Source organism: Trachemys scripta, chromosome 2, assembly GCF_013100865.1.
Source record: "Trachemys scripta elegans isolate TJP31775 chromosome 2, CAS_Tse_1.0, whole genome shotgun sequence".
Lineage (NCBI taxonomy): Eukaryota > Metazoa > Chordata > Testudines > Emydidae > Trachemys > Trachemys scripta.
This window is the reverse complement of record NC_048299.1, coordinates 83,663,458-83,951,815: the sequence shown is the minus strand read 5'-3', so window position 1 is coordinate 83,951,815 and position 288,358 is coordinate 83,663,458. Positions and strand designations below refer to the sequence as shown.

At 41.9% G+C, this 288,358-nt stretch overlaps 3 protein-coding genes across 36 annotated transcripts in view; 1 reads left to right on the top strand and 2 right to left on the bottom strand.

The window, feature by feature from the left end:
• Positions 1 to 64,055, bottom strand: part of GOLGA4 (golgin A4) — a 116,669-nt gene extending 52,614 nt beyond the window's left edge. For 2 of the 3 annotated variants that reach the window (XM_034761124.1, XM_034761125.1), the window contains exons 1-13: positions 63,457 to 64,055; positions 54,066 to 54,164; positions 38,606 to 38,701; positions 30,736 to 30,801; positions 29,138 to 29,452; positions 26,744 to 26,791; positions 25,208 to 25,264; positions 20,178 to 20,276; positions 12,900 to 13,032; positions 10,856 to 11,043; positions 9,631 to 9,714; positions 8,688 to 8,835; positions 1,157 to 1,335 (exon numbers count right to left, since the gene is read on the bottom strand). In XM_034761124.1, coding sequence (XP_034617015.1) covers positions 1,157 to 1,335; positions 8,688 to 8,835; positions 9,631 to 9,714; positions 10,856 to 11,043; positions 12,900 to 13,032; positions 20,178 to 20,276; positions 25,208 to 25,264; positions 26,744 to 26,791; positions 29,138 to 29,452; positions 30,736 to 30,801; positions 38,606 to 38,701; positions 54,066 to 54,164; positions 63,457 to 63,540 — 1,596 coding nt within the window. In that variant the 5' untranslated portion in view covers positions 63,541 to 64,055. The remainder of the gene's footprint in view (positions 1 to 1,156; positions 1,336 to 8,687; positions 8,836 to 9,630; positions 9,715 to 10,855; positions 11,044 to 12,899; positions 13,033 to 20,177; positions 20,277 to 25,207; positions 25,265 to 26,743; positions 26,792 to 29,137; positions 29,453 to 30,735; positions 30,802 to 38,605; positions 38,702 to 54,065; positions 54,165 to 63,456) is intronic. The other variant, XM_034761126.1, reaches the window with a different exon arrangement.
• Positions 64,056 to 105,485: 41,430 nt separating this feature from the next.
• LRRFIP2 (LRR binding FLII interacting protein 2) lies at positions 105,486 to 232,041 on the top strand. Of its 26 annotated transcripts, none has more exons than XM_034761097.1 (29): positions 105,487 to 105,943; positions 116,296 to 116,449; positions 133,177 to 133,263; positions 135,807 to 135,857; positions 139,611 to 139,664; positions 139,760 to 139,804; positions 145,844 to 145,912; positions 149,543 to 149,584; positions 151,347 to 151,409; positions 153,295 to 153,369; positions 159,895 to 159,942; positions 160,031 to 160,042; positions 163,981 to 164,028; positions 164,128 to 164,181; positions 173,978 to 174,046; positions 180,167 to 180,280; positions 182,668 to 182,712; positions 183,560 to 183,673; positions 184,177 to 184,248; positions 199,463 to 199,633; positions 200,224 to 200,316; positions 208,712 to 208,804; positions 212,941 to 213,042; positions 213,353 to 213,485; positions 215,131 to 215,180; positions 216,794 to 216,914; positions 219,786 to 219,865; positions 221,004 to 221,108; positions 231,096 to 232,041. In XM_034761097.1, the coding sequence occupies exons 2-29, from the start codon at positions 116,360 to 116,362 to the stop codon at positions 231,207 to 231,209; spliced, it is 2,214 nt and encodes a 737-aa protein (XP_034616988.1). In that variant the 5' UTR covers positions 105,487 to 105,943; positions 116,296 to 116,359; the 3' UTR covers positions 231,210 to 232,041. The 26 variants fall into 26 exon arrangements, with proteins under 26 accessions (XP_034616995.1, XP_034617003.1, XP_034616988.1 ...); XM_034761095.1 differs by having other exon boundaries at positions 160,031 to 160,075; XM_034761096.1 differs by lacking the exon at positions 105,487 to 105,943 and adding an exon at positions 115,730 to 115,747 and having other exon boundaries at positions 160,031 to 160,075.
• A 426-nt stretch (positions 232,042 to 232,467) lies between these two features.
• Positions 232,468 to 271,326, bottom strand: MLH1 (mutL homolog 1). Of its 7 annotated transcripts, none has more exons than XM_034761088.1 (19): positions 270,971 to 271,319; positions 269,400 to 269,490; positions 269,154 to 269,252; positions 267,114 to 267,187; positions 263,373 to 263,445; positions 261,805 to 261,896; positions 260,981 to 261,023; positions 258,434 to 258,522; positions 253,777 to 253,889; positions 252,011 to 252,104; positions 250,431 to 250,584; positions 248,891 to 249,252; positions 246,758 to 246,906; positions 240,753 to 240,861; positions 237,473 to 237,536; positions 236,023 to 236,187; positions 235,686 to 235,778; positions 234,885 to 234,998; positions 232,468 to 232,763 (listed from the first exon to the last, which is right to left on the bottom strand). In XM_034761088.1, exons 1-19 carry the CDS (start codon positions 271,084 to 271,086, stop codon positions 232,596 to 232,598), a joined length of 2,262 nt encoding a protein of 753 aa, XP_034616979.1. In that variant the 5' UTR covers positions 271,087 to 271,319; the 3' UTR covers positions 232,468 to 232,595. The 7 variants fall into 7 exon arrangements, with proteins under 7 accessions (XP_034616979.1, XP_034616980.1, XP_034616982.1 ...); XM_034761090.1 differs by lacking the exon at positions 232,468 to 232,763 and adding an exon at positions 234,252 to 234,386 and having other exon boundaries at positions 270,971 to 271,326; XM_034761089.1 differs by lacking the exon at positions 235,686 to 235,778 and having other exon boundaries at positions 270,971 to 271,324.
• Positions 271,327 to 288,358: the final 17,032 nt, after the last annotated feature.

Here is a 288,358-nt window from a genome sequence, read left to right as displayed (position 1 = left end):
AACAGTGCTCCCAAATCCATTTACGGCTTTAATTTTGTTTTAAATTGGAGAAAATTTTCTCACAGCTTTACGATATAAGCTACTGTTTGTAGCTCCCTTTCTATACTCAGTAAGTCAGTTTCATGAGCCAACATATAGGTCAAAGCTCAACTGGTGAAATCATCGTAAGAGATACTGTTTAGTCAAATTTGAAGGCCTACACAGGTAGGTAAATTATTTATGTAAACAAGTTTATAAATCCTCCCCCAGCGACAAACCCCATTCACCTAAAACACTATATTAGAACTATAGTGTGGCAATCTATTACCACAGCAAAGTTAATAACGTAACAAATAAACACAAGAAATTGTTGTTCAAATTGAAAATTATTAGAAGAATAAGATGGAGGAACACAGATTCATATCCGAATACAGTGGATGGAATGAGAGCACATTCTACAAAAGCACACACTGTGGCAGACTTTTAAAATCTTCAGACTTGTTAAGACTAAAAATGCTAAATAAAAAGTACTTATTTAAAAATCATAACCATAATAGAGACAAGTAGAACTGATATGTTAATCATACTTAGTTTTCCTTTGTCACAAATAGCACTGGAATATTTTAAGAAGCCAGTAGAAAAGAGGTGTCTATTGTGACTATTTCAGGTGCACGGCCAGAGACACTGATTAAACTGATCAGAGGGGTAGCTGTATTTGTTGCTTTTTTACAGATCCAGACTAAGAGTCTCGTGGCACCTTACAGACTAACACATGTATTGGAGCACAAGCTTTCGTGGGTGAATACCCACTTTGTCAGACGCATGCTTATGCTCCAATACATCTGTTAGTCTATAAGGTGCCACGGGACTCTTCGTTGCTGATTAAACAGTGTGCAACCATGAGGTCAGTTCTGAGCAGTTTGTGTGCATTTCCTTTAACATACTATTTTAAGCTTCCACAGGCTGCCAGAGAAAAGGACAGATGAATATTGAAAGTTTTAAACTACTGCAATACTTTATTACTGAAAACATTTTTCCTTACATTTATTTTTTTCTATTAAATAGTGAGGAGTTTGAAAACAAGCCCGGATATGTTAACACATTTTACAGCCAAACCTTTGTTAAATTAAAGCGTTAATTTAAAAACAAATGAGACATACTTGGCCTTAACTTTTACCTTCATAATCTCAACCACCTCCTGCTTCACCCTGGTTAACTCTTGTTGAAGAATTACACGTTCTTCCTCACTTGTTTTTTCTATTGCTTTGATTTTTTCATCCATCTCTGCTTGCAGCTTTTTCCGTGCTTCCTCTACCTTTTGGGCTGTACTCAGAGCCTTCTCAAGCTCTTCAAATGCTGCAAGAAAGAAAACAAAGATATCTGATATTCCAGAAATAATTATTTTCCTTGACATGTATACAGGGCTCCCACTAACTACAAGTTACACACCAGACAGAAGAATCTGGCCCTAACAATCCACCGTATGCTCACATGGGCTCATTAATCGGGAAGGGGAAGAGAATAGAACAGTAGTTGCTACTTCCTAGACCAGTATTGCATTTAGGTTACTATATATTTTGCTCACCCAGAATCAGAATGAAGTGCACTAACTATAAACATATAAAACCACAACTCTTCCTCTAGCTTCATATCCTGACTAACTGAAGCTGAAAGAGACTGAAGAATGCTCCATGAAGAAAAGGTAACTTATCACCAGTTTATTTTAAAGAAATCTTCCACTAAAATTATTGGTAGAATAAGTAGAAAGCCAGGAATGACTGGAATGTATATCCACTTTTATTTAACCATAGAAAGAGTTCTGTCCTATTAGAATAAGGAAGAACAATTCTGGTACATTTCATTTATCACAGAGTTTTTGTCAGTTTATCCACAGATATCTGTGGTAAAATTGATGTATTTTTAAACTTTTCAAATTAAATATTAGAGTAAAACATTACTTTTAACTGACATTTTACCTCCAAAAAACTCAGATTATACTAAAAATATGCCCACAATGGACATCCAGCACAGAATATTGAAATACAATAGTTATTTAAATTTGTACATGCTAATTGATTCTCAGGAACAAATTCTGAATCTGTTATATAGTCCAAATACAGAGAGTGGTCACGATTTAAAAAATAAACATTTGCCAACTGTTAAGGCACAGAAGTATCAGAGATGTCACCGTTATTTCCTTCATACATAATAATTTAAACATACCAAGAAGTCATATTTTTGTGTTAAAATGCTACAATAGTACTGAATAATCACAACCGGTTATGCCGAGGATTCCTTTAAAATCAAGTAAATTAAACCAACTCACTGGGATTAGGATTTGGCCTTTACTGGGGGATCCCTGTTTCTGACTGTGGTAATGAGTATGGGGTTCTCTCTGCTGCAAAGGCAAATAAAAAGGAAAACCCATTTTAAAAATGGGTTCGTATATAGCTAATTGTTGGTACAGATTAGTAGAACCTTCTTTTCAGCACTTTTGTAAAACTCAACTCCAAGGTAAAAATCTCAGAAATTTCTAATCCAAAATACCTAAAAAAAAAAAAAAAAAGCCTATAGCTCAACTACAAGCGTGACTAAGTACTTGGATACCGTTTTTGAAACAAAGAGATAATGATTTTCAAAAAATTCAGAGTTCTAGCTTCTCTTCCTCTTAATAGTAATTTCCTTTCAACAGGGCCGGAGCTCTCCAGGTTTCTTCAGTTCACCCTTAATCTACTCTGGTTCAGACTGATCATTACAATGCCTCTTATTCTGCGACAATACAAACGATTACATATTGTTAAGTAGTTACAATTCTTATGCACTTATGGTTACATATTTTTATTATGTATTAAAAACCCTCCAGGTGTTTTACTTGCCCATGAGTTAGAAAGGTGAAAGACACTTTGCACTTATGGTGTTTGAATTACATTTAAAAATAAAGCTTTTAACTATAATCTGAGCCTACTCCTGCATTTTCAGGAGACTTATTTTCTTAAAATAATTATGTTCACCCAAATTATGACTTTTTGGAGTTAATTTCTCGAGGAAGCTTTCTCGTGGGTCCTCACAGTAGCAAAACACTGACGCAGATTTTTTTTTTTTTAAAACCTCCCTCCTGCTTTAATGATCAAAAGAACTGAAGTGTTTAAATACATTATAAACGTTAAAAACACTGGAGATGTTTTTTGTGCATTTTTTATATTTAGTAAACCAATATAAACCAGAGTGGAAACGTACACTCTGCTCAGTCAGCGCTGCTAAAAAAAGGTACGCAGTGCTCTACGACAAACAGCTCTGCTAGTGCACAACCCCGCAGCCCACCCAGGCAAGCACCTTCTGGGTTCAGCAGTAATCCATATCCCCTATTCCACATTTGCCAGTGCCTATAAATCATGGATTAGGGTTGCGACCTTTCTAGCTGCTGGTAAATGGAACCCCCAAGGCCCTTTCCCCTACCCTGTCTCTTCCCCTAAAGCCCTTCCCCAGCTCCACCTCTTCCCTTGAGGCCATGGCCCCTTCTTTGCCTCTTCCCCCAAGACCCCACCCCACCTTGCTCCACTGCGTGCTCCTTCCCCCCCTTCCCTCGCTTCCTGGATCATCTCTGCCTCCCGTCTCACCCCCCACCCCACGCGCTGGGCTCCCTCTGCTCCAGGGCTCGGACAGGAGCTGCTGCAGCCTGATAAGGAGCCTGCCTGCAGGTAGGAGGCGGCCTGGCTGAGCAGGGGCTGGTGCAGGCTAATGACCCAGTGCTTCCCCCTGCCCCACGGTAAACCTACTTTTGGTATCCGATCAGTACATCTGACCCAGACACTGCCAGGTCCCCTTTTCAACTGGACTTTCTGGTTAAAAAAACTGGGCACCTGGCGAACCCTAGTATGGATACAGGCTTCACTTGTGCACTTGCAGGGGCTAGAGTGATCTCCCTCACTTTCTCCTGCAAACCTATGTATAGCCGGCTATAGTTTGTCCGTAAGTACTTTACACAGAGTATCCACACTGCCAGTGTCGCAAATTACTTTTTTAAAAACATAACAGCTTTTACCAGAAGTAGATTCAGAAATAAAAACTACTGTTAAAAATTTCAAATTTATTTAACTCTTTATTCATAGGAGCGTCTCACACTTTCAACGCTTGGGCTGAGTAATATATGCTGCAATTTCATATAAGCAATTTGTTAATTAATGGGGGGAAAAGTGCATTTGCCATAGCCTGCAAATCCATCAAATAAAAGGTTTCAAGTTCACACTAGGACTGACTACTAAAATGTAGCAGTTTAGCAACATGCAGTGGGCCAGCTCCATCACCGTAAGCACAAGCACAATGCTGAGGGGAAAGTTAGATAAGCTGGTGGATAAAAGGTCAAGAGTACATGATAGCACAAAGAAGCAACACTTCACAGGAAGACATTCTGTTCTCTAAAAGTGAAATTATATGCATCTCAGGCACTTTTGGTATTTAAGCAAGAACCTAATATTTTTGTTCAAGGTAGTTAATTCTAGTGTAATATGACACTCAAGTGATAATTTCAAACCAGCAGGAGGTTAAACTAGCATGCTTCCAGTTAAACAAAACTGACTAATTTTGCATCTATCAGGACTTTAGGAGGCTATAAAACTGTAATAATAAGCCTTGTTTGTTCATTAAAACATCTCTAGGCTGAACCTAGAAACTAGGTTATCTTTGTCCTTCTCTCCACTAGCAAAGTGACTGCTAAAACAGACATGTTAAAATACAAACATTTGGAATAATGTTCAAGTTAATCTTCTCTAACGTATCTTGGCAAAACAAAAATCCAAGGAATATAGCAAACAATACTATAATCTAGCCTTGCAAAATCCAATTCATCTGCTCACCCTGGTCAAATAGGAATCTTTTCTGTCCAGTATGACTAAAGCCATCAATGCTGCCATCAAATGTTAGAGGAAAAGTAGGGTACTTTTATTATTTTTACCACCACCACGCCTTGCACTGGCAAGTTCTTGACAATTTTTTAAACACTGCTCTACAACAGTTAGTACACCTGGTAAAAATATCTAATTTTTTAAAATTTCATTTAATGTCAGTCTGTACTGTGAAGAGTTCCTGATAACCAATATCTCAAGAGTACTGACGGGGTAATCGTCAACTAGAATACCACCAAGTGGTGAAAACAAGGGAATACAGCACTGAGCATGGATATGAAACAAACTGGGGAAATATAAATTTCATCTGTTTCAACCAACTCACAAAATGCAACTGTAGAGAAGAGGCAACTCAAATAAGCAATATGACAGTTAAGCTCGATATACTTATAGTGGTTGTTTTGTGCATTTAACCTAATATTAAGAAATGCATATACTAGAATTCTTATTAAGCATGCTCTTGCTCTCTGTAAACCATGAAGGATAAATTAAAGGAGAATTATTTAAGTTGTCAAAATGAATACCAGTATGGCCTACAAAGAGATGGCAAAATAAAACACAATATAATTTGCCTAATAAAGGCAGAAATAATTGCATTATTCTACTTGGTACTAAAATAGATTACCATCTTTAACATTAAATGAATATCTACAGTGTTCAAAATGTTGAATAGTGAGGATTTATGCCAAGTATTTAATAATATGTAAGAGCCTGAGGTTTTCAAGTGCAAGTTTACAAACATCCTGGCTACTTTTGATAAACTGTAACTTGATAGTCAAATATTGCAAGGATTTAGAAAGTTAGTTACAATTCATTTAGGTAAAAGGACTGAAGTTAGACATTGCCTGAGAAGCACAGAATTTACTTTGTAGAGCCTGGTTCAAGCACCCATTGTGTGATGTAAGAAAGAGAGAGCCCTTACCCCAGTCCTGTTCATACAAGGCTTGGGAAAGGCACCATGATTCACTTATTGGCATGTGTGGATGCACAAAAATAAGATGCTTTGTGAGATTTCAATATAATGCACCCTGACTACAAAAAGTTGAACTGTAATTATCAAATAGGGAGATTTACATACTTGTGATTTTATGTAATATTTATTTACAAAATAAGCTTATATATCATGTTGCTACATAACCATACATAATAGTGAATATTCATCAGTTTAAGTTATTTATATCAAATGAAATAATGGCCCATTTCATCAAGCTCACCTAATTAAAATGATGGTTTAAGTATAAAGGAAAAGCTACAAAGGAAAGAAAGTGAACAGATTTATGATTCCAGGTAAGTTAAAAATACAGCCTGACATATTATAACATGCTGTATTTAAACAGATAAAATGTCACTATGAATGATACAGTATCTATACAAGTGTAATGAAAGTAAGCTTGCACATATCTTAGCCATAACTTACTTAACATAAAACAAATTTTCTTTCCATAAATATTCACTTTCACGTTCCCTTTTGATAAAGTAACAATACTTTGTGAAGATAAGCAAGTCTAGGAATACGGACATTCACCAAAATTGGTGACATGGTGAAAAGAGTAAGATATGGGTTTAGTGTACTAAACAAAATGTAGAGGCCTGTGATAAATGCATGTAACAGTAATATTACAGTCATTACAGCAGAGGGCTGTGGCCTAAAAGCCATGTCAATTGCTCTATTACAATTAGTAATAAAGCAGTTTTACAACTGACAATTACAGTAATTTAATGCTGCTGAATCAAACTATATTTTAAATAGTGTGTGACACTTTCATCTTAAACTGAAGCTATATCTCGACATGACTGATTTTAGTCTTCATTCTGAATGATTTTCTAGAATGCACAAAGCCAGGCAGTAGTAAGGAAAACTGAATAAAGGGGAAAAGCACAGAAACACCTCTCAGAGCTACTAACAGAAATTTTCTGTACTCTAATTTGATTACTAACTTTCTATCACTGAAAACTAGGATCCAATATGACCCAGCAAATGGTCCAGAAGCCAAAACCATTCTTATTTTAATAGCATGTTCAACACTGTAGAACACTGTGCCCTCAAACCCATAGAAAGGTCACTATAATGGGTGCATATACTGTACTTAGATGCTGACAGGACTGATACATCAAAGTGGTTTGTGGGTGTGGTTTTTTTGGTTGTTGTTTTGATTAAAAAGAGATTTGGGGTGGAAATCTCGACGTCCCAAAACGTGATGGTCAGCATCACACACCCCGTAAGTCAAATCGCGTGTATAACCACAACAGTTAATTTTGCAAAGTACAAAGGGAATCATCTCTATTCTGTTTTGAAGCGCTAAGTAAGCCAAAAGAAGACGTTATTTATGGACTATTCTCCATGCTACAAGACATGCAACTCGTTTCGATTGCTTCAATGTTCTATTTCAGATAGCTAAGGTAAAATACTTCACACCTACAGGTGTACTAATTAAAGCACATTTTTCCTGCTAAGAGAAGTTAAAATTCTAACAACTAACCTGTATGCACTTATTTTTAAAGAAACATTATTGAAAGCAAATACTACAAATTAAACATTACAGTCTCTGCATTACCAGAGGCTAATTTTATAAAAAACCCTGAAGCTAATATTTGCTTAGTTTTGAAATCTGTTTTTTATAAAGCTAAAAATAAAAAAAAACCTAACAACTGGAAAACTGGATTTTCTAAGCCAGATGTTTGGTGTTTTCACAAGTTTTCCAAAGGTTTGCTAATAGACCATCTATGGAATTATATTTCTTTTCTGTTTACCTTTTCTGGCTTTAGATGCTCAGTCAGTTCCTTTGCATCATTCAGAACGTACATAATTTACTCATGTTGTAAATCCATCTTTATAGTGTAAAGTTCTGTTTTAATTTTACCTAAATATAAAGTGAACTGCAATAAAATTTCTGAATCTGAACTTCTCATTAGATCTTAGCAACAGAATACATTTGTAATGTGCATTTTATGCAAATTAAACTATTCATTTTTTATTAGCTGCATTAAATGCAACTTTCAGGTGAGGTTTCTCAAAATGATTATGAAAGCAAATTGAATGCAAATAAAACTAAACCTTCTATAAGCTATGCTGTACAAGGTCGCATTTTGTTTTCCAAGGAATATAGTTTGGCCTGTTAAATTAGTACTACATTCGCACACACATTTAGTAGGTTACCCATTTTCTTGTAAAGAAAACTGATATGTGTATTTATATAACAAAACAGTTTAAAGCCTGGAACAAATAAATTATGCTTTGTGTTTATGTTCAGCTAGAAATAAATTAGTGGATGTTTCTGATACTAATACTTTGAGGCACAGTCATAGGTTTTCCCCTAAAAATGTAAAAGCCTAACTTGTTTCATCCTCTTCCCCACTCCACTCCCATATGTACATTCTCTCCTATGGTTGAGGTTACAGAAAATATGAACTACACTTCTGACAAAAATGCACTAATATTTTTCCCCTCCAATTTTCTCTGCTGAAAACTATACAAACCCACCAAATCACAGCAATCTTTCCTCGTGCAGAAAGGGATAGGTATGGTTGTCGTTCAGCAACATTTCATCACTGGATTAGTGAATTTGGATATTAAAGAAAACAATATAAAATGTTCTCAATCTCTAGTTATCTGGGGAGGCAGAGACCAAATTGAACTTTCTTCCCCTACATAGCAGTGATGTTAGTAGGAAGCGGTAGAGGAACACTGGCAGGACAGGGAATTGTTTTAATACCAAGATGAGATGACTGATGAGAGAGTGCAGATAGACCATGCCGAAGCTTTTTCCCATTCAAACATAAAAGCCAATAACCTCCAGAATTTCTTACCAGCTTTTTCAGATTTTTCTTTCTGTTCTCGTAACTCCTCGCCTTGGGTAGTCATCTGCTTGATATGAGCACGCAGCTGAGCAATTTCCTCTTCCTTCATTTCCATTGTTTCATGCATTTGTCGTTTTGTCTCTGCTATTACCATGCCCTAGTCAAGAAATGCTTCAGGTGAGACTAATACATAAATACATAGCATGTGCCAAAAACAACTACACACCAGGACACAATCCTGGATCATCACAAACCTCATCACCTTCCATTCTTAGACCTTGTATTCTCTAATCAACATATAGCAGAGCATGTGTGTGTATGTGCATGTGTGTGTTTATATATATATATATGTAAAAATAAAAACCCAAAGCACTCCACTGCATACATCTTCCTCCAGGGAAAGGATGAGGAAACAAAAACGTGACAGATATTAAGTCACAATGCTTAATACACTACTGGAAGGCACTCCGATACTAACGTGATGAGTGCAGTATAAGAACCTATATAAAATAGAAGCTATTAAAACTCTTCCTATCTCAAGCACATGATGGGTATTACTTCTTCAGTGATCACTTTTTACCATATATGTACATTTCCAAATTACATTTTAGATACTATTTTTCTCATAACCTAGTATTATAACTATTAGTTAGAAATTCACCTAGACTACTAATCACTAAGCTGTCTTTTAAAAACATGTCCCAATCAGCTGAACTACTAGTCAACCATACCAAAGCATTTACAAAATATAGCCTTCTAACAACTGTTTAACTTTTAACAAGCAAACAAAACACTATGAATCTGGAATGTAAAATAAAACCAAACCACTACTAAAAGCAGTTGTAATAGAACTAGAAATAGAGGTCAGACAGTTTGAGCTTGTACAAATTTTATCCCAAAATCGTGTGCTAGCCATACTGAAAGTTTAAAGAAAAAACATTGACTTATTTACCTTATCTTGTTCTAGCTGCTCAATCAAATTCTTTGCATCGCGCAATTGAGTAATCAGTTTTGTTTTCTCAGCCATGTGAAGTTCCTGAAAAACCACAAGAGATGAAAAAAAGCTAAAGCATTCCCAACAATAAGAAAAAGTTGCCTCTTTTTCAAGTCTGGATAAATGTAAGCAAAAGTCCCTAAATGTGAGAGAGAAAAGAAACGAGATTTTGTGCTTTGTTTCTAAGTAGTCCATCATATAACTCACAAGCCAGGGCAAGGAACTTGCCAGTCCCTGTTGTAGTTTTAACATCTCTGAGGGGTGGTCTAAAATGATGGTAACCTCCTGAGGCTATCCTGTGGGTGGCAGTGTTGTCCAGAATATCTGCAGAGCCACATGATGCAAACCCACCCCAGACATGCCAGCCCTACCCCCACCCCAAAGCTCTTAAGTGGGTCTGAAGAAGGCAACATTACAGCTGCCTTCCACAGTTCTTGTCCTGGGAGAATCCTTTCCTATGCACAAAAGCCAGTTTACGTTGCTCCAGCCCTTTTACGTGGTATATGCCAGGGTGAGGATAAGAATCTCACCCAAGAAATGGAAACAAGATTCAAATGCTCACCGCCCTGAAACAAAACAGGCAAACTAGTATGAACACATTCTGCACTTATTAAGAAATCCCATGTTTATTTTGATATGTTTAAAAAATTTGAATACAGGAACTTTATATCTATCCATTTTTTTCTTCATAAAAGCTATCTTTATGTGAGAAGTTCCCTTCATTATACTAAGCCTCAAAATATTTCTTAATACATCACTGTGTTCTTGCTGTTAGTGAACTACTAAAAACACTTGTTTTATATCTTGATATGTTCTTTCAGACATGTACGAGTAGGTTTTTCTTTTTTCTTTTGTTGTTGTTGTTGTAGTATTCTATCCCAACTACCACAGATGTCTAGCTTTTCCAGTGACATAATTGTTTAAACATTAAAATAGGGGAACTTTCAGCCAAATATTACAGTGATTAAACTTCTGACTTACAAGGAAAATTTCTGAGTCTGTATGTTACAAAGTTACATCTTTGTTTCCTGTGGCAGCTTGGCACAGCTGCCACACAGTATTTTGTATTAAATCAGTTTAATGACCCACACCATCAGAACAGGTGTGTAAATTAAGTAAATGATACCAGAACTCTTGCACTACATTAGCTGATATCTATCAAGAGTTAGGGATTTCGCCATACCTTCATTTTCTCTAATTCCTGAAGTCTTTCTTCTAGTTGTTCCTGCAGTGCTTCTTTCTCATTGGTTAGCTGTGCAGAGCGTTCCTTGTGCGATCGAATCATCTCTTTACACCGCTGAAGCAAGTTCTCTTGACGTTTCACTCTCTTAATCAGAGTTTCTAGTGTTTTTGCAGAATCTCCATCACCATCTACAGACAACATAACCCCATTACTACAAGCACTACTTTTTCAAAATACAGATCTTTTATCATACCCTCATGTCAAGACTCCTTGTAATAATACTAAAATGACTGACTACCTAGATAGAAGTAAACAGACAACAGGGAAAGCCACTGAAGCAGCATAATGCACCTAAAAGCGGCAACAGTGATTTTTAACTATAAATAGAAATTAAACTGTTTATTCCTCTGGGAGTGTGAGAGGAGAGTACATTTTCAAATAAACTCCAAATCAGCAACATTACAATTGAATTTAGAGTTACTTTTAGCCATCTACAAAACCTGAATGCTTTCAAGATCCAACCGTAAACGTGCATATAGATACAAAATGGCAAAATAGTCTTTTCCTCAAAGCTCTTTTCCAGTTTTCCACTTGACAATGAGGACTAATTCTGGATCAGACAAATGTGAAGATTCTTTCATTGACTGTAATAAGCGCACAAAGTCAAGCTGAATGCACCTTCATTACATAGAGTGAGCCATCAATGCACTGCATTCATAATTAAACCACATATTTATTTCTAGAGCAGCCCTCCACAAAGGCTCCTGAGACCTTAACATAATACAAATATTTTAAAATAATATGAAATCATTAACTTTTAACAAGATGTTTTTAAACAATTAACTAAATTGAGAGGTATGATTCATCAAAAATGGAGGAAAAAGGAACAACAATGCTATTGAGACCACAAGGCTCATTGAGAACACCTCTGTCACATTTTGATTTTTAAGGGTGCAAACCTTACACAAGTTGCACAGTTCAAAAAATATTTGCGCCACATCCAACAAGATTTGCCATGCAAATGGTGTGATTGAATGACACCAAGATTCTTAATCTGGCCTGTTGCCTCAAGTAGAATATCCTCAACACACAGAGATATAAATGAGAAGCAAACCACTTCACGTGGTGGACTTCTCTCTAGCTCCAACCAACCAGACTCCTGTTTTCTCAGGGTGGAGTATGATGTAGCTCAAAAGTATCTAGCTGGCAGTATTACGCAAGGGAATTTTTAAAGAAAATAAAAACCAAAATAGCAAATAAAAACCAGTCTTTTGGTCACAAAAATTACAAGCCAGTGGCAATCATTTCAAAAGCAGATGAGAAGTTCAGAAAAACCAAATCAGGAGATCGTTCATGAACCTAGGCAGCAAGATAAATTCATATAATTTTTCACCTTCTTCAGGAAGTGGAGAAACGACACAGGGTAGTAACTGGCAACCATTCCAGAATCCCAGAAAGGGTTCCTTGATGGATTCCAGAAAGAAGACCTCAACACAATAAGGATAGGCAGCACTCTCCCCCTGCTAACAACGGCCTGTCAATAATGTTTTAAGAAACCAAGATGGATCAGGAACTTAAGGAACCTGTACAACCATTGACACACTCCTCAAAAGCAGGTCAAATGCAACCCAGGGGAAGCAGTCCCTTCTGAAGTCAAAAGGCCACGAAAGAAAAGCCTGGGGCCAAACTTATCCAAGAACAATACCATAAAAAACACAGTAAACCAAATGGATGAAGTACTATGGTATGAGGCAGTTTCTACTATGGTCTGAGGCAGTTTGGATTAATCAGGCTACACATGACTTCAGCTGTACAGTTTCTCAAATTTTCGATGACTGACAAGTAACATGTCTGAACTTGAGACTTTACTCCTCTGTACTTCCTCAAGCTTCTTAGCTGCCATATTTTGAGGCATACTATCTTCCTCTGGAAAGCATTTTTTTTTTTTATTACATTAGCCTAAGTTGCACCTGCTGATACGCTGTCATAACTGCATCATCCTTTTGGTCCCACCCTCTCCAAAATTTCTCTGAAAAACACCTACCAGTACTTCCTGGCTCCAAAACATTTTCTGCATTGATTTCTTTTGCTGGACTTTGTGGTTCAGTTTCAGTATTTGTCTCAGGTAATTCAGTGCTTATCTGGCCATTCTGTAATCGCTGTTTCAGCAAAGATACCTAAATAAAATATCCATTTTGTTAAAAATGAAGCAATATTATGATACATATACATCCTTACATGTTTTTCTTTCAAAATGGAAAGAAGCTCTAATCAAATTGGTATCGCCGTACCATAGAAAGGCAAATTCTCTTTGATAAGATTTCACAATAATTATTGTTTTTTCTCCGCTCATATAAACACTATCATTCTTATAGGTGGTGAAGCAAAATGGGACATTTTTCCAATATCATCTTTGCGTAAGCGTTGTGAAAACTTACCAGCCCTAAAAGATGGTTACTCACCTTTGTAACTGTTGTTCTTCGAGATGTGTTGCTCATGTCCATTCCAATTAGGTGTATGCGCGCCGCGTGCACGATCGTCAGAGAATTTTTACCCTAGCAACATCCCGTGGGTCAGCTGTGGAGCCTCCTGGAGTGGCGCCTTTACGGCGCTGGATATATACTCCAGCCTACCCAGCACCCCCTCACTTCCTTCTTGCCGGCTACTCCGACAAAGGGGAAGAGGGGCAGGTTTGGAATTGATAGGAGCAACACATCTCAAAGAACAACAGTTACAAAGGTGAGTAACCATCTTTTCTTCTTCAAGTGCTTGCTCATATCAATTCCAATTAGGTGACTCCCAAGCCTTACCTAGGCGGTGGGGTCAGAGTAAGATGTCGCGGAATGCAGAACTGCTGAGCCAAATGCCGCGTCACCCCTTGACTGCTGGACTATTTGTTATCCACTATGCAAAGTATGCACCGATGACCAAGTTGCTGCCCTGCATATGTCCTGCATGGGTACATGAGCCAGGAAAGCTGAGGGTGAAGCTTGAGCCCGAGTGGAGTGAGCAGTAAGGTGCGTAGTTGGGACACTAGCCAAGTCACAGCACGCACAGATGCATAATGTGATCCAGGACGAGACGCGCTGGGTGGAGACTGGAAGGTCCTTCATCCGGTCTGCCACAGCTACGAACAGCTGAGTTGTCTTCCTAAAAGGTTTCATTCGTTCGATGTAAAAGGCGAGGGCCCTGCGAGTGTCTAGGGAGTGCAGCTGTTGGTCCCGTCGAGAAGCGTGCAGCTTCGGATAGAAGACCGGGAGGAAGATGTCTTGGTTGACATGGAAGGCAGACACCACCTTAGGAAGGAAGGCAGGGTGTGGTCGCAATTGTATCTTTTCCTTATGGAACACCGTATACGTGATTCCGACATGAGGGCTCTAAGCTCGGACAAACGTCTCGCCGAGGTGATAGCTACGAGGAAGGCTGTCTTCCAGGAAAGGTACAGGAGCGAGCAGGTGGCCATCGGCTCGAACGGGGCACCCATGCGTCTGGATAGGGACCAGGCTGAGGTTCCATGTAGGGGCCGGATTCCAAATTGGCGGGTACAGACGTTCTAATCCCTTGAGGAACCTGCTGACCATGGGATTGGAGAAGACCAAGCGCCCATTTTCACCCGGGTGGAAGGACGAAATCACTGCTAGGTGTACTCTGATGGATGAAACTGCCAGGCCCTGCTGTTTCAAGGACAAGAGGTAGTCTAAGATGGTAGGTACTGGCGCCTCCAGGGGGCAGTATTGCTCAGAGCACATCAGCAGGAAAAACGCTTCCACTTGGCCAAATACATGGACCTAGTAGAGGGCTTTCTGCTACCCAAAAGGACCTGCTGTACTGAGCGGGACCAACATAGCTCAAATTGAGTTAGCCATGTAGCATCCAAGCTGTGAGGTGGAGGGATTGCAGGTCGGGATGGCAGAATCATCCATGTTCCTGAGTGATCAGGTCCAGCCAGAACGGAAGGGGAATTGGAGTGATCACCGACAGATCTAGGAGAGTGGTATACCAGTGCTGCCTGGGCCACGCTGGGGCAACCAAAATTAAGTGGGCTCTGTCCCTGCGCAACTTGAGCAGGACCCTGTGGACTAACGGGAATGGAGGACAGGTGTAATACAGGTGGTGTTTCCACGGTATTAGGAAGGCGTCCGACAGGGAACCTGGGGAGCGTCCCTGGAGAGAGCAGAACACCTGGCACTTCTGATTCTTGCGAGAGGCCAATAGGTCTATCTGGGGAAACCCCCACTTCCAGAAGACAGAGTGGATGACGTCCAGGCGACTCGACCACTCGTGAGCCTGGAAGAATCTGCTGAGGTGGTCCGCTAAGGTGTTCCGTACTCCTGGGAGAAATGACGCCACAGGTGGATCGAGTGGGCTACGCAGAATTCCCACAGGTGAATGGCTTCCTGACAGAGTGGGAACGATCGCGCTCCCCCTTGTTTGTTGATATAAAACATGGCCTTTGTGTTGTCTGTGAAAACTGCAACACAACGGCCCTGAAGGTGCTTGTGGAACTCTTGACAAGCCAGGTGCACTGCTCTCAGCTCCCATACATTGATGTGCAGGGATATGTCTTGTGTGGACCAAAGGCCCCGTGTGCGAAGATCCACAAGGTGAGCGTCCCAACCCAAAGATGATGCATCTGTAGTTAGGGCCAGGGAGGGTTGTGGGGCATGGAATGGTACCCCTTTGCATAGTGAGTTGGGGTTCAGCCACCAGTCCAGGGAGGTTAAAACTTCCGGCAGTACCGTGACCACTGTGCCCATGCTGTCCTGGCCTGGGTGGTATACGGTTGAGAGCCAGGCCTGAAGTGGACGGAGGCGCAGTCTGGCATGTCTGGTCACGAAGGTACAAAACGCCATGTGTCCCAGGAGACCCAGGCACGTCCGTACTGTCGGGAAGCCTCGGAGGCCATGAATGATGCTCACCAAAGACTGAAAGCGCGCGTGTGGTAGAGACGCATGGGCGAGTCTCGAATCTAGAACTGCTCCAATGAAGTCTATTCTTTGGGTTGGCTCCAAAGTGGACTTCCCGAGATTGAGCAGCAGCCGCAGCTGTCTGAACAAGCTCATGGTGAACGGAACATGAGATTTCACCTGGTCCCTGGAACGGCTCCGAATGAGCCAGTCGTCGAGGTACGGAAACACTTGGATCCGATGTCGACGGAGTGAGGCAGCTATGACGGCCATATACTTTGTAAAGACCCTTGGTGCCAGGGATAGACCAAAGGGAAGGACGGTAAACTGGAAGTGCTGTTGGTTGACTAGGGAAACCATGCGGAACTTCAACCTTACCATGAATTTGTTGAGTCCGCGCAGGTCCAGGATAGGCCGTAGCCCTCCCTTTGCCTTGGGGATTTGGAAATAATGCGAGTTAAACCCCCTGCCCCTCAGTTCCCTTGGAACCTCCTCTACAGAAAATTTCTGAGTCTGTATGTTACAAAGTTACATCTTTGTTTCCTGTGGCAGCTTGGACACTAGAAACTCTGATTAAGAGAGTGAAACGTCAAGAGAACTTGCTTCAGCGGTGTAAAGAGCATTCGCACCTCCTGTAGAAGGAGTTGCTCATGAGAGGGGTCCCTGAAGAGGGACGGGGAAGGAGGGTGTGGTGGGGGGGAACAAATTGAAGGCGGTATCCACTTTCCACCGTATGTAAGACCCAGGGGGTCTGATGTTATACGGGACCACGCACGGAGTAAACAGGAGAGGCGGTTGTTGAAAGGCGGGGAAGGATCCTGGAAGGAGACTGGTGCTCTGCCCTCAGGCGCACCCTCAAAAATTTTGTTTGGTCCCCGCCGATGGTTTGGGGGGACCCTGGTTCTGGCCTGTCTGCGGATCAGACTGTCTCTGCCTACCACCCCGGCCGCGTCTTCTAGAGAAGTCCTGTCTCAGCCGGGGGTTAGGGTAGGTGCACTGCAGTTGGGGTTGCCCAGTGAACGCATGGTGGCTCGGTTGTCCTTCAGACTCTGAAGCCTGGAGTCCATCTTCTCTGAAAACGGACCCTGGCCATCAAAGGGTAGGTCCTGTATAGTCTGCTGGAGTTCCGGTGGGAGACAGGAGACCTGTAGCCACGAGATGCGGCACATAGCTACGCCCGAGGCTAGAGTCCTAGCCACCGAGTCTGCCACATCTATTGAGGCTTGTCAAGATATCCTGGCTACCTTCTTGCCCTCCTCTAGTAGAGCCCCAAACTCCTCCCTGGACTCCTGAGGAATAAGCTCTTTGAATTTCTGCATTAAGTTCCAGGTATTATAATTATATCGGCTGAAGAGGGCCTGCTGGTTAGCCACTCTGAGCTGCAAGCCGCCAGTGGAATAAATTTTGCACCCAAATAAATCCAGGCGTCTAGCGTCCTTGGATTTAGGAGTGGGAGCTTGCTGGTCGTGTCTTTCCCTCTCGTTAACGGACTGTACAACTAGGGAGCACGGCTGGGGGTGAGTAAACAAGTATTCGTAGTCTTTGGAGGGGACAAAATACTTCCTCTCTACCCGTTTGGCAGTAGGAGGAATAGAGGCCGGATCGTATTGGCATTAGCCTGAATAGTCCAGATGAAGGGCAAGGCTATTCTGGTCGCTGTGTCGACAAACAGAAGGTCCACTACCGGATCCTTTACCTCCACCCAGGGCCGGCTCTGGCTTTTTTGCCACCCTAGGCAAAAAAGCCACCCACCGCCCCCATCGCTGCAGGGGAGGGCGGCGAGCCCGGCCGGGGCTCTCTGCTCTCCCCGGCGGCCGGAGCGCCGGCGGGAGGGCGGCGAGCCTGGCCGGGGCTCTCCGCTCTCCCCGGCGGCCGGAGCGCCGGGGGGAGGGTGGCGAGCCCGCCGCGGCCCCGCTCTCCCCGACCGGCCGGAGCGCCGGGGGGAGGGCGGCGAGCCTGGCCGGGGCCCCGCTCTCCCCGACCGGAGCACCAGGGGAGGGCAGCGAGCCCGCTGCGGCTCTGCTCTTCCCGGCGGCCGGAGCACCGCGGGGAGGGCGGTGAGCCCAGTCGCGGCCCCGCTCTCAGGCCGGAGCGCCCCGCTGCGCCGCCCCCATCCAGGCGCCGCCCCAAGCACATGCTTGGTGGGCTGGTGCCTGGAGACAGCCCTGCCTCCACCACCTGGAGGCTCATGTTTTGTGCCATCCTGCGGAGTAACTCCTGGTGGGCACAGAGGTCTATAGGTGGGAGGCCAGAGGAGGAAGTACCCACTACTGCCTCGTCGGGTGAAGACGAGGAGGATACTCCCGGGGCTAACGGGTCCTGGGGAAGGTCTTGCTGGGGAGGGTCCAGCTGCCCTAGGTCCACCATGCTAGGACCATGGGCCTGAACTGGGGCCAGAGCCATCGCCTCCGAGCCACCCAGGGGAGGGTGACTCACAGTGGCCTCTGGTACCCAGGGCTCCAAGTGGGCAGAGCGAAAAGCTCCTGAGGGGACACCCTGGGCCTGATGGTAAGCCCAAGTGGCCAAAAGGACCATTGCGGAGGTCTATGACCAGGATCCTGGCCCTCATCCTGCCATTGACTAGCACTGTCCACATCTTAGTCCTGGACATGGTAGCCACTTCCTGCGTGGGACAACCTCAAGGCGGAGAGGGACAGCCAAGGTGGAGCTGAATGCGTTTGCTATGTTGCCTTGTCGTGCGGTACCGCCCTGCGCCGCGGAGATGGAGATCGGCGCCATGGTCTCGAGTGGTACCGCGATCCCGACCGGTACCAGTGGCCATATAGGTGCCAGGAGCCGGATCTGGACCTCGACGAACATCTATGGGTGGAACGGTGCCGGGATCGACTCTGAGTAGATCGGTACTCAGACAGGCGTCAGGATCGGTGCCGGGAGCTGGACCGGTACCGACCGTACTGAGAAGTAGATCTTCGTGAGGCAGAACGGCACCATGAGTGCGACCGGCGCCAAGATGGTGATTGGTGCCGGGACTGCGAGCGGTGCCGTGAACGAGACCAGCGTCTGGATCAGGACTGTGACCAGGATCGGTGCCGTCCTAGCTCACTCTGCGACGGAAGACGCAGCATAGAGGGCTTTCCTTTTGAGGGACCAGCCCGTACCGGCAGTACCAAAAGCTGCTATGGTCACAGCTTGGTGAGCGCAATCATGTCGCGCGCCGTAGGGAATGTCTCCAGGGTGGACGGCAGCGCAAGCTCGACCACGGTATGCACCAGGGAGCTTACGTGCACCGGACTTGACGACCCTTGGGGCGCCAGAGTCAATGGTACCGGGGTTGGTGCCTTTACCAGATGCTCCAACACGGGATGCGGCTCCGAGGGAGGCACAGGTGGCGCTGGCGACTACAAGGGGACAGCAGATTGCTTGTGCTGCTTCTTCGGTCCCAGAGACAGGGAGCAACGCCGTGCTGGTAGGGGTGCCGAAGACGTCCGGTGCCGGGAGTCTTTGCTGGTGTCTGGACTTGGCGCTGACCCTTCCGGTTCCACAGGCGCGCTCCGAACCGACGAAGTCAGCGCCAGGTCTCGGCATGGGGCCATCAGGCTAAGTGCTGCTTCCATAAAGAGCTGCTTCAGGTGAAAGTCCCGCTCCTTTTTAGTCCGAGGCTTGAATGCCTTACAAATGCAGCAATTGTCAGTTTGATGGGATTCCCCAGGCACTTCAAACAGGAGTCGTGGGGATCTCCCGTAGGCATTGGTTTAAGGCAGGCTGAGCACGGTTTGAAACCCGGACACCTCGGCATCAGCCCGGGTACCGGGAGGGAGAGGAGGGGAGAAGCCCCTTACCCCCAACTACTATTTACACTAAGAACAATAACTATTAACTACTACTAAAGAAGTAATAACTACTTAAAACTATTGACAACTATGAACGAGTGCTACAGTAGAAGCTAGGGAGGTGGAGCTCAGCTAAGCTGCGCTCCACAGTTCCAACGACCGTCATGGACAGTAAGAAGGAACTGAGGGGGCGTTGGGTTGGCTGGGGTATATATCCGGCGCACACACCTAATTGGAATCGATATGAGCAAGCACTCAAAGAACATCTGCTCACACCAGGCCCATAATGATGGTTCTGATATTTTACTTGCCATTAGAAAACAAATGCATTTCTTGTGTGAATGATTTTGCAAAACTGCTCTTTATCACCTGTAGTATACATCCTTAAGTATTATTTCTTCAATACCACATGTGTACAGGAAGCTTTACAGACCACAAACATAACAAACATTATTTGTTATAAAAGATACTGACATGTGGAACTAAATGCTACCATTAAAGAAGTGAACCCATGCCATTTCTTTATAAAACCTTGTATACTACAGTATTCGGAAAGAGGGCGATCATTTCTCTTTTGTTCCCTCAACTGATTCAAGAGCCTCTTTCTTAGATCAGTGATGTTACCTGAGTCTGCAGGACGCTGATAAGCTGATCCTTTTCTTCTAAAGATGCATCAAATTCTTCCTGGAGATGTTTCTTAGCTTGTTGATCCATTTGGAGTTCCTAAGGAACATAGAGAAAAGTTTTCAATGCAAAATGAAAAGTTTGTTTAAAAGTTAAATTAAAATGTTATGATGAAATAATCTCAATACAATATTTAAAGATGTACTGTTTTTGTTGATTTAAATTTGACTGCAATTTTGTGTCCAGAATATGAACCAAAGTTAACAGTTATTACAGTACAGCATGTATGTAAAATATTTGGCATATCTGCTTGCACATACAGTACCACCCTTCAAAATTAACAAAAGAGACAAGATCTGATGTAAGAGCATGGTTTTTCCCTCTCTTTAAAGGGAAGTGAGTTAATGCTTGTGATGGGATCACTTCAGGGCCACTCCTGAAAGCTGCCACACACTTTCAGTTCCTTTGGAGTTGAGAACACACGGCCCTCACAAGACTAGGCCTCATGAGACTAAAATCCTTAATTTATCCATAGATTAAATGAAGTTTCCCTCACCGCTCAAACAATTTGCTTCTACTTTGACCAGAGAACTACCACTTCTAATGCAGACGGTAGTCAGTCTCCACTCCTATGACTTCCTAATGAGAAGGCTAACAGAGTACCAACTAATTTTAATTATGACAGTGCCTTTGTCAACATTTGGCCACTACAAACTATATTGGTACTACCTATTCACTTCCCTGAATGGAAGTAAGATAATGGACTACTAACCTACACTAAATGTTGTGGAAGCAGAGAAAGAACTGACAGGAAGGGGATTGCAATGAATGACAGTTTGTTAGCAAGAGTCAGACTAACTGTAACCCTAATAACGCGAGATTTGTAAAAGCGAGGATTGTGTGAGGCGAGTGGGAAAGAACTGTGTGAGAAGTTGTTGCGACCTTGTGTAGATAATGTGCAGACAATATGGAATGTAGACTAAGAGTCTACATAAGTGAGAAAAACAAGATATCAGAAAGACCAATGTATAAACAAAATGCAGCTGTTGCTTTTCATTGTCTGTAAAAAAAGGTATAAATGCTTGCTGTAATTGTTTACCTGTTGAGAGACCTGCCTAGGAGGGGGAGACCTTGTGTCCTAGTGCACTCTCTCCCTCTATGCAATTGATAGAGAGAGAATAAAGTATCTGACTTTGCTGTACCCAAACAAAGAGTGAGAACTGTGTTATTCTCCGACAATGTTAATCAGTGATCCTGCACCAAAGAGTTATGGACATCACTACCAATTCCCTGAGCCATCATGTCTCTCTTGGTTTCTTTTTATTCTCCCTGAAAGGAGTAAATATTCCTAAATGCTTCAAGATCTATATTACAGAGCAGCAACTACAGTATAACAGTGCTCCAAGTGCGGAAGGGTACATCTGTAAACCTCTTTAAGTGGTCAATTGCTAAACAGTTCTACTGGAGCAAGACTTAATAGATATTCTGTTGACTGTAAGAAATGAATACATTTAAACATGCATCCATTGAAAATCATTTCCTAGGACTTTAGTTTTAAAAACTTACTTTCATCAACATATATGCCCCCAATGATATACAATGATATATAGACATTTTTAAAGTAAGTTTACCAGGTAGAGCTAGTGGACCGAATCTAATTACTACCATTTCACAGGTGCCTATTTTGAGAAAAGCATTTACCTATAAGAGAACTGCACCTGTAAGTCTGGGTTTGTGCAAGCCATGCAGACAGAAGGAGACAAAGCAAGACAGCTGGGGCAAGACCTTGGACACTGACTGCTCACTCTCTTCTTTATTCCCATTTGACACTGTTAACCTCACTTTTAGGCTCTAAGTCTTACTGCTTACCCCTTACCTTCATGGATGAGTTCCAGATGTCATAACTGAACCCTCCCTCCCTGATGTCAGCTTTGAGAACAGCAACTGCCTATAAAGAATAGCATCTTTGTGAGCTTACCATACGAGCTATGCAGAGACAGGAGGATTGTGTTTAAGAGGAGAGTTCCAAGACACAGACTGCTCCTTTCACTTCCCATTCAACTGAGATCACTTTTTTTAGCCTTGCTTTGCTTTACATTTCTCACTATCTATTGATTACCCTGTTTCCTGCATTGAGTGTCTCACCTGCAATACTTTCAAGCTGGCAAAGACAAAAAAAGCTCAGGTGACAACAAATGCCAAAGAATTCTACTGCTACAGATGTAAGTTACAGATGATAAAATGTTCCTCTGCTGTATCTGCAAGCCCTGAAATTATTATTGGTAAAGAATAGAAAAGTCATGCAGGGAAGTGTTCATTTACAGGGCATTGTTACGTTGTGGACTTATCCTCAGAGGAGACTCAATTTAACCTCCATTTCTACAGTAAGGGGCAACTCTTTCTAAGAAAGAACACTTATTTAAAACAAATTTTGTTTACAAGAAATATATCTAGATTACTAGTAACACCTTTGATTATTTTTTGGAAAGTTAGGAATCAATCTCTACCGAAGTTGATGGCTTAGAGCGGGGGGGGTAAATAGGCAGACTGTGGGCCAAAAACGGACCACCAGACTCTTTTGAACGGACTCCAAAATCTTTTTATTTACTTATCATTATTGGTTTTTTTTTTTTTTTTTTAAATTATTATTTTCTCTGGACCTTGACTATATCTTGACCAAGAAATTGGGACCTCGACAAAAAAATAATTGACCATCACAGGCTTAGACGAACAGACAGCTTCCTATTAATTTTTGACTTTTTCAAGATCTGGTTTTAGACAATCTTTTCCAGAGGTGCAAATGTAATTTGATGCAGATTAGGGAAACACTGAATAAATTCAATATTACATAATTAGTAACCCTTCTGTAAGGTTATCATCGGTCTTAAGCTATGCATATAACTATGGTTTTCAGTAAAGATGTACTCAGATTTAGAGTAAATTATCTTTACAAAAAGCATGATAAGAACCAAAGTATCTTTTAAGGAAAGTTTTGTCTAAATTTCTCAGTAGAGACCCAAATGAGGATGTTTCATTTCAGATAGTTATAAGATGACTGTCATGGAAATTTAACTTAAAATTTTTAATAAGGGAAGGGGGTAGCTAATTTGTCACCTCCCTTTATCTTTTGTAAAAACATTATAATTTGCTATACAATACAGAATGTGATCATGAGTCAAAATTACTGAGAGTTACAATTAAAATTCTACTGACTCACCTGAATTAGACCCCACATTGTTGAGGAACAGCACTTTGTGATTACAGGCCAAAAAATAGTTTAAAAGAAGATTGGCACACAAGGAAACCTGTGAGCCCCTTCTTGCCAATGAATGTGAAATTCGGCCACTTTATTTTAGTGAGATTATGCCTGAGAAACTCCTTTTATCTTTATTAAATAATCTTCTAGCTCATTTGTTTGGCAACAAACATAGGAGTTTAACCACCTAAAATCTCCTAAATCAGAATGATGATACAATGACATTTTAAGGATCTTAGCAACAGTGTTGAGAGCTATAGCAACAAATTAGAATATGATGAAAGCAGTGTGTGGAATCCAGTTACATCAGAATGGCAGTTAAGGAGAAGGTGTTTGGTTTTGAATGAGAGGGGGGAGGGTCTAGATTTCTGTGGGAGCTTGTTATGAAGAGTTAGGAACATGTATAAATTGAAGACTAATGTTTCTGTGTGAAAGCAGAGTTGACATTTCACTCTGGTACCCAATACCTGTGTGGTAAGTCGCTTCAATTTCTGATTGCATTTCACTAGGGATCTTTACCTTGGTTTTGTAAAACAGTCAGTATACCTTGCTCTCTCTCTAACAGGTTGCAGATATTTGTTAAACTTGTGACATGATTCCTATACACTTTGTAAATACCATGTAAGTTAATTAAAAGGAGGCATACTTGCCAATGAACTTACCTAACATGCTACTTAACTATATACAGCATAGGTTCACGATTTCAAATGGACAGTACTGTTTTAATTTGATCAGTTTATCATATTTATGTCCACTCATCCTGATTTTAATTATATTGTATGTTACATGGATTACAAAAATATTTTTGTAAATAAGAAATAACTCAAAACCCTGGCATGGTTTTAAAGAATAGAGTCGTATATGGTAGAAATTAAAGCAAGGTAATGCCTCTTCATCAACTGGGTTCTGCTCATTGTTTGGTTTTGCTCAATACCAAAGGCAGGATAATAAACGAGTACAAATTAAAGTAAATGACTTTTCAAAAATCATCAAGGTGGGAAAGACACTGTATGAGAAAGTTATGAAATTCAACTCAGTTTTTTACAATAACTTAGTATTTTTCTATTGTCTGCTTAAAGGTGATTTTAGGTATTTCTATAGTGCTTATGCCTGTAGTAACTAAGCACAGTGAATCTAAAACAGATAGAAATCTGCAAATCTTGTCACAAAATTCTCTTGCAATTATTTGCAGATCATCTTTGGAAAATGTATACTAAAATGATGTGCAATCCCATTTCCAGCCACTGAAGCAGTCACAAATTTCATATCCTCATCCACTGTTAGGCCTCATCTAAGCTGCAAGAAGAACCACATGCTAGCCTCAGTTTTCTGTCACAGTTGGGGGTATTCATGTTATAACTCATTTGGGGTCAGGGACAAGAGGAATAGTGTCAACAGGCAAACACAGTTCTATCACAATGTTATGGAACTCAAGTATCAGGGGGTAGCCGTGTTAGTCTGTATCTACAAAAACAACAAGGAGTCTGGTGGCACCTTAAAGACTAACAGATTTATTTGGGCATAAGCTTTCGTGAGTAAAAACCTCACTGTGCTTTATCCTAGATCAAGACAGCAGTGGCTGGAAATAAGCAAGATAGGAAAGAACATAATGCAAAAAAAGGTGGACAGAAATGGTGAAGGGAATTCCAGGTTTATGGCAGTGGTATTATGGAATTTGTTAATTACTACAAACTAAAAAAACTGCACATCAAAGGATAAATCATCAGTGTATTTTGTATGAATTTAAAAATATTCAACCATCAATTGAAGTTACCTCTCGTAGTTCTCCAATTCTACGAAGTGCTTTATCCTGGCTCTGGCTCAATATGCCCTTAATAAAAAAGAAAAAGCAGAATATGTTTAAGTAAATTAAAATTTTTACTTAAAGTATTCACACTGAAGCTACAGATACTTAACTTTAGAAGAGGGTACTTATGTTCTGCATCTCTCTTCCAAATCAATCTGCCTGATTACCTTGCCTTGTCAAAGTATTAGTACAAAAGGGATTACAAGCAAATTATAAAACAGAGCATTAAAATCCCTATGCCCTGATCCTGGCTGCGGCTGCTAAAAAAACAAAACAAACAAACCACACAGAAGTGTAGCAAGCATCCCCAACTGAAGAGTCACAATTGAAAATACACAGCCTCTTTTTATTCCCCTATAACCTGTGGTTTCTATTTTTTTTTTATGATTACTTGAATTTAACTTTTAACCTTGCAATATGATATTTTCTCATTTGATTCCCTAGCATTTCAGAATGCTCACTTACTTTATGTCCCCTAAGGAACACTGGCCTCTCATTTTTCCACTTTCTGTATGTTTTCTTACCCATTTTTACATCCTCTGAGTCTTTCTCCAAAGGATTTCTTTAAGTTTACTGTTTGTCTAAGTTGTTTTTTTGTTTTTTTCAAATTACTGTTCCATGTGTTTAGCCACCCCTACACCTTCATAAGAATATTTTTCATCCATAGGACACAATGGCTTTTCATTCCCCCCCTGCTTTTCTTGTACCTGCTATATGGGTTTCAAAAAGCTGTGAATGCTACTTCATATGCAAGCAACAAAGGGGCTTACAGAGACCATATACCTGGTATTCCTTTGCTATATCAAATATAAGTGTGTGAAATGATTACTGTGTCCCTTCACACAGAAAATTATGGCAATACTAAATTAGAGTAATGAAATGGATAGTAAATGTTTGGATTTCATTGAAATCATTCTGGAAAGATTTTGCAATGTGTTAACACTAGCACAGAATTTAGCAACGGGACATTGCAGAAATCAGGGGGGTAAGAGAGACTTTAGATCCAATATAGCATATAATATACAAGCACTCTGCCTACCACACTTTAAAGAAAAGGTGGTGGTGGTATATGTGATAGTGAAAGGAAAACTACAAAATTAAGTGATTCTGGAATCCATACTGCATATAAGATACACACAAGTACCACTTTATTTAGAAAATGTATTACAGACTATTCAATTTATTTAGCATGAGCTTTTTTTTGCCTTTTTTAAAATAAAGAAGAGAATACATTTCAAACTATTACAGAAGAAAAGATTGAACCACAAAAAAATCCCTAATCTGAAATTTTAGTATTAAAAATATTTTAGTGCTAGTATGACTTATTTTTAAGATGCCAAAAGAAAAAGGAACGTTACCTTTAAAATAAAGAGATTCAGCTGCTTGGCTTCTTTTTCTTTAATTACTAGTACATCACTTACATATTTTACTGTGCAAGAGAAGAACATTTTAAAATTCAGAAATATGCTTGGGCAATACAGGAAAAATTGTACCTCTTCTTACCTGTAGCTTTTTCTTCTCTCTCTGGACAGTCTGATAGGCAGTGACCAGCTAAAAATATACAAAGCAAACATATTGGTTAATTAAGTCCAGCTCTATCCAGAATTATCTAATTTGAAGTTAAAACTTTATCGTTTAAGCAAGTTAACTAAATTCTCAAACTCCTCACTTCACCAGGCAGGCCCCTACAGATACCTCTTTCATGAACATTCCTCCTTTGGGTAATACATACCAAAGCTCAGCAGGGGAATGTTTTCTAATAAAATATTTTCCCAATACCAAATGTGTTTAGGTTTCAAAGTCTGAATGGCAAAAACAAAACAGGAAGGTTACTCAGCATGCCATGTACCATTTGTCCCCTCTGAGAAAAGCCTTTAAGCACAGGTGATAAAATAAGTTTCATGCTGGCAGACAAGAGAATAAGGAGTATGGCTGAAAAGCTACACACCTGAAAAACGACCCTGTGCTTCTATGTACGCCTCTAAACCGCAGATAGACTAAACTTCATTTTATAATATGAGGATGTACAAGACAGAATGTATATAACCCTTATAAAGAGAGGCTCTTGAAGCACTGAACTTTTTCCCATTCGCCTCACATACACCCAGCAGAATTGGTGGACAAAAAGATTGTAAATGGACAAAGTTTCTCATTGTAAATTGACAAAGACTTAATGAATAATAGCACAACTCAGTTTAATTAAACTTTGGGGATGTTCCCCTACCATTTGCAAAGCTGGCAGGCCTACAATATCATAATGGCACTCGGGTGCCAGAGCATAAACTTTTGAAACTGGTTAAACAGTACTCTGTTTAGCCAAAACTTTGTGTGCATCCAGAGATCTGAGATGCCACATGAAACCCTAATATAAGATGCTGGAGAAAATGTGCGGCAATTAGCAATTTTAAGCACACGTGATAGTCCTGTCTAGGAGAAAAAAAAAAAAACTCTTGGGACAGAAGAAAACAATCGATAATATTTTAAAAGCACATTTAGTTATGACAACAGCCATTCAAGGATTTTGTGGGAATAGGTAGCCCACGAAGCCAACTCCCCTTTTAAATTATTTATTATTAGAAGCACAAAAATAATGATTGTAGCTGTATGGAAATCCCAATGTACATGCCTGAACAACAAAACAGTTCCAGGAAGAAAAGGAAATCTGTTCCATAGAATAAACTAACAGATTTTTAGAGAGAATTAGGAACTAATTAATAGACCATACTCAAAATCAGGACACTGAAGAAAACCACCTCTTTAGTAGCACTTTCTTCAGAGTTATACAAAGATCACTGGGTTTACATAGGTACAATTTAGTTTATTGTATATTAACACAGTTGATACTGCAGTGACCAGCTAGAAAACACTGAAAAGTATATAATTGTGCCTTCAGATTCTTAGTGAAAGGAGAGAAAATGAATTTGTCAGACTTGTTTTGTTCATTCTAATTGTAATCTATTTGGTCAATAAGGTTGAGAGACTAAGATGTCTCCCTGCACACACACACAAAACAATAAAAATAAAGATATGTGCCTATTTTTACTCCCTTCATTGTCACATCAGGAACCAGATTTGCATAGGAATTTCTATATTCACAGGCAGAGTATATTCAGAGAACCATAAAGACTTTTGCAATGTTCAATTCTGAGTAAAAAAAATGTATTTAAAGAAAAAATGGGGAGGGATGGCTTTTCAGATCAACATTAGAAAATGAAGGTGATCAATTTTCATTGAAAACTGTGAAATCTATGGTCCTTGAATATAAACAAGGAAAATTTTGTTTGCTTTTAAGTAGCAATTTGTGGGTGGTGATTTAAAATGAAAGACCAATGGAGGCAAAATAGAAACAAACATTTGTATGTTGTACACGGAATACATCAATCAGAACATGTAAACATACATTTTTGTACTTTGCCTCTGAATGCTCTCCTTGAGAAGTACAATCTACTGCCATGCAACCGCAATCCCATGCTAAACTCACTGTGAAACACTATTAAAATTGCAGATTTGAGCAATATTTCAATTATATTCAACATGATCTTTAGCTCAGGAAACCTTTCACAAGTATGTTTTTCATATAACTCAAGAGACCCCAACTAATCCAACTCAGTTGGTGGTAATATGGTTTTGTTTATAAACAAGAGAAGTTAAATATTTCAATGTTCTACAGATTACCAAAATCAAAAAAAATTCATCTAGAAATACAAATTCATCTAGAAATAAAAAAAACTAAGTTTCAAGTTACTAGCCACTAATTAATACCCTGGTCCCAAATACACAGCTATTGAATAGCGAACTGATAAATTTCTTCCACTTTTTCTGTCTGTCACTCCTGCCTCCTTCTCAGCCTCTTTTCTTCCCTCCCACTTTTAGGAAAGTCAATAAACATTTACTTACCTCAGAATATTTTCCTCTGTAGTTGCCTAAACTACGTTCCATTCTACGCAATCGTTGTAAAAGCTGTTCTTTGCTGAGGCTGTCCATGTTTCCCAGTGACTCTTCTGCCTCACTTTCAACATCAGATGGTGGATCAAATGTGGGACCTGGTGTGTCAAAGTCCAGTCGATTTAATGACTCCCTTGAAGAAGTTCGTACCAGGGACTCTTTAGAAGAAGAGCGGAACAGGGATTCTTTTACTGGACTTCGAAACAAAGATTCCATTGAAGGAACCCGGAGTTGGAGTTTCTGTGCAAAAGTCTGAGTGTCACTTAACTGCAAAAATATAAGGGAATTGATTACTTTGGCACTTCAATAAATAAGATCAATTAAAAATACAGGTACATATACACACTAAAATATTATCTTCATAGTGATTTTTCTTTTTCTTTGAAACAAAACTACATATCTAGTGAAACAGTTTGAAATAAGCCTCTGTACTGAACTCTATGGTAAAGAATTTAAATTAATAGCATCCTAGCAATCATTTAAACAGATTTTTAAATGATTGTTACTTTGTTTTTTTAAAAAGCAGATAACAAAAATCTAATAGTTGCATAAATATCATATTTGCTCTTAAGTTACAAAAGAAGTCAAACAGATATTGTTAAACAGAAGCCAATATTTTTCAACAGATTTATAAGTCATTAAACATCTCAAAGATATTGAAGTATGTTTCCTACGACCTACATAGTAAGTTTATTATACAAGTACTTCTACAATAAATAAGCGTAGTGTTTACTACAGGGATTCTCAAACTGGGGGTCGGGACCCCTCGGGGGTCACGAGGTTTTTACATGGGGGGGAGGGGTCATGAGCTGCCAACCTCCATCCCAACCCCGCTTTGCCTCCAGCATTTTTAATGGTGTTAAATATATTTAAAAACGTTTTCAATTTATATGGGGGGGGGGGTTGCACTCAGAGGCTTGCTACGTGAAAGAAGTCACCAGTAAAAAAGTTTGAGAACCACTGGTTAACTCTCTGATGGTCTTAGTTCTTTATACTCACTTCAAATACTTAGTTCTAATATAGAACTTTCCACCGCAAAAGAGTATAGTTACTGAATTATACAAATGAAGTTCTATAATGCTACTAAACATATCCTGCACACTCAGTCAGTACTCTACCACAATTCTTTTTAACCCTACCAAAACTTTTTCTTCCAGTAGAAACTCACTTTGCATCCATGCAACACAATCTGTTTTACAAAAGCCTGAAAGTAATACCCATCTACACTGAACTAGCCATGCTATTTGGGGTAAGACTGGGGGCCTACCTACATGTCACCACATTTTATTAAAATGGCCCATTGGAAAAGAAAGAAAGGTTTATGCAGCTTCACACATCTAAATCTCCATTTCCCACAAAATTACCATTTATTAATAGCAATCCAACGGATTAAGCTGCCCAGACTTAACGGGCAATCACTGAACTGTGCAACTTACACATCAAAATATTTGGCCACCTCTACTCTAATATTGAGTCACGTGAATGTATCAATATAGGCTAAATTAGTCAACAGATTTTTAATGAAATTAAAATGCTACAGAAAAAAGTACCTGAGGGGAAGGTGGTTCACTTCCATTTTTGTCTGTGGATTTGGGGGTTGTTTGTTTAGATACATTCTGTGGTGGAAGAAAATAAAAATATTACAAGAAAAGGAACACATTATAAAGCACAAAGAAACCCACTTGTTTACAAACAGCATCCCTGTTCTGTGGCTTTGTAAATGTTTTTAGTAAATATAATTAGTACTTTTTTTTAAATGCTTTCATGCAAACTGCAACTAGTATGTTAAGTTTTGAAAAAACAAATTGTTGCAATATATAGAACTACAAAGTTGCTGTGGGTGCATTGATTAATACACTGAGAACTTCAAATGCCAACATCTCTTCTTAAATTACTCAGAGGGATTACATTTGTAATATTTATTCATTAACAAAAGTACCAAAAACAAATGGAAATGATAGCAGGAAAAGTGTGATTGACTGGTAACAAGTATTACACTATTACCACATGGATTGTAAGCAAATACCCATATTACCATCCCTCATATCAATACACTCAGAAGTTTATGACTAAGTACAGAGAAAGAAAAGTTATGGTATGCAAAACTTTTTAAAATAAACATTCCTCCTCCACTACGAAATGAAAAGTCAACAGAAAGCAATTTTTTTTTATTTTTTATTGAGAGATGATTTCCTTTCCTTCCCCCTCTGTTTACATGAGTTCAGCAGCTTCTTGACCTGAATAAACTCAAATACTTCTTTGGTATTCAACCCAATGCAGGTTGAAGTGATAAACATGCTAAAACCTGGAAGTGAGGATCTTTCAGGCTAAGAACTGCAATGTATCTAAACTGAGCCAAAAAATAAGAATTACATTATAATGGAAACATTAAAATTATATAAAAGGGATTTTCAAATCAAGGTATGGCAGATTAATTTAACACAAACATTTGTACGTAAGCCATCACATGCAAGACATGGGCAGTTAAGGTATTCAGATATTACTATAATTGCAAATGTGTTGGGTTTAACACAATATGTCTACAATGAAATTATATTGTATATATTGTATATATTTACTGTAAAAACTAAAAGGAGGAGCACGGGAAAGAGGAAGTGTACTCCTATAAGCTAAAAAGGGCTTCTGGTGGATTCAGAAGGGATGGATGGACTCAGGGTGCCAAGGAAGAAGGGAATCCAGAACAGACAAGAAAGCCTGAGAGCAATACACACTGCACATCCAAACTGACACTGAGTGAAATGAGCAATAAAAGAAGCCACATAGAAAGTCTGTTTAGTTTTGAAAGTTGTATTCTGTCTACACTGAGCACAAAATCTGTGCACTCCTTAAGAGGACTGCACTGCTAAAGGAAATATCAAGTTTCTTGGGACAACTATTGCTTCCCTACAGTCCCTATGTATTCCACTTATGGGGCTGTCATAGCTTTCAATAGGTTTTACTCACAATTGCCTCCCTGGCTCTCAGTTTTCACTTTCTAGCTTAGAAAGCTAGTAATTAGGGAGACCTAAATAAAAATATAAACTTCTGATTCATCATTTGTGCAGTACCAATACTATGCTCAGACAGTCCCTGCCACAATGAGTTTACAGGCTTAGGGCTTGTCTGCATTTGACACATTAAAATGGCACAGCTGCAGCCATGCTGCTGTATTGCTTCAGTGTAGACACTACAGAGATGGGTAGTTAATCCACCTCCCCGAGAAGCAATAGCTAGGTTGATGGAAGAATTCTTGTGTCAACTTAGCATTATCTATGCTGGGGGTTAGGTCATCTTAACTATATCACTTCGGGGTGTGGACTTTTCACACCCATGATCAACATAGCTGGGTCAACTTAAGTTTGAGTGTAGACCTGGCCTAAGTAAGCAACACACATCAGATACAAGATGCACCTGGTGGTCATATCATGGATTTAGCAGAGTTGTGAAGGTTTTATGTCTGTTTCATAAACAAGTATGTTAACATTTTTTAGACTGAAGCAACAGTATTTACTAGTTTCAATCAGGTATTTATATTTATTAAAAACATATGAACTGACACGAGAACGGCAGCTATAAAGATTATTGTGCAATGTAGTTTCAAAGTTGAAACCAAAATACACCACCACTGTGACCCTTAGAGCACCCCAATGCCAGAGGGGAAAGGGCTCACTGTTATCTGGCACAGAGGCTCAGCTGGCCTGATTAACTCAGCATACCCTAACTCACTGCTGTTATAATCTGTATCTAAAAGATGTCACGTAAGGTATCACATGCGAACTTGTAACACACCAGTCATTAATATTATGAGTGGTGTATTTACATGTGATATGAAAGATTATAACTATATACTGAAAATACGTTCTTAAAACGTATTTGGCAGGTGGGGCTTAAATCACCTCTCAATAAACAAAGGAATGTGGTTCTGCCCACTTGAATGTGTCTCCAATGTAAATTGGGCAAAGAGAGACAATGAAAGTACATACTACGTAAACAAAGCCATCAAACTAGCAAGTGGAGGAGACAACCACTTAACTATCACAACAGGAAGACTATAAAATTTAACATGGCATCAGCTCTTTGGTGGGCAGCAAGCTGAGATCCCAGGAGGTCTTTCTGACTTTGAAACTAAAGAAATTTTAAAAATAGAAACAGAGAAATCTATTTGTCTCCTCAGGTGAAAGATAGCCAAAGAAACCATGTGCTTTGGGCTCTGTGGTGGAGCCTGACTAAGGACTGGCCAGCCATGCTGGAAGAATGACTGTGGTGAGAAAACAAAAGACTCTAGTTTGTTAAATTAGGTTTTAGTCTTAGATGCATATTTTTATTTATAACCCCATGTCTATCCCAATTTCTTCTATTTGGTATCACAATTATCTGTTCTTTGTTAATAAACTTAATCATGTTTTATTACAAAACCATCTCACTGCAGCGTTTCAAACTGAAGAATAAAATCTCGGCCAAACCAACAGGCTGGTGCTGTGTACTGTCTTTTTAAAGAAGCAGTGAACTTCATATGGCTTTGTGAGTGCTACAGTGGGAGGGGTGGAGCACTGCAAAGGATATAGTTTTGGGAAGACTTGGGACTGCAAGGGCTATTGGTATCACCCTGCAAGGAGAAACCAGGCTGGCAGAAGCCAAGGTGTACTGTAAGGAGGCTGCTGGTGCCAGGGCTGAGCCAAAGCTGTTGAGCATAGAAACACCCCCGGTGTTAGGTGAACCCCAGAAGCATCACAACCGGCTATCCCCCATCACAGTAAACAATTAACAATTTAATCTTAATTCTGTTAATCTTTTTGTAGGTTGTTCTAATGTACACACACAGCCCTCAAAGAATATACACCAAATTATTGTTTTGTAGTAGTGAATGGAAATAGCGGTTTAATTTTATATACCACCTAAGGACAAAAAATGGACCACTACACACAGTGCCATGTTACATAGGGTTACCATATTTCAACAATCAAAAAAGAGGACACGGGGTGCCGCCCTAGCCCCGCCCCAGCCCCCTCAGAATCCCCCTACCTGTCCCCCCCCCACCATAACTGCCCCCAAGACCCCACCCCTATCTAAGTCTCCCTGCTCCCTGTCCCCTGCCTGCCCCAACCGCTCTCTACACCCCCTTCTCCTGACAGTCCCCCCCCAGAACCCCCGACCAATCTAACCCCCCGTTCCTGTCCCTTGCCTGGGCCCCCCCCCCACCAGGCCGAGGGAGAGCTGCGGGCTCCACGTGCAGCCAAACAAATAAGGCGCTGCTCTGTGGGGGAGAAGGGAGCGGGGGAGGGGGAGGGACTCTGGCTGCTAGAGGCCCCAGTGGCTGCGAGCGGCTTTCAGTCAGGCACAGCCGCCCAATCAGCCGTGCCGCATTCTGCATGAGGGGAAGGGGGAAATCCTGGACATTTCTACCTTATTAGAAATCCCCCCCCGGACGGCCATTTAAAGCTAAAAAAAAGCCGGACTTGTCCTGGAAACCCGGACAGATGGTAACCCTAATGTTACAGTAATTTAAATACATTATGTTTTGAGGGTCATATCTTAATATCTGTAAAGTGCATTGCAATCCTTGGATGGAAGGTGCTATGTCAAAACTTTGCTCTTTGGTAAGTCACAAGCTTAACATTCTTTAATGCTAGTGGATTTCAACACTTTAGGTTTATTAAAACTAGAACCAAGGAGGCTCTGCTGACGTTTCTATAGGCTTGAACTTAGTGCAGGTGAGGTGAGGCTTCCTGCAGGCCACTGGAGAAGCACCACACCACTCCCTGGACTTCTAGCACTGACTGAAGCTCTGAATCAAGATTACTTTGATTACCGCTACTGCTGCTTCAAGCTCTGATAGCAAATAACCCCAGCTCCCCTCACATTATTTACTCCTATGGTGACTCAAACACAATCAGGCAGGAGCAAAGAAACTCTGACCCATGCATCTTCAGGTAAGTAACACCAGCAGAATACAAGGAACCTATAAGCAGCAGTAATAATGCAAATAGCCTGTCTCAGCACTTAATATGCCAGGGCTCTCTCCCACTGATCCATAGCAAGCATGACATCACCAAACCAAACTCTGTGTGCAGACCTCATTAACCCACAAATGAGGTCATCTTTATTAGTGCAGATTAGTCAGGTTCCACTGTATATAAATAAGGGGGTCACATTGATCGGATATATCCTAATGGAACTTCTCTGGTGCCCCCAACCCAATCAGGTTTCCCTCCATGCACACAGAAAAAATAAATTCTCGGTTTCTCTCTAAGTTTCTTTATGTTTACAAAGATAATGTCCCGAGTGTGATCTGATGCACCGCAGCATGCCTGAGTGCACAGACAGCCTGAAAATATAGCTCTGAGAGGTGTGAACTGATCCATATACCTCAAACTACCTAAACTTTCAGATTTACCCCTGCATTAAGTGTCTAAATTGTTAACTATCTTATTACCAGTCATTTTTCAGAAAAATCCAGCTATTTGGGGATTGTGTGTAAATTTTGAAATTGAGGGAGTAGGGTAGGAAGCGGTTAGTGTACATTTCCCCCCCACAATCTGACTTCTCATACACACAAGAATTTCACCTGAGAATAATATTTCACCTTGAACAGCCTTCTCAGAATCAATAGAACACAAGGAATAAAAGAATTCTCTCTAATTCAGAGCTACCAGACTTTCACAGCTTCCTCACTATACTCCAGTTTTCTATATCAGATGCACCCTTTAAATAGCCTTAAAAAATCCAAACACTCTCCTTTCATTTTTAATTTAACCTAGGAAGTTGAGCTCTAATTTAACATTTAGTTTCCAGTGTCCTGAACTCATTTAAATAAGTATTTCTTATTTAAACTGTTAATTTTGTCCCTACCATTCCCTATATCAAAGGGAGTCAAGAAAAACTGTTCTCATGATCACCTCTTCTCCCTCTCATTCTTGCCCCCCACGGGCACACTGTATTATTTTTAGAAAAGGATTAAGTAAAAAGTGGCAGAGCCACAGATGAAGCATTATTAAAAACACTGGCAAGACCCATTACTGCTAAACCTCACATGATCTTTTTTTGAGGGGGAGAGGGGAGTATTTGTGCAGCTAGGGGTCCCAGGGAGGGCATGTACAGCCATCACTTCAGCATACACAGAAATATATGCTCCAAAATTAAGCCCATCTAGGATACTACATAGTGTGCTGTTTTTCAGTGCACAACAGTCTATCGCTGGAAGCACAAATGAATACAGAATTTAATTATAACTGCAGGGAGAGTTTAGATACGCAGAAAGTATCTAAACTGGAACATGGCCCAGAGTTGAACATGGCCAGGAGAGTGAGGTACTGATCAAGTTCCATGGGATCTCTAATGTCAGTTGGTTAGCATCTCTGGTTTATATCTCAGCAGAAACAGGGCACCACTCCAGCATCTCACTGTCCTCTTAGCACCATAGTAAAGGACTAATTTAGTACTAACACTGAGGGAACTACTCCACATACTAAATCAACATAGAACTCAAATATCTGTGAAGCTTCCAAGGACCACCTCCAGTCCAGTCCTGCTTAACTTGCAAGATAGGATCAAAAGCACGAAGTGGAATGGCTGCAGGTCACATCCCAATTCTTTTCCTATACTTTATTCACCCCTAACACTTTCTGTGACTTCTCATATTTCTTTTCCCCTCTATATGGGGAACAAAAAGCAGCCATTTCAGTGGATGCCAAGTGTAAATACTGAAGAATGGGGAAACCAGAGCCCCTTGAAAATGTTATATTTTCCAGTCACTATATATCTAGAAATGTCGTAACACTAGATCATAGAAGGCAGCCATTCTTCTGATTCTGAGGGAATAGAAGTACCTGAAACAGTCAAAAGAGGGATGTGTTAAAAGGAAACCTTGGTTCAGGTTGGAAATAACATTCCTTGGTGTGTTTGTTCTTCCTCCTCCACTCTTCTTGTTCTTGCTTTGCACCCAGCTCCAAGACTGGAAACATTGCTTTTACAATGCACAAGACAAGGGAATATACATTTGAAAAAGCATGAGTTAAGTGTATTTGCCCGAGTGATAGCACACTATTGCACTAACAGTCATGCCACCAGTTAGACATGGCTGAATTTGTATGTAAGAAAACAGTTTTCTGCTACCATTATACTGTATATACTTGATCATAAGCCAGTTCATTTATAAGCCGATCCCCTCGCGCCCCCCCCCCAAGATGGATAAGTAAAAATGGAAAAAAAAATGTATAACCCGTTCATAAGCTGACCCTATAATTCAGGGGTCAGCAAATTTTGGCTCCCAGGCCATCAGGATAAGCCGCTGGTGGGCCAAGATGATTTGATTACCTCGAGCATCCGGCAGGCACGGAGGTAAACCTAAGTAAACAAAGTGTCCTGATGTGCCAGCTGCTTACCTTGACGAGCCGGGACAGCAATTGGTGGGGAAACTTTTTTTGGGGGGGAGAGAAGCTGGGAGTTAGGGGAGTAACCCCTGTGACCACCCCCCACATGACCCCACCCCTAGCCCAGGATCACCACACTCTCCCCATCCCATCCCTTCCCACCTTATCTGGGGAGGGCCAGGGGAGGATGTCTCTGGCCTGGCTGGAGCTGCTCTGGCAGGCTGGGCAATGCAGCCGCAGCCTGCTCCGGCGGGCCAGACCAGGCAGCACGGCCGCAGCGTGCTCCGGGGGGCCAAGGCGGCACGACTGGAGCCTGCTCTGGGGGGCGGGGCCGAGCGACACGGCTGCAGCCTGCCAGCCCCGGAGCTACAGCTGCTTCGGAGGCTCGGGGGAGAGCAGCGTGGCCAGAAGCGGAGAGACTCTGGTCCCCCCTCTTCCCTTCTGGCTCTGCTTGCTGTGCTGCCTCTCCTTGCTCCCTCTGTTGGGGGAAGTGGCTGGTCCCACCTCTTCCTCTCTATACCCATTCATAAGCTAACCCCCTTCTCTGGTGCTTCCCTTTTTTATTAAAAAATTTCGGCTTATGAACGAGTACATACGCTATATAGCAATATATGCTGCAAATAGCATACTTTTTAAAGTTCTTTTTCAGAAAAAGCACTACCATCAATGTTTATCATACCCATTTTCCTTCAAATATCCAAAGACAGACATTAAAAACTAGCAGAGTGACTTACAGCAGCATTTATGGATTGTAGGCAAGGAACATACGAACCTATGTGGTGATTGTTTGTTGAAAGTTTGGGAAGAATGCATTTTCCTGTATAACAGAACAATGTTAATTTTCTGTGTTAAAATAAGTTCACATCATACAGCACACCAGCCATGAGCTATCAGGTATTACCCCTGAATTTTAGTGCAGGGTTAGCAAGAGGGTAGTCAAGATGCCTTTGTGAGACTATAAGCCATAAGCAGCACTAGTTTTGCCTTCTAGAATAAACAGTATTCTCCTCCCCCTGCTAAAGGCATCACTGAAAAGGGCAGGAGGACTCACCACACTGTCACTCTGTGGTTTAGGTCGTTTGGGATCCAAAGCAAAGATAGTATACTCAGAGAGAAAAGCGGGCTCTGCTATCATCCCGGCTAGCAGCTGTGTCATTCAATGCAAAAAGCAGGGAGATGAAAAACACAAGTAATGAGAAAGGGAAAAAAAATCAAAGAATGTTGCAAACGTTTATCTCACCATCTCAATTTCTGCACAGTGCTAAAAGGGTCTACAAAAAGATACAATATGGTAAACGTAACCCACTGAGGAATACAAAGCAAGAACAGAACTATATTAGATCATTCATTGTCATAACAGCCAAGATCTATTATATTGATTATTTGGAGGGGAAAGAAAGTGGTAGCAAAAGTGTGCCTTAATTTAGCCTTGCATGAGCAAGTACTATTTTGCATTGACACTATAGTTTTATTTATAAACATCTACAAAACAAACATCTTGTCCTGATATGTTAATTTGCTTATGACATAATATATTTATATTGAAAAGTAACATCGGTACTTTTATATCTATTCTAATACAAATATTAAAATAAACTATGTACTTCTGAATATTTATCTTTCCACTAAGATTTATTAATTAGATTGTAAAAAGTTCTTAAATCCTGGAATGCTAAATTATGTAGGATGTGTTCAAAACTGTACTTTAGCTATCACCTCCATACATAATGACTGGAATCATTAGGAGTTACAAAATGATACAAGAAATTGCTAACTCAACTGGTAGTGTTTACATTTAAAATATTTGAATCAGCTTAGGAGATGAGTTTGTAAACTCACAGAAAGTAAAAGCATCCATGAAGAGAGACTGTGGAATAACAATTCAAATCCGCTATTATGAATTCAAGTGTGTTTTATTATTTAATGTTGTTAGAATGGTATAACATGTTTCAATATATTGCTATAATTAATATATATTAATATATATGTGTTAATATATTTCAGGCTTTTTCTGACATTCAGAAACCAAAGGCCGGGCTATCTTATCGCCTAACATGTTGATCAATTCAGAAATTCTAGACTTGAGTAATCTGCTGAGTGAATCACTTAAAGGGCTTTTCATTTGCGACTGGTTCAGAAGGAAACCATTTCTCGATTTCAAGGTCTTAAGTATTATTTCTAGGGAGAGACACCATTGCAAAATGATTAGGTTCCTGATCTTTTTTAAATGGATACATAAAGCTTCCTGTTACTATGTTTATAATTGAAATTAGGACACAATTTGATCTATGGGAAGATTTAGAACAACACATACATAAACATAATGATTTATAATTACTGTTTATTACAGAAAATGGATGACGTGCTTACTATTGTATTAATAAGTACATCTGGTGGTCTCTGGATATTACAACATGAATCAGGGCTAGGAAAATAATAATTTCAAGAGGCTTAGTTCTTATTCCTTCCCATCCCTTGGATCTGTTATTTAAGGCAAACATTTGCAACAGAAATATAAACGAGAGCCTCAACAGATCCCAGCATGTGCATGTCTGAGTTAGTACATGCCTATTTCATCATAAAGATCAACAACCAGACTATTTGCTGGAGAATTCCTCCAGAAATTGAGGCAGGGAGGGAGGAAGAGAAGAATCCTTAACCCTGACCTGAGGCCACTCTTCAACACCAGAACCACTACCTAAATCTCTTTGTTGGAGTAGTCTCCATGCTCTCATGGCTCCCATTAAGCAAGAGGAATAGCCAACGGATCTGCTTCAGTGAAACTGGACTCTGCAACATGTGCCCATCCGCGTTATTCGCTCCCCAAATCTTCTCTTGTAATGTATCCATGTTTTGGAGACACAAATCACACACAAGTCTGAGGAGCTGAGCCTTGAATGCTGGTCCTCCAAAAAACCCTAAAGCTAAAGAAGATTCCTCCCATCCAGTAGATGCACTACCCTCTCAGTACATCAGCCAATAGAAAGAAAAAAAAAAAATCACACATATAGTTCATTATACCACCCTCTATATAGCAGAACCTCACTGGTTCTACTAGAAGATCTTCTGCAGCCAGGGAGGGGAGACCAGGACTCAGCACTTAGAAAATTGTGAATTGCTGCTATGACCAATGCCTCAGTGGGGTTTCATTCTGAAACCAATATGTTGCTTAGTTTTACTTTTCAGAACTATGCTGTAAATGTCTAACTTCAGTAAAGGCTTCAACTGTCTCAATGTTGGTCACACTTGAGATGTAATTCAAGCATGTTAGAATAGAGGATAAATATTATCTCTAGTAACCTACTGGATGATTTATCAAGGGCTGTCTTGGACATGAGACACCCTTATTTCAAAGTTCACATGCTGAAAACAGTAAATTACAGGGAAAAGACTCTCAAAGTGCACAGTATTTACAGTAGCAGGGCCAGAAGGACACAAACAATTGTAAGCACAGTCTAATACCCATTCATTCAGCTAAATACACTTTTGCATTTGAGAGAGTTGCTAGAGAACACTTTCAAATGTAAACTTATTCAAGTGTGAAAAAGCCAAGGAAGCATCTCTTTCATCTCTTTTTTTTTGTTCATCTTCCCTTTTTAGGGAAAAAGAAAAGGGTACATTAAATGAAAACGTTCATGAGTGAGATTTTACACAAATAAAAACCATAAAATTCTAAGTTACAGTTCCCACAGCCCTCATAAACCAGAAGAATTATCACCAAAGATAACATATATGTGCAAAAAGACCAATGGCAAACATTACATATGCACAAGTGGCCAATTTACAATAGCTGTGGGAACCATAACTTTGAGTTTCACGGTTTCATGACTTTGGGGTGCATAAAATCTCAACCATCAATGTTTCACTAACAGGTTTTTTTTATTTATTTGTATAAATAACCAGCAGAGCTAAAACTATCACAGAGAAAAGTGACTTTACACTTTACACTAGTTCTCTTTTGTGCTTATACAAGATCAGCTAAGACAATGAAATGCAAATTGTAAAACTTGTAAGTAGAAAGCAATAACTGCCAATAATTAAAGATTTATGAAGATTTCCAAAATGAAATGTATATTAACTGTAGCTCAGTTGATTCATTATATTTTAAAATGTGATTAGTTTGATTTTACATTGTCAAGAATTTCAGGAATCAGATAGTTCTGAATAATGACTTTGTTTGTTTCTCACAATACTAAATAGTTAAATTCAACCAAGGCATTATTTGAGTAATCTATTTCCACAGAATCACAGAACCATAGGGTTAGAAAGGACCACAAGGACCATCAAATCTAACTCCCTGCTAAGATGCAGGATTTGTTGAGTCAACTATTCAAGACAAATAGCTATAGGGTGACCAGAAGTCCCAATAAAAGATTCGTTGGGACACATTTTGTCCCGATATCCGCCGGCAGCACTGCTTGTTTTTTTTGCTCAGCCGGGGCAGGACTCGGCTTTTTTTGTTTTTTTGCTCTGCCCCCACCCCATGTGTCCCAGTATTTTCTTCCCCTCATCTGGTCACCCTAGCTATCCAGCCTTTTTGAAAACCTCCAGTGAAGGAGCTTCCATGACTTCCCTAGACAGTTTGTTTCATTGTCCTACTGTTCTTAGTTAGGAAATTTTTCCTGAGATTTAATCTAAATCTTCTATGCTGTAGTTCAGGGGTCGGCAACATTCGGCACGCGGCTCGCCAGGGTAAGTACCCTGGCGGGTCGGGCCAGTTTTATTTACCTGCTGACATGGCAGGTTCGGCTGATCGCGGCCCCCACTGGCCGCGGTTCGCCGTCCCAGGCCAATAGGGGTGGCGAGAAGCCGCGGCCAGCACATCGCTCGCCCGCACCGCTTCTCGCCGCCCCCATTGGCCCGGAACGGCGAACCGCGGCCAGTGGGGGCTGCGATTGGCCGAACCTGCCGCGTCAGCAGGTAAACATCCTAACGGGCCGGGCCAGTTTTACTTACCCTGGCAAGCCGCGTGCCGAACGTTGCCGACCCCTGCTGTAGTTTGAACCCATTGCCTCTTGTGCTGCCCTCTGTGGTAAGAGAGAACAATTTTACTGTCTTTATGGCAAGCTTTCAAGTATTTGAAGACCGCTATCATGTCCCCCCTTAATCTCTTCTTTTCCAAATTAAACATACCCAGCTCCTTCAGCCTTTGCGCATATGCTTTGCAATCCATCCCTTTGATCATCTTTGTCCCTTACCAGTGGGTTTTTTACAGTTTCTCTAAATCTTTTCTATACAGCAGTGACCAAAACTGGACACAGTACTCCAGCTGAGACCTAACCAGCGCCGAGTTGAGCGGTACTATTACCTTCCATGATTTGTATGCTATGCCTCTGTTAGTGCAACTCAAAAATGCCTTTAGGTTTTTTTGCAACAGCATTGCATTGTTGACTCACGTGGTTGTGAGCCACCATTACTCCCAGATCCTTCTCAGCAGTGCTGCTGCCAACCCAGTTATCTCCCATTCTGTATTTGTGCATTTGTTTTTTCTTCCCTGAGCGTAGCACCTCACATTTGCCTTTGTTGAATTTCATTTTGTCGTCTATATCAGTTGTTTTCAAATTGTGGGTCACAGCCCAGTAATGGATCGTGGAACATAAGGCACTGGGTCACGCTGGCTCTGGTCAGCACCGCTGACCAGGCTGTTAAAAGTCCCATTGGTGGTGCTGCCCGGTTAAGGTAGGCTAGTTCCTACCTCTTCTAACATCATGCTGCGCCCCGGAAGTGGCCAGCAGCATGTCCGGCTCCTAGGCGGAGGGGCCTCAGGGCTCTGCGCACTGCCCTTGCTCCAAGCTGGGGTGGGGCGGTGCCTGCGAGCGAGAGCTGCATAGAGTTGCTTGCATGCCTTCGCCTAGGAGCCGGACCTGCTGCCTTAGCACCCCCGCTGCGCTGCTGACCGAGAGCCAGAAAAGGAAGGCTGCTAAGCATAAGGAAATCACAATTTCTAGCCTGTGCTCTTTCACTGACATTAATAATTCTGTGCACACTTGATTGTTATTACCAACCAAGGCCACTTTAGAAGACAGGGTAATTAAGAGGTTGAACACAGTCATTTCTGTCAGAGCTAACAATAGAATCCAGGGACCACAAATTGTGCTGTACCTCTCAGAAAGTGCAGCACAGAAAGTATAGTCATAGGGGGTATGCAAAGATTATTTTAAGCCAACTTTCTATCACCCACATTCTAGGCTGATCCATGGGCTGGTGCTGCTCTAACTTACTAAAGCCTTACCTGCACCCTGTAGTCTTCTCTGAATACCAGAAATGCTGGAGTGCAGAGCATCTTGGCCAACACCCATCCTGCCCCTGACATGACATGCCCATAGCATTCCTTATGCCAGGGCAGTGAGGAGGGGTACCACAGGGTCATGTACACCAGCTCTATGCTACCCCTGCACTGGGGTAATTCCCTATGGGGCTATGCCTTTTTACGCTGTTCCAGCAGCATAAAGGGGAATCAGGTTAGAAACTGACTTAAATTCCACTTACCCACACTACCTTTCAGAATGTGCCAAATATATGTGCTTGATTGTGCACGATGTCTAATCACTAGACCACACCCCCAACAAAAACAAGAACAGAACTCAAGATTCCTGATTACCTGCATTCCTCTGCTGTCTAGCAAATAGTTGTGTAAATCACCAGTATATTGTGTGTCATGTACTTATTTGTATTGTGGTAGCGCTTAAAGGCCCTTGTCATGGATTAGGAAACGAATGTGCTAGACACTATACAAACAGAACAAAGAGACAGAAGGGTTTACAGTCTAAGGCTACATCTATACTAGACAGCTTACAGTGGCGCAGCTGTACCAATGCTGATGGAGAGAGCTCTCCCATTGACATAGTTAATCCACCCCCAACAAGTGTCAGTAGCTATGTTGGTGAAAGAAGCTCTCCCACCGACAGCGCTGTCCACACAGCACTTATGTCGGTATAACTTGTGTCGCTCAGGGGGGTGTTTTATTCATATCCGTGAGCACCATAAGTTATATCAACGTAAGTGGTAGTATAGACATAGCCTAAGTATAAGATAACTTCTTATAGTAGCTGATCCACAAAGAGACAAGAGCTGACTACTGCTATTAGTTCCTCCTTTACTTCAAGTGGTAGAGATGTCAGCTATGAATCTACAGGTTTAGGGTTACAATGATGATGATGGATCCATGGAGGATGTTAATATGATTCTACATTAAAAAATGTGTTCATTTATCTTTTTACAAAAGCAAGGAAATTAAATACAAAAAGCTATGTTAAAAGAATGTTAAGGTCATAAAGTCAATTACTCAATAGTTAGGAAATGCCAGAAATAAGGCTGCCCAGGTGAACCATAATTCAGTCACTATATACATATGTATTAGGAAAAAGTCTTCAATAACATGATTGTGTATACATTTTTCCCTACCAGACCCCTGCCATTCAGTACATAGAATGATACTGAGAAAGAGGTTTGCAAGAAAAGGGACAAATGTGATAGATTAGTGAATGTCTGTATGCCTCTATATCAAACTACAAAACTCCATTTTCTTTTGAGAGTACCATTTTGATTGTAAAACTGCACTATACCTTCATTGTTGTCTTTTTACTTCATTGTGGACTAGAATTCCAGGAAGAATTGGCAGAGGACTAACAATGCAGAGCAAACAAGGGTGTTACATTTAGGTAATCCTCCATTTAAATGGAAACACGCTTCGAGAATGAGCTGACTGCAGTCTAGGTGAACTAATTCCCTCAGATAGGCTGGTACCCAAGCAATGGGCCACCTGACAAGGGACTTGATGTCAGTCAGGGAGACCACCTGACCTTGGGGCGGGGGCAAGAAAGAGAGAGAGACTGGATCTCACTGGGTGGTGGTGGGGTTTTTTTTGAGAGAGAGAGAGACATACACACACACAGACGAGAACCAGAAGACAAGGCTGTGCTGGAAAAGGAGGAGGAAGGTCCTGGCATTCTGCAAGGACACTAACTAAATACTAAGAGGCTCTCAGAGAAGTGAGGAAATGGAGGCAGGGATTTGCATACAGGTTTTGTTGTTTTCCTTGGACCTGTATCTCTACGGTGACCAGATGTCCCGTTTTTAAAGGGACAGTCTCATATTTAAGCCCTCCTGCAGGTGTCCGGACTTGTTCTTAAAAATGGGCAAATTGTCACGTATTTTCTGTCTCTCCCTCCCATCAGTATTGGCAGGTCCTGCTGCTGGCCGGATCCCTGCTCACCAGCCGCCTGCCTACCAGCAGTGAGTGGGCAGGAGGGAAAGGGGGGGGGGCGCCAAGTAGTCAACAATGAGGGTGGGTGGTGGGGCAAAGCTGCAACATGCAGGGCCGGCCGCTCCCCCTGCTGGTCCATCAGTGCAGCCCCTTCTGTGTGCCATCTCTCGGCCAGCAGGACCTCACCCCCGTCCCATTTCCAGCGAGCACTGGCTATGCACTGTGAACTGCGGTGGCTGGTGAGTGCAGGCAGGCACCAAGCGGGGTGTCGCTTCTGCTACCCACCCACTGGCCCTTTACATGGTCTCCCTCTTGCTGTCCTCTCCCTGCTTAGCCCCTCCCATCCCTCCTCCAGCTCCACTGCTCCTCATCCCCCCCCCAACCCGGCAGGGCACATCCTGCTCCCAGCTGTGTGTGGAGAACCAGTCCCTGGTAGGAGTGCTCAGCTCACCAACAGCCTGGCTGGCAGGCTCCTTCCTTCCCTCACTGCCTCTGGCTAGGTCAGTGCCCCAGGAAAGCCCACGACCCTCTGGCCCAGGAGGAACTGAGCCCTTCATGTGCCAATGCCCCACAGAGCGCTAGCACAGGGAAGCCTCTCTGCCCCTCAGCTAAACTCTGGAGTGGCAGCAAGGGAAGCGATTTCCAGCCTGTTTGCACCCCGACCCTGCAGGCTTCACAACAGCCCCTCAGGCATGGGCTTTGCACCCTCTTCACCCTCCACGTCCTTGCGCTGGGTCCTGCTCCCAGAGAATGTGGGGATGCTCCTTCCCCTAGGCACCCTCCCCTGCTGAGCCACCTCTTTGGCTGGGTTCGCTGAAGCCCCTGCAGTCAAGTTCTCTGGGCCGTGGTGCACAATGCATCCTTAGGGCTTAACCCCTTCCTGCATGCGCTGTAGCTGGGGGACAGGAGGCGGCTGGGTTATGTTGGTGGCTAGCAGCAGCCTGGAGGTGTTAGCTGCCTTTCAACACTGTGCAGGCAGGCAGGGACAAGCTGCTTCCAGAGGGGAGCGGGGGAAGCGGGAAAGAAAGCCAGGTCATTCACTCCTCCTCCCTACCCCCAATGGCTGGAAGCAGCTCCAATCCCTTCCCTCCTGCACAGTGACAAAAGGCTGCTGCTGGCCCCATTCTGGTGTGAACCCTGTCGGAAATCTGGGGAGGGGAGGCATGTGACCCTGGCATGCATCTCTCTCCCCCGGATGTGTTGCCTCGGGAAAATGTGACACTAGGTGCCAGGAGAGGTGGGTCCATCCTGGGGGCCCAGCCAGGCATGGAGTTGGTTGGTCACGGGGTTGGTTGGTCACCCTCCCTCCCCCCTCCGTGAGAGAAGTGTACGGGAGTGTGTGTGTGACCTCTCCCTAATCCCTTAAAGATAAGATAAATAAAAAGAATCTAACTACACAGTATTTCTTTTAAACAGGGACACAGCCAACTTGATGTTAATTTGAACATTTGTACTGCATAGTTCTGATTGATTGCCGTTGAACTTGCTTCAATATGAGTAATTTTACTAGGTGTCCCATATTCAGCACAGGGAAGTTTGGTCACCCTATGTATCTCTCTTGTTTTTTGTATGCGAGTAAAGTGTGATCAGTTTACAAATTCCATTGTACAGTCTACGTGTTACTTTCTTTCACTGTCACATAGTCCCTTTGTGTACTGGAAGCTCCACAGCTTTGGTGGAACTCTGAGAGCATGCAAGGGCTATGGGGAGGCTGAGAGAGCTGGCTCTAGTTTCTGGGCCTAGGTAGTTGGTCTGAGGAGTCCCCATGTCCAAGAGGGGTGTCAAACACTGGCTCTGCACTTGGCAGTGACCAAGTGCCTAACCTGTGTACAGAAAGCTTAAGAGCATGTGGATACAGCAGGTGGATCCATGTTCAGTGACCTCGTTAGTGACTACTAGATGGAACTCATTCAGGGTTATAACAATGTTTACTTGTGTTTGAGGCACTGGACTAGGACCCAGGATAGCTAGGTTCTGTTCCTGGCTCTACCACAGGTGTGTAGGAAATGCAGATAAACTATCATAACACACATGCATACAAATTAAGTTTTGCATGGGGAGCTTTAATTCCAGCATTTTCTAACTTGCTGATGCTTGACTTAGCAACTTTAATGTTCTTAATTCTAAGGTTCTTGACTCAGTTTTCATATGTAATCTACTATACAAATTACTACAACCCCTTTCTTCATATTAGCCACAATCACATCATTAAGCCTTGCACTGGAAATTCACTGTAGTTTAGTATTCAAAATACTGTAATTTTTTTCTTCAGCACTGATTTTTAAGAAAACAATTAGACATTACTATTATGATAGATGCTTTGAAAACCACTGTTAATGACAATGGTTTTGTTTGCTTTCTATATAAATCAGGTAAAAGTCATGTTTGAAGTACAGCCCAAAGGAAAAATGTCCAATTTCTAATTATATGTAGTACTCCTGTAGGGACTAAAACAATTCAAAAAACTAAATTACAAAACCATTTTCTGAAGGAAGACCTCTAATGAGTAGAGATTTAAAAATTAAAATAACTAAAGAGTAGATTGTAAGAATGACCGGTTAACTGCTAACAATGAACTTCAAAAATAATATTTTGAATTATTAGCAGTGGGCTTAAACGTAAAGATCTAACGTTAACAATAGCACATCAAGTGTCTTGACTGTCATATTTATGGCCTAACTGTAGGATAGGAATCGATCTGACATACCTTCAAACAAAGCAATAACATTACAGATAAAACCTTCTAAAGGCAAGCCACAAAAGGGAAAACAAATGACATAATTAGTAAGAACTGCTTCCCACCAGACACATTTTCTCATTGAGACCTATCTCCAAGACATAAGTGCCCTCCAGCTAACATATACAGAGACAACTCTTGAGCTTGTTGGAAATATAAAAAGCAAGTTGTCAAGCAAGTCAAGATCTATACATCAAGGGTTTCTTCTGCAATAAAACAGAAGGGTGTATATTTGTTTTGCATTCTATTTCAGAAAGAGTAAACATCTGTATCAAGAACAGCCTTTTTCTGGTTTGTTGTTTCTGCTATAGCAGGGGTCAGCAACCTTTCACAAGTGGTGTGCCGAGTCTTCATTTATTCACTCTAATTTAAAGTTTTGTGTGCCAGTAATACATTGTAACGTTTTAGAAGGTCTTTTTCTATAAGTCTATAATATATAACTAAACTATTGTTGTATGTAAAGTAAATAAGGTTTTTAAAATGTTTAAGAAACTTCATTTAAAATTAAATTAAAATGCAGAGCCCCCCGGACGGGTGGCCAGGACCCGGGCAGCGTGAGTGCCACTGAAAATCAGGTCGCTTGCCACCTTCGGCACACGTGCCATAGGTTGCCTACCCCTGTGCTATAGTGTGCAATCTAAGCATGTCTGTATAACTGCCAAAAGTGTACATTGTTAGGTTTCAAACAAATACCAGGTTACATATCCCTCAACATTTTCAGATATTTTACTTGCCCATTTGACAGGAAAAACAGTTATATATGAGCACCTAGTATCCATGCATGACAATGTCTATTAGAAGCACTTCAGATGAAGCAGAGCACGAATGAACTGAAGTAGCAGCATTAGCAAGGGTATTAAGATGAAGTGTCTTTGTTAGATTGGAAAGGCCAGTTTCATTTGTCTTACTTTCTTATTAGACCACCTTGGGAAAGACTGCAGTTAATCTAAAACCTATTATAATATTAAAAAATTATATGCCAACACAAACATCTTGCAACTCTAAAATAAAATGCACAAGCACAGGTGTGGTGACTTAGCTTTATTTCTACACTCTACACGAAATTTGCAAGATACCTTGGCTGGGAGAAAAAGGGACATCACTTACTTCCAAAACACATCCTGAAAGCCAGGCTGAGATCCTTAGACCATCATAAACTGCTCTGCAATGATGACTGTATCCAGAGTGAGCCAATTCTTCCCTCTAACCCAGTCGTTTTCAAACTTTTTCCATTTGTGGACCCCCAAAAAATTTCAAATGGCGGACCGGACTCCCTTGAAAATCTTAGACAGTCTGCAGACCCCCAGACCACAGGTTGAAAACCACTACTCTAACCAAATGGGAGGCTGAAAAGGAAAGAGAACTAACCACCAGAAAGTAAAAATCTCTCCAAAAATGTGCGGTTGGTCAAGTATGCAAATCTTTCAAAATTTCAAAACATTATCTCAGACTTAAAATCCCTTCAAACTAAGTGGAATGTAAGAGTACAATATTAAAGAACGCTTTATATAAAAGTATCATTTGTTACAAAGGGACTATCTACATTTCTCTCAACATTTAAGATATTTCTTCAAAAGAAGTTGTCACAAAACCTATGAACATTGGAAATATTTCCATGATTCAAAAAATTTGAAGTTTTAAATAAAAACATTCCCATGCATGGTTTGCAAGTTGAACACTGCAGCACTGAGAACCTGTAAGTTAAACTGACTAAAAATACAACAACACTGCAAACAATTTTAACTGTGCTGGTCCCAGGATATCAGAGAGACAAGGTGGGTGAAATAACACTGACACTTAATTCATTGATTTTCATTTTTAAATCAGAGAAATGCAAAACAAAGAATAAGTATAGTGAACAATATCTTAAAATGTAGACAATTCCCAATAATCTAAGATATTAGTAATATATTTTAAGACCCATGTATTGCAAAGAGATATTTTAGCTGACAAAGTTCCTTTAAAGTAATCTCCAGATGCTACTATATGTATTTTGACTATTATATTTAGCTACAATAACACTCCACTGACAATTCTTTTCTAAAGAGAAGCACCCAATTTGGCCAAACTAAAATGTTGCTTGAAAAACATGCCAAGGCAGGCATGTGTGTTCAAAAACTAATTAAACAATTTGGTCTAATTCTTCAGTCATGTGACTAAGAATAAAAGCTACTACTTAAACTGTATTCTATGAATATCTGGTCCAATTACACTTAAAATGAAAATAAATATACAAGCTTGTTTTGTTGTTAATCATGTTTCATAAAAATGAATATTTAAATGAATTTTAATGTCTTGATTGAGATAACTTCTTTAATATACATTATTACAGAGAAACTTATTTACATGTAATATTAAGAAGAATGGTTCTAAATAAATCTCGGAGATTTATTATCTCTTTTCAACTGTTCTACTTTCTGCATTTCTAATTACAGAATATGCTTCACAACAGAGTTGCTATGAGAATTTCTAGGCTGAGAGACAATCGTATACCTGAGCCCCCTTATGGTCCTCTTTGTTTCCCGTCTCTTTGTCCTATTTCCCCTTCTCCCCCTCCCTGCCTAAACAAACACAAAAAATAGCTTAACTTGCTTCTGTGCCTCTTCCCAGACTTAACCACTGTATTTAGAGCATGGGTAATGCAACTTGGCACATCCTGTGGGCTGTCTTTGATTCTCCTATTTGTCTGTAGAGTGTGTGCGTTACTGTGCAGACTGGAGAAAAAGGTCAAAGGCAACATTGATTAAATGAAGTACAGCAAGATGGACTCTATGTTCTATTAAGAACAATCTTAATGTTGCAAGTAGCATTGAAATGAATCAGAGAACACATTACAAGCCAGACAGTGTATGTATATTTTTTAAAAATAACTTTTCTATAAGGAGGCTTTCATTTTCAATTATTTTTAAGAGATGGGCTCAAGGTGCAAAATTTGGACATATACCTTAACATCAGTTCTAAGTTTTGGTTTAGGCCCATCTTTATTTTTTAAATTGTCATGGCACTGTACACAACATTGTACAATGTGTCAAATAAGTGAGTCCCAGTTCCAGAGATTTGCTGTATAAAAAAAAGTGTACAGATATGTAATAAACACAACACAAAACAGATTATACCTAAAGTGGGCTACAGGTTTTTACAAGCGAGGCCGATTCAAGGAAGAAATTTGTCTTAAGAGTTTTTCTAAAGGAAAGGTAGGATGGCTGGTGAACATTAACTGGATACTGTTCCAAGCATAAAGAGCAGCCTAACAGAAGACATGAAGTCAAAGGTGGGCAAAAAAGACAAGACAGCAGGTAACTGAAGGTATGTGTATACTGCAATTAAATACCCACAGCTGGCCCATGTCAGTCAACTTGGGCTTCAAGACTCAGGCTGCGGGGCAGTAAAATTGCAGTGTAGACTTATGGGCTCGGGCTGGATCCCAAGCTCTGGGACTCTTCCTCCTTATGAAGTCCAAAACATCTACACCGCAATTTTACAGCCCTGTGATCCCGAGTCTACTGACACAGGCCAGCTGTGGGTGTTTAACTGCAGTGTAGACATAAGCTTCTTTGGATGCGAATAATGTATAGTAGAGAAGGTGCTGTAGGAGATGGGTACAGATGGAGGCAGAGAAATAGTTGTGCAGAGCCTAAAGAGTGAGGGATGAAGAGCATGAATTTGAGATAGGAAGAGGGTTCAAGCCAGTAAAGGGATTAACTTTGATTAATCTTCAATTTTTGTTGATTTTTTTAACTTAATTTCTAACTTCAGTAAAGCAACAAGGTGTTATTTCTTAGAAAGGTTATTCAACTTTCATCCACATTCTTCTCTCCATTGTACAGAGATGTTAGAAGAAAGGGGAACAAGAATTCAGCAGTGCTATAGAATAAGATAAATAACATCAGGGAAATAACTTCAACGTGTTGAAAAATTACAGGGCTCCTTGAAAGTCTTTATTTTCAGTTTAGAATACATAATATATCCTAGGGATTATCCCTATCTTTGGATGCCCAACATCCCCACTTTGGTTGCCCCATCATTAATAGGTTTCTGATAGTTCTATTGAAGAGGGCTTACTTGTTTATAAAGTTGTGCCACAACTAAACAAGAAAATTAAAGGTATTACAAGAACCATATAAAGTTGTCAAAGACTGGAAAATTAGTAAGCTGGTCACACAAATAAATAACATCACCACAACTAATGCCTTATGCTTCCACTCTTTCATACACATATACTGTCAAGCTCCTATTAAGAAACTGTCTGAAAACGGGTGTCAGTCATTCAAAGCTGCTGAGTAATGAAATTAATTAATAAGAAGTCAGCCAACAGATTCTCTACTTTTTGCGCTGGTCATCGATGACATGGGTTCCAGTTGCCAACAATTCCTCTTTCATGTAGGAGTGAGGTGGCTCTCACGAGGTAATGTGCTACTTGAACAGTCTGCATGAAGAGCAGAAGTACAGTTTTCCCTGAATGATTACAAAACTCCCCTTGATATCTTTAATAATTTAGCTTGGATGGCACTGGTTGCTGACATTTTGAAGCACATATGAACTGAAATTCTCTCTAGGGACAGCAGTGGATTGTTCTATCTATATTCAGTGAGGTAAACAAACTAATCGGAAAACTTTTAAATTAGTCTTTCCAAGCACAAAGGAAATTTGCAGTAATTTCCTCTTGTTTCAGGCTTCATTGAGGGAACCAAGGAATCAGGCAGGAACTATCAGAAACTTGTAAGTCAGCATCTTTTAGGGAAACATCAGATTTAGCTGTGGGACTATTTTCTTGATGATCTAATGATGCAAATAAGTTGGCAACAACCCCTCCAACTCAAGAACCTATGGACTCAGCAGCACTGACTAGGCCATTTTCCTCCATGTACCATTAAGCCAGGTTTCTCTTTGGTGGTTGTGATAAAAATGAAATATTGTAATTGTCCACTGATCAAAACTGAGATTATTTCCCCAATTCAACCTCATCAGCAAGACCAGCTCAATTCAGTGTGATGGATGAGTGTATATAAAAATGCATCTCCTTCACAATTACAGCTCACTTTTTGAAATTTCAGTTACTTCATTTATAGTTACAAAACCTCACCTGCTTATGGTTAGAAGTCATGGAAAAGGTCACAACATTTCTCAGCCTTGAAGTGTTATCAGCTTGAAAAGTTTAGGAAGCCCTGCTTTACCGATATTAAAAATGCAGAGTTTAATTTGTATATACAGATGAGGTGTTGAAAATACTAATAAAGAGTTCTTAATAATTTTTTTTTTTTTAAATAAATGGAGATATACCTATCTCCTAGAACTGGAAGGGACCCTGAAGGGTCATTGAGTCCAACCCCCTGCCTTCACTAGCAGGACTAAGTATTGATTTTGCCCTAGATCCCTAAGTGGCCCCCTCAAGGATTGAACTCACAACCCTGGGTTTAGCAGTCCAATGCTCAAACCACTGAGCTATCCCTCCCCCTTCTTAGATAAAAAGGTATTGTGTAAAGTGATAAATATGATTATACACTTAGATATTTTGTAATATGCTACAGATAAAAAGTTTATGAAAAGAAAACAGAGCTCTGAACTGACCTCTTTGTCTGGTGTTAAAGTGCCTTCATCAGATTGTTCTGTAAGTGAAGATGTTCTGCTCCTGTTGCCTGGTGATGGTGGGGAAGATTTGGAGTGAGTCTGCATGGAGAAAGTGCACAAATCAGCAAGTAGTTTGAACTAATTTCACACACAATTCTCCAGTGTTGGAATATTTCAAATGACAACTATTAACTACAGTGCTCAATATAGCTTTGCTAAAGCATTCCATAAGATTTTCTTAAAAGGAAAAACACAGCTCTTCCCAGTGCCTACATGACAGATCTTATCTTGACTCAAAACCTATGCCACAGAAAAGGCCACAATTCACAGGAATGGCCATACTGGGTAAGACCAATGGTCCATCTAGCCCAGAAAACTGACTTCCAACAGTGGCCAATGCCAGCTGCTTCAGAGGAAATTAATAGAACAGGGCAATCATCAAGTGATCCATCCCCAGTCATCCATTTACACCCAGCTTCTGGCAGCTAGATGCTTAGGACACCCAGAACATAGGGTTGCATCCCTGATCATCTTGGTTAACAGCCATTGATGGACCTATACACCATGAATTTATCTAATTCTTTTTTTAACCTAGTTATAGTTTTGGCCTTCGCATCGTGCCCCAGAAACCAATTCCACAGGTTGACTGTGCACTGTGTGAAGTAGTACTTCCTATTGTTTATTTTAAACATGATGCCCAATAATTTCATTGGGTGATCCCTACTTTCTGTGTAATGTGAAGGTGTAAATAAGAAAGTGCTAGTCACTTTCTCCGCACCATTCATAATTTTATAGACCTCTATAATACCCCCCCTTAGTTCTCTCTTTTCCAAGTTCCACAATCCCCGTCTTTTTAATCTCCCCCCTCATATGTAAGCCATTCCATACCCCTAATCATGTTTGTTGCTCTTCTCCATACCTTTCCCAATTCTAATATATCTTTTTTGAGATAGGGCGAGCAAAACAGCATGCAGTATTCACTGTGTGGGTGTGCCATGGATTCATATAGTGGCATTATATTTTCTATCTTAATACCTATCTCTTTCCTAATGATTCCTAACATTGTTATCTTTTTTGACAGCTGCTGCATGCTGAGCAGATGTTTTCAGAGCACTATCCACAATGACTCCAAGATTTCTTTCTTGAGTGGTAACAACTAAATTAGACAACATCATTTTATATATATAGTTGGGATTATGTTGCCCAAAGTGCATTAATCAACATTGAATTTCATCTGCCATTTTGTTGAGATCCCTGTTTTGTGAGATCCCTTTAACTCTGCAGTCTGCTTTGGACTTCTCTGTCTTGAGTAATTTTGTATCATCTGCAAATTTTGCCATCCCTTTTTCCAGATCACTTACGAATATTTTGAACAGCCCTGGTCCCAGTACAGCTCCCTAGGGGACACCACTGTTTACCTCTCTCCATTCTGAAAACTGAGCATTTATTCCTACCCTTTATTTCCTGTCTTTTAACCAGTTACTGATCCATGCAAGGGCCTTCCCTCTTATCCCATGACTGCATACTTTGCTTATTTGCCTTTGGTAAGGGACTTAGTCATAGTCTTTCTGAAAGTCCAAGTACACTATATCACTTTTTTCCACATGTTTATTGACCTCCTCAAAGAATTCTAATAGGTTGGTGAGGCATGACTTCCCTTTACAAAAGTCATGTTGACTCTTCCCCAACAAATCATGTTCATCTACGAGTCTGATAATTCTGTTCTTTAATACAGTTTCAACCAATTTGCCTGGTACTGTGAAGTTAAGCTTACTGGCCTGTAATTGCCAGGATCGCCTCTGAAACTTTTTTAAAAATCGGCATCACATTAGTTATTCTCCAGTCATCTAAGACAGAAGCTGATTTAAGTGTTAGGCTACATACCACACTTAAGTAGCTGTGCAATTTCATACTGGAGTTCCTTCAGAACTCTTGGGTGAATACCTCTGGTCCTGCTGACTTATTACTGTTTAATGTATTAGTTTGTTTCAAAACCACCTGTACTGACACCTCAATGAGACAGTTAATCAGATTTGCCACATAAAAATAATAGCTCATTTGGCAGAATCTCTCTCACATCCCCTATAGTGAAGACAGATGCAAAGAATTCATTTAGCTTCTCTGCAACAGCCTGGTCTTCCTTGAGTGCTCCTTTAGCACCTCAATCATCCAGTGGCCCCACTGATTGTTTGGCAAGTTTCCTGCTTCTGAAGTACTTAAAAAAAAATTGCTGCTAGTTTTTGAGTCTTTGCCTAGTTGCTCTTCAAATTCTTTTTTGGCCTGCCTAATTATACTTTGACACTTGACTTGCCAGAGTTTATGCTCCTTTCTATTTTCCTCAGTAGGATTTGACTTCCAGTTTTTCAAGGATGCCTTTTTGCCTCTAACCACTTCTTTTACTCTGTTGTTCAGTCATGGTGGAACTGTTTTGGTCCTCTTACTATGTTTTTTTTATTTGGGGTATATATTTAATTTGAGTCTTTATGATGGTATTTTTTAAAAAGTTTTTATGCAGCTTGCTGGCATTTCATTCTTGTGACTGTACCTTTTCTCTTCTGTTTAACTAGCATCCTAATTTTTAAGTAGTTCCCCTTCTGAAGTTAAATGCTAGTGTGATGGACTTTGAAACTTTCCCTCCCAGAAGGATGTTAAATTTAATTATATTATGGTCACGATTATCAAGCAGTTCAGCTATATTCACTTCTGGGACCAGATCATGTGTTCCACTTAGGATCAAAAATTGCCTCTCTCTTTGTGGGTTTCAGGACTAGCTGCTCCATGAAGCAGTCATTAATGGTGTCTAGAAACTTAATCTCAGCATCCTGTCCTAAAATGACATGTACCCAGTCAATATGGGAATAGCTGAAATCCCACATAATTATTGAGTTTTCTATTCTTATAGCCTTCCTAATCTCCCAGAGCATTTCACACCATCACCATCCTAGTCAGCTGGTTGGTAGTATATTCTTACTGATATACTCTTAGCATGGAATTTCTAAACATAGAGATTCTATGGTACAGTTTGATTCATTTAAGATTTTTATTATATTTGACTCCATGCATTCTTTCACATATAGTGCCACCCTCCACCCGCACCAGCACAAACTATTCTGTCATTCCTATATATACTGTACCCTGGTATTACAGGGTCCCATTGATCATCATCATATTACCAAGTTTCTGAGATGCCTATATCAATATCCTCACTGAATACCGGACACTCAAGTTCACCCTTCTCCAGTCAGTCCCAAGAACTTGCAGTGAGGCTACATTAGCTATTTTAATAATTTATAACCACAGTTCACACTTAGTACTACAGATCTGAGGCCTGACAAATAGATATATATATATATACACACAAACCTTTAAACCTAAAACTACTTTTATATACAACTACCCCGATATAACGCGACCCGATATAACATGAATTCGGATATAATGCTGTAAAGCAGTGCTCTGGTGGGCGGGGCTATGCACTCCGGTGGATCAAAGCAAGTTCGATATAATGCAGTTTCACCTATAACGCAGTAAGATTTTTTGGCTCCCGAGGATAGCGTTATATCGGGGTAGAGGTGTGTGTATATATTTATTCATTCAATCATTTTGATGGCTAGTGTCTTCTGGTTCCCTTAACTTATGCATTTAAAGGATCACAAATACAAGTGGTACAGAAACTCTCTTTAAACTTGAATGAACATGGTTTTTAAAGGCAACTCATACTTTTTCTGGATTTTATCTTTTAAGAAATATAAAAAAGTCTATTTTCCTCTCAATGTATATTTTCCCCCATTAACGTTAATTAAGGCTGTGATATGAGATATTTATCATTTTGGAGGTTTTTATTGGGATATACTATTAATTTTCTGCAGACCGAGATAACTTTGTTAGCTGAGTAACCCATCACATTATATATTTAATATTCTACGTGTGTAAATATATGCAAAAGTCAGGAAAGTACGCTGTCACGTGGCTAACGACTCCAGAGAGCTGCAAGTGCTGTAAAATTACTGAAATGTACACTAATTCTAAGTAGCAAAGAAATCTTAAATTTCATGTGTAAATTAAACAAACTTTTTGGTTTAGGCAATTATTAACTTTTGCCAACACAGTCAAAAATGAGTGGCTCAAAAGGAAATTTCAGGGCTGGGGATGGGGATGACAAGGAAATAATTAAACAAGAACGTTTACAAAAAGCAAGAGAAAAATAGAAGCTGCACAAGGAAAAGTGAGCAGAAGAATTTAAGACAGTTTTTATGAAGTCCACAAAGCAAACAAACTTTATTGCACTGAATGACTATAATCAAAAGACAAATTTCACAACTTTTCCTGAGTCCTCTCTATACCATAACCAACTCACACGTAGTTTATTATTCTCATCACACTCAACTATAAAATATCACTATGAACTAACTAAAATATTAAAATACCAAAAGCTCTATGCTATAGATAAAACTAATTAACAAGATCTCATCGTACATGTCTAACTACTGTTGACAATATACCAAGAATGTACAATTACTTTTGTTGCAAATTTACTGTTTGACTTCCAGAAACATGTGATGATAGTAGCATCATCTTGCTTTCAATACCTCTCTATATTTTCCAAATGGATGGCTCAGAAGAATCAGGCATTGAGTATTTGATGTTCTATGACATGGATAGTAGACTATCTACTCACTGTAAAGAAATAGTTATGTTCCCAGTAAAATCAGTCATTTTTAGAAAGCGGAAGGAGTTTAATGTTTTGTATGTATAAAGACCTGGCACAATTCTAGTCTAATCCTGTAGTATGATGGGAAAGAGTAATAACTAATAGTACTCTGCCTACCAGTTGCCTGAGAACAACTAATATAAAAGAGCTGATAGATAATAGCCAACACGTGAAATATCAAACCAAATACAATGGATTATTCCAATTTCTGGCACAGCCATGAGTACTGCCATTACCAAATAAGTAGGATATTCTCAGCTCAGAATAAAAACTGCTAGAAAGTCAAACACCTCATTTAATATCAAATGACCATGCAACCATGGAGGCAATATATGTTGCTGAGAAATTGAGCTCCAAAGACTTTAAGATATTTACTTTTCATAGAGAATGAAAAATCTACTCACCCATTGCAAATATAAAGTTTCCCCAAGCTAGTGCAAAAAAAAAAATTAAAGAAAAAAGTTTTCTGGTCCTTATGAATGCAAAAAATAATCTTTTAAACACGAACCAAGTGTTATCTGATGCAGTGCCATCTTACTTGTCTACAGGCAATACTCCAGCATCCCCACTGCTTCTAATAAGGCCTGGTCCACACTAACCCCCAACTTCGGACTAAGGTACGCAAATTCGGCTACGTTAATAACGTAGCTGAATTCGGAGTACCTTAGTCCGAACTTACCGCAGGTCCAGACGCGGCAGGCAGGCTCCCCCGTCGATGCCGCGTACTCCTCTCGCCGAGCTGGAGTACTGGCGTTGACGGCGAGCACTTCCGGGATCGATCCCAGAAGATCGATTGCCTGCCGCCGAACAAGGAAATAAGTGTAGACGTACCCTCAGTTTCTCAAGTTTCAGAAGACTGTAACTAACCAAAGTCTGGTCAGTTTTTGCTGCTGTGTTCAGAACCATGGTCAGTTTCATTCTAGTGCTGCTTTTGAAAACTAGAAGGAGCAGCAGCAGAGGAAGGTACCGAAGCTAGTCACTACACAGGAGGATCCTCAGGCTTGGGAAGGAGCAGAATATGGAGACCAGCAGCGGGGTCTGGAAAGGGAAGAGGAACAGCAAGAGCACGTTCCTTCTCCCTTTATACAGCCAGAGAATTTGGGGGGGAAGGAGAGGGACTTGGGAAGCAGAGGAAATTTGGGGTCTCCAAGTTGAGACGCCTGACACCTACTAGCTAGCAACTCTTACAAAAGATGAAGCTGCAAAGCAAGGCCCAGGAACAGTAATAGGTTCTTACCTAGTCATTGTACCTGAATAGTGGCACCAGCCTATCAATCAATCTTGGGCCAGAACATTTAGTCCTCTAGCTTCTAGTGACTGGTAAAATCACCAAGGCTTATCTGCAAGATGAGAAGATGTGTGTGCAGTGGGAGAGTAAATGGAGTAGAGACAGACTGGAGAAAGATTACATAGTGTAAGAGGTAAAGACAATATACCAAAAAAGAAAGAGCAAACAGTGAAGACAGCCCAAGAAAAGATGCACCATGACAGGATATAAGAAAAGAATGCAAGTGAGTGAAGCCATGAAGGGAAAGAAAATCTAAAGCAACGAATGTTGTAAGTTACTTTTTTTTGTCTTGAATCGAAAATTGACTGACATTATAATATAATCCAATTAACTGCTTGCAGTTATTTTATTCCTTTAAATTACAAGGAGAGTGGGGGAGGAAAAAATACACTGCTACCTCGATATAACGCGACCAGATATAACACGAATTCGGATATAACGCGGTAAAGCAGTGCTCTGGGGGGGGGGGCTGCGCACTCCGGTTGGTCAAAGCAAGTTCAATATAACGCGGTTTCACCTATATCGTGGTAAGATTTTTTGGCTCCCGAGGACAGAGTTATATCGAGGTAGAGGTGTGCTTTTCACTCTGACTAGGAGATCTTGTGTAAATTTTTTGAGGGCTGATGCCATTTCTTTTGATTTATGTCATTTGATTTCATTGTCCAAGTTGTATGAAATGTAGAGTTAGCAGATTAGTCAATTCCAGTTTTATTCAAAGTCAAATTTCACTCTGATTTCACACACTAACTCAGTGGTGCAATTTTGGAGTTGTCAGCGTTGCAGGATAATGGTTAAAACTAAACATTCTGTTTTCATTGTGGGGTTTTGGGTTTTTAATTCATTTCAAAGTGACAATATAGTATATAAGATCACTGACAGATCAGAAACTGACAGTATGATGGAACAAATAAAGTGTTATTTAACTTAGTTTAAACTGTTTGATTCAGTTTCACAAGATTTGCCAATGAATATTTCAACAGAGAAATAAAGCCAGACTGTACATTATGCTAGTGAAAAAAACATCACCACACTCAGGCACAAATATATCCACAACATTGATTCACAATAAGTACTGATTCCTCAATACATACTGACTGTCCCAAACTAAATGGGATAAAATTTTCAGTGTGATGCACAATGATTTAGCTGAAATGTCTCCTTAAAATTAAACTGAAGTCTTATAGCTAAATCACTCTATAATTTATTGAAAACATGCATATAAATATATTGCCTCAGATCTATCCCTGATGAAAGCAATCCTTTACCACTACAAAATTGTGAAGAGACCCATAACTAATGGCATATGAAAGAATTTAAAATGAAATGTGATAATACACTATACAACCTTATAAAGATCTTGTTTACAACTCTCAACAAAAAGATCACTCCCCACTTGAAGAATCAGCATCTTGGATGAAACTGAGTGTAAATATTCATACCCAAAATACTTACTAGAAGTTGCTCATTCTGCACAGCCTATCATGTACTTAATGATTTTTTTAGTTCTGCCCTTCGAGTTACTGCCGTCTGTGACAAGTATACATTCTGTATTATTATAATTTACAAATTGCTGTTGCATGCAATCTTTAAAATCCTGTAATAACTTTACCTTTACTGAAGTACAAATTGGACAAAAAAAAGTCAAGTTGTTTAATCTGCAAGAGAATGTAATAAATGTCCACAGACTCCAGATATTCTATATGTAAAAATTCAAGTATAATCCAATAATATTTCAAAATCTTAGTAATATTAACAGCAATTTAAATAACCAAGAAGTACCAATTTCTAAGATTAAGTAACCAAATGGTCTCTCAAGTGCAGGTGTTTTTTTGTGTTTTTTTTTTCTTAATTTCTTTAAAGTTAAAAGCAGCATGGGAGAAGAGAAGGGCGACCAGATAGCAAGTGAGAAAAATCAGGATGGGAGTGGAGGGGTAATAGATGCCTATGTAAGAGAAAGCCCTGAATATCGGGACTATCCCTATAAAATCGGGACATCTGGTAACCCTAGCGAAGAGAGACTTCCAGGAATACATGGGGACAGGGGGAAAAAAACCCAGACCCACAAAGCCTGAAGCTCAAGGTTTGGTAGGGGATGAAGCCATTAATTTTTAAATAGTTAATGATTCCTTCATTTATCAAATATTGTTCAACATTACGATGCAGTCAGACAAAAGTAATTCACTGTATAGTTTAGATGTCATTAGCAGCTTATATTGAAATTTAATCACCTCTAACTATGATTATTGGCAGAATATACTATTATATTATAAGTGTGACAAAGATAACCAATGACCGCAATGCTGAACTGTGAGATCTGATGTAAACTAAAATGTTATCATATGAAATTCTTTAAACGCTAAAAAGTCAATAGCTTCATCACCCACATTATTCTCGCTATCCTGACAACCAAAAAGATTTTGTATGAATACTGAACGAGATACTTCTAGAAACTGAGTTAACATGAAAATCAGTTCTCAGCAGTCTCTAGAAGACTTGAGGAGGGTCGCACAATTTAGCATAATTCAGCATCACTGGCACTCCCTATTTAAGGCTATAACAACAGCAGATGTTGTATGTGGGGGGGTAGGGGGGGATTTTTCATTGTGCCTACCTTGCATGGTGCCCAAGTAAAGATGTTGGTGTCTCACTTTCAAAAGCACCAAGTTCATAAACTTTTATTTTTAAAGCACACTGCACATCTTTCCTGGGAAATAACTGATTTGTCTGGGGGCAGCAAGCAGTTTGCTCACTTTGTAAGAGGAAAAAAACAGAGCACAACAGTTAATGTGCTATATATAGAGCTCTATATAATTTCTCAGGACTTCAATAGGAGTCCTGCCTGAATAAGAACTAGTTTCTGTTTCTGACAGCCAAAGCACAACTTGTATAGTGACTTTGTGCTTTATCTGATTTCTCTTTTAATCCAAGATACAAAATTATACCAAGAAGTAGAGATCTGGGTATTTTATGTCCTACATTAACGCCGGGACAGAGCGGGCAAGACATAAAGTTAGAGAAGAAGTGCCCTGTCCCCTGAAGCGCTGCAGGAAGTTATAACACGTCTTTGTGATAATAAATGGGAGCTTCCAACCAGGGAAAGGAACTAATGAGGGAGTGGGGGTGGGGGAGGTGTCACTGATGTAAAAGGAGTCAGTCGTGAGCACGCAGCTCTGACAGACCCACAGCGCGATGCCGGGGCTGCCTCCTCCAGAGGTTGCAGAAAAACTGGGACTGGAGCACCCCGCCCCACTGCCTGCAGGTGACGAGTGACACCCGGACAGCAGCGGGGCTCTCACCGCACCGGCACTGCGCAGCGAGGGGAGCCAAGCCCCGCTGCTTTATCCCCTTCCGAGCCCGGGGGGGGAGGAGGCGCAGGGCCCGGCGCGCGGTACCTGCGGCTGCTGGGGCGCCCGCCCCCCAGGGCTCCGCGGCTGTGTTTGCTCCTCGACGATTTTCTGCCTCAGTTTCTTGAACATGGCGGCGGCCCCCCAGCGCCCCGGGGAGGAGGGGGCGGCAAGGGGAACACGGGGAGCCGCTGCCGGTCCCCGCTCCGGGAGGGGGCGTCAGTCTCCCTCCCGCGTCCCGTCCCCTCTCCCGGCAGCCTGGGGCTCAGGGGTGGTTGGGAGCCGAGCTCCTCCCGCGAGCGCCGGTAACTCCGCTCCCCGGATCAGCCGCCGCCGCTTCACCTCCGCTCCTTCCTGGATCCCCCTCCCCAGCAGGTGAACAGAAGAGCCACTGCGCCTGCGCGGCCAACGTGGAGCTGAGATGACGGGACGCTACGGCGAGGAGCGAGGGACAAACCGCCTGGGGGCATTCCCCGTGCCCCAGCCCTGCTAGTGTCATTCCCAAAGGGGCGGGCGCGCTGTGCCCAGCAATGACCGGGTGAAGGGCAGAGGCAGCCGCTCTGCGGCTCAGTCCCCACTTCCCTCTGCCCTGAGCAACGCCCTGTAAGGAACCGTTCTACCTGAGCCCCTTGGAGAAGAGAATCTGGACTAGATGGGATTTAATCGGCCTCTTTTCCCCCCACCTTCAGTTTCTAGGACAATGGGCAACACCCTCCTCGCGGACGCCTCCAATCCACCCGCATACATAGCTGAGCAGCCCCACCCTTCCCGACAGCTGACTGTCCCTTCAGCCCATAAGGGCCCTGCATTCCCCGTGCACGTGGCGTCCCCTCCGTTTTATTGTTGAAAACGAGAAATAGGCAGGAAACTGATGTTCTAGAAATAGTTACACCAAAAGAATCGGCTCCGCAGCCCCTGACTTTTCCTTTGTTGATAATTGTGAGTGTCACTCATCTTGGATCTTTATCACACAGGTTTTGGCCACATTTGGGTAGAATGAGCACAATCCATCCATCCACCCAGCTACTCTCTCTATTTCCTGTATTTGGTGCCTAAATGTCCCAAGCCTTGTGCCTAATTGATACAAGAAACACTTTGTCTCCCCTCTGTTAGCAATGATCAGATGCTGATGCAACCATGCAATTTTATGCCCACTCCAAACTTTACGGTGTGCTCTTTTAAAAATAAGCTTTGCATTATATGTTTTCACACAGTTATCTCTATATTTCCTGGAAATGTAGCTGGTCACACTTCTCATTCCTTAACCACAAATGGACTTCCAAAAATGTCTGCAGAAATCTTGATGCTTCTGCCAGGTTACAAACTGCTGTCATTTTTAACTAATCAAAAAAGAAAAAACTGATGGGAAACGGTTATTGTTTTCTATGTATTTCATCTGAGAAGCTAGGCAAGAGAGGTTTGCAGCCTACAGGCAGTACCAGCCAGTGGCGCCATGGAGCCGGGCCCATGCTCAGCAGGGGCCCCAGCCTGCTCTGCTTGCACTGCACCCCAAGACCCTGCCAGCCCGCTGGCTTCCCCTGCCCATCATTTGCTCCTCTTGGCTTGCCCGCAGGCTGAGGGCTCCTCTCTGCCCCCTGGCCAACTCCCAGTGCACCTCCAGCTCTGGGCAGTCTCTGATTCCCGCCACCTGTGGGGCCGCGCCTGTCTCCCCGGAGCTGAGCCACCTGGGACTAGTGCAGAAGCCTGGCCAGTCTCTGGCAATCACGGGGCAACAACAGTGTGGGGGCTTGGCTGGACACCTCCAGGCAAGTGGGTCCTGAGGCAGCCTGGCAGGGGCAGACCCTGGCCTGGCTAATCACACCACTCCTGAGGGGCTGTAGTGATTCCGTACCCTGTGACCAGCCACGGCTGCGCTGCCGGCCCAGCAGACACAGTTGCCTCCCAACAGGGCCAGTGAGTGCAGCCAGGACGCAGGGAGTGGGTCTCTGGGGAGGAGGGGCATCTGGGAGGGGTGCTGGGCTGTGAGAGGTAGGGAAGAACTGTGTGTGTTGGGGCAGTAGTGGGGCTGTGGGCAGGGGGGTGCTGTGCAGGGGTGATATTGTGCAGGGCGCTGTGCATTTGTAGGAGAGTCTGGGGGTGGGCCCTGGCCACAGGGAGTCAGGAGCAGGTGTTGGGCGGGGGAGCTGTGTGGCGCGGCATGGGCCCACCCCGACAGGAAGGGGCATGCTGGCAGCACAGGGCAGGCAGGATACTGAATCTAGCAACTGCCGGTTTGTAAATAGTGCCCTGGCACTGGGCTGGGTGGAACGGGGCCGCCCCTGTCATGCCCCTGGACATCCCCCTCGCTCTGGGGACCGATCTCCCCACACCATGCTCCATAGGGCCCCCAAATATTTTTGGCACCAGGCCCACAAAAGGCTAATCCAGGCCCTCCCTCTTCCCCCGCCTCCTGCCCTGAGCACACTACATTCCTGCTCCTCCTGCCTCCCTCCCAGAGCTTGCTACAGCTGTTTCGCAGTGGCAAACGCTGGGAAGTAGGCGGAGGAGCTGGGACGTGGTGCGCTTAGGGGAGGCGGCGGAGGTGAGGTGAGGCGGGGAGCTTGGCTGCCGATGGGCGCAGAGTACCCACTAATTTTTCCCCGTGTGTGCTCCAGCACCAGAGCACCCACAGAGTCGGCGGCTATGGAGCCAGGAAGCTGGTTTACAGTGCCCAGCATTGCCTGCTGCAGACCATAGCAAGCAACCAATTATTTACTTCAGCCAGATAGTCTCTCTTTCCTATGAATCTTATATACACGAGCAAGGTACAATACAATTCAAAGTAACTTTTCGTAAGCAAGAAAGGTCTTGTAGTAGCACATGGAACACTCTGGTGGACTCTCTAAGAACCACATCCTAACTCCCCAAGAAATTGGTAGCTTTCATCTTTGTGTTCCATTAATGGTACACGCTCAAGTTCTCTTGTATCCTCAAGAATCTGCATACATTCCAATATATAATCTAACTATTAAATGCAGTATGTGAGTTTGATACTTAGACATGAACTGAAAGGAATACAGATCCCAGAGGTATCAAATGGAAGTGTGGAGTTTGCAGCTGTCTCCTCTCTTTCAGAGCATTGTCCTCAGAGGTGTCCTTAGGCATAGGCAACATATGCAGCTGCATAGGGCACCTCAAAATTTGGGGCACCACTGGGTCTTAGTGTCCACCCTCCTGACTTTCCTATCCCTTTCCTGCAGGCTCCCACAGCTGGCTGCTGCATCCTGGTGAGTCTTCCTCAGGAGAGGATCTAGTAGATAAAAGTGAAAAAGTGTTCCAGCCTGCCAAACCTATTAGCACAACATTGAAACTATTAAAGAGCCATTCAAGGGGTAATGAAGTCATTTAACAGGCATTTGCCAAACCCCAGGTATATACTGTCAGTTTCTGAATTTACTGACAAAAACAGTTGTGCATTACTGTAATATTTACTCAGAACATGTCAGTCTACAGGACCTTCGTTTAAAATTTGCTTTAAAAATATTTAATTAGTGTGTTGGTGAAGATTATAAAATCACATCTCTAAAAAATCCTTGCATAGATTTTTAGATGCACAATCATCTTTAGCCTTAAATGCTTGGATCTTCAGACATAATAGTTTTTTAAATAAATCCTTCAAAAGACCACCCTTATCTAAAATACACATTTAAATTACTATAGTAAAAAAAAACTTGCTTCCAAAGTTTTCCTGTCCTTTCTGTCCACCCTTTTCTCCCTTCACCCCCTTTCTCCCTTTATCCCCTCTTCCTCTCCCCGCCCCCACTGAAGAGAGCCCTTAAAGAGACAACACCCCTTTCCTTCCAGATAGCTGGACAAAAAGTTTTCCTTTCTTTACTTCTGACTCTCTGATTAACTAGTTTTAAGAGAACCCTCCAGCAAAATCAGTACCTTAATAAGATATAAAATCCTTTGTTATGCCTAAAATCTTTGGAAACATATTTTTTAAAGTTGGTGAAATTTCATAAACATGTCTATTGTTGTGTTATTCACACAAAGTAAATTAGTATTCCCTTTTTCTAAAAGCAATGAACATTGTTATGAACACACTAAACCTCTGTGACTGATTAATTTAAAATAATGTCTTTGTTTTGGTGAGTTAAATATGTAGTAATCTGGAATGATTACTTTATGAAGGCTTAAGAGTACATTTAAAATATAAAATCAGCTTAGAAATACTGATTAAGAAAATGTAAAACAGAGAAGAGCTGCATCATGTATTCCCTAATATTTAATGTTGTATTCAGCAAGACAGCTGACTCACTCTTACTACAAAGTTTTTGCAAATAAATGTCTGACAAACTTCAGGGCATACCAAAAAACCTGTGACTGACATTTTTTATTCCCAAATTTAGTGCTTTTAATTAGGTACTATTGGGATTTTGTGGTTCCCAATAATAACCAAATAAGTCTGATGCCGGGCAGAATCAAAGGTCTTCGATTCAATTCAATCTAATTCAACAAGACTTTATTCAATGTGCACAAAGGGAGAGCCCCTGGTACAAAAATCAGCTGGAGTCCCTCCAGCAAGGAGCCCCTCCCATTGTTATTTTATAGCACATGGCAGTTACATAATAAGTTACATAACACAAACCGCTAATCTAACCAATCATATTTAACCTTTCCATACATGGATTTGTTCATCACATGCTTATACTTCTCCACTCCACATGTTGAGCTCACCCCCCTCCCCTTGGCCTTTTCTAGAATGTTCCTAGGGTGGTAAGCCACAGCATGCTTCTTTATGCATAAGCAGTGGTGAGCTGGAGCCGGTTTCTACCGGTTCGCAGGAACCGGTTGTTAAATTTAGAAGCCCTTTTAGAACCGGTTGTTCCGGGACAACCAGTTCTAAAAGGGCTTTTAAATTTAACAAAAGCTCCGGCAGCTGTCCACCCCGCCCCCAGCCCCAGCTCACTTCCCCCTCCTCCTCTGAACGCTCCCGCTCTGCCCCTCTTCTCCTCCCGCTGCCCCCTGCTTCCCGCGAATCAGCTGATTCGCAGGAAGCCTGAAACAAGCAGCAGGCAGGTACGTTGGGGCCGGGGGGGGCGTGAGGAGGTCTCTAGGGAGGCGCGGCGCAGCCCAGTCCGGCCCCAGCCAAGCGACTCCCTCCGGCCTGGCCCCGGCCGAGTACCCCAGCCCTGGCCCGGTCCCGGTCCCAGCCAAGCGCCCCCGGCTCCGGCCCCGGCCGAGCATCCCCAACTCCGGTCCGGCTTGGGCACCGGTCCCGGCTCGGGCCCCGGTCCCGGCCGAGCGGCCCTGGCCTGGCTCGGGGCCCATGGTCCCGGTCCCGGCCGAGCGGCCCCGGCCCGGCTTGGGTCCCGTGGTCCCGGCCGAGCGGCCCAGGCCCAGCCCAGCCCAGCGGCTCCAGCCTGGCCTGGCCCAGCCTTGGCGGAGCGGCTCCGACCCGGACTCAGCCCAGCGGCTCCAACCCGGACCCGGACCTGGCCGAGCGGCTCCGGCCCGGACCCGGCCCAGCGGACCAGGCAGCACAGTAAGGGGGCAGAGAGCAGGGAGGGGGTGTTGGAAGAGGGCAGGGGAGTTCGGGGGGTTGTGTGGGGGGTTGGATAGGGGTCGGGGCGGTCAGAGGGCAGGGAACAGGAGGATTGAATGGGGGCAAGGGTCCCGGGGGGCAGTCAGGAAGGAGCAGGGGTTGGATGGGGCGGTGTGGGCAGTCAGGGGCAGGGGTTCCAGGAGCAGTCGGGGACAGAGAGAAGGGGTGGTTGGATGGGGCAGGAGTCCCGGGGGACCATCAGGAATGAGAGGAGGGGTTGGATGGGGCGGCAGAGGGCAGTCAGGAGACAGGGAAGGGGGGTGGATGGGGCAGGGGTCCCGGGGGGGGCCCACGACCCCCTCGGGGGGTGAGGAGGAGGGAACCTGTTGTTAATATTTTGGCAGCTAATCACTGTGCATAAGTACCTTCTAAATCACATTTTGTTTAAAATGAACACAAGCATACCCTTCAGTACCTTCTGCATGTCCATTCTGTGTGAGGGAGGGGGTACCGGGGTCTCTGCGGGGAACTGTGACTCTCTGCCACCGTGAGGCGGGCTGGGCAGCTTGTTATCCTTTGCTGCCTCCCCCCTCACCCTCCTGCTGGGCTGCGAGCTCGGGCTGCCGTTGGGCATAGGGGCACCAGTTTAATAATACTGTGTAGGGCCCCATAAATCCTAAGGACGGCCCTGATTGTCCTGGTGGATTTTCTGTCAATATGTCAGTAATATCCTTCTCTTTAAGTTTCTTTCTGTGTGTCTTCTCTCTCCTCCTCATTTCCTCCTCCCCACCTTATCAAGTTTAGAATTTTCCTCACTCCTGCATAATATATATAAGTCATGTTTCTTTCTTTGGAAAAATTGAAGCTTGAGGTAGTCTCTGTGCTCTGATTGTTCCTGACGAAATAGACAATATTTTGCCATGTGCCTCTTAATTTCCTTTTTCTTTTTCCTCAATTTTTTGTAAACCTACCAGGTTGTAGCTAGAATCTTCTCACTACACGCTCCACAGAGAGGTTACCATTTCAGCCAAGTCATAAGATGGTATTTGTCAAATCCTGCGCAAATAGTATAGAACAAAAAGAGTATCACCCTTTACTGAGAGAGAGCAGTTTTGGGAGATTTTCAGTGGGTCAGGTACCCACTGGTGACACAAATTCATGGTATTTTTCACAGTCTGTTTATATATATATATATATATATATATACACACAACACCTAGTTACCTTCAGTAGTGTTTTCAAAAAACAAACAAACCCAAAAGAACTACACACTGAGAGTTCCACTTGCAGAAAACCCAAGTAAGTCACTACTGTTTCTAGCACTATAGTCAGAAAGCAGTGTTTTCTATTACTGTCTCTTGCTTTCAGCATACTACCTGTTCCTGTCAAACCTGTCATCTGAACTGTTACCCTAAAAACCACTCAGCCCAAAATCACATGGTCCTCAGTCTCTTTACTGTATGTGGGTTATTTCAGGTGGACTTAGGCGTTGGCCATTTTTTGCCTAGTTCCTCTGCAACACACAGACACTCCTCAGATATTTTTGCTTACTCAGTTTTCCCTGAAGCTGGCTATTCTGCTATTCTTCATATAGACAAAAGAGAGTGCTTAACCCACAAAATACCATTAATGGTTATCTGATTGCAACTGCTATAACCTTTGGACAAAGTTCTCCACTTAAATCTTTACTATGGGGAATTTCCTATCAAGGTTTTGTATAGTAATATTTTATAGTCAAATTATATTTATTTCACTACCACCTTTACTATAATAGGTGCTCTGGGTCAACCAAACGTAACTGCAGTTGTAGTCAGCATCACAGTTCTGCTAGTAGCACAGAGTATGTACTACAGGGGTATGTGCTGTACAAAAGTGAGAGGTGACTCTCGTTCAAATAGGGAAAGAGTGCCATTCCCCTACCACTCCAAACTGCTAGATCTCTCATGGACTGTATGTGATCTTCTTAACCACACCTACTTTGCTACTGCTTGTAACTTACACACTTTTTTCTCTGTGACAGCCTGTATCCCTATGCTCACCCTTTTTACAAAACTATTGTGGATTTTGTTCAAAGTATACCTTGTGAGGTGTCATTTGAAGACTCACAATTTGCTGATCATTATTGTCCTATTAAAATATATGTGGTAATATTCTAAATCTGGGGAAACAGCCACAAATCAATTGCTCAGAGACAAAAAGCAAACTGATGCCTCAGCCAAGTGTCAACAAAATCAAATGGACTATCACCTGGAAAGTGGCCATTCTTTGGCAGGAAAAAGGATGTGAGCAAGAAATTTACATCTTGGCAACGAATAGCTGGAGGTTCCTATCTCCATAGACTTGCTGTCTACAAAACCTCAGCTAGAGATTATTTTCAAAGAAAAAGAGAGCTATAAGAAAGGAGAACAGAGGCCCCAAAAGGTCTCTCCCTTCATCTCTACTCATGATATCAACAACACCTGAAGGACAAGGAAATTAACACTGAACTCTGGGAGAGTTCCTGGTCGAAAGAATTTCAGCCAGTAAGACTGCTAAAGCACATGGTGAGAGAAACCTTTGCTTTAAATTCACTTAACTTGTTAAGTATTAGATGTGTTTTTGCTTTTGTTTACTTTGTAATCAATTCTAACTTTGATGACTCATTACTTATAATCACTTAAAATAAATATTTCTGGTTAATAATCTTGTTTTATCTACACCAATGTGTGTTTGTTTGGGGTATTCCATTGGAGATAACAAGGTTTGTGGATATCATTTTCTATTAATGAAATTACAGACTTCATATGAGCTTGTATTGTCCATGAGGGTGCTGGGTAGTACAAGACGCACATTTCTGGGGGAAAGTCTGGGACTGGGAGTCTGCTGGTGTTGCCTGCAGCATCATTCATGGATAGATGGCTGCCTGGCTATAGTACTCATATAATGTACCTGGGGGTGATTTACATGCTGGAGGCCATGTGTGAGCAGACCAGGAGTAGTTGCTCTCACAGCAAAGCAGTGTAAAAGGCACCCCAGGTTGGAGAACTGAGGTGACACAGCTGTCCATCAGTCCAGATTGTACCCTGAGGAATGTCACACTAACACAACTTAAAGGTCCAGTCTACAAGCTCTCAGTGTACATGACTGTCCAGCTGAATTCTATAGGAGTACTGTGTTCAGATGGTTTTCATGATATCCATTTTTATTGTTTATTTGTATTGTGTTAGCCCCTAGGAGCCCCAGACATGGACTAGGACCCCACTTTGGTAGGCTCTGTTCAAACACAGAACAAAATGACAATCCCTGCCCCTAATTGCTTAACAATTGTATCGAGGCTTTAATCTAAACTAGAAAATTGCACCAGGTGAATTAAAATTGATATTTAAAATCAATCTGCTTAAACCAATTCAAACTGAAATAAACTAAATTGACATAAGCAAGTTTTAAACTGATGTAAGTGTATCTATACTAGGGGTTTTCAGTGGTTTCACTAGATCCATTTAATAATTAATTTAGTTAAACCAGTGAAATTTTCTAATCTAGACAAGGCCTGGGTTTCCACTCTGCAGCACATATCTTTATTAGCTTCCAGTGTTTGGTAAATATATACAGAGTATTTAAAGATGCCTGGTATTTTACATATTGTAAAACGTAAGGAAAACTGGTAAAATTAAATCTTTTTTTAGATCACCTTTTGTTTGACTGACAGCTAGTCGTGCCTCTACCACCTTTGGTTTCCTTATAGACAGACTGACAAAGGCAGCATCAAAACTAAAATGCACAAGTCAGTAATATGAGGTGGTAACTCCCATACCACCATAATTCCATTGACATTTATAGACATGGTTAACTTTAAGCCCGTGCACGCCAGTGGGACTACTCATGTGAGTATAATTTCTGCATGTGCATAAATGTATAACATGATCAGAGCCTTATTCCTCAAGCACAGAGCAGGACAAATGCAAAAGTAAACTTAAAATTTTCTACAGAAAATTTTGTACCTACTACAGTTACAAGTAACATCTATAATTATTAAAACTGAAGAATTTAGCAAAAAAAAAAAAAAACCCTTTACCTTCCAGTTTATTTATTTTGTGCATTTGACAGCATTTTGCGTACAGTCAGTTTCACTGTTTCCCCTCATCGTCTGCCAATTTCTCATGAAAAGCCTCTTATAAACATTAACAACAAGGAGTCTGGTGGCACCTTAAAGACTAACAGATTTATTTGGGCATAAGCTTTCGTGGGTAAAAAACCCACTTCTTCAGATGCATGGAGTGAAAATTACAGATGCAGGCATTATTATACAGATACATGAAGAGAAGGGAGTTACCTCACAAGTGGAGAACCAGTGTTGACAGGGTCAATTCAATCAGGGTGGATGTAGTCCACTCCCAATAATTGATGAGGAGGTGTCAATTCCAGGAGAGGGAAAGTTGATTTGTAGTGAGCCAGCCACTCCCAGTCCCACACCCTGATTGAATTGGCCCTGTCAACACTGGTTCTCAACTTGTGAGGTAACTCCCTTTTTTTCATGTGTCAATATAATAATGCCTGCATCTGTAATTTTCACTCCATGCATCTGAAGAAGTGGGTTTTTTACCCAGAAAAGCTTATGCCCAAATAAATCTGTTAGTCTTTAAGGTGCCACTGGACTCCTTGTTGTTTTTGTGGAAACAGACTAACACGGCTACCCGCTGATACTTATGAACATTGTCAGGGGCAGAAAAAATAACTTCATATTTAAAAAAAAAAAGAAATTTCAAGATGTGTTATTTAAAGTGTGTGTTCTATTAGAAACTGGATTTTTTTTCAAAATCAGTCAGTTAAAAACATTCAAGTTGGCAGTGTCCCTTTAAATCAAGAAACAGATAAATTTATTGTCAGAAGTACATAAGAACGGCCATACTGGGTCAGACCAAAGATCCATCTAGCCCAGTATCCTGTCCTCCGACAGTGGCCAATGCCAGGTGCCCCAGAGGAAATGAACTGAACAGGTAATCATCAAGTGATCCATCCCCTGTTGCCAGTTTCCAGTTCTAGCAAACAGAGGCTAGGGTCACCATACCTGCCCATCCTGGCTAATTGCCATTGATGGACTATCCTCCATGAATTTATCTAGTTCTTTTTTGAACCCTGTTATAGTTTGGCCTTCATAACATCCTCTAGCAAGGAGTTCCACAGGTTGACTGTGTGTTGTGTTCTTTTGTTTGTTTTAAACCTGCTGCCAATTAATTTCATTTGGTGACCCTAATTCTTGTGTTATGAGAAGAAATAAATAACACTTCCTTATTTACTTTCTCCACACCAATCATGATTTTATATATCTTTATCATATTCATCCTTAATCATCTCTTTTCCAATCCGAAAAGTCCTAGTCTTATTAATCTCTCCTCATATGGAAGCTGTTCCATACCCTTAATAATTTTTGTTGCCCTTTTCTGAACCTTTTCCAGTTCCAATATATCTTTTTTGAGATGGAGCAAACACATCTACATGCAGTATTCAAGATATGGGCATACCATGGATTTATATAGCGGCAATATGATATTTTCTGTCTTATTATCAATCCCTTTTTTAATGATTCCCAACGTTCTGTTAGCTTTTTTGAGTGCCGCTGAACAGTGAGTGGATGTTTTCAGATAACTATTTACAATGACTCCAAGATCTCATTCTTGATTGATAACAACTAATTTAGACCCCATGATTTTATATGTATATTTCAGATTATGTTTTACACTGTGCATTACTTTGCATTTATCAACATTGAATTTCACCTGCCATTTTGTTGCCCAGTCACTCAGTTTTGTGAGATCCCTTTGTAACTCTTCACAGTCTGCTTTGGACTTAACTATCTTGAGTAGTTTTGTATCATCTGCAAATTTTGCCACTTCACTGTTTACCCCCTTTCCCAGATCATTTATGAATACTGTATGTTGAATAGTACTGGTCCCAGTACAGACGCCTGGGGGATACCAATATTTACCTCTCTCCATTCTGAAAACTGACCATTTATTCCTACCCTTGGTTTCCTATTTTATAACCAGTTACCAATCCATGACAGGACCTTCCCTCTTATCCCATGACAGCTTACTTTGCGTAAGAGCCTTTCGTGATGGACCCTGTCAAAGGCTTTCTGAAAATCTAAGTACACTATATCCATTGTATCCCCCTTGTCCTCATGTTTGTTGACCCCATCAAAGAATTCTAATAGATTGGTGAGGCATGATTTCCCTTTACAAAAACCATGTTGACTCTTCCCCAACAAATTATGTTCATCTATGTGTCTAACAATTTTGTTCTTTACTATAGTTTCAACCAGTTTGCCCAGTACTGAAGTCAGACTTAACAGCCTGTAATTGCCGGGATCGCATCTGGAGACTTTTAAAAAAATTGGCATCCCCGTTATCTGGTACAGAAGTTGATTTAAATGATAGATTACATACCACAGATCGTGGTTCTGCAATTTCACATTTGAGTTCCTTCAGAACTCTTGGATGAATACCATCTAGTCCTGGTGACTTATTACTGTTTATCAATTTGTTCCAAAACCTCCTCTAATGACATCTCAATCTGGGACAGTTCCTCAGCGTTGTCACCTAAAAAGAATGGCTCAGGTTCGGGAATCTCCCTCACATCCTCAGCCATGAAGACCGATGCAAGGGAGTTGCCCACAATGGCCTTGTCGTCTTGGAGTGCTCTTTTAGCATCTGATCATCCAGTGGCCTCTCTGGTTGTTTAGTAGGGTTAAAAAAAAAATTGTTGTTATTTTTTGAGTCTTTGGCTAGCTGTTCTTCAAATTCTTCTTTGGCCTACCTAATTATATTTTTACACTTCATTTGCCAGAGTTTATGCTCCTTTCTATTTTCTTCTATAAGATTTAACTTCCATTTTTTAAAGGATGACTTTTTGCCTTTTTTACTTTGTTGTTTAACCACAGTGGCACTTTTAAAAATTTTATTACTATGTTTTTTAACTTGTAATTTAATTTTTTAAGTAATGGGAACAGAACATGGCCCCATCCTGCATTTACACCTGTGTTTAACTTTACTACCATGAGTAGTACTATTTAAATCACAGGGACTATAAATGATAGCATGCAGTGTTGTAGCCTTGTCAGTCCCAGGATACTGGTAACATCTTTTATTGGACCGACTTCTGTTGGTGAGAGAAACAAGCTTTTGAGCTACACACAGAGCTCTTCTTCAGGTCTGGGAAACAAGTGTTACTGCTATGTTAATGGGCCACCTAACTTTGAATGGTCCCTCGAAATATGTGTTAACTTTTTATGCTAAACAATCTGTTCTATCTTATTCAACTGTGATACTCTGAGTACATTTCCCGACTAGAAGAAGAGCTCTGTGCAAGCTGTGTAAGTCTCTTATTGGATCAGCTTCTGTTGGTGACAAAGATATAACGTCACCCAACTTATCTCTCTAATATTCATGGACGTGAAGATAAGGGGGTGTGCTTGCAGAATTGGGGCCTAGATGTGGAATTGCAGGTTTCATAATTGTCCTACTACTGCTGATAAGCTCACAACCGCAGCATTCTTCTCATTTGTATAGGGTTAAGAGGTAATCAATTTTTACAAGGAAAACAAACAAATTTGGAAATTTTAAGTCTAAACAAATACTGTTACTGATTTGGAATCTTAGGGTAAAATTTTCAAAAATGCCTAATTGATTTAGGAGGTCACATCCCATTTTCAAAAGTCACTGTGGCCCATATCCTAGAAGGTATTTAGATTTAAATTGATGGGAGTTAGGCACTTACATCACTGAGGCACTTCTCAAAATGTTACCCTTGAACTTTAGGACACTGGCTAATTCCCAGTTCCCTGGGAACAAGTTAATTTCCAGGTTTGTGGATGCAGGGTGGCAGGAAGGTTTCCTAATTCCAGTGGAGTGCATTCCGACTTGGCTTATCTTCCTGCTTCTAGAATCACTCCCTTCCCTGGCTTTTGCTCCAATTGCAGCCCATCTCCACTTGCTGCTGAGTACCCACCCTGGCCTTAGAAATCTGTAGGTTGTGTTGGAAACTCAGGGTGGGGATAGATAAAGAACTGGGATGGGAGCCAGCAGCAGGGTGAGGTAAGTAGGGAGCATGAGGCTGACACGTACAAGTTAGGAAAGGACATATCAGGGAGGTGAAAGAGGTCTCTTTTGCTTAGGAGAGGGAAATGAGACCCCTGTTCACTTGTAACTCATTAAGAATGTGACTTGTGCATACAAATTAGAGAAATTCACAAAGATATTAGTCGACCTTTAAATTGTGCTGTTGAGTATGGATACTGCAACCTACATATTTTAGGTGTAAATTATACTGCAGTCTATATTAAATGTAACCTCTATATAGTGTAGCTTATGTTGCAACTTATATTTTATCATAGGCAGGAACAGTCCAGATTGGTGCTCCAATAGTTCGTCTGCATGTGCTTGTGTGTGTGTTGGAGCTAGAGGGTCCGGGGGGAAATATGCTTCAAATTTCCCCATGTGTAGGTAATGCTCTTCATTCTTCTCCAATGCCATGGGGCCAGCTCCTTTAGATTGGCATTTCTATCTCTACACTGCTATGTAGAACATGGAGAGCAGGGAACAGAATATCAGTTACAAGGAGGACAGCAAAAGCTGACCTAGTGTCTTTAAAGCGGCATGATGAATACTCCTAATACTACTGGCAGAATCATGAGTTACTTGCTCTCTCCTGTATAAGATGTCCTAAATGTTGAGAGGATTTGGGGGATTTTGGAGGTAGAGGGTGGATTTAGTAGGACTGAAGGTTACAGAACAGAGAGCAAGAAGAATGAGATACTAAGAGCAAATGGAGAACAAGAAGTTATTTTCTGTATTGAGAAACTTGTTGCTGCGAAAAGTAGCACGGTGATTCATTGAAAGAAACTGTTTCTGAGTCAGTGTTGTACTGCTGCCCCAGTATTGTGATAGAGTGGTTATTAAAATATTTTCTATAGCACTTTTCACAAAAGTAGGTATATTATCTGGCCATATTCCAGTTTGGATAATTACCTCCTATTATTTCAGCTGGATAGGGTAGCCATCATTTTCTGTTCTTAATTGGAGTGTTTCTGTACACAGCTGAAGAGTTGCCACGTTCCATGACAGAGAGGTTGCGTATGAGTGAAGGGTGAAGTAATCCTTGTACACTGCCTTGGATTAAAGATACTACATATATGCCATCAATATTATAATTACTGTACTCTGAAGTTAGTATAAAATGTTTTATTATACCCAGCAACATGTCTAGTGTGTTACTTGAGCAATATAAAGTAATCCCACATAAAGCAATGATGTATAAAATATCTGAAAATATTCTACATTTGTGAAAAATGATACATATTGTCATGTCAACAGTCTTTCATGTAAAAGGCAGTACATTCTGCAGTGCCTGACTTACCGGTAGTTAAAAGATACTGCACTATGCAGTAATAAAGGACTTGATCCAACTCCTACTGAAGACAACAGGAAGTTAGCTCAGGCCAAATTCAGTATTTTCATGCTTTTCTAGGAGTTAGATTGTGAGTTCCTTACCTCACTTCACAAATAGTTCCATTGAAATTACCCTATTTAATGTGGGCAAGGAGTTCACAATAAGTTTGTATCTCTCTCATCTACAGTATTTAATAGAGTTAATGTAGGCCATTACAAAGCATTTATATTTGCCTTAAAATAGCTCTAATAAAGGCAAATACAGCTTTTACATTTATTGCTTCATCTGTGAAGGATAAATTAAAACATCTCTGCAAGCAGTACTGCTCATGTCAGCTAATTAAGGGTACAAGTCTGGTCCCATTTAATGAGTCACAATTTGCCATGTACTTCAGTGGGAGCAGAATTGGACCACTAATGTACAAGTGACTCTCTTACTTTGGGCTACATTAGAAAGTATGGTCCTAGTTCAGCAATGTACTTAAGTATTTGCCACACTTTAAATACTATAATACTATTTTGGGATACTCCTGTGCTTAAAGTTAGCATGTGCTAACGTTAGTCTCAAGCTACACTTGCCTTTCTATAGCTGAATACTGGAAGAATTACTATTTCACTTACTACCTTGGCAACTAATGTAGGCAAAGTATTCACACATGTGGCTTCCTGCCAGTCTAATTTGATTTTAAAAACACTATCTTGAACTTGAAACAACTTTCTGGAAGTCACAGGAAAGCCACTCATTGGGAGATAGATATAAATTATTAATATGGCTTTCAGCACTGCTTTCCAAACCCACAACTCCAATTACTTTGTGAAAAATGTATGAGTTTGCTAAAGGCTAGATCTTTCAAACCAATCTTCTGTTGCAAATATGAAGTGACATAAGAAAAAGCAACACAGAATATGCAGCATTTCTGGTAAATTTTTTTATGTTATGAAAGTTTTTGGAGAATATTTGCCATCAATAATATTTTAATTTTCATATCTCTTATTCTGAGTGTTGTCAAAATAACTTAATCTCTTACAAAGTATCTCTAGTTTTCCTACTGGATAATATTAAAAATTGAAGCAATTACTCCAGAAAAGAGGGAAAAAATGACAGTCCAAGAAAATAAAAATAGAAACTGAATACTATAGTAGACTGTCCTAACAAAAAAACAAAAATTGACCAAATAAGATAGACCGGTGACACCTCTCTTATATTGCAATCAATATTCTTTTCACACTTTGATAACTACAGTTAATGGAATGTTATACTTATTCTATACTCACAGTTCTAACTCCTGCTGTGCAAAATCAGACAGAGTCATGTAGCTATTAAAACTGGGTTAGTGTACCATATGTACATGCACAGAGGAGACAGCTACTTTCTGTTATTTTATAGGGGCACTTTCTGCTTAGTAATATTATACTTTGATGTGGTGGTGTTCATCAGAAACAACTGCTTAGAATGTCTTATTTCTATTATAAAATAGAATTTCTAGAAACAAGGAAAACCTGCGTATTTACAGGGCTTCATCAGCATGCAGATGACAATTAAGCCAATAGCAAAACTCTGTGTTTACAAGTGTGACTTGTTATACCAAGCAACTAGTAAACAAAAGTGATGAATTTGAGAATGAGGGAAGGAATTTGAATCTTAGGGTATGTCTACACTACGAAATTAGTTCGAATTTATAGAAGCCAGTTTTATTGAAATCGGTTGTATACAGCCGATTGTGTGTGTCCACACAATAAAATGCTCTAGGTGCTCTAGTTGGCGGACCGCGTCCACAGTACAAGGCTAGCGTCGACTTCCGGAGCATTGCACTATGGGTAGCTATCCCACAGCTATCCCACAGTTCCCGCAGTCTCCGCCGCCCCTTTGAATTCTGGGTTGAGATCCCAATGCCCGGATGATGCAAAACAGTGTCGCGGGCGGTTCTGGGTACATGTCGTCAGGCCCCTCCCTCCCCCGTCACAGCAACGGCAGACAATAGATTCGTGCCTTTTTACCTGGGTTACCTGGGTTACCTGTGCAGACAACATGGAGCCCGCTCAGCTCAGCTGAGCTCACCGTCACCATATGTCCTCTAGGTGCCGGCAGACGTGGGACTGCATTGCTACACAGCAGCAGCTGCTAACTGCCTTTTGGCGGTAGACGGTGTAGCATGAGTGATAGTCGTGGGGCTGGCAGCCGTGGGGCTGCATTGCACCAGCCCCTTGCAGGCGATGGTATATTATGACTGGTACCCATCGTCGTCATACTGGTATGGCTGTCAATCATGGCCACCTGTGCAGACATGCTACTGTTTTGATGATGATGGTTACCAGTCGTAATATACTATTTTCTGCCAATTGCCCAGTATTGTCTGCTAAGCACCCAGAAGAGGCCGAGGGCGATGCTGGGTGCTGGCGGACGTGGGGCTGGCAGACGTGGGGCTGCATTGCTACACAGCAGCAGCCCCTTGCCTTTTTGCAGATGATGGTATTTTATGATTGGTATCCATCATCATCGTACTGGAGAGGCTATCACTCATGTTGCACCGTCGGCTGCTACCTTAAGATGTAAAAAATAGATTTGTTCTGTATTCATTTGCTTCCCCTTCCTCCGTGAAATCAATGGCCTGCTATGCCCAGGGTTTCCAGTTTAATCTTTGGGGGGACCATTCTGTGTGACAGTTGTTTGTGTTTCTCCCTGTTCCTGTACCTGTACGCCATGTCGTCACTCGGCCCTCCCTCCCTCCCTCCTTCTCCTGGTCCATCAGATACTACTTTCGCGCCTTTTTTCTGACCAGGCGCCATAGCTAGCACTGGGATCATGGAGCCCGCTCAGATCACCGCGGCAATTATGAGCACTATGAACACCACGCGCATTGTCCTGGAGTATATGCAGAGCCAGGACATGCCAAGGCGAAACCCGGACCAGGCGAGGAGGCGATTGCAGCGCGGCGACGAGAGTGATGAGGAAATTGACATGGACATAGACCTCTCACAAGGCACAGGCCCCAGCAATGTGGAAATCATGGTGTCACTGGGGCAGGTTCATGCCATGAAACGCCGATTCTGGGCCCGGGAAACAAGCACAGACTGGTGGGACCGCATCGTGCTGCAGGTATGGGACGATTCCCAGTGGCTGCGAAACTTTTGCATGTGTAAGGGCACTTTCATGGAACTTTGTGACTTGCTTTCCCCTGCCCTGAAACGCCAGGATACCAAGATGAGAGCAGCCCTCACAGTTGAGAAGCGAGTGGCGATAGCCCTGTGGAAGCTTGTAACGCCAGACAGCTACCGGTCAGTCGGGAATCAATTTGGAGTGGGCAAATCTACGGTGGGGGCTGCTGTGATCCAATTTGCCAGGGCAATGAAAGACCTGGTGATAGCAAGGGTAGTGACTCTGGGCAACGTGCAGTCAATAGTGGATGGTTTTGCTGAAATGGGATTCCCAAACTGTGGCGGGGCCATAGACGGAACCCATATCCCTATCTTGTCACCGGAGCACCAAGCCACCGACTACGTAAACCGCAAGGGGTACTTTTCAATGCTGCTGCAAGCCCTGGTGGATCACAAGGGACGTTTCACCAACATCAACGTGGGATGGCCGGGAAAGGTACATGATGCTCGCGTCTTCAGGAACTCTGCTCTGTTTCGAAAGCTGGAGGAAGGGACTTTCTTCCCGGACCAGAAAGTGACCATTGGTGATGTTGAAATGCCTATCGTGATCCTTGGGGACCCAGCCTACCCCTTAATGCCATGGCTCATGAAGCTGTACACAGGCAGCCTGGACAGGAGTCAGGACCTGTTCAACTAGAGGCTGAGCAAGTGCCGAATGGTGGTGGAATGTGCATTTGGACGTTTAAAAGCGCGCTGGCGCAGCTTACTGACTCGCTCAGACCTCAGCGAAAAGAATATCCCCATTGTTATTGCTGCTTGCTGTGCGCTCCACAATATCTGTGAGAGTAAGGGGGAGACCTTTATGGTGGGGTGGGAGGTTGAGGCAACTCGCCTGGCCGCTGATTACGCGCAGCCAGACACCAGGGCGGTTAGAGGAGCACAGCAGGGCGCGGTGCGCATCAGAGAAGCTTTGAAAACGAGTTTTGTGACTGGCCAGGCTACTGTGTGAAACTTCTGTTTGTTTCTCCTTGATGAACCCTCCAACACCCCCCCCCCCCGACCCGGTTCACTCTACTTCCCTGTAAACCAACCACCCCACCCCACCCTCCCCTCCCGCTTGCAGAGGCAATAAAGTCATTGTTTTTTCACATTCATGCATTCTTTATTAGTTCCTTACAGAGGTAGGGGGATAATTGCCAAGATAGCCTGGGATGGGTGGGGGAGGAGGGATGGAAAAGGACGCACTGCATTTTAAAACTTTAACTCTTATTGAAGGCCAGCCTTCTGATGCTTGGGCGATCATCTGGGGTGGAGTGACTGGGTGGACGGAGGCCCCCCCACCGTGTTCTTGGGCGTCTTGGTGAGGAGGCTATGGAACTTGGGGAGGAGGGCTGTTGGTTAAACAGGGGCTGTAGCGGCGGTCTCTGCTCCTGCTGCCTTTCCTGCAACTCAACCATACGCTCGAGCATATCAGTTTGATGCTCCAGCAGACGGAGCATTGCCTCTTGCCGTCTGTCTGCAAGCTGACGCCACCTATCGTCTTCAGCCCGCCACTTGCTCTATTCATCCCGCGATTCAGCCCGCCACCTCTCCTCTCGTTCATATTGGGCTTTTCTCATCTCCGACATTGACTGCCTCCACGCATTCTGCTGTGCTCTATCAGCGTGGGCGGACATCTGCAGCTCCGTGAACATATCGTCCCTCGTCCTACGTTTTCTCTTTCTAATGTTCACGAGCCTCTGCGAAGGAGAAACATTTGCAGCTGGTGGAGGAGAAGGGAGAGGTGGTTAAAAAAGACACATTTTAGAGAACAATGGGTACACTCTTTCATTACAAGGTCGCATATTTCGGCTTGCAGGCAGCCATCGTAGGCCACAGTGTTTTGGCTTTTTTAACCTTCTTAACATGCCGGAAAGGTTGCAAACAGCAGCGCATTTCCCATATCAAGGATGAATTGGGTTGTCCATTTAAAATGGGGTTTCAATGTAAAAGGAGGGGGCTGCGGTTTCCCGGTTAACATGCGGCACAAACACAAGTAAACCACCCCCCCACACACACACACACACGATTCTCTGGGATGATCACTTCACCCCTCCCCCCACCGCGTGGTTAACAGCGGGGAACATTTCTGGTCAGAAGAGCAGGAACGGGCGCCTCTGAATGTCCCCTTAATAAAATCACCCCATTTCAACCAGGAGAGCTTTCTGGAGGATTTCCGCTCCATCCCCATACACGTTAACAGACTTTTCCAGTAGATGTACTGGCCGCAATTGCCAGGGCAAAGTAATCATTAAACACGCTTGCTTTTTTTTTGTAATGTTTACAAATATTTACAAAGTTACACTCACCAGAGGTCTCCTGTGTGCCCTGAGGGTCTTGGGTGAGTTCGGGGGTTACTGGTTCCAGGTCCAGGGTCACAAACATATCCTGGCTGTTGGGGAAACCGGTTTCTCCGCTTCCTTGCTGCTGTGAGCTACCTACAGTACCTCCATCGTCATCTTCCTCGTTCCCCGAACCGTCTTCCCTGTGTGTTTCTCCAGTGAGAGAGTCATAGCACACGGTTGGGGTAGTGGTGGCTGCACCCCCTAGGATCGCATGCAGCTCCGCGTAGTAGCGGCAAGTTTGTGGCTCTGCCCCGGACCTTCCGTTTGCTTCTCTGGCTTTGTGGTAAGCTTGCCGTAGCTCCTTAATTTTCACGCGGCACTGCTGTGTGTCCCTGTTATGGCCTCGGTCCTTCATGGCCTTGGAGATCTTTTCTAATACTTTTCCATTTCTTTTACTGCTACGGAGTTCAGCTATCACTGCTTCATCTCCCCATATGGCGAGCAGATCTCGTACCTCCCGTTCGGTCCATGCTGGAGCTCTTTTGCAATCCTGGGAGGACTCCATCACGGTTACCTGTGCTGATGAGCTCTGCGTGGTCACCTGTGCTCTCCACGCTGGGCAAACAGGAAATGAAATTCAAACCTTCGCGGGTCTTTTCCTGTCTACCTGGTCAGTGCATCTGAGTTGAGAGCGCTGTCCAGAGCGGTCACAATGAAGCACTGTGGGATAGCTCCCGGAGGCCAATAACGTCGAATTCCGTCCACACTACCCCAATTCCGACCCGCAAAGGCCGGTTTTATCGCTAATCCCCTCGTCGGAGGTGGTGTAAAGAAACCGGTTTAAAGGACCCTTTAAATCGAAAGAAAGGGCTTCGTTGTGTGGACGTGTCCAGGCTTAATTCGGTTTAACGCTGCTAAAGTCGACCTAAACCCGTAGTGTAGACCAGGCCTTTGATTAGGTGGTATTTAGGAAAAAGACAGTTTGGTTAAATAGAACATTTCCTTGCTGAGTAGGTTGTGGATCCTCTGGTCCTGAATCTTCACCACTTTCCAGTTTGTGTAGTCCTTTACATCTGTGTAAGTGAGTACAAAGTGAACATAGAACACTACACTTCTGACTTGGCAGTATTTAACTCCTCTTCAAAAAGGGATAAATGACCATGAAAGCTGCAAGGCTGTGGAAAATCAGACCCTCTGTGTTCCAGTCATTTGGAAAGTAATTTGGTTTTTACTTCAGCATGAAGGCTATGTGTGGCAAAATGAATTCTAACACTGAAATTAAAACAGTTAAGGCCTTAATTGTACAATTGTACAATTAATTAATTCTAATTGTACAGAAAGCACACAAAATGAGAAACAGAATAACAAGGAAATTGGGGTTCTGATGGGAGAAATTGGGGAATTTCTTTTTTATAATACTGTGGCTCAAAGACACATGCAAGCAAGATACGAAAGAATTTCGAATCCATCCTGACCGATGGGAAATTTTGGCAAGTGACCATAACAAGTGGTGCCATTTTCTCCATCAGGGCATCAAAGTCCATAAGAGGAGCTGGCTCCTACAGCTTGAAGAGAAACGAGCTGTAGGAAGCAAGCAGCTCCCACCAAGATACATACATTTGCAATTCAATCACATGAGACATTGTAAACTATCTACATCATAGGCTGCAATTCCCACCGTCTCTCACAGAGGAAAGGATGCCAACACCTCTTGGTGGCTGAAAAAGCCTTACTACTTCAAAACAAAAGGGATTTTTATCATCAAAGCTAAAAGAAGACAGAATTTGTGTTTTATTTGGCATACTTTCCATTTTTAATATTATATCTAGGTGTTGTGACTGTAAACTACCACCAGATGCTGGTGTTTTAGAAGAATGTAATTGTCTTACCTTGTCACTATTATAAATGCAAAATTATGTCAATGGCAACATGAGAGAGAATTTAAATATACTAATGGCATGAACTGTAAAAATATAGTAATTCAGCTCCCTTGTGAGTGTATATAGTGTGCACTGCTACCATATAATATTTAGCAATAACCTACAGCATACATTTCTGTACAATATGGCTGACAATGTTTGCTGTGGAAACCACACCTTTACAATTTCATAATATATATTTAAATTCTCACCCACAGTGCTGCATTAACACAGACTTGGGAAAGTGGGGGGTGGATTTGCAGTGAATTCCCTTTTTTAAAAAAAGGAAAAAACAAAGAACAAAAAGGCTTAATTAATGGCCATTTAAATAAAGGTCAGTAAGGGACCTGTGAGGAAAAAAGAGGGCTGTATTTGTGAAGATGTTCAAAGAACACCAAGATCTAAAAAGAACAATGGAAGTTGCTAAGCATGCTGGAGATGATCCTAAGAACTGCAAGGATATAGGCACCATCACTGGTTGCAAAGTAGATTGAAATGGAGAACTGTCAGGGAATTGCTCCCCCAAACTGGAGAGGCAGGGGAGCTGTGTGCAAGTTAAAGTAAGAGTGTGTAGGAAAGCTAAAAGCAACTTACAACTCCCTCACATTTCTCTGACTTGGATAAATGGTGTACCCACCTCCTCCTTGATTAGTGCAGTTAGGACTCCTCCCTCCTGTTTCAATCTACTTTAATCACTGGAGCTGCATGTAGGAACTGAGGTCTGGTTGGTCAGGCCTAATGGTTACAGTCAGGGGGGCCTGGAACCATGGTCAATTAGATGACAAACCAAAGGTCAAAGCTAGAGACAGAGTCAGGTGCCAAACCAGAATCAGCGTCAGGGGTAGGGTGTAGGAGCAAGGACCTAGAGCGAGGCAGGAAAGCAGGAACTGGGAACAGACGGGAAAGGACAGGAACAAGCTGGGAGGCAGGGCTTAGGAGTCAGGGTCCATAAGAGCAGCAAGCCAGGGGTTCCTCTAGTCAAACTATTTCCTGTGCCTCTTTTTGGTTTCAGTAAAGCTTCTCAGCCAATCAGTAGGGCTGGATGTCAAACCCACTCAGGAACTTCATGGGCAGCCTTTTACAAGCTAGAGCTTTGCTGCCCCTCTTCTCCAGTCATACAGGTATGCTGATGGGTAGCGGCTTGGTCAGAGCACTGACTGTGGGGCTGGGTTGGAGGCCTGTGATGCCTCACACTGCACTGTCCCCCCGGCACTTTCTTTGACCCTGGGCCACCACCATAAAGAACAAAGCATATGGTGCCATAAGGAGCGCACATCCTTTACTTCTGCAATGAAGTTAGCCAGTAATTAGATTCTACTTTAAGCTAATAGTGAGGGTCTCTTGAGCAACTTTAGTTGCCAATATCTAATGTTATGTATGTCTAAAGGGGTAAGCGAGGGACCTGAGTCCAAAAGAACTTGTTGAATGGGTACTGCCAGTGGGATTAGAATAGGTGGAGCTACACCAATGGCTAGAGGATAATGAGCTTTGTACACAGAGATAGTAGTCTCTTCCTGTTGGGATGAGCTAGGAGACATTAAGTGAGCCCAAGGGGTGACTCAATGTAACTAAAGTGGCAATTCACTTAAAATGTCATTAGCACTTAAAGAGGACTGGGGCACTACCTGACTCTTAGCAAACAAGAGATGCACTTTTAACTCAGCTTCCCTATCTTCTTGCACAGTTGTTTAGGGAATGGACACAGGAATGGATGCTTGGGAGAATGCCTTTGGGAAGGTTGGGTCTCCATAGGGTCATAGCATCAGATAGAATCCCAAGCTGGGAGTTATTCTTGTTAGTTTCTGATTATATTGACTTCTTTTTATTCCTTGCTATAAATACTATCTCTTTAAAAGAAGACCTGACTGTGACCTTTTTTCTATTAAGTTATTCCATGCTGACTTATTCCATCCATTTAAACATCCCAATTGGTGAAGCTACAAAAGTATACTAACTGCTAGAGACAGTGAGCTCAGTACAGTTGGGAGGAGCTAAGAAACTATCTTAGCCAAAGGAATTGTACAAATTAAATTAAAGGATTGTACATTTAAAACCACATCAGAGAAAATGCCAGTATAAGCAGAATTCACTGCTGCAGAAAGTCAGTCATACTATGGCTGGATTTTAAAAAGATGGCTATTTTTATGACAACATATGTAACTATTAAACTAAAATATGGGTAATCAAACTTTACATTTCAGGGTATGAAATTATCATGGGAGAGGGACAGGAAGTATTTCCCCCCCCCCCCCCCCCCCGCCGCCCCTTACATCATTGTACAATTAGGAAGGTGCATTAAGGAGGATTTTCACCTTCCTTTGAAGCATCAAGTATGAGACAGTGATGGATGCAGACTAGATGAATGAATGATTTAGTGATATAACCCTATTTTCCTATATGTTGCAGTGTACAGAATCTATTGTTGCCATAGAGAACAAAAGCTTTTTGAAGAAAAAACATCTTATTCTCTAGGTACACTGAAACCATACAAGCACAAATATATGAAAGCTCATGTTCCTAAAACTTTTAACTAGTACTTTAAGGCAGGATGTCAGAAGGCTATGACTGTAATGGAGTCCGGCATATTGTTTGGGGAGTTTCAGATTAGGAAGCTGTCAGCATTCAATATGATATCCTTATTATCTGATATTGCAGTCTGGAAATTACCAATCATGCAAATTACTTGGTACTCTTAATTTAAAAAATGTGTTTTTGACTGGAGACTCTTAATATTGTTTTATCCTCTGTCATCCCTCTTGCTGGCTTCAAGTATTTACTACAAATTTGTCCACTATCATTACCATCTTCCTGGGTGGGGTGAAATATCTACCTGGATACATCTAAAGGTTTTAAGGCTGAAATTCCTTTCATTTATGATCTATTCCTGGGTGACAGGTCCACAGGATACTCCTGCATAAAATGTAGGGTTACCTATATTGCAGCTAAATATAGTTTATATTATATGCTGCAGAGCCACTAGAAGATAAGGGGCCACAGCCCAACCGCTTTTTGGCCTGGCCAAACCTGAGCAGTGCTGCTATCCCACATCCAGGTTGCAATGCCACTCCCTCAAATTTGGCGCAGCTCCCCCTCTGTCATGGTACATGGGCTGGGCCAAACCTCAGTGGTGTTGCAATCCTGCACACCAAGTCAAAACACTACTCACTCAAGTTGGACTGGCCGTACCTCTGTCATGACAGAGGGAGAGCTGGGCCAAATCTGAATGATGCTACAACCCCATGTTCCAGGTCACAACGCCACTAGTTCAAATTTGGAGGAGGTGGGTATAGGGGACCTGGGCCAGGACAGGCAGGCTCCTGGTGATGGGGTGTGGGCTCAGAGGGGAAGAGGAGGGTCAGGTGTGGGGTAAATCTATCTCCTACTCTTTAAATGTCTCTTTAGAGCCCCTAGTTTATATTGTATAGCTTCTGCTGACCTGTTACAGGACCAGTATTGTAAAAATAATAATAAGTTAAAATTGTGCTTATTATCTGATCATCTTAAAGTTCTTTATAAACACAAGTTAATTAGAGCTCATAACACTTTTGTGAAATAAATAGTATACCTATTTTACAGATGGATAAACTGAGCACAGAGTTTAAGGCTCAGATCAAGGTACTTAGGTGCCTAAACCCCAGAGTTAGGTACCCAAGGCCCAGTTTTGTCTCCAAATCCACAAAACTCTTGCTGAACCTGGTAGGCGCTTAAACTCTCTCAGTGCCTAAGTTTTCAGGGTACAAGTTTTCTAGGCACCTATGTTTCTACCTCTGGGCATGTGCACTGCTGCTTCCCTCTAGACGTTTGGATGCCTATGTCCCTCCTAAACTCCAGAGCGATCTATGAATGTCAGGAAGATAGGCATTCAGCTGCCTAAGTCGTGTGTGCTCAGTCCAGTAGTGTGCTTGGAGGCCACTTACCGGATTGGGTCTCATTCAGAATCTCACTGGAGGAGGTGTTCATCTTGTAACTTTTTTAGCCCCCAGATAGAGCACTCAGGTGGAATGTGCAAGATGCAGGTTCATTTCCCCTCTTTTTGCCAGAGGCGGAGAAAAGATTTGAACAGCTAGTCTCCCACCTCTCAGGAGCATGCTCAAACCACTGAGCTATGAGACATTCTGATGAAAGGTGTTCTCAGTCTCCCCTGTTGAAGCTGTTCCCCCGTGGATAAATAATGAAATCATGATTGGTGCAGGGGGTCAGGACCCAGGGTCTCCCACCTCCCAGAAAGGTACCCTAATGACAAGGCAACAGAATCATTCTCTCAAAGTATGTGTGTGCACTGCATACAAACAAGTAGAGGCCAGGATCAGAAAATCCAGACTGTGAAAATACCTTCTTAGAATTATGCTGACAATTTCACCAGTTTCGGTTTAAGGCTACAGCATTTAAAACATACTGTAAACTAACTTGGCATAAAAAAGCAAATGAAGTTTTGCTTTATTTATACTATATGTGGCTAAAACACACAACTGGGGTTTCAGGCAGTTTGATACTATTCCCAGCTCTGCCAAGGCTTCCTGTGAAACAAGGGGCCAGATTCTGAGCCCATTACTTCCACTAGTGAGCAGCTACTTAGGTAAGTAGTGCCACTGAAGTCAAAGGAAATAATGGTGCAAGTCGCTTAGTCACTGCTCACTAGAGGGTTTACGATCTGGCCCTTTAACGCTCTGCATATCTCTCATATTTACCCATCTATAAAATACTTAACTAGTAGGGGTCCTGCAACGATAAGGGCCTCGATCCTGCACTGAGCTCCAAGTATGAGGACTGTGGCAGATGCAAAGCCCCCCTGGCAGATGCTTGGATCCACCGATGTGGAGCTCACTACAGGATTGGGACATAATTCACTAATGTTTGTAGTGTGCTTTGAGATGGTAGATGTTATTAAAAGCACAAAATATTATTAATAAGCAAATAACTAATGGATACCCTGAAACTATGATGCTGGGTAACTGTACCTGTAATCCCCCTCCATGGTCCACCCAGGGCAGTCACTTTTGGCTCACAGCCATCATCTCTCCTGGAACAAGAGCCACATCTCACTCCCTCCTGGCCAAGGTTTTCCTAGGGTGCACAGCTCCTGCCTTACACTGTGATATCCCCAGCAAGCCAGACTGCCTAAAAAGGCCAGCATCTGCACTTTGGTCATTGCCCTCAGAGAGAAAGCAATGTATTACCTGCAGTTATAAGTTACCACACAGCCCTTTCTAAGCAAGCATATTTATTTGTAAAGTAAAAGCATTACAGAGAAAACAAACCGAATGCTTACCAGATATCCCTGCAACTCCAGCTTCAGGCTCTGGTGGGTGTCACTCCTTCAAAACCCACAACTAGGTTTTCCCCTAGGTTACAAATTCATCCATTTTAGCTTCAGAACAGATTGCAAGTAGATCAGCTATTTTTTATAAGCTTGGGCCCTTGAGCTTGGCCTTCTGTATCAGGTAGTCAGCAGACAATGACCCTCTCCTCAGGGAATAGCTTAAAAGGCTGGGTTTTTGCATAACTGAAGTTGGGGGATTTGCATTAACCTCCCCCCAGGGATTCCCCAGGAAATCCACTTAACACTTATTGGCCTAAAAGTCCATACTTGTCTGGCACATTTTCAATATAGTCTTTTAAACTCTCAGGTCTCACATCTGTCACCTCTCCCTTCTAGAGGTTACATACAATAATACATAAACTTAATACAATAAGGTCTTTCAAGGATATTGCAGGAAATTGCCACACACAGCTCCCTAAATGATCTTAACAGCCCTGTTTAGTATGGACTTGGTGAAGGGAAAGTGATATGGGTTCTAGAGATACCAGAGAGGAGGGAGGTCCTATTAGATCATTTCAGGATTACTACCTTGGTATCTTTTCACTTATCATGGACTGATTGCATAAGTGGTTCTCTGCTTATTCTAATCACAATGACAAAGTGGAGGAATAGTACCATACCCACATATGTACCCTACAAACACACCTAGCACTTGGCTTTGTTGGTGAGTTGCCCACCTAAGTAGATGACTTTTAAATCTTCTGTTGCAATCCTCATTTTGGATATATTGATTTCCCCCCCCCTTTGTATGCTTGCCCTCCCTCCCTCACTCTCTACCCCCCTCCCTGCCACAAGACCAAGAGGAAATGTTGGTAGTTTTTATTTTAAGTGACATTTAGGGTAGGGCCTTATGTTAGCACCTGTACCCCCATTAAAACCACTATAAATCTCAAAACATTTTACACCAGTTGTAATGGTTATAATTTTGTACACTTCTAATGCATCCATTTCAAACTGCCATGAGACACAGTATCAAGCTAGTCTTACAATTCCATTCCCATTTCATTTCTCATTAGTTACTAGCATACTGAGTGCAGAAAAAATAATGAAGGCCAGAGAAAAATGCTGCAACCAGTCAATATTTCATAATCACAGTACTATAAATATGCCTTTTATCACTTGTAAGGAGAGCACAACTTCCTTTTGGCTAAACTCAGATATATGAACAGAAAATGCTTTTCTAACTGTTAGTTTGAATATATAAGCTGTCCGCTGTCACACTGCTACACAAGAACTCAAATTCTTGATTTTAAGAATGTATTTTCTAACTTTCTATACTGAAAATGTTTCATGTAGTATTTTTCTTTTCCTGATTGCCTTCCCCATGAGTGGTCTCACTGAGTTAATCGATACTTAATTGTATAGAGGCCCTCTCAGAGGTCCAGAGAGGCCCAGGCCACCTCCAGCTTTTGAGAGTCCCTAGCCATAATAAAAATAAAAAATGATGACACGTTAAAACAAAATAAGGCACCAAAAAAAGAGTGAGACATAACTTGCATATTTTTTTACTTAACAAATGCTTATCTAGCCTTTTTCTGTGCAAATGCACTAATTATTGAGGGGAAAAAATCTAGCTTTCGTGCAATGTCACTGTTGATATTAAGCATGGTGAGCCCATTCAGACGCTGTTGACCCATAGCTGAACGATGATAGTTCTTTACCTGCTTCAACACGTTGAAGGTGCATTCACCTGAAGCCACTGATGCAGGCAAACTGAAAAAAATTTGAGGCCCCCTTTGAGCTTGAGGCCCAGGCCAAATGGCCCTTCTGGCCCTCTTCTGATTGTATAGTTAAGTAGCACATGTTCGGCATCAGCGAAACAGGCACTTTTTTTTAGAACATAAAGAAAAGTAGTATTGGAAAATTACTCTTCTTTACAAGGTGCTTGAGATAACATATATAGGGCCAAATAATGCCCTCAGATACATTAACATCAATGCAAGTCACATGTATGCATGTGAGGACAGAATTTAGTCCTTAGAATATTATGTGCAGTATTCAAGAACCAGCATAAATAATTTAAAGACCGATTCTCCATTCCCTATATCTCATATCATCATTTACACCTTGGCTAAATTAGTGCAAAGAATGAGAAATAACTAAATAAGATGGAAGGCAGCGAGAAATAAGATGGAAGGCAGCGAGGGTCAGGGCCTTGGATTCTGGAAATGGTGCCAAGTAAGGCAATAAATTTTAGTCAAAACCTAGATAAAATAAGGAACAACTAAAAGGAAGGGTGATCTGGTGGGGATCCCTTAAGCAAAGCCATAAGAACATAAGAATAAATTTACTGAGACTCCACTGATGTAAAATTATGAACAGTCATGACTGGAATTTAAAAAGCACTCTCAGCTCTGTCTTGAATTCAAAGGGACTTTTGATATTCACTTTGATGGGAGCAGCAGTAGACTCAAATCTGCAAGAGTTTAGGGTGCTCATAACCTACTCAAATCAGTCCAAAAGAAAGGAAAGTCTTAGGCCTGCCTCCACAAAGCACTGGAATGCCTAACTTTTAGGCACCTAGGAAATCACTGAAACAACAGTGTAATTCATAGAGACTGAATTAGGTAACTAGGGTCCCTATATAATGAATGGGGGGAGATAAGTCCCTTAGAATGACAGGCACAAAAACAAGCATGCAAAATGAACAGGAGTACTTGTGGCACCTTAGAGACTAACAAATTTATTTGAGCATAAGCTTTCGTGGGCTACAGCCTACTTCATCGGATGCATGTAGTGGAAAATACAGTAGGAAGATATATATATACACACAGAGAACATGAAACAATGGGTGTTACTATACACACTATAAGGAGAGTGATCAGTTAAGGTGAGCTTTTATCAGCAGGAGAGAAAAAAAACTGTTTGTAGTGGTAATGAAAATGGCCCATTTCCAGCAATTGACAAGGAGATATGAGGAACTGGGGGGTGCGGGGGAGAATAAGCATGGGGAAATAGTTTTACTTTTTCCACTCCCAGTCTTTGTTCAAGCCTAATTTAATGGTGTCCAATTTGCAAATTAATTCCAATTCAGTAGTCTCTCATTGGAGTCTGTTTTTGAAGTTTTTTTGTTGTAATATTGCGACTTTTAGGTCTGTAATCGAGTGGCCAGGGAGCCAACTGCTTTTTGAATGTTATAATTCTTGACATCTGATTTGTGTCCATTTATTCTTTTACGGAGAGACTGTCCGGTTTGGCCAGTGTACATGGCAGAGGGGCATTGCTGGATGAGGAGCTGCTTAAGCTAGCCTCTGTGAGGATGGGCTCCCTCAGTTTCATCTGCTGAAGTTGTTCCACTGTGGCTTAATAATTAAAAAGTCATTGGGCCAGAGAGCAAGTGCAAGAAAGATTCTGTAGCTTGATGGTGAGGTCATCCACCTGGGAGATGGACGATCTGGGGTCCAGTCCCCCTGCTCCAATGACTAGACTATTTAATTATTTTCACACCATGGAAGTGCTTCAGTAGGAGAGATTGAGGGAGGCCTCATAGCTCAGGGGTTATAGCACTCTCCTAACAAACATCAGTGTCTCCTGTTTAAATACTTTCTCGCTTTCTACCTAAAAGAGGAATTGAACCTGGATTTCCCACATTCTTGGGGGGTGGACAGGCTTACCACCAGGCTGAAAGTTGGGTGGGGGAGAGGGGTGCTGCTGCTCCCAGCTCCTCCTCCAGACAGATTCTGAATGGAACCCATTCTTGTAGATTGCCTCTGAGCATGCCTATTGGATCACACCCCACAGGCAAGATAGGTGTTCACCTGCCTATCTTTCCCTGGTTTGTGGATCACACTGGGGCTTAGGCAAGAGATAGGAGTCTGGACACCTAGAGTGAGGTAGCACTGCACATTTCCAGTTGCACAAACTTAGGCACCTCAGGAACTTTTACTCTGAAAATGTAGATGTCAAAGGAGTTTAGGCTCCTACAGGGTTCAGCAGCAGCCAAGCAAGAATTTTGTGGATCAAAGTGTAGCCTTAAACTGGGACTTAGGTGCCAACGTCTAGAGGGTATTTACCTAAGCATTTGTGTGGCTCTGGCCCATAGGATGGATATCAGCAAGGAGTTTTCCCCTCAAACTTTTATTTAATATTGCAATAGTTTTCCAAAAGAATATAGAAACAAAGAGAATAAATGTATATAAGAAAAACTGAAATGTATCTAAAGCTATTTATGTCATCTAATAATATATCATCAGCTGATTAGTAGTTTAGAAAAAGGATCTTCCTTTGTAGCTATTTGGTCCCTATTAATCCTCTCAATTTCAGGGTTGTCCTTCTTATAGGAACTTTCTCCCAGCATGCCTTTCTGGGGACTGGCCCTTTAAAGCTGGCAGACACAAGCAGCTGCATCCCTAAAGTGGCTATTTTGCAACTAGCTGCGCCTTACTGCATTTCCCCTTTCTTTCAACTGGTATTTTTAACTCTAATTATGTTTTCCTTTTTGTATTTCTGAGGAGAGATCACATTCTCATAGCTATGAGTGAACCACTGATTCTCTCCATCCACCCTGTCTTACACAGAGTGTCCCTAATCTCAGTTCAAATGTTGAAAATATGGATATTTATGATCATAAATATATTGGAGTAGAGTAATAGAAATGATTGGAGCACAGTTAACAGTTATGGCAGCCATATTGTAACATACATGTACTTAATAGCCACCTTAAGTCAATCTGCTCCCAGAGCTCTCATATTTAAAGCAGGAATTACTGCCTGTTTTTTAAGTTGCTATGTTGGGATCAGATTTTAGAAGCAACCCAGCCAAACGTCCTCTCCCCAACACGCAAAAGTAGGAAACACACAACAGCAGGCTTGGTTGTTCTAAAAATGAACCTAGATGTCTCTTGTTATCAGGAGTTGGCAACTCTGGCATTACCTCCAGGAAATGAGGCAACTATTTGAACAGGCAGTCTTCATCTTACTTATGTTGATCAGTTGACAATTCAATTCATTTATAGCAGATTTTGAAACAAGGAAAGCAGTAATGGGTAGTCAATGGAATACTGTCATATCTTCAAAGAGTGAGTAACCACAGAGAGTGTACGCATAATTGCTTAAAACATTGTTTGTCACTAGATATTAAGCCTCTTTTTAAAATGTTTTTAGTACTTAAGATTTAGATGCTCTGTTTATTTAAATGCTTAGGGATTATTTTTGCTACTTTGAAAGATGCCTTAAATCAGTGATAGTTTAACCTTTTTTGGGTGATCTGAAGCAAAGACTAAAAATATTGCTCTAAACCCTACTTAAAGTTCAGATTCTCAGTTGGTGTAAATCAACATAGCAACAAAATAGTAAAGCCATGCTGATATATGACAAATTAGGATCTGGCTCAAAGTGTAGTTCTGTTCTGAAAATTGACTGTAAAAATAGCATTGTAGGGCTATATGTTTAGTGTGTCTCAATCGTTTTTATATCAGATGTGTTCTGTTTACAAGTAAAAAACTGTTTTTACAGCTGCCAGCCCTTTAAAAATCAGACTGGGCTCTGAGTCAAGCAGAGTTCTTTCCTTTTCATGCATCATCACCTGTAATAAAGGTTCTGCAGACCAAAATATGTCCTAATTATACCTGTGCGTTCTCTTTGTTTAAAAATTATGGCTTCAATGACAGATGTGCAACTCCATTGCCATCAACAGAGTTGCGTAAGTGACCAAATAGGCTTTTAATTGGAAGTTGATAAACAAATCTACACCAGAAATATAATCCAACTCATTCTCTTAGTTGTGCTGGTTCTGCAGTGCTAACCAGAGTAAAAAACATTAAAAATGTATCACTAAAGTTAGCTCTTTGAACAAGAAAGCAAGTTTGAATAAGTGTCATTTTTGCATAGCCACTTTTCAGAGCAGAATTATACTAAACATAGTAAAACCTCACTGTATATGCTGAGTCAGATCCGCTGACTTGTGTTGGCTTTAAGAATAAAAATCAGTAAAAATATTGTCACACAACTAAAAAAACCCTAAGCTCCTTTTTCTTGCACCATCAGACTTTTTTACTAAAAGTTTCAATCAGTTACACATAGGCAACTTCAATGAAGGCAATGGAATTGCACACGTGTCAGTGAGGCCATAGATTTTAAAACAATGGTAATACATACATGTAATTTAGGACATAATTTGGCCTACAGAACTCTTATTAATGCTGATGTATGAGATGGAAAAAATGCACTTTACCACTCAAAACCCAGATTCTATTTACATGGCTGGCATTTAGAAAAAACATCTTACAGACTAAACGTTTGATACATGAATAGTTGAGAAGATAGACACGCAACCCCACATGCAATTTAAATAAATCATTCTTTAGAGTAAAACTACACTTTAAGCGAGGAATGTAAAAACTTGGCCCTCACACTTTTTATACTTTCCAGTTTAGGGGTGGAGAATTCTACAAACAGATACAACTTGAAATAAACACACAAATTCACTGGATACAAAAGTTCAAGTAGTCTGTTACTGGGGCACTATAATTCAATACTCAGTTGAGTTAAAGGGAAACTGTCAACTTGAAAGCTAGTCAATAAAAATTGCTTAAAGTATTTTCAGGTACTAGACATGTTTTTGAGTCCCTTTACCAAAACTTCTTGTATTTTGATTATACTTTACTAGTTTTCTAAAAATTCTTCTCTTCCCGGTAGTTGGGGGAAGCCCCTCAATAAACAGTGAAAATGACTATGCATATTTCACAACAATGTAAACAAATGGAAAAAATATATGTTTTTTCTTTTGTTTACCATTATAGATTAACATATTATAGGTTAACATATCATATTAACTTCAGTAGGTAAAATTTTACAGAGAAATTTATCTTAAGTTGAAAGTCCCTTTAAATATAAATGGAATGGGGAAAAGTGTTAGGAATAATCATATGTATGACTTTTTTTTCTCTTGATCTCTAAATGTTGACATTTGTTTACTGTTACAATAGTGACAATCCCTAGCATTCAAAAATCACAGTTCAGGCTCCCAAAATCAGGAGACTAGATAAAAAATAGTGAGATCATAAAGTAACTATTTTGGGGTCTTCTTATTTGAATTCTGGTGTTTGAGTCTTTAGGGGTCATGTTTTTCCAGCAATTCTCTGAAAGCATGAAGGACAGAAACATCCTAATTAAAAAAAAAGTTGCAATTCTTAGCTTCACATAATTTTAAGAGCTGGGACTTTCAGAAAATACCAAATGTTGCAGGACATGTATTAAAATAATGGGTTGACAATACTGCTGTTGTCTTAGACCTTGGCCTATGTACCCTATTAGTAAATTTTACCTTCTAAAGCCCCTGTCTTGCAAGTACTTTAACACATGCTTAACTTCTAACGTGAGTAGTCCAGTTGAAATCAACAGAATTACTCACATGCTTAAACTCCTACATACCTCTTAGTAGGAATGGGGCATTCAATTGTAATGACCTGATTTTTCAAGTGTGCTGAGTTTTCACAGTTTCAGTTGGCTTTACTGATCATGTGAAAATCAGTCCCATAAGCATTTGAACCTGTGCCAATGGTTATAGCATGAAGAGTGTTAGGAAGATGAAACCGATTTAGCCTCTGGGAGTTTTCAGCTTTTAATATTTCTCACAAGGGAAATGCATTTCAATCCCTGACAAATTTAAAATTAAAATATTTTACTGTAGCCTTGCTCCTATAATTTAACACCAAATGTATAAATGAAGTATCTACCTTACCTCCAGGGAATCTGCTGTAAATTAATGTCAGATATATATAGTGTGAAAAGGAGAGAATGCACAGATGACAAGAAACAACATGTAGCAGTCAGGTTGAGTAACCTGGACAATATATTTAATGGGAAACCAACATATCCTCTTGTCTAAGGTGAGCTTTACACCTTTAAAAATTATTTGATTTATTTTTTTTTTAAAGTAAAATACATTAGACAACCAGATTCATGGCTGGAGTATATGAGGGAAGCTCCACTGAAATCAAAGGGTAGTAAATTAAGTTGGTTGAGAGTATTTTGTTAAGCGAACAGTGTGTGCATTTCAGACTTATTTCTTGAGGAGAATTGTACAGCAGTAGTCCATTTGTAAGATACAAAAAGGAGGGATTAAAGAAACAGTAGAACTATCTTACGTGTGTGCTGATTATTAGTTTATTTACGAGTGCTCTTCCATCACTGGGTGGAAGTAATTTATATTATTTGGGCTTATATAATATTATAAGACTAAAATATAGTCTTTATATTACACTGGGCTTACATTCATTTATGGGGCTAGGCTATCTCTAATAACAAGATCCACTAGACTTTCAATACATTCTAAAACCCACTAGTATTGAGAAGCCAGGTTAAACTGTGTTGTAATAAAATTCCTACATAAGTGTGATTATGGTCTGAAAAGCAACTATGAAATAAAAATCATGTACATACTCAAAAGATCTGTGTGTTTAGACAAGTCTGCTTCATTCTGAGAAAAAAATAAGTTGTTAACTGCTTTTCACTCCTGCTAGTCCTGCAGACTCATTTGAGACTTATTCCTTAAAGAGATTTGTTATGGAACAGTAAGCTGGATTCTACTTTGACTCATGTATCATCAATAAAATTGTCAACCGAGTAGCAATTACAAAATCTCTTACTGTTGACACACAACGTAGAAAGAACAGCTTTTGACTTTCGGATACCAGGCTGCATGCTTCTTCCAATATTTGGTCTATGATTTTATGTTATATCTATAATATCTTGATCACAGCTTTTCACCTTGTGTGTAATCGCCTCCAACAGTTACTCCATACTCTCCAATGATTAGGGCCCTACCAAATTCACAGACTGGACTGAAGTAGTTTCCAGTGTTATTGAATGTGTGACATCACAATAACTTTATCAATAAATTATAACATCAGAACGCAGAGCTAAAGCTTCACTGCAAGAAGAGAAATGCCAAAGTGAGGGGGACAGAGAACCCTCATCCAAAATCAAGTATTTTGATTAATAGCAAACCAACCCCAGGCAAATGTATTTCTTTGTATGTTCTCTCTATTCAAAATTGCTTCACTGTGAAAGTCTCTTTTTAAAATTGTATACATGGGATCAGAACTTTATTGCAGGAAACAGACACCAAGTCATAACTGAAACTGATCCCACTAATCAATGTATAAGATTCCTACAGGATACGTTTCCCAGTGTGATCTTCTGTTTAAGCAGAATGCAGATTTCACCCTTTAAATGCTTAAACAGAACAAAGCAGTTCAGTATAGCTTCCTCCCAAAGGCAGTTCTTAGGGTCACAGCTAGGCTCTTCACATACATGTAGTGGTAGAAGTGCATATGGATGTTTTTGTTCCAAATGTATTTTTAGCTGTTTTTACATTAGCTTTTTTAAACTTAAAATTTCTCCACGCGTGGTAGCAAAGGTGAGATTGCTAGTGTAGATGAGCCACCACTGTATTATCTGGTGCTGTTCAGAACAGGCCTTGATGATGTGATAGTTCAAAACACCAGCAGCAGTTGGTCTACATTCAAATTCTCCCCAGTGGAGATGAAACAATAGTATTTACAGTAAGAAATGTCCAGAAAAAATGTTTAGTGTAGACAAGGCCTTAATTGGACACATGTTCACCTTGAAAATCTCTAATAAAAAAAAAAAAGGGGGGGGGGAGAAATTGATATGCTGTTTGACCTGCGAGTTTATTTCCAGTCTTTCTTTCTTTCTTGAGTTTTTTTACTAAATGAGATGACAAAAGAAACTTAGAATTCCAGACACTGGAAGGATTTTTTTGAGAGTGTGTGCTATATTCTTTCTATGAAAAAGTCAACATATTTTAGAAAGTGTTTAGAATTTTGCTGAATCCCATTTCTCCTGTTTGGAACCAGGGGGTCATACGGCTCCTTATCCCTATCTCTCCAGAGATCCACCTTTCAAATTACCACAAAAATTACAGGCAGTATTAAACACAACATACAATTAAGTATGAGCATCCAGCAGTTTTTAGTGGGGGAAAATTGATAATTCAATAACACTGGAAGCTACTTCAGTGGCAATTTGAGAAGTTTTACAGACTCAGACCATTCTCTGTACAGTATTTTCAGCCTTTTCAAAACAGAGATTCAAACATGATCTTTTCATTTGCATGCTTCTAATTAAATGTTTGTTAGGTGGCTGAACAGCCACTTTTCTATCAGTGAGATTGTATTATGAATTGGTATTGTTGCATGTCATACCGCTACAGAATGTTTGCATATGATACTGTGTATTGCTTCTCAGAAAAGTAAACAATTGCCCCTTTTAAACCACAAAAATGCATGTCTGCTCTCAAGTGGACACACTTTTGACTGCATCATTAAAGAAAAATGTGCTGCCTATGATATGAAGAGAACAACATTACGCAAATACCAATACTTCATCATAAAAAAATGTACAAACACAAATGAAAACTTTTTTCCTACATCTAGCAGTACATCGCCAGAGAAGCCATCCCACACAGAGCTAGAACATTTCAGAAGATTCTACATAGCCAGCCTAAACAGACCTGGGAAGAACTCATATTAAAAAGGATATTATAGAAGTTAGACGGTTGCTCTCACCAGCTAAACCAAACCAAAATGCTCTTAATATTTTTATGAAGACTCCCACTAAACAATCAATTCCACAAAATCGGTAGGTGAATTTTTTTTACAGGAATCAACTCAAAAAAACAAAAAAGAAATTACATATCATTTTCAAGATAAGTCACTTTCTCTCTTGCTTTTACTTTGTATTTGAGAGGGCCTTTTTCTCCATGCTTCACCCTGCAGTTAGATCACCATCTATTATCACAAAAATTAACATATTACAAATAAAGCATGATGATTGCACTGCATGATCAAGTGAGGAAAGAGGGTGGGACAGGATCAGGATAATTTTTTCCTTAAAACTGAATATCTTTAATTATCAAAGAAAAAGTATGAAACATTAGTGAAACTTCTAAGGAGGTTACTCTTTAAGTATGTGTGAAAATTGTCTTCTCTATAACAAAGTCTCACTTTCTGAATTAAGATCGTAACAGCTGATGGCAGATTTAAGGGTTGGCAAATATTGACTTTCAAGTATCGGGGGTAGCCGTGTTAGTCTGTATCTACAAAAACAACAAGGAGTCTGGTGGCACCTTAAAGACTAACAGATTTATTTGGGCATAAGCTTTCGTGGGTAAAAACCTCACTTCTTCAGATGCACAGAGTGAAAGTTACAGATGCAGGCATTATATATTGACACATGTAGAGCAGGGAGTTAGTTGGGCCTACTACAGGACAGGCCCAACAAGGACAATAACAGAACACCACTGGCCATCACATACAGCCCCCAGCTAAAACCTCTCCAGCCCATTATCCACGATCTACAACCTATCCTGGAAAATGATCCCTCACTCTCACAGACCTTGGGAGGCAGGCCAGTGCTCGCTTACATCAACCCAGGAACCAATCCCTGTAGCAAACCTCGTTGCCTACTCTGTCCCCATAAATACTCTGGGGACACCATCAATGGACCCAACCACATCAGCCACACCATCAAGGGCTCATTCACCTGCACATCCACTAAGGTTATATATGCCATCATGTGCCAGCAATGCCCCTCTGCCATGTACATCGGCCAAACCGGACAGTCCCTCCGCAAAAGAATAAATGGACACAAATCGGACATCAGGAATGGTAACATACATAAGCTAGTAAGTGAACACTTCAATCTCCCTGGTCATTCTATTACAGATTTAAAAGTCACTATCATTGAACAAAAAAACTTCAGAAACAGACTTCAAAGAGAAACAGCAGAACTAAAATTCATTTGCAAATTCAACACCATTAATCTGGGCTTGAATAGGGACTGGGAGTGGCTGGCTCATTACAGAAGCAGCTTTTCCTCTCCTAGAATTGACACCTCCTCATCTATTATTGGGAGTGGACTACATCCACCCTGATTGAATTGGCCCCGTCAACCCTGGTTCTCCACTTGCGAAGTAACTCCCTGCTCTCCATGTGTCAATATATAATCCCTGCATCTGTAACTTTCACTCTATGCATCAGAAGAAGTGAGGTTTTTACTCACAAAAGCTTATGCCCAAATAAATCTGTTAGTCTTTAAGATGCCACCAGACTCCTTGTTGTTTTTGTAAATATTGACTTTGTAACTGCCAAAGCTCCTTTACTCTAGCCCCTTCCTCATTCTACTCTTGTGTGTTGTTTTGTTTTTTTTCTAGTGGTACAGGATTATGTTTCTACTGAGGGCTTTAGAGGTATTTGTAACTGAGGCCTTATCATTAGGACTGCCACTTAATTTACTTACCCATTCCGCACTTTCACCCATAAAAAGCAACAGAGGGTCCTGTGGCACCTTTAAGACTAACAGAAGTATTGGGAGCATAAGCTTTCGTGGGTAAGAACCTCACTTCTTCAGATGCTTTTTACAGATTCAGACTAACAGGGCTACCCCTCTGATACTTTTTCACCCATGTCTTTTTTCCACACTGGCCCTTAACACATGGAATGCCCTCGCTGAACTGATCCATTAGAGATCATTGTCCTTTCTCCAGATCTCTCCTCACATCTGTCTGATGCCTATGAGAAATTGGCCTGTTAATGATAAGCTGAAGGGAAGATGAGGATAGTAGATACAAGCTGTTTTTGTTATTGTAAATAGGTAAAGTAAGTGTGTAAGGAGCTCATCTAAAGCCCATTAAAATGGATGAAAAGATTCCCATTAACTTCAAGGGGTGTTGGATCAGGCCCTATGTGTATATAAAAATGGTATATATTTGATTGTGTTCCTTTTCCTCCTACCACCTACATGTCATATTAGATAAGTAAACTCTTTGGAACTATGTTTGTATAGTACCTAGAACAATGGTGCTCCACTCTTGTCTGGGGGTTCTGCAAACTGTTATATGATGTAAATACAAATGAGGGACCTATACCCATATACCAGCACTGTGACCCAAGAACCTCTGGATGCCAACTGGCAGAGGGCAATGGGGTGTCTAACAGTATAGGAACCCCCTGGGTTCACTAAAAGAATGTCATGTAAGGTGTCTGCTGAAAACCTGTGTCATATAATCATAGTGAGATGTATTATGGAGAACATTAGAGGACTTATGTTTATATACTACAAATTATGTTCTCTAGGTGTGTACGTCAAAAAAGTAGAGTGGCTTGAGTCCAACTCCTCCAGACAGAGGCTGGGGGACCAATAGATCTCATGCTTTTTTAAAAATTTGTTGTTTGTTTTATAGTTAAACTCAAGTGCTGTGCCTAATACAGGAGCAGGGGTGTAAACTGTGATACACTGTTCCTTAGAGAATAGAGGATTTGGGATTTTTGTGGGTATCAAGTGATCAGGAGCTATACACTCCAGGGAGCTACATTGAAGGGACTTGGGCCTGGGGTGCATCTTTTGTCAACCAGCAAGGCAAAATCAGGGCCTGCTCCCTAGGAGAGTGCTTGACAGTCTGGTTGTAGTAGGAAGCTAACACTCAGCTAGCACAATTAAGATTCCCTCATGCTGGAGGCAGGTAGTAACAAGGTGACTCTCAGCACTGGGTGCCCTGAGAAATGTCACAAACATCCCCAAAACTGTCAGTACTCTTGTGAAGGGCTGCTATTTAGAAGAAAAAGCATTCAAGGTTTGGGCAGTGAAATAGAGGGAAGTTGGTACTGAAAACACCAGGGCTGAATCAATTTTGCAGGGCAAAGTGAGGGGATAAAGCCTTGATTAAGGCTCGGGGTACATTGTTCCCTGGGGGAAAGATTATGATAACCCAGATTACTTTATTCAATCTCGTATGACCTCCAAAGGCGGAAAAAAATTACGAACCTACCTCTGCCAGCCACAGTTTTGACTCACATAGTCTAGTGCTGATACTAATGGGTAAGTTGGGGAGGGGGGTGGCGCAACCTATCCCGGCATCTCCCGGGTCAGCTGGCATGTAACAGAGCCCAGCTGTTGGCGGATCCTGCTGTCCCTTTCAGGGAGCGTGTGCAACCTCAGCTGGCTGAGTGGCGGTGACGAGGACATTTTGACAGGCTGCTGCCATTAGTGTCACTCTCCTTCGTTACCCTGGGCCAGGCGCGGAGGGAAAACACACCAAGCTGGCCCACGCTGGGTGTGCCGCCGCCTCCTCCCAGAAACGCCGGTCTCCGCCCAGCACCCAGTTCTTCCCGTGCGGGCTGGGCAAATGAAAAGGGAGAGAAACGCTCCCCCTCCCCCATTGTATTGAACGGCAGATGACTGACTTGTCATAGAGGCCACAGCGATTCACGCTGCCAATAGTCTCCGCCACGGCTGAGCAGCAACACCTCAGCCGGCTCCCAGTGCACTCAGCAACCAACAGGAGCAGAGTCCGAGTTAGAAGCTGCGCCTCCTCCGCAATGCCAGGAAGCAGGAGCTGCCCAGGCTCACTGCCCAGAAACCCTGCGTATTACGCAGCTGCGCCTGCAAAGCATGGCCTCCGCCCCGCTACTTGTGCGCATGCTCTATGCCTTGTAGCCGTAGTGGCACTACCCCGTCCCTGTAGATAGTAGTGAGTGGAGGGCGGCGCGCATGCGCGCGGTGGGAGCTACAGAGCCCCTGCAGCTGCTAGAGCGGCAGCGCCGGTGTTCTACCGCCGGCGCAGCCCCGTAACCGCCACCTCGCGCTCCCCCCGCCCATGGAACCCTGAGAGCGATTTGAAAAGAACCGCTGTTCCTGTGGCCTGGCGATGTGGCTGTAACCGCCGGCGCGGGGACCTGGGCATCGCTACTCTCTCTTGTCTCCTGCTCGGCTAGAGCAGCTCCTTGCCAGGGGCCTGGGGTGCCCCGCCCGGCAGCACCGCGCTCACCCAGGGCGGCTCCTCGGTGTGGGCTCCAGATCTCCCGCTTCCCGGGGGCTCCTGTGGGCAATAGCCTGGGCTGGAGCCGGGACCAGCGAGGCGCTCGGCTCGTGGGGTGGGTGTCAGGCGGCCCCCGGTCATTTCTTCTCCCGGCGCCGGGGACCTGCAGTGGACTGTCCTAGGTAAGGGACCCGGAGCTCATGACCCTGCCGGTCACGAGGAGGAATGGGGGGGGGGGGGGGGGAACCCCGGCCCCCCCGCCCGGGGGGGGGGGGGGGGGGGGGGGGGGGGCAGAGGGACCCGGAGCCCCTGACCCTACGGGGGAAGAGAGGTGGTAATTGAAGATCTGAGAGGAAAAAGAAGGCAAATATTCAAATACCCCCACTGCAACCTGCAATACATTTGAATATTTATGTATTCTAGATGTATGTGGTATGTGTACATATATCTGGGGTGTTGGTATATGTGTTTACTGCATAGATCTCATGTACTTATGTGTATTTATTGTGTGGGATCCCCAAGTGCTATTCAGATGCCACATGCCCACTGATGGTTTCACAGGTGCGGTGGGAGGGGGCAATGCCCTGTCCATGAGATGCTGTCCTCAGTGTTGAGGTGCTGGGATTAAATTACTACTGTTGTTTACATTTATTTCTCTCTCTCTAATAAACTGAATCCTTCTCTGCAGCACCGCTGAGATGAGTATTTCAGTGCACTTTACCAACACACCCTGATTCATGGTCTCCCAAAGTGTTGAGTTTGCCCCCCTACGGTGGGCACAAAGGGCTATTGCAAGGGTTCAGAGAGTCTTCTCTGTTGTTCTTTGTGATTTCAGCTTTCATTTAAAAAAGTGTGCTGTTTAGCTGTTATGGAAAACCTTAAAAATGTGACCACAGTGTAACTGATGCAGTGTCTGCCTGTATTTGCAGAGAGCCTGGAATGAAAGGTGTGATGTAAGGCTTCCCCATTCATTTAAATGATAATAGTTAGCATTGTTGACATTTCAGGTATTTCACTGAAGTTTGAGAGCAGATGAAGATATTGAAAGATCTACACAATCTAATCTGATTGTGCAATTATATTGGGTAGGTCTTTAACAGCACATGGTTGGATTGAAGAGGGGCATATGATTGACTTCATTTTCCTAGGGGAGCAGGGCTTAGTTTCCAACATTTTGGGAGACTGTCTTAAATCTCTAACTCTCCTCTGAGGAGGTAAGTTAAATCACTTCCTAGCTGCTATTTTTATTTTTTACTGTCTACTATGCCTCTAAATACAAAATTAAAATACCTTTTGAGCTAGCAGTTGAAGAGCAGTGGTAACAATATTGTCTCCCTAATGCTTCACTGGCTAGTTGCATGATGTCAGAACTGATTAAAGGTGCTATAGAAATACAAGGTATCACTTGGGCCTTGTATAATTGTTTCTTCATTTCAGAAAGAGAATACAGAATTAACAGGAGTTGAGAGAAGCTCACTGATAGTGCCAGGTCTGATAATGTTCTTGAGCCGGATCTGGGAGTAGTTAAGTATGAGGACTTAAGGAAGTTCTGTGAACGGTGCATCAGGCAAAATAGTGGTAGTGTCCATTCTAGAGCAATCTGGAATTGCTTCAAAGGAAAGAATTCATTTTCATCATGATTCTCTTTAGCCAATATATAGAAGATGACATAGTGTGTTAACATGTGAATTTTGGAAATTGTGATTCAGATAGGAAGCCAAGTCACTGAGTTTTGGGTATGACAAAGGTCTTAAAAATAAACAGCAAAAGCAGAACTCACAATTAATGTACAACTTGTTATCTGAACATTACTAGATACAGCCTCTTGAGAAACTTGTAATTTGATAGGACACATTGCTGAACAGGTATTTATTATAAGTAGAACCTATGGAGGAGGAGAAAAACAAAAAGGAGGTTTGATATAGTGGTTGATACTTGTAGTAAATGTTTAATGTGGTGCAATGTGTTAAATAATAGAGTGTCACAATTCAAGCTTTGGTTTCTGTTGCCAAGCCCAGGAAATTTTGGGGGAAAGTAATCTAGTTGATTAATTTGAAGAGTTTTGTGTTTAGTGGTTACAAAATTATACTTTAATGACTCCTAAAGAAAGGAATTCATACCTCTATTGTACAGTATTTACTGCAACGTATAGAAAATCCCCTTGAAACTAGATAACAGGTTAGTGTAAATGTATGTAATGGATAGTTAGTCTGTTTATAAGCCCTTTAAAAATATAGATAATCATGTGCATTCAGTGTGATAAAATATTTCATATTAGTAGTGGTGCCTAGGTACTAGAGTGATAGGTATATTTGAAATAACTTAGTTTTCGCTCTTGTGTATTAGGCATATATTGTATAATTTAATGAAATAGTAGGGAAGTATGCGGGTGTGCTATACATACCAAACCCAAGATCCAACATTCTCTGTGTTAAAAGATGCTGACAAATTCAAGTTATACTATTTTAAAAATATTTAATTTCCTAACTGTCATTTTACAGAATGAACTACTTTGAGCTTGTTAAGTACTTGTTATCAAATGTTGAGGCTCTTAGTGTTTGTTTCTAATACATACTATTGTATAGTCACTCTTTCAGAATGTGAGCTGTTTACCGTGGATTTTGTATGTGGGTTTTTGTCTTTTGCTTTTTTAATTCATTAGACAATAGAGCCTTGGTCTGTAATAGCAATATGTATCTTCAGTGAATGAATCTTTTCCTTATGTCACTTGGTGAGAAGATAATTATTTTTAAAATGTGAGTGTGAAAAGATGGTGATGTTGTTATAATGCTGTTCACTTAGTTATGAAATAAAAATCTGATCTATTAAATCTCACTTTACTGTAAGAATGTAATTCTGTAGAATAATTTAATTTTTGGTTTGGTTTTATGCATTTGTTTCAGTTTTCCTGGTGCCTATCCCAAGCTCTAGTCTTGTCCATAATTTAATACACAAACCTGTTACCTTGAACTAAGTCTGGTGTTGCTTTTAGAGTTTCAAAGTATTGGCAGTTCTGTTCTCCTGCATCTCCAGTATGTTTAGCTACTTTAGGTAGCACTGATTTTTGAAATTCCAGCTATTTTCTTCCCCTGCATCTCCCATCAAACCACAGATGCCTCAAATAGTGCCATGGTATGTTTTTTGGCTTGAGTGGCACGAACAGCTTCAGAGCTCCAGGAATAAATCTAAGAGCCCAAAGTAAAATATAAACTGTGATCTGCTGCTATGTTAACACCTTATGGAGTATTGGTGCCCATAAAGTGCAATTCGGCAAGCTTCTCTCAAAGTATTTGTGCTTTGTAATTGCATCTTATTTTATAAAGGATTTCACTGGGTGAAGTGAGCCTCTGCACCTTGTCTGGCATGATAGTGGCCATTCAGGTACCAATTCTTTAAGACATCAATTTCTGTACACCTCTCAGCACAAGAATACATTACTGCTGCTGTAGCTATGCCAGCATATTCATGCCTTTGTGGAGCTGTAAGATAACTGGCACATCAGGTTTGCTAGTGCAGTTGGTGCTGTCAGCTGAGGGTGTCAGAGTACTAGCTAATCAGTAACTACAATTTAGAATCCAGCAGACAGCACCAATGGGAGCTGGAGTTTCATGTGTGGGACATGAATATTTTTAAGCCAGTTTTCCAGGTTGAGTTTTTTAGGTCAATGATGGTAGATTCAACCTTATTCAGCCAAAAGCTCCGTGTGTTAAACACCTTTGTAGTCTCAACACCTACTGACCAGTATTGTTGCGGCATTGTGACTTCCATACCCTCATTTAGACACCAGTCATTGGGCAAGCTTTAATCGGTGTATATCAGGTTTTATTAAGGCAACAAATCTACCACTATGAACATGTTGCATCTTGTCATTTGTTGTGTTATCCAGCACATACCAAGTATCCTTGGGTTCATGATCAGTTATCCAAAGACTAGCCTTGTTTCTCAGAGACTGGCATAGTTCAGGGAAGCACTGGTACATAAAACTGAGCACAGAGTCTTGTGGTAGGGAACATGATTTAGGACAAGTGGTCTCAGGACCAGTGAGAGTGATGTATTAGACCGTCTTCCAGTGGGGCACATTGACAGTGAATTTCTTAGCCGTTGACTTGAACAATAGGCTGAGCCAACTTCTGCACTTTGTAACAAGAAAAGAAAGTGTTAACAGGCGATGTTGTCTTCATCCTTTGTGGAAAAAGGCTCCGGTGGGCTTTTTACAGATACCTCTGGTAGCTAAGTTCTGGCAAAGCTCAGGCATGGTAAATGTTAAGTGATCCTCATAGCCCAATGCTAGCCCATAAAACAGATTTGTATTTGTGTGTGTTTGTTTTGTGTTTATAGCTAGCCATGCTTATACCATCATGCTGAGAATCTGGCTTTGGATCATCCCCAAAATGTACCTCATTCTGTCCCAGTGCAGGAGCCCTCTCAGTAGCAGTTTGATTACTGACACAGTTGAAATTATTAAGTCTGGCATATCCAGCCAGGTGGCTTGAGTCCTGGCTGCATGAAAGCAATCTAGCAGAAGGACATGCAGCTTCAAGTGGGGAGAAAAGTTGCATTGTGGTACAAACAGCCCTCAGGGACCCCTTTATGTACCCCATTCTAAAGTTGTCTGACTCCATCTCTTCTTTTTGTCTTTTGCAAGGCACAGTAGCCAGCATTGTCGCTTGGAACATGCACTGCTAGCACTGAGCACAAGACCAGTGTGCATGGATGCTGGCTTCCACCTCTCACAATTTCTCTAACAGTAGATACTGAGCTGTTTTCATTATTTCCACCTAGTATTTGGAATTGTTTTTTTTCCCCCAGAGGGCTCTAACCATGTGACAAATCACAATTCCAAATTCCAGCCATGTTCCATTAAAATCAAGAAAACTAATCAGAGTAAGGTATAGTACTACTCAATGTGAGTAAAGATATCGCATCTGTTCCTTTTGAGATTGCTGGATGAACGGCACTTTAGATATTGGGGGGAACCCTGATCCACCACAGATCAATTACGACTCTCTGCTCCCTACCCCATCTTTTAATTATCTAACTTGTATTCATCCAGTTTAGATTGTAAACTCCACAGAACAGTTACTTGTCTGACAGGCCTTCTGAGGCCCCCATGAAAACTTATAGCATGCTACAAGTAAAATATAATACTAGTAAAATGCACAATATTGCAGCTCCACCACTTAAAAACAAGAATTAAATGTGAATCTGATTAATTTAATTGTGTATTTCTTTGTCACAGAATAAGCAAAGAGCTATTGTTGGTTTATTTAAAAAAATGTCTCTAGGCTTGATATTCTTCCTCCCCCTCTCAAGCCAAACTCACTGTTGGCATATGTGGCTCGGACCTCACTGAAGTCAATAATGACACAGTTTACACCAGTGGTGAATTTGGCCCTATTATCTGTCATGGTATCAGAATAGGATTTTTCCTTTTTAATTTCCAAGTTATCCCCTCTCCCTCCCTGCAACAATGGCAATAGCATGTCTTATCTCCAAGAGGATGTCTGTATACATAAACCAGAGTTACACTCTGATAAGCAACTTTGTATCTATATAGCATTTCCTATCTCCATTAGGGAAATACTACAAATTAACTCTGGTTTACCTCCATTGGGAGTAGCAACTTTGAGAATCCTAGTGTAGATCAGCCACCAGTTGGCATCACGTTTTAAGCACCGGAAGATTTAACCAAGCCCGGAGAAGGTCTAGTCAACAGGGTACTTGAAATGCGGTTAGCTGCCTACACAAGTTTCTCAACATTGTTGTCACTGGTAGAGATGGACTAGTATAAGCAGTGGTGAGAAATCTTTGCAAAATTTCCCTGGTGTAGATCAGGCCAGAGAGTCAGTGGCAGAGTTGGGAACAGAACTCCACCAGTCCTGGCTTCCACACCTGTGTTTAAACTATATTCAACAGGATGGATAAAAATTGATTGTTTTTTTGTTTAAAAGAAAAATTTTTACTTTTTTCTTTTTAAAAACTGTTTAAAATGAAATATGAATTTAATACAAACTGTTATGGACTAAATTTATTATCTCTTAAAACTTTTAAATAAAAATAAATATGCTGAAACCATGAGCCTCTGTTAACAACTTTGAGTTAAAGGTTGCTTTTCTATATAAAAAAAGAATCAGGGGAAAATTTAATTTTTCAGGTTAAACTTTATACGGCATAATAGGTCAGCCTAAGTAATTTAAGAGGCTCTCATTTTCAGAAGAGCAGGAACTTAAGCTCCAGGCACTTTCACTTAAGCATATTTGACAATGTTCCTAGGCTGACTTGAAATCAGTTTAATTCACTTACAGTTAATCCATCTGTTTAATAAATCATTGTTATAAATATGAAACTTATTTTAATCATGTTTTGTATCCAAAACATTTAAGGTTATTTTGTTTAATTCCAGTTAAATCCTAATGCAGCTTGACACAAATGAGCAAAAAGTTTTCTAGTAATTAGGCAATGTATCATTCACCATTTTCTAACATACTAAAAGTATACAGTTAATAAGAATCTGAAAATATTAAGCTATACAATTGCTTAAATAAACATATCATTATAGCGAACCGCCTAGGTAGCAAAAAGATTGACTAAATCTAGTGTAAAGGCTCTGTTTAGTTGTAAATCAACGTTTTAATGATATCAACCAATAAGAATGCATCTTTCTTTAGAAAATAACTGAAGTACAAATGGAAAATTTGATTTAAATAGATTTAAATCAAAGCTTCCACTTGGTGATTTAAATTGCTTGATTTAAATCAATCCATACAGTCTTGCTTAGTTTACTTGTTGCCCTATTTGTTGTCAAACTAGTTTGGAACATCCCACATACTAGTTATTCTGCAAGAGTGGAAAGCTGGTGCATATGGTATCTGCAGAGAGAGAGAGAGAGGGAAAATACTTGCCTTGTAATTCTGCTTCTTTAAAGCTATCACTGGAGTGTTACTCACCTTCTTCCCATCATAGTTTAGGCATCTTCTTATGAGGTAATGTTCTTTTACTTTTATGTGTCATACAGCTAAATGTGAGGGCATACATCTAGGAGCAAAGAATGTAGGTCACACAGGATCAGGAGACTATATATTTGAAAGTAGTGACTCCCAAGAGAAACGTTATGGGTCATGGTGGATAATCAACTGAACACGAGCTCCCTGTATGGTGGGGTGGCTAAGAGAGCAAATGTGATCCTTGGATTTATAAGTGAGGGGAATATCACAGAAGTAGGGAGATGCTCTTACCACTAAATATTGCATTGGTGAGACCACTGCTGCAATACTGTGCCCATTTCTGGTGTTGACACTTTAAAAATGATGTTGACAATTGGAAAAAGTTCAGAAAAGACTGACAAGAACATTTGAGTTCTGGAAAACCTGTGCTGCAGTAGTAGACTAAAGAAGGTCAGTCTGGTTAGTTGAACCAGAGAAAGGGGACTTGATCAGTCTAAGTACATGGAGGAAGATTTCTAATGCTATAGGATCTTCAATTTAGTAGACAAAGTCATAACAAGATTCTGTGGCAGGAGGATGAAGCTAGATAAATTCAGATGGGGAATATGGCATACGTTTCTAATAGTGAGGGTAATTAACTATTGAAACTACTTAGGGATGTGGCGGGTTCTCTTTGGAGTTTTTAAATCAAGAATGAATGTCAAAAAGGCATGCTTTAGTGCAACCAAAAGTTATGGGTGTAAAGCAGGAATCACTTGGTGAAATTCTGTCAAAGCTGTTGTACAGGAGATGATTATAGTGGTTCCCTCTGGTCTTAAAATGTATGACTTTATGAATATAATTTTATTTTTTGTTTATCTACAGAGGTGCTTGGTTATACAGACTCTCTCCCTATACATTCAAAACTAACGTGTCAATATAGGTTTCATATGAACATGTCTTTCTCAAAAAAACAAAAACAAACCCAAAATAAAATCAACGCCACACCCAAACCTAGACAGGTGAAAGCATCAGTAGGCTGTACAGATCATGCACACCCTGTGGTTCAAATGTTCTGCTTCCTGTTGTGTTTGAATTGCTAACCTCTCCACACTTCAACTAGGAGGCTTCGCTGGAAGGAAGCTTCATACCATGTGAAGAATGTGTAAATAGCACAGCTCTGCTCTCCAAGAATGAATGGTTCGACCTTTTTAAGATGCAAATTACTTTTTTGTGTCTTCTGCTTGGCACTTGAGATCCATATTGTTGCTGGTTGTTGTTATCCCAAAGCAAGAACTGTACTGACAATCCTGACAATCCAGTGCTATATAGTGGGGTTTCTGACATTAAACAAAAATCACTCTGTTCAGATGACATTTAAAGACCCTGGGGCATTCTCTGAAAAGAGTTAAGGCAAGTGATGGTTTATCTGTTTATAGAATGCTCTCACTATCTAAATGCCTTGCATGTATGTGGTACCAAATCTCTAGGCATAGATCCAGGCATCAGAACAGGTGGCACCATTGGAGGTGATTAGTGGTGTGGCCTAAAATATAATGTTTGTATCCTGAGGGAATATCATGAAGAGAGCTTTTGCAGTCTAATCTGGAATCAGAAGATCATAGTATGTGGGACTGAGAGTAGGGTTCTTCCCCAGGGAAGTGGTGTGGAAGGTGTTAGTAGGTTAAGTGTATACATGTAGATATATCAGGAGAGAATGTAAAGGAATAGAAAAAGAAATGAACAAAGTGATAACATGAAATAGTTGTAGGGAAAAGTTGATATTTGTGTTACTCTCTTATATGTCAAGCTAGTTATCTTTGAGGGTGCACTTGATAAGACTTTCTGTTACTGGAATAGGAAAATGCCATGGTGTCTTGGCAAACTCTCTTCTCAGTAAATTACGTTCTAATGTTAAAGGCTTTGTGTGTTAGAAGTGGTAGCACCATTCAATAGCTATCTATATAATCAGGGTGCTACTAGTATCTATTTTGTACAGTTGTTTTGAGAAACCTTCTGTGAATGTTATTGTAGCACCAAAAGTTCTGTTGTTGTGCTACATAGTTTATCCCCCTTCTCCCGCCTCTCCTCTCTTCAAGGTTTTATGAAAGCATTGTAGAAGTAAAAGGTCTGTATGGGAGAATATTAACATTTAATAGAGATTTTTTTTTTTTTTTTTGTTAAAACTGCAGAAGCATTTCAGGGCATGGAATAAATGGGGCAGAAAAGTTAAGCGTGTTGGGCCATTACAGATGAGGGTTCTGTTGGTTGAGAGGAGCAGCTTGCTATATTTGCTTTACTGGCACTTGCAATCTTTATTTTGACAGATTGATCGCTCCCAGGTCACCTTATTTAAAACCTGAATATAGGTTTGAAGGTGGAATGCAGCTTTGCCAGTCAGCCAAATAATGCCTATAATAAATGCTGTATATATAAAATAGTAATTCAGGTGTTCTGAATTCTAAATGCATCAGAGCATTAAAGGGAAACTTCATTACATCTTTCATATAATTTCAATAAATCTGAATAACAGGAATTTGTAAAACAAGATTAATCTGCAAGTTCTATAGTCATGGTGTATACTATAGGATACTATTTATGCTGTATACAATAAAAAGTAAGTTTAAAGTTCCTTCTCTAATCCTGCAATTCATAGAAGAAAAGCAGCTAAGAAATGTAATGCTCCACCCCCTTGAACAAAGTTCATGTTATTTTATATTTCCCTATTACAATGATTTTATGATAGCTTTAACATTTAACTTAAGGTCATCTCAGCAGTTCCAATAAAAAATATTTACTAAAGGGAACTTACAATTTAAATATTTTGTGAGCCATTACTTCGCATATTCAATTTCTCCTGCTCCAGAGCAAACTTTTTGACCAAAACATCTTAAACTTTAAATATATAATAAGTAGTAGATGTCTGAGCTTTCCCCCCTTTAATCCCTTCCCCAAACCCCGCCCCTCTGTCTGCTTGAAACAAAGCAGTGTTCTCTTTCTCTTGCATCATCAGAGCAGCCATGATGTCTATCTTCTCATCCCGTCTTCTGGCTGCAATGAAGGGTGTGTGTATGTCTAGTAGCCTACTTCTAGCCTGTTGTGAAAGGGGCAGTTTTTCTACTTTACTCCCTAACCCTTTTTCACCTCCCCCATCTCAGCGAATAGCTTCAATATTTGGAACTACTGTTGCTTATGACTCTTCCTAGCAGCAGTAGAATGAAATTAATGTTTGTGAAAGCTTAACTACTGCCTATGGGATTCTGAATAGTAGTAGCGAAATGTGGCAAGATACTGACAATGACAAGTTGCTGCTTGGAAAAACGGTGTGCATCAGCAAAGGTATTGGAGCTTCCTGCAGACTTAAAAATTCTGTTGACTGCAAATAGAATGTAGTTTCTATGACCATAAGGGCAAGACATTTTTCTAAAATGAAAGCTGAGATTCTGCAAGACCTGTGGTGACTTTCTGGTGAAATTCCCCTGTTCTTTTCCTTCCTCAGAAAAAAATGCCAAAGAAATCTTACCGTGGCAGGTAGACTTCTTAAGTGCTGAGTGTATTACATATAAAGAATCAAAAAATAAACCTGATAATATTTATGCTTTTTATTTCAGATCTGAAAGTTGAGTTTTGACCAGTTCATTCTTGCAAAAGAAATCTAGAAACTAGAGAATAAAAATGGGGACTCCTGGATCTGGGAGGAAAAGAACTCCAGTAAAAGATAGATTCTCTGCAGAAGATGAAGCCTTGAGTCACATTGCCAGAGAGGTCTGTAAATATTAAATTATCTAACATATAAAGTACAAATGAAAATTGTTTAACTCAGAATGCAGCCATAAAAATTAAAACTGTTTAATGCATAGTTCTTAAAGTGGTAACAATAACTAGTTGCAGGTATTTGACAATTGTTGTTATAAAAATGAAGTATTTAAATACGTAGTACCTTGAATAAAATGTTAGTCATATATTTTAGCTTAGTTTAAAAGTGTATTCTAGATGTTACTCATTTATTCTAAGTAACTGGTTACGTGTTTTCCAAAGAAATGGCTGTTAGTCCAAAAATGTTTTGAAAATCTATATTCATCTCTGCTGTGATTTATACCATGCTTTGGGTTGTTGGTTGCATTCTAGTGGATATTACACGTGAAATTTTGTGTTATAACTTTCAGGGGAAGTTCATAATTTTCAAAATTATTCAGGAATATAGGTTGGGTTTAAAATTTTCTGGACCACAGTTGTTAGCTGAAAATATCTTCATTTGTAGGTGACTGGGGAGGTGCATATTTGCCAGAGGCAAGCAACTGGAAGTTGATAGGAGTCTTAAGAAGAAGTTGATGCAGGGAGGAATTTGGTCCTACCAAGCATCAGGTATTGGAGATATATAAATAGGAGATTAGGATTTACTGACTCGGACTGGATCTAGTATGAAAAGAACGGGGATTTATTGGAAGGCAAGGACCCTAGTGCTCATAGTGCAGAAGGGAATAGAGAAAGATTGAGCTAAATTCTGCACTTAGTTACACCCGTGCAATCCTGTTGACTTTGGGTTTGCAATGGTAATCTGAGGGAAGAATTTGATCATCTTTATACTGTGAAACCATAGTAAACAGACAACATCTACATTTAATAAGATAAAATAGTTACATAATCACATCTTTGGCACTACAGTAGCAGTTTCTCACTATCAAATATTGAGCCATGAAAGAGCTGAAGTAAAATAATACTCCTAAACTTGTAGGGTAGTGAATGAGCATAATAGGAGAGCTTACAGTGATTCCTATATTTAGGTTGTCCAACACTTTCCACTACAAAAGTTTCTGGGGACTGTGTTAAGAAAAGTTCTGATGCCTTCATTGTTTACAGCAGGCCTTTGAAATTTGGCAGAGATAAAGTTTGGGGATCAGAAAAATGCCTTTTCTTGGCCTCATGAAATTCAATTCAAGTTTGAGAGAGACTTTTTAAAATTGCCGTTTCCCCTTTGTTCCTTGTTGTCAGCATGTTAAAATAACTGAACATGAGCATTCTAAAAGGCTGTGCTACCATCAAAGCAGCAGCAAGAAACTGACTAGGAATACCAGGAGAAGGCAACCTTTCTGGGAGGAGGAGTAAAAAGAGATAAGCCAGCCAGGCTCCTTGGACCTGCCACTTGAGATTCATATAGTCATAGAAATGTAGGAGTTGAAAGGATTAAGTCCAATTCCCTTTGCTGAAGCAGGACCAGATAAACCTAGACCATGGTTGACAGGTGTTTGTCCAACCTGTTCTTAAAAGCCTCCAATGATAGGGACTCTACCACCTCCCGTGGAAGCCTGTTCCAGAGCTTAACTACCCTTAGGAACATTTTCCTAATATCTAACCTAAATATCCCATGCTGCAGATTAAGATCATTATTTCTTGTTCTACCTTCAGTGGATTTGGAGAACAAGTGATCCCCCATCCTCTTTATAACAGTCCTTAACATGTTTAAAGACCGTTGTCGGGTCCCCCCTCAGTCGTCTTTTCTCAAGACTAACATGCCCAGGTTTTTTTTGTCGTTGTTGTTGTGTGGTTTTTTTTTTTTTTTTTTTGCAACCCCTCCCAGGTTGGTGTCATCTGCAAATATTATAAGCACACACTCCACTGCATTGTCCAAGTCATTAATGAAAATGTTGAATAGTACCAGACCCAAAACTAACCCTGGTGGGACCCCATTGCTTACACCTTCCCAGCTTGACAGCAAATCATTGATGATTTCTGTTTTGAGTATGGTCTTTCAACTGTATAAGCATTCACCTTATTAATTTTATCTAGATTGCATTTCCCTAGTTTGCTTATGAGAATGTCATGTGGAACTGCACTAAAATCAAGATATACTTAATCTTATTTAGGTGCCTAAATAAGAGCTGACTTCTTTTAGAGATCTGGCCCCATATGTGAAAAACGGGTCCCACTTTGCAAACAGCTAGAGAAGATCCTCCTTTCTCTTAAGCTGTCTTGTGGTTTTGGAGATGAGGTTTTGCACTTTCCCAACTGTCAACTTGAAGTTGTGAGCACGCTTGGTGTATGGCAAATTAACTGCCAACTTCTATGGGGCCCTGAATTTGATAGAATATTAATTCAGATATTTTGGATTGCACTGGAGCTTCCAATTTCAGTCTTATGGATGCTGTAGTGAAGACATCATTTTGTTTTTGTGACATTACAGTGTGGTCATGAATATGGTTTACATGTACCTGCCAATATCACAGTCTATAAGGAGGGGCATTTAGAAAGAAGACTAAGTGCACACCTTTTTAATTCAGTTGAAAAACATTGGGCTTGCAGGGATATAAGTCTACTTCTTCCCCTATTCACTAGGCCAGTAACCCTCTCAAAGAAGGAAATTAGGTTGATTTGGCATGATTTGTTTTTGACAAATCCACAGTGACTGTTCCTCATAACCCTGTATTTGCTAAGGTGTTTGCAAGCTGTTTAATAATTTATTCCAATATCTTTCCAAGTATTGAAGTTAGGTGGACTGGTCTGTAATTCCTTGGGTCCTTTTTCGTTCCTCTTTTTAAAGATACGTTTGCTCTTCTCCAATCCTCTGGGACCTCGCTTGTCCTCCATGAGTGCTCAAAAATAATTGCTAACAGTTGTGAGATTGCTTCAGCTAATTCCTAGCATGCATTTCATAAAACCCTGCTGTCTTGAATATGTCCAAATAATCTAAATATTCTTGAACATTTTTCCTCTTCTGGCCTGTGTTCCTTCCCCCTTGTTAATATTAATTGTATTGAGTATCTGGTCACTATTAAGCTTTTAATTGAAAACTGAAGCAAAATAGGTATTAAACACCTCAACCTTCTTGATGTCATCAGTAAGGCTAAGATTTTTGTCATGGATTTTTTTTTTTTTTAGTAAAAGTCAAACAGGTCATGGGCAATAAAGAAAATTCACGGAAGCCTATGACCTGTCCCTGACTTTTACTAAAAATATCCATGACAAAATGAGGAGCTATGGGGACCCCAGCTCAGAGCTCCTGGGGGCTCAGAGCTCCAGGGTCCTGTGCCACTAGCGGCTCAGAGCTGTGGGGTCCACCAGCGGCTCACAGCTCCAGGGGCCCCTGCTGCTCGCTGTGCTTGCTGTTTAACACTGTGATTAAAACTTTAATCACGATTAATTTTTTAAATCATGTGACAGACCTAGTTATTAACTCTTTCCCTGCTAAGTAGAGGGCCTATATTTTCCTTTGTCTTTTTTCTTGTTCTTAATGTATCTAAAAAAACCTCTTCTTGCCTTTTCTTTCTCTTGCTAAGGGTAACACATTTTGTTCCTTAGCCTTTCTGATTTTGTCCCTACATTCTTGTGCTGTTCTTTTATACTCCTTGTTAGCATTTTGTTCATGTTTATACTTTTTTATAATTCCTTTTTGATTTTTAGGTCATTAAGAGCTCCTGTTGGAGCAATGTTGACCTCTTCCTGTTCTTCCTGTCTTTCCTTTGCATTGGAATAGTTTGCAGTTTTGCCTTTAATATGCTTGCCATGAGAAACTGCCAGCTCACCTGAACTCCTTTTTCCCTTAGATTTTTCTTCCATGGGACCCTACCTATCAGTTCTCTGTGTCTGTCAGTCTGCCTGTTTGAAGTCCATTATCCTTATTCTGCTGCTCTTACTCATTCCTTTTCTTAGAATCATGGAAATCTATCATTTCATGGTCACTTTCACCCAAATTGCCTTCCATCTTCAGATTTGTTACCAATTCCCCCTTGTTGGTCACAATCAAGGCTGAAATGGCAGTCCCCTTGGTTTCTTCCTCCACTTTCTGAAACAAAAAGTTGTCCCCAATACAGTCCAAGAACTTTTTGGAAATTTTATGTTTTGTTGTTGATATCAGGTGTTGTGTGTTGGATATTTCTGTTTGTCCTAGAAATACCACTGCTGCCGCCTCCTTCCTTGTTTGGTGCTCTGGAGTAGATCCCAACCATGACACATAGATATATTTTTTTTACCCCTTTTATTTTTACCCAAAGACTTTCAACTGGTCTGCCTCTCACTTCCTTCTGGACCTCTGAACAAGTGTATATATTCTTGATGTAAAATGCAACACCTCTTCCCTTTTTATCCTGCCTGTCCTTCCTGAACAAGCCATAACCCTCTATGCCAGTATTCAAGTCATAGAACTTATCCCACAAGTCTCTGTGATGCCAATTAAATTATAATTTATTTTACAAACTAATGCTCCAGTTCTTGTTTATTACCCATACTCCTTGCATTCGTTTATAGACATCTAAGATGTTAAGCAGTTTCCCCCACTGATTTCCTTTTTATTGCTCCTGTGACCGTATTGTAATGTTCAATGTCACCCCAAACAACTATCCCTGTGTTTAGACCACTTTTTTATGCTTACCTGTGGACTTTTGTCACCTGCCCACTTTGAACCTAGTTTAAAGCCCTGCTGACTAGATTGGCAAGTCAGTGTGCGACTTCTTGGTCAGGTGGACCCCATCTGTTTCCAGCAAACCACTTCTTCCGGGAACAGCGGCCCATAGTTGAGGAAGCAGAAGCCCTGCTTTCACACCATCTCCAGGATGCATGTGGCCCTTCCTGCTTCATGTCAAGGGCATAAAAGGGCAAAGCGCACCAACCACCATTCAGTTGTTTTAATTGAAATAACTTCAATATTTTTAAAAGTTACTAGGTTTTGTGAAAAATTTATTAAAATATATCTCCCATGATATTTGGTACTATAAGAACTTTAATGTGATTTCAAAGTTCTTTACAGAAGTAGATAATGCTATCCCCATTTTGCAGAAAGTAAAACTGATACAACAAGATTAACTCATGCAAGATTACACAATGAACAAGTAGTCCACTTGTCTGTCTTCAGTTTTGTAGGGGAGGTTAGTTGCACAGATTAAATGTCAAGGTAACATCAGAGTACTTAGGATGCTTAAAATCTTACTGAAAATTAGAACTTTGTGTTTTTACTTCTCTTGAATTTTGGATATAATTTTTGCGGAAAAATAACTTTTTGGTCAGGTTTTGACTTTTTTTTAGGAAAACTGGGAGTTCTGGATATGAGAGAGTAAATTTCCTAATTTTCTATCTTTAATAGTACGGTCTCTTGCCAGACTTCTTTAATTATGCACAGCCCCCCTTTCTATCTATTGATAGACTGATTACCGGTAATTGTTTTGAATCTGTTTGATTTCTCTAATGTGTCCAAGTCTGTTTGTGTTTGCATGCTATGTTTACAGATAATTTACACAGTGGGGCTTTAAGGCAAAAAGTAACTGACTGTATTATAAGATTTTCTGTACCTTTTCTTCCTGCTTTGAAAAGTGTCTTATTAGTGTGGAGCTGACACTGATATGAAACCATTTCAACTGAGTATGTAAAACATGTGAAATGTAGTCTTGGTGAGAGTTAATTAAAATTAGGGCATGGCATTTTTATATGGCAGGCAGTATAAATAGTTATAATTAATTTGCCTCCTTATTCCTTCACCATTTGATGATTATTTTTGTCTTTAGCTGTAGTGTAATCAAATCTAAAAACATAATTATGCACCTATTCTTTTCTTTGATTTTGATAAACTAATCTGGAAATAGTAACTCATCTGCAGTTGTCATGTAAATCTCACAGATTACAGCATAAGGAATTTTTATAAAATGAGGGTCTTGTCATGACCAAAGCCAGTAGATATTCCTTCACAACTATAGCACTCACCAAATTTTGAAAAGAAATTCTTCCAACTTTAACTAGTAGACCAAGTACTCCATTTTTGGACTCGGCTTATCTCCTTTCAACCTCTAACCCTGTGACTTCCTGTTGTGAGGAATTTTCATCCTACTTGAGAACACTGAATAAATTTAACATCCTTTCAGCCAGGGTTCAATCCTTTAACATTTATGTACAACCCTTAAGGGAATAATATGATGGTATGGGCTGCACTATCAATAATACATTGAAGACACACCGATTGGAGCCTGAATAAAGAGCAGCTGGTTTAAAATGAAACCTAGAAAGGCCTAAGTGAGGTAAGAGGAGGCAAGTCCTCAGTGAGATGGAAAATGCTACAACTCTCCTCAGTCAAGAGCAAATATCTTTTGGGAGTTCTGCTGGACTTGTTAAGGACTATAGAGAAAGCAGCAGTCACTGGAGGGGCCTCTCTTTACTTCCAGCAAACAAGAAGGCTCAGTACATGCCTGGAAGACACAATAAAAACAGTCACAGTGGTTAGAATTCATTCCCTGTTGGCTGGACTATGGCAACTTTTTCTACTTTGGTCTAGATAAGAAACTTAAAGAAGCTGCAACTAATGCACAACACAGCTGTCTGTCTCCTTAGCTAAATGTACCACATCAGTGCTCCACAACCTGTGCTACATCTCTTGGATTTTTTTTATAAGAAAACAATAGGAAAATGCAAAAATAAAGGTGGATAAGCAATATTTATGGACAACCTAATAAATATGATTGATAAAAACAGATTGCCATGGCCATATGTGAAATAACGGGACACACAACCTTTTTATATATGGTGAAAATTTACTGCAAATTTAACATTCACTTTAGCTAATCTCATAGAACGATAGGGTTAGAACGTACTGCATGTAGTTTAACCCCCTGCCAAGATGCAGGATTTGTTGTGTCTAAACCAGTGGTGGGCAACCTGCCGTTTGTTGGCTACATGCTGCCCATGATTGCGGGCCATGAGACATTTTGCTGAGGTTCACTGTCCACAGACACAGCCCCCCGCCACTTCCCGCAGCTCCCATTGGCCGAGAACAGCGAACTGCGGCCACTGGAGCTTGTTGGTTTGCATTCCATCCCTTTGATCATCTTTGTCACTCGTCTCTGGATCCTTTGCAGTTTCTCTACATCCTTTCTATGCATTGGTGACCAAAATTGGACAACAGTACTCCAGCTGAGGCCTAAACAGCGCCAAATAGAGCAGTACTATCACCTCTTGTGACTTGCATGCTATGCCTCTGTTAATGCAACCTAAAATTACATTTGCTGTCTTTGCAGCAGTGTTGCATTGCTGACTCATGTTGAGGTTGTGATCCACCACAGCTCCAAGATCCTTCTCAGCAGTTATGCTGCCATGCCAGTTTTTCCCCATTCTTTGTTTGTGTGTTTGGTTTTTCTTCCCTAAGTATAGAACCTTACATTTGCCTTTGTTGAATTTTCATTTTGTTATCTATAGCCCAGTTTTCGGATTTATGAGGATCCCTCTGAATTTTAGCTCTATCCTTCAAAGTATTGCCGCTCCCCCCTCCCGAGCTTCCTGCTCAACACTTTTTGCTGTGGTCTGCAATATTCCATTGATTTAATGCCTCACTTAGGTCTCAATCAATAAGGCTGTTTGCTGCATGTGGTGCAATATGTTACCAGTGATGTTGAGGAAAAAAATGCCATGAGTACTAGTTCCTGTAGTGAGCTGCTTGGGGTTTTTTAATTGATCAGAGTCTCCTAGACTAGGGAATTATATACATCATCCAGTGTGAGATGCTGATAAAGAGCTCACTGAAGCTGATCCTACTCTAAATAGTGATTCTCAACGAGGGGACGTGTACCCCTGGGGACGCACATAGGTCTTCCAGGGGTACATCAACTCATCTAGGTATTAGCCTAGATTTACAATAGGCTACATAAAAAGCACTAGTGAAGTCATTACTAACTAAAATTTCATACAGACAATGACTTGTTTATACTGCTCTATATACTATACACTGAACTGTAAGCACAATATTTATATTCCAGTTGATTTATTTTCTAATTAGATGGTAAAAATGAGAACGTAAGCAATTTTTCAGTAATAGTGTGCTGTGATACTTTGTATTTTTATGTCTGATTTTGTAAGCAAGTAGTTTTTAAGTGAGGTGAAACCTGGGGGTACGCAAGACAAATCGAACTCCTGAAAGGGGTACAGTAGTTTGGAAAGGTTGAGAACCACTCAGGATTGGCTCAAGGGTTTTTGCCACCCCAAGTGATAAAGACTTCTCTCCTCTTCAGTGAAAACTTTCATCCCCTTCATTTGTTGGTGCAGGAAAACCGCTGGTCTCTTCATAGGCTTGATTTCAAACTTTTCAGTGAGACATGGCAAGGTTTGGGATTTGTGTAGATTTAGACTGTCTACATCAGTGGTAGACGATGGAGATACTTTTTCAACCTTTCGTACCAAATGGGCACCAAGTGGAGAGTGGGCTGTGATGACTGCTCTAGCACATCTGACGCTTCTTTGAAGAGTTGCAGGAACTAGATTAAGATGTTCAAGGACTTGTGGTCAATGCTATCAATGAGCTGAGTATCCCCCTTTTCTGTAAAAACGTCTTATATTCTGTCCCACTGCTCCTCGATTGTCTTAAGTTTGAGTAGCTTGCTGTTCCATCATGTCTCTACATCTCCTTTCAGAGACTTTTGTAGTCTGCTTTGAAGTCCAGATCTCCTGAAGTAAGTAATGAGGTTTTGGCTTGTGTGTATCGGTTGGTTTACTGCTTCCTCTTTCTGGTTTCCCGGTTTGGTAATGTGCTCAAGTATGGTATTATAATGTGTGCTGAATGAGAAAGCTATACCGACTTACTTTGCAGAAGCATCTGCCTCCCTTTCCAACTGACCTGATACAGCAATATTGAAGTTGGGTGAAGTTTCCTAAATTGCTTGGCTGCTTAATTGTGGTGATAGGAGCATGGGGATTTTTGCAGCCTGTATTCATTTATCACCTCCCTTTTCTATGGATATGGCGGAGTGGGAGCGGAGTGAATATTTAGTCTCTATGGGGAGGCAGACTTTGCTGTGTGTGTTGGTCTATATCACATTTCTCTCTTTTTGGGGGAGGAGGACTTTGTGTCTCTTGGAAGTACACGCAGGAATTTCATTATATTCTCATCCAATCCACGATCTGTAAACATGCTGACCAATACAACTGTATCCGTGGATGTAAAGCCGATATCCATGGATTTGCAGGGTTCTAGCTATTTGTCCAGGGATTTCTGGGAGCTAGGGATCAAGTTCCCACGATGCCACTTTCTCTGTCCCTTAATATAATGCTTTCCCCATTTATTTTTTTAAACTCCCACAGTCCCATGCACCTTTTTTCTGTCTTGGTCTATTTGGCAGAAACATGGGCCCAGTAGAGCTCAGTGCAATTATCATGAGCATTGCTAATACAGGACGTACGCTTCTTGTATGTTTGAAGAACTTGAAGGAGTACTACTACAACAGGGAGTGTGATGAGGAAGATGCAGAGCGAGGTTCCTTCGGGCATTCATGGAGCAGCTCCAGTTGGTGGATTTCCTGAGAAATGAGCACTGATTGGTGGGATTGCATCATAATGCATATTTGAGAAGACCAGCAGTAGCAAAATTTTCAGACGCAAAAGCCCACTTTCTGGATCTGTGCACCAAACTTATCTCAGACCTTCAGTTCAGGCACACCAAAATGAGCTGCATTGATATTGGAGAAATGAGTGGCAATCACGCCCTGGAAGTTTGTAATACCAGATTGCTATCGGTCAGTGGGAAAATCAGTGTGGAGTTGGTAAATCCACAGTGGGGGCCTGTGTCATCCAAGCATGTAGGGCCATTAAGTGCCTCCTGCTACACAGGGCTATGATTCTTGGTAACGTACAGAGAATAGTGGATAGATTTGCAGCATTGGGGTTCCAAAACCATGATGGAGCAATAGATGGCGCACATATCCCTATTCTGGCATCAGCCCACCTAGCTATTCAGTACAACAAAGGGATATTTTTTTCATAGTTATGCCAGCAATAGTAGTTCACCAAGGATGCTTCACTGATACTAATGCTAGTTAGGGAAGGGATGTGATGCTTGCATTTTTTAAGAACACACAGCTTTTCAAAGAGCTGCATGCAGGAATAGTCTTCCCCAACTGGTGCATTACCTTTTGCAATGTTGGAAATGCCAATAGTAGCTCTGGGGAACCAGCCTACTCCTTGCTCCCCGGCTCATGAAACCATACATTGGGCCACCTTGACATTACCAAAGAAAGATTCAACTTTTGGCTCAGCAGGTGCAAAAGAGCTGTGCTTTTGGTAGATTGAAGGGTCGCTGGCATGGTTTACTCAGTCTGGATGAGATCCAGTTTAGTATCAGCCATCTTGTTTATTGGAATAGATTAGAGAGTTTTTCTTTACTCTGTCAAACTTCCATCATAGGAGCTAGCAGCTTGTTGGAATCTGCTGCTGTTTGTTTCCTGTCCATTCCTGGGACTAGTTATGATGGTCTCTTTAGCTGCTGGGACTCTGCCTCCACCCTTCTCTCCATCTCTTTGCTGGATACTTGAAGCTTCTGAAGGAGCGGGGCTGGGGAGGGATTCTCTTCACTACACCCAGCTGGGAGTTTGTCACCAGCAGCTGCCTGGCATAGCTGCAGCTTCTCTTATGTTCTATTATTGATAACCCTCTTCCAGAGCACAGTGTGTACTAAAAAATTCAAACAGAGACTCATTAATTCCAAAACTTGTTCTAAAATTTAACTACAAAATTTATTTGAACAAAACTCAGATTAGGTATTAACTCTTGTGGGCCATTAAAATGTGCAAAAATGCAAAGGACCAAAGGGTTACCTGTACTTTAAAAGGGACATTTAAAGGTCAATTTAAAAATCAGGCTTCAACCTAATTTTTTTTGTTTACTGATACCTGTAACAGTGACTTTTTTTTGTAATTGAGTAGAGAAAATTTTATTCCCTATTTTTCTACATTGTTCACTTTATGTATTTGACAGCACACCGTGTATTTTTTCCACACAGTAATAGGAGCGTTTAAAAAAGAAAGACAGGAAATTGTTGTGTGTAAAAACACAAAATTGGCAGAGATTCAAAGGCAAGTGAAATACCTGGAACTACTCTAAACACTTTTTTAAGATGATGTGATTTACAGTAGGCAATGTCCCTTTTTTGATTTCCAATTCCACTAGAAAAATCAGAGCATTTCCAGTTCATGTGATATTCCAATTCTTTCTGCTTAGATCCATGCAGATGAATGTGTATTCTTAGAAATAACATCAGTCACATAGCTAAATACAAGATATGAAAAATACTTCTTTAAAAAGGACATATACCCATTTTCCTTCGCAGATGATATCTTATATTTGCTTTCGGATGTTAAAAAGCAAGCCTTGCACATTTGCTTACCGTTCTGCACCACAGACTCACTTTGTTAGAACATTAATCCTTTAACTGTCTGTCTTAATAATGTTTCTGGATCACCATAAACTTGTTTGAGTCTATGTGGTTATAGGGTATTAAAGCGTGTTTGTGGATCACATTTTAAAGCAAGAATAAGAATTAGTTAATCTAATTATTTGGATGATTTGTGATTCATCCAGTTTCCTCAATGGTTTCCTGATGCTGATAAGTAAGGATAAGATTTTGTCACGGAGATCAGATTCTGTAACTTTCAGAGACCCTTCGTAACATTTTCTGCTTCAGCCTTGGGGCGGCAAGGCTGAAGCTGTCAGGGACCCTGAAGCTGTTTACTTTCTCCCCTGGGTGTCAGCCCCCACCCCTTATTTTTAGTAAAAACCCAGGTAATGGGCATCCATGAATTTTTGTTTGTTGCCCGCAACCTGTCCATTTCTTTTACTAAAAATAAGGGTGACAAAATCTTTACCTTACTGATGAGTTAAAAGGACAAATAATAAAAATGCAGAACAAAATAATCCTTATGTTCAGAAAATTGTTGAAGTGGCTGCAGATAGCCTGACTGGTATACCAAAAGTAAACATGTTATTTTCAACTTTTAGAAAATTGGTGCAGAGAAATTAGACATTGAAAAGAAGTTGCCCTAGAGTAATCTTTCATTGGTTTTATTTGGGAAACCATTCTACACAGTAGACTCTCTGTTTCTGAGTTGCATAACATTTTGGCTTTTGTGTGTGTGTGTGTGTGTGTGTGTGTGTGTGTGTGTGTATATTATACTGGAACAAGACTCCACTGTGTCTTTGTTGTTTTTAATCTCAGTTTATTTACCACCTGCTAAAAGTCATCTACAAACAGTGATGAGATTGATGGTATTCTTTCAAACTGTGTTTTTCATTATGACAAAATAAGATGAGACATTAGATTAGTCTGATCTTAATAATAGGATTTCTCCAGTCCTTCCTTGCAGGTTTTTATCAGCAATAACAATGCTGGCATTAAAATTTGGCTTCAGAACGGTCACTCTTAGCATATGAGTAGTTCATACTTAAGTTAGAGCTGTTGTTTTGAGGCTGCCAGCAGACCAAGGCAGACTTCAATTTTATAACCATAATGGCTAGAGACTTTTTTTTATATAAAAGCTTATGCCATGTCTACATGAAATCTTGAGTTTGCGGTAAGCTGAGGTGTGAATCTAGCCTGCTGTGGACTGACTGTGTGAACCCTGCTGGTGTGCATTAACAGTTTGTTAATGCACATCAGCAGGGTCTATAGGGACAGTTAGTCTGCAGCAGGCTAGTGCAGTGTAGTTTCACATCCTGGCTTGCCATAAACTAAATGTTCATGTAGATAAGTCCTAAGATTTTTGGATCAGAAGGTGCAGCCAATAGACAAAAGTAAAAGCTCATTGAGCATACACTCAGCTTGTGTGTTTAGTCATTTTGTAATAAATAGTTTACAAAACAAAATATCTTTGCTTTTTCATTGCCTGAACCATTGTGAACATAGCTCTGTTGTGTTTATCCCTTCACTTGCTGTCAGCCCCATTAGGCTGTTCCATGCTTTCTTTTTCACAATGGCTTTTGAGTTTGTGGATTCTAGTGGTGACATGACAAAGACCTTCAAGAGTATAGGCTTTTAAACTTGATTTCCTTGCAATATCACCATGTTGGTCACTGACAATATTCAGTGATTGAATTAAAATCATAATTCTGACAAATGTTTATTCATTTTCCCTTCACTGCAAAAACCTGAAAGGATTGGGAGGTCTGCTTTAAACTCTTTATGATAGAGTTGGTTCTGAAGACCCATTTCACTAATACTGGTTTGAGGGTTTAATACTAACAAGCTCTTTAACTCTTATCCACTCAATAAAAGTGGCCGTGAATGTTAAACAAATGGAGCATTTATGTCTAAAAAGCCTCTTAGATGCAGGAAATATCACCAGGAAAATCTGCATGATGAAATGGAAGAGATTCTCTATTTGACCTTCCTGAAAAGGAACCAGGAGAAGTCTTCTATCTGTTCAGTTTTGGTCTCTTTGCTGTCCCTTAAACAGTCTGAACTTTCATTGAGCTGTCTCATTCCATCTGGCCGCCATCTTGGTATTTCTTTCTCCAGTATAGGACTTATCTTTGTTCATCCTACAGTCACCAGGTTTCTGAAAGGCATTGTCCATATAGTTCCTCTGACATATGAGCCACATCCAATTCTGTCATGGGATTTGACCTTGCACTAATGATACTTGCAGAGCCTTCATTTGACCTCCTGTCTGACTTTTCTTTGAACTGTCACTCTGTGAAAATGGTGTTCTTCCCAACTGTAACATCTGCATGGATGGTTAGTGAGATCCAAGCCTTGATGGCGACCCTTACTCTCACCACAGTGTTCCCTTTCGCAGTTTCATAAGGATAAAGTGGTCCTACGTCCCCATCCTAAACTCCTTATTAAAGTGATCTAACTTCCATCTCAGGCTATAATTTTTTTGTATTTTTCTCTAAACCTCATTCACATCCTGAAGATATAAGGCGACACACTCTAGAATTGAAGAGAAGGCCCTTTAATTATTTAAATATTGACAATTTGTAAGTCTCCTTAAGAATTTCTGGCATGTGGGTCCAGGGGTTAGTCTGTCTCTTCAGAAGTTTGTCTGAATGGATTTAAGTAATCATACTAATTTGTTATGCCTTGATAGGAGTTCAAGCATCTGAAAATATCAGAACACATGCCACCAAGTCCAGAGGTGCCTCGATTGCATGCCTTAGTAATGTTGATTGATTGCGTGCCTTAGTAGTGTTTCCATCACTGTCATTTTGTAGTCTGTTACTCCCTTGACTTTGCTTCTAGGTTCAATGCCCAATTCTGGAGAACAGTCCTGCAATCTCTATTTAGTTAATATTCTTCAGGTACCCACCTGCTTGTTCTCACAGCAGTGGGGAATCATATTAGCACTTAGCACTTCTTGAAGAAGAAAGAACGGTTATTCCCCTTGTAACTATAATTCTTCAGGTAATTTGTAATTCTTCAGATTATAATTCATACTCCTCACCCACCTTCTCCATTTCTTCAGAATCTTGATATTGATTCTTGAATTAGTGGAAGGAACTGAGTGGCGTGTTTGGCCTTGCCCCCTTTTCAATCTTCAGATTTTGGCAGGTCGCATCAGGGTGTTTGCGCATGTGATTTCATCAGCTAAAATTTATAAATTAGTGCTCTAGGGAACTGTGTCTTCTAAAAATGGGTTTCCATAGAGGCAGTCATCTTGAAGAACCACACTTACTGACTTCACCCAGAGAGATCTGTATCTTGCAGAATCCATCTTCTGAATTTGCCAATGCTGGATTTACAGCATTAAGAGGCTCTGAGAATAAGTTGTATGAACATAGATTATCTGGTGTCTACAACTTTTAGACTAGTTGATTCAATAATAGTCCATAAGATTTGAGATGTGTTGGGTGGTAGTACTGTCGCTTGATTTCTGGCAGATGTCAGCTTCAGATGTAGAAGGAAGCTTGGAGTTGAGGGCGAGGGGAAAGTTGATGAATACTTTCATGTATACCACTGCGAACAAAAAACTTTACTCCATGTGGGTTCAGATGTACAAAGGTCACCTAAACGCCATTTCCCAAAAATAACCCTGTCCTGTTCAGATCATATAGCTGCACTCAGCAACATTCTTGGTGTTTCCTTTATAAATCACTTTTCTGGTGTTTATAACCCTCCCATAAAGAGAGGTGCACCATTTTTTCTCACTTCAGCATTCTGAAAAGTTACGTTTGAGCCCTTAACTTGGATACATTGTCAATTACACATTTAATTTTTATTAAAACATGTATACATCACCTCCTTATTTAAAAGTATATATAATTATCAAGCTTGCTGTGACTCTGTAAAAGTTTATCCAATAACAATTTACATCTTGTTTTTAGACTTGCCTACATTTAGAAGAAGTTGAAGGTTTGATATTTGAGAGAAAATGTTTAATGAACACAAAACTCATATTAATTTATATTAATGTTAAAACCACACAAATTAGTGTAAAATGAGATTGTCCCACATCTGATTAATGTTACAAATAGGGTGTCTTATCAGCAAAATAGTGACTACCGCATGGTAACTACTGGTATTTTTATGCCATTTGCAGGGGAAAGAGCTAACTGTTATACTATAAAATCTCTTGGAAACTTTGGAGTTAATGTTAAGTGCTGTGGGAGAGGTGGGGAAAATTAGAGTGGGAATAAAATGTTAACCACAGATTAATTTAATTTGAGACATTTCATATTTACCTAATTCCCTTCATGGAATGAATGATAGCTTTTATTTTTTAAATTGTTAGTTTTGTTGTTAAATGCTACATTTTGATATATGAAGAAACTTAATTTTTATTACTAGAAATCGTAACCATATTATTTGTTGTCTGGTACAATTAATTACCTATTTTTAGTTCCTAATAAGCAATTAACTGTACATTAAACAATTAATGATATGTCTGGGATTTCTAGTGATGATAAACCTGGCATACAGTAAGAATAATTTTTTTCATGTTACTATCCAACAATGTAAGAAATTTGAACTTGATTTCTACTCCTAAGCCTCTAGCTTCCTGAAGATCAATACATCATTCATTGACCCTTCTGATTAAATCAGAAGTGGCATTAAGTGTCTGAAAAAGATCCCATTACTCATGTAGAATCATGCTACAGTGTATTGTCCATAAGGGTAAGGAATAAAATGGGGGGAAATGGGGATTTAATTTAGGGCTCCAGCAGGGACACTCATCTTGTGCCTTTTCCTCCAAGAATTTTGGATTTTTCAGTAATAGTTGACTTTGGCAGTTCCCCCCTAAATGTTAAGCTTTGCTTTTTTTTTCATAAATCCTTGCAAATGAGATTTGGGCTTTGGCCTATGGTATGCATCTGTTGTAAGGTCTTTGGATTGTGTTTGTTACTGCTTATGTTTTAACTCAAAACATTGCTAACTTGGGTCTCTGGTTCTGCAAACACATTTGTGCTTAACACAATGCATGTGAACAGTCTTAATTGAGGGCAATAGAACTATTCATGTGTATAAAATTAAAATCTGTTAGTGTTTGTAGGCTTAGGCCTTTATCAACACTTGCTTTCAGTTGTAACTGTTTTGTGGTATCTTTAAAAATTCTGATATGTACTCCCTTTTGTGGTTTTGTTCTTGCCCTTACAACTGCTGCTTGCTGTCAAATAATTTTTTTTTTAATATGTACAAGCTGTTCATTAGAATCAGGATCTGTTTTTGTGGGGAAACTATTGAATCAGGTATTCAAACATATTTTACAAAGCTAAGTGATTAAAAAACTGCCTAACTTTTATTATTTTCAATTAACTTATAGGCAGAAGCAAGGCTTGCAGCCAAACGGGCTGCTCGAGCAGAAGCAAGAGACATACGTATGAGAGAACTGGAGCGACAACAGAAAGAGGTAATGTCAATTTTGCTATGCTTTATTATTTTGTACTAAACTTCTTAATGAATTGCCTTGTATTATGTTTCTTAAGAAAAGCTTTATTTAGGGTTACCATATCTAACAAATAAAAAAAGAGGACCCTCCACGGGCTCTGGCCACGCCCATTTCCCAGCCCTGCCCAACTCCGCCCCTTCCCAGCCCCGCCCAACTCCGCCCCCTCCCACTCCCATCCACGCGGAAAGGGCTGCCCGAGTGCTACCAGCTTCACGGTTTGCCGGGCAGCCCCCAGACCCTGCGCCCCCGGCTGGCGCTTCCCCAGCGCAGCTGGAGCCCGGGAGGGGAAGCGCCCAGCCGGGGGCGCAGGGTCTGGAGGCTGCCCGGCAAACCGTGAAGCCAGTAGCGCTTGGGCTTCGGGTAGAGCGCTTGGGCTTCGGGCAGCCCCCTTGCCTCTGGACCCTGCGCCCCCAGCCGGGCACTTCCCCTCCCGGGCTCCAGCGGCGCAGGGTCCGTAGGCATTGGGGCTGCCCGAAGCCCGTAGCATTCGGCTCTTAAACAGAGCCGAAGAGTCGGGGAGGAGCAGAGCCGCTGCGGCCGGAGTCTCTGCTCCTCCCCTGACTCTTCAGCTCTGTTTAAGAGCCGAGCTGCCCCAGCGCTACTGGCTTCGGGCAGCCCCCATGCCTCCGGACCCTGTGCCGCCAGAGCCTGGGAGGGGAAGTGCCCGTCCGGCGGCTGGGGTCCGGAGGCAAGGGGGCTGCCTGAAGCTCATAGCGCTTGGGCAGCTCGGCTCTTAAACAGAGCCGAAGAGTCGGGAGGAGCAGAGCCGCCGCGGGAGGGGAAGTGCCTGGCCGGCATTTTCCTGGACATGTTCGGCTTTTTGGCAATTCCTCCCGGACGGGGGTTAGAGTGCCGAAAAGCCGGACGTATCCGGGAAAAAGAGGACGTATGGTAACCCTACTTTATTTATATTTTTCAGTATAGTATAGCCATATGTCAGCATTTCCTGAATAGGGTAGCCATTGCTATAGCTTTTTCCACTGTATTATTGGAAGTCAAATGACTAACTTGCTCCATTCCTGTCTCTGCACATGCGTGGATAGCACTGCATGTATGTAGTCATATTAAAATGTTAATTTTAAACTTCATTAATAGCAAAGAATACTAAAGGAAAAAGGGGATCAGCTATTTAAATATGACTGTAACGCTTTTGTTTACGATACAACTACAAAAATACCTTTTGAAACTTATGTCTTTTCTAATTTGGCATGGAACTCCAGTTGTTGGAATGTTTTTGTAATAAACAGTTTTGTATAATATAATTTGAACAAATGCAATAAATTAATTGCTTAAAAACAAAACTGCTCAAAGACATAAACTGACTTAAATGTTTTCCTTTGAAAATGGACTGTTGTCCTTTTAACTTGGTAATTTATTTTCAGTAAACAGCACATAGCACAACAGCAACATGCAAAAGCCAGTGCCCATATAACTAACTCTGAATATACAAGAAGACTATTTTAATGCTTTCATTAAAGAAACATCTTTAATTTGAAATCCAGACAATTTTATAAAACGAATTTAAAAAAAAATTAAAATACTAAACCTACCCCTGTGTCAGCTGATACTTCATATTGTTTTACAAAGACATTTTCTTGGTTTTTTAGATGTTTTTTTTTTCTCTACTGTTGCTGTGGAAAACCTATGCCGTAAGCAGGGGTATCTGAGTGATTGCACCCAAAATGCTGTCAATTGTTCAAAGTAAACTGAAATAGAGAAAATATTTTTTCTCTAATCTTATTTATAATATTCCTGGTTGTTACTTGTAAAAATAATTTGCAGTTCTCTCTGAATTTTTTCCCAAGTTGACGGTATTCTGTTTAAACATGAAAAGAACAAATCTACAACCATGGTACCTGGCTGAGTAATCTGTACAAGAGGGTTTGGACATAAGATAAAACAGTGCATTGAAAAGTTTTTTTTAACAAGACTCCATGTTTAGGATGAAAAAATGAAAAACACTAATGGATATCATGGGAGCACTAGTTAAAACTGATACATAGACTGTGGTGAAATGTATACAGAAAGCTGCCTTTTCACTTAGCGTTCTTGTGGGATTGTATGCCTCTTGGCCCCAATGAAGTGAATTGGAGTTTTCCCTTTGACTGCAACAGAACCAGGATTTCATTCCTCCCTGTCTGTCCGTTAAACAATAAACACACTAGTTAGTTCTGAAGACTATTCTGATATTCTTGCATTTATAATAATAAAAATGACATTCACTTGAAATGAGTGAATTAAAAAATGGCAGTCTCTCTCAAATTCTTCTATAGAGTTCTGAGAATTTGACAATTTGGTATGATGGTTTGGAGTAAAATCAAGGCAGAACTTCTTGAGGAACTTATTTTGTATTTCACTTTAATTATTCTAAATTACCTAAAATAAATTTACAGATCTCATATATTCTGTGGACAATTACATGTGATTGTGAATTGTAAATTGTACAAGATGATGTAATCTCTATGATGCCTGTTCTGTATTAATTTTTTTAAAACATTTTGTAGCTTTCTCATCGCTCATATGATAGAAAATGGGGACGTATCCAAAAGTGGATGGTAGGCCAGGACTGCCTGTTGTGCATGTTGTTTACACTTGCAGAATTAACATAGACTTGGAGGGAATACATTTACTAATGGTTTGCAAAGTGTGAACACATTTTATGACTGATGGAAAAAAATCATTAGATAAGGTCACATATAGGACACTGCACAGAGGCAAAAAACATTGGAAGTGTGCCATTTTCTCTTTCACAGTGAGTTTGTTTAAAGTTTATACAATTACATTCAGAATGGAATTCAAGTAGCTTTACGTTGGCAAAGGCTTATTTTTAAAATTGTAAATGTTTCTACGTTAACTTACTTCCACATCTTACTTTATCTTTTTTATAGACCTGCCTTATTCTATATTCTTCTTTGATTAGACTGGCAGGTGTTTCCTTCCACAGATAGTCCAGGCTATCTTTCAGTGGCTAATACTTTCTTTAAACAAACAAAAAGTAAATTTAAAATTGATTATACTGTACCTTTCAACTTTTCTTTCTACCTTTAAAAATAAGAGGGGAGGGACAGGCAGAGGCAGCTTACTCTTGCATTCTGGACTCCAAACTTCCAGTTGATTCCAGTGGGACTTTGGGGTGAAAAAGAATGCAAGCCTGGTTCCTCTAAATGGGATGGCATGGAGATAAGAGTTGAATTATAGCACAGTGCTCCTCCGTCTGTTTACTTTTATTCAGCTGTATAATTAGAGAACTGTTTTCACAAATTTGTAGGCCTATCTTTGCTTTTCTAAAAGCAAAATTCAGATATGATGATTTGTTTTATGAAAAGTTCTTAGTATGTAATGACCTGTATAAAGAAGATTAAAGTAAATCAGGTTCAAATATAATTTAGCAGAACGTAACTTCAAAGTATGAAAAACAGCAACATAATCAGGGATATTTTCAGCAATTCTATAGAGAAGTCTTATAGTTTTCAGAGCATTAAATGTTCACAACTTTATGCTAACCCTTACAAATTGAGTTTATAGCCTGAAGGAATGATTTTTTCACTCCGAATTGCATGTAATCCATTTAACAAGAAAAACTGAAACATGTTCAGGCATTTAACTTTTTAATATATTTCTTTAGAATAAGAAAAAAACCCTGCAGAACGTAAAGGTGTAAGAGCATGAACTTTGTTTTTTATTTTTGGCTCGATTGTAACCTATTAATAAAAATTGCTATGCTATTAATGTTCAAAAAGTACTTCTCCAGATGCCATGTTGATTTTTTTTTTTTTTTTTCCAGTTTGTTACATGCTTAATAGAACTGAGATAATGCATGGGATGGGTTTTGGAGAGGAAAAGGAAGTTACCTTTATTAAGTTAGAAGAAATGTTTTTTAAAACTTTGATTAGCTTCTAAATGTCAAACAATTTTGTAGGCTAGGGATTTACTCTATTTGATTGTTGGAATATTGTAACCATATCATTTGGCTTCTATGCATTGTAGTTTCAAAGTTGATTTACAAATTAAACATCACACTGACTTCATATCCTGCTGAAATTGCAACTGAATCAGTCTAATTTTACTTTGACTTTTATCTTGTCAATCCTCCACAAACTGTTTATTTAAAAAGCAGTTAGCTCAGGGTCCACGTGCTTATTATTCATTATTGTTTAATTTATTTGTTAGGGTTTGTCTTCACTGGAGAGTTAACTTGAGATATAACTCTAGTGCAACCCCACCAGGAGTCCCATCTCTATATACACAAATCCTTCAATTGAGTGTGGTGCTTATTAACGAGAGTTGCCTAACCTATCCAGGGGTATGGACTAATTTAGAGTTAGCACAGCTCACCAGCTGCTCATACAATCATTGTGTGCAGATCAAGTGTTTTGCAGTGTGGCCATTCACTTGAGTTAATTCTTCTCTAGTTAACCTAGCTCAAGTGTAGATAATCAAAGTTAACTCTATGGTGATGACATAGCCTTAAACACCAACAGTGTACGTGTGCTGCCATACCAACTCTTTGTCATCTCTGGTCTCATGCTAGGGTGAGCGTGTATAGATTTCCATTTTTGTTCCACTGTGTGATGGCCTGCCTTATCCTAAGAATTCAGTCTAGTCTAGTGGTCCCCAGCCTTTTCGGTGTGGCAGGCACCGGACGACGAGCTGCCGAGGACCATGGCCGCCGGACAAGCTGCCGCCGAAATGCCACCATGAAGCGGCAACGTCAAGAGGCATCGGCACCGAAATGCTGCCGAAAATCCAGCGGCCAGTAGGCAGGTGCACATGGATGCCCCAGCGGGCTCCAGGGCACCCGCGAGCACCGCATTGGGGACCAATCTGCCTGTAGTAGACACTGCAGTGTTCACTAAGGCCTGTGATTGAGAGTGCTGACTACTTTACAGTTGCTTGCCATTTCTTGGTTATGTAGGCAGGATAGCCTTTTATGATTGGTTATGTAGAGGTAAAAATTGCCACAGAATGCCCAAGCACATGTAGGATAATGCACTCTGGAATACATTACTGAAGTGCTCAGGGAAAAGAAATGTTGGCCAACAGTTGCACAGGCATAGTTGGGGAAGTTTTTTTGTATACACCAAAATAAGTGTTATGAAGCCTTAAGGAGGGTGGCAACCATTTGGCTGCTTCCAAGGGCAGGCCACTGTTAGCCACAAAGGTTACTTATCATGTGTTATCTATTTTGAATGTGGGCACAGATCATTTTTGGAGTCAACCATGTGGTTGAAAACTTTGGTTAAAAGTGTAGTATAAAGGAGGGACCCTAAGTCCCAAACTATTATCACCTCTATGTACAGTCTAAAAGGTTTTGCTGGAATGGACCCCTTCTTTACCCTGTTGATAGGTGAGGTCTGACTGCTAGCACTTTATGACCTTTTGAGAGGTGGAAGACTGGAGAGGGCAAGAACATTTTTTTTGAAGGACTTTTATTTTTTTACAAGTGGTTCCAGTTCAAATGTGAAGTTTTATACTGAATGGTTTAAACTGAAACAGAATTTCATAGTGTATTTATTCCCTGTAACTCAGTAGTTCTCAAAATTTTGTACTGGTGACCCTTTTCACATAGCAAGCCTCTGAGTGTGACACCCTCCCCCCCTTATAAATTAAAACCACTGTTTTTACATATTTAACACCATTATAAATGCTGGAGGCAAAGCGTGGTTTGGGGTAGAGGCTGACAGCTCGTGACCCTCCCCCCCTTGTAATAACCTCGAAGTCCCCCTGAGGGGTCCTGACCCCCAGTTTGCAAACCCCTGCTGTAACTAAACATTTTTTATGTTTAAGATGCTTCTGGCAATTAAAACAATAGTTTTTTCCCTCTTTTATTTTTTGTTCCCAGTTTTCCCATAAAGGTTCCCTTATTTCCAGGTTATAGTAAACCCTCCCCAATCCTTGAGTAACTTTGGAATCAACTTTCACAATCTTGATTTGACAAACTTCTCTAGAGTGTAATTCTTGCGTTTCTTTTGTTTGTTTTTAGTCTTTAATGAGATTCTTCTACATTTATTCTAGATATATCATATTTCTGCCCAACCAGCAAAAGATTTTCCATTTTTTACTTTTAATTAAATAATACATCACTTCAACTGCACTTTCTTAACAACATAGTGTGGTAGACATCTGCTTTAGAGTCAAAATGAAATGAAAGCCATGCTCATCTGACGTGAATTGATTCATTTGCTTCAGTTGATTTTCCAAACTCTTATCTGTGTGGAAAATAAGTACTGCATGCTCTTCTGTTTGCTTGCTTTGATTTTGTTCATATTTTTTTCATTAAATAACTTTTTACATTTCTTCTTTCTCAGGAAGATTCAGAGAGAGCCAGGTATTCTCTCCGGTCTAGTCGTCATTCCTATCTGGTTTGTGCTAATCTATAAACTCTCCCTTCTCCCTGTTAGGCTTTACTTTAACAAACAAACATTTAACTTAATTTTGCTTTCATTTTTGTTATCAGGGAGCAGATGACTTGGTGTCTGCTCGAAGTATTGGCAGTTATAGGGTTAGTACATAGTTTGTATGAACTTTGATACTACATGCAACTTATCTGTTTTAATCAATATAAATGGGGTAGTGTGTTCACGTCAACATTTTAATTGTATCTTGTATCAATTTATCGGAATCTTTTTTAATAAATCTTTAAAATCTCATGGTGTTTGTACTATGAGATACCTTGATTTCCTCCCTCCCCCCAACACTTATGTTTTTACTATAATTTAGTAGCTTAAAATAATTAACTTAGTGTGAGTTTGGAAATAAGCCCCAAAACATAAGCAGTTCAGATATTGATTACATAGAATAATTTTACTTCCATTGAAAGCAAACTAAAAAAAATCACATACAGTAACTCCTCACTTTAAAAAGCAACAGAGGGTCCTGTGGCACCTTTGAGACTAACAGAAGTACTGGGAGCATAAGCTTTCGTGGGTAAGAACCTCACTTCTTCAGATGCATCTGAAGAAGCAAGGTTCTTACCCATGAAAGCTTATGCTCCCAGTACTTCTGTTAGTCTCAAAGGTGCCACAGGACCCTCTGTTGCTTTTTACAGATTCAGACTAACACGGCTACCCCTCTGATACTCCTCACTTTAAGTCATCCTGGTTAATATTGTTTTGTTGTTATGTTGCTGATCAATTAGGGAACATGCTCATTTAAACTTGTGCAATGCTCCACTCTTAGGTTGTTTGGCTGCCTGCTTTCTCCACAGCTAGCAGACCCTGTGGATCTGTGCCTTCCCACTCCTCCTCCCCCCGCCCGCGGCAATCAGTTGGCTTGCGGTGTTTTGGGGGGAGGAGCGAGGACTCTGCATGCAGGCTCCCCCTCCCTCCCCTGCTGGTGGCAATCAGCTGGCTTGCGGCCTTTAGAAGGGAGGGGGGAGGAACGAGGACTCAGTGTGGGAAGTAAAGGGGGAGGAGGTGGGGGGGGAGAAGAGGCAGGTCAAGGATGGGGGTTTGGGGGAAGGAGGGAGTAGGCGGGCTGAGGGTTTATCCCCTCTCCCACCCCTGGTGCTTGCAGAGTAGGGGAAGCTGCTGCTGCTGCTGCACAACATGCTTCTACTAGCCTACAGCACCTTCAGCCTCCTTGCCTGCCTCATCTCCAGTGCCAGTGGGCTGTGCCTGTGTAGGGTAAGGCAGGGGCACCTCCCAACTATAGTACTGTACTGTATGTACCATATGTTTGTAAACACACAGCATGTGCACACTACTCGCCCCCCCCCCATCCCAGCGTAGTATTAAATGGCTTGTTTAAAAATAGTTTAAAATGTATATAATGCCTTTTGTCTGGCAAAAAAAATTTCCCTGGAACCTAACCCCCCCATTTACATGAATTCTTATGGGGAAATTGGATTCGCTTAACATTGTTTCACTTAGTCACATTTTTCAGGAACATAACTACAATGTTAAGTGAGGAGTTACTGTACTTAGTGTTAGCCAGGGTGGATTTGATCAAATTGATTTAAATCAGTAGTCAGGAAGACTTGATTTAATAATGTATTTCTACATAAAAGTGCATTCTTCTTGGTTGTTATAACCTTAATACATATTCTTCACAAGGTATATGTAGATTTCATTTTTAGAAGGTACACACTATACATTTTTAAGTGATTTATTCTGAAAACTTTTCAGATTAGTTTTACCGCTGTATCAGAAAATGAATGCTTGTTTGGTTATTTCATTTACCAAAGCAGATGTTTATGAAGTTATTTGGCAGTGAACTATCTCCATTTCAACAAGTTATTCATTAATATTTGGAGGATTTTCTTGCCATGCTGTATTAGGAGGAGAACATCACCAGACAGACATGTAAATTGTTGTATTTAAGTAAAACATCAAGGTTATGTATTCTGGATTTTTTCTTCAACAGCAAACATACAATATTTTAACACAACAAGCATATGAATTTTTGATTTTAATTAAACATTCAAGTTTTTCTTTGTTGCACTGTTTGCATTTTGCATGCATGCCTGTCTTACCCACAGGTAGAGGAACTTCATTAAAATATTCCCAAACTGGGTCTCTTTTACGGCCTGCTGCTATTATAGGTTTTCCCTTCTAGTGAGAGAATGGTATGGTAGATCTCAGATCAATGAAGGCTACACTCAGAAAGACCTCAAGACTTCTGGAATACACTGCTCAAATAGTTTCACTTTTGTTTTCTACTGCCTGTCCCTCCCTTCTCACATTTATCTCCAGACGACTTCTCCTTGTCCAGATCTGTTCCGCCCCAACAATCTTCTATTCTTTGAACTTTTTGCAACTTTGCACTTTTAGAGAGATGTAAGGGATTGACTCAGTGTACACAAATTTGCAGAAGGACAATAGGGTTGAGGTCTGTTATTTCTCACCTCTGTTTTTAAATACATACATAAATGATATACATTTTTGCTGTTAATAAGCCTGTTATCTCTGGAGACACAAATCCACAGTTTGAGAACTGCAAAACTAACGATCTCTGATGGTATCTTCTAGACTGAGCCCCATTGGGTAGATAGAAAGATTAACCTAAATAATATATACAGAAGCCCCTGGAGCCTCATAGGATTACCCTAATTCATGAACTAGTGGAACTTATTTACAAAACTTTTCTTAAACATTACATGAGTTTATTGTCTCATACTATAGAATTAGAATCTATAATCCCTATTCCATGATGAGATATCTTTGAGCTATGATGTATCTTATCTAAAACTATTTAGATAAGTTTTTTCCTCAAAAGGCATTTTATCAAAGAAATCTGATTTAAATCAAAAAATCTGATTTTTTTAAATCATTGATTTTTATCCATCCTGGTGTTAGCACATGTACAGTACAACTTTAAATAGACGGTATTTAAAACTTAGGTCAAGTCATTGTACTTGAGCGTCACGTGTTCTTCTCCCAAACAAGTGCTGAGAATTATAAGCTTGCATAGTCATGCACATGTATGTTATCTGTACATTAAGATAATTCAAGCTGTGTCTGTAGCTGCTAGCACTCACCAGCTGTGCACTGAGGTCAGATTCGAAGCTGCTCTTGATAATTGCTTAGAATGCTTTGTTTAGGTGGTAGTGCTTTTGAAGGAAAAGTAGTTCTAAAAATGTTTCTCCTCGTTCCCTCGCCTTTTCCTTCTCTTCTCTTTGCTGCTTTTCTATCTTCTTTTTCTCCTCCTCCTTTTCCTTTCTCATTCATTCTTTGTTTCCCTTCCACTTCCCTTTCACCTTCTCTTCCTCTACCCTAAGGGCATGGCTACACTCGAAACTCCAAAGAGCTGCCGCGGGAGCGCTCCCGCAGCAGTGCTTTGAAGTGCGAGTGCGCCAACGCTGGGAGAGAGCTCTCCCAGCACTGCAGGTACTCCACCTCCCCGAGGGGATTAGCTTGGGGCACTGTTTACACTGGTGCTTTACAGCGCTGTAACTTGCTGTGCTCAGGGGGGTGTTTTTTCACACCCCTGAGTGAGAAAGTTGCCGCGCTGTAAAGCGCCAGTGTAGCCATAGCCTAAGAGTTGCTTCCCTCTCTTCTAGTTCTCTACTCACTTCTTACCGCTCAAATCTACTTCTTTACCCTTGCATTTTTCTCTCCTTCTTTCCTATGGTGGCTTTTCTTTCACACTTAAGAGAGAGATGTGTGGTGTTCCTATGTTCTGTTTTTGCACTCTTGCAGAAGTGGAGAACATGCATTCTTAAGTTACTTCATCATTCACTTTTAGCAGCAGCCCACCCAAAAGAGACTTGCAAGCTATTCTGTTTACTGGCTTCAGCTCCATAAAGAACAATTTTGTAAAGATGGTGTGTGTGTGGCAGTTCACCAGCATCTACAGCTCTTTTCCTTCAATCTGTTTCCATTTCCTTGACCATCCTTTCCCCCCAGTCTTATGACACTTCCCCCCAGATTCAGACAAAAGCAGGAAAGGGGCAGTGTTTAGAGCTGAAAATCAATTCTCCATCAGAGCATTTTGTATCTTAAAGAATTTTTTTTAACTTTTCTTATATCCAGTAATACTGTGAAGATCCTTAAGTATGATTCACCTCAGTTGTAATATTAAATAAATTATTTATCTAATTATTAGCTTTTCTGTTTTCATCACTCTATAAGAGAGAAGAGTTCTAGAAAACTGAAAGAGGAACATTGTAATGTCAATATTAAGGGAGAGAAATGGCTAATTACAGACTAATGGTTAACTTCAATCTCAGTAAACTTTTTTAAAGTTACTTCGTGGACAGAACTGGAACATAAGAAATTGTCAATGTGAGTTTACAAAGAACAGATCTTGTCGGAGAAAGTTGACATTTTTCAAAAATGACTAGAAGTTTACTACTGAGAAAGTGATAACTGTGTAGTAAATGGATTTTAGTCAAACATTTGATAAAGTATTGTTGCAATATACATTGATATACCTGTTTTCCATCAATTACTTATAATAGACATATGTATGTATATGTGTAAATGTAATTACATAAATTCTGTACAAAATAGGGTTGGCAGAATTTGATTTTTACTTTTCATAATTTCAACAGAACTGTTTTTAAACTGTTTTTCTAGTTTTATCCATTTGTGTTCATACTTGCTTAAAAGTCATAATTTTATGCATATTTTGTATTTTATTTTAATTTTCAGAGTTGCAGGAAATTATGGGAGAGGGTCAGAGTATGGGGGGTCAGACAATAATTATTTAATGATAGTAGATGTTGAGGCTTAAAAACTAAAGGTTTCTAACGATTAAAACTCAAATATACAATATCACATGTCAAAATATACAAAGTAAATATCCCTAAATCAAAATCTAATAAGTTCCCAAGCAGCATTTTTCTTACTTTGTCTATCATTACATTTTTATTAATATTGATGGTAATATTTTTGTCTATTTTTGTGTGTACAATGAAATCAATGTTTAGTGACATGTACCGATAAAAATCTAATCCCTTTCAAGCTTAAGAATAGTCAAGCTTGGTTCCTCAGTTAATGCAAACAACACTTCATTTATGAGGTTAATATTCTATATGCTTTTCTCTAAAGCAGACGGTCTCTGACTCTTCTTTTTGGAATACAAACTTAAATCTTGTTGTTATCGTTAGAAGCTAGAAGATGACTAGGTACCAAGTATCAGGGGTAGCCGTGTTAGTCTGTATCTACAAAAACAAGGAGTCTGGTGGCACCTTAAAGACTAGGTACCAAATGTCAGAAAATAACAAGTCGTCTTTGCGTTTATTATTTATATTATGATAGTGCTCATGTAGTCTAGGCAGCCAAAGGTAGTGAGCCTCAGAGCCTGGGTCTACATACTCATGGGGCTAGGGCTACCACACTATTTAAGTGCTTTGCTAAATTGTGCCCTAAATGAGATTAATAATGGCATATTTTACATTCAAAACCATCGAGAATGTTGGTCTCCTTTATGTTTGGTCAAGTTTTAAAATTAATATCTGTAATATGGTATAACTTACCTTTTGGTATAAAATGTCACTGGGACTTTTATATGAAATTGCTGTAAATCTGTATTTATAGATTATAAGTAGGGCAAAGAAATTGAGGTACTTAATGAGAAAACAGAAATGCTAGATGTTAAATTAATATAAAATAAAACGTGCACATATAATATGTATGCAGGTCGTCTTATGCTGTATTTTTGAAAAGTGTATATGAATGTATTCCATGATAAAAAGCATTAATAAATGCACCTACCCACACCAGAAATTAGAGAAACTAATTTGATAGATAAACATTAGCCTTTCTTCATCTTTTCCAAAGAGAAAATAATTTGCTCAAAGCAGTCATGTTATTTCTCATTTTTTAAGAAATAAAACACAATTAAAGAAAGCACAAACTAGTATGGTTAGAAATAGCACATGAGATGGTCATCCATAGTACTTGTCAGTGGTGATCACACAACTCGCTCTTAAATTATACTGTCATTCCTAGTGCATAAAATTAGCTTTATTACGCTGCTCATCATGCATTGAGTACAGATTTATATATATCTCTACGTTAAAAGCAGTTTTTTATTTTTAATTTATTTACTGTTTATATATTTGAAATTCATAATCTTCTACAATTTAATTCCTAAGAGTTCATCTTTGGATGTCAGTGGGTCTCATAGCAGCAGAACAAGTGCCTCCAGAAGGAGAGATCTTGCGGTGTGTAACCTGGAAATGAGCATGTTTTGACTTGTTCATGTAATAACATTTTGTGTGCCTGCTGATCAAAAATAGTAATAAAATACTGAGCACTTATTTCAGCTAGAACACATTATTTTAATGGAGAACAGTAGTTACTGGAGTGTGTTGTCTGTATAATACAGCTTTCTTCCAGTGAAAATATATTTGAAGGCTCTAAGAAATCTGTGGCTTACGTTTTTTGTTTTGGCTCAGCAAACCAATGTGGGAACATTGTTGTGGGAAGAGGTGGTCTTCCAGTTCCTCAACAGAAATGTGTTGAGATGACAAAGCTTGAAAACCACTGCATTAAATTAAATGCAGATTCTCTGCTGGAGCTTTTGGCAGGAGACTGCTTCAAGCTTCAATTTGTAGATTGCTCAAGCCATATCTTTTTGGGGTAGATACTGCACTCTTAGTCCCATGATTTGGGCTGAAATAAGAAAATGAAGGATAACTATTATTCTAGCTTAGACAATTTTATCTGTAATGTTTATATGCAGATTTTAATATTTTCTGAAGTTGTTGAATTGTTAATGAATTATTATTAGGGTTCCGTGTTTATCACAGAGGTCACGATAGTCACAGAGTCTGTGACTTTCTGCGACCTCTGTGACTTCTGCAGCAATTAGTGTGGCTGACCCCTGGGCCGCTCAGGCAGCCCTGGGGACAGCCACACTGGCTGCTACTGCAGCAGTTCTGCAGTCGGCCGCCTGGAGCAGCATTAGCCCCGGGGCCAGCTGCATGGGCTGGTCCCAGGGACTGCCTGAGCAACAGCCGATGTGGCTGGACCTGGGGACCGCCTGCACAGCAATCCTGGGTCTGACAGGACCTGATGCAGCTAGGTGGCTCCTGGCAGTGGTCCCAGGGCAGCCGGAGCAGTGGCTGACCCCCTGAGGCTTCCCCCATGGCAGCTGCCAAAGCGGCAGCAGGCCCCTGGGGCTCTCCCCTTCCCAGCAGCTGGTGCTGCACGTCCCCTCCATCCCCCCCAAAAAAGATTCAATCATGAGTATTTATAAGTCATGGACTGGTCATGGGGAGAGATTTTTTGTTTCTTACATCTGATCTGTCTATGACTTTTTTTTATTGAAAATACCTGTGATTAAATTGTAGCTTTAATTATAATTAAGGCTGTGAGTCTTTCACAGAGGTGACAGATTCTGTGACTTTCTGGGACCTCTGGGACTTCTGCAGCAACTGGTGCGGCTGACCCAAGGGCTGCCTGAGCGGCTGGGGTGGCCCTGGGGTCAGCCGCACCGGCTGCTGCTCCGGCACTAGTCCTGAGTGCTGCCGCGGAGCAGTGGTCCAGGAGCAGCAGTGGCTGGCCCCCCACTCCCCCCAGCACCTAAGATTTAGTTGGGGATATTTTTTGGTAAAAGTCACTTTTTGTTTCTTGCCCCTGACCTGTCCATGACTTTTTACTAAAGATACCCGTGATTAAATCGTAACTTTAATCCCATATATAGGGTTTTGATGGCAACAGTACTCTTCAGTCTGATCTGTCTCCATGTGTTGCATTTAAAATAACACTTTTTTAGTTAAAATGGTGCAGCTTAAAAAAAAAAAAAAGTCTGGGTGGGAAGACATATTCAGAGAATCAAATTAACAACCAAGAGGTTATCCTTATAAGTCTCCTCTTAGCAGTTTAAGCGTCTTAATGGAAAAAAAACATGCAAGTTTTGGCTTCAGTTGTAGCATTAATAGTGTATAGCTTCCAGCAGCTCCCATTGGCCTGGAGTAGCGAACCGCGGCCACTGGGAGCCGCGATCAGCAGAACCTGCGGACATGGCAGGTACACAAGCCGGCCAGCCCTGCCAGGAACAAGTTTGGGAACTACTGGTGTATAGAACGGTTCTGAAACCAATTTCCATTTTTTAAATTCCTGGTACAGTCAGAAAAGTGACACTTAAATAACACCAGCATTCTCAACAATTCTGCTTCCTATGAGTACTAAAAATCTGTATCTGCTTGCTTCACTAGCAAGAATAAATTTTTATTTCTGACAGCATTGCAAAGCCAACATCCATAGAAGAGGGACCTGGATGCTTTTGTGGCTTATGCATCACCAACAGATTGGTTAACTAAGTTACAGTTGTGGAATCTTGAAAAATTTATAACCCAGAAAGAACACAGATTTACTTTTACATCCTAAGACTAACACTTAAAAAAATATTTTTTTATCTGTAAGTTGAGCAAATTTGATGTCTGGTATTGCGAGACGGTAAGCACGGAACCCTACAACTACAATAGTATTATTATGGAGTCATTTTCCAGAGTGTTTCCGCATTCTCATACAGCTGTTTTAACAGAATTTGTGTAAATATTTGAAGTTCTGATATTCAAGCAGTATGAACACTGGTCATGTAAGGCTAGCTGACTGTTGTCACAAATCATCTCACTATTCAGTAGGGCTGTAAAGCGATTAAAAAAATTAATCGTGCGATTAATCGCACTGTTAAATGATAATGGAATACCATGTATTTAAATATTTGTGGATGTTTTCTACTTTTTCAAATATATTAATTTCAGTTACAACACAGAATACAAAGTGTACAGTGCTCACTTTATATTTTTAATTACTAATATTTGCACTGTAAAAATGATAGTATATTTCAATTCACCTAATACAAGTGCTGTAGTGCAATCTCTTTATCATGAAAGTTGTACTTAAAAATGTAGAATTATGTACAAAAAATAACTGCATTCAAAAATAAAACAATGTAAAACTTAAGAACTAACAAATCTACTTCAGCCAATTGCTCAGACAAGCAAGTTTGCCTAAAATTTGCAAGAGATAATACTGCCCACATCTTGTTTAAAATGTCACCTGAAAGTGAGAACAGGTGTTTGCATGGCACTGTTGTAGCCAGCATCGCAAGATACTTACATGCTAGATGCGCTAAAGATTCGTATGTCCCTTCATATGAAGTAGGACTGAGTGGACTTGTAGGCTTTAAAGTTTTGCATTGTTTTGTTTTTGAATGCAGTTATGTAACAAACAAACAAAATCTACATTTGTAAGTTACACTTTCACGACAGAGATTGCTCTACAGTACTTGTATGAGGTGAACTGAAAAATACTATCATTTTTACAGTGCAAATATTTGTAATAAAAAATATAAAGTGAGCACTGTACACTTTGTATTTTGTGTTGTAATAGAAATAAATGTATTTGAAAATGTAGAAAAACATCCAAAAATATTTAATAATTTCAATTGCTATTCTATTGTTTAACGGTGCGATTAATCACAATTAATTTTTTTAATCGCAGTTAATTTTTTTGTTAATGGCGTGCGTTAACTGCGTTTAATCGACAGCCCTACTTTTCAGAAATTTGCAGATTTTTAGCAATGTGCTAAGAAATAGCCATTCTGATTTTTAAAAAATCTATTTTCCCTCAAAAATGCCAGTTTGTGATGCATAATATTCCTTAGTGTGAATTTTGACTGTTGTACTCAGTAAATCTGTGATTCTCTTAATCCTCTTAATTTTTGACTACTGCTTTATTGATATAACCATTTTAGATTTTTATTTCTTTCTGTCCTGATTTCCTGTTGTCTTGGCATTCTGAAATTCTTCTTTCTTCACCATTGGTTTTCCATACCTTTTTAGTGTGATGGGGTGAAGGATAGATCTACAAGACGTTCACTCTCAGTACGTAGATAATTTGCATGTCTCTATATGAATAACGGCTACTTTTAAAAGACCTGATCACATTAATTTTGAATGATTGTGAGCTCTTAAAAAATTATCACTAAATTGATCTTGCCTACTGTGTTCTCAGTTAGGATATGATTACAAATGTAACTATTTTGGAAGGGTGCATGTATAACTACTTTTGACAAAAAATGAAGTTATAGAATATACAATTTTAAATCTAAATAACCATCTGTATGTGTCATTCATTGTTAAATTACTTTCTATTTTAAGGTAATATTATAATAGCATTACAATTACTGTTCTGAAGAGCATGGTATTGGCATATGGGGGTCCTTTAAAGTCTTTTCTACTTATCTCTGCCATTTAAAAAATATTACTTCCATTTAACTTGGCATACAAATTAGACTGAGGAAACATACATTTTCAAAAACTAATATACTATTATTGTGCATGAAAATATACTATTTTATGATAGCTGCTAATGTCCTGATCTTGCAACTTGTTCCACCTAGGCAGAACCCTTCGCCCATACTGGCTGCTGCATGGTCCTAAAATAGTGGGGTGATCTGTCGGCTCATATACACTAGGACTCGCAAAGTTGCTTATATCAGTGGGACAGAAGTGGTATTTGGAATGGTAGGAAATCTGTTTTTAAAAAAAAAAATGCACATAGAGTATACACAGAAGGAGAGGTGTTCTGATGACAGGAAGGCACTTCATACCTCAGTTCGGGGCAAATAATCCTGAGGCAAATACTACAGAGGAAGTTCACACACCACAGAGCCCTGCCTGTCAGGACTTGCCATTGTGCAGCAAGGATTTGGGGCCAAGACTAGTTGATCTGCTGCTACTGAGACTTGGGCTGTAAGTAATTCATGCCTCTTGATTCAGACTCTCTGTAAATGCAGAAAGAAAAGAGTATCTGTTACATTTGGGTCACAAAATCATAAGGACTAGATACAACAAGCCCAAAAAATCTTAAATTCTCAAACACAGGGATCAGGGTCTCTGATCCCTTAATTTAAAAAATGATCTCATTTACCATTCCTGCTCGGAAGTATGTTGAACTGAGTTTGTGTAGATCCCTTTTAAGCAAAGACAGGAATCAAACATTTTTGTTACTAACATGAACCTGTAAACAAACCAGAAACTAAATTAACACCCATAAACTTTGAATAAACTATGAAATAGATTAAGTAGGTGAAAGGAATAAACTCTTAATATACTTTTATGTTTTAAGCTTATTTTTTCAATTTTGCACATTTTACCTTTTTGAGAACTACACCTCTACCCCGATATAATGCGACCTGATATAACACGAATTTGGATATAACGCGATAAAGCAGTGCTCCGGGGCGGGGCTGTGCACTCCGGCAGATCAAAGCAAGTTCGATGTAACGCGGTTTCACCTATAATGCAATAAGATTTTTTGACTCCCGAGGACAGCATTATATCTGGGTAGAGGTGTACTGTGAACATTGAACACTGGTTGTCTTTACTGGATAACTCAAGACAGGTAAAGTTGCAGTCACACTCATCTGACCCTTCTTTTGGGTTTAGTGATATGAGCAACCTGCATCTGGTATTTTGGCCCAATCCCCATTCCTCTCAGTAGGTAGGTCAGTATTTCCTATGGCCATGCTCCTCTAGAATAGTAAGCGTTTTGTTAAGAATTGCATGTTCCGTCTTTTATTATGGTCTGGTGTTGAAGATGCTGTTGTTGGTTAGTGTTTACTTTCTAAATTTTTATTTATAGAATCCTGCTTACAATGACTCTCATGGAATAAAGAAGTCTTCTAGTTCCCATAAAGAACTCTTGGTTAGTGTTCTCATGCAATATTTGTTATGAATATACCAAATAAGTACAGAGGGTCTTCTACAAGTAAATTCTATATATGTTTACTATACTGGGGCTATGCATATCTTTGTTATAGTAAAAGAAATCTAGGTGACCTATGTGACGGAATTTGGCCCATACCAAATCTGAATTGATTGCAACTCCAATTATGTCAGCAGAATTGTGTGTACTACTCAGAGCAGAATTTAAATCCTATACAAAGAGGTCTTTGCTAAGCTTTTGGAAATATTTACAATAGTAATACTTGTGGATGAAAATTTATTTTCAGCTTTTTCATTTGATTTCATTTCATTTGCTCTTTGGGGACAGAGGAACCTACTTCATATCTACCCCCCTGTAGATCTATCAGTAGTGAGTACAGCTGCTCCCCGAGTTACGTAAACCCGATGTACACAAATCCTAGCTTACAGAAAAAGTTCTGTAAGCTAGAAATAGGAGTGGGTGGTTTTTTTTTTTTTTTTTTTTTACGTAATGGTCAGAGATACGTTTCCAACTTACGCAAAATTCGAGTTACACAAGGTGTTACGCAAGTGTTCTGTTCCGGAAGTCGGGGAGTGTCTTTAGCTTAAATTCTGTTGTGCAGGTAAGGTTTGCCATTAACATTTGACACCATATCAGTGCCTTTTTTGAAAAAGATGTTGGGATTATTGTGATCTCCAGAAAGCGGCTGTAGAATGTCCAAGTATACAATTTAAAAAATAAGATATTCACAGGAAATCTTTAATTAAAAAATACGTATATTTAGGATGGTATTTTCGAAAGGTCCCAGCCCTGATAAATGAGTCATTGATTAAATGGGCACAGAGTTAGGCCAGTTAGGCCACCTTTGAAAAATCCCACCTTGAATCCATATTTTTCTCTCACGACTGAAATATTTTCTTATTTTCACAGCAATGTATAGTTTCTGCAACATTTTTCAAAATGCCACTCTTTCCAAAGATCCACAGTTTGCTACGTCCCAATACATGTGCTCTTGCATGCTGTCTCTTTGTGTGTGCATGCACACAGATATAGCCAATTTGGCAAAGGGATGTGCATATATTGTTCTTTATTCCCCATTGAGTTGCACTGATTCCAATGAAAATATAGATCAGTGCTTTTTGATCACTTTAAACACACACACTTTTATAGTTAAGAAAGTAGGGGGCTAAGTTCCACAATGTAGATAATCAGAAATGTAATCAATAAGCTTTCAATATGTTTTTCTCTGAGAACAGTGGTGTAAGAAAGGTAGGCCCCGATCCTTCACACACTTAGCACATTTAACTCCACTAGTGAGCGTCAGTGGGACTATTCACAGTTGTAAAGTTAAGCATTTGCTTATGTGTTTGCCAGATTGGTGTCTGGTTTATTAAATACTTTCACTAGTGTTTTGAAGATGTAGTGAAGATACAGACTATTACATACTTATGAATTCTCTTTCAAATTCTGATTCAACAAATTATCTAATGGAAACAGATTAAACAAATAAGCATAAATGTGTTCTGATTTATTATTTGACGTTGTCAAGATTTTGAAGTAATAATTATTCACTTGTCAGGTTTTTCAGGGACATTCCTTGGTTTTGCGTGGGGCAAAAAACAAACCCATATTTTCTTCTCCTGGCTGGATGAGGCATTTTTTAAATGTCAGCATTTTCCATAATTTTTTAAAGAGTACTCTTAAAAAAAAAAAAAAAACCGTGTGCCATTTTTCCTTCAGAAAATTGCACCAATTTTGAGCCCTAGCCCTAAAAAAATGAGAGAGAACTTTTAATGTCTGTTTACAAGTTTGGGAATGTCTGGGCATCATTGTGGTTTAATTCTTGTTCACAATAACTTTATGTACAATTTTTTATTTTTTACAGAGTGGATTTTACCATGACCAAAGAAATTATAGCAGCCTTAGACATAGCAAACCAATCTCTTCCTACCATACTCGGGTCTGTCTGTACTTTGGTTTCTGCTTAATTATGATGCATGCTTTTTTCCTCTTAAGATTCTGGAGTATTAAAACTAATATTAGCATAACTTGAAATGCTTGCTTAGTTTTCAACATTGCTGCTCAGATTAATTTATGAGGGACTGTTCTCTGTCACTGTAGAGCTTGATGAATAACATAGAAGCAGTTTTGTTTCCTGCAAGTTTTAAGATAAATTTTAAGTAGTTTAGGTCATGAATTATTACTACATATTTGATTTTAAATTGAGTTTTAAGTTTACTTATTTGCTTTTCAAGGCCAGCTTTACTGAATTGCCCAGGCAAACTAGGGAAATCATTCAGAATAATAAGAGAGGCAAAAAGTTCAATTTTTTACCATTTTCTGTAACGTAATTATTTTGGTTTGTGAAATGTGCCTAAATTAAATAACCTTTCTATTATTTATCATAAGCCCTTATGATTAGTCTATTTTACTTGATCCAACCTCTTTACAGCTTCATAAATATAAATTGGTATTAAAAATAAAACTTTTCTGCTCATCTTTCCTTATCTTGGAAAAACATTAATACTCAAGTTTGTAACTAGCCCAACAGACTTTCCCAAGATGTGACACTTCTTGTGCTGCTTTGAGTGGTTACCGACGTGTATTCCACTCAGGTATGTGCGCACCAAAGCCAGAGAACTTTGCCTACTAATACCCGTAGGGGTGAAACTTGTGCCCTCTGGCCCCTTAGCTATTTGAGGGCAGCACCACACTGACCCCTCTCAGTTCCTTCTTACTGCCTCCGGACAGGGCCAGATTAACACAGGAGCTTTAGGGGCTGCAGCCCAGGGCTTCTGGCTAAGGCAAAAATAAATCCATAGTCATATACAATTCGGTGGTCACCAACCCATCGATCGCAATCGACGGGTTGATCCTGGAGCTGCTGCCAGTCGATCACAAACTCCGGGCCGCTAAAAGTCCAGTGGCGCAGCAGGGGTCAGGCAGGCTGCCTGTATGCCGTGGCCCCACACCGCTCCCAAAAGCGGCTGGCTGCTGGCACATCTCTGCAGCCCCTTGGGGGGGAGGGGCAGCTCCTTGTGCTGCCCCCACCGTCAGCACCATCCCTGCAGCTCGGCCAATGGGAGCCGCCGGGGTGGCACTTGTGAACAGTGCACGGAGACATGCTGTCCCCTTCCCCCCCAGGGGTGCGCAGAGACATGCCAGCAGCCGGCTGCTTCGGGACCAGCGTGGGGTCATGTCATGCAAGCAGGCAGCCTGCCTGAGCCCTGCTGCGCTGCCAGCCAGGAGCTGCCTGTGGTAAGCGCTTCCCAGCTGGAGCTTGCACCTTGCACCCCCTCCTGCACTGCAACCCACTGCCCCAGGTGAGAATCCCCTCCTGCACCAAACTCCCTCCCAGACCCCACACCCCTCACCCTCTCCTGCACCCCAACACTCTGCCCCAGCCTGGAGCGCTCTCCTGCACCCAAACTCCCTCATATTAAGAAACTAATATAACAGCTGTTCTAAGGTAAGAAGTAGGCTATTTTGAATTAACGACATTCTACATGTTTTAAGACTGAAATGTTACCACAGAATGGCTTTTTTAATTAAAAGGCAAGTTTAGTATAGTGTTAATAGCCTCGATGCTGTAATTGCGATCATTCAGTTTTAAATTAGGAAAAAGACTTGTATACAGTGGCCCCACAAAATCTAATAGCCCCAGGCCCACAGGAGAGTTAATCCGGCCCTGCTTCCAGCTTAAATCAGAGTGCTCAATGTGTTTTTTACCTCACGCTTTGTTTCACAGGGCTGTATGTGATTCCCCCCCCCCATATATAGTTACTTGTATTTGGTTTAGTAGTACTGTTAGTTTTAGTTTATTAATAGATGCCCTCTCCAGGGATTAAACACTGCCTGTAATGTGGAGTAACTGTCCCGAGTAGTGACCCCAATACTCTATTAGTTGGGCCTTGAGGAAGGGCACATCAAAGAAAGTTGTTCCATCTGTGAGTTCGAGAGAAAGCATATGGCCAGAGACTTTTGCTTGAAGTAGTACCTTCTGGAGCAGGCCATGAGGCCTGCTTTCAAAATTGGGGACCTCCACAATGTCAGCTCCCATGCCCAAGGGCATCAGAGCTGACATGGGCTGTTTGGCCACATTTGGATTCCTCTCCCAGGAGGAAGAGACACTGTTCTTCTCCCTCAGGTATTTCTAAAGAACAGTCTCATAAAACAGACTGGGGCTGTTCCAAAGCTAAGAGAGATTCCTCCCCTTCTAAGAGGATTGCAGATTGGCACCATGATTTATCCGGTATGTGAGAGAGCAGGGCTGCTCTCCGATATTGAGACGAAAGCAAGTGGACTCCATACCATTGACTCTGATATCATCCGTGGGGCATCCATTGAGTCCAGTACTGATGGTGTCAGTGTCTGCACTGACTCTTTCAACTCCTGTGGTGTATCAGGCAGCATTGGACTTGATTAGCCTGTCTGTTCCTGACTCTCCACTAATTCAGGAATGTTAAGCTGTGATGGCTTTTTGGTGTTGTCATCCCCATCTGGTTGCAGACTTGTTATTGTCAACACCGTCTTCTGCGACTCCTCCAATTCAGGATGTAGTGTTGAGGTTGCCTGCCTTTTTGATACCCAGGGGCTTGTCAGCACAGGGTACTGTCTTTGTTGCTGATGATGACTCCAGCACACACTGCATCTGTGGGACTGGTGCCAGCTTGAACTTCAGTACTGATGTCTGCTCCTGTACCAAGTGTGAGGCCTCTATCATTCCTTAAAGCTTCAACTGCTTTATCTTTATTGGTAACGATGCATCCTACATTCCAAACTTTGGATGAGTCTGGACATTTACAGGCCCTTCCAGGGTGTGGCTCCTCCAATATCTCTGGACTACTTGGAAAGTTCTTCAGGGTTGGGCTCAGAGACCTCTTCATCCACTCCCTCACCTTCTTGATACTGCTCTTGCTGGTCATTGAGCATCACTATCAGTACTGAGATTGGCACTGCTTTCATAGCAGGGAGGAGGTTTGTGACCACCCACACCATACCCCTACCCAGAGTGGCTTCCTCTGAGCCTCTGGGAAGTTCCATGGTTAGTAAGGTCCTGATCCTTGGCTTAATCCAAAATGAAGTCACTTATTCTGCTGGTAGCCTCTCCTGCTGAACTTCCAGTGCTGCAGCCACAGAAGGGGGTTGCTCCTGCTAAACTGGGTTAGCCTAAGCCGTTGTTACAAGCACCACAGGAGAGTCCATTGGTTCAGCTTGCTTCAGGCTTGGGTAATCAGGCTGCGTTTGTTCAGGAAAACACCCATAGATTGTTGGATATTCTCCAGTCCTCAGCTTGGGAGAGTGGCTCTCCCAATAAATGAACTGATCCTGGAATCTGCTAAGTCTCTATGGAACACCCCAGAGATGTTACCACCCACAGTAAAATGTACTGCATGCCTGTGAATGATTGAGTGTTTCTGTTCAAATCCAGCACCTAACTTTCTTATGGTAAGGGCAGATAATGAGAGGTTAAGGTGGAGAGATGCAAGTCAACACCAAAGGACAAGGGCTGTAAAAGACGGGACTATTCAGGGAGGAAAATTTATTCTACTTCATCCTTAGAAATGTGTGTTGCCAATCAGCAAGCACTTTTATCGAATTATAAAATTATATAATTTATAATTGGAAAGTGATAGCAAAATTTACAGATCAGTTGCCAGAATCCTCCAGAGAAGAGTTTTAAGGTTTCCATTGTGGAAGGCCATTTAGTGGTGAAGACATCACTACAGTCAGCTTTGGACATGACAGATGCTTCCTCTAGAGTTATGGCCTCTACTGTAACAACGAGAAGGGCATCATGGTTGCAGAACTCTGGTATAGCTTCTGAGGTTCAATAGATGATTGAGTACTTACCTTTTGATTGATATTTGATCCTGAAACAGTTAATAGGATATGGATCAAAATTCAGAAGTGTCCCAGTGAAAGGGAAACAAGGAGAAATGTTGAAAACACTGAAGGAACAACAAATTAGATGGGTGGAACACCTCAAAGACGTGCTAAACCAATCAGAACCAATTACAAGACTGGAATTTAACAATGATAAATCATGAGACCTAGATATAGATGTATCTGAGGTAAAAATCGAAGAAGTAAAAAAAGCATTGCAGAAGATGGAAAAACAAGAAGTCACCTTATTTGGATGGTATTCATCCTGAGATGCTTAAATATGGAGGCGAAGACTTGGAATCTCATTTACCAGAGGTCCAGAATCATTTGGCTGATCACATCAGCAGGAATTTCTCCAAGAATCGTGAACAGTCTCTGAAGATCAGTTTGCTGAGGTCCATCTTCGCAGAATAGGGCATCTTGGCTATTGACCTGTTTGTAATGAGATAACAAGAAGTGCTTTCAATTTTGCTTTCAAGTGGGTCTCAGACCAGGCTCCTTAACTGATGCCTTCCACCTGAATTGGGGACTAGCACTGATGTATTCCTTTTCCCCAATCCCACTTGTTTCTCAGCGTATTCTCAAACTGAAGCTGGATCATTCCAAACTAATTCTTATTGCATGAAGTTGGCCAAGACAAAGTTGTTTATCCGACCTCCTCAGTCTATCTGTTTGACATCCCATATCTTTCTCTTTATCCCAACCTACTAACTCTGCACCATGGTCAAGTTTGATTTTCCAGCATTAAGTAATCTGCAGCTCATGGCATGGCTAGATGAAGAGGAACAATGCTGTTTGGAAGCTGTTAAACAAGTGCTACTCAATAGTAGAAGACCCTTCATTAGAGCTACCTATTTGGCCAAGTGGAAACGGTTTTTGGTTTGGTCATTGGCCGAGGGGAATCAACTGATGCTAGCCCGCATTCAGGGCATTTCGGAGTATCTATTACACCTTCGGTCTTCCGGTATGTGTCTCAGTTCATTGAGGATCCACTTAGCAGCGATCTCGACATTCCATACTCCGATCCAAAGGAAGTCAATTTTTTCAAACTCTGTAGTGGTAAGGTGTCTAAGAAATCATTTGGTTTTTTCACACTGGTGAAAGAAGCAGTTCCTTTGTGGGACCTTAATATTGTGCTGGCTGCCCTTATGGGTTCTCTGTTTGAGCCCTTGGCACTTGTTCTCCCTCTTTCCTGCGCCTGTCATGTTTTCACCTCTGCAGGAAGAGTAAGTAAGCTGCAGGCTTTAATGGCAGAGCCACCCATTTACTCAGTTTTTCAAAGACTCAGTAGTCCCAGGGCTGCATACTAAATTTTTGTATAAAGTAGTTTCACAAATAACCGGTATTCTTTCCTAAGCCGCCACATTCAAGTGCAGAAGAGCAGTACCTTCATTTGTTGGCTATGAGACGATGTGTCTTTTTATTTGGAGAGGACTAAACCATTTTTTTGTTCAACTTCTTTCTGTCTCCTATGCAGACAGGATGAAGGATCATGTGGTCTCCACACAGACTATTTCCAGATAACTTCCTGTATTATGACAGCATATGGAGTAGTTCAGGCTTCACAAAGACTATGGGCTTATTCAACTAGGGCTCAAGCGACATCAATAATATTTATCAATGATGTTTTGATATTGGACATCTGCACCTAGTCTCCTGTGTATGTACTTTTACCAAATGCTATGCTATTATGGTTCCATTTACATCAGATGCAAACTTTGGGAAGGCAGTTCTGCAGTTGTTCTTTAAATAGATTTTGAGACCACTTCCCATTGATATAGCTTGTGAATCACCTGAGTGGAATACTACGACTGAACCAATCAAAGATGAAAAGATGGTTACCTACCTGGACGATAACTACTGTTCTTTGAGATATGGATGAGATGTGTATTCCATAACTCACCCATAGTGCTTTCTGTATAAGAGTCCCATCTCTTGATGCTCGGTGCGAAGGAACTGGGAGGATCAGGGTGACACTGCCCTTTAAATAACCAGGAGAGAGGCTACGGGTACTGCTAGGCAAAGTTCTTCAGCTTCTGTGTATGGGGCGTGCACACACCTGAGTGGAATAAGTGTCTGCACCCACATCTCAAACAGCTACTATACAGATAGCTGTCTTTTCTTTAGTAGCAGAACTCTGAAACCAGGAACTTTTTACACATGCCCTGTAGAGAGCATAGTATGATAGGGCCCAGATCAATGATAGGGGACTGTAAATGCTATCATAATGTAAATAATAAACTTCTGGTCTACCATCAGAGGATAATTTCTGTCTATTATAGACTTTGGTCAGATTTATATTCATACCAAGGGGAGAAATTGCATGACCGAGCCATTCAGTCCTCTGTTTCATGCTTTTTTTTCTTGCTGCTTTTTTTTCTTGCCACTTTTTTACCATAGAAATAGTAACTCTTTTCAATTATCATATTATAGACTTCTGTACGTCAAGATGTGTGGTTTATTTAAAATGTTATTGTACTAGATCTAAGTTTTACCTGTTTCATTAAGTTTCAAGAGCTTCATTGCAAATCTAAAACAATGGATTTAAACCTTTCTTTGTACTGCAGCCAAAATTGTTGTTTTTTCCCCCCCATCACAGTCCTCTTCTCTGTACAGTGATCCTTTGGCAACTACTAAGACCTACAGGGTTAGTACAGTATGGAAAAGCTTTTTGGCTAACTTTTGGTATGTTAATACATTTTTTTAAATAAAAATAATTATGCTTTTCTTTATAGGTGTCTCCTACTGTAAACATGGGTTTGATAAGAAGTGCTAGTTTGGTTTGTATGAGTCCATTTGCATGGTTGCCTTAAACCTGCATTCAAATGACTGTGGTTTGAGCGTACTGCGTATGCATTCCTGCTGTATTTTAAAATAAAGCTAAAGCTTGCATGACTCAGATAATGTGAAATGTATAGGAATATAGAAGATGTTCTGAAAAGTGATTTCCACAAGATTTTTTTTTTTTAAATTGGGCTTACGGCTCATTTCTTTATCAAGAGAGGCTGGAATGCAGGAGGCTTTTTTCTGCTTGTGTTTTACTTTAGAAATATCAGGGATATCAAACATCATCTGTTCTGGTTTTGCTAGGGAGTGTTAGGGATGTTAATTGCCAACTCTACCCTCTTAATTTAAGGAGCAATGCTGCTGCTTTTTTAACAAAAGCTTTCTTTATCCAAAATGTTAATTAGTCATTGCAGTTAAGGTATTTGTAAAAAGAAAATTTAAACCCTGATAATCTTCTTTTCCCAGTAGATTAACTTTCAGTTTTTGATCTTTTGATGTCACATTTCATTGTTCTCTAGTGATTTTTTTCCATCTTACTGCCTATATAAAGAATGAAATTCCAGTGTTAAAAGTGACACACAACCCCTGCGTTCGTTTTTGGTTTTTTTAACTTTTTCTTTAAGAAAACCTCCTCAGGCCTCCAATTTTGTTTCCTTTGCTGGCCGCCTTTAAATAATACATACAAAAAAAGTGTGTCTAAGTAATGTTAAATTGGTGAGACAACTTCAAACTGCTCTACCTTGTGGTGACTTTTTTATTTGGTGTTTCAGTTATTTATACAACACCTAGAACAAGAGGGCCTTAAGCTTCTTTGAGAATTTGGGACAATAAAAAGAATAACTAAAAGTCTTTAATTTGTTCCAGAAGCACTAGCTCTGCATATGATACATGAGATCTTATCCTGATTTTGGATGCGCATTTATCTCTTCCAACTATCACCTTGCCCCAAAAAAAAAAAAAAAAAAAAAAAAAAAAAACCAACATGGTGATTTGACTGTGTGTTAATACAACTGGTGTACATTTAATCAGATTGTTATACCATTCAGTTCAGAGTAAAATAAGTCACTTTTAAATGTCACCTTAATCTTTCTCCCCATTCCTCCTCCTGCCAAAATATTCATAATTGTTAATATAGGCTAATTATTAGCTTGCAAAATACTATGAAATTCCAAAGATAAAGGAAAACAAAATTGCTGTGCATCAAACTATTTCTTCTTCAGTCATTTTAATGACTTAATGGCACACAGTAAAGGATGACAGGTCCCAAATATGAAAGTCACTCTTCCTTTACTTGGCCCTATCAACACTGGTTCTCCACTTGTGAGGCACTCCCTTCTCTTCATGTGTCATTATATAATGTCTGCATCTGTAACTTTCACTCTATGCATCTGAAGAAGTGAGTTTTTTACCCACGAAAGCTTATGCCCAAATAAATCTGTTAGTCTTTAAGGTGCCACCGGATTCCTTGTTGTTTTTTGTGGATACCGACTAACACAGCTACCCTCTGATATTTGACACTCTTCCTTTACTATTTCCCTTGTTACTACCACACAACCTAAAAATTAGTTTGCTTTAAAACTTTGTCTCCAGTACTGTCAAGCTGTTTTAAATGTCGGCACATATCTTAAGAGAAAAGCTCCTCTTCAGCATAATGTAAGCAGTATATGACCAGAACTCTGAAATTTTCCTTTTGTGATATAACCTCGCAGAAGGTCTGAGGATCAGAATACTGTATAAGTTGTTTAGAGAGTTAGGCGCACAGTTGCCAACTTTCATGTGGTAAATAAGCACCCTGACTTTCACAATAAGCCAAAAATCAAGCTAATCCCATTTCAAAACAAGGCCAAAACAAGCCAATCCCTAAGAACCCCAACACTCTGTGACTAGATTCCCCCCCGGCGTGCCGTCTGGGACTGTGGTGGGACCGCTGGGCACCCCTCACTATTTCCCCCCCACCCCTGCTTGCCCGGAGCTGATTAAAAAAAAAAAAGCAAGTTACAATAAGCAACAAGCTGTAAGCCAAACAAGGAGAAAGCTATGTTGACAGGAGAAGCCCTCCCATTGACATAGCATGGTCTGCACGGGGGGATAGGTCAGTATAATGACATCTGAGTGACATAGTACCCCGAACAATGTAGTTATATTGACCTAACCGCCCGTCTAGACAGCGCTGTTAACGTGAGCAGAGACACAATTCTCGTGAATGAATCGTGAGGGTCATGATTTCTAAGGAAAAAATATCCTGACATTTGAGAGTTCTAGTTACAGATCATGAGTCAGGATTAATTTTAGTTAGAAGTAGCTGTACTGGCTGGAGCTATGGCCTGGAGGCTGACATGGGGAGGGGAGGGGTCTGTATTGATTGTGAGTTCTGAGCAGATGGGGTAAGTGCTGAACTGATGGCAGTGGGGGTTGATGGGGGTCAGAGGCTGAACTGATGGGATGGTGGTGATGGGGGCGAGGGAACTGAACTGAAGGGGAGCTGAATTGAGGGGAGATGGGTGGAGACAGAACTGATGAGTGACTAGAGGACAGGATTAATTGCTGGGCAGGAGATGGGCAGATGTGGGGGTGAGAGCTCCTGCAGCAGGGGCCAAAATCAACTTATCTAGTGCATGTAGTGAGCAACACTAATTGTCACATGCACACACTCTGGGGATGGGCAGGGGCAGTTGAAAAATCAAGAGACTGACCTAAGAAAAACAATACAATCTTTTAAAAAAATCTCATGATTTTTGATCTCTTGAAGTTGTCATTGCAGTAACTCCTTGCTTAATGTTGTAGTTATGTTCCTGAAAAATGCGACTTTAAGCGAAACGATGTTAAGCGAATCCAGTTTCCCCATAAGAATTAATGTAAATACGGGGGGGGGGGGGTGTTGGATCTAGGGAAATTTTTTTCACCAGACAAAAGACTTTATATACACACACACACTCTATAAGTTTTAAACAAACAATTTAAAGCTTCCTTTGTCCTGAGCCCTGTCATGTTGTCCCCCCACTCTATGGAGATGGGGTAAGCGAGGGGCAGGAGCAGTGGGGAGGGGGACACCCTGACATTAGCCGCCCTCATCCCCCCCTTTGTACAGCAAGTAGGAGGCTCCCGGGAGCAGCTCCAAGGCAGAGGGCAGGAGCAGCACATGGCAGTGGGGGGAGCTGAACTGCTAGTAATTGATAGCCTGCTGGGCGGCTGCACAAGGAACTTCGGGGAGTGGGGGCTGCCAGTCCACCCTCGTTCCAAGCCCCCACCAGCTAGCTCCAACGAGCTGCTTTTTCTGCAAGCAGAGGACAAAGCAGGCAGCTGCCAAACAACTTTATAAGGGAGCATTGCACAGCTGCAATCTAATTGATCAGCAACATAACGTTAACCAGGATGACTTTAAGTGAGGAGTTGCTGTACTGCAGGAGGGCTTCTTTTGTCAACATAGCTACTGCCTCTTGTGGAGGTGGATTATCTATGCCAATGGGAGAAGCCTTCTTGTAGGCATAGGTAGCATCTTCAGTGAAACACTCATCTAGTTTTTGTTCAAGCTGAGTGAAATTCAAAAAGATAAACAGCTAAATAAGCTTTAAATTACACTTCAAATTTTCAGTTTTGGTTAAACATAGTTACCGTTTAAAATACTATTTAAAAATAGTTTTAAGAGAATAGTCATATTTCCTCTTAGAGAGAGAATTCCCTGCATGATGGGAAGAAATGATGCCAAAAGGAAATACAAGTTTGGCCCTACCCCCTTTCAAAAAGTATAGCCTTTGGTGGAAAATGCATGGAAACTGACTATCATAAGCATGAAATTGGATTGCACAGGAGTAGAATTATTATCTTGTATGACTTGAGGATGTCACATTTTAATTACTTTGACACTAGATATAAACGATCCATTTCCTTTGTTTCCCAGGCATCATTGTGTGGTGATGGATTATATAGCTCATATAACTCTCACACTGTAAGTCTAATTAGCTTCTTTTCTGAAAACATTTGTGTTACTAATGTAAAGATGATTGAAAATTATAAAAACTTACTTCCTCATAATTTCTGTCTGTAGCCATCTGAATACAGTTATTCTTCAAGAGCAAGCTCAGCTCGAAGTAGTCCTGTGGTGAGCCCTCTTGCATGATTTTGTGGGGTTTTTTTTCTTACTTGACTAATTCTCAATAATTATCGTGAGCATTTGCACTATAGGTCACTCTAGTGATAAATACATGAACTGTAGATTTTTGTTTCTGCTTCAGAAAAATTAAATCAGCTGTAATAAAATTTAAAAAATGAGAGTATTTGCTCAAACAGTTCAACTGTAGAAGTTGTTGTACAAGGTTTTCCTTCCTTAAAAAAAGGTTTAAAGTTGAAAATGAATGACATCCTTTTTTTTAAATCTTGAAAAAGAGTACATATATAGAACTCCATCACTGTTACCAGGTGTTACTTTAAAAAGTTCAGCTAGAAGCATGAAGACAGTGTGGCCAAATATAAACATTAGAATAATAGCTGGAGCAGGGGAGTGACAGAGTCATTACATTTCTATTGAAAGGGACATTTCATAAGGAAGAGAACTGTGGTGTGGCTTGGTGCCTGCATATTGTGAGAAGTAGGTATCCCATTTCTCTGGTTTACCCATATTCGAGGTTGAGAGAGCATTCCCATGTATCAGAAAGGAAATAGGCTGGTGACACCTTACACTTGTAAACTGGTAGCTGTCTTCTCAGAGGAAAAATGGAAGAGTTCATTGCCAGTGAGATCATAAACATTTCCCTATGAACCATTACAACTTTCAGTGGTGTATTTGATATGTTACAGCTTGATGTCCTAGAACATAATCTGACATAGTTTAGTACAGATTGGAATTAAATTGGGCTTGATGGGAAGATACAGTGTGTATTATCTGTTGCCTTTTGTAGATCACAGTTGCTAATATAAACAAATGCCTTGGCCTTTACAAAAATTACATCTAATATTTAACACTAAGGATTTCTTCCATAATTGAGGGTTGGCAAAAGGCTTCCAATTAAACCAAGCTTAAAACATAGCCACTAGAAAAAGTACTACTTCCTTTAATAGAACCAAGGGGGAGGGGGTGAGAATCGTGTTTTGTTTCTTTGGCAGATACTCAGATCATAGAATATCAGGATTGGACGGGACCTCAGGAGGTCATGAAGGCCAACCCCCTGCTCAAAGTAGGACCATTCCCCAACTAAATCATCCCAGCTAGAGCTTCATCAAGCCTGACTTTAAAAACCTCTAAAGAAGGAGATTCCACCACATCCCTAGGTAACCCATTCCAGTGCTTCACCACCCTCCTAGTGAAAAAGTTTTTCCTAATATCCAACCTAAACCTCCCCCACTACAACTTGAGACCATTATTCCTTGTTCTGTCATCTGGTACCACTGAGAACATTCTAGATCCATCCTCTTTGGAATCCCCTTTCAGGTAGTTGAAAACAGCTATCAAATTCCCCCTCATTCTTCTCTTCTGCAGACTAAACAATCCCAGTTCCTTCAGCCTTTCATCGTAAGTCCTGTGCTCTAGCCCCCTAATCATTTTCGTTGCCCTCTGCTGGACTCTTTCCAATTTTTCCACATCCTTCTTGTAGTGTGGGGCCCAAAACTGGACACAGTACTCCAGATGAGGCCTCACCAGTGCTGAATAGAGGGGAATGATCACATCCCTGGATCTGCTGGTAATGCCCCTACTTATACCAAAATGCTGTTAGCCTTCTTGGCAACAAGGGCACACAATTGACTCATATCCAGCTTCTCATCCACTGTAACCCCTAGGTCCATTTCTGCAGAACTGCTTCCTAGCCATTCGGTCCCTAGTCTGTAGCCGTGCATGGGATTCTTCCATCCTAAGTGCAGGACTCTGCACTTGTCCTTGTTGAACCTCATCAGATTTCTTTTGGCCCAATCTTCTAATTTTGTCTAGGTCCCTCTGTATCCTATCCCTACCCTCCAGCGTATCTAACACTCCTTCCAGTTTAGTGTCATTTGCAAAATTGCTGAGGGTGCAGTCCATGCCATTCTCCAGATCATTAATGAAGATATTGAACAAAACCGGCCCCAGGACTGACACTTGAGGCACTCCGCTTGATACTGACTGCCAACTAGACATGGAGCCATTGATTGCTACCCATTGAGCCCAACGATCTAGCCAGCTTTCTATCCACCTTATAGTCCATTCATCCACCCCATACTTCTTTAACTTGCCGGCAAGAATACTGTGGGAGATTGTATCAAAAGCTTTGCTAAAGTCAAGGAATAACACATCCACTGCTTTCCCTTCATCCACAGAGCCAGTTATCTCGTCATAGAAGGCAATTAGGTTAGTCAGGCATCGCTTGCCCTTGGTGAATCCATGCTGACTGTTCCTGATCATTTTCCTCTCCTCTAAGTGCATCAGAATTGATTCCTTGAGAACCTGCTCCATGATTTTTCCAGGAACTGAGGTGAGCCTGACTGGCCTGTAGTTCCCCAGATCCTCCTCCTTCCCTTTTTTAAAGATGGGCACTATTAGTCTTTTTCCAGTCATCCGGGACCTCCCCTGATCGCCATGAGTTTTCAAAGATAATGGCCATGGCTCTGCAATCACATCCGCTAACTCCTTTAGCACCCTTGGATGCAGCGCATCTGGCCTCATGGACTTGTGCTCGTCCAGTTTTCTAGATAGTTGTGAACCACTTCTTTCTCCACAGAGAGCTGGTCACTTCCTCCCCATGCTGTGCTGCCTAGTGCAGTAGTCTGGGAGCTGACCTTGTTCTTGAAGACAGAGGCAAAAAAAGCATTGAGTACATTAGCTTTTTCTACGTCCTCTGTCATTAGGTTGCCTCCCTCATTCAGTAAGGGGCCCACACTTTCCTTGACTTTCTTCTTGTTGCTAACATACCTGAAGAAACCCTACTTGTTACTCTTAACATCTCTTGCTAGCTGCAACTCCAAGGACGATTTGGCCTTCCTGATTGCACTCATGCATGCCTGAGCAATATTTTTATACTCCTCCCTGGTCATTTGTCCAATCTTCCACTTCTTGTAAGCTTCTGTTTTGTTTAAGATCACTAAGGATTTCACTGTTAAGCCAAGCTGGTCGCCTGCCATATTTACTATTCTTTCTACACATTGGGATAGTTTGTTCCTGCAACCTCAATAAGGATTCTTTAAAATACAGCCAGCTGTCCTGGACTCCTTTCCCCCTCATGTTAATCTCCCAGGGGATCTTACCCATCAGTTCCCTGAGGGAGTCAGTCTGCTTTTCTGAAGTCCAGAGTCTGTATTTTGCTGCTCTCCTTTCTTCCTTGTCATTTCCTCCCAGGTTCCCATCCACTTTTGCTTCCCCTACTAATTCTTCCCTGTTTGTGAGCAGCAGGTCAAGAAGAACTCTGCCCCTAGTTGGTTCCTCCAGCACTTGCTGAGAATAATGTGGTGACGAGGGCCATATAAATATCTAGACAAATGGTTGTTTGATTAAAATATGAAAGAAATGTTATTGCCTTTATATCGTTAAGCAACTTTGCAGCTTCGTACTATGTATCTTTGTGGTCCGGCATTGAAGATGTAGGTCTGAAACTGATGATATGACACTTATTTTAGTGTAAGCCTTCTATATGGAGGATTGAAGTTTCACTGTAGTTCCTAGCTAGAGAAAAGATGGGATTAAGAGGAGAGAGAGTTTTTATTTAAAATAAAAACCATCTTCAATAGTAACTAGGAGGCTGAAAAATATAGATCAAGTAAATCTAAATTTTCATTTCAAGTTTACTACATTGTGAAACTTTTTTATAAAAATAAGTTAGCTATGGCATACTGAATTCTTAGAATAACTGCAAAATTCTGCTCAATGGACTTTGAAGAGCAAAACCAAAAGCAGAATTTGGTTCATGTTTGTCATGCAGACTCAGGGCCTGTTAATTTGGTTTTCTTTGAGTGTTTTTCTGAGTATTAGTCCGTTCTATTTTATTTGCCCATGCACCCCCCAAAATTATCTACTTAAAACAACAGCAACAGCCAAAAAAAAACCCCCACAAGTATGTCTCTGGCTAGCAAGACTTCCAATTCCTGGCAAAACAACTCATGGTGAAAGTCAAAAGTGACATGCAAAGGATCTGGGAGACAGAAAAGGATTTATATCCTTGTGTTGTTTTACTATATATAAAGCTAGAAGTCGAGTAGGTTTGTTTTGGATTTTTAAAAAATGTTTTTTCTGATTACTTTGTAAGTTAGAAATATTTAATTTCAAGTCTGACATCTGTGACTTGGTTGGAAGACCTGCTGCTGTTTTCAGCATGTGTTTGTGATGCTCTTACCAGTTGTCATTAACACTTCCAGGGTAGACAACACCTACCTTTCTATTTTAAAATAAGTAAAATAAAAAAACATTTGGACCCCGTTTGTCCATCGCAGAGAAGCAAAAAAAGGCAGTAAGCTGAATTTTTTCTTTTTCTTTGCAGGTCACCGTTAAGATTGGAACACTCATTTTTTGCTCTCATTGTCAGCTTCATGTACTGTACCCCATTATGTTTGAGGCTGGGAGAGTAATATGTTTGTTAAATCCATAAAAGTGATTTTTTTTTTTTGCATCCATTGATTTTGTTGTTTTTGAGAATTATCTGGTAGGTGAATGTAGAGAACATATCTAATAGTCCAGCCTTTTGACTTAATTGTACTCCTTTTCAAAAATAGTTTTATGTTTAGCAGTTTTATTTGCCTACCTACAAGTCTTTCACTTTTCATGCCCATATGAAACTTCCATTTTCTTATTTTCAGATTTTGCTATCCTTTAGAATTTAATGGTTACAAACCTAATTTCCTATTTGAGTGCTTGTTCATGTCAATTCCTGTCAGGTGTGCGCACGCGTGCATGCCTGCACGGCAGCCGGAAGATTTTTCCCCTAACAGTATCCATTGGGTCGGTCCCACCGCCCCCTGGAGTGGCACCATCATGGTGCTGAAGACAGGGCCCTGCCGACCCGCCACCCCTTAGTTCCTTCTTACCGCCAGTGATGGTTAGCTGGAACTTCCCCTTGCTCTTGTTGTGATAAGCACATTTGCCAGTCTATATATAGTTATTAATTAGATTTTGTAGTTAGTGTTAAGTAGTTAGTAGGTACTTTACTTAGACCTGGTCTACGCTGGAGGCGCAGGGGGCGGGATCAATCTAAGTTACGCAACTTCAGCTACGTGAATAACGTAGCTGAAATCGACATACTTAAATCGACTTACTGTGGTGTCTTTACTGCGGTGGGTTGACTGCTGCCGCTCCCTCATCGACTCTGCCTGCGCTTCTCGCCGAGCTGGAGTACAGGAGTTGACAGGAGAGCGCTCGGGGATCGATCGCTGCCCACCGATCCAGCTGGTAGTGAAGACATACCCTTAGTTCTTAAGTTTCCTTTGGAGGGGTTTCCCCTACAGTTCTATCCCAGCACTAGGGCATGCTGTGGTCTCCTGATTTCAAAGCCTGTGAGGTCTGCAACAAGTTTATGCCCAGAAGCGATCCTCATACTTTGTGTTTGATGTGTCTGGGGGAGAGCCATCAAAAGGGTCACTGTAGGATTTGCAGGGGGGTTCGCCCCAGGATGCTGAAAGATAGAGATCAGTGCCTGAAGATTCTACTAATGGAAGCGGCATTCTGGCCCCAGTCCAACCCCAGGTCGGTGGACCTGGCGCCGTGTACCTTCTCCTCGGTACGCAGAGCCCCGGCACCGTCGGCACAGAGATCGGTGCTGAGTAAAGACAAGGACTCTCAGCACCGTCATGGCTCCACTCGCGGCTCACATGCTGTAAGAAGGCACCAGTCTCAATCGCCGGTGCCGCAGAAGAAGAGCAGGCCAGATAGGGGTTGTTCCCGCACCCTGGCTAGACCCAAGGAGCTGGCCATTGTGAGACCCAAGTCGGGCCACGCTGCTTCGGCCCCACTGCCAGAGATGGTCGCGTCGACTCCTGCCCCCGTGGAAGGGCAGTCAGATCCGGACCCTTCTTGCTCGCCAAGGCTGAACCGACAACTACATCTCCCGTCGACCCCGGATGTGTTTGAGGCAGCCCGGGACCTGCTCCAGCTTATGGCACCGTTCTCCCTGCTGAGACTGGATAGGTCACCGGCACCGGTTGCTCCCTCGGCACTGTCAAGGGGAAAGCCCGCAATGATGTCCCGGCAGTCTCCATCCCCGGTGCACCGCTCCGCAGCGCCAGTACAGGGTCAGCAGCCTTGTTGGTCCCTGAGCCCTCGACGTGGACCCTCCATTCCTCGAAATACCACTTCTCCGTGCTCCTCCTTTTTGGACACCTCGGAGTCAGTCGGCCTCCTATCAATCTCGTAGGAGCAGAAGTAGACGGTCCAGGTCATCACGAGACCGGCACCCTTACCCAGCACCATGGCCTATGCAGTGGCAGCCCCTGGCACAGTGGCCCTTTTGGACTTCCTGGGCCTTTCACCAAGGCCAAGGGTGGAGCCAACGGTCACATTCCAGGGCGGCATCGGTGCCTCAGCCACTTTCGTACTCCCTTCGGCACCATCAGCATCGACAGGATTGGGGGTAGCTCCATCACGCCTTGCCGTCACAATCCCAACCCCTACGCCAGCCTCAGTGGTATCAGCTCAGACGACCTCTGCACCGACAGCCCCAACACCATTGGTTCCGGCTTCGACAACTTCGGCACCGGCAGCCTCAGCACCAACGCATACAACTGCGGCACTGAGGGGCACTGCACTCTGTCGGCTCCAGCCCAGGATCCCCAAGTGCCTCGGGACCCCTTGGGCGTGGAGGGAAGAGAGCAGCCACTCCTTGAGGGGGTCTGTTCCTTTCCCTCTTCGGGTGAAGCGCTGGCGGGCACTTCGGTATCCCCGGCCCTGCAGGACAGTAGGGTCCTACAGCAATTGCTGAAAAGGGATGCCCAAGGCCTGGGCATTCAGGCAGAGGAGGTAGTGGAGGATGCAGATCCAATGGTGGATATCCTCACCTCCTCCAGACTGGCACGTATTGCCCTACCCTTCATAAAGACCATTGCTGACACCACAAAAACCGTGTGGCAGACCCCAGGTTCGTTGCCCTCTACGGCTAAGCGCAATGAAAGACACTATTTTGTGCCATCCACGGGCTACAAGCACTTTTGCATACCCATCCTCCACCAGATTTCCTGGTCATGGACGCTGTTAACCAACGTGAGCACCAGGGCTACCAAACCCCCTCCCCAAAGAATCGGGAGCCGAAACGACTCAGCCTTTTTGGGAAAAAGGTCTACTCCACTGGTGGCTTGCAGCTCCGCATTTCTAATCAGCAGGCCATTGTCAGCAGCTACTGCTACAATACATGAGGGGCAATGGCAAAGTTTGCAGAACTGCTGCCGTATGACTCCCGTGCCAAATTCTTGGCCCTGGTTGAGGAGGGCAAGCTTATTTATAGAGTTTCACTGCAGGCTGCTTTGAGCGGGGCTGATGTAGCCACTCGAGTGATGGCTACCAGGGTTGCCATGAGAAGGGGTTCCTGACTCCAGGTCTGAGGTCTGCCATACGAGATCCAGCAGGTGAGCAACAAACACTACCGGTTTGTGGTGAGCAACAAATGCTACCTGTTCAGTCCTCCCATTCAACCTGTCAGCAGTGCCGCGTATGTTTACCAAGTGTATGGCAGTCGTGGTCACATTCCTATGCAGGTGCCAGGTACAAGTGTTCCCGTACCTCGATGACTGGCTGATCAAGGGCTGGTCCAGGGCTCAAGTAGAGGCACAAGTCAACTTCATAAGAACGACGTTCGACAAACCGGGCCTTCTCCTGAACATGGGGAAATCAACTCTGTCCCCTGTCCAGTGGATAGAGTTCAAAGGGGCGGTACTGGACTTGACACAGGCCAGGGCATACCTTCCGGAAGCGAGGTTTCGGGCCCTAGGTGACATCATTTGAAGTCTCAGGTAGTTTCTCACCATCACAGCAAGGAATTGCCTGAAACTTCTAGAACACATGGCCTCTTGTACCTATGTGGTGCAACACACCAGGCTCATACTCCAGCCTCTTCAATCATGGCTAGCCTCGGTGTATTGGCCGGCTCGGGACAGTTTGGACAGGGTTGTGTCTCTGCCTTTCCCAGTCCTCAACTCTCTCCAGTGGTGGCTGGACCCGCAGGTAGTGTGTGCAGGGGTCCCCTTCACCGGTCCTCAGCCATCCCACTCACTAGTGATGGACGCATCAGCTTTGGGCTGGGGAGCACATCTGGGAGACCTCAAGACACAAGGCCTCTGGTTTTAGGTGGAACTCACTCTCCACATCAATATCAGAGAGCGGTGTGCCTGGCATGCCAGACTTTCCGAGACCACTTGACAGGGAGATGTGTATCAGTTATGACTGATAACACCAGGCGATGTTCTATATCAACAAACAGGAAGGTGCATGCTCCTCTCCCCTGTGCCAGGAAGCCCTCATGCTGTGGGACTTTTGTGTAGCTCATTCGATACACCTGAAAGCATCATACCTCCTGGGAGTACAGAACAAGTTGGCGGACGGTCTCAGGAGGTCATTTCATGGCTACAAGTGGTCCCTATGCCCGGATGTCACAAACTCCATCTTCCAACGGTGGGGCTTTCCCTAGATGTACCTGTTTGCCGCATGATGCAACAGGAAGTGCCAGCAATTTTGCTCCTTCCTGAATCTCAGCCTGGGTTCCATCGTGGATGTGTTCCTCCTCCTATGGGGAGGCCGTCTCCTCTATGCGTTCCCACCCATTCCTCTCATTCACAAGGTGCTTCTCAAGATACAAAGGGAAAAGGCTTTAGTGATATTGATAGCTCCAGCCTGGTCCCGCCAACATTGGTACAGTTTCTCGTGGAAATGTCCATGGACGCCCCAGGCATCTTGCTGCTCCTCCCAGACTTAATACCTCAGGATCACTGCTGTCTCCCGCACCTGAACCTCGAGTCGTTGCACCTCACGGCATGGAAACTCCATGACTGAACCCCCTGGAGCTCTCCTGCTTGGACCCGGTTAGACAAGTCCTCCTTGGCAGTAGGAAACCCTCCACCAGGAATACCTACTTTGCCAAGTGGAAGAGATTCTCAATCTGGTCAGCACAGCATCATTTGTGCCTGACGCTTGCCTCTATACCACTCATACTGGACTGCCTTCTCCATCTCAAGCAGCAGGAACTGTCCGTGTCCTCAATAAGGGTTCACTTGGCTTCTGTCTCTGCCTTCCATCCAGGCGCAGAGGTGCGGTCGATCTTTGCCAACCCTATGATCAGCTGTTTTCTGAAAGGTATCGACAGGTTATATCCGCACGTTCAATAACCAGCTCTGACCTGGGACCTCAATCTGGTCCTTTCCAAATAGGTGGGTCCGCCCGGCAGGCCAGAGATGATGTGGCCTTTGTTAGAGCAGTGCTCCAGTCAGTGGACAACTCCAACTCCACCTCTTGAACTTAGCCTTGGGAGTCACCTGATTGGAATTGACATGAACAAGCACTTGAAGAAAAAACAGTTACTCACCTTCTTGTAACTGTTATTCTTTGAGATGTGTTGTTCATATCCATTCCAATACCCTGCCTCCTACCCTTCTGTCAAAGTACCCGGCAAGAAGGAATTAATGGGATGGCGGGTCAGTAGGGCCCTATGTTGAGTACCATGATGGCGCCACTCCAGGGGGCGCCCAGACCAACCCAGCGGATACTTCTAGGGGGAAAATCTTCCAGCTGCCGTGTGTGTGCGCGCGCGCACACACACACACACACACACACGATTAAAATGGACATGAACAACACATTTCGAAGAACAACAGTTATGAGAAGGTAACTGTTTTTTCTTTAAATTTGTGTTTTATGTACTGTGTGTGCCTCATTCACTGATATTCTGTGAATTACTTATTTCAAGATAGAAATTGTTTGGACTGCAGTCAATCAGCTGTAAATACATGCATTTTAATCTTTGTAGTTTACAGACAATGGAACAGGAAGTACCACATCCTCTAATCGTGCCATCCGAGGGCGGAGTGATAGCATGGTGAGCCAGGTTGCATGCAATTGTCTGATGCTTTTGGTGGCATCTTAACTTTTTTTAAGATCCCTAATTACTTTATTTATTATAGCACATAATGTTCCACAGATATGAAGGGCTGCTTGTGAGAGAAGGAAAGTAGACACCCCTATTCACTTACAACTTGTGTGCACCCATTGGTTGTGCCCACACTGAGTTGTGTTTTCTTGGAATCCATTACATTACTTGGGCAGAGTTGTATGACATCTCTATATATATGTCTTATAATGCAGCTCAAATAAGACAGCTGACCTTATTTGTACTGGGTGAATGTTTTTGAATTGCTTTTTCAGCTAATTCAATTTTTAAAGAAACATAATTATAGGCAGAACTGGTAGCACCACCTATATTTGAGGTTGCCAAACATTACTTCCCATTATAAGACCCTGTTTTCAATTGCTTATAACTTTGCCAAATTTTAACTTTTCTGGCTGAAATTTTCCATGCCAGATATCTGCATCTGGCTGAATATTTTTTGAAAATTTCAGCCAAACTGGTTCAGCTGTTTCAGACAATGAGATTGGGGGAAATGCATGGTTTTACCAGATTTAAAAAAAAAAAATTTGTTGAGAAGCTCTAGAACTGGGGTGGACAAAATACAGCCCAGGGGCCGGATCTGACCCATCTAACATTTCTGTCCAGTCTGCCATGAATAACATTTCTGTCCAACCTCCTCTGCGATCTCCGAGTCTGGGCCGTTAAAAGTCCCGTGGTGCAGCGGGATGCTCAGGAAGGCTGGCTGCCTGCCTGCCATGGCCCCACGCCGCTCCTGGAGGCAACTGGCTGTTGCTGGCATGCCTCTGTGCGCTGCTCCCGCCCCCAGCACTGTCCTCATAGCTCCCATTGGCCGGAAACCGTGCCAGCAGCAGCCAGCCACAGCCACTTTGGGAGCAGCGTGCATAGGCAGCGAGTTCTATACCCATGTGGTGCTCAGGTACCAGCAATATTCAGAGCCAGGGGCCCAGCTCCACCAATATTTGGGGCTGGTGGGGGAGGAGGGTGCGGGGCGGGACTCGGTCCCACCTACAGCCTCCCCGCGCCTCCACCGAATGTCCCCCGGCCCCAATTTGCTGCCCCCGCTCGCCTTTCCCGCAGAGAGTCACTGACTGTTTCTTCCCTGTGCAGCTCCATGTTGCCTTGCTGCAGGGTCTTAGTGCCCTCCATCTCCACTGCCAGGGCAGACTGACTCTGAGCCTGCCCTTCCCCCTCAGACCCTTCCCTTTTCCGGCAGGACCCTCTGGCAGCACAGAGCCTCCCTGCCTGCAGTCACCGCTCCTGCCCCATGCTCACCCCCAGTGAGGCTACAGTCAGTGGCAACAGCAGGGGAGGAGGCGCATGCAGAACTCCACGGCACCCACTACGGGGGAGGCGAGGGAGATTCCTGAACCTGAGAGGGGCCCTAGGAACACGTGCAGTGACAGTGTGCTGCTGGGGGGGCAGGAAAGGGGGGCTTCTCCTCCAGAGCGTGCTGCTGCTGGCAGGAAAAGGGCTGGGAGTCGTCCTCTCTGGCCCCTGTCCCAGAGCAGCCTGCCTGCACCCCAAACTCATCCCCAGCCCTGCCCCACTCCAGAGCCCACACCCCCAGTCAGAGCTTTCATCCCCCCTCCACACCCTGAACCCTCTACCCTTGCCCTGAGCCCCTCCAGTACCCCAAACACCTTATCCTCAGTCCCAGCCAGAGCCCTCATCCCCCCCATACACCCTAACCCTCTGCCCAAGCCCTGAGCCTCTCCAGCACCCCAAACACCTTTGTCAAGGTTCCTTCCCCTCTCTGAACTCTAGGGTACAGATGTGGGGACCTGCATGAACCTCCCTAAGCTTATTTCTACCAGCTTAGGTTAAAACCTAGTACTCCTCTGCCACCACCAAGTGCTTTAACAAGAAACAGGGAAAGGTTCACTTGGAGTTCCTCTTCATGCAAAATAGCCCCCCAAGCCCTTAAACCCCTTTTCCTGGGTAGGCTTGATAATCCCCTCGCCAATTAGTCCTGGTGAATACAGATCCAAACCTTTGGATCTTAAAACAATGAAAAATCAATCAGGTTCTTAGAAGAAGAATTTTATTAAAAGAAAAGGTAAAAAATCATCTCTGTAAAATCAGGATGGAAAATAACTTTACAGGGTAATCAGATTTAAAGAGCCCAGAGGAACTCCCTTTAGCCTTAGGTTCAAAGTTACAGCAAACAGAGGTAAACCCTCTAGCAAAAGGAACATTTACAAGTTGAGAAAACAAAGATAAAACTAACACGCCTTGCCTGGCTGTTACTTACGAGTTTGAAATATGAGAGACTTGTGCAGAAAGATTTAGAGAACATGGATTGATGTCCGGTCCCTCTTAGTCCCAAGAGCGAACCCACGCTAAAAAACCCACACAAACCAAAGACTTCCTCCCCCGCCCCCTAGATTTGAAAGTATCTCTTGTCCCCTTATTGTCCTTTGGGTCAGGTGTCAGCCAGGTTACCTGAGCTTCTTAACCCTTTATAGGTAAAAGGATTTTGGTGCCTCTGGCCAGGAGAGATTTTATAGTATTGTATACAGGAGGGTTGTTACCCTGCCCTTTCTAGTTATGACAACCTTATCCCTAGTCCCAGCCAGAGCCCTCACGCCCCCCCTTCTACTCTCACCGAGAGCCCCTCCCACACCCCAAACCTCCATTGCCAGCCCCAGACAGAGCCCTCACCCCTTACACCTCTACTCTCGCCCTGAGCCCCCCACACTCCAAACCCCTCATCTACAGCCACAGCCCTCACCACTGTACCCCATCCCCAAACTCCCTCCCAGAGCCTGCACCCTGCACCCCAATCCCCTGCCCCAGCGTAGGGCCTGTACCCCAGACCTCCTCCCTCACCCAAACTCCCTCCCAGAGCCTTGGGCAGGTGGGGGGCAGAGTTTGGGCAGGGGCGGGTTCTGGGCACCACCAAAATTTCTACAAACATGCCACCCCTGGCAGCGTGGGGCCCCAGCATGCAGGCAGCCTGCCTGAGCCCTGCTGCGCCACCAGCAGGGAGCCCTGTGGTAAGCACCTCCCGTCCAGAGCCTGCACCTCGCATCCCCTCCCGAATCCCAATCCCCTGCCCCAGGTCAGAACCTCCTCCTGCACCCAAACTCCCTCCCAGAACCCTGCACTCCCCCATTAATATAGTAGAAATATGCGGCCTGTGAAGACTTAGCAAAATTCGTGGAGTGGCCTCCCTGCGAAAATTATTGCCTACCCCTGCTCTAGAACCTCCATGTTTTGGAGTAGGGATTTGAAATTTGGCAGAGGATGGCTTTTGTAACAAAAAAGTGTCTTTTTCTGTTCCTATGAAAAGCCACCAAAAATTGGCCAAGTCATAATCCTTTGGAAAAAATCCCAGTTCACATATAATCAGTAGAGACTTGTTACAATGAAGCAGATAAATTCTCAGAAGAGTCCATCTGTACTGACCATGCTACAGCACAAGGCTGCAGGGAATGAGCAGCACTTTCTGTGCCACTGTTGCTCTAGCTGTTTTGGTCTACTGTGATGATGGATACAGGAAGAGAAAGCAGGAAGTCTGTCTCTCCTGTATTCTCAATGCTCATGCTGCTAAACCCGGGCAGCGTGAAGGAAGAAGTGAGCCAACTTGAATATGGTGAGGGGACATGAAGGAGAGTCACACCAGAGGAGACAGTAGATTGTGGTAACAAGCCTCAGAGTGGGACAAGACAAGGCAGTGGGACAAGACAAGACACAGCTGGGTTCTGTGGAAATAGATTGGGTGAGGAGCTGAGATATAGGAAAGACTGGGACTTTTGGAGGAGCCCAGATGGGGAGACTGGGACTGGCTGGACAAGGAGATTGGAAATCTGAGGGTGAGACTGAAATTGGATAAAGGAGCCCAAGGTTGAGAGACTGGGACTGGATAGGTGAAGGTATTGGGTGGTCTTTGAAACTCACTGGTAAAGTGTGTTCCATTTAGTGTGTTCCATTCACTAAAGTGACCATTTAATGCTGGTCTGTCTAGAGGATGACAGCTTATTAGTACTATCACTTATTCTGTTAGTTGAAGTGTCAGAGGTCTGTACAGTGGATCTAAATGTTCCAACCCTGCTGATGACCAATGTGGGTTTGCTTTTTTAAAAACCTAAGACATTACATGCAATTTGTCTGTTCTTGTGATATTTAGATTGCTAACTTTTTGGAGCCAGCGCATGGTCTTTCAGTGTGTATGTGCAGTCAGACATTGATTGGGACCATCAATTAGTACCACGTTTAATCATCATTAAATTTTTCACAGAAAGTTAACTTGACTGGTCCTTCTAATCATATTAATCCTGAGCTCCTATTTTCTCAAGCTCTTGTACAGTCCAGATTTCAACTTTACAGATTTCAGGGTTCTCAGTGAAATTGGTTCACTGTTATATTATCTACCCACTTACTCACAAATTAAATCCCAGCAGTTTAAGTCATGGATATGAAGCCGTGGATTTTTTTTTTTAAAGCCATAAAAATCATGGACTCCGTGTAGCAATGACTAAAATGCAGCTTCTAATATCCAAAGCACAAATAACTGACTACATAGGGGTTCAGACAGAAATATTGTATGTGAAGGGCCATAAACATAAAATGAGAAAAGCAATTGACAAAGACTACAAAGGAAGTCAGATTACATCAGTGACTTGTTTATCAAGGGTTATTTTTAAAAATTGTGAAAATGGGATGAAGACAAACCAAGAGAGAATAAGCATGTTGGATCAAATAGTACTTTATACCTTTTTTTTAATTTAGATACCTTCCGTCATATCAGCACTCTTTATACACATGTAACGTTCATAGCTCTGACCACATCTGCAGCTCTGCGACAAAATAATTAACATCAGGGAACACATGATAAGGAAATACTTTCCATTGAACATATTACATTTAAGATGAATACTATCAGTTTAAAGAAATATTTCACTTCAGTTAGGGCAGTATCCACCAGTAGAGCCCTGCACAGACACAAACTATATCCTCAGATATAAATCGGTATCTGTGGAGCTGCAGGGCTCTACTGGGAACCACAGCAACAAAAGCAGCATCATGTTGGGCCGCTGCTACCCAGAGCCAGCGCCCTGCGCCGACAGCAACTCTGGCATGACTGTACTGCCCCTAGCCCCACCCACTGGGGGCTCCACAACCAGGGACAGCTGCCAGTCAGCCTGGTGCCCACCTCAGTGGGCGGGGCTGAGGGTGGTACAGCCATGCTGGAGCAGCTGCTGGCGCGGGGTGCTGGCTTCTGGGAGTGGCGGCCCAACATGCTGCTGCTTTCGCCACTTTAGTTCCCAATAGAGCCCTGCAGCTTTGCAGATACGGATTTATATCCACATCTGCGGATATAAATTTTGTATCCGCACAGGGCTGTGTCCACCAGATTGTAATGTGGATAATTATAACTTGTTCTAATGCACACTTTGTTCTGTTACCAGGCTCTGTTTGTTATTTTTGCAGATACTTTGTACTTAATTTTGTACAGTTTTCTGAGCTATACTTGTGATTGGAAAGTTTACTCTTTACTGTTATAAAGCTCTCTTTTTTTTTATTGTGATTGGGAAAAGGATCTCAAATAGTGTTAAACTGCAATTGTCATTCATTATCCGTTGTATCTGGCACAATGTTGGTGCCAAAACCCATTTTAAATTAATTGGAATGGGAAGGTAAAATTCATAAATGTTAGTCATTTCAGAGGAAGATATCAGTAACCTTAGAAATGCTGTAAATCATAAGTTAAGAATACAATCAAACTGTTGAATAGTCACAGGGAAAGTAGTGGTAGATCTGAGACGCATTCTTTTTTGACAAAAACAAATGTATTCGTATTGTGCACTTAAGTCTTTAAATAGGAGTAGGACTTTAAAAAGTCTTTAAATTACCAAAAACAGTAAGAAGAGGAATTCAGTCGTTGTATCATTATTAAACGTGAGAAATGCCAAGAGCAAATTGCAGTAGTTGATATTTTTAATTTGATGTATATTGAAATATAATTGTACCTTATAGTGGAAAGGGCTTTATTTTCATTCAATGAAAATGTCTTCCATTCTACCCTTTATTCGTCTTTTCTTTTTCTTTTTTAATCTGGCTTTGAAGTCAACTGATTTTTCTGATCAAAGTGAAACTGCAGCTGATTATTTTAGTCGTTCCAATCGCAGGGGGAGCATTGTTTCTGATGTGGACGATGTCAGTATCCCAGATTTAAATAGCGTGAGTGTAATGCATATTATGATATTGTAATGAATACAACGGGCTACTAATGATGAGTTTTCTTACTTTACTGAAAAAAAGAATAACTGCCTGAAAAAGGAAAAAACCTCAGAACAGTAGAATTTACTCAATAGTGAATGAGTTTTGTAGCTGTTTTTTAAACTAACTGCCAGTTTTCTTATTAGAAAATAACAGAATGTGCACTGAATAAAAACAAATCTCTTATCTCTTGGAATGCTATTTTTTAACACAGTTCAGAAAATTATTTTGTCCTTTGCCTGAGATATACATGAATTTATAACAATCTAATTGTATTGTGTATAATATATAATCATGTACTGGAATCATTAACAGTTTATGCATCCATTTGTATGAGTGCTATGTATACCTGAAAAAGAGCTTTGTGTAAGCTTGAAAGCTCCTCTCTCTCACCAACAGAAGTTGGTCCAGTAAAAGACATTACCTCACCCACCTTGTGTCTCTAATATCCTGGGACCAACATGGCTACAGCAACACTGCATGCTATAAATACGTAAGGAATGTACAGTGTCTGATGTCCTTTATATAATAAGCCTAAAAACCTTTGAGAGTAAACTGTGGTTTTGGTCTGAAATAACAAGTTATTGTGCAAAACTGGCACCCTTTTATTCCACAAACCTTATTTGCTGAGTGTTTTCAAACAGTATCTGTGTGGTTTAGTGACCCCCCCCCACACAAAAAAGTTTGGGGTGCTGGTAGCCATCCCATGTCCACACAGTTATGGGAGTATAAACTGGATTCTACTCCTTTTCATATATTGACAGAATTATCTTAATTCCAATTGCAGGGCCACGTTCTACCACCAGTTACTCCTATTTAACTGAGCTAAGAATTTGGTGCCCCAAATCCCTCCTTTTTCTAGTAGACTGTCCCAATCATTCAGATACAGTGAACAGCTAGTCCCCCCCCACCAATACCCAATTTACAATTACTTGTAAGAGTAGAACCACACTTCAAGTTAGCAAAATATTTTTTCTTTTCAGATGAAAAAAACATAGTGCAGTATTATTGTCACATGTATGTTATTCACCATCACTGTTTGCAGCAGTATGTTCAGAGCATGGATAGATCTCAGTTGCAGTGTGCATTCTGTTTCAAATTGAAATTTAGGCTTGTAATTTTTTAAATAAAGTTACTTTTACGGATATTAGCGTTCTCTGTTACAAGGACGTGACAATGTGTTGAGAATGGTTAATAGCATTATTTTCTCGTTTACTAGAATTGCTGTTGTGTGAATGGATTCTTAATTCTTGTTTTTATGGTAGCAATAAAAATTGCATAATTAAAATTTTCTAATTGATACTCTATAGTGAAGATTGGATTCAATCAATGTAGTGCAGGTTCACAGTTGATCGTGGGAAAAGGGAGTTGTAAGTTACAACTCTTTGAGACCGTGTCCTTATCAGATAATCAATCAGTAGACTGTCTTAATAATGGCTATCTGCTTCCGGTAGTAACATATGCTGCAGTGGCAGCTCTAAAGATGAAACCAGGAAAGAATGTGAGACATGGAGAACTGATGTCTTCACAATTGAACTTTGCTTCTGCTGTGATGCCAAATCCTCTTAACTCTTCTCCATTAGTTTAGAGCAAAAAAAATTAGATATTTGTGTTGAAGACAATTATTGGATAAGTTGTTCTGGAGAAGCTACTTATACTTATTAAAAATGTATAGATTTGTAATGTCTTAGGCTTACATTTCATTTGGAAATTTGACTGAAGAAAATGTTGAAATAAGTCTATGAGTAATAAAATTAACACATTCACACAAAAGTTTAGTACGTCGAGACTTCTTATAACAGATGTGTGTGTTTCTGGTCAAGCTTGATTAATTAAAATATTGTCTGAAATAAATAGTAAGCTATTGGAAATAGTTAGCCGCCTTCGATCATGCCTTCTTCAACCACTGTTATTTGTCTTGATGTGACTGCCAGTTCTAACAAATAGTGTGGTGTGTTTTCTGGTGACTAGATTAAGACACTCAAAACTGATTTCATTTGTGATCTAAACCAGACTTCCAAAAAGGTTAGTGTTTGCTATTCTGCTTACCATCGCAATCACTACTATGCTGAGATTTATAATACTGAAAATAATTTCTGTTCTCAGTTCTCTAATATTAACAAAGGTTTTTACCTGAATAGAAATTTTAGATAACCCACATTTTATTTTTAATTATAACCATTAATTTATTTGTAAATGCTACAATTAAAATTAAGTTGTGGAGCGTTGTAAACCATTCTTTGTAATCCTGTGGATTATGTACATCTCATTATGCTTGGTGAACACAAAGGTATTACAGCTGTTCAGTCACAAAATGAATAATTATAATCACTTTTTTCTCTCTCCAGCTGGAAGAGAAGTGTGACAAACCATATTCTGAAATTTACACCAGGGTATGTTTGTTTGTTAAAAGATTGAAAGTCAATTTTCTTGCTTTAATTATAGTCAATTTTGAAATACCTCCAAAAGTTTATATGCCATATGTTTTAGTAGTGTTTGTATCCTAATACTTTTTGACAGTGTTAATTGCAAAACGACACTTGTAAAGCTCTGTGTAAAGCCTAGTTTAACATTCCTGTTCCTGTCCCTTTATTTCCCATAGGAAGGGAATGTCTCTTAAAGGAGCTATTTTATTTATACAGTTCATCCCCATATGTCAGGAAATGTTGAGCAAAGAGATCGAATACGAAGGGGACAGGACTGGAAAAACTCAGATTTTTTTAACTGCTTTTTCAGACATTGCTCCAAGTCCTTGTGTGGGAGGGATTAAAATGACTATTAAAAGTGTGGAAACTTCGAGATCATTCCAGCACAACAAGCCCACTAGCAACATGTACCTAAGTATAGAACTTCAAATTTCTGTAGGATAAAAGTAAAAATATGATGATTGATAAGCTACTTATTTTAGTTTTTCTCTTCACTGTTACATCACCTCAACCAAAGTATTTTGTAAACATCTCATCAACAAAACTGATCATATATCATAGCAAGCATCTGGAGCCAGCAGACCAAGATATAAACTAGATTCTGGAAATCAACCTTGGTCAAAAGTATGATATTATAGAACCCGAATTTTAAGTCAGGTATAAAACAGAATTTTTTAAATGTATGTTTTCAGTTTTTAATTGTCAAGTAATTTATTATGAGAAATGTTAGAGATATCACAAAGTGGGAGGCTACCACCTCAGAAAATATCATAGTATGAATCCTGATATAGTTTATTCTTTTTTTTTTTTTAAGCCGGCATCTCGCAGTTCAGCAAGTACAACTCCTCTGAGTGGGAATTCATCCAGACGAGGAAGTGGGGATACAAGCAGTTTGGTGGATCCTGATGTTTCATTAAGTGAATTACGGGTAAACTCTGTTACTGATTTGAAAAAGCAGGAGGGTTTGTTTAATATGATGGGGCGGTAGAGAGGGAGATGGGATTTCTGGTTATTTGACATAGAAAAATAAAATGTGATCTATCATTTTAAGACGGTGAGGAAATATAGATGCATGTTATAGCAATGTTACTACTTACATATATAAATGTTTGTGGCACTGGAAGCTGAGTACTGAAACAAATTTTATTTTAATAACATTAGAAATTGTTGGATAGATTTAAAAAATGACTGAGTAATTTTTAATACTAGTAGTTTTCAAACAATGGTTGCATAACAAAATAGTCAGAATTTTTCACTGATTTGAGGATTGTTTTCAATTTCTCTGTGTTAAAAATGTTTTGTATATTTTATTTTGCACTCTGGCATTTGACTGAAAAATATGCAAAGCTAAAGTCCTATTTTCTTCACAAAATTTTCAACTGTAAACTATTTTCCCTCTTTTATGCAATGGTTCATTCCTATGTCCTGCAGGATATCTATGATCTTAAGGACCAGATACAAGATGTAGAGGGGAGATACATACAGGGACTTAAAGAACTAAAGGTATAAGGGCTCACCATCCCAAGCATGCATTTTATATGGACTTATGTTGGTATTGGAGATTTTATCAGTTCCACTAACTGCACACAGCTTTACTAACTAGATTTTTTTTAATATTTCTCTGAAGCATGTGCTTAACCTGCAATGCATAGGATGGATCAGATTTTTGTATGTGTAAATTACTAAAATATACTATTTCCCTGTAGATTCAAAGTTATTTATTAGTCTCACATTAAAATAGCATTAAATGTTTACAGTTTTCATATCAAGTGCCAATAAGATGAAAACTAATTGAAGCCTTATATATGGTTTAATATTTTAATGGAAAATAAATGCACATTAAAAATTCATACAATGTGTGAAAAAAGACAGAAATGGGAAATAGTTCTGACAAACAAAATAATTTAACCAAGGAAATTGTCATGAATTAAACTTATAAATTTCAGAAAATGTTAATTAAAAATCGAAAAATATTTTTAAAAAAATACACTGTGTCATGTGTATTGGATTCAGGAGTAGATGAGGCTTTTATGGCCTATTGATAGACTAGTATCAAGTGAGAGAGAGGTGGATTTTTTTAGTATACTTTGTTTGCACTCTGTTCATCTTTTTCTGTCATATACACAAGGTTCTCATTGTCCTAGTCCTTTGTCATAGTTTAAATATTAAGCAGCACATTAAGTACAATTACTTTCCCATTTGCTTTACTTATAATTGGCAATCTCATCTTTGTTTTCTGTCCAATTAATTCATTTAAGAAATAACTTACAATTAATTTATATTCTGAAGCCTTCCTCCCCCTTTCTCAGCTGTGCCCAGAAGAAACTGGATGCAGAGGAGAATTTGATCTGTCTTTTTCAGTATATTCTTATCCAGATGCCTGTATTCAAATTTCTTGTGAATAGTAATATTTAAATATGAAGAGCTCTTAATTGTAATTATTTCTGTTGCATGCACACACACTTACACCCATTTAAGATGCTCTTAATGATCAAGTAGAATTCTAACCTTACCTAAATTGCATTTTACAGCGATTTTGTTTTGTTTAGTAGCCTTCTTGTGGAGGGATTTAAAGAGAATATGTAATATATTCTGATAAAAGGGAAGTCACACATTTTAAAGTCAGCATTTCATTATTCTACACTAGCCCATCTCCCTTTCAGAGAATGAGGGCATAAGCGATCCGAATAGCTGGTTTGAGGTTATGAGGTACATAATTTGTATCTCCTTGATGTTAGTGTATTAATGGGCCTCATAGTAAAATGGTCAAAATACTTTTTGTTTTTTTTTCTGTAGCCTATTGAATTCTTGATGCAGTCTTATGAATTTCCTTAATGGGGCAGAGCTGGAGGATATCTGACTTTAAGAACTCATATTATCGTAGATGCAGATGTCAAAAATTCTGTAATGATGTATAACTACAGGTTCAAATATAAATATGGAGTTCTTATTTAACTGTCAAAATATCTATTATTTGACAAGTCCTCTATTTTCTTGATCTTGTCAAAACACTTTGCATCCACAGGCCTTTATCATTTAACAGCTTAAAAAAGATACTTTTTTGTTAACTCTGCATTGCACCTGAAAGAATATTTTCAAAATGGGCTTAATGCTAATATACATGAAGTACTTTGTGCATGCTTGTCTGCATCTCATAAGTGATGTTATGAATCATTAGGAATGTTTTATTTGCAGATAATGTGATTGCTTTTCACTTACCATAAAGCACAAGCTATCAATAGAAATTAACATTCTAGAAGCTTTGCTTGACTGATATCAGATTTAAAAAGTTGATTGCTGTTATTACTATTGTAATTTTAAGAATCCTTAAGGGATCTAATTTTAAGATACTTAAGCACCAGTCCAAGATTATGATTTTTGTAATGGATTTTTTTCAGTGGCATGATCATACTCAGGGCTGACATACGTTTTGGTGATCTGCAACTCAAAGTCAACATATTTATTATATACGTTCTAAATATTCTCATAAGTATTTAGAAATCTTTGCATCTATAGTCAAGAACTTCTTAAGTTTGAGCCTATTTTTTATGAATGTCCATCCCCTGATGTGCTATTACTACTGGGCCCTTCTTACAGCTTTGGCTCAGTGGCACTACATGTTTTTTCCCCTTTCAAGACTCAGGAAATGTCGTCTTGAGAAATTCTCCACTGCACTATATTCTCTGTTTACTCTGCCTCCAGTTGTAAGGTAATGGTTCTCTGTAGCTCTCTTCCTCCTCCTAACAGGGAAATTATCTTATTTTTCTTGATCTCTGCCTAGTAGTTTTCTGTTGGGCACCTTTCAGAGCTGCCTGGGAATCATACCAGCTTTACAGTTCCCATGGGTGCTTTTCCAGTAGTGGAGGAGTAATGACCTGCCAGCCCACCACTTTCTTGTTCCTAAGGCTGGTGTTCACCCTTCAAGATCTCTAGGATAGCTGAGAAATATACAGATTAAAAAAATTGTGCAAGGGATAGAAAATGTCCAGATTGTGGTTCCACCCAGTCTAAATCAGTTCTTCTTTGAGTGTTTGCTCATATCGATTCCAATTAGGTGTGCGCGCGCCGTGTGCATGATCGTTGGAGAATTTTCTACCCTAGCAACACCCGGTGGGTCGGCTGTGGAGCCCCCTGGAGTGGCGCCTTCATGGCGCTGGATATATACCCCAGACAACCCAGCGTCCCCTCAGTTCCTTCTTACTGCCCGTGACAGTCGTTGGAACTGTGGAGCGCGGCATAGCTGTTCTCCACTCTCCCTAGCTTTATTCGTTAGTTCTTGTAGATAGTTAAGTGTATTCTTACATTAGTAGTTTGTAGTTAATAGCTTGAAGAGTAGTTATAGATAGTTGTAAGTAGTTAGCGGGGGTTAGGGGGCTATTATCCTCTCTTCGCGCCTCCCCCCTCCCCCCCGGTGCACAGCCGGGCTCATGCCCAAGGCTCCTGGCTTTAAGCTGTGCGCGACCTGTGCTAAGCCTATGCCAACAGGAGACCCTCATGACTCTTGTCTGAAGTGTTTAGGGGAGTTTCACCGGACAGACAAGTGTAAGATCTGCAAGGCTTTCAGGCCCAGGACCAAAAAGGAGCGGTACTTTAGACTTCAGCAGCTCCTTATGGAGGCGGCACTTAGCCCAGATCCTCCTTCGACGCGCCAAGCTCCGGCACCGAGTGCCTTGGTGCGCAGTGCCCCAGCCGCATTCTCTGGTACTGCACCGCGAGCAGACGCGGATAAGGCCCCACGGCACTGTCCTCCCTCGGCACCGCGTCCGCCGCAAGCCCCTCGGCGCCGGTCCCTGTCTCCAGGACATAAAAGATCCCACAAGACCAAGGACGCTGCCGTCCAACAGGCACCGGCTCCCCCCGCACCGGTGATAGAGCCGTGTCTGGCTTCGGAATGCCAGAGGGGGCAGGCTTCGTCAATACCGTTGACTCCAGCACTGGGTGTAGGGCCACTGAGTCCGGTGCGGACTGGCTCACCACCTCGTCCGGTGGTGGAGCCCTGTCTCCCTACTACACCGGAGATTTTTGCTACAGCGAAAGACCTCATCACCCTCACGGAGCTGGCACTGTCTCAACCTGCGGCACCGCATGCCCTTCGTTCTGTGCAATCCAGGGGCAAGCCTGCTCTGATACGCCCGCCAGCTCCGAGCGTGGACTCGCGGCACCGCTCCCGGTCTCAGAGCAGGTCCTGACGCCGCTCGCAGTCCCGGCACCGATCTTCATCTCGGCGCCGGTCGTACTCGCGGCCCAGATTTTCCTCCCGGCACCGGTCTACTTCTCGGCACCAACCTGAGCATCGGTACTGGGTCGGAGTCCAGACGCAGTTCTCAGCACCGGTATGAGAGCCGCTCCCGTTCGCGAGGCCGCTCCTGGCACCGAGTCTACAGACGGTCTTCGTCTTCCCAATCCAGATCTGGATCCCGGTACCGACATGGCCATCGGCACCGTTCTCGATCCCGGTACCGTTCACCGGCACCGCGCAGAGACTGTTCACCGGTGGACTGGCACCGCTCAGCACCATACCAGGATGAGTCCCTGCAACCACGCTCGGCACTGCCCTGGCCCTTGAGATCGGGCTTCCCGTTCAGCGTACCCTGCTCAGGGTCAGGCTGCAGACGACTTGGGTCATTGGCAGGAGGGGGCAGAGGACCTTAGACAGGACCCTGCGCATTGGTCTTTCTGGACCCCATGGGCGTATCACCAAGGTCAAGGGGCTCCACCAGTGGCCTCTCGCTCGGCACACTCTGAGCCCAGGGTTCCTGAGGCCACCATCTCCTGTCCGCCCCCGGGGGGGCATGGAGGCTTCGGTGCCGAAACCCACGCAGGCCACGGACCCTGGTGCAGGGGATCCTGCACATCAGGGACCCTTGGAGACGGACCCTCATATGGATCCTTTACCCCCTGAGGCGGCGTCCTCATCTTCCCCGGATGAGGCGGTAACGGGTACAACAGCCTCAGGCCCACCTCCAATAGACCTCCGTGCCCACAAAGACTTGTTGCGTAGGGTGGCACGAAATATGGACTTACAGGGTGAGGAGATAGTGGAGGTGGAGGACCCGGTGGTGAGCATCCTTTCAGCTGATGCCCCCATCCCGGGTGGCGTTGCCCATTATCAATACAATCCAGGCTAACGCTAATGCCATATGGCAAACCCCGGCCTCCATTCTTCCCACTGCCAGAGGTGTAGAGGGGAAGTACTTTGTCCCCTCTAAAGACCTCTATACACATCCTCCGCTGTGTTCATTGGTAGTTTCCTCAGTGAACGCTAGAGAATGCCATGGTCAGCAGGCGGCAGCACCCAAATCGAAGGACGCTAAACGCTTCTATTTGTTTGGACACAAGGTTTACTCAGCGGGGGGTCTGCAGCTCAGAGCCACAAACCAACAGGCGCTCCTGAGTCGGTACAATTACAACTCATGGAATTCCATGGGTAAATTTAAAGAGTTGGTCCCCCCAGGACTCGAGGGAGGAGTTCGGGGCCCTAGTGGAGGAAGGAAAAAAGGTGGCTAGGACCTCCTTGCAGGCCTCCTTGGACATTGCAGACTCGACCGCCAGGACACTAGCGTCTGGGATAGCCATGCGACGCATCTCCTGGCTCCAGGTTTCGGGGTTACCGCCAGAACTGCAGCAGACCCTGCAGGATCTGCCGTTCGAGGGCCAGGGGTTGTTCTCGGACAAGACGGACTCTCGGTTGCAGAGCCTCAAGGACTCCAAAACCATCATGCGCTCCCTGGGAATGCATGTCCCAGGACCCCAGCAGAGGCCCTTTAGACCCCAGCCACAAAGGTTCTATCCTCCTCCTCCTTGTCCGAGACAGGACTTTCCCAGAAGGCGGGGATGACGTGGTAGACAGAGGTCGACTGGCCCCCAACCTGGTCAGAACCAAGGCCCTTCTAGGCCACCTTCAGGACCTAGGCAAAACTTTTGAAGGGGTGCTTGAGGATGGCGCGCCAGCCACTACCCAGGATCCATCTCCTTTCTTTCGGGATCGCCTCTCCCGTTTCCACCATGCTTGGTCCCTTATAACCTCCAATCGTTGGGTCCTTTGCATAGTGGAGAGGGGATACGCTCTCTAGTTTTCTTCATTTCCCCCCTCCCCGCCCCTCTTCAGGGACCCTTCTCACAAGCATCTCCTTACACAGGAGGTTTTGGGGCTCCTCTCTATGGGGGCCATAGAGGAGGTTCCCCCAGAGTTAAGGGGCAGGGGATTTTACTCCCGCTACTTCCTGATCCCCAAAGCAAAAGGGGGTCTGCGACCCATTTTAGACCTACGCGGACTCAACAAATTCATAGTAAAGTTGAAGTTCCGCATGGTCTTCTTGGGGACCATTATCCCTTCCCTGGATCCTGGAGACTGGTACGCCGCCCTCGACATGAAAGACTCATATTTTCATATAGCAATCTACCCCCCTCACAGGCGCTTCCTTCGATTTGTAGTAAACAATGTGCACTACCAATTTGCCGTCCTTCCCTTTGGCTTGTCCGCGGCTCCGAGAGTGTTCACCAAATGTATGGCTGTCGTGGCAGCATACCTTTGTCGACAAAGGATACAGGTGTTCCCTTATCTAGACGACTGGCTGGTGTGCGGCCGCACCAGGGAGCAAGTTCAGGCTCACGTCCAGATAATACTACAAGCATTCCATGAGTTAGGCATTCTCCTCAACAAAGAAAAGTCCACTCTGGAGCCAACCCAGAGAATAGAGTTTATCGAGGCAGTTTTAGACTCCAGTCTCGCCCAAGCTCTTCTGCCAGACACTTGGTTTCATACCATCGCAAACATCATCCATGGACTCCAGGTCTTCCCGATCACCACAGTAAGGACGTGCCTCGGCCTGTTGGGACACATGGCCTCTTGCACTTACGTAACCAGGCATGCCAGGCCTGGGTAGCGTCGGTGTACCGTCCTTATCGGGACAACCTAAACATGGTGGTCACGGTTCCGCACTCGGTCTTGACCTCTCTCACCTGGTGGCTGGATCACAAGGCGGTTTGCGCAGGAGTGCCATTTCACACCCCACAAACCTTCCCTGCACCTGGTCACGGACGCTTCATCTCTAGGTTGGGGCGCTCACCTCGGGGAGCACCATACCCAGGGCCTGTGGACCGCATCCCAACTAGCTCTGCACATCAATGTTCGACAGCTGATGGCAGTGCGCCTAGCCTGTCAGGCATTTCTCGGTCTCCTACATGGCCGTTGCGTGTCAGTCCTCACAGACAACACCACGGCCATGTTTTACATCAACAAGCAAGGAGGAGCCCGGTCGATTCCCCTGTGCCAAGAGGCCATTCGACTCTGGGAGTTCTGCATTGCTCACTCTATACATCTCATGGCATCATTTCTCCCTGGAGTCCAGAACACTCTAGCAGACCGTCTCAGCAGATCCTTCCAGACGCACAAGTGGTCAGTTCGCCCGGATATCATCTATTCCATCTTCCAGAGGTCGACCTGTTCGCCTCACGAGCCAACAGGAAGTGCCTCCAAGGGCGATCTCCAGGCTCCCTATCGGACGCTTTCCTCCTACCATGGAGAGACCAGCTGTTCTACACTTTCCCTCCATTCCCACTGGTCCACAGGGTGCTGCTCAAGCTACGCAGAGACAAGGCACGTATGATTCTGGTCGCTCCAGCTTGGCCAAGACAGCACTGGTACACCACGCTTCTGGAGCTATCGGTACAAACTCCAGTCACGCTTCCCTTGTGCCCAGACTTGATCTCTCAGTACCACGGCCAACTCTGTCACCCCGACCTGCAATCACTCCACCTTACAGCATGGATGCTCCATGGCTGAATCGGACAGAGCTACAATGCTCACATCCCGTGCAACAGATTCTGCTGGGAAGTAGAAAGCCCTCTACACGGACCACTTACTTAGCCAAGTGGAAACGGTTCTCCTGTTGGTGCGAGCAGCGGGCCATGCCCCCCTTGCAGGCATCTATTCCTCTTATACTCGAATATCTCCTATCCCTGAAACAGCAGGTCTTGACGATATCTTCAATCAGGGTTCACCTGGCCGGTATATCGGCGTTCCACCCAGGAGAACACGCTTCCTCGGTTTTCTCTAACCCGATGGTCGTCCGATTCCTCAAGGGCTTAGACCAGCTATACCCACAGCAACGCCAACCCGTTGTAGCGTGGGATCTTAACCTGGTTCTCTCCAAGCTCACGGGGCCCCCGTTCGAGCCATTGGCTACTTGCTCGCTCCTTTATCTATCTTGGAAGACAGCCTTCCTGGTAGCCATCACTTCAGCGAGGTGTGTTTCTGAAAGCAGGGCACTCACGTCTGAGCCCCCGTACACAGTCTTCCATAAAGACAAGGTGCAGCTTCACCCCCACCCTGCCTTTCTTCCCAAGGTAATATCAGCTTTTCATGTGAACCAGGATATATTTCTCCCGGTCTTCCATCCTAAGCCGCATGCTACCCGTCAAGACCAGCGTATGCACTCCTTGGACGTACGCAGGGCTCTGGCTTTCTATATTGAGTGTACAAAACCATTTAGGAAGACGACGCAACTCTTCGTTGCAGTGGCCGACCGGATGAAAGCCTTACCGGTCTCCTCGTAACGTGTCTCCTCTTGGATCACATCCTGCATTCATGCTTGCTACGACCTGGCCGGTGCCCCGACGCCTTGCCTCACCACCCACTCCACGAGGGCCCAAGCCTCCTCGACTGCCTTCCTGGCTCATGTCCCGATCCAGGACATTTGTTTGGCTGCGGTTTGATCATCGGTCCACAGCTTCGCCGCTCACTATGCGCTTGTACAGCAGTCCAGAGACGATGCTGCATTCGGATCAGCGGTTTTGCACACAGCGATGTCTCACTCCGACCCCACCGCCTAGGTAAGGCTTGGTAGTCACCTAATTGGAATCGATATGAGCAAGCACTCTAAGAAGAAAGAACGGTTACTCACCTTTGTAACTGTTGTTCTTCGAGATGTGTTGCTCATATCCATTCCAAACCCGCCCCCCTTCCCCGCTGTCAGAGTAGCCGGCAAGAAGGAACTGAGGGGACGCTGGGTCGGCTGGGGTATATATCCAGCGCCATGAAGGCGCCACTCCAGGGGGCTCCACAGCTGACCCACCGGGTGTTGCTAGGGTAGAAAATTCTCCGACAATCGTGCATGCGGCGCACGCACACCTAATTGGAATGGATATGAGCAACACATCTCGAAGAACAACAGTTACAAAGGTGAGTAACCGTTTTTTATGTGTGGCTTCTGCCACCAGTGCCATCTACCCTCAACTCAGTCTGAAGGGAATCCTTCCTTCTTTTTCAGGCTTTCTGACTCTTGGACTTAGCTCTACAAGTGTGCAATCTGCCTCCATTGACCTCCTCAGGTCAGCCTGACTAATTTATATAGCCTCTCCATTTTAGATTTCCAGCTAAAATTTGAGGTGACTTTATTTCCGAGTAGCTCTTTTGAGTTGCCTGTACATTATTTCCATTTTCCAGCCCATTTCCCCCTAGAATTCTCAGTGTCTCCTTCCAAAATTCTTCCAAGTCAGTATTATTTCTGAACCTGACCAACAGATCTATGATACTGATACCTCTACAGAATCTGCTGCCTGTAGAAGCCATCATCTGTGTTTCTTCTCTGGAGTAAGGAGAACAGTTTTGTCTTAAAATGTTTTGTGGCCTCCAAGAAAGAGGGTGGCTTTTGTCCAATGAAGGACTTGAATTTTGCAGTCAGGAAGGTGAACTTCTGGATGGAACCCATAGCACTGACTCGGGAGATATCACCAGGGGGCTATGTATGTTCAGTTAATCTCCAGGTCTACTTCCCATTTGTAGTAATGTCTTTGAGATTGTCATCAGCTCCCAGAGTATTTCAGATCTCATATAATTTGGATGATGTACTGATATATTTCTCCAACAAGGGAAATAGCCTGGGACTCTCTTCAGACCACCAGATTAATTCAATAACATGAGTTTGTGACCAACTTGATATAGAGATCTTGCTACCCCTGAATCTATTTCAGAAGATCAATTCTGATTCTTCCTGTGGTCCAAGCCCATTAAGTATCAGCCCTCTAGTGCCTGCAACTTCTGATGATCTTCTGTGCAGTTATAGTCCATTGAGCCATAATATATCTGAGTTCTTTTGCACTTCCTCCTGGCAACTGAAACTAGCAATACAAGAGTATGAACAAGCTGATTGGGCTATCTTATCCATTTCATAGCTCACTCAAGTGGCATGTTTCCTTCCTTGTGCATAACCGTGTAGGCAAGCCACTCTGGCTACCGTGCTGAGATGGGAAATCACTTAGTCCAGTGATCTCAAGGATAAACTCATTCCATTTCACCTTTTGAAACTGAGTGTGCAGAGGGATATTGTCAAGTTTCTCCTTCCAAAAATTGTGCCATCTCCAAAATATCTCTACATACAGAAAAAAGAGTGGTTTCACCCTCACTTATTGCAACAGGCAGGGAGGCACTACTTGCACACACAAAAAAGTGTGTGTGTATACACACACACACACGTATGTATGTATGTATGTGTAGATTGTATATAGGGAGAAACAGAGAGAGACAGACCTTAAGAAGTCCTACAGTTCTGGAAAATCTGGGCTGTTTTATGTGGGCCTCAAATGTCATGGTGAAGAACCACCACCAAAACAGACTGGTTGAGTGTAAAAGATCTCTTCCTGTGAGAATAGAAACTGAGTTAAAAAAAATTTCAGCTTCTAATCCAGAAATGGTTAATTAAACAGACACTTTTCAAATCAACTTAACAAACAAGTCCTTTTATCTTACTCCAGACACTGGCATCAACCACCTTCAAAGATGGGTATTTTTTTTTCTTTCCTTTGGATGGGTCTTCAACTTTACCATTGCCAACAGAGAAAATACAATTCAAAATATCTGGGAGGACTGTGCCTTAGTAAGTCTTGTAATCAGACCACTGGGAGCTGCCAATTATGAAGGACTTAATTCATCAAAGTCCTCATGGAGACCGCTCTTCCTAGCTGGAACCTCAAAACTGAAGCCTTGTCTCACCTGATTACTCCAGAGAACTAGTAGATTTCCTCTTTATATCAAGAAAGCTGTGCATGTTCAGTATATATAAAAGAATGTGAAATATATGGTTTTCCTAATATGATCAAAGGACAATAAACACCTTTTAGGCCACTAGAGAAGGAATACTAATGTCTCAGTTGTCCAGTTTTCAAAGTGGCCTGTGCCTCAGTTATTTTAAGCCAGGTGTCTGTTCTACAAACAATACATTTTCTCTTTTGTCTGAAAAGTCACCTCTTCAACCTCTTCTCTGTAGGTTTTCTTGTCTCTAAGGCATCAGAAACTAAAAATCAACCTGTTGTACAATGGAATTCAACTTTGGTCCTCCAAGCTCTCACCAACTCTTTCTGTTGGCACCTGCCTTTTCCTCATGATGAGAAAAAGAAAAAATTTTCAGCAGTCACTTCAACTAGAAAAATAAGTGAACAAAGGGACCCCTTTTTATTAAAGACCTGTAGTTGCAGTTTTTTCCAGAGATAATTGTGGTTTTTTGTACCACTCTGGAATTTGTCCCCAATAGAGTATCTTTCTACTTTAACATGAGAACATAAGAAGGACCATACTGGTTCAGACCAATGGTCCAGCTAGTCTGGTATCTTGTTTTCTGACAGTGGCCTTGCCAGATGCTTCAGAGGGAATGAAGAGAACAGGGCAATTGAGTGATCCATCCCTGGTCATCCAGTCCCATTTTTTGGCAGACAGAAGTTTAGGGACACCCAAAGCATTGGATTGCATCCCTAATCATCTTGGCCAATAACCACTGATGGATAAATTCATGGAAGATAGGTCTAATTCTTTTTTGGAGCCGTTATACTTTTGGCTTTTGCAACATCCCCTGGCCGTGAGTTCCACAGGTTGGCTGTATGTTGTATGGAGAAGTACTTCTGTTTCTTTTATGCCTGTTAATTTCTTTGGGTGTGACTCCTGGTTCTTGTATTATGTGAAGGGTTAAATCACACTTCCCTATTCACTTTCTCCACACCATTCATGATTTTATAGACCTCTATGATATCCCCCCTTAGGCATCTCTCTTCAAAACTGAACAGTCCCAGTCTTTTTAATCTCTCCTCATATGGAAGCTGTTCTGTACCCCTAATCGTTTTTGTTGCCCTTCTCAGTACTATTTTCCAATTCTAATGTGCATCTTTTGAGATGGAGTGACCAAAGAGCGTGCATTATTCAAGATATGGGCATAGCATGGATTTATATAGTGACATGATATTTTCTTTATCTATCCCTTTCCTAATGATTCTTCATATTCAGCTTTTTTGATTGCTGCTGCACATTGAGCAGATGTTTTCAGATAACTATCTGCAATCACTCCTATCTATCTTGAGTGGTAACAGCTAATTTAGATTCCTTCATTTTGTGTTTATAGTTGGGATTATGTTTTCCAGCGTACTTTACTTTTGCATTTATTGCCAATTAACTTCATCTGCCATTTTGTTGCCCAGTCACCCAGTTTTGTGAGATCGCTTTGTAACTTTGTCCCAGTACAGATCCTTTGGGGACCCTACTATTTAACTTTCTCCGCTGTGAAAAATGACCATTTGTTCCTCCTACCCTTTGTTTCCTATCTTTTAACCTGTTGTTGATCCATTAGAGGACCTTCCCTTTTATGCCATGATTGCCTACTTTGCTAAGAGTCTTTGGTGAGAGACCTTGTCAAAGGCTTTCTGAAAGTCCAAGTATACTATATCCATTATTTCACCATGGTCCACATATTTGACACCTTTAGAGAATTCTAATAGATTTGGCAAGGCATGATTTCCCTTTACAAAGCCGTGTTGACTCTTCCCCAACATATTGTGTTAATCTGTTTCTGATAATTCTTTACTATAGTTTCAACCAATTTGCCTGGTGCTGAAGTTTAGGCTTACTGGCCTGTAGTTGCCAGGATCACCTTTGGAGCCTTTGTTAAAAATTGGCATTACGTTAACTATCCACCAGTCATCTGATTTAAGCGATAGGTAACATACCACAGTTAGTAGTTCTGTGATTTCATATTTGAGTTCCTCAGAACTCTTTCGTAAATACCATGTGGTCCTGGTGACTTATTACGGTTTAATTTAGCAGTTTATTCCCAAATCATCTTTATTGATACCTCAATCTAGGACAGTTCCTCAGATTTGTCACCTAAAAAAATGGCTCAAGTGTGGGAACCTTCCTCACATCCCCTGCAATGAAGACTGATGCAAAGAATTCATTTAGCTTCTCCTCAGCCTTGTTTTCCTTGAGTGCTCCTTTAGTATCTCAATTATCCTGTGGTCCCACTGATTGTTTGGTGGGCTTCTTGCTTCTGATGTACTTAAAAACTAAGAGCAAAAATGTTTTTGTCTTTTGCTAGTTGGTCTTCATATTCTTTGTTGGCCTGCCTAATTATATTTTTACACTTTGTATTTTCCTCAATAGGATTTAACTTCTAGTTTTTTAAAATGTCTTTTTTTTTAATCTCTAGCCACCTCTTGTACTTTTCTTTTGTTGGTCCTCTTTCTGTTTTGGTGTGGGTTTTTGGGAGGAGGGGTACATATTGTGTGAGCCTCTATTATCGTGTTTTTCAGACGTTTCCTTGCAGCTTGCAGCTATTTCACTCTTGTCTGTTCCTTTTAATTTCCATTTAAGCTCCGTCCCCTGCCCTCCCCCCCAAATCTACATATCCTTTGGAAATACTAAGGGCCATAAAACTTTATTTGATCTTACTATGAAATGGAATAACTAATGTTCTTTTCATGGGCACAAACATACCTTAAGGCTTATAAATTTATCTGTCAGGGACTCAATGCACACTCAACTAGAAGAACAACCACTTCATAAGCAGAAGAGATGAGAGCTACTTTTGATGAGATCTGCAAGGCAGACACTTAATTTTCAACAATTAATGCTTTCACCATTCATTGCAGAATTGTTATAGTGACCTAAGCAGAAGTTGTGTTTGTGCTTCTCTTAATCTAAAATTAGAAATTCCTTTGTATATAGTTGTATAAAGCTTTTATCTATATTTTAATTGTTTTTCTTTGTCCCACTCTGACTTTAATATCTGGTTACTCTTTGCTACTTCCCAGAGTATAGAAACACATGAAAAATTTCCTTACCTGTAATTTTTTTTATTTGTTATGGTTTTCCATCTTCTGATATGTATGACTTCCACTTTGAAGATGTCCTTTATTTTTTGGTGGAACATAGAACAAATGAATGCTTTTTCATCATGCTCATAACCGTCATATTTTGCAAGCTTAATCTATTAATTTATCCATGCACAATTATTCTGAGACCCTATCTACCAATTTTTTCCAAATACTGTCATTCTAATTCAGTATGGCATTTGTAAGTTTTTTGTCCTGGGAAGGGTGCTTGAGATACGGTGTTTCTCCAGCACAGGGCTTCTGGATCCTGGAAGTGGGAAAAGGAGGTATGAGTAGACATAATTAGATGAAATTATGAAAAGGAAGATTTGGGCTGTAAGGAACAGCTTCCCAATAGTGAAAATGTGTTAGATTATGGAATAATCTCCTTCAGAAAGTGGAATTGGTGGAAACGCCATCAGTTCCAACTTTGAAAAATAGACAACAGAACACTAGAGAATGTATAGTGGGGGAACAGTCCTACACTGGCAAGAAGATGGATTTGATGATCTAACAGGCCACCTCTAATTTATATGAATCTATTATATTGAGATTTTGCACTTTAAAATTATCTTGTATTGAGATCACTGCATATTTCAAGGATACAAATAGGCTAATAGTTTCTCTATTATGTGAATAATTGACATTTGCTACTGTGCTTGAAAATTGTGTTTACATGATTGATTTTTACCCTCAGGGCAGAGAAGAATTGGGTAAGAGTGGTTGACTAGGTGCATAGCAGACTGTGCACATGCACCTTCTCTTTAGCCAAAGACCTTATTTAGACAGATTAGTATCAAGTATATGAATCAAAACTGTGGAGTTCTCCAAAAAGTAAATGAGATGCATATGCCACAACTGGTAAAAGAGCTAAGCAGTTAAAGGCACAAAAACTATTTAAACACTGATTTCTCCAAAACCACAGGGGATGATTACTAAAATGTCTGTGACCATATTAAAATTTAGGTTCTGAGCTATAAAACAATAAGTGATTGTGGTGGTGTTGATGTGTTAAGTTTATTTTGGCAGGTTAAAAATCAGATACTTTATCAGTTAAAATCATTTTTAATTATTGAGAGATCTTCTTTCATACTTTTAGGTGATTTATTTGGTTAATCATTTCAGCTCTTATCAATTTTGTAATTTTACTGAATTCCTAAAAACGTTTACACCTGCAAACACTGAACAAATGTTATGGCTGTGACACAAACTGACAGAAAAACGAAAATACATATGTTAGGGGGAAATAGCTCCTACATCTTCCAAAGTTAGAAATATTAGTAAGATTTTAAGTTCCGGGGGTGGCACAGGAAAAAATGCAGGTGAAAAGTTATTCTGTAATTTGTTGCATACATTTGCAACAATTTTGCAGAGCAATTAACACTATCAACTAAATAATAGAAACTTACTGTAATTTAATTTATATTTCTACAGAAAGACCTCAAACAGTACTTAGTGAATTAAAATGTTGGTATGATTTTAGTTCAAAACAAATGTAAGCTTTTCAGTATTATGTCCACAGGTAGCATTTATACGGATTCATCAAACAGTTAAATTAATGCTAATTTTTCTAACATCTGTGCAGGATTCTCTATCTGAAGTTGAAGAGAAGTATAAGAAAGCTATGGTTTCTAATGCTCAGCTAGATAATGAGAAAAACAATTTGATTTATCAAGTGGATACGCTGAAGGATGTCATTGAGGAAAGGGAAGAGCAGATGGCAGAATTCTATAGGGAAAATGAAGAGAAGTCAAAGGTACTGATATTTTGTGTATTAAACTGTATTATAAAAGCCTGATTTTTTTTTAATGAAAATAGAGCCTGATGGTCAGTAGCTACCTTGAATATTGAGATTATTTTTTAAGCAGATATGACAGAGAAGTTATATCATGATTGAAAATTATTAAGAACCGGAATGTTCTGTTGAAGTATGTGTGTTGGGAGGGAATAATTATTTTGTCAGTCACTTAGATTCCTCCTTTCCACAAAGGTCCAGGCCCCAAATTTTTCAACACTAGCTAGAAAATATAATACAAAAAGAGCATTGTGCAGATTCAATAATTGGGTGGGCTTCTCACCAGCTCATTGCACTTACACCTTGTTGGTGGGTTGCCCACATTCCCAGCTAGTAGGTTTAGTCATTTAGCTACTTAGTGTCTGGAAAACTATTCAAACCGTGAACCTGTAAATTCTAACTTCTAAGGAGTCTGAAATGCAAGAGGAAATCACTGCTAATACTGCTATTTACTGATGTTCATAATATGTTTATTTTAATTTATATTGAAAATGTATGTGTCAAACCCTCAACAAAGCATGCACTGCTTTACTGATATTTGTTTAATATAGGAATTGGAAAGGCAGAAACACATGTGCAGTGTTCTACAGTATAAGATGGATGAACTTAAAGAGGGCCTTCGTCAGAGAGATGAACTAATAGAGGTTTGTACACATTCAACGTCATATGGCTGTACTTATGGAAATATGTGAGGGATAAAGTAAATAAAGAAGTGTTGTTGTTTATTCCTTCTCATAACACAAGAACTAGGGGTCACCAAATGAAATTAATAGGCAGCATATTTAAAACAAACAAAAGGAAGTATTTCTTCAGACAACGCACAGTCAACCTGTGGAATTCTTTACCAGAGGATGTTCTGAAGGCCAAGACTAGAACAGGGTTCAAAAAAGAGCTAGATAAATTAATGGAGGATAGGTTCATCAATGGCTATTAGTCAGGATGGGCAGGGATGGTGTCCCTAGCCTCTGTTTGCCAGAGGCTGGGAATGGGCGACAAGGAGTGGACCACTTGATGTTTTCCTGTTCCGTCCATTCCCTCTGGGGCACCCAGCATTGGCCACTGTCGGAAGACGGGATACTGGGCTAGATGGACCTTTGGTCTGACCCAGTATGGCTGTTATGTTCTTTTGTTTTGATGTAGATAGACTATATCAAGTTTGGATATGTACGTATTTCCCGTATACAAAATAGACACAAATATCAGATTATATTTTTTGAGCAACAAAAAGTCCAGTTGTAGTGACAGGAACATAAACTTATCCAGTCAGTATTTTATGAGTTACCATTCTATCTTAATTTTTATGAATTTATTTAAAAGTTAGGAATGTTCCTATGAAATTTACAAAAAATTATATTGGCTATGGTAAAATACTTCAAAAAAAAAATCTAATTACTGGGCCTCAGACCAATATTTTCTTTTTGTGAACACAAGTCTAATGCCTCTATTCGCAAAACATGGGTTCATAGACTAGCAGTTTTCCATAGCTCGAACTCCTGCTCTATCATCACACCCAAATATTGGGCTGTTGTCCCAATCCCAGACACCAGCCTCAAATGAATTTAACTTTCTTTGCCTTCCCAAAAACGTTTGTTTTACAGTTTATTTAAAAAGGGGATGGGGGGAATTTCAGTTTTTGTGAATGACCTCTAATTAGGTTTGCATTGTGGCTTATGTTTGCGCAGGTGTACATGAATGTGTTGTTTTCAGTTGGCATGGTACTGGCTCTCAAAATCAGTGCCAGCTTCTTGTTGCAAACCCCATATTAAATTGTAGGTCCAAGGAACGTCAGTTTCTAGCTCTTTTAATTAGATACACAAATCAAGGCTATAACATTTGAAAGTTATTCATTCCTCCTCTTCTCTTCCTTCCCCCCTTTCCGTCCCCCAGTTCCTCCACTACCCTACCAGTTCCCTGGGTCGGTCTTTGGGGTCCTGTGAAACTCAGAAGACTTTTGAGAAAACCCCTGAGCAGTAGTGGGAGGATATGGTACTGATGGGGGTGCAGCTTATGGTGCTAAGACTGATGTATGCAGCCAATATGACCTCTGGCCAGGAGAAGGGGTTGTTCTTCTTCGAGGGCTTGCTCATGTCCATTCCATTGTAGATGTGTGTGCTTGCCACATTCACTGGTGCTGGATGTTTTTCCCTCAGTGGTATGCGTAGGGGACTGGTCTGGTGGCCTCTGGAGTGGTGAACATATGGTATAAAGGGCGCTGCCGGCTCCCCACACCCTCAGTTCCTTCTTTCCACCAGTGACAGTGCTGGAATGTCTCCTTGCTTTGGCAAGTGCTTACTTTCCCAGTGGTTTTCTCTTAGTGTTGTAAATAGATAAGTAGTTCTTTGTCTTCTTAACTGTTAGTGTTCTAGATAGCTTAGACTAGAGGTGGGCAAACTATGGCCCGCGGTACCCTCCTACCCAGCCCCTGGTCCGGGAGGTTCGCCCCCGGCCCCTCCTCCGCTGTCCTCCCTCCCCCGCAGCCTTAGCTCACTGCACCATGGGCTCTGGGCAGCGGACTGCAAGCTCTTGGGGTAGCGTAGCTGCAGAGCCCGGCCTGACCCGGTGCTCTGTGCTACGCGGTGCATGGCTGGCTCTAGCCGGGCGGTGTGGCTGCCTGTCCTGGTGCAGCCGCGCTGCCGGCCACCAGCGCTCTAGACAGTGCGGGAAGGGGGCAGGGAGCAGGGGGGTTGGATAGAGGGCTGGGGAGTTCAGGGGATGGTCAGAGGCCAGGGGTGGGGACGGTCAGAGGGTGGAGGTCAGGGAGAAGGGGTGGTTGGATGGGGCGGGGGGTGCCAGGGGGGGCAGTCAGGAAGGAGGGGGGGGTTGGATGGGGCAGCGGGGGGCAGTCAGGGAGCAGGGTGGGGGTGGATTGAGCAGGGGTCCCCAGAGGGCAGTCAGGAAGGGGGGGGGTTGGATGGGGTGGCGCGGGACAGTTAGGGCCGGGGGGGTCCGGGGACGGTCAGGGGACAGAGAGCAGGAGCGGGGCGGATGGGGCGGCCGTCAGGGGGGCGAGAAGCAGGGGGGGTGCGATAGGAGGTAGGGGCTGGGCAATGCCTGGCTGTTTGGGGAGGTTTGGGGAGGCACAGCCTCCCCTAACTGGCCCTCTATACAATTTCTGAAACCTGATGCGGCCCTCAGGCCAAAAAGTTTGCCCGCCCCATCTTAGACAACCTTAGACAGTTCCCTCTGGACTTAGCCCAGGGATGGGGCATACCCCACTCCCCAGGCTTTAAGCCTGGTGATGGCAGTCGGAAGAATATGCCGATTAGCAACCCTCATCAAAGTTGCTTAAAGTGTTTGGAGGAAGCCCATATCAATTAAGTATCGCATTTGTAAGAGCTTCAAGCCCAGGACAAAAACTGAGCGGGACATAAGATTAAGAGCGCTCCTCATGGAGTCGGCCCTTGCGCCAGGCTCTGAGCCACCAAAATCAGACTCTGCACCGAGTACGGCAGCATCAATGCAAAGTGCACCCCCGGCATCAGCCTCCCGGCGCCAGTCCCAGTCCCCTGTACCAGGTAAGAAGCAAAAGAAGTGCCTGGGGAGAGGCGTTCCCCGACCTCCCGTGTAGCAAAGGGAAAGTCTGGGGAGGAGTATAGACCCTTGCAAGGCAGTAAGTCTCCGGAACCCAGCCAGACAATGACATTGCCAGCTAGGCCAACCAGCGCTCCTAGAGACCCACCGCCCACCCCAGGTAGTGGCAAAGGCCCCCTGCACATGGAAGTCCTGTCCACACTGGAGGCCTTCCAGGCTGCAAAAGACATTGTCTTTACTGGTGCCCCTGACGCCTTGCCAAGATGTGGCCAGCTCCAGGGGGAAGTCAGCACTGGGACCAGTACCACGGTCCCTGTTGGTGTGGCATTGCTCCCTAACAACACAGCAGTTGATGACAAAGTGACGATTCCCAGTGAGGCGCTTCTGACCTGGCCAGACCGATTGAAGTTCCTGGCCTTATTTGCAGGACTCTCGGCAACTGTCCCCCATGGGATGGCGTCGCTCACCCAATGGCCGATACAGGGCCACAACGGATCATTGGTTCCCAGAATGACACCGGTCTCCAGACAGGAGATATCACTCCCCAGGGCAAAGGACCCCATTGGAGTCATGGTGTGGCTGATCTCTGGTGCTGAGGCATAGATTGCCAGATATGCAGCACCAATCACCTGGATTGAGGCAGCGCTCCTCACTATCCCGCTCTTGGTCATTGGACTCACAGCACTGATCCCAGAGCTCTAGGTGTCAATCGCCAGATGCCCGTTGCCGATCCACTGAACTCTGCCACCGTGTCCCGAGCAGACAGCTCCAGGACTTGGAGCTTCAGTACCACAAGCGTCACGGAAGCAAGCAGGAAGAGGACTTCAGGGCCACGTCAGCACCGCAGTTGTCCCCGAGACAAGACCATTCCTCCTCCTCCTCGGTACTGGGTCCCTTGGGCCAGATGTCCTCGGCCAAGCCTGGGAGGCTCCCCCAGGGCCAATGGCTCACCCCATGGCAATTCTGGAATCCATGGGGGGGTTCTCCAGGGACCCTCATGTAATGATCTGTATCAGGGGCGTCAGAGAGAAGGTCGGCTACTGTTTCCCGCCTGTTCCCGGATTTGGACGCAGGGTCCAAGCAACGTGCCCACGGGCCTCCCCTAGCCTTAGTTGGAGGTCACCTCTCCTTCTGCCCTCGCCTCCTCACCAGATGAGGCAGTGGCGGGACTATCACAGATAGTGCCACAGGGCACACCGAGAGCCGCTAAAAAGGCAGCGAGCCTGGGGTTAGAGGCAGAGGAGTTGGCGCAACCCACTGATGGGCTGTTTGACATCTTGGTTGCGGTGGCCTCATCCAGGGTGGCATTTCCCGGGCATGATAGGGTGATAAAGCTTGTAAAAACTTTGTGGCAAACCCTATCCTCCCTCCCATCCATCTCCAAGCAGGCAGAGAGGAAGTATTATGACCCTGCAAAGGGGTTCAAATATTTGTACTCTCACCTGGCCCCAAACTCCCTAGTGGTCTCGGCGGCCAATGAAAGAGAGAGATAAGGGCAACCAGGCCCAACTCACAAAAATAAGGATGGCAAGAGGCTTGACTTATTTGGGAGAAAGATTTACTCGTCTGCTAGCCTACAACTCTGAGTGGCAAACCATCAGGCCCTACTTAGGAGCTATGATTTTAATGTTTGGCAGTCAATCTCCAAATTTGAGGACTCATTGCCTGAGAAGTCCAAACTAGAGTTCTTTGCCATCCTGGGTGAGGGGAAAATTGGTGGCAAAGGCTTCCCTCCAGGCCGCCTCTGATGTGGTGGATTCGGCTGCAAGATCCATGGCCATGGTAATGAGGCGGGCATTGTGATTGATGTCCTCTAGGCTGGCAACAGAGGCCCAGCTTTCACTCCAAGACCTCTCTTTTGATAGCTGGGCCCTATTTGCGGAACAAACAGACACAAAATTACATGGGCTTAAGGACTTTAGGGCTACCCTACACTCCTTAGGCCTCTACATGCTGGCCCCCGCTAGAAAGAGGTTTAACCCAAACAACCTCCTAGATCTAGCAGTCAAGACAGACCAGAGCCCTATCACAAGAAGGGCAAGGCCTATAAGCACCGTCAGGGCCAACAATTCAGCTCTGCCTCCCAGTTAGGCTCTTCGCACTACCCCCAGGGTAACAAGCAGGCATTTTCAGGTTGTGCCCAAGGGTGACATCCCAGTCTACAGACAGATCCTACCCTCTTTTTGTTTTCAAACTGCCTTCCTTCCTCCCTCCCCACTTGAGCTGCAATAACAATGGACTGCTGGGTCCTCAGCAGGGTGGCAGTGGGGTACATCCTACAGTTTATTTAAACTCCCTCCGATCCCCTCTTCATGGACCCTTCTCACAAGTGACTTCTCGCCCAGGAGATACAAGCTCTCCTGCAAGTCGGGACCATAGAAGAAGTCCCCACGCATCGGAAAGGGGAAGACTTTTATTCCCAGTATTTTCTCATTCCAAAGGCCAAGGGTGGTCTCTGCCCTATTTTGGACCTGCGAGGTGTCAACAAGTATCTTTGAAGTTTCGCATGGTCTCCCTGGCCTCCATCAGTCCTTCTCTGGATCCGGGAGATTGGTATGCCGTCCTTGATTTGAAGGATGCCTACTTTCACATATCAATATTCCACGGGCACAGACGTTTTCTGCATTTCACACCACCCTCTTTTCAACGCTGCCCCAGGCCCAGCAGAGGCCTGAGAGCTCAGGGAGGAGGCAGGGGCTGTGTCATTGGGGAGCCTAACTGTCCTCAGCACACAGCAGCCAGAAATCCCTGGGCCTGCTGCCGGGGCTCCCCGTCCACCAAGTGATACAAGCCTCTGCAGGGAAGAGGTGGGGCTGGAGCGGAGCCGTGATGGCTGAGGGCTCCTCTCCACCCCTTTCACTGGCAGGAGCCCTCCTCAGCTGGTGGCTGGCTGGCCAAGAGGAGCAAGTGGGTGGGGGGTAGGGGTAGTGGGAAGGGAGAAGGCAGCCCTGGGCCCATTGGTCGAGAGGAGCAGGGCTGGGCTGGGTGGAGAGGAACCAACGCCGCGGCCACTTGGCCGCAGCACACAAGTGGAGCACTGGGCCAGCGCACGGCACCCTCTTTGGGGAGCCACCCTCGGCAGCCATCCTGGTCGCCCACCCCAAAGGCCTGCCCTGCTGGCAGTGCCCCTTAAACCACAGCATATGTGCCCCACTTCAGAGGGCCCCAGAGCTGGTCCCCTACGCATACCACTGAGGGAAAAACTTCCAGCACCGGTGCATGTGGCAAGCACACGCACTTACAACGGAATGGACATGAGCAACACATCTCAAAGAACACCAGTTACGAAAAAAGGTAACTGCCTTTTCACAGCATGTAGTGGACTAAGAACTGAGAGCAAGGATCTCTTGCATATTCTAATCTTGGGTCTGACACTTACTCCCTCTGTGACCTTAGTTGGGTCACTGAACCTTTCTGGTTGAGTTTTATCTGGAATACTTAACTGCCTCACAGGGTCTGGATTATTAACGTTTGTAAAGTGCAACAGCACATAAATGCTTATATTCACTAGATGCATATGGACACTTCACAAAATGGGGGCCAAAGGGCACCCACACTTGCAGGTTATTTAGACAGTTACTCATTGTAATACTTTTCTAAATGTTGGCATTATGCACGTAACCCAACACAACCAATAGGGTTACCTTGATCAGCTGAAGGTTGATTTTAGCACAGATACCACCTCCACTCACAGATGCAAAATGAGTTGATCTGTTGGGATATCAAAGAATTCTCTCTAATCGTCCCCAAAATCCTCAGGCTAGCCCAGGGACATGATTATAGGGGCATGATTATAACAGATTGGGATCGGTTATATTTTGAGGGCATAAGAAAAATTTTAGTAGGCCCACCAAAAATGCTAAGGCCACTTCTGATCACAGTAGTACAGGGGAGTCGCATCTTCCACGGGTGTTAGGTTATGAAGTCAGCGCATAAGGCGAAAATCGCGTATAGTCAAATGCTCATTGAGCGGAATGGCAGGCGGAATCGCCCGCACTACAGGTACAGTATTTAAATTGTTATTTTTTGTTTTGCCGAGCGTGTATAGTTAAAATTGCGTAAGTTAAATGCGCCTATGATGCAACTCCACTGTACATTACCTAGAATTATTTGACAGGCATTTCATTGCTGGATGCTTTATCTTGTCTAAATACACAATTCTTTATTTCCTTCTTTCTTTCTTCTTTCCTTTCCTTCTTTCTATTGTTTTCCATTTTACAACATGAGGTGATAAACCTAATACTCTGTCAACACACACAAGTGTAAAAGTTAGAAAAGGGTCTTTGAGTTACAGAAGTACTTTTTGCAATATTTCTTACAGATTGCTTTAGAAATTGTGGTTTTGTTGGGCATTAATATCTAATATGTTTACTGTGTTATTACATATTTTCTAATAGAATGGTTTTCAACCTGTGGTCCACAGAACCCTGGGGGTCTGCAGACTATGCCTAAGATTTCCAAAGGGGTCCACACCTTCATTTGAAATATTTTAGGGGTCCACAAATGAAAAAAAGGTTGAAAAACACTGTTCTAATACAAATACCTCATGAGTTGAAATTGAAATTTTTACACTAATTCACATATTGCCTTCAACACTTCAGCATATATATTGGTTAACTTTCTAAGTTTCCTGGGACGAAAATAACCCCTAAATCTTGCAGTGTGACTGTTCTAAAAAAGATATGGAACACTTATCCATAGTCTGAGATACTATGTACTAGAGTTTCTATGTTTTGAAAGCAGAATACATAAATAATACACCTTTTCAAAGGAACTTGCTCTTTCTTCCTGATCATCCTGTTTGTATTCCGTTTGCTGCATACCCGACCACCGACTTGGGATGTATTACATTTTCCCAAACATATTACAACCAAAGTACACTTGTTTTGCACTGGTACAGATGTTACTCTCAACTTTCTATAGCTAGCATCCAATACATTGCAAACATTTTGATACTGGACAATTGTTATGTTTATACCTTTTTCTGTTATGGTGAATGAGGGCTGGAAGGGTAAGTCAGAGGCTAGGAAATGTAAAAGTCAGTGTTTTAACCTGTTTTCTAATATCTTGCATCAATGCTGTATTTTAATTAAATTTCATTAATTTTGTGGCATTGAACTTTTTTAATGTATTGCATTTGTCATAATTTATAAGAATTAACATAAAAAGGGGTTACATTAATTTATACCCAGGCCTGTGGTTCCGGGCTCATCTTTAATAGCCAAATAACTTTTCAGTCCATAGAGAGAAGAATTTTTAAAGTTATTTTATATATTGCCTGCTCCATATAATATTAGTGTATAAATAAAGCTAGTTACAATATCCTTGTGTGATTGAAAGAGGAAGGTGTCATATTAGCCTAAGATGCCATCTATGTTTTTAAACTCTCATCCTTACAGACTCTTTGGTTGATTTTTTTACTATTTAGTTTCCTTTACCTGTTTTTTGTTTCCTTTACTAGTCTGTCTTTTTCCTCTTTTATTCTTTTCCTCCTCCCGTTTACTACAGGAGAATCAACGCATGCAGCAGAAAATAGACTCCATAACCAGAGAGGTGTTTGACCTCCAGGAGACAATTAATTGGAAAGATAAAAAAATTGGGGTATGAAACTAATACGGGGGGGAAGGGATCATTGATTTAGAAATAGACTGGTATTGTTAGAGGATTCTGGACAGTCCAAAGAAATGAAGGCCATGTATATTTTAGCCATTTAAACACAGTTGCAATCTGATATTTGTAACATAGGCGCCCCCGCTGGAACAAAGAAATGAGCTTCACTTCATATTACTGAATTTCACTTACATATACAGTGGGTGAAAGGGATAAATTACAATTTTATCCTTCTAAGAAATTGGTTAAGAACGTAGGCTTGGCCATACTAAGATAAAACCATAGGAGCCATCTACTCAGTCGTCATACATCTAGCAGGAGCCAGTGCCTAATACTTCAAGCAGAAAATGAAAAATACATAACCACCTATTCAGTTTTGAAAATATGGCTTACTACACTCATTTTGGATGTTGAATTTACTCCCTTATATATGCATTAAGCAACTTGTTATACATTTTATATTAAGAAAGGAGAAATCTAAGCGCTCATAACACTTCCACTTGTTAGCCATCTATTCGAAAATGCAGTGTTTTGTTTTTAAATAAAATCACTCTTATAAAATCATATTTTTTCAAGAAGTCTAGCTATATGTCATACGCACATCTCAGGGTTGGTTTTGTGGTCATGTGCCTCACAATACATCAGAAGCATGCAGGTGTTTAATATGATTACATACTATGTGTCTGTCATTCACTTAAGCAATCCAGGGTTTTCACTTTGAAAGCATTGTGAAGAATAAAAGATTAAACAAAATATACTATAGATTAAATGCTGTAAAGCTTATTACAAACAACAAAAGAGGAAAGAAGTAGCTTGAAGCACCTAAATAATATGGTGATTGGTGTTATATAAAATAGAACTGTATTAATTAAACCTATTAAATAGAAGACTTCAGTTTGTCATGCATACAGTCCCTTAACTTATAAGAATTTTTTTTACCTGTAGCCAGGGCTTGAAAAATCTACCTGTTCATGGCAAATATGAAACTTGCCTATGTGGATGTAGAGACCAGTGACATCAACGACTACAGAATCTAAACCATAACTTTTTTAAAAACAGAGTTTTTAGCCTTTATGTCTCAAAATTGAAGTCCAGTCCCACCCTGCCACTGTAAAGGAGAATGAACCTTTTTCCTCTCTGTTTGCCTCCCCTATGATCCTATAGCACTTTATTTTCCATGACTTCATCTTTCTCAGCTTTCATTTTTTGTCGTCTTCCCCGGTGATAAGCTCTAGTGGATTTGTCAAGACTGGTCTATTTTCACTGTATCCCATCTTAAGTCTCCTTTGAGCAGCTGTACAATGCACTATATTTTGTAAGTTATTAGAATTTTATTCTGGTTCTAAGAAGTTGTTTGCAAGGCTGATGCAAACCAGAAATCTGGTTCACAAGCAGGATAGAAACAGCATGTCAGTTTCAAGTCTATTTTTCAAAGTGCTCTCAAATTCACAGGCACATTCAAATAAGATTGAAACTCAATATGTCAGTTTGAGGGCTGAGGTACAATTTATCTAGTCATTTATTCAGGGTCTCCTGAGATACATTCCTCCCCTCTCCCCCTCCTCCCTCTATTTCCCCCCTCCCCCGTGAATTGCTTTTATTATTCAAAGTGCTCCAAAGTGCACCTGCTATGCCATATCAGGGTCTGGGATAGACTTTATGGGGCAAATTTGGGGATATTTGGTCAAGGGAATTCTGAAGCAAAGTTTCCTCCTCCCAAGTAACCTGCTTTTAATTAATAATTTTCTCTACAATGCACTTGCAGAGCTCAGCTGTCTTGGAAAATATTTTGACAGTAAGAGGGACTGTGGAAGAAGTAGTTTTGAAAATTTGGTGTTATATGGTTGGGGGGGGTGAGTGAAATACAACCAACGCTACCTCTGTTACTAAAGCTTTTGGTAGTGAATATTCCCAGTTTTTAATGCCAACCTCGTGGAGTGGCGGAGAGGCAGAGTTATGGTTGTGTGCCTGTGTTGTGTGAGAAATGTAACAGAACTCTCTTTCAACATTTGTGTGGTGTGTTTTGTTTTTTTTTTGCGATGCTAAGCACCTTATACCATGTGTGCAGGGAAACCTTAACTCTGAATTTCCTGTTTTTGTCAATGATTTGGGTTTTGGGAATTAAACTCCCATGTTCTGTAAAGTCACAAGGAGTCCTGGGAAGTGCAGAGTGCCTACAACCCTAACTCCATGTTTAAGGACTCTTTTGCACTTGAATAACTAAATTGAGATATGTAACAATATATGTTTAAAAATATATTAAATAGAAATTTGATAATTTTACACTTCAGTAGCATACACAATAAATATTGTTTATTCCTTTAAAATGCAAAGATTGCACCTTTGAGTACATGCAGTGGCACTTGGCACTCTGGCTAGTAGGCATCAGGTAAACTTTTCAAGCCCTAATTAAAGCATTCACAGAGTTTAAAAAATAAGGGGCTTGACTTTAAGTTTATAATTTTAGTTGTAGAAATCTAGTGTGCCTGAGGAAACAGTAGATAAATAATAAAATGATTTTTTTAAAAATATCCTATATCCATCAGAGGGTAGCTGCTAGACCACTCCTATATTTTTAGTATACATTGGTTAAGATTAATTTTTCCATCTATGAAATCCAGTTCAACTGCATGTTTCATTTATTCCCGTTGAAATAAATAAATGAACAGAATAGTGCATTATAAAATATTCTTTCCCTAGAAACTATAAATAATAATTAAAATACAATATACAGTAGAACATCAGAGTTAAACTGACCAGTCAACCCCACACCTCATTTGGAACCAGAGGTACACAGATCAGGCAGCAGCGAAGACCCCCCAAAAATAAAATAAATACAGTACTGTGTTAAACATAAACTACTATCCAGAAGAAAAATACTGCTTTCCCTTTATTTTTTAGTAAAGTTTCAAAGCTGTATTAAGTCAGTGTTCAGTTGTAAACTTTTGAAAGAACAACCATAACATTCTGTTCAGAGTTATGAAAGACGCTCGTAACTTTGAGGTTCTATTGTAGTAAATTTGAGAAGTGGAGAAAATACAATTTGAAGCTATTTACCTTCATTTCTTCCTCTATATCAGTCTGTTCCTAAAGATTCATGCATGACAAAACATTTGTTAGATGAGTTTTCTTGGCAAATGTGTGTTTACATTTGTGCAGTTGTTGTTTATTTGGGATTATTTATAATGCAGTTGTCGCATATTCAGGATTATTTATAGTGCATGTAGTAATTAACTTAAATAGAACATTGGAGTGCTGCCTAATTGGCTGAGAATGTCTGGCTTAACTCTGGGTAACATAGCTCTATGAGATTATTGTGTTTTCTGTTGTGACCCCTTTTGTGCTAATGTAGTGTCGTTAGTTTTGTGTTTCTAAAAATGTTTGTTAGTAACCAAATGGCTAAAATATTTATGCAAGTAACAGAGAAGCAGATAAGTAAAAATGGATAAAAGGAACTAAATTATACAGATCTTGATTGTAAGATTTCTACTCTATGCACCTGTACAAGTCAGAGTAGTTAGTGTAATGGATGTGATATTCTACGGTTTCTACTAATTAAATCCCCGAGCATTCTGGCCTGTGAGAAGGATGTGGAGTCTTGACTGTTCAGTAGTAGCGTGATGGCCTGTTTAGTGGTAGTATGCAATTTTTAGTAAATAAATGTATATTTGGACTGAAATAGATGTTTCTCTTAAAGCCAGAGGCAGGTATTTATTAAACTTAACCAAAGTGTTTGTCAAAATACCTTATCGCTAAGCTGTTCCCACTATGAGGGTTTTCTAGGATAGTTCAGCTAGACACAAATACTATACAGAAAAGACCATGCAGAGATTGCCTTAAAATGGACACATTTGGAAGAACTGTATTCATTTTGGTAAACAGTGTAATTAATCAAATCTGCTGAGCCTACTGTAGGTAGATTGTTTCATGACTAGCATGCAGCACTGAGGCAAACATATGACTGTAAAAGGTAGCTATTGAAGTTGTACATATTATTTTATATCCCCCTTCTCCTTTCTTTACTTTTATTCAGCTGCTTGCCTTATTTGTATAAAATCTCTCTACTGCCTATCACATTGCTCTCTCTCTCTGTGCCATTCTTTTTCTTGCTATCTGCCTGTACCCAGGCCCTAGAAAGACAGAAAGAGTACTTTGATTCCATTAAGCATGAGCGAGATGAGCTCAGAGATGAGTTGGCTGACCTGAAGGAAACAATGAAGACAGGACAGGTATGTCAGTAGCAGTAGTATACAATAATACACATACAGAAATGGGGGTTCAGCCATCGTAAACACAAAACAGAAAGCAGTATGTTACTACTCCAGTACATCCAAATAAAGGTTTGACTCTGGTAATGATATAAGTAATACTGCTTGGTCCAAATATGGACCAAAACCCCCAATCCTCACATAAGTTAAATGGAACATTTCAGTTTGGTGCAACTGTTTCAGTCAAGTTGAAAACCCTTCAGAAAATGTAAAATGTAATTGGATAGAAAAGGTTTCTTTTGTATGAGTAAAACTCCTTTTATTTTTTCAGAAATACGGGTTAGTTATAATCCCAGATGGTACTCCAAATGGTGATGTAAACCATGAACCAGTGGTTGGTACAATAGCAGTTGTATCGCAGGAAGCTGCTCAAGTCTTGGAATCTGCAGGAGAAGGACCACTAGGTAAAAATATACTAAATACATGTCTTTTAAAGATTTTACTGGATTTTTGTTTCCCCCAGTATTCACATCCAAAATTGTGACTTTAGAGCTATACACAGATATTTCCGTTACTTATGAAATATGTGCCACTGCCAAGCTGAATGCCCCATCTTTGTTTAACTAACCTAACAGCATATTAGTTGACTATAAAATACATATATATATATATATATATATATATATATATATATATATATATATATATATATATATGCAGGTGCGGTGAGGACATCTGCAGTTGGTTAATTCTCATGGTCCAGTCTCCATTTTATTGTTTTTGAGGTAACTTTAGAGCGAGCTAAGAAAACTAGGAAATAATTGGATAAAAATGCAAGATTAGTAAAGTGTTTTGATTAACACATTTTCTTTGTTATGAAATAAATGTTTCTTTAAAAACATGAACTATTTAAAGAGCCCATTTGTGAAAAGTCAAATGTACAAGAAATAGGAGTGTATATTGTGTCCTGTCATGTCCTTTGAAATATTTTTTATGCTGTATTCATGCAAATTGATTGTATCTCTTAATTGCTTAGAATAGATGGGTTTGCTCTAGTTCCAGTTAGCACAGTCAAACAACTACTGTATGTGGACAAAGTTAGGGTTCTGTTCCCAGGCTCCTGGTTAATTTTGTTTTCCTAGCTAAACTGCACAAATTGTTTTCTCATTACTTAGTACACAAGGAAATATCCTTATGTGTTGGTACATGTAGTATATACATTTTAAATGGAAGGCTACATGTTTTTTGTTTTAAACCATTTATTTAATAAATAGTCCTGATATTGCCCGGTCATGTTAAAATGGACAGAAAGAATTGTTAATACTCTTATTTGGTACTTCTCACACACTGTTGCTTTGTTTACATTATTTTTAAAATAATTCTCTAAGAAACTGAGAACTTGCCAGACCTATTCTAATTTTATTACTGACTGAGTGGGAGGGTATGTTCTAGTGGTTAATGATCTTCTGGATGAGTTAATTTATTTTAGCTTCAGTTTAGGCCATTAACCAAGCTACTGTTTGTATTCTAGTAACACAGCATGATAGGTACCCTACAAACATAGGGAGGCACAGTCCCTTCCCTGAAGAGCTTGCAATCTGAAAGATAAGACAGAAATAAAGGGTTGGGGAAAGGAGTACACATACAGGTAAAATGGTTATAGCAGTAACTAGCCGTGTCTTGAGTATTTTTACTAAAGTGAGTATTTTTAGGAAGTGGGAGATGGTTTTGTTTTATTAAATGTATAAATTATCCCCAGTTGTCCCTCAGCCATTCATTAACTACCAGGAATTGTCTGTCTCAGATGTTTATTGCTGCTAAACTTTTTATATATTAAAAAGTAAAGAAAATAATTACCTTTTTATATGTTACAAAGATATATTTGAACTACATGTTGCTGTGAATATAGTGATGTGTTTGAAGTATTGATGTTTGCTACCATTTAGGCAAGTATAATAAACCATAAGAACTCAAATAATCATTTTCAGTGTCATTAAATTCACAGCTTTTGCTAAGTTTAAAAAATATTTTTATTTTTAAGCTTAATGAAAATAAAATAAACATTAAATTTTTTAATTTTTTAATTGAGATCTTCCTTGGTTCTTTTAGATGTTCGGCTACGAAAACTGGCTGGGGAAAAGGAAGAATTATTGTCACAGGTAGAGATGTGTGTGTTTGTTTTTCATAAATATTCTGTAAAGGAATAGGTTAGGTTTAAAAAAGAGTGTCCCTGAAAAACATGTTAGTACATTAATAATAAATAAAAAGCTACTAAACCTGTAGGTAAAACAAACTAAACCAAAATATTAGCTTTAATAAAACTTCCAACTGTTGATGGTCAGCCAAAAACTACTAAGCTCCTCCCATTGGTGCCCTGAACAGCATGAACTTGGTCTTATGCAATAGCTAGAGTGGTGGATTCTTCAAGCTGTCTCCCTTATGGTTGTTCTGAGTGATCCTAATTGGAAGTATATATGGATCTTTGTGAAGGTGCTTCCTACCTCTCCTTTTTTATACTAACATTGTGCTGTATGATTGACTCATTTGCATCTTACCATTACAGATCATCATTGATCAGTGATGGTTATATGAAATGAAGGTAGCTATTTATTCATTCTTTCTCTTATTTCTTTTTATAAAAGCAAGAAGAAGTTACTAAAATCTTACAAGGTTTGGGAGTCATTTTTGAACAGTACCAGTACGGCTGACTCGAGAGAAAGCAGAACCCAGGGTCGTTATGTGCTCTGAGAGATCTGTCCAGGACAAGAGTACTCAAACTTTTCCATACTATAGAGTCTCTCATAGATAATCTGTTCTCCCATGTTGTGATTCTTCCAATTTATCATCACAATATTCCTGTGATAACTACAGTTAGTTTAAAGGGAAAATATTATGAATATTAGCTTTTAATGCAGTTTAGCAACTAGAAAAGAGGAGGTAGTAGTTGGTGACTAGCAAGTGACCAGTGGCCCACCAGCAGGTGTTCCTTAGACTACTAATCCACAGACCACAATTTGTGAACTTGTGGTCTAAGGGAAGGCATGGAGTATAGCTGCACAGGACACAGATCTAGCCATTCTTATCAGCCTTTGTTTTCATTGAGAGTGTACCAGATACCTTATTTTTAATATTCAGATGAATATCAAATAACGATGTTTTGGGCTCAAGCCAAAATAGAAGCCAAATACTGGATAGACCATAAAAATACAATCACTTTTTAGAGCATGGTAGTTGTAAAAATCATTCTATTTTGAGGTGGCTTATGTAAACTCCTGTTTATGAGATTCAAACTCCCTACACCATTCCACTCAGCTGTGGAGGAATTTTCCAATAGTGTAGCGCGAAGATAAGAGCTCCTACCTTCTTTACCAGCCCCCAACTATAGGGGTCATGGCTGGGCACTTCTTACATACTGATGAGCCCTGACTTCTGGAAATACCTGTAGGAACTGCTGACATGTAACACAAAGTTAAGCTGCTTTTGAGACTACTCTAACTCTGCACAGGTGACCAGTTTGGCAGCCATCACTTCAGGGAATGAGGGAAAGAGATACATCATAATGCTGGCTTTGCCCTGATATGCCTTTGCACATCTTGGGATCTGAGCCATAGTTTTTGTAAACTTTTAGAAATGTAAAATATACATGAAAAATTCCATACACAGAGCTCAATTGGCACCTCATGCTGAGAATCATAATGAAGGGAAAAATGTTTTGTGGTCACAATATAACTTCTAGTAGATTACTCTTCATAATATGACATTTTAATTTCAGATTAGGAAACTGAAGCTGCAACTGGAAGAGGAACGACAGAAAAACGCTAAAAATGATGGCACAAATCCAGATATAATAGGATTAGAGAATGGTTCTGATTTGCAGTTAATTGAAATGCAGAGTAAGTATACATTTATTTTTTTTATATATTTATATGTATGTATATGTGTGTGTGTATGTATATGTGCGTGTGTGTGTGTTTATATATGTGTGTGTACACACACAAGATTTTAAATTTATTTTTTGTTGGCAAACTTCCTCTCAGTGCATTCCTCAATATACAATAGTTAATGAAAGGTCTGTGTTTGCTTCTGGAGCTTAATAAAATTTCTGGCAAGTTAATTTTTCTTAGTTGACAACTTTGCCTAACTTTGATATAGATATTTGCCAAATTTCATTATTAGATAGAATTTCACCTGAATTATTTTGCTAGTATTTTTCCCTGGTTTCTTATCGTGTTGAAGCTTGATCCACTAATTCAGTCTGAAAGACTCTCTCTGTCACTATCTGAGAGCAAACAAAACTTATTAAAATTCTGCCCAACGTTCAGTTTCACTTCATGCAAACTGACCAGGCTAGCTTGAGTCTGAGCAAGCAAACTGTTTCTCCCTTGCTGTCAGCACCCATATAGAGCTGCTAGTCATTGACAGGACAGTCATTTGAGAGATGTGCCAAAGCTATCTTAAGCAGAGCTGTGATTGTGTCAATTGGCAATTTCTGAGCAGTACCACCAAAAATGATTTGTAAACCTGCAGGAAATTCATTCTTTTCTTTCTCGGATTAGCACTGCCAAGCAAATTCAAGCTTTATTCTGCTTTTTGGTCAAATGCTTTTTCAGATCTCTGTGCTCAACCTCCAGAATTTATATTTACCTTGGGATTCTTGTCCTCAAACCAGTCTTAATATAGTGATTCTGCTTTTCAAGGAGGTGATCTGTTGGTGGTGAGATGGTTTGTTGATGTTTATTTTGGTCTGTCTGAAGTGCACATTTTAAAGTGTCTATATCTTGGGGTTATGAAGTGATTAATGCAGGCTTGGTGTTTTCAGTCTCTTTTAATGGGTCTGTTATGTTGTCATATGTAAAAGATAGGATCATTATTCTAGTTTCTTTAGTCTCCAAGAGAAGAGAATCTATAAGAATATTTACACCACAAGAAAGTCCTGAATATAGTAGTGTTCTTTGAGCAGTGGTCCCTCTGTGTGTTTCACACCTGGGCTATGCATGGGCACCATGCGCCTAAGTCTGGAATTTTTTAGTAAGCAGTGTCCATCCGTAGCATTTGTTCTGCTCTGAACCAAAAGTATAAGGAATGGTGCAGACACACCTCCCATTCCCTCTTGTTGCCATGAAATCTGAGGGAGTCTTCTGTCCTCTCAGCTCCTTCTGCTACTGTCTCATTTCTGTAAATATACTAAAATTAGTTTGTTTTTAGTATTCTTCTCCTTTTTAGACTCCAGTATAGTAGTGTTAGATAGTTGTTCCCCCTTTTCCCCCATTCTGCAGAATTTCCCCCTCTGCCCCGCCCAGGAAGGCTGAGATTGTCCAAGTTCAAAACTTGTGTTTCCTGCCCTCGCTCTTTTTCTGTGAGCAATCAACATCAGTGTGCCTCTGCGAGTATCATATCTCAGCCATGTACAGTATTTGCTGCTCCTTCCCCCCCAGAACTCATGAGAGTCAGGAAGAGAAAAGGTGATGAGACCCCAATCAGATCCAGGCTGGGAAGATCCCTCTGTACAGCAGCCTCATTGGACAGGAAGCATCCCTCTGAGCACACGCTTGGGAGTTGAAGCTAAGAATTCTAAGCCTGAAGAGAAGGCTTCCGATGAGAGTAAGATGCCTGGTCATAAGTATAGGGATAAACTGTCTTCATCCAAAATTGATCCGAAGAGAGAGCGTCACTCCCCAACCCCACCAAAGTTAGGAGAGCCTGCGCCACAGACACTAAAGACTTAGGCCTGAATAAATCTTCTTGGCAAGAGAAAGTGGCACGTAAGGGTACAGATATGCCTGTTCTGGTACGGTTCCGATGTCCAAAGCACAGGACAAACATTCTCCAGAGCTGATGCAGTGCCTATACCGAGACAGCCCTAGAAGGATCCAACTTCTGCTGTGACCAGGGAAGCTCCCTATCCTCATATTAATTTGCTCGCTCTCTCTCTCTCTCACTCACTCTCACACACACCCACACCATCTCTATTCAGAGATATTACTTCAGAAGAGGAGGCTAGTCCTCCTCTCCCACCTGCAAGTCTCTGTACAAAATCATTGGTACTGTTATGTACTGCTGGTGATCTGGTGTTTTCTTACAATGAGTTGGAAGCTCCTCAGGAGACTCTGTGGTACCAAGCAAAGATGGCCCTGCACAGAAGGCCTAGAACATCAGGGTTATATCTTCTGGCCAGGCATGATTTGCCAAGGGACAGGTGCTAGCCTATGCCATGGGTAGAGATACATAGGACAGCTACCTGGAGCTCCTTGCTCACCTTCACAAGATGTTACTTTGGTCCAGTCTTCTGTTACAGATACAGCTATGGGGACAGCAGTATTAGCTATCACATCTGCGTCCTTACAACCACCTCTTGTTTGAACACTGCTTGTTAATCTCTCACCTGTGGAATATAGGTAGGGACCATCACTTGAAGAAGAAATTGAGGTTACTTACCTGTAACTGGAGGTTCTTTGAGCTGTGTGGTCCCTATCTGTTTTCCATTATCTGCTCTCTGTCACGGATTATCTGGATTTGGAGCATGAGGAGCGCTACAGCACGTGTGGACCAGTGGGGCACTGCTTACTAAAAAAATTCCAGACTCAAGTGCATGGTGCGCATATGTACCCACATGTGGAATATGAGACCACACATCTCAAAGAACCTCCAGTTACAGGTAAGTAACCTCTATTTCTCAATGGAGTCATATTTTAAATTCATTTGAATTAAAATAGGAATTGATTAGTGACACTTTAAGAAATCCATTAATGTCTGATTTTATTTAGGAGATGCCAACAGACAAATAAGTGAATACAAATTTAAGCTTTCAAAAGCTGAACAAGATATAACTACCATGGAACAAAACGTAAGTGTATCTGTCTTTAGATTTTTTTATATAGTAAATTTAAGTCAGTCAGAGATTTTTATGCATAGTATACTCTAGTTATAAGATCATTTTTCTCAGATGTAGATTTCAAAATTGATTCTTCATGTCTGTTCTGTGATTCACCATAATGGCTTTACCAGCAGCACTAAATTCATACTTGTGTTACCATTTTCTTACAAATCAATACTACTTCATAACCTCACCACATTTTTTTACTGTGTAAACTGGATTGCTTTCTTAAATTACTATCTGTGCAAAAGGTAGTATCTCCTTGACTTAGGGAGATAAAGAAAATTAGATATTCTTATATAGTAAACATGGCAGTAATTTACTTGAGAAACTCTTCTGGGTTTCCATAGTTTATAAATAGCAAAATAATTGAATGCTCTGAGAGCGATTTAGTGTTTCAGTAAAAGGGGATTACTTCAGCACTTGGCAAATAATTGAATTACATAGTGCAATTCTGTAAATGCTTTTTATCACTATGCTACATATTTGATATCATTACTCTGAACAGTTGTAGAACATTAACAGGTCATAACTCTTGCATTCTACCTAGAGAGTGGTGAGTGAGCTTTAAAGCTAGGGTTCCTATTCATATTTTGTTTGGCGCTCCATCCCCTTTTGTTACAGAGCTGGGCTTAGACTCATGACCTCTCACATCATACCCTGACCCATTGCCATGTCTCACCTCTCTTGTTTCCACTGCCTCTGTTCGCAGTTTACTTTCCCTTCCTTCTATCTTCCCCTCCCAGTTTTCCCACTCTCCTTGCTGCCAGTGCTCTTCCATTCTTCTCAATCCACTCCCTGCTGTCTCACCCTGAAGAGTGACAGACAGTGGGACCTTCTCTGCTGTTTCTACCCTCCATGAGTCTCCCTTCTTCCTGTTTCCCTGTTCTTTAAACCCTGATGTTTCCCTTTCTCTGCAATCTCAGCTGCTTCTGCACATTAACACTCACCACCTTCTCTCCTTCTGAGGGTGCCACAGATAATACAGGGAACAGTGCTGTGGAGTGCCACATAGGGGAGAGGAGAAGGACAGACAGATGGGTAGCCCATCCCATTATAAAGCAGTCAGCAGTCTTTTTTTTTTTTTTGTGGTTTACTTGGTTTGCAGATTGGAAGACTTGAAGGACAGGTGACAAGATATAAATCTGCAGCAGAGAATGCAGAAAAAGTGGAAGACGATCTCAAAGCAGAAAAGAGGAAACTTCAGCGAGAGGTAATCAACTCTATTTTCCTTTCAAAGTAAACATGATGGAGTTTTCATTAATAAAACCAAATGCCTATGAACATTTAATCTTTGTAGCTGTTATACTGGTCTACAATTTTTGAGAAGTCGTCCGTCAGAGATAAAATGTGCTATTTATTATGTATTTTGATGTGCTGAATTCAAATATGACAATTAAAACAACAGATTGGCTACTGTTTCTAAGATATTTAAGTTTTTACATTTTATGTCTATGTATATTGTGGTGATAGTAGAGTTTTAATCATAAACTGTAAACCTAGGTCTTTTCATGTGTTTATGGTTGCTTTACATGATATTTCACCTGTCCTGTTTATGTAACACTTTAAAAATCAGCAAAAGGGTTATATAAATAAAATTTATTATGAAACAAAAGGCAAAAATCTATTATGTACATAGTTTAGTCCTATTCAGTGTCTACTTGGCGCTTCTTGGCTTGTCTCTTGTATTCATTAAATGGAGCGTCTCTTGTCACTGTCCAACAATAGTCTGCAAGCATTGATGGGCTCCATTTGCCCTGATAGCGTTTCTCCATTGTTGCAATGTCCTGGTGAAATCGCTCGCTGTGCTCGTCGCTCACTGCTCCGCAGTTCGGTGGAAAAAAGTCTAGATGAGAGTGCAAAAAATTTATCTTTAGTGACATGTTGCAACCAAGGCTTTTGTATGCCTTGAGGTTTTCCACCAACAACCTGAAGTTGTCTGCCTTGCTGTTTCCAAGAAAATTTATTGCCACTAACTGGAAGGCTTTCCATGCCGTCTTTTCCTTGCCACGCAGTGCATGGTCAAATGCATCATCTTGAAGAAGTTCACGAATCTGAGGCCCAACAAAGACACCTTCCTTTATCTTAGCTTCACTTAACCTTGGAAATTTTCCACTGAGGTACTTGAAAGCTGCTTGTGTTTTGTCAATGGCCTTGACAGAGTTCTTCATCAGACCCAGCTTGATGTGTAAGGGTGGTAACAAAATCTTCCTTGATTCAACAAGTGGTGGATGCTGAACGCTTTTCCTCCCAGGCTCCAATGACTGTCGGAGTGGCCAATCTTTCTTGATGTAGCGGGAATCTCTTGCACGACTATCCCATTCGCAGAGAAAACAGCAGTACTTTGCGTATCCCGTCTGCAGACCAAGCAAGAGAGCAACAACCTTCAAATCGCCACAGAGCTGCCACTGATGTTGGTCATAGTTTATGCACCTCAAAAGTTGTTTCGTGTTGTCATAGGTTTCCTTCATATGGACTGCATGACCAACTGGAATTGATGGCAAAACATTGCCATTATGCAGTAAAACAGCTTTAAGACTCGTCTTCAATGAATCGATGAACAGTCTCCACTCATCTGGATCGTGAACGATGTTGAGGGCTGCCATCACACCATCGATGTTGCAGGCTACAAGATCACCTTCCATGAAGAAGAATGGGACAAGATCCTTTGGACGGTCACGGAACATGGAAACCCTAACATCACCTGCCAGGAGATTCCACTGCTGTAGTCTGGAGCCCAACAGCTCTGCCTTACTCTTGGGTAGTTCCAAATCCCTGACAAGGTCATTCAGTTCACCTTGTGTTATGAGGTGTGGTTCAGAGGAGTAGGATGGGAGAAAATGTGGGTCCTGTGACACTGATGGTTCAGGACCAGAAGTTTCATCCTCTTCCTCTTCCTCGTCTGACTCAAGTGAGAATGATTCTGGTGCATCAGGAACCGGCAGTCCTTCTCCGTGGAGTACTGGGCGTATAGCTGATGGAATGTTTGGATAATGCACAGTCCACTTTTTCTTCTTTGACACACCTTTCCCAACTGGAGGCACCAGGCAGAAGTAACAATTGCTGGTATGATCTGTTGGCTCTCTCCAAATCATTGGCACTGCAAAAGGCATAGATTTCCTTTTCCTGTTCAACCACTGGCGAAGATTTGTTGCACAAGTGTTGCAGCATATGTGTGGGGCCCACCTCTTGTCCTGATCTCCAATTTTGCAGCCAAAATAAAGGTGATAGGCTTTCTTAACCATAGTGGTTATACTGCGCTTTTGTGATGCAAAAGCCACTTCACCACAAACATAGCAGAAGTTATCTGCACTGTTCACACAAGTACGAGGCATCTCTGTTCACTTTGGCTAAATAGAAATGTGGCCCTTTGCAAAATCAAACACTGACAAATAAGAGAGCACGACACTGTATGATTTCTAGAGCTGATATAGGGCAGTTTGTTCAGCAGAGTGATGTAAGCTTTGTTATGATTGCATCATCCATGACTTCTAGGAATAACATGATGCAATTCATATCATGTATGACGCAATACCAGCTTGAGATTGCATCATTCATTGTTTTGCCTAAAAAGCAAGTACTGTCCAAACCCAGTCATAGATTTATTCATAGATCCAGTCAAAGATGTATTTTAGTCATTTCTGGTTTAAATTGAGATCCCTTCCCTTTAGAACTCACTTATCCTCCGCCATTCCCAAGTCAAGGGTCGTATATACTGACCCAATAGCATATCTTGAAAACTAGAGCCAATCAACAATTTTAAGCATCATTTTTGTTCTAAGTGACCCAGAATTAGTAAAGTTTGACTACATTTATTTCAGAAGCATTTTGGCTGTAGAGCAGTGTTATGGGAGTAATTCTGTGAGCAGTCTGTTGGCTTTCAACAAGGGGATAAGAACTACAAATGATCATATATAGAGAACTTTTTCTTCAGTATGATGTCTCATTCACCTGAGGCTGGCCCAATGTATTTCACGATCATGTCTTTTCTGAATGCAGCTGACAGAGGAGTTCTGCAGGATCTGCAAGCATTTCATTGGCAATTATCTTGGCTTACAGCAATGCCCTCCTGTTCTGCAGCAGCCTCTCCTCTGAACCCTTTGCTCTAAGTTCTTGGACGTGCTCCTTATAATACTTTTTTTTTATCATCCTCCTCATTGCGTTGGTTCCTTGAATGAGTTCTATCTACTTCCATTGTTACCACCTTTTTATCTTTGCTGTCAAATTGAAGCCAACCTGAGAGTACTGTAAATGGTTTCTTATCCGTGCATTGACAGCCTGGTTTTTTTATTGTTTTCCCCTGCAGTTGAAGCAACAAGATACTTGACCTCCTGAGCTTCTGAAGCCCTTGTCTTCATTGAGGCCTTGACTTCACCTTTGTTTGCGCTTTGTTCCCAGTCTGGAGCATGTTACATTGTGAACATCATTGCGCTCTCTCTGACTCACTAAGTACTGTCTTCTTCCAGTTCCAGACCTTGACTCTTTGAGATACAGTTCCAAACTGTGTAATATTTTGTTACTAATTTTAAGGTATGGTAGAAAGAAGGCCTCCTAATAACTTCAAAAAGCTTCTGGACTGTAATTGAGCCCTGTTACTCAGCAGCAGGCTTTATTACTGCATTGTCTGGCAATGACCAGGGTGAGAGATGTCACCCTGGAATATTAGGTCTCAGAGTATGTCTGCACTGTACCTGGGAGCATGGACCCAGCGAGTTGGGCAGGCTTGGACTTGGGTGGCTAGCCCAAGCTGCCACCCCTACACTACTATTTTTAGCTCACCCTAGCTTGTGTGAAGTTAGCAAGAGTCTGTCTACCTGTGCTGGGGGTCTTGCTCCTAGCTACAGTGTAGACGCTTTTGGGGATCTAGTGATCAGAGGACTTTCAGGAAGTTTCTCTGGAACATCAGCCTGTTCCTGGGAGATCTGATTGAAGTGTTAAAGGCTTGATTTCAGAGCAAAGACCAGAGTGCGTCTCTAAGCTAAACTTCAACCTTTGCCTGAGTGCTTCACGCCTTATATGTTCTGCCACAGTTCCTCCTCATGGGAGGCATTATGTCTGCCAAAGTACGCGGTAGAAATCAACCAGTTCAGTTTACCTCTCTGAGTTGTCTGCGTGGGTAACTGAGCCAATGGATTCTAAGATGTAGCAGCAGGAGAGGAGGATACTCTTTAGTTTACTTTAAGGGTCTCCACTGTTTCCAGCTCTGTCCCAAACTTCCTATGTAACTTGGAGAAAGTCATTTAAACACTCAGTGCATTTATTCCCTCTCTAATTGGAGATAATTGAGATTAAATCCATTAGTGTTTGTAAAGTGCTTAGATAGGAGAGAGTCCATCTATGTACCTCTTAACATGAAGATGTTCTTTGAGTAGATACAGATATGTATTCCACTCAGATGTGTGCGTGTCCAGCGCACCAGCACCAGATAATTTTGCTTAATAGTACCCGTAGAGGGGTGATGGTCGTGGCTATTACCCCTCCTTTGGCTACATGAGGTGGCACCACCCCAACCTCCCCCAGTTCCTTCTTAGCACCGGTGGCTGGAGTTAGAGCTCTGTGTGGTTTTTATTTCAAATTCCTCTATTTAGTGACTCTGTTTTCTGATAGTATATAGTTAATTAGTACCTGTAGGTTACTTAGTTAAGTTTTCCCTGGTGATGTCCTCACTAGTATCTAAACTTTGTCCATCATGTGTGGGGGTGATTCCCAACAACGATCCTCACACACAGTGCTTGCTGTGTCTAGGTAAAGCCCACATCAAGGAGCAGTGTTTGCTTTGCAGATTACTCATGAAACGGACTCAACTGGCAAGGGATCTTTATCTGAAGCAGCACCTGCTCGAACACACCATGCAGCCTACTTTGGCACCAAGTCCCTCCTCGGATTAGAGATCGCCCTCAGGTGTGAGAAGTGCTGCTGCTTCACATTCTGAGCTGGTGCCTCTCCAAAGAGACAGAGGAGTCATTCCCTGTTGAGTGTGCTGAGGAAAAGGCCACTGGGAGCTGCAGGGAGCCGTGCCTACGGACGGTCAACGTCAGCAAAATGTCACAATCTGATTACCCTGATGGGCGACAGGTTGCCCACCACTAGTCTACACCACTCCAGGCACTGGAAATGACAGAGACATGCACTTTGCTGGAAGTACTGTTTTCACCATTGGCACCACCCCTCTTGTCATTCTGGGCTATGGACGAGTCAGTCCAGCTGCTTGCACCCTCAGGGATGATCCCAAAGCCATCCCCGGAAGCCCGGGATCCCTTGGTGTCCAAGTTGAGATCTTTCTCTTCCTGTTCCTTGGATGAGGGCCCTTCAAGGAGCACTGTTGGTACCAGGACTGGTGTTCATCTCGTGGTCAGGACGACGCCCCTGGCCTGGTGCCTATTGGCCACCAATGCCCTATCTATACCAGTGGCCTTCATGGGACTCTCCTCAGTCACAGAAGTCCTGCTCCTCAGCCTGCCTGAGGCTGAGATCACCAGCCAAGTCTGTGGTGGTGACCATCGATCTGCCACAGATCCAGGCACTGCTGAGGCTTTACCTCGGAGCCTCCCGAATTGTCTCGCCCAGGCCGGTCAGCCTTGGATCAGGAGGATCTGGCTCAGGCATACATAACTGCCTTATCCTCATCCCCAGACAATTCTGTGGTGCCATGCTCTTCCTTCCCTTCAGTATTGGAGAATTTCAAGGCATATTGGGACCTGTTGTGGTGGCTGCCTCCCTGGGTATTCAAGCAGAGTTCCTGTAGGTGAACACCCACAAGTTAGTGGATATCCTGCGGCTGTCTGCCCCTGGGAGAGTCATTCCCCCTGTTAACATTGTGCTCTATGAGCCTACTAAGGTCCTCTGGAGCACACTAGCTTTAGTACCACCTGCAGCTAAGCACATGGAAAAGAGCTGCTTTGTTCCTGTGCAGGAAGTTGAAGGTTTTTTGTTTTTTTTTTTTTAATTTCCATCCAGCCCCAAGCTCCTTGGTGGTAACAGTTATGAATGATAGAGCCCAACGGGGCAGGTTTAAGTCCACTCCCAAGGAGAAGGACTCTAAGAGCATGGACCTGATGGGAAGGAATATTTACACCTCCTCTTTCTTGCAGATGCTAATTGCTAATCAGCAAGCATTGCTGTCTGAGTACAACTTTATCAAATGGCCAGCTGTGTCCAAATTTGCAGACCAGCTGACCAAGGCCTCGAGGGAGGAATTTTGGGGCATTTGTCCCCAAAGGCTGCTTGGTGGCTAAGATGGCTTTGCAGTCTGTGCTGGATATGACTGATTCTTCAGCCAGAGTGATGGTTTCTGTAGTGACCATGAGTGAGTCTTGGCTGCAGAATTCTTGCATTACTCCCGATGTCTAGCAGACCATTGAAGATTTTCCCGTCAGTGGTCAGGAGCTATTCTTGGATAAAACCAACAAGATTCTGCACTCCTTTGAGGATTCCGGGGATACTCTTTGGTCCTTGGCGGTGTATACACTGGTGGTGGAGAGATTCCATCACGGCATTCAACAGTAACCGCGGTATCATCTGCAGTGCACATTTGGGCAGCCTTTCCCTCTCCCAAGACAGCGGGACTACCCCAGAAAGGGCATAGATCCCTCAGAAGGAAGCAGTCGTGTTTGGGATTCAGACAGTCCACATGTTCTTCCCCAAAGCACCCATTTTGACTTCTTGGTCCAAGGCAATGTTCCAGTTGTCATTTTCTTCCCCTCCATTTGCTCGATCCCCACCAACGGCTGGCTCCTAAGCACCATCAGATTGGGCTATGCCATCCAGTTCTTTTCCATTGCGCCTCACTGTTCCTCTTCAAGGACCCCACTCATGAGATATTGCTCCTTGAGTAGGTTTGCTCTCTGCTGGCGATGGAGGAGGTTCCACAAGATCACCGAGGTCAGTGTTTCTATTCCCAGTACTTTCTGATGCCCAAATCCAAAGGAGGGGTAAAACCCATTCTCAACCTTATGGCCTCAACAAATATATCAGGTACATGAGATTCTGCATAGTCACTCCATTGATTAACCTCCCTGCATTGTCTCAGAAAGACTGGTTTGCTGCATGGGACCTTCAGGATGCCTACTTTCATGTAGCCATTTTGCAGAGCCACAGAAATTTCCTTTGATTCATCCTTTTCCAGTATACGGTGCTTCCTTTCGGAATTTCTTCTGCCCCTTGGGTTTTTACCAAATATATGGCCATTGTCACAGGATCTCTCAGAAAGGGATCAACATCTACCCATATCTGGATGACTTGTTACTGAGAGGCAGATCCAGAGAAGAAGTCCTTTCTCACTTCAACAGTACACTGCATTTGCTCTCCATATGGGTCTAATCCTAAATACTGGGAAGTCAACTTGGGTTCCGACTCAAAAAATAGAATTCATTGGAGTCCTAATAGAGTCTGAGTGTGTGTGTTTCTGCTGACTGTTTTCAGAAGATTCACCAGCTCCGCCTGTCTCAGCCTTCCATGACCGTTCAGATGTGCCTGAAGCTCTTGTGTCACATGTCTGCTTGTATGCAGGTGGTCCAGTTTGCAACCTTCGCCTCCTTCAAATATGATTCAGAACAGTTTACTGTCCGACTCTTTGCTCTTTGGACAGATTGGTCCATCTTCCTCCATTGGTCCTCAGCTCCTTACAGTGGTGGATGCTCCTTGAGAGTATTTTTCAAGGTATTCCTTTCATGTAGCCCTTACAAACCAGGACTGTTGTCACAGACGCCTCCCTGATGGGCTGGGGAGCATATCTGCAGTCACTGAAAGTCAAAGGTCTGTGGTTGAAGCAGGTATCTTCTCTGCATATCAACGTGAGAGCACAAGCAATGTCAGTAACATTCTTCAGTGACATTTCCATATTGGACTTTGCAGGGCTGCTACGTGCTCGTCCATATATACATTTATGAACCAATATGCCATTACGTCGTCATCTAAGGTGGATGCAACCTTCAGAAGGGTGGTCCTACAATCCTTGTTTAGGTAGACTCTGAGCCCTACCTCCTGGAAGGGGTACTGCTTGTGAGTCATCTAAGTGAAATACAAGACTGCATCTATTCAAAGGAGAAATGGTTACTTACTGTAACTGGTTCTTTGAGATATGATGGAGACGTGTATTCCACAAGCCACCCTCTGTCTCCTCTGCTTTGGAGTCTCATCTCATAGGTATTCAGCGTGAAGGAATTGAGGGGGTTGTAGCAGTGCCACCTCATAACCAGGGAGGAGGGGCTGGGGTGTGAGCACTACCCCTGTAAGGGTCCTGCTGGCAAAATTTTCTGGCTCTGTTGTGGTAGGCACACACACACATAAGTGGAATACGCATTTGTATCACATCTTGAAGAATTTGTTACAGTAAGTAACCATTTCATTTTCTTCAGGGGCGATACGAGCCTCTGCACTAACCAACACTTTTAAGATGCTGGAACAGGTCATAGTTTCAGATGGATAGTTGATGGGGCTCCAGCCTGTTACACTGCCTCCTGTGCAATTAGCACACTACTCACTTGGCACTATCTGCTGTGTTGGGCTTGGCATAGTCATTTATCATTTGTGTATTATAACACATAGGGGTCCTAGTAATGAACCAGGACCCTGTTGAGCTCAGTGCTGCAGAAACTCAGAACCAAAAGGCTGTCCCTACCTGGGCTGGATATGGCTCCCTTTTTCTGCACTAGAGGCTGGTATAGTCCAGACTAAAGCTGATTTACCTCACAGCGTGACACCCCAGATTATGATTCAAGATGCTTGGCTCTCATATCCCTATGAAAACCTCCAAGTTTTTTTACAAGCTCCTGAGCCTGTAGTCAGCCTGCCAATCTCATCCTTGAAGGATGTTCCAGTGGGAGGAAGACTTAATTTTCTTTTTAATCTTACCACCACCTTGGGTTCTCTCAGACACATGGTTCCTCAGCAGGACTGCAAAGTTACTGCTATAGCACTGCAACTCAGAATGCCCATGAATCTAATACCACCAGAAAGAAATGTTACAGGAAATCCAAACCCTCCTGGCTCCAAAAGAAAAGTGATAGAAGAAAAGGACTGTATTCAGGTATTTCATTATGTTTAAAATGCATGGGTTTGAGCCCTCCTGTTAGATGTCAAATTTCTCAATGTGTGTTTTCTCAGAGTTAAGAATGTCATCTCTGGGAATCATGCCTCTTTCAAAGTGTCTGGCTACATGCTCTGGACCTGACAATTATCTACTGTCTACCTACAGGGAGACAGATAAAGCACAGGATAGTTCTCAGAGTTGTTAAGGAGGAGATGGCAAAGACAAATTTTGGGTATTGCTTTTATTCTGCTGTCCACACTGCATATATTCCAGAAATTTTTAGAAGAAACTTCACCTTTACGCAAAGTGAAATGTGTTTCCTTAACCTGGACCAGTTGGGTGATCAAGAGCTATGCTGTGGCAGGAATCAAAGGATCACTCTGTGCCATCAGGGGAATGGTAAAACCTTTAGTGTTCAAGATAAACTACTCAAAGTCCCATGTTCTCCCAGACAATTGTAGGCAGTGGGAGTCCTGCTAATTACAACTCAGTGCAAAGCTTTCTTTGTCAGGAGGGAGTACATACTGAGCTGATCCTTCTGTCAAAATTTTGGGGGAGCAAACTCTCCCTGTATAGTGTTCAAGTGGGGGGGGGGGGGCCCTACATACCAGTACACAGTGTGGAGATGTACCACTATGCAAATCTCCAATGCCTACTGTATAGGGAGCCAACTAAGATTGCATTAAACTATGCTAGCCAATGGGCTGGAATGGGAGCTGCTGTACAAGGCATGAGGATTCCTACCCCTGCTATCTCAGATGTCTGCTCATCAGCTGGCTCAGTTTTTGAGGATGACACAGGACTTTGCCCCAAGGGAGTAGTTGTAATATGAAGCTCTGAGTGCCCAACAGCTCAAACGAATATACACCTTTATTTTTAAATTGTTTCTAGATTATGCTAATATCAGCAATTGAGTGAGTTCTGCTTCCTCTGGATACAATATAACAATTGCATGGTTAGCAGTGAGCCAGGTTCCATTTTTCTTGACCTAACTGACAGTCTTATAAAGAGCATAATCAAGACTTTCAACAGAGAAAATTGGGTTGTGATCCTAAACATAAAGTTCATCTTAGATTTTAATTTGTGCTACTCACATCAGGACATTAAAACAATAGAAACCCAGCTGCAATTATTCTGAAATAGAATGTAACTTTTTTTTTTTATTTTTAGTTAAGAACAGCATTGGACAAGATAGAAGAGATGGAGATGACCAATAGCCACTTAGTAAAAAGGCTGGAGAAGATGAAGGCAAACAGAACTGCTGCGCTTCTATCTCAACAGTAGAAGTTTTAGAAAATGGAACAAATTGTGCACTGCTCCTTGAAGTAACTAGCCCTTAGCTTGTTTTAATACAGACTTTCATTGGCACAAACTATTTGAACACTGAGCTGTTCAGTAATATTTTAGTTGCAGAATTAAATGGTATACCTTTTGTAACTTATGAGAGAATGAAAAATTTGAATTCCTATGTGAATGATGGTGATTTTTATTTAGCAGTTTAATTGTAGAGTCAGAGCTGGAGCACAATGCGGTATGATTGACTTATTACTAGAAAACCATTTGTTTTCACAACTGTGGAATCAAGTTTACTTAAACTTTTTTTTCAGCTGCTTTAATGATGCTTGGTGCTTGAAGACAACTGTATGAATTCAAGAGGACACTGTATTAGAAATTAACAAATGTACTTGCTCAAGACATCACACAGCACAAGTGCCTTCTATATGGTGCAATTTAGACTTCAAATATGTTAGATCTAACCTTTGGAAGCAGATAACATTTATTTTAAGATACAGGGTTTTTTTTGGGGGGGGGGTGTCTATGTTCATTAAAGTTTATAAATTTTGATGGAAAGGTGCATTTTTGTAATATTTAAATTTATATAAAAATAAAATAGGGACTATTATAAAACTTGCTTTTTTGCATGGGTGATAACACATCTGAGTTCTAGGTTGGCTACTTGTAATATAAAAATAGGGACTTTAACCAAGGAAGATGTTTTGTTTTACTTTGTAAAATTGTATAGCAACTGCTGCTTAAGTGTGGAATGAAACTTTAGGGTGGAAGGCGGGGTAAGGAAATGTCTGAGGAGTTCATTAAATGGACACTGTACTAGCCAGAAATGAGTGGCTTTTTTATATACAATCTTAAAGGCGTTTCAGGAGCTATATACTCTATATAGACATTTAAACCAACCTGATCACTTTGTTACCTGGGACATTCTGTAAGATGCTCTAGTAAACATTCCTGATCTTGGAGGGCATTAAATGTACTTACATTTGCTATTTCAAAACCTTAAGTTATAAGTACAGATAAAAGGTGGGTTTAACTTTTAGAGCTGTAAGCTTCATCAAAACTGTTATTTTTTCTAAAGTCTCTAGCCTACAGATCATCACAGCTGTCTATCAGGAAATCTGCTCCCTTGTGAGGCACCACAGCTGCATTCTGAGTGAGAGGGAAGCTTTCAACGTGGCTGGAAAGTTTCACTATAGCAAAGTCTCTCATGTAACTTACAATGAAATACTGCAACAAAGAGCTACAGTAGTTGAATACAGTCAGTTTTATTTCTGAAAGGCAGTCTGACAAACTCCTTTCTTCCATTACAGTCATCCAGCTTTATCCCCCTGGTATGTAACAATGGGATATACCAGTGAGTCCATCCAACTGAAATATTCAACACCTCTCAAAAACTTTATACAGGTCTGGCAGATTAGCAAGCTGCAAAATGTTGCCATCTTCTGTGAAGTGTTTAGGAGGCAAAAGGTGGGTCCTGAAAGCTTTGTAAATAACATGTTCCACAGTCCATTTCCATGATGATGAACCAGATCCAAGCTCTTCAGTCTGAAAGAAAAGTTTGGTTTTAAAAAACAAGTATTCTTAAAACCAATTTTATGGAAATATAGATTTGATAAGTTTTTCAAAACCTTGACTTTTTCCTGCTAAAACAGCTGTAGCTGGGAATAAAATCATTTACTTTAGTCTTTACAAATTAGTTCACTATCTTGATTAAAAAAATCCACTAGTCAGCTTTCACATAATCACAGCCCCCCACTACCATTAAGAGAACTGTACTAGCTCTAAATTAAGCTAGAGAAAAGGGTTGAGTCAAAATACCTTTCAAAAATTTCCAGTGCAGGGTTTGGGTGTGAAAATAAAACTAGTCTATCACACTGTCTATGAAGTGCTCACCTTGAAAGGCTCCTTTTCTAACAGATCTGCTTAGGCTAGTGCTAGAAGAAATTAACTTTGCATAGCTAACTGGGGGGGGGGGGGGGAAGAGTGTGAATTGGACTATGTTTTCTGGTACAAACAATGGTTTATGAAAGTCCAGTCATCTACTCCCATGTAACTCACTTGCAAGGGACTGGGTTGACAAATGTCAGCATAATTTGGGCTGTGGACTGTTCATGAGACATGCTTCTTCAGCTCAAGCTGAGTTTGCAAGAAGTTGTAGGTAGAAAATATTTTCCCTTACAATCAGCACAACTGCCACCATTGAGTTATCTGCTGCCATTTTAATCATTTAAAGGATCTAATTTTTGGAGATTGTTTCAGTAAAATCTTAGAAATGTAGAGCTCGAAGGGACCTCAAGAGGTCATCTACTCCACCCCCTTTGCTGAGACAGGATTGAGTAGAAGTAGAGAGGTGTTTGCCTACCCTCTTCTTAAAAACCTCCAGTAAGGGGATTCCACAGCAACCTCAGGTAACCTCTTTCACTGCTTAACCTTTCCTTAGAATGTTTTTCTTAATATCAAACCTAAGCCCATTACTACTTGTCCTACCCTCCCTGCACATGGAGAACTCATCACCATCCTTATACCCAGGGCTTTGGAGTGCAGAGCTGCTCTGGAGTAGTGGAACTGCAGTGGGGCTGGAGCACAGCTCCAAAGCCCTGCTTATAACAGCTTTCAAATACTTTGAGTTAGGGGATTATAAATCAAGTATTTGAAGGACTGTTATAAGCAGGGCTTTGGAGCTGTGCTCCCGCTCCGCTGCAGCTCCACCACTCTGGAGTTGCTCTGCACTCCAGCTCCAGGCTCCACTCCAAAGCCCTGGTTATAACAGTCCTTCAAATACTTGATGATTTATAATCCCCCAACTCAGCCATCTCTTCTAGTTTAAACAAGCCCAATTTAACCTTTCCTCATAGGTCGTGTTTTCTAAACTTTGTGTTGCTCTCCTCTGGCTGATAGTCCACATCCCTAAGTGTGGTAGCAAAGCTAGATACAGTACTCCAGCTGATACCTCCCCACTCTCAAGTAGAGCAGAACAATTATTTCCTGTTAATACATCCAAGAATGACAGTGTAGTGCTATTAAAACAATACACACCGGGGGGGGAGAGGGGCAAGAATGTGCACCAGTTTTTCCACAAATTCTGGGCCCAAATTGGATTAGTCTGTCTTTGTAGCTCAGCTCAATGTCCTAACAGCTAGAGATGCCTTAGTTCTCTGGTTTGAGAAACTGTGAAATTACAGATGGTATTATTATTATTATTATTGCTTTTGCATTATTCAGAGGAAACAAATTCCACCCAACAGGATTGATCAACTTTTGGCAAGTGCTTAGTTGATACTGATTTGTGCACTTTGAAAGAGTAATTAGGTATTTAAGAGATTCAGCCTGAAGGTACACGAACGAGGTAGTCTTTGGGAGAAATCAGTCTGTATGGAAGCTGTGAGGCAATGTTTTCAGACCTTATTCTCACAATGTTTTCTTTCTAAGCACATAGGAATTTCTTATTTAATAACTTTTCTAAATACATACATTCTTTTTGCCCTGTAAAAGCAGCCTTCTCCAAAGGATAAGCCTGTATATTCTTTCAGAACCCTGCTGCACTGTTATTCAGTTCACCTACTTCCAGAGTGGGAGACTAGTCATGAACGCCCTCTTTAAAGATTTTTACAATTCAACACAAGTGATTTACCCAGGTGACTACATCAGCATATACAGTTACTGTACCTGCTGGCTAGTCAAGTCAGATTCCTCCACGATATACTGCTTTCTAATGGAGTAAAACATGGCACACTCTTTACTGAGGCTTTCAAAACATTCTTTTTCTTCATCCCAGTTTACCTGTCACAACAGAAATTTGATGAGAGCAAACATTTGTTTCAGTATCTGAAATAGTAGTTTTGAAGGAACATTACTGCTACTTACTAGTCTATAGAGTCAACAATGCCCGGTTAATTAAAAGTTTAAAATAGGCTACGGTCTTGGCCATTTGGTGGTATAAGGTTAGGATACAGAGAAAGCAAGGAATAGTCTAAAAGTTTGCCTGTCTTTGAAAGTACAATTTTTTCAAAAGTTTCTAAACATTCATTTTAACATTCTGATATAGTGAATATTTAGCTAGGAATGGACTTAAGCAATCGGTGCAGTTTTCCTTTTAGAAGAGAAAGTTTAGAGCACTGCCCATATGTCAGTATCTGTATTATCATTATAATGTGATAATTACTACATTGGCAGATATTTAAAAATACTGTGTGTGGTCATTGGAGGCAGGAATGTTGGCAGTTGTAGTTTTGCACCAACTGCTTCTGTCAGAACCTGGTCTATGACATCATATATGAACTCTTCTCCCTATGTCACTTTCTGGTGAATTTCTTAGTAGTTGAATTATTGCATTATTACTGTCGATTAGTAACTTCATTTTAGAGAACATCTAAAAAATCACATTTTCTAATAAATGACAATGATGAAAAGGTAATATTTGCAGACTAGTTAGCTTCCCCATTAACTAACTGCTGAACAGCACCATACCTCTGTGGCTAAGCGAAGGATAAACATAGGTAGTCCCTCCAATGGTGGAACATAGTTGTCTAGCAGGAGTGGTAATCCAGTAAGGTTTCCATCCTGTAAGCATAACACTTTCTTTACATGGTGAAATACCTAGGGTCTTATAATAATGTATCTACCTACTAGACATATCTACAAACCCAGGACACTGCTGTTTGCTGTACAGTAAGTGATTGAATTTATCAGGTTGGTACTAGCCTTAAAGCAAATCAAAAATATTAAATACAGTTTCCTATTGTGCATTACCAACACCTAAGTTATACAAATAACCTTATGACATAGAAGCAACAGCAGTAATCACCTCATCAATTTCAAGAGAGAAATAGTCTTTCAGCATTTCAGTCTTCTTTTTTAGAAACTCAACAATGTATTCAGCAAGTCCTTCCTTTGGGCCATCTTCTTCTGTCCAGCCACTTTCAGTGTTCTCCAAGGCTAGCATAGCTAGATCATACAGTGGAGCTGGCTCCTGTAAGTGACCGAGGTACAATTCAATCATCATTACCACCCATACACTTCAACCCTTCAAAATCCCGATGTTCCTCATGCAGCAATTTTACTTTTTTCCCTAAGAATACAGAAGAATCTTTACAGCAAGCCCTTCTCTAAAGCCCACTGCAAAATACCATGGCATATTTAAATACTTCCCAATACATTTCTGATGAAGACAGAGCAAAAAAGAGAAGGTATGTTTTAACACACAATCTAGTGCAGGGGTCAGCAACGTTCAGCACGCGGCTCGCCAGGGTAAGCACCCTGGCGGGCCGGACCAGGCCAGTTTTATTTACCTGCTGCCGCGGCAGGTTCGGCCGATCGCGGCCCCCACTGGCCGCAGTTCACCGTCCCGGGCTAATGGGGGCGGCAGGAAGCAGCGCGGGCAAGCGATGTGCTGGCCGCGGCTTCTCGCCGCCCCCATTGGCCCTGGACGGTGAACTGCGGCCAGTGGGGGCCGCGATCGGCCGAACCTGCCGCGGCAGCAGGTAAATAAAACTGGCCTGGCCCGGCCCGCCAGGGTGCTTATCCTGGCGAGCCGCGTGCCGAATGTTGCTGACCCCTGATCTAGTGCAACCTCAATGAAGCTGTTTAAGGAACAGAATCTGACACTAATAATAAAGCAACCACTCTCAGAACTTGCAGCAGCTGTGGAATCATCAAAATCTGCTACTTCATGTAAGTGGAAAGGAGATTAAACACAAAGGGAATGCATTTTTTTAAAAATGTATACTGGTTGTCATTTAACAGAGATCCACCTTCATATCTGAAGTTTGACCTAGTCAGCAGTATAAACAAACATACTTCATATAGAACATAAATTACCAAAAAGATACATTAAAGTTGCCAAATCAAGCACTAATAGTTAGGAAATGCTAAAATTAAGGTTGCCTGTGTGTCTTAATTCAGCCCCCTAGTGCATGTGTGTCAGAAAGGACCCGCTCTGGGGATAAATCGGGGGTGAAGGAGGCATTTGTTTGTAGGACCCCAGCCTCAGTTGTTGCAGAATTTGAAAGTAATGTAGTGAATAAGGCAGAGGGTTGCAGGAAGAGAAAGGATGATTAAGGCAGTTGAATGCTGACCAGGAGAATTCCAGCCCTGTGTCTGCCCAAGAGTTCTTATGTGATGCACTTAGACCAACTTTTTACAGGTGGTCACTAATTATATGTGCTACCAGCCCCCCATATGTGAGGTTAAAACTTTTATATCAGATCATTCTCTCCAAAACCTGTATGTAAGAGTTGAAGGGAAGTTATACTTACTGACAACCTCAGAACTCCAAAGTTTGCAAAGTCATAAAGAAGAATCTGGTAGAAGAGTTCTTGGCTGAATGGGAGGAAGAGAGTTAATTTATTATTGAAATGACCATTTCTGGCTAATTTTTTGTCGTGTGCATATTCTCCACTTTGTAATGGCAGAATCGTGGGGAAAAAAGCAGTATACTTAGGAGAGAGAAAAACATCCTATGGGAAACAGCAATAAGAATGGATTGTCCTTTAATAAAACTATGATTTTGGTAATACAATAGACCCTCATTTAACTAAGCCTCCATTATCCAGCTTTCCTTATTAACTGAACCATCAGCTGCCTATTCTCCAGTTTATCTAGATTTTTGGTTATCTGATCTGGCCTGGTCCCAATTAGATCAGATAAATGAGCTTCCATTGTATAGGTGTTTTTTTTTTTTTTTTTTTTTTTTTTACAGACAGAGAAAAAAAGTCACTGAAATGTTGTAACTAGCAATAGCACCACCAGGCACATATGATACACAAATAAATGTGAGCCTGTTTCTTAGTGTTCGTAGTCTCCACAATACTGGTGCAAAAAGCTTAAAATACCCTTAACATGCAGCTACTATACATTTGTTCCTATTTATCATACATTAAACCTTCATATTCATTTGCCACAGGTTACAAGTCAAAGAAATGCTGAGGAGGAACAGGGGAGGAGGTACTAGCCACAGATCTTGTAACAATACACATGTACTGTTTAAGATACAGTGAGTAACAGCCTTATAAAAACAAGGGAGGAATGCCTTTGTTCTTTCAAATAAGTGTCAGTAAAATCTATACACACCCTTTACAGACTTTCAAGATGATGAGTATGTGGATCTTAGGGTATGTCTACACTGGCAAGTTTCTGCACAACAAGTTATACCACTTTTATTAAAGCGCTGGAATTAAACCGCTGTTGTGCATCCACATTGTGCTCCTTGTGATGGTGGAGCGCATCTATGTTAGCAGCTCTTGCAAAGGCAAAGAGAGCAATGCATTGTGGTAGCTATTCCACTGTGCAACTGGCTGCACGGTGCTTTGGGAAGGGTTTGCAATACCTCATGGGGAAGGCACAGCATCACATGATGCAGGTTTCCCAATCCCATTGTTCCATGAGCATCCTCCTACATTGCCAGCTGCTTTTCAACTGAAGGGGTTGGAGGGGGGTTGAGTGTGTGACAGGGAGTGTGGGGGGGGTGAGGAGAGGCAGTGTGTTTTGGGGGACAGAGTGTGTCAGCATGCTATCTTGTAAGTTCAGACAGTGGCAGGATGCCACCAGTCCTGAGGCAGGGGGTGGGGGAAACCCCATTAGCCCACACCTCCCTCCACAGCTCTCTGCACAGCAATCTGTCTCTCTCTCCACCTGCCTCTGTTCAACAGCACGAGCATTCCACATTAATGGTTTGCTTTGTGTCCCAGACAGATCAGCACAGCATGCAAGGGCTGTCAGAAACAGAGCTTTGAAAGGGGAAGGGTGCATGAGCAGAGCAGCCACTTGAGGGATTACGGGACACTTCTGGAGGCCAATTGATTGCTTCGTGTGCTGTAACGCGTTTATACTACTGATACCGCGCTGGAGCCTCTATGCTTTAAGGCTTACGACTCATCAAGGTGATTTTTTTTTTTGCAGCGCTGCAATTGAGGAGTTTCTGCGCACTAAGGGCTTGGCTACACTTGCGAGTTACACCACATTAAAGGAGCCCCGGGCTCACTACCCGTCCACACTGGCAAAGCACCTAGAGTGCTCTGACTCTGCGGCTACAGCGCTGCTGGTACTCCACCTCGGCGAGTGGAATAATGTTAGCTGCGCCCTCGCAGTGTGAATGAGGTGTTGCATTACTGCGCTCTGATCAGCCTCCGGAAACTTCTCATAAGCCCCTTCAGTCAAGTGGCCACTCTTGCCATTGTTTTGTAATCAATGTAGGAATGCGGAAATGCCCTTTCAAAGCTCTGTTTCCGACAGCTGGCTGCTTATCTGCCCCGAGACAAAGCAACCATTACTGTGGAATGCTGTGTATGAGAGAAAGAGGCGGCATGCTGACATGCTCTCAGTCCCCCCAAAACTCTCTCTCCCCCCACATACACACAACACACTCCCGTCACACTCCACCCCCCATTTGAAAAGCACGTTGCAACCACTTGCATGCTGGGATAGCTACCACAATGCACTGCTCTCTGTGGCTGTTGCAAGAGCTGCTAATGTGGCTATGCCAGTGCGCTTGCAGCTGTCACGTGTGGACAGATTGCAGCACTTTCCCTCCTGCGCTCTACGAAGGCTGGTTTAACTCAAAGCGCTCTACATCTGCAAGTGTAACCATGCCCTAAGTGTGTACACCTCGGGAGTTACACCGCAGAAAGCTGCTTTACTGTGCAGTAACTTGCCAGTGTAGACAAGGCCTTAGCTGCAGAATGAACCTTATTACATCCTGTTAGAGCTCTAGTACACTGATGTGTTAGGATCTCATGGCTTGTCTATATAAACATTTAGTTCAACCCTGTGGTGCTCTAACTACCCATGTGGATCCTGCTGGTGCAGGTTAACAGTTCATTAATGCACTCTGATCTACTCCCATTTCAACGAGGACTAGACCAAAGCACTCTTAACAAATATCACATATCAGATCAGCATACTGCAGGGTAGATTCACACCCCATCTTGCCAAGAACTAAATGTTTGTGTAGACAAACCCTTAATCTCTCAACTGTGTGGTGTTAGTCTGGGAGAAAAGGACTGATTCTGTGCTGATAAAAGACAGTACATAACTTGACACCTCAAGGCAGTTGGGCCTAAATTTGGTAGTTGTTTTTTGTAGGTTTACACAAACAATTTGTGTTGTCCCTATATTCTGCAGGCTCTGTAATCAGGCACAGAACTGATTTTAAAAGAATTAGGTTCTTTGACATTTCAATAACTTAGCTATTCAAATGAATGGTACGGGTAAGTGTGATGTAGAATCAAATTCCTTTCATCCTCTGGGTTTTTAGTCAGTGGGACACAACACAGTAAAGTGCATTTTAATTATGTAGCAGCAGCCTATAAATTTTGCAGGATCAATACAAAAAATTAAGATAGATTAAAAATTTGAGGCCTTTAACACTTGAGTACTCTTCAAATCACCAATTTGGCTAGATTTCAAAAGCAGCATTCACAGTGCCTTTGTACCTCATTTCTATTATTTCTTTCACTCTTATTTTTAACTACTCAGTTGTGTTCACCAGCTATTTCAACTGTTGACAACACATCTAACAGCATGAATCAGTGTGTTTACCTGAGTTGTGTGGTATTGAGAAGATACAGCTTTGTCTGGTATTGTGCCAGGGCCCACTGTGGACTAACACAACCAACAAACGAGTGATCACGTAGCATCTCCTGAAGACCTGGAATAATACATCTAACATGAGGTCATATAACTTCCCCCCAGCCCAGATCTGCTATAGTCTGCAAAGTATCTTGATTATTCAAGTTGTGAAAATCTCAAACTACTACTTGAATCACACTTCAGTCCAAACAGTCCAAAATAAACAAGCACTAAAAACTATAAAGGAAATTCTAAACACTCCAATAGTTTAATCCTAAAATAGATAAACACAATGTATGAATGAGAAATTTTATATTAAATTCAAACCACGAATGAAAACAATTAGTAAAAATCTTGAATATTTTACTTGAATTTTATCATGTTTTACTGGAGAAGTTCCTGGTCCGAAAAGATTAATAAATACCAAACGTGCCTAAGAGAAAGTTGGTAATGCAAAAGAAACCCTCCAGAGTAAAATCAGATTTAAGAATTGACCTTGCTGTTGTTCCTATTCAGGCTATACTCCCCACTGATACTAAGTATATACGCAGATCAGGTTCTTAGCTATTTATTTGCTTTCCCACAAGAAATTTCTGTCCTCATGGTTTAGAAAAAGTGAGCTTATAATAAAAAGTGAGACTCTTCAAACGAAGCTCCGTTCCACCCATTCTATTAAAAAGGCCTATTGTTACATTCTTCTAGCTTCTTCTCAAGGGTAACACAAAATGGAACAGTTGCTCAAATTCTGACTGCTAAAATTCTGGGAAGTTTTTTGGTGGCTACAGAATAGCTGCAACTGCAATGCCTTCATATTTAAGCACTGAGCGGGTGAACTAGATACACCAGGATATGGCATTTTGCATTCAGTACTAGCAGCCATTGAAGAGTTTCAGAGAGAACATCATTAAACCTTTTGACTGCTAGGAGTCAAGATTTCTTAGCCTTAGCAGTCAACGTAGATATCTGTAGATGCTGGCCTACTTAGCTGTGGAATTTCCCTGAATCTTGTTACCAACCAATTAAAGTTAGCTAGACAAAAAGTGTCATACCATAGGATTTCCAATACTTAGACCAGCTTAATAGGGCTGGAATGTTTGAATGGATGCCACTCCTATTGCAGTTAAATCTCACTAACAAACAAGGATTGTGCTGTGCAGAAGATGCAAAGTGAGAAACAACCTGAGAGGAAACTGCCCTAAGAATCTGCCAGCTGGGAATAGTATTTTACCTATCACAGTGAAATCCTTATATAAGTAAGGGCATGGCTACACTTGCATGTTAGAGCGCATTAAAGCAGCCCAGTGCACTCTAACTCACGATCCATCCACACTGGCAAGGCACATAGAGCGCTCTGACTCCGCAGCTAGAGCACTCCTGCTACTCCACCTTGGCGAGTGGAATAACATTTGATGCGTCCCTGCTGGAGCGCCGCAGCACCAGTGTGGATGCCCTGGTCTGTTAATGCGCTCTGATCGGCCTCTAGAAGTGTCCCACAATGCCTGTTCTAGCCATTCTGGTCATCACTTTGAACTCTACTGCCCTGCCCTCAGGTAACCAACTGTCAGACTCGCCCTTTAAATTCTCTGGGAATTTTGAAAATCCCCTTCCTGTTTGCTCAGCCAGGCGTGGAGTGCTCTTAGCTAATCTTTCCAGGTGACCATGCCTTACACACCAGGCAATCCCCAGCAATGGCGAGGTGCTGGACCTCATTAGTGTTTGCGGGGAGGAAGCTGTACAATCCCAGCTGCACTCCAGCCGTAGGAATTACGATACCTTCGGGCAGATATCAAGGGACATGATGGAAAGGGGCCATGACTGGGACGCTCTGCAGTGCAGGGTTAAGGTGAAGGAGCTGCGGAATGCCTACTGCAAAGCCCGCGAGGCAAACCACTGCTCTGGTGCTGCCCCCGCGACCTGCCGTTTTTACAAAGAGCTGGTTGTGCTACTTGGGGGTGACCCCACCTCCACTACAAGCACCACCATGGACACTTCAGAGCCTAGTCCAACAAGGCAGGAGGAGGAGGAGGATCAGCAAAGCAGGAGCAAGGGTGCTGAGGCGGAGGAAGACACCCCGGCATCCCTAGATGCATGCAGCCAGGAGCGATTCTCAAACCAGGAGGAAGGTAGCCAGTCGCGGTGGCAGGTGCTTGGTGAAGGACAAATACCAGAGCCGGTAAGCGGCTTTTATTTTGGGAAGGAACTTACTCGGTGCGGGCTCTTGGGGCGAGGAGGGTTAGGGCTGCATGCATGCCTAGATGCAGAATAGGGCATTGATGTGCTCTCTCACATTGCGGTAATTGGCCTCAGTGATCTCTACAAAGGTCTCAGCCAGAACTTGGGCAAAGCGCTTGTGCTGGTTTTGTGGGAGAGCCACCATGGTCCTTGTCCCAGTCAGGCTAACATGCCTGCGCCACTGTGCCGTGAGGGGTGGGGGACCATTGCTACACACAGGCAAGCTGCATATGGGCCAGGGCAGAAGCTGCATTTTAGTAGAAGACCCTCCCTTACTTCCCAGGTCACCCTCAGCAGCAAGATATCTTCCAGGACGAACTCTTGTGGAAAGTGTGGAGACAGTGTTCAATATAGGGGCCCCCTGCAGCTGTTGGCTCTCCCCAAGGCACAGAAACCCAGAGGACAGTAAAGCCATGAAAGAATCAGTCCCTCTTGACCCTATGCTCACAAACCATTTTGGGGCTCCCCTGGATAATGTGCGCTCGCTTTGGGACAGGCAAATTATGCTATTGTGTAGACTGTCCTTGCCCTCCTTAAGTACGAGGGAATCATTGCTCTATCTGGTGCGAACAATGCTGCCTCTGTTAAGTGTTGCATTTTGCCTTTACAGATATAACCTTGAGATCCCAGTAGTTCTTGTTATCAACAGCTGTAAGACTCCAAAGAATCAGGAAGAGACCCCATAGAAGCAAAGAGGACATGCTGCATGAAGTCATGCAGCACTCCCTTAATGAAAAATCAAAAAGTGCAGGAGTGGGGGGAGAGTGAAAGGAGGGTCTGCCAGCAGAATGTGGATCGCCAGCACCAAAGCACAGAGCGGCTGATAAGCATTATGGAGAGCCAAGTGGATTCGATCCAGGCACTCGTAGCAATGCAGGCGGAGCACTACTGCTCCCTCCCCGCCCGCAGCCCTTGTCCCAAAACTCTTTCCCTTGTGCCCCCATCTCACCTCCAACCCACTTTTCCCAAAATCTGGGTTCTTATTGCCACCAGCTGCCTCCAACCCTATAGCTTCACCACCCAGCCCTGAAAACTACGACCCTTACCCACTGCACTCAACCCCCATCACCATGCAGTATAGCCAGCCTGAAGTGCAGCACTCATTGCACGGCACTCCAGACAGGAAGGCTGAGTATGATAACAGGACATACGCAAATCTGTGATTGTACCGTTCCCCACCCCCTTGCCCTTTTTGTTTCCTAAGCAGTTGTGTTTCTTTTCAATAAATGCATTTTCTTTTCAATAAATTGATTTTTTTGCTTTGAAAACATTATTTTTGCATAAAATAAAAGATACCTTAGCCCAGGAAAGCAACAGGCACTGCAAGTCAGTGCATCATACGCAGCAAACACAGATTCCTACTAACATTGGAACCACTGCACTTCACTCCCATGCAGGGCACCAGACATTCCTGGTGGCTTTCAGCCTCAAATTGCTCCCTCAAGGCATCCCTAATCCTTGCAACCCCGCACCGGGCCCCTCTAATAGCCCTGCTCTCTGGCTGTTCAAATTCAGCCTCCAGGTGTTGAACCTCTGAGTTCCATGCCTGAGTGAATCTTTGACTCTTCCCTTCACAAATGTTATGGAGGGTACAGCACGCAGATACAACTGTGGGGATGCTGTTATCAGCCAGGTCCAGCTTCCCATACAGATAGCGACAGCAGCCCTTTAAATGGCCAAAAGCACATTCCAAAGTCATTCTGCACCGGCTCAGCCTGTTGTTGAACTGCTCCTTGCTGCTGTCAAGGCTCCCTGTGTAGGGTTTCATGAGCCACAGCATTAAAGGGTATCCAAGGATCACAATGGGCATTTCGACTTCCCCTACGGTGATCTTCTGGTCAGGGAAAAAAGTCCCATCTTGCAGCTTCCTGAACAGGCCAGTGTTCCCAAAGATGCGTGCATCATGCACCTTTCCAGGCCAGCCTGCGTTAATGTCAATGAAACGCCCACAGTGATCCACAAGCACCTGGAGAACCATTGAGAAATACCCCTTCTGAGTAACGTACTTGGAAGCTAGGTGGGCTGGTGCCAGAATTGGAATATGCATCCCATCTATCGCCCCTCCACAGTTAGGGAAACCAATTTGTGCAAAGCCAGCCACAATGTCATGCATGTTACCCAGAGTCATGGTTCTTCTGAGCAGGATGCGATTAACGGCCCTGCAAACTTGCATCAACACAATTCCAACCGTCGACTTCCCGATCGCAAACCAGTTTGGAGTGGATCAGTAGCTGTCTGGAGTTGCCAGCTTCCAGATTGCAATAGCCACCCACTTCTCCACCGTCAACGCAGCTCTCAATCTTGTGTCCCTGCGCCGCAGGGTGGGGGCGAGCTCATCACACAGTCCCATGAAAGTGGCTTTTCTCATCCAAAAGTTCTGCAGCCACTGCTCGTCATCCCAGACTTGCACGACGATTTGATCCCACCACTCAGTGCTTGTTTGCCGAGCCCAAAGGCGCTGTTCCACTGTGGTGAGCATGACCGTGAATGTCACAAGCAATCTCGTGTCGTATGCGTTACTCGAGTTGATATCATCGTCGGACTCCTCACTGTCACTTTGGATCTTAAGGAATAACTCAACTGCCAAACGTGATGTGCTAGCGAGAATCTTCAGCATATTCCTCAGCAGTTCGGGCACCATTCCCGCAGACCGAAAGGGAAGACAGAGTGTGCAGTACAAAAAATGTTGAAAGATGGCACCAATTGTGGATGGAAGCAGAGGGATTGCTGGGATGCGAACCGATGCATCATGGGGCATTGGGAAAGGACCCAGAATGCCCCGCACCACCCGCCCCTTCCCACAAGCCACAGCGCCAGAGGGAAGAGGTGCTCTGTGGAATAGCTGCCCACAATGCACTGCTCCCAATGCCGCTGCAATTGCTGCAAATGTGGCCATACCAGTGCGCCTGCAGCTGTCAGTGTGGACAGACTGCAGCGCTTTCCCTTCTGCGCTCTACGAAGGCTGGTTTAACTCAAAGCGCTCTACATTTGCAAGTGTAGCCATGCCCTAAGTGACACGGCGAAAGTGGTTCCCCTTTCCTCATTCAAATAAAAATGGTGTGCACAAGCTACAGCAATTTAATTAATCTGTCCCATCACTGTTTCCATTATAAATCTATTTTCAGAGACTTGCAACTAGGCAATAAAAAAATTCCTGTGAGCATGGCTTACCCTTAAACATCTATGCATGGAAATTAGAGGGGGAAAAAAAATCTTATTGTTTTACAAAAGTTCCATTGTTTAAGAACAAGGTCCCTGTATCCAGAGCAAATAAACATAGAACCTTGGTATTTAGGCTGCAATTTTGCAGGCTGTTCATCTATGGGGTGAGTTAATACCTGTATTTGGAATGGAAAAAAGCCTTACATTAAGTTAGTGCATTTTGTTTAGTAATGTGGTTTAATATGCAGGCTTACTAAAGGCTAAACCAGCCCTTAGATATGAAGCATACACCTCTCCTGTCTAAGTGGAAAATGTCTGCAGAAGCTGGTCGTCATGGTTTAAAAAACTTATTACACATTTTGCTCAGACAGTTGGATTAATTCAATACTGCTCTGGTTTAGCAGGTCAATCTGCAAGCTAAGAAACATGAACAAGATACAAAAGAAAGTTTGCTGGGGCTCTTGGTGTGTAACAGAAACAGGCTTCTTGTACTACTTTTATAAAATTATCTTAAGTAGTCCAAGCAATTGTGTTTAACTGTCAGAAAAATAACCATCTTGAGGAACAAGTGGCTTGCATACTTGCATGTGCTTGGCTACTAATTTCCTCTTGCAGAGTCAACACACTGGTTAGGTTAATAATCCTTCTCTTAGGGGTACAGGCAGCAGTCATTCCCTTTCTAGTATCATCTTCCTCCATTTCCACATCAGAGCCTGTCCACTGTCTCTTTCTGCAATACAGAGACAAAGAGGAAATATTTTCAATTCTCATTAGAATGATATACAAGTATATACTCAGCAGTGAAGTGTGGTAACCCTACATTAAACAGCAATCAGGAAACCCAGCTAGCTCCAAAAAGTTTCAAAGGAAAGATTGTTTTGTTTAATTTCCAAGGCACTGTTTGACAAACAGTCAAGGCTATTTAGGGATCCTTATTACTAATCACATTGGACAAATCAACACAGGCCCAACTCAGCACCCATCCAATTCAACAGGAGTTAGACCAGGCCCTAAAGGAGATATCACAAAAGATCCTGTGTGTTCCTTAACTACATTTGATTTTCTTTAATATAATGAAAAATAATCTCTCTCCCTGGTAGCTCTGGACAAACTGTCAGAGCAGCTCCAGTTGACCAGCAATACCAGGGCCTCCCGTGACTGGCTGCTCTGCGGCTCCTCTTTTAAGAGCTTTGCATATAGTTAAATAGCCTCAGATCAGATTATCTTTTCCAGAGAATGTGTGCAAGACTGGAGAAGGAACACTGTGTAACCTCTGCCCTGTACTTAACCCTCCATAGGTGAACATAAGGGATTATGATTCATACATGATCACCTTCAATAAAACATACCCTATTTACTTTTCACCATTTATGCTGTTAGTTTCCTTTATATTCATCTCTCACCTTGGAGAATGGTCATTTTCACTTTCTGATTCTCCAGCAGAAGCACAAGGCTTGTGTGTTATTGTTTAATAAAGAGTTTAATTTCTCTGTGAAAGTTCAAGACAATATTTGTTCATATTTGGTTTTATAGCTTTCCTGATCCCTTTTTCTTAAAAAAAAAGCACTCAAACTTGACTGCACACCTGCATAAACTGCAGGGTGAACTGATTTAAATCACCTATTTTAACAATGATTCAAATCAACAACCAGAAAACCTTGATTTGAATAATCAATATTGATTGTTTTGAATTTGTACATTTTAGTTATTTTCACAAAAAAAAGCTGATTCTCATTGGTCGGTAACTATTAAAACATGTTGATTTGCAACTAATTACACTAAAAATTTGGTGCTTTTTTTTTTTTTTTTTGTTTCTAACCAGGAGGATGCACTATACCTTTTATATTTATTTAAGCAACTATAGAACTTAACTTACATTTATTCAGACTCTAAATTTTATTATCTTTTATGGTGAGTGATACTTCTCTTATTTACTAGATATTAGTTTGTTTTACTTGCCATTTGTATCAAACTCTATTTGGATGGAAATTCAATTATAAATGCACAAAAACAGCATTTAATTTTTCTTAAATGTGCTGGATAAAAAAGTTTGTCTCTTATAAAAACATATTTTGCATTTAAAACTAATGGATTTACTAAACAAAAGTAGTACCAACTATAGCCAGTGAACTGAACTGACTGCTTCTCATCACCATATCCATCAAGATTTTAGAACTAGCAGATCTCATCCTCTCACATCTAGTTTTTATTCATAGACTGGAAGAGGGAAAAGAGCTTTCCTGATTTTTCAAATGCAACTGGTTTCTTAGCTTCGAATTAACTACTCATTGAACTGAACTAGTTGAATAAACTAAAATTGAGAAAATATTGTTTATACCTGCAGAAAATTTTACTGTTGTCAAAAGCTGGTTTAGCACTTCAACAACTCTGTTTCCAGGTGCTTAGCAAGTGACTACCACCAGTTAAGGGGTCTGCCTTTCTTTAAAAACTTGGCAACAAGCAGGCACTGCTAAATATTTTTTTGTATTTAATTTAAAAAATTTAAACAGATTATCATTTTAGACCTTAACATAAGTTGTCAATTTAAAATGTAATTTTCAATGGGTTTATTTCTTAAAATTAAACATATTAATATAAATTTAAAAAAATCTGATTTAAATTAAAAAACATTTTTTTTAAATTTAAAAACATCAATTTTTATCCATTCTGATAAAAACACAACAATACAACTATCCAGCATAGATCATCTTTACCTAGTAGGGGCTGTTTCAGGAGTCTGCCTTCCACTTTCCTTCTGCCCCTCTGGTGTCATCACTGAATCCCTCTGTGCAGCAACCATTGTATCAAAGTCATTGAGATCTTCCATTTCAGTATCCTGCTGTCTGGATCTGCCATCAGAAAGTCCGGTACCACCGTCTAGGGTCAGCGCTGTATGCACTGTACTCAAGGGTTTGTTTACAGGCTGAAGGAAAGCATCCAGCTTCTGGTCTCGGGAATCGGTGCGGACCATCTGGTGGGCATAGACTTTATCACCTGTTCCTTTAGCTGTGAAAGAGGAGCTTGCTGCTGATTTAACAACCTCAGTGGAAGAGCATTCAACTCCTGGGATCAAAGTCTTCATTGCAAAAATGGGGGAGGGAAAGGAGAGGAGAGAGTCAGTGTCGCCAGGAGACTGTACATGCCTATTTACCCTTGTATGTTTGGCCCCTTAAATATCATTTAAGCCCAATTTAAGTGCTTAAATGGGGCCTGAGCCCCCTCTGCATTGGGTGAATTTCACCCTAATGAAATCTTTATTGTTAAGAAGTTGTTAATCTTTAAATGTTCTGAAGATGCAATCCCCTGTGCGTATTATAAAAAATAAGCACATGAAAAAGAGATTTAATTAAAATTATTATTCTATAGATACTATTTTACAATAATCTACTTACATAAGAATTATAATCATAGAAATATAATCCAATCCCTTTTTAAACATGTTTTTATTTGCTTGTTTATTATAATAAACAGAGTTTTATCCCTAGCAATGCTATACTATATTTGGTATTAGTCCTGCCTGGTGTTAGAAGTGTAAAAAAACCCTAACCTATATGTGTGTGTTTATTAGGTTATATAGTTATTTTGTATTTATCTAAAATACAATATTTTGAAACTAACAAAATTATGCAAAAACAAAAATTGGTAGTGTTAAATAAATACATACTTCTACTTAATTAAGTTAGTATTTAATTATAAACCTAAATATTAAATTAAACAAATGTATAACAGTTAATCCATTAATTTAATATACTGTAAAAGATTAAACATGAATAAGAGTCCATTTTAAAGTCACCCTTCTGTCTGAAAATATCTTATCTTGTTGTTATTTGTAAACCCAGGATGACTGACTGAAAGATAAAGAAAAATGTTTTTCCTTATATTTTTTTCAGTCTGTTTTCATTGTGCTTTTGACAGCACTTTGTGTATAATCATTTCCATTATTTATATAGGTCTTTCATGCAGAAAAAAGACAGAGAAAAAACAATGGCAAGGAGACTTAAAGTCAATGTACCTGAAATTACTTTTAACTTCCTCCCCCAAACTGACTAGATTTGAATTAGACAGTGTCACTTTAAAAAAATAAATGTTGGCAAACGCACTTCATAAATAGACAGCACAGCTCTCAAGAGATGATCCACAGTACAATAGGAGTATCTGGCCCAGACTAGATTCTAATCTTGAACTTAGAATACTTGCTTCCACAGGCTATCAACACAGTGAAGACTTGTCATCTCTTAATAGTTATATTCTCACCTGGGTGAAGTACATCCTTGAAGAGTTAGAGCCCAGTAATTTGCTCTCTATATGTTGCTGCACACTCTCTAGGATACTGTCTTCATGAAGAAAATGGACTTCATGCTTTGTAGGATGCACATTCACATCTACGTTCTGAGGGGCTATTTCCAGGCTGCAAAACATTTTAAAGGAAAACTAACCTAAAAATATCCCACTGATGGAGGAGTGTGTGAATATGCTCAGCACAAGATGTGTCAGAACTGAGGCCATAAGTCTACCCCAGGCAGCTAAAATGGGCCTGCAAAACGAATGGCATTGCAGAGGAGTCTTACTTAGATATCTATTAAATACTAAAAAAAGAACAGGAGTACTTGTGGCACCTTAGAGACTAACCAATTTATTAGAGCATAAGCTTTCGTGGACTACAGCCCACTTCTTCGGATGCATATGCTCTAATAAATTGGTTAGTCTCTAAGGTGCCACAAGTACTCCTGTTCTTTTTGCGGATACAGACTAACACGGCTGCTACTCTGAAACCTATTAAATACTAAGAGGCTTGATTCAAAACCCATTTCTTTACATTTACTTTGGATCAGCCTATTAATGAACTAATTTTATTATATGATATTTCTAAAAGATGTTTTGAAACTGTCACTTTTTCAGTGGATACATGTAACACTCACCACTAGCCACCTCTTTGTGACAAGGCCTGGCATATAGAAGCCCCACACTGGGCTAGCGCTGTTGCTGAATGTCAGTCCAGCACTTTGGTGGTTTCTCTGTCAGGTAACTCATTTATCAGGCCAGATCACAGTCCTTAGTCACACTTGTCCCAACTAAAGTTCAAAAATATCTTTCAACAAAAACAAAAGATGTCCACCCTCTCTGCGACTCTTCAACCAGTCTTTGGTTCTCCAACGTCTTTTCCAGGCCTGCGTTCCTGAAAAGCTTTCCTCACTGCTCACTAAGGGCCCTGCAAGAGCCTTCTTGCTCCCTGCTATCTCTTAGAAAGAAGAGAGGCAGATAGATGGAGTTTTGGATAGAACAAATGAGTGTTCCCTATTGCTCTTGCTGTGGAAAAGGTCAGGGAGCCTGATTTTTAGTGCTGAAAACCCACAAATCCAACAGACTGCAGCTGGAGTTGTGTGTGCTCAACACTTCTGAAAATCAAGCCTTTTCTTTAGTGTTTTGGACTTGCTAGTCTATAAAGGATGAAAGAAACACTTTCAGTTACCACGTGCTTGGGAATAAACTGTCCCATGCTGTAGCTTAAAGCCCACCTTAGCTGTGTTGATCCCCTTTATCTAGCTATTGATGACTCTGACTCTGGCTAGCCCTACAAGACAGGCATTAGAGATTAAGGGCTTGTCTACACTACTGCTTAACTCAATGTAACTTACGTCGCTCAGGGGTGTGAAAAACACACATCTCTGAGCGATGTAAGTTAAATAGACTTAAAGCACTGTCTACACTGTGCTACGTCAGCGGGAGACGCTGTCCTGTCAACATAGCACATCTTCACCAGATGTGCTACATTGGCAGCTGCGCCAATGTAGCAAGATAGTAAAGACAAGCCCTAAAACTTTTTATTACTTTACCTTAAGTACAGGAATGGATGTGTACTTTTCGGCAAATAAGCAGCATATACAGTTTCTATAGCTTTCCGCAAAGCAGTTGACTCCACCAGTCGATCTGGAATGAAGAATAAAAGGGGGACAATCGTGGGAAAGCATTCCATGACACCTTGTCCAAACTGCACATTTAAACACACTATATGGTAAATAAGTACTCCCTTGTACCCAAAATTTCATGCTGTACAAGAGTCTGAAGTTTTTTTCCCCAGTAGCATCTATTCATGGTGTCTAAGCACTGATACAAATCTACGGTAGTTAAAAATTGATCCATAAGGTATTTTGCTCACTTTCCATTTACTAGTCCATTCTTGCTCTTCCCTAGTTCTCTTACGATACGGTCAGTTTCCCTTCCTTTTTTTCCCCCTTCATATTATTTGTTTAACCTACGTTACAAACAGTAAAATTTTCAAGATTATTTCAGTTTTAATAATCAGACTTCCTTTTCATCATTCAATGTAATCAGGGTCTAAGTTTCACTTTCCAAATCTCATGCAGTAGCATATTCAGCTGTGTGCTGGGAGAGCTTAAATGGGATCCCACAAGTTAAAGGCAAACACATGAAATGCTTTTCACTTCAGTGACCTTCATGCAGCAGTCCGTCGAATGTTACGAGTTCCCTAAAGCTTTCTTCTGAAAGTAATCTTCTTGGTGACCATACACATGACTTTATGAGAGGATCAACACAAGAGTTACAAGAGTTCTGACCTTTTTGCAATGTGATGTTTTTGGAGAACACTGCCAGAGCTAATCTTATGTGAAATTAGCCTGCAGCACAAACAAGGGTACTCAGATAAAGCAGTTGTCACTTAGCCTGGATGACATTCTGTGCATATTCAGGTGCAAGGAGATAAGAAAGCTGTCTTCCCTTAGTGACCAAAACAAGGAACAGTTTAATCCTTCTGCGAGACAGGAATAAAACCTATTCCCCTGCTCCGGCCAGGGCTGGATTAAGATATAGGCACTGTAGGCCTGTGTTTAAGGCACCAGGAACTGGAATCGCATGATTATATCAGAATTTAATTTTTTTTTTTTTAAATAAGTTTATGGGTAGAAGTAAAGCCTCAAAACATGATTTGAGCAACTGACACAGTGATAGAAACAATAACTCAGAACTGCCCCATGCATCTTAATGCAGTGTTAACTCCACAATCCCATTATCCTAGGTGGCCCTGCCAACATTATCCCAGAAGAGGATTCTGTGTATGACAGGAGGAGAAAAGTGCAGCAGGCCCAATCTGCCCACCCACTCCAGCAGATAAACTCCAGTTCAGAAGTAAGTATTTGGGGAAGTCTCCCTGCTGCTGTGGGGGGCAGAGGAATGGGGGGCAGAAGAGAGGAAGGCCCTGCTCCCACTCCTGGGAGAAAGAAGTGGCCCCATACCTCTACCTATCTGGGTGGAGAAGGCTATGGCAAGTGGGGGTAAGGAGAGCCACAGAGAACTCTGTCATGGTACGTACGGATTACCATATTCTGGACCTGGCTCCAGCCACTCTAACACTCCAGACCACAAAACACTGCAGACAGGTAAACATTTGGTTTGACTTCGACTTCCCTGCTTACAACAAGATCTCACCAATGGCAGAATTTAGCCCTTATGTGATTTTCAAAAAGGTGCACATTCAAAGCCTTGATGCTGCTGTTCTTTAGAAAGAAATGAATGTACACTCTGCTAAAAATTATGCAAAAAGAAACAAAGCATATACAAACTATACACATTTCTTTGCACTTACGATTTATGAAGAGTAAAAACATGCATTTCTTCACTGAGTAGTTTGCATTTGTTATGTAGCCTTTCATTTTAAAGGCCAGCTTTCCATCTTCACAGCCCACTTCTATCAGTTCTCTGTAGACCGTTTTTATTTTGAAAGAGAATACATGAAAATATGCAGTGCTGTGCAAAGGTTTTATTGACATGCGTTTAAGATATATTTCTACTTGCAGGTAATGTAACTACCATTATGAATTTGGTTATACAGAGAGACAAGGTGGATGAGGTAATATCTTACATTGGACCAACTTCTCTTGGTAAGAAACTTTCAAGCTTACACAGAGCTCTTCTTCAAGTCTGGAAAATGTATTCAGAGTGTCAAAGCTAAATATAAGGCGGAGCAGATTGTTTAGGAAATGTAGTCTGATATCCACCCCAAACACACCACCAAACTCATGCTCCATTTTATCCTCACCCATAACAATTTTACATTCAACACCACACACTTTGTCCAAACCATGGGAACAGCCATGGGTACTAGGATGGCTACACAATATGTTAACCTCTTCATGGGCTACCTTGAGGAAAAATTTCTGGACAAATGCACCATGAATCCAATGATACACCTGAGATGCATAGATGATATTTTCATCATCTGGACAGATGAACTAAACTCCCTCAGATTTCCACCACAACTAGCCATCCATTAAACTCCCACACTAGCATCAATTTCCTGGAAACCATGATCCATTTCAACAATGGAACCCTACAGAAAACTATATATAAAGAAACACACAGATCACCATACCCACCCTCACAGATCCAGTAAGCACTCACTACAAACACACCAAAAATCTGTTATCTGCAGCCAGGCACTCAGATACCACAGAATATACACCTTGACAGACTTAAAACCGCCTTCACCAAACAAGGATACTCCAACAGAGAAGTAAATTGCATCATGGAATGGGCCAAATAGCCTGAGAAAACCTGCTTCATTTCAGAAATAAACCTCTCTCTGACTGCACATCCCTAGTTGTCACCTCACACTGGAACCCATATGGGGTATCAAACAATCACAACCCATATTCTATGGGGACCACGTAATGAAATAAATCTTTCCTGAAATCTCTCTTTTGGCCTTCGAACAACTCCTCAACCTCATCATCAGAAGCAAGTTCCACACAGACCATTACACACCAACTCAAAGCAGCACCAGACCCTGCCAGAACAATAGATGCAAAATCTGTAAACATATCTCCAATGCTATAATGATCAATACCTTCCACAATATACCTTTCAAGATCCATGGGTCCTGCACGTTCCTTTCACAACATGTGGTATATCATCCAATGTACTAAATGCCCCAACAGTTAGAGCCCTGCGTGGATACAAAATTTACAGTAAAACAGTATCTACAGAGCTGCAGGGCTCTACCAGGAACCACAGTGGCAAAAGCAGAGCTCCCAGGAGCTAGTGCCCTGTGCTGGCAGCTCCTCCAGTGTGGCTGTACCGCCCCCAGCCAAGCCCACTGCACTAGCACGACCAGGGACAGCTAAAGGTGAGTCTGGTGCCCGCCCGAGTGGATGGGGCTGGGGGCAGACAGTCACGCTGGAGGAACTGCCAGCACAGGGCGCTGGCTCCTGGAAGCAGCAGCCACCTGCCAGGCTGCTGTTTTTGCCGCTGCGGTTCCCAGTAGAGCCCTGCAGCTCTGCGGATACCGATTTGCATCCGCGGATATAAATTTTGTATCCACGCAGGGCTCTACCAATAGCAACTATGTGAGTGAAACCAGACAATCACGACACTCAAATGAATTCTCACAGAATAATGATAGAAGACAAACACCACATCACCTGTGGGAGAACAGTTTCCACAAAATGATCACTATCTCTGACCTCTCAGTCCTTATTCTCAAAGGAAATGTGCACAACACATTCAAAAGATGAGCCTGAGAGCTTAAATTCATAACTTCTAGTGTCTAGCAAAAACATGGACTCAATAGAGACAATGGATTTATAGTTTATTACAATAATCTATAACCCACTCACACCCCACACAACTGCAGTTCCCCCTCCCCCCCTCGCCCTTCCTTTTGCCCTTGTGACTGGAGGGGTGTTACTGAGCCACTTCACCTTGAATGGTCCTTTGAAATACGTGTTAACTCCTTACACTAATCAATCCGTTCCATCTTGTATTTAGCTGTGACACTCTAAGTACCTTTCGAAGACCCGAAGAAGAGCTCTGTGTAAGCTCAAAAGCTTGTCTCACAACAACAGAAGTTGGTCCAACAAGAGATATTACCTCATGCACCTTGTCTTTCTAATATCCTGGGACCAACATGGCTACAACAACACTGCTATGACAATAGTGCAGATGTTTTGTTTATGTGATAGTTACCGAATATCAGAATCCTTTTAAAGAGTTTTAAAATGTTTTGTTGGTACATACAATTATTACTCATACAAATCATGAAGCCAAGTAGTCTTATTTACCATGTACCCTCAAACTGATAGTAAAATTAGAAAGAAAAATTTCAAACGCCTCTCCTAATTATCCAGAGTAGCTTTTCAATAAATTAACATGCCACATTGTCCAATATCCTGTGGCTATCAAGGACCAGGAATGACTGTTACATTATCACTGGCAAGCATGAATTTCAGTACTCTCAAGATTTAAGACACATGAGAGACCAAGAGAGACTATAAAATTGTCACTGGGTCCATAATTGAATATTATTACTTTTCCTGAAACTATGACCTCCATACTTTTTCAATCTCCACTTTTACCTGATCTGCATTAAGGGGTGGGATGTTGGTAGAGAGTGCTTAAACATTTCCCCTGGTCAGTGCAGACAGGTCTTAACTATATTAGTCTCCATCACAGTTTGTAAAACTCTTATAGCCCAGTTAGATCCTATTTACATTGGCCAAGGAAATCCCATTAAGCCTAGGTAATTTATCATTATAACTCCCTAGAAAGGAGTTAATGTGATTTTTAAAGTCACAAAGTCAGTTCCATTCCTTAGCTGTAACTTCTAATGTTAGTAACAGAATCAAACTGACCTTCCTATCAGTATTAGCAGGAGTCCAACAGAGTTGGCAGCAAAGCATTCTGCAAAACTGTTCTATGAAATGTATGCAGTTAAGCATTTTATGGGAGGGATTCTTCCTACAACTACTGCTGAGACTTTCTGGCGTAGGGGATATTTTTATAACCCCTTTCTTGTGATTTGTTCAATGAGAGCTCTCATTCGAATTTATAGTCACTGTACAAAAACAGATTTAAGATTTCAGAAAAGCACATTTGAAGGAATTACTAGTTTTAACAAGTAAGGTGTAATAGGAGGAATTACGGAGATTCACCAGTGTAGGAGGTGGCTGGGCACTTCTAGAAGATATTGGGCCAAACTGTCCTCTAGATCAGTGTTTAGAAGATTCTCTCCAGGTACAGACAGTGCCCTTTCTGCACACTGAGGGGAAGATCAAACACTTATGTGGCAATATTCCTAGTTCCCCCTGACCCTGTTCTTGGATATATGAAAGACCCTTCTGTGAGTTAGAGAGAGCTGTGCAATGTGCATCATTCTTTCCCAGGGGCATCCCTAGCTATTCTAGGGCCCTACGCAGCCCCACCACGGAGGGGGCAGCCCTCCGTGGGGGGGTGGGGGAGAGAGGCTGGCCCCAGGTCTCCATTGGGGGTGCAGGGGGGAGGTTAGGACTGGCTTGGGGGGCAGAGGGGAACTGCCCCCAGCACTCAGCGGTGGCACAGTTGGGGCCAGGTTGCTGCACTTCCCTCCGCCGATGAGTGCAGGCCCAGCCCTGCAGCACTCCTCAGGAGAGTGGGGGCGGAGCAGGGGCGTGAAGAGGCAGGGCTGGGGAAGGGGCGGGGCATGAAGAGTCAAGGTGGGGCAGAGCAGGTCTGAGGGCTTTGGGGAAGGGGTGGGGGGGGGGGGTTGGGCGGAGCAGGGGCGGGGCGGAGGCAGAGCAGGGGCCCTGGGGAAGATGTGGAGTAGGGTCTGGAGCAGCACACAGCTACGCAGAGCATCAGGAAATTTGGTGCCACAAATTTCCTGGTGCCCTACGCAGCTGAGTACTTTGCATATAGATAAGGAGAGCCCTGTTCTTTCCCAATCTTCATTAAACCTAAAAGGAATTTACTGAAAAGTTAATACAGTCTAAGGCCTCTTCACGGGCAGCTCAGTGGCTACTAAAGATATGTCTACACAGCAATTAAACACCCGCGGCTGGCCCGTACCAGACAACTCAGGCTAGTGGAGCTAGGGCTGCAGGGCTGCTTCATTGCGGTGTAGATTTCCGAGCTCGGGCTGGAGTCTAGACTCTAGGATCCTCCCACCTTTCAGGGTACTAGAGCCCGGGCCCCAGCCTGAACCCAGCAGTCTACACAGCAATGAAACAGCCCCACAGCCAGGGCCCCATGAGCTTGAGTCAGCCATCACAAGCCAGCCGCAGCTTTTTCTCGGCTGTGTAGTAAAACCCTACGTTATTTTATCTTAACTTAAATAGTGTAGTATGCGTTCTCAATAACTACATTTATTTGCACCATCCTACTATGAAATACTCTGATCATCACAGAGATTTTGGGTCTTTTTAATTATTTATTTTAAATAGAGCTACAAAATAAGATTTCATTTAAAAACAACTTTATGGTCAACATACCTGCTAACAGCATTTCCAAAAATGGACCTGATATTGTCCACTGTTGTGGCATTTGATAGGGTTCTAACATCTGCCACCGTATCACCTTGCTAAAAATAAAAGAGAAAAGAAATTAGTGGTCTATGTTTACAAATAGAATTATTATTGAAGTTTTAGAAATCTATTCAATAATAACTGCAAGACATTTTCTATTGAGTTTGCAAAAATGTATGGGACACAAACTCTGTTTTTGTTTTGCCTGAAGGTTTTTTTGGGGGTGGGGGGGTTTGCCTTTTTAAAAAGTCTGTAGATATTTATGCAAAGGAGATTAAGTCAGGTGTACAGTAGAAACTTTTGCTGGCTTAATTGGACAGGGCTATGCTGGCAAAACCCTTAGGATACACAGATATACCAGCAAGAAAGTGCTTAGTAGGCATAGCTTATTTCACTTGCCTAACCAGTACAAAAGCACTTTGTCAGTATAAACTGCATCTATACTAGGAGAGTATTGCAGGTATAGCTAGAATGGCAACATTGAAGTGCCTGAATGTGTGGTGGCAAGATATGGGGATAATGGGCAACTGCTCCAGGTGCATGTTTGAAGAGTGCGAGAAATGTGGTTTATTCATTTGCCAAATAAACAATATTTTAATAGTCTTTAGATAACTTTTTCAAAAGCACCTATTTGAAAATGTTACCTAAAGTGACTTAAGAACCAAAGTTCTACTTTGAAAAGTGACCTAGATACTTAGAAGCTTAAATCCCACTGAAAGTCAAGCCTTTTTGAAAGTGATGGGAGTTAGGCTCCTATGTGCCTGTGCAACTTTTTTTAAAAGGGTTTTGGGCTCCTAAGTCACTTTGGGCTTTTGGTTACTTTTTATTTTGTTTGAAAATGATATAGAGAGAAGCAGAAGTGCTTGGTCCAAAATAGCCTGAATTCAATGACCTTCTGGGCATGCTATGAAAGTCATCTATTTGACAGGATTTTTAGAGAAAGGCGAGAGCATGTTTCCAAAACAGTGCAGATCTGGAAAGGAGCTTTTTTGTCATTGGTTGGCTAGCTGGCTGACTAATCTAGCTAGGCTAACCAAGTTGAGTTTTGTTCTTATCGGAATGTTTGCTTTTTAAACACTGTTTGGTGCTATGTTGTACCATTAATTGTCAGGGTAACTAAAGCCTTTATTCATTATTTATGGAGGGAGGGATAGCTCAGTGGTTTGAGCACTGGCCTGCTAAACCCAGGGTTGTGAGTTCAATCCTTAAGGGAGCCACTTAGGGATCTGGGGCAAAAATCGGTACTTGGTCACTGCTAGTGAAGGCAGGGGGCTGCACTCCATCACCTTCAAGGTCCCTTCCAGGTCTAGGAGATAGGATATCTCCATTTAAAAGAAAAAAAAAAAAAGAGTCTTTTTCATTATTTAAATATAAATAAATAAAAATAAGCTCAAGGAAAGCTACATTTGTAAGCAAATCCTGAGAAATCTGCTGGCTGATAATTAAAAATCAATCAAGAACAAAGATATTTTAGAAGCAGCTAGTAAGTGTTTGTCAATTGAAAACTAAGAGTTTATTAATAAAGAAGTATTGGGCAGGACCTCAATGTTATGAAGTTTCTGTTAGTGTTCATTATAGACTGATTTTCCTTTCTCCTTTGCATCACTATTTGAAAGAAAAGGATCTTATCTACGGTAGGGATTTTTATTTTTTAAACAAAAACTTTACACCACCACCAGTGGTAGCAATGTTGGAAGCCCTACTATAAATGGCAGCTGCTTTCAGCATCATATCAACATGGTTTGTCTTTGGCTACACTTCCAGCTAAACCATGGTCAGCATCAGTTCAGCTGTACCCATTACTGATGGCAACGTTCAGCAAAAAGTAAGTTTCGTGGTTCAGACAATGCTTATTTGAGAAAAGTTCACTACAAAAACCTGACTCCAATTTGGATAAAAAGACATCTAGCTTCTAGCAGTTAAAATATGATACCCTCTTATTTTAAATTTAAGAAGCAGTAAAATTTAAGACTTCTTGTTTTAGGGATTTGTAACAATAAATGAAAATTCCTAAAGAAATAACTGCAAAAAACCATGCAAATCCCAGTAATAGGGAACGCAGTCAAACAAGGGGGTGACATAGAAACTGCAAGACTGGATCAGACCCATAGTCCACTCAGTCCAGTATCCTATCTCCTAAAGTGGCTAATACCACTTCACAGGGAGATTCAAGAGACCCCATAGTAGGCAGGTGTGGGATAATCTATCCCCGCCCCATGTCTCATCCAAACTCCTTAGAGATTGGTTTACGCCCTGAAGCATCTCAGAAAACAAAATGGATAAGTGTTAGCTTTGTGAGGGCTCAAGGAAAAATCTGAACTGTTGATGCTCAGCTTTTATCTTGATTTATTATTTTAAACTGATGTGTAGTTTATCCAGATTACAGAAAAACAAATTCTCTTACATGCAAAGAAAACCACCTCACAGACTATTCCCATTACAAAATCCATGGCAAAAGGCCAGGTCCTTTATTTAACTGATGTAAGTATGTGAAGTTACAAAGGTTCTACATACCTTTTTAACTGAAAAACTGATGCCTGAGTTGTGGATGGCATACCTGAAAAACAAGTACAAAACAAAACTGCAGTACATGAAAGAATAAATGACAAGTTGTCCCTCCATACTCTACTAAAGCAGTTAACAAGCAAGTCCATGTGAACAAATAACTACATTTCTTATTATACAGCAACAGTTTCTTTGGTTTAAAAGAAATTCAGTTCAAACCAACTGCCACATGAGATAGTAACAGTTTGCTACTACCTAACCCATCCAAACCACATGAAATTTAAAGATCAACCTAGATTACTCCACGTATAGGAAATTATGATAGGTTCTTTTTAGAAATTATCAGTTTACCACTTCTAGGCAAAAGCTAAACCATTCCAGTGTCAAACTGCCTGGTATTATGAAGAACAGCAAAAGCTCCATTTCACCCTTAGTGATTTTTTCAGTACAATGGAATAAACTCTCAGTTTCTGATAAAGGGAGAAGGAAACTGGTCGACTTGTTCAGGTATCCCTGGGAAAGTGAGAATCCCAATGCATTTATTCACAATCGGCCAAAACATAAGGTCCTTGCTTAGTTTTCACTCTGACCTGGCTTTAATGGGAGTTCACTCTTGTAAGGATCTCACAATTTGATCCAATGGCATTTTTTGTCAATATAATGACAGCCTGACATCACCATGAAAGTAATCTCCACGGTTTCTGTTGTTATTTTGGGTTTCTAATTTATCAAACAGATATTTAGATATAAACTGGGATTGTTCTACATTAACCAACACAAAAAAGCAACCCAACATATAAAATAAGATGGAGCTCTTTATTTCAGTATTTTACCTGCCAACAACTTCTAATATTTTTGCATACTCTTCACTTGGATTTTTTAAGGCTTTCCTCCTTGTAGTTACATTGTAGAAAAGATCCTCAACCTGCATTAAAATAAAAATAATTAAAAAAAAAAATCACGTATTTAAATAATACTTAAACTTATTTCATTTGAACCAATCTTCTTGATATAAAATCACCTAAATGGTCTGGACATGAACACTCAAATTCGAAGTTCTAGCTGTACTCTAGCTGCTTAGTTTCACCTAACAAAATGCCATTCTCGAGAAAGATAGTGAAGTATCACAAAACTTTTGATAACTGTATGTTTCACAAGAAGGCACAAATTTCACCAGTGTTTGGTCCTCAGATCAAATGACACTCAAAGAAGAGTTCTGAGGTAAAAATCCTTAAGATTGCAGTTGACAATTATAGACACAGTGTATTTTAATGCAACACAAATTAAGTAACGAGATCCATTGCTACAGTCCCTTCTGTGAATTTAGGACCAACTGAAATAATAACCATCTGAGGTTTTCATGAAATTACCAAATTAACATTAAACGTACTGTTGGACTCCTAGAGGCACAAATATTAGGGGGAAGTTCAGTTTCCTGTTTTTATGTTATAAGAGTTGCTACCACTATTATTGTTATTAATTATTTGTATTAACATAGCACTTGCAAGCCCTCATCATGGACCAGACACCTTTGCGTAACACACTGTACAAACACAGAACATACTCCCTGCCTCAAAGAATTTAAATTTTAAGTGTAAAACAAGAGACAAAAGATGGATAGACAGCTGGCAGAGTACAAGGAAACAATATTAATCAGCATGATAGGCAGTGGTCTCAGCACACCAGCACTTTAATTGTTGTAAAGTATTTTGTAGGCATCACAGGAAAAAAAAGTTCTGAAGTGGGTTTTGGAGGAGGATAATGAGGTAGCTTTACATATGTTCATGGGGAGCTCCTCCCAAGTGTGAGCAGCATGGGGAAAAACACTAACTCTTCTCTTTCCATACTGCTACATCTACTGCACAATACTGATCTGTGTTTTATGTACATATTCTTTATTTAGGTGATTAGGTCAACTAACACACTAGACCTAACATTGGATTTGGAAACCAGTGTCCCATTAAGTTTATGATGAAATTCAATATTGCATGGTTTTAAATATGATGTGCACCTCACTCTCCCAATGCTTACATGTAAAGTCCAAACAACATAAAATTAAATATTTCTCCCATGTCACTATACAGTGCCACTATCTAGAGAGGAAGAGGAGCCTGTGCAATTTGCCCTACAGTCTTTGGACAGATTCCACAAAGCACTTATGTTGTTGTAAAATCTGTAAAATACTCCACAAGGTCACAAAAACTACATGACAATTATAAAATACATTTTTAGTTGATGAGGCTGTAGACGTGCAGGCCAGAAAGAAAGACAACTAACCTAAATCCTTTTGGGGGCATGGATCATCATCTTGTTCTGTGTTTACCTAGCACAGTAGGGTACTGGTCCATGATCTGGGCTAGGACTATGGTAATACAAGTAACAAATCACCACCACCACCTACCGTGATCTGAGTCCCCTGGTTTCCAGCACAAGGTTTGGGAGGCGCTTTCAGTTTTCCATCGCAATAGCTTGCTCTAATAGAAAACAAAATAAATAGTTGTCAGACACTGATGTAGCTGGGGGTTGGGGGTGGGGGTGGTAAAATGGGACATGAATCTTGTGAAAAATCAGGCGGGGTCAAGGGGCTTTCAGGAAATAAGCCAGTCCAGTCAGGGTTGAGGTTTTTTTGTTTTTTCAGGTTGATCCAAGTTTTATTTTTTGAACTTCTATGTCACTGACATATTTACATGAACATAAAACACATATTTGAGAATTTTTTGATACAAAAAAACATTAGGCTCCGATATCAGTCTTTGAATGAGAACTTAAGTATTCTAAAAACTTGAAGAGGAAATAAAATGGATAATGTGAAAAGAATTACTAATTTGCATGATTAATCAAGCTTATATGTGGTTAAATTTATACTGGTTGCAATTTTTTTTCCCTTTTCTTGTGGATGAGTAAGCGCCACAATTGTATTCTATTCTCTTATCTATTTGCAATCACTCCCACCTGCTCAGGTAATAAAACAGAATCTTCCAACCCCATCCCACAGCAAAGGATATTGTAATGCATTCTTTTTTGTTTGAGGTTCAGCTATTTCCTCCTTAAGGATCATAGGACTGTGCTGTCAGCAAGGGACAAGTTAGATGAGCAGACCTGCCTTGTAAATATAGTATCTTACAAACCCACACGTGCACTTTATTCATTGCACTATTGGAGTATTATAGTTAGGATCTTTGAATGATATAATTGCTTTAGTGAGTTATACAGATTAATCAGTTTATGTAGTATATGTTTCTAGTCCCTACCTATGTATTCTATAATTAGTATAGGACAAACTTGTTTCCTGTTAAGAGGAAATACAGTAGTTCTAAGTTATAACAAAAATTTTATCTCTAATGGCAGGAGAGTTCTCACTTAAGCTAACTGGTACAGGTTTTCCTTAATTGTCCCATTTTTGTATTCCTGGAACAATATTCACAACACTGTTTGCAAAAACAAAAAGATGAAAAACTGCTATACTTTCATTATTGTAAAAAAAAAAAAAAAAAAAAAAAAAAAAAATGAACAAACAATATGACTGCCCTCTAGTGGCCAGATATTTTTCTTCAAAATTCCCATAAATTTTAACAAACTTTAAGATACGGGGGACAGACCAATATACATCTCTTTCCAGGAATAGAATTTAGATAACTATTATCACTTTATTAAATTAAAAAACTACCTAATTCTAAACACTTTGCATGTAAAAATGCCTTGGTTAACTTGAGATTATATTACTGTAATGTGCTCTCCCCAGGGCTACACCTTGGAGGCTGAGCCCAATGCAAAATATTGCAGCACTTTTATTAACTGGCATTCAACTTGGGTATAACATCAGACCAGTGCTCTGTGACATACACTGGCTTCCAATAAGCTTCCGGGTGGAATTCAAGGTATCCTAAATGGCTTGGAACCAGGTTACCTGAAAATTCACCTCTCCCCCAGTCTCACAGCCCCACAGTTAAGGGCAGGTAAGGGACTTGAGCAAAAGTTCCTTCATCATGAACAAAAGGGGACTGGTGGCAGGGCATTCTCTGTAACGAATCCTCAATTGTAGAGTCTGCTCCTATTTGGTTTGCCAGAGCCCAGATTTATGAACGTCCCAAATGTGTTGCAAAGCCCATCTTTTCCCCCTCTTGATTAAGGTCGCTGAGGAGGGTGGGAGCTACGGTGTACATATTTATAGACAGTCTTTTGTTTATGTTGTGATTTTTAATTGATGGGGCAGCAGCTCAAAGCATTGGTTGTTTTTTTAGTTGAAGAACAGTTAGCTATTTGAAGATGTCATAATTATTAAAAACAAGTATGTTAACAAAAGGATTAATGCTGCGATGTTATAGCCATGTTTATCCCATGATATTAGAGACACAAGGTGGATGAGGTAATATTTTTTATTGGACCAACTTCTGTTGTTGGTGAGAGACAAGCTTTCGATCTTACACAGAGCTTTTCTTCAGGTCTTCTAGTTTTCCAAATTTGAAGAAGAGCTTCGTGTAAACTCAAAAGCTTGTCTCTCACCAACAACAGAAGTTGATCCAATAAAAGATATTATCTCACCTACCTTGTCTCTCTAAGAAAAGGGTTAGTCAGTTTATATAAGATAAAGCAAGACATAACCTAGAAAGGGAAAAAAACCAAATCCGAACAAGAAACTACCTGTATTTGGAGTGTCTTAAGCCATGAGGTTCCCTGACTAGCCTCAAATATAATGCTATAATTAGAGATTGCATCATAACTGATACGCACAAGGGGAATATGCCCAGTGTGGACAGACTCTTCAGGAAATTTAGCTGGTAAAATCTAAGAAGTCTCTAATGAGCATATGCAAACTGTATTTTCAAAGGCTTATAACTTGGCCAAATTTGGGTAGGTTTTCATCAGAATGGCAAAAGGCTCATTACAAAGGCCACTTCCTTGCCAAATTTGAACTCCTTGCTCCAAAGCATGGGGTCACCAAAGTTTATCAAAGAAAAGGTTGCCAGAATTTTTTTTAACATGGACAAAACAATATATTTTTTCCTAGCCTCATTCTCGGAACAGCTGAACCATTTTGGATAAAGTTTCTCCAAGTAATTTAGTCTGAGGCAGATACCCAGCATGGAAAATTTCAGCCCAAGTGGTTAAGAGTTTGGCAAAATCATAAGCAAATGAAAACATGGTCTTATAATGGGAAATATCAAGTAACCAGTTCTACCTATATCATTTTATCTGAAGGTGAAAAATGGACAAGAAAGTTTGCCCTAGATTGGTCTCTAAAATAGAAATCCTTTAAAGAAATTGTTCATCTTATTTGAAGGTTCAAAAATATTATGTTAAATTAGCTAAACCCAGCAACTTTACCTACCTCTATAGTTTGAGCCAGTGGTTCTAAAACTTACTTGTTGTCTGTAGTAGTTTACGCCCCTGTCCCACCACACAATTTTTTACCGATTTAAAAAAAAAAATCAACATGGGCACCTCTCACTAAATATCAGAAACAGTAAGGTATTGATACAAACTGAACCAACAATCCATTGTAATAAGAGCAAAAGCAAAATTTTGATCGCGATCAATGCTTACAATTAAATGTGCACACCGCGTCATAGCAAACGGATTAATGTACAGATGGCAACGACTTTGTATAATACTATGCAAGCATAACAGAAATCTGTAAAAATGCACAGCACCATCTAGAGTCAAATGTACAGCGCCATCTGAGGACCTTATATGTCTGGAGGAATCAGCTTTGCTAGTTATTCATTGCTGTGGGTAAAATGTGCACAGTATGTTTTTTCCCCCTCTAAAGCTTCTCACGCCTCCCAGTTTGAGAGCCTCTGGTCTGAATAAAAAGCAGTCAATCCACAACTGTGCTTCTGCCTATATCTTTGCTCTCACTTCCTTCTATCACCCCCATGCTTGTCTCTGGTCCTACTACAGCTTCCTCCACAATGCTCCATTTTATTCTTCTTCCATTTGATCTTTGCACTTTTTTTTGTAGCCATCCATATGCCTGAAACTCCATCCCTTTTCCTCTGTCCTGAATGTCCATGCCCTCCTCTTAAAATCATCCCTTCCATAACTTTATTTCTATCCAAAATACCATCCATATTATTAACAACTCTGAAAAGAGAATAAATGATTACACACAAACTTTTTAGAGAGTGAATACACAGCATACCTGTATGCACACTTTGCATCAGCAGTTTTAGTTGTGACAGTAACATGGGCAACATGACTTATGCTAGCCAATGCCTATAGGGGGAAAAAATGAACTTTTATAAACCTCACTCAAGGAAATATTAATTTTCGAATTAATACTTCTACAGTGGTAGCCATTAAAATGCAGACATTTACCATTTGCAAGTAATTTGTGTTACTGTGATATTCCCTATTTGTTAATTACTTGCAAGTGGTATATGTCAACATTTTAATAGCAAACACTGGATAGACTAAGTATTAACACAGAACCAGTGACAGTGGTATAATTAAAGGCTTGACAGTTTTTAATCAATGCACTATTTTCCTTTAAAGGATTCTACTCAGGAATAACTTTTTACCTTCTTAATTTTCTTTTTTAAATGGAAACTGAAATACTTAAAAAAAAAAAAAAAATTAAGGGCTGAAGAGCTCTCAACCTACATCTCTGGGTTCTTGACGGGAGATCTCCACCCAAACAGAAAAGACAGGCCTTAAAATTCACAACACTAGAAATAACTTTTTAAATATTAAATAGTCTTCTTAATACATCATAAAGCAAAAAGGGCATAAATTCATTCCCATCTCATCCCCTCCCCCCTTTCAGGTTACCTTGAAAATAACCAAGGAATGTGTTTTGAAACAAATATACTTACAACATATTTATATATTTGCATTACAACAGGATGTGCTTTTTCTTTGAATGCTTTCAAAACTTCTAATTTTATTTTATTATTTTGTGTGAGATTGAAAGACCAGGCTAAACCCTAGATCTTCCAAAGAGCTGGGATGATCAAGTAACTAGGAAGAGCTAATTACAATTAAGTGGTGATAAGAAGGGCTATCACTTTTGTTAAAGAGTGAACTATTACATTTTGCAGCCAGTCGGCAAAGGGGAAGAACTCCCTGTGAATCCATTTAAACACACACTGCTCATGGGCGTGGATCTCAAAGGGAGCCAGTTTTAAATTAAGCCAACAGGAGAAGCCTAACTTGCTTGCAACTTCACAGTGTGGGTCAAGGGATAGAAAAGCAGGACATGTGGCTGTCTCCCTCCCTCCCAGTTTGCACAGCTGTCAGAGCTCTAAGATCTGAGATAACAAGGTGTAAATTGTAATTATTATTCCTTCCTTTGCATAGAAGCTTTTAGCTGCATTAACAAAACCACTGTACGTCTTTTAAGTAATGCATTTCCTGTATAACCTGCTTTTATTTTGCATATTTCCTCAGTTTTGTTTTAGTCTTATTCTGAGTGTAAATACACACTATAGGTCCTATGATAGCAATTTTTAAGGGTGTAACTACTTCTTGTTCTTTCTGAAGGCACATTGCCACAGCACATCCTTCACAAAAGAAGCAGTGGCAGGGGAACTTACCAGGGTCATAGGCACAAAATGGGAGAGGGGGTGATTCAGAGTTGACAGCACTTAATCAATCCATCTCCAACTTGGTCCCCCTACAGAGCCACATGTAAAATTCTGCCACCCCAGATACAATTATCCTGCTGGTGGTACTGTAATCTTCTGCCAGGAGGCCAAGCACCTCTGCAAACCAGTCAGTTTCACTACCACCAGCCCTGGGATCTCAGTCAGGGGTTCTAGCTGCTCCACAGCTTGGGTCTTATTCCAACAGTCTCCTCCTCTTTACTCTCCCCGAACCAAACTGCTCCATCTCTTCTGGGGGAGAACCAACATGCTCCCTAGTACTCAAATATCAATGGGGGAAAAGGACCAGAGTGACCCCAAAAACTAATCTTCGCCAGATCACTCAAATGGATTTGTCTACCTATCCCACTCAGTTAACACACACTTCCTGGTTCCACATCACTCAATCACTCATCTTCTCCCTGCACTATACCTCCACCCTAAACACTCCCCCAGACGCACACCAACCACACTCAGCGCCGAGATGGAGTCTCTTAAGGAACTCCCATCTTTTTTAAATGACTCCAGGAATCAGAAATTAACTACACCCCTTCACAACAGCATAGTGGCAATGAACAAGCTGTTAACCATAAACTTACCTCTCCCCTAAACCCATATGTAGAAATACTAGCCAGATCTTCAAATTTTTGCAATTTGCTTGTAGTGAATCTCTCACACACAATATCCAAATCTTCTTTCTATATGAGAAAGACAGACACGCATTAACATTTCATTTCTATTTCCACAATTTCTTAAGGCAAGGAAAATTTGATCATGAATGTCTGAAAACAAAGTCCATAAGTAAGCGCTACACCAACCTGTACCTGTCCAGTAGGTTTACTTACCCTGATTCCACACCCATTATCTTGGATCTGAATGAGTTTCAGACCTCCCTCCTTAACAATCACCTGGATGCTGGTAGATTTGGCATCCAAACTGCAAAAAGCAAAGCATCTCTGTGTCCAGTTAAGTGACATTTACTTCCAAAGAAATCTAGTCTGCAATTATACTGCAATTTATATTACGTCCCTTTCCTCCTTTTTCTCATATCAATTACCTACTAAACAGCTAACTACAACGAGTCTAACCTTTCAGCATGGCTGTTATGAGGGTTTTTGAGGTCATGGCATCAAGTCTCCCTTATTTTTCTCTTTTCCTCCATTCTGGAGCCAGGTCACCGAAAGGCAAAGACACCGGGAGCCGGTTCCTTCTTTTCTGACTGATAATACTCTTGCAGCCCAAAGCTGTCCAAGGGATGGTGGTGTATTTTTACAAAGTTGCCTGGCTGTGCCTCTGCGTAGGAACCGGAGGGGAGACATGCCACTGCTTCTGGAAGCTGCTTGAGGTAAGCACTGCCCAGAGCCTGCACCTGACCTCATCCCATGCCCCAACCCTGATCCACCTCCTGCCCTCCGAACCATCCCAGAGCACCCTCTCCCATCCCAAGCCCCTCATCCCAGCCCCACCCCAGAGCCTGCACTCCCAGCTGGAACCCTCACCCACGCCAATCTCCTGCCCCAACACTGATCCCCTCCCACCCTCCAAACCCCTCGGTCCCCAGCGTCGAGCCCTCTCATGTAACCCAAATTCCTGATTCCCTAGCCCCCCATCAGAGCCTGCATCCCCAGATGGAGCCCTCATCCGCCTCTCCCCCCCCACATCCCAATCCCCCTCCCGCACCCATAACCCCTATTTTCTGGCACCACCCTAGAACTCGCACCCCCAGCCCAGAACCCGTATCCACTCCCACCCCACAACCACCTGCCTCAGCCTGGAGTCCCCTCCCATACTTCAAACCCCTCTGCTCCACCCCCAGCCCAGAGCCCACTCCTGCACCCCAAATCCCTCATCCCCACCCCAGAGCCTGCACCTCCAGCCCAGAGCCCATACCCCCTCCTGCACCCCAATCTCCTGCCTCAGCCTGGAGCCCCCCCCCTTCTCCAAATCCCTCAGTCCCACCGCTCATCCCAGAGCCCCACCTGCACTCCAACCCTGTGCCCCAGCCCGGTGAAAATGAGCGAGGGAGGGAGGGGAGAGGGAGCAGGGGCGGGGCCGAGGTGCTGGGTTTAGTGTGAGTAGGAAGTTGGCAGCCCCAGGGGAAGTAAAGGGCAGCGAAGGAGAACACCGACAGTGGCGTTTCCCCTCAGGGCAGCGCAGGGCACGTTCACGGCCACCTTCAGCCACCCCCAACTTCCGTGGCGAGACGGGGGCACCGCAGTGATGCGCCCTGTGGCCCAGGAGCGCCGCCGGCGGGCGCGAGGCGCCGGGAGGATGGAAACCGGCCCCGCCCCACTGAGGCGGTCGGGCTGCGCTGAGTTTAACTGTCACCTGCCCCCGCCACGCGCACGAACGGCCCAGCCCCCCGCCCGCGTGCACCGCGCGAGGGTGTATCGGGCAGGTCCCCCGGCCGCGTTACCAGTTCTCCAGCATCTCCTTGATGGCGTTGGCCGGCCTCTGGATGACCTCGCCGGCCGCGATGCGGTTCACCACCACCTCGTCCAGCCGCCGGATCACGCCCGCCATCAGCGCCATCGGGCGGGGGGAGATGCTGAGGGGCTGGGATCTCTGAGCGGGGAAAGGGAGACCACCAGATCCTAGTGGGAGAAGGGAAGGGCGGGGATCGTAGCGCGAGCCCCTCCTCGCTCCAGCGGGCGCGTTACAGCAGCGTCGTGAACCCAGCAAACTCGCGCCAAACAGTTGCGGGCGAGAGCCTTGGAAGCTGCTGATTGGAAGACGCGGGTGTCAATCGGCGCGGGCCATCAGCTGTGTGGCGCAGAACTACAACTCCGATCGTTCCCTGCCCGCACCCTGGGGGCGGGGAGTGGTGGGGGAGGAGGGCGGTGGTTACATGTGCACGCGAACGAGCTCGTTCCGATTGGCTGATCCCCGTCGCGGCCTGCCATCGGGGGGGGGCTGACGGACCGGTCTACGAGTGGGTCTGCGTAGCGAGTTGTGGGGAATGTAGTTGTGGGAGCTGCCAGGGGCCCAAACAGCAGCGCGCGGGAATGGCGGGGCCTGGATTCTTCCACCTGGCGCTGCAGGCCAGGGGGTCCCTGAGTAGAGGCTGGTGGCCGCAGCCTGAGACTCGAGACCCCGCCCGTCCGCGCCCTGTGAGGAGGGGGGCTCCCCGCCCCGCAGTGACTGGCCATGGTGCTCCCCTACCCCCACCCTGCTGGCCCTGGCCATTCCCTGCCTGGCATCATGGTAGACCTGGCTCTGGCCACGAGGTGTCTCCCCCTGACTGGCCGTGACACGGTCCTTGGTGACTTATAGGTGGCCCTGGCCCGCCATGTCCTTTCCGCTTGGTGACCCAGTCAGCCCGACTCCAAGCAGGCGGTGTTGCTGTGGCTGTGGCAAGGAAGGGTGCGGCAGGACTCATGCATCTTCCAGGAACAGTGGACGGGGATGGGGAATGGAGTGTCCAGTCTGCCAGTGGTGTCTGGGAAGCACGTACTAGCTGCCACTATGTAACCAAATGAGCCAACTACACCCATTGCAACAGAGAGTCCAGTGTCACCTTTAAGACAGATCCAGACTAACACGGCTACCGCTCTCATACTTTACACCCATTGTGTGAGGGGGAAGGTGTGGGAAAGGCAGATCAAGACAAACGCCCTGTGATGAGTGGCACCGCTGTGCTTTCTAGCCCGTATGTGGCATAAGACGTGGTAAAGCACAGCAAACCATTGGTCAAGGGAGAACCCCAGTATGGTAGGGAGGGGTTTGTGTGTCCTGATAAGAAGAAACTTTCAGCAGCGTTAGCTTATCAGTCACAACCATAGGACAGTGCATACTGGAGATTGGTACCAAGCAAGCATTTCTCTCTTTCTCTCGCCCCTGTGATTGATTACAGCAGCACATACTTCAGTAGATGTAGCCAGCTTTGATCTTTGGCTGTGGTGCCTGTGAAAACCTTGAAATAGACAAGGAAATTTCCTTGAGTCCTCAGGTTTAAAAGAGCACGGCCAGAGCCATGATATATTAGAGAGAGTTTCAGAAACAATTAATATTACCTCTGAGGGAATTCTGTGCCAAAAAATAAAATAAAAATTCTGCACACAATCTTTTATAATTCTGCAAATGTTATTTGTCAATAAATAAATGTGGAGGCTCCAGCATGGCAGTGGGGAGCACAGGCCACTGGCAGCACAGAAGTGGGAGATCACCCTGCAGCCCCCTCCTCTCCTCCCACACAGACTCAGCCATGAGGCTGCACCTGACCCTGACACACCGCAAGGGCCAGACCTGCCCCAGAAACCACTCCAGGTGCACCAGGTGTGGGGCAGGCAGGCAGGCTCAGCCCAGCAGGATCCAAGTGTGGTGGGGCTTAGTCTGGGGAGATCCAGATGTGGAGTGAGAGGGTTCTGTATGGGGCAATCTGGGTGCAGGCATCTCAGTGGGGGCCTGGGTGCAGGGGGGATCTCGATGCACAAGGGCTTGTAGTGGTGGGGGGATTCCAGGTGCAGGGAAAATGGAAATCTGCAAGTCGGTCCAAATGGAGGTGGTTGGGGCTCAGCAGGGTGGGTCTGGATGTGGGGGGATGGGGCTCAGCAGGGAGGTCTAGGTGCTGGGGAAGTGGGCCTGGGGGTGGGGTGCAGCTAGTTGGGGCTCACTGGGGTGGAAGGTCCAGATGGGAGGGCTCCTTGGGGTGGCTCAGGTGAAGGGGGTTGGGACACATCGGGGTGGAGGTCAAGTGTGGTGTCTCAGTGGAGTGGTCTGGGTGCAGGGGTAGGGGTCTGGATGCAGGGGGGGGCTTAGTGGGGGTCTGGATGAAGGAGGAGTGGGACTTATTGGGGGAGTCTGAGGTCAGGGGGGTTCCGGATGCAGGGGATAAGACTCAGTAGGGTGGGGTTCTGGGTGTGGCAGGATGAGGCTCAGCAGGAAGGTCTGGATGCACTGGGGTGTGACAGGTTCCCCCCAGAGTGCCACCTGGACCTGAGATATCACTGAGCTCTCTGAGCCACCAGTCTGGGCTCCCTTTTACACTGCACTGCTGTGACAAGCTACAAAGCCTACCAGCCTGCACTTTCACCAGCATACCTACATACCTACAGATAGAGACACACCAGCTGCAGTTACAAGCAGGCTCTCTGACCATCCCCTGCATGGGAAAACTACTCCTAGCTCCTTAGGCACGCACCCCCTCTGGAGTATAAACCCAAGATTATATCATCTTGCACTGCACAGGGAACTGTACAGCATAAGCTCATAAAGTTCGCCCCCTCCCTCAACGTGGAGAGGAATATGCAACAGCTTTTTGCCCCCGAGTTATGATTCCCACACACTAGTTTAGATAAAGCAGAAATAAGTTTAACAACTACTAAAAACAGATTTTAAGTTATTATAAGTGATAGCAAAGGCTCAAAGCAGATTACCTAGCAAATAAACAATGCAAACTAAACTTAATATACTAAATAGATTAGATATGAATGGCAGTTTCTCACCCTAAGAGATTATACAAGCAGGCTGCAGATTCTTAAGGATAAGCTGCACTTGCTTTACAGCTTGGAACCCCCAGGCTTTTGCCTCTTCTGCTTTCAATCGCATCTAGGCTTTTGAGAATAAACTGAAATCACTGCAGAAGCATATGAATTAAGTCAACCTAAACATGGGACACTAATTATTACCTTGAGATCGGTAAAAATATTACCTTGAGATCACAAGAAATCAGAGCAGTAGTGAGGCATGAGCAGCAGAGTTTCCTCTGCCAGGAAAAGTGACATTGTACCAATTGTAAGAATCTATGGGAGGCCTCTTACAGAACTGAGCGTGAAGTGTGGAAAAATACAGTTAAAAGGATAAAACAATTAAGAGTTTCTCTCTGACTATAAGCTAGGCAGATAACCAGGCATATGATTGAGTTACAGCATGAAGATATTTGAGAGTTTCAGCAAAAAGTTTAATCTTTTATTGTTCTGAAGGTGAAGGCTGGGCAGCTTTGCAGTTTAAATTTCCAGTGTCAATTGCCTTCTTTGAGGTTGGCATTTCCAATCCCAGAAAATCCCCAGCATCTGTCAACTTTGGGGGCTGCATCTCCTGCCTTTTCAATGGCCCCCAAATAATCTTGAATTGAACTTTAGTCAGCAGCTCTGAACATTTTACCTCTGTCCTACAGGTTTTACTGTCAGAGGGCATGAAAGATATGAGGCGCTTCCTTACTCTTTGTCCAATTAGCTAGAAGGAGATAACTGAAAGAATGCAAACAGAGGCTGAATGTCCTTGGTTCACAGGCCTCTCAATAGACTTCTGTATTTCTTTTTGAGACAACTTGATAAACATCTAAAATGTGTTGATCGTTCCCTTTTTAACCCTTTGTCCTCTGAAACCAGGGCAATTGGTCCTACGATAGCCACAAACCTCATATATATCTACCGTATTCTGAAAAAAATTCTATAAATACTTTCAGATACAGGACAACGTAGTGTTTCAGTTTCTATTACTGAAATTGTGTTATTAAAGGCATGCTATATATTTTAATGGTAGAGCAACACCTTCAAAAGACAGGACAAATATTATGAAAACCACCTTTCTTTACTTTGAAAAACTATTCCTCTGAGGGCTTGTCAACATGAGGACAGTTACTGGCATAGTTATAGCAGAATAAACTATGGCAGAATACTGTCTGCAGGGGGATTTATTCTGGCATAGCTATAACAGAAAAGTAGGACTGTCAAACGATTAAAAAAATTAATCACGATTAATCGCAATGTTAATAATAGAATATCATTTATATAAATATTTGTGGATGTTTTCTATATTTTCAAATATTGATTTCAATTACAACACAGAAAACAAAATGTACAGTGCTCACTTTATATTTATTTCTGATTACAAGTTTTTGCACTGTAAAAAAACAAAAGAAATAGTATTTTTCAGTTCTCCTAATACAAGTACTGTAGTGCAATCTCTTTATCATGAAAGTGTAACTTACAAATGTAGAATTATGTAAAAAAACTGCATTCAAAAATAAACAATGTAAAATTTTAGAGCCTGCAAGTCCATTCATTCCCACTTCTTGTTCAGCCAATTGCTCAGATAAACAAGTTTATTTACATGTGCAGGAGATAATGCTGCCTGCTGCTTGTTTACAATATCACCTGAAAGTGAGAACAGGTGTTCTTATGGCACTGTTGTAGCTGGTGTCACAAGTGCCAGATGCACTAAAGATTCACATGTCCCTTCCTGCTTCAACCACCATTCTGCGGGACATGCGTCCATGCTGATGATGGGTTCTGCTCGATAACAATCCAAAGTAGTGCGGACCGACGCATGTTCATTTTCATTATCTGAGTCAGATACCACCAGCAGAAGGTTGATTTTTTTTTTTTTTTTTTTTTTGGTGGTTCGGGTTCTGTAGTGTTGCTCTTTTAAGACTTCTGAAAGCATGCTCCACACCTCCCTCTCAGATTTTGGAAGGCACTTCAGATTCTTAAACCTGGGGTCGAGTGCTGTAGCTATCTTTAGAAATCTCACACTGGTACCTTCTTTGCGTTTTGTTAAATCTGCAGTGATAGTGTTCTTAAAATGAACAACATGTGCTGGGTCATCATCCAAGACTGCTATAACATTAAATATAAGCAGAATGCAGGTAAAACAGAGCAGGGGACATACAATTCTCCTCCAAGGAGGTCAGTCACAAATTTAATTAACGCATTATTTTTTTAATGAGCGTCATCAGCATGGAAGCATGTCCTCTCGAATGGTGGCCGAAGCATGAAGGGGCATACAAATGTTTAGCATATCTGGCATGTAAATACCTTGCAATGTCAGCTACAAAAGTGCCATGCAAATGCTTGTTCTCACTTTCAGGTGACCTTGTTCTGAAGTTGCACACCATAATGTTTTATGGAAATATGTTTATGAGTGTAAATATGATGTAACTGAAATATACTTTATGAAAAAGGTCTATTGTAAGGTATCATTACAAACGTTATAATCTACTGAGTGTGTTCATCCTATTTGTATGAATGAATCATTCTTGTACCTGAAACTAGGAATACGGAACTCTGACATCCTATTGTAATTAAGTAAAGTGTGGGCCATTAATGGTGGTTTGGAATCTTGATGACTTCCATTAACCAGGACAATTGGTTGTAAATGGCTCTGTTTACTTGTAAGTCTTCCTGTATATGTGTGTGCCAGCAAGTGGGTGATGAAGTCTTACAGTGACATGTGATCATGTCACCTGAACTGGAATCCAACTTTAACCTGCTGCTTTTCCATTTAGAAGGAGGGGTGGGAACCCAGAGAAAGACAAAGGATTCCCGCCTTGTGCCAAAGATATATAAGGGGGTGGAACAGAACAAAGGGGTCCCAGTCATGTGGAATCCCCTGCTTTTTACCTAAGATGTCTGATGTAACTAACAAGGTCTGTACCAGGGAAAGGATTGGGCCCAGACTAGGAAAGAGTCTAGTCTGTGAAAGAAGCTCATTGGAACATCTCTGAGGGTGAGATTTACCTGTATTCAGCTTCTTAATGTATTAGGCTTAGACTTGCGTGCTTTGTTTTATTTTGCTTGGTAACTTACTTTGTTCTGTCTGTTATTACTTGGAACCACTTAAATCCTACTTTTTATACTTAAGAAAATCACTTTTGTTTATTAACTAACCCAGAGTAAGTGATTAATACCTGGGGGAGCAAACAACTGTGCATATCTCTCTCTCAGTGTTATAGAGGGCGGACAATTTATGAGTTTACCCTGTATAAGCTTTAGACAGAGTAAAACGGATTTATTTAGGGTTTGGATCCCATTGGGAGCTGGGTATCTGGATGCTGGAGATAGGAAACCTGCTGAGCAGTTTTGATTAAAGACTGCAGCTTTGGGGGCATGGACCAGACCTGGGTCTTGGTTGCAGCAGACTAGCATGTCTGGCTAAACAAGGCAGGGTTCTAGAGTCCCAAGCTGGCAGTGGAAAACGGGCTCAGAGGTAATTCCAGCACATCAGATAACAGTCCCAAGGGGGTCTCTGTGATCGAACCCGTCACAACTGTAAACAAGAAAAGGGCAGCATTATCTCCTGTAAATGTAAACAAACTTGTTTGTCTTAGTGATTCGGTGAAGAAGAAGTAGGACTGAGTGGACGTGTAGGCTCTGAAGTTTTACATTGTTTTGTTTTTGAGTGCAGTTATCTAAAAAAAATGTACATTTGTAAGTTGCACGTTCACAGCAAAGAGAGTGCACTACAGTACTTGTGCGAGGTGAATTGAAAAATACTATTTCTTTTGTTTATCATTTTTACAGTGTAAATATTTGTAATAAAAATAATATACACTTCGAATTCAGTTACAACACATAATACAATATATATGAAAATGTAGAAAAACATCCAAAATATTTAATAAATTTCAACTGGTATTCTATTGTTTAACAGTGCGATTAAAACTGCAATTAATCGCGATTAATTTTTTTAATCACAATTTATTTTTTTGAGTTAATCGCGTGAGTTAACTGCAATTAATCAACAGCCTTACAGAATAGCTTATTCTGCTGTAACTGTGTCTGTTAAGTTCCATGTGTAGACAAGCCCAAAGACAGGAAAGCTGATCAAAACACTATATACTGTTTTGTTTTATTTATAGGTTTGGGCATTTACATTTTGAAGGATCAGTTTTTGCCAGTGAATAATCTCCTATAAGACTTTTTATTTTCTGGTTTGCAGTGCATTGTTTCAGTGTTCTAAAATAAGCAACACTAAGTTCTGAGGAAAAGTAAGTGAATGGAGCTCATGACCACAAGATATCAATGAGGCAGAGAGCATAGTAGTGTTCAAAATCTATCTAGGTTACATATGACTCCCATCACCATAATATTTGAGTGCCCTACTAATATTAATGAATTCATCTTCACAGCTGTGTGCCAGTCACATAGGAAAGAAGAGGTTACTTACTTGTACAGTAACTGTAGTTCTTCGAGCTATTTTGTCCCTATGGACTTCACTTCAGGTGTGCAGGCGCCTGTGCACTTCTCTTCAGAGATTTTTGGTAGCAGAATCCATGCTTGCGCCTTATATTCCTCATGCTCCAGTCCTAGGCCACAAAGGGGAGGGTGAACCTGCCGCTGCTCCAGTTCCTTCTCAACTGATCGGGGCAAGGATTCAAAAGTAGAGGGGAAGGAGGGCAGGTAGTGGAGCTCCATGCGGACAAAACATTGTAAAGAACTCCAGTTACTGTGCAGGTAAGTAACTTGACATTTCTTCAAGTAGCTGTTCCTACAGGTGCTCCATTTTAGGTGACTCCTATGCAGTGCCCAAGCTACTATGGTAGGTGCAGAGGAGATGGAGCTAGTACTGTGCATAGTTCTGGGAAAGCGTGCACAGATGACCATGTTTACAAATGTCTGCAATGGGTATGTTTTTAAGCAGGGCCATAGAGGTAGATTGTGCCCTAGTGGAATAGGCTGTCACCCTAGCCTGGAGGATGCACTTCAGAAGCTTTGTAAAATGCCAAAATGCCCCAAGACCCATTTTGATACTCTTTGGATGGAAATGAGATGTCCCTTCATTCTCTCTGCGAAAGAGATAAAAAGTCTAGGAGAAGCTCTGAAGGGCTTAGTTCTTTTGAGGAAGAAAACAAGATTTCTTCTTACATCCAGAGTGTGAAGACTAGCTTCTTCCCTTAAAGTGTGAGGTTTGGGGTAGAAGATTGGCACTGAATGTCTTGGTTGATGTGGAAGTCTGATGAACCTTTGTCCAGGAAACCAGGATGGGGATCTGGGTTCACCTTGGTAAAACACCATGTCAGGTAGATCTACCACAAGGGCTCCTAACTCTCCTACCCTTCTAGCCGAAGTGATGGCTACAAGGAAAGAGGCTTTGAAGGATAAATGGAGGAGAGAGTAGCTCGCTACAGGCTCAAAGGGTGGTTTCCTCAACAAGTTGAGAACTAAATTAAGGTCCCAAAGCAGAGCAGGCTCTCTGACATGAGGAAAAAGGGTGGTCAAACTTTAACGACCCAGAAGTTGTGCGAATACTGAAAATCCCTCAACAGGTAAGTGAACAGCTGTAATAGCAGCTAGGTGGACTTTGATGAAGCCCAGGGTTTTAGAACTCAGCAGGTATGCTAGTATGTTAGTGAGGTGTGACCTAGAGCGAGATAATACCCACAGAGTGCACCAGGAATGCAATTGCTTCCACTTTTACAGGTAAGTCTTTCTTTTGGAGGGTTTCCTACTATTCAACAGCTCATTCTGTCCTTAGGAAAAAATCACTTTCTGTGCCTGAGAGCCATCGAGGAGCCAGGCCTTGAGATGTAGTGTTAAGAGACTGGGGTTAGTTATTGTCCCCAATTCTTGGGTTAGTAGGTCTGCTACTGGGGCAGGTGAAGAGGTGGCTGCAGAGACAGACAAATTAGGTCCTGCCTACCTCAGCTAAGCTGGTGCTATATGGATGATTACTGATTTCTCTGGCTTTACTTTGTTCAGAAACTTGAGGTGCAACTGTGTAGGGGGATAGGTATATAACAAGGTTCAGGCCCAAGGAGTGAGAAAGGTGCCTTCTAAAGAGCTGCAGCTGCATCATGCCCTTGAACAGAACTGCCAGGATTTCACATTAGACAGTGTTGCAAAGAGGTCTATCCCCAGGAAGCCCTAGGTGAGAAATTTTTCATTGGATAGGATCGCTCAGCTCCTATTCATGGTCCTGGCAAAAATTCCTGTCAATGAGTCTGCTATGATGTTCTGCAGACCTGGTAGATGTGCCACTGAGATGTCAATTTGGTGGGTTATACAACAGTTCCAAAGTTTTATTGCCTCCGTGCACAGGAATTGAATTCTTGCTCCTCCTTGACAGTTTATATTATATATGATCAGTCTCTTGTCCATCATGACTCTGAGTGACCCTTAACCTTGAGTAGATTGATGTGAGAACAGACTCCTAAGGAGTCCATCTGCCCTGTGCCGTGAGGTCCTGGAGATGAACTCTCCAGCTTACTAGATAAATGTTTGTGGTGATGGTCTCTGTGGGGGGGTGAATGCAAGAAAGGGACTCCCCCACAAACCTTGTGGGGATCCTTCCACCAGTTGAGAGAGTCAAGAAATCTCTGACGGACATACACCTGCTTGGACAGGTTGTACTTGTTGGGAGCACAGACGGTTCTGAGGTAGACTTGGAGGCACTGGGAATGCAGTCTGGAATGAGATGTTACTATGTACAGGTTGCCATATGGCCCAGAAGCTGCAGGCAGGCCTCTGCTGTGGATTGTGGACCTGGATGTTGTGTGGAGATGAGGTTGGACATAGTGAAAAACATGTCCGTGGATAAGTTAGTCCTGGAGGTTGCGGAGTCCAGCATGGCTCCAATGAAACTGAGGCTTCCGACAGGTGTCAAAGTAGGCTTTTCTGTTTTGAGCCACAGCCCCAGAGAATGGAAGAGAGCTAGGACCTTGTTAGTTGCTGACTATACCATTGGGATGGAACAACCTTTGAGGAGCCAGTTGTTCAGATAGAGGAAAATGACTATTCTCATTTGCCACTGTTGTCAGTTGTGTGTGTGTGTGTGTTCTCTCTGTATGCTGTTGCAGCCCTGTGCAGATAACCGGTGCAGCAGACTTTGATAGCACTACCCAGAAAGACCACAAACTTGGGTCGATGGTGAAGGCAGTTGGCCAGGTTTATTGGCTCCCGGTTTACAAGTACACTACCACATGTATGCTCATGACTATGGACCAGCTGAGTCAGCAGCGGGAGTTTCTGCTGCCCCCTAGGTGGACAAAAGTGCCCCTCCCATGATTTCTCTTTTATATATTGATACAAACAAGTTACGTATTACACTTCTCAGGTGGTTAGTTACGAACCCTACACCTTGTACTTGCTGGTTCGAACAAAACATCCCCATTTATTATTCTGTCCTCCCATCCTTCTCTTACTCGGGATCAGTGAGTTCCGGTACCATCTCCAGGAATGTGTTTACATGAATATCCAGTCCGTAGTTCTTAGGAGTGCCTGTGTTTTAGCAAGACTTGCTGTGCCTTTGCCACATTCATGTACCAGACAGTGAACTTGTAAGCAAGAGTCTGCTTTATAACATGGCCTTACTTTGGCTCATAGCATGGCCTGGCTTTGCGGACAGTGGTTCAGGCCTCAGGTCTTTCACCAGCCCCAGTGCTTCAGACTCTCTCTACATTCCCCAGATTTTTGTCTTTTTATGGGGAGGATATTTACCCATCATCATGGAAAAGCATAATGCATGGATTAAAGATGACCCAGGGGCTAAACACCACTATTATATAGCCACCTTACATTACAATCCACACATTCATGCCCCATCTGTCCCTTGGTCTTCACATTCCCTGATACAACTGGTGGACAGTTTTCTTTTTCCAGTTGTGTTAGTCCCATATAGTGGGTCTGGGAATGTTAGGTCCAGGACTTTAGTTGAGTTTTAGAATTGTTCTGAAATACTGGAATAGGCACTATTACAGTCTATGCCACAGTGCTATGTAAATGAGGAGTATAACAGAAATTTCAAGTAGTGACATCACAAATGAGGGCTTCATCTATAAGTTTCTTGTAATTAGGGCTTGGCTACACTTGCGAGTTAGAGCACATTAAAGCAGCCCCAGGCGCCCTAACGCATGACATGTCCACACTGGCAAAGCACGTAGAGCACCTGGACTCTGCAGCTGGAGCGCCCCTGGTAATCCACCTCCACAAGAGGCATAACGCTTCTGCGCCCTAGCTGGAGCACCATGGTGCCAGTGTGGACACCCTGGTCTATTAATGCGCTCTGATAGGCCTCCAGAAGTGTCCCACAATGCCTGTTCTAGCCATTCTGGTTATCACTTTGAAGTCTACTGCCCTGCCCTCAGGTGACCAACTGTCAGACCCGCTCTTTAAATTCTCTGAGAATTTTGAAAATCCCCTTCCTGTTTGCTCAGCCAGGCGTGGAGTGCTCTCAGCCAATCTTTCTAGGTGACCATGCCTCCACGCGCCAGGCGATCCCCAGTATGGAGCAATGGCGAGGTGCTGGACCTCATCAGTGTTTGGGGGGAGGAAGCTGTCCAGTCCCAGCTGCACCTCAGCAGTAGGAATTACGATACCTTCGGACAGATATCAAGGGATATGATGGAAAGGAGCCATGACCGGGATGCACTGCAGGGCAGGGTTAAAGTGAAAGAGCTGCAGAATGCCTACTGCAAAGCCCAAGAGGCAAACCGCTGCTCTGGTGGTGTCCCCGCGACCTGCCGTTTCTACAAAGAGCTGGACGCGAAACTTGAAGGCGACCCCACCTCCGCTCCAAAGACCACCATCGACACTTCAGAGCCCAGTTCCACAGGGCAAGAGGAGGAGGAAAGTGGGAGCGAGGGTGCTGAGGAGGAGGGAGACAGCCCAGCATCCCTAGATGCATGCAGCCAGGAGCTGTTTTCAAGTCAGGAGGAAGGTAGCCAGTCACAGTGGACAGTGCTTGGGGAAGAAAAAACACCAGAGGAGGTGCCTGGTAAACGGCTTTTATTTTGGGAAGGAAGTTGTTCGGTGCAGGCTCTTGGGGCGAGGAGGGTTGGGGCTGCATGCATGCCTAGATGCAGAAGAGGGTGTTGATGTGCTCTCTCGCACCGTTGTGGTCGGCCTCAGTGATCTCTTCAAAGATCTCATGCGGAAGCTGGGCAATCCACTTGCGCAGGTTCCTTGGCAGAGCTACTGTGCTCCTTGTCCCAGTAAGGCTCACATGTTCGTGCCACTGTGCTGTGACGGGCGGGGGGACCATTGCTGCATATGGGCCAGGGCAGAAGCTGCATTGTAGTAGAAGACCTTCCCTTGCTTCCCAGGTCACCCTCAGCAGCAAGATATCTTCCAGGACTAACTCATCCTGTGTAAAACGTGGGGACAGTGTTCAGTATAGGGGCCCCCTGCAGCTGTTGGCTCTCCCCAAGGCACAGAACGCCAGAGGACAGTACGGCCCTGAAAAATCAGTCCCCCTTGATCCTGTGCTTACTCACCATTTTGGCGCTCTTGGGGTTACGTGCGCTCGCTTTGGAACGCGCAATTTCTGCTATTGTGTACACTGTGCTTGCCCTCCTTAAGTACAAGGGAATCATTGCTCTGTCTGGTATGAACAATGCTGCCTCTGTTAAGTGTTGCATTTTGGCTTTACAGATGCAACCTTGAGATCCCAGCAGTCTTTGTTATCAATGGCCAAAAGACTCCAAAGAATCAGGAAGCATCCATGAAGAAGCAAAGAGGACATGCTGCATGAGGTCATGCAGCACTCCCTTAAAGAAAATCAAAAAGTGCAGGAGTGGCAGGAGAGTGAAAGGAGGGTCTGCCAGCAGAATGTGGATCGCCAGCACCAAAGCACAGAGCATGATGCTGCTAAGCATCATGGAGCGCCAAGTGGACTCGATACAGGCGCTCATAGCAATGCAGGCGGAGCACTTCCGCGCCTGCCCCCCCTGCAGCCCTTGTCCCAAAACTCTTTCCCTTGTGCCTCCAACCCACTTTCCCCAACATCTGGGTTCTTATCGCCACCAGCTGCCTCCAACACCTATAGCTTCACCACCCAGCCCTGAAAACTACGACCCTTACCCACTGCACTCAACCCCCTTCGCCATGCAGTATAGCCAGCCTGAAGTGCAGCACTCATTGCACAGCACTCCAGACAGGAAGGCTGAGTATGATAAAAGACATATGCAAATATGTGATTGTCCCGTTCCTCACCCCATCCCCTTGCCCTTTCTATTTCCTAAGCGGATGTGTTTCTTTTCAATAAATGCACTTTCTTTTCAAGAAATTGATTTTTTTGCTTTGAAAACATTCTTTATTATTGCATTAAGTAAAGGATACCTTAGCCCAGGAAAGCAACAGGGACTGCAAGTCAGTGCATCATACATAGCAAACACAGATTCCTACTAACATTGGAACCACTGCACTTCACTCCCATGCAGGGCACCAAACATTACTGGTGGTCTCAGCCTCAAATTGCTCCGTCAAGGCATCCCTAATCCTTGCAGCCCCACACCGGGCCCCTCTAATAGCCCTGCTCTCTGGCTGTTCAAATTCAGCCTCCAGGTGTTGAACCTCCGAGGTCCATGCCTGAGTGAATCTTTCACCCTTCCCTTCACAAATGTTATGGAGGGTACAGCACGCAGATATAACCGTGGGGATATTGTCATCGGCCCGGTCCAGCTTCCCATACAGACAGCACCAGTGGTGCTTTAAATGGCTAAAAGCACACTCCACAGTCATTCTGTGCTGACTTAGCCTGTTGTTGAACTGCTCATTGCTGCTGTCAAGGCTCTCTGTGTAGGGTTTCATGAACCATGGCATTAAAGGGTGAGTGGGGTCTCCAAGGATCACAACGGCATGTCGACTTCCCCTACAGTGATCTTCTGGTCTGGGAAGAAAGTGCTGGCTTGCAGATTCCTGAACAGGCCAGTGTTCCGAAAGATGCGTGTGTCATGCACCTTTCCAGACCAGCCTGCGTTAATGTCAATGAAATGCCCACGGTGATCCACAAGCACCTGGAGAACCATAGAGAAATACCCCTTCTGATTTATGTACTCGGAGGCTAGGTGAGCTGGTGCCAGAATTGGAATATGCGTCCCATCTATTGCCCCTCCGCAGTTAGGGAAACCCATTTGTGCAAAGCCATCCACAATGTCCTGCACGTTACCCAGAGTCATGGTTCTTCTGAGAAGGATGAGATTAATGGCCCTGCAAACTTGCATCAACACGATTCCAACCATCGACTTTCCCACTCCAAACTGGTTTGCAATCGATCGGTAGCTGTCTGGAGTTGCCAGCTTCCAGATTGCAATAGCCACCCGCTTCTCCACCAGCAGGGCAGCTCTCAATCTCATGTCCTTGCATCGCAGGGTGATGGCAAGCTCCTCACACAGTCCCATGAAAGTGGCTTTTCTCATCCGAAAGTTCTGCAGCCAGAGCTCGTCATCCCAGACTTGCATAACGATGTGATCCCACCAGTGCTTGTTTCCTAAGCCCAAAAGTGGCGTTCCACTGTGGGAAGCATGTCCGTGAATGCCACAAGCAATCTCGTGTCGTAAGCGTTATGTGAGTTGACATCATCGTCGGACTCCTCACTGTCAGTTTGTATGTTAACAAGTAACTCGACTGCAGTTTGTGACGTGCTGGTGAGACCCATCAGCATATTCCTCAGCACTTCGGGCTCCATTCCCGCAGACCGAAAGGGAAGCCAGAGCGCGCAGTACAAAAAACGTTGAAAGATGACACCAAATGTGGACGGAAGCCCTGGGATTGCTGGGATGCAAAGCGATTCATCACTGGGCATTGGGACAGGACCCAGAATGCCCCGCACCCTGCCACCCCCTTCCCACAAGCCACAGCACCAGAATGAGAAGAGGTGCTCTGTGGGATAGCTGCCCAATGCACCGCTCCCAATGCCGCTGCAAGTGCTACAAATGTGGCCATGCCAGTGCGCTTGCAGCTGACAGTGTGAACTCACAGCAGCGCTTTCCCTGCTGCCGTCTCCGAGGGCTGGTTTAACTCACAGCGCTCTACATCTGCAAGTGTAGCCATGCCCTTAGTTACTACACAGTATTGTCCATCCATGTTATAGGTTACCCTTACTGTTGGTTGTCTCCATCTGGTAAGCTTGGCTGGGTAGGAGACAGGAGCAGCTAACTTCTGTGTTCTAATGGATCATCCTGAATCATTGTGGCCACACACTGGAGTTGCGATGTCAACAACATTCCTGGCATAACAGGCCATGCGCGATGCTTTCTAGGTTTGCATTGCTCTATGATACACCAGTAATTGATGTAGATCCAGTTGTTTCTTGTAGATGGTGTCTTTCAGATAACCTACTGAATGGACAGTAACCAATTTATCAAATACTGTGTCAGGATTCAATATTGGTAACCAGACACTGAACAAGATTGTTTTGAATAACATGTGCCTCAGTTAGCATGCGGTATCATTAACTCCAAATTATGATTGGTACAACTAAGAGGGAATTTGTCTACACATTTTTTACCATGTAACTTCCATAAGCGTTACAAATAATTTCTTTACCAATTTGTTTTTTCCTTGCCTTCATATTGTTTGCTGCAAATTGTTTCTTGATATTTTTCTTGTGTTTGGTTAAACAGTTCAGCAATGTCATGCACATTATAAGTGATATACTGTTTCTTCAGTAGCCCAGGACCTTAATACCATGAATTACAGTTTCCATTGCCTGGTGGTCTCTCTCTCCCTCTCTCTCTCTCTCTCTCTCTAAATTCATATTACCCTCATTCCAAATGGATAGTCCAGATTCAGATAATCTTGAAATGTAACCATAATTCCACTTAGATTTTGAAGTCTCCTATTTTGAGAAATAGATGAAGGTACTTAGCCTGTGTGACGAAGTGGGAATGTTCTTAATGTTTTCTCTGAATATTGTGTGGGTGCCTCAGTTTCCCCTATGCCTTTCTTAAGTATCTAGGTGGTGGGATAAGGGTGTGTGATTGTTGCAGAGCCCTAGAGGGCCAGTGGGATGGTGTCTGCACAGAGAATGGCCGACACCCTGTCTCCTGGCAACTGATGGCCTGGGCCCCTCCCCTGCAAAGGTGCCAACTGAAGGTGTTGGAGAACAAAGAGATCAGGTGGCCTCCTGGCCCGGAAAAGAGACAAAGGCCAGAAGAGGGGCTGGAGGGAGTTTCAGTTTGGAGCTGGCTGGGGAAACGGTGGGAGCCTGAGGGCTGGGGTCTAAGCTCCCTGCCCCCCAAGATGGACCTGACTGAGGGGGTCCTGTTGTCTGTACCTACAAGCTCTGTGTTGGACTGTGTTCCTGTTGTCTAATAAACCTTCTGTTTTACTGGCTGGCTGAGAGTCACGGTGAATTGCAGGAAGTGGGGGATGCAGTGCCCTGACTCCCCCACACTCTGTGACAGCCTGAAAAAGCACCAGACTGCGAATAGTCTTTTGCCCAGCCCTTGAGTTGTTGTACTTAATGTACTGCACAGGATCTTTTCAGGGGGAATAAGGCAGAACGCCACATTTATTAGTAATACATGTATTTATTAACACTGTATTATATGCATATAATATATTACACTTACACTCACACACACACACAAACACACTCCGTCTTGTTGTTACCAATTAGTTGCTCCCCTTAACTTCACTGGCCAGGTGAGTTAGATGGGGGAGGAGGTGGAGCCGGGCTTCTGCCGATCCGGATCGATGCTCCCATGTTGACAAGACGAGACCCGGGGTCCTCTGCAAGACACCTTACTTTTATAGCAGCTTTCCTCTTATGCAAATCTATACCAGATTCAAACTCTGTGTCTGTGTCCATTGGTCCTTTGTGCTGCTTTCTTTTGAGTGTTGTCCCAATGCTGCAAAGAGGGTGTTTCCAAAGAGGGTGTTTGCTTCTAACCCCTGAGGCCGTCAGTATGTCTGCTTGTCTTTAATGAGCCCACTTGACACGTTTTATTGTCCTTGGGTCTGGCTCCCAGCCCCTCTCCAACAGTTGAGGCTGTCTGGAGGTGCTGCCTTCCATGCCTTGCTCATCCACACCTCATTCATTCAACAGGGCAATTGATTAAGAGTGGGGGGGGGGGAGAGCTCTTGTTCTACTGCTAGCAAACAGAAATTTTTCTTCTATCTTATTCTGTCCTTAGGGGCTATAATATTATACCAAGGGCAATGCAAAGTTTCTAAATGAGGCTTTGATACAAAGTTCCATGAAAACAGAGGTTACACGTGGGTAGACCCACCACAAGGTTATATGAAGAGGCACAATGTAAAGTCATATGAAAATTATCAGAGATTGATCTACAGAGTCTTGTGTACATTCCTGATAAGATGCTAGTATATTAATTAACAAAGAATTATACAGCAATATTACA

Coding starts and splice junctions, on each gene's coding strand:
- LRRFIP2 (XM_034761095.1), top strand. CDS start 116,360: ATGGGGACTCCTGGATCTGGGAGGAAAAGAACTCCAGTAAAAGATAGA. Junction 159,943..160,030: donor CAACTACTAAGACCTACAGG/GTTAGTACAGTA, acceptor TTTTCTTTATAG/GTGTCTCCTACTGTAAACAT. Junction 180,281..182,667: donor GTATCCCAGATTTAAATAGC/GTGAGTGTAATG, acceptor TTCTCTCTCCAG/CTGGAAGAGAAGTGTGACAA.
- MLH1 (XM_034761088.1), bottom strand. CDS start 271,086: ATGGCGCTGATGGCGGGCGTGATCCGGCGGCTGGACGAGGTGGTGGTG. Junction 249,253..250,430: donor CAAGGATGTACTTCACCCAG/GTGAGAATATAA, acceptor TTTGCAATGAAG/ACTTTGATCCCAGGAGTTGA. Junction 240,862..246,757: donor TAGTAGCCAAGCACATGCAA/GTATGCAAGCCA, acceptor GTATTATTCCAG/GTCTTCAGGAGATGCTACGT.